Source organism: Ambystoma mexicanum, chromosome 6p (assembly GCF_040938575.1).
Source record: "Ambystoma mexicanum isolate Mex_15411 chromosome 6p, UKY_AmexF1_1, whole genome shotgun sequence".
NCBI classification, from domain to species: domain Eukaryota; kingdom Metazoa; phylum Chordata; class Amphibia; order Caudata; family Ambystomatidae; genus Ambystoma; species Ambystoma mexicanum.
In genome coordinates, this window is record NC_090935.1 from 28294128 (window position 1) to 28582485 (window position 288358).

Consider the following 288358-nt stretch of genomic DNA (forward strand, 5'->3'; position numbering starts at 1 on the left):
ATTCTGTGGGGATCATGTACACCTGGACACATCATTCCCTGTGTGTCCTTCATTTCCTTCTGTAGGGATCATGTACACCTGGACATATTATTCCCTATGTGCCCTTTATTTCCTTCTGTAGGGATCATGTACATCTGGACACATTATTCCCTGTTTGGCCTTTATTTCCTTCTTTGGTGATCATGTACACCTGGACACATTATTCCCTGTGTGCCCTTCCTTTCCTTCTGTGGGGATCATGTACACCTGGACACATTATTCCCTGTGTGCCCTTCATTTCATTCTGTGTGCCTCATGTACACCTGAACACATTATTCCATGTGTGCCCTTCATTTCATTCTGTGGGGATCATGTACACCTGGACACATTATTCCCTGTGTGCCCTTTATTTCCTTCAGTGGGGATCATGTACACCTGGACACATTATTCCCTGTGTGCCCTTCATTTCATTCTGTGGCGATCATGTTCACCTGGACACATTATTCCCTGTTTGGCCTTTATTTCCTTCTTTGGTGATCATGTACACCTGGACACATTAATTCCCTGTGTGCCCTTCATTTCATCCTGTAGGGATCATGTACACCTGGACACATTATTCCCTGTATGCCCTTTATTTCCTTCTGTAGGGATCATGTACACTTGGACACATTATTCCCTGTGTGGGAATCATGTACACCTGGACACATTATTCCCGGTGGACCCTTCATTTCCCTCGGTGGGGATCATGTACACCTGGACACATCATTCCCTGTGTGTCCTTCATTTCCTTCTTTAGAGATTATGTACACCTGGACACATTATTCCCTGTGTGCCCTTTATTTCCTTCTGTAGTGATCATGTACACCTGGACACATTATTCCCTGTGTGTCCTTCATTTCCTTCTGTAGGGATCGTGTACACCTGGACACATTATTCCCTGTGTGTCCTTCCTTTCCTTCTGTAGGGATCGTGTACACCTGGACACATCATTCCCTGTGTGTCCTTCATTTCCTTCTGTGGGGATCGTGTACACCTGGACACATTATTCCCTGTGTGTCCTTCCTTTCCTTCTGTAGGGATCATGTACACCTGGACACATTATTCCCTGTGTGCCCTTTATTTCCTTCTGTAGGGATCATGTACATCTGGACACATTGTTCCCTGTGTGTCCTTCATTTCCTTCTGTGGGGATCATGTACTCCTGGATACATTATTCCCTGTGTGCCCTTCATTTCCCTCTCTATGCCTCATGTACACCTGGACACATTATTCCCTGGGTTGTCTTCATTTCCCTCTCTATGCCTCATGTACACCTGGACACATTATTCCCTGGGTTGTCTTCATTTCCCTCTCAATGCCTCATGTACACCTGGACACATTATTCCCTGGGTGGTCTTCATTTCCCTCTCTATGCCTCATGTACACCTGGGCACATTATTCCCTGGGTGGTCTTCATTTCCTTCTGTGTGCATCATGTACACCTGGGCACATTATTCCCCAGGTGGTCTTCATTTCCCTCTCTATGCCTCATGTACACCTGGACACATTATTCCCTGGGTGGTCTTCATTTCCTTCTGTGTGCATCATGTACACCTGGGCACATTATTCCCTGGGTGGTCTTCATTTCCCTCTCTATGCCTCATGTACACCTGGACACATTGTTTCCTGGGTGCTCGTCATTTCCCTCTCTATGCCTCATGTACACCTGGACACATTATTCCCTGGGTGCCCTTCATTTCCTTCTGTCAGGATCATGTACACCTGGACACATTATTCCCTGTGTGCCCTTCATTTCCTTCTGTGAGGATCATGTACACCTGGACACATTATTCCCTGTCTGCCCTTCATTTTCCTCGGTGGGGATCATGTACACCTAGACACATTATTCCCTGTGTGCCCTTCATTTCCTTCTGTGGGGATCATGTACACCTGGACACATTGTTCCCTTTGAGCCCTTTATTTCCTTCTGTGGGGATCATGTACACCTGGACACATTATTCCCTGTGTGCCCTTCATTTCCTTCTGTGGGGATCATGTACACCTGGACACATTATTCCCTGTGTGCCCACCATTAGCCTATGTATGCCTCATGTACACTGGGAGACGTCATTACCTGTTTGCCCTTCATTTCCTTCTGTGGGGATCATGTACACCTGGACACATTATTCCCTGTGTGCCCTTGTACACCTGGACACATTATTCCATGTGTGCCCTTCATTTCCCTCTGTGAGGATCATGTACACCTGGACACACTATTCCCTGTGTGCCCTTCATTTCCTTCTGTGGGGATCATGTACACCTGGACACATTATTCCCTGTGTGTCCTTCATTTCCTTCTGTAGGGATCGTGTACACCTGGACACATTATTCCCTGTGTGTCTTTCCTTTCCTTCTGTAGGGATCATGTACACCTGGACACATCATTCCCTGTGTGTCCTTCATTTCCTTCTGTGGGGATCGTGTACACCTGGACACATTATTCCCTGTGTGTCCTTCCTTTCCTTCTGTAGGGATCATGTACACCTGGACACATTATTCCCTGTGTGCCCTTTATTTCCTTCTATAGGGATCATGTACATCTGGACACATTGTTCCCCATGTGCCCTTCATTTAATTCTGTGGGGATCATGTACACCTGGACACATCATTCCCTGTGTGTCCTTCATTTCCTTCTGTGGGGATCATGTACTCCTGGACACATTATTCCCTGTGTGCCCTTCATTTCCCTCTCTATGCCTCATGTACACCTGGACACATTATTCCCTTTGTGGTCTTCATTTCCCTCTCTATGCCTCATGTACACCTGGACACATTGTTCCCTGTGTGCCCTTCATTTCCTTATGTGTGCATCATGAACACCTGGACACATTACTCCCGGGGTGCTCGTCATTTCCCTCTCTATGCCTCATGCACACCTGGACATACTATTCCCTGGGTGGTCTTCATTTCCCTCTCTATGCCTCATGTACACCTGGGCACATGATGCCCTGGGTGGTCTTCATTTCCTTCTGTGTGCATCATGTACACCTGGGCACATTATTCCCTGGGTGGTTTTCATTTCCCTCTCTATGCCTCATGTACACCTGGACACATTGTTCCCTGTGTGCCCTTCATTTCCTTATGTGTGCATCATGAACACCTGGACACATTACTCCCGGGGTGCTCGTCATTTCCCTCTCTATGCCTCATGCACACCTGGACATACTATTCCCTGGGTGGTCTTCATTTCCCTCTCTATGCCTCATGTACACCTGGACACATTATTCCCTGGGTGGTCTTCATTTCCCTCTCTATGCCTCATGTACACCTGGACACATTATTCCCTGGGTGGTCTTCATTTCCCTCTCTATGCCTCATGTACACCTGGATACATTATTCCCTGGGTGGTCTTCATTTCCTTCTGTGTGCATCATGTACACCTGGGCACATTATTCCCTGGGTGGTTTTCATTTCCCTCTCTATGCCTCATGTACACCTGAACACATTGTTTCCTGGGTGCTCGTCATTTCCCTCTCTATGCCTCATGTACACCTGGACACATTATTCCCTGGGTGGTCTTCATTTCCCTCTCTATGCCTCATGTACACCTGGACACATTATTCCCTGTGTGCCCTTCATTTCCTTCTGTCAGGATCATGTACACCTGGACACATTATTCCCTGTGTGCCCTTCATTTCCTTCTGTGAGGATCATGTACACCTGGACACATTATTCCCTGTCTGCCCTTCATTTCCCTCGGTGGGGATCATGTACACCTAGACACATTATTCCCTGTGTGCCCTTCATTTCCTTCTGTGGGGATCATGTACATCTGGACACATTGTTCACTTTGTGCCCTTCATTTCCTTCTGTGGGGATCATGTACACCTGGACACATTATTCCCTGTGTGCCCTTCATTTCATTCTGTGGGGATCATGTACACCTGGACACATTATTCCCTGTGTGCCCACCATTAGCCTCCGTATGCCTCATGTACACCGGGAGACGTCATTACCTGTGTGCCCTTCATTTCCCTCGGTGGGGATCATGTACACCTGGACACATTATTCCCTGTGTGCCCTTCATTTCCTTCTGTGGGGATCATGTAAACCTGGACACATTATTCCCTGTGTGCCCTTGTACACCTGGACACATTATTCCCTGTGTGCCCTTCATTTCCATCTGTGAGGATCATGTACACCTGGACACATTATTCCCTGTGTGCCCTTCATTTCCCTTGGTGGGGATCATGTTCACCTGGACACATTATTCCCTGTCTGCCCTTCATTTCCTTCTGTGAGGATCATGTACACCTGGACACATTATTCCCTTTGTGCCCTTCATTTCCTTCTGTGAGGATCATGTACACCTGGACACATTATTCCCTGTCTGCTCTTCATTTCATTCTGTGGGGATCATGTACACCTGGACACATTATTCCCTGTGTGCCCTTCATTTCCCTCGGTGAGGATCATGTACACCTGGACACATTATTCCCTGTGTGCCCTTCATTTCCTTCTGTGGGGATCATGTACACCTGGACACATTATTCCCTGTCTGCTCTTCATTTCATTCTGTGGGGATCATGTACACCTGGACACATTATTCCCTGTGTGCCCTTCATTTCATTCTGTGGGGATCATGTACACCTGGACACATTATTCCCTGTGTGCCCTTCATTTCCCTCTGTGGGGATCATGTACACCTGGACAAATTATTCCCTGTGTGCCCTTCATTTCCTTCTGTGGGGATCATGTACACCTGGACACATTATTCCCTGTCTGCTCTTCATTTCATTCTGTGGGGATCATGTACACCTGGACACATTATTCCCTGTGTGCCCTTTATTTCCTTCTGTAGGGAACATGTACACCTGGACACATTATTCCCTGTGCACCCTTGTACACCTGGACACATTATTCCCTGTGTGCCCTTCATTTAATTCCGTGGGGATCATGTACACCTGGACACACTATTCCCTGTGTGCCCTTCATTTCATTCTGTGGGGATCATGTACACCTGGACACATTATTCCCTGTCTGCCCTTCATTTCCCTCGGTGTGGATCATGTACACCTAGACACATTATTCCCTGTGTGCCCTTCATTTCCTTCTGTGGGGATCATGTACACCTGGACACATTGTTCCCTTTGTGCCCTTCATTTCATTCTGTGGGGATCATGTACACCTGGACACATTATTCCCTGTGTGCCCTTCATTTCCTTCTGTGGGGATCATGTACACCTGGACAAATTATTCCCTGTGTGCCCTTCATTTCCTTCTGTGGGGATCATGTACACCTGGACACATTATTCCCTGTCTGCTCTTCATTTCATTCTGTGGGGATCATGTACACCTGGACACATTATTCCCTTTGTGCCCTTCATTTCCTTCTGTGAGGATCATGTACACCTGGACACATTATTCCCTGTCTGCTCTTCATTTCATTCTGTGGGGATCATGTACACCTGGACACATTATTCCCTGTGTGCCCTTCATTTCCTTCTGTGGGGATCATGTACACCTGGACACATTATTCCCTGTCTGCTCTTCATTTCATTCTGTGGGGATCATGTACACCTGGACACATTATTCCCTTTGTGCCCTTCATTTCCTTCTGTGAGGATCATGTACACCTGGACACATTATTCCCTGTGTGCCCTTCATTTCCTTCTGTGGGGATCATGTACACCTGGACAAATTATTCCCTGTGTGCCCTTCATTTCCTTCTGTGGGGATCATGTACACCTGGACACATTATTCCCTGTGTGCCCTTCATTTCATTCCGTGGTATCATGTACACCTGGACACACTATTCCCTGTGTGCCCTTCATTTCCCTGGGTGGGGATCATATACAGCTGGACACATTATTCCCTGTGTGCCCTTCATTTCATTCGGTGGGGATCATGTACACCTGGACACAATATTCCCTGTGTGCCCTTGTACACCTGGACACATTATTCTCTGTGTGCCGTTCATTACCCTCTGTGAGGATCATGTACACCTGGACACATTATTCCCTGTGTGCCCTTCTTTTCATTCTGCGGGGATCATGTACACCTGGACACACTATTCCCTGTGTGCCCTTCATTTCCCTCGGTTGGGATCATGTACACCAGGACACATTATTCCCTGTGTGCCCTTCATTTCCCTCGGTGGGGATCATGTACACCTGGACACATTATTCCCTGTGTGCCCTTCATTTTCTTCAGTGGGGATCATGTACACCTGGACACATTATTCCCTGTGTGCCCTTCATTTCCTTCTGTCAGGATCATGTACACCTGGACACATTATTCCCTGTGTGCCCTTCATTTCCTTCTGTGAGGATCATGTACACCTGGACACATTATTCCCTGTCTGCTCTTCATTTCATTCTGTGGGGATCATGTACACCTGGACACACTATTCCCTGGGTGCCCTTCATTTCATTCTGTGGGGATCATGTACACCTGGACACATTATTCCCTGTGTGCCCTTCATTTCCTTCTGTGGGGATCATGAACACCTGGACACACTATTCCCTGGGTGCCCTTCATTTCATTCTGTGTGCATCATGTACACCTGGACACTTCACCCCCTGTGTGTCCATCATTGGCCTCTGTATGCCTAATGTACCCCTGGAGTCATTATTCCCTGTGTGCCCTAGTACACCTGGACACATTATTCTCTGCTTGGCCTTCCTTTCGTTCTGTGGCGATCAAGTACACCTGGACACATCATTTCCTGTGTGCCCTTGTACACCTAGACACATTATTCCCTGTGTGTCATTCATTTCCTTCTGTGTGCATCATGTACACCTGGACACACTTTTCCCTGTGTGCCCACCATTAGCCTCTGTATGCCTCATGTACACCTGGACACGTCATTCCCTGTGTGTCCTTCATTTCCTTCTGTGTGCATTATGTACACCTGGACACATCATTCCCTGTGTGCCCTTTATTTCCTTCTGTAGGGATCATGTACATCTGGACACATCATTCCCTGTGTGGCCTTTATTTCCTTCTTTGGGGATCATGTACACCTGGACACATTATTCCCTGTGTGCCCTTTATTTCCTTCTGTGTGGTTCCTTCATTTCCTTCTGTAGGGATCATGTACACCTGGACACATTATTCCCTGTGTGCCCTTTATTTCCTTCTGTAGGGATCATGTACATCTGGACACATTATTCCCTGTGTGGCCTTTATTTCCTTCTTTGGGGATCATGTACACCTGGACACATTATTCCCTGTGTGCCCTTCCTTTCCTTCTGTGGGGATCATGTACACCTGGACACATTATTCCCTGTGTGCCCTTCATTTCATTCTGTGGGGATCATGTACACCTGGAGACATTATTCCATGTGTGCCCTCCATTTCATTCTGTGGGGATCATGTTCACCTGGACACATTATTCCCTCTGTGCCCTTTATTTCCTTCTGTGGGGATCATGTACACCTGGACACATTATTCCCTGTGTGCCCTTCATTTCATTCTGTGGAGATCATGTACACCTGGACACATTATTCCCTGTGTGCCCTTCATTTCATTCTGTGGGGATCATGTACACCTGGACACAATATTCCATGTGTGTCCTTTATTTCCTTCTGTGGGGATCATGTACACCTGGACACATTATTCCCGGTGTGCCCTTCATTGCCTTCTGTAGGGATCATGTACACCTGGACACATTATTCCCTGTGTGCCCTTTATTCCCTTCTGTGGGGATAATGTACACCTGGACACATTATTCCCGGTGTGCCCTTCATTGCCTTCTGTAGGGATCATGTACACCTGGACACATTATTCCCTGTGTGCCCTTCATTTCATTCTGTGGGGATCATGTACCCCTGGACATACTATTCCCTGGGTGCCCTTCATTTCCTTCTGTGTGCATCATGTACACCTGGACACGTCACCCCCTGTGTGTCCATCATTAGCCTCTGTATGCCTAATGTACCCCTGGAGTCATTATTCCCTGTGTGCCCTAGTACACCTGGACACATTATTCCCTGTGTGTTCGTGCACACCTGGACACATTATTCTCTGCTTGGCCTTCCTTTCGTTCTGTGGCGATCATGTACACCTGGACACATCATTTCCTGTGTGCCCTTGTACACCTGGACACATTATTCCCTATGTGTCCTTCATTTCCTTCTGTGTGCATCATGTACATCTGGACACACTTTTCCCTGTGTGCCCATCATTAGCCTCTGTATGCCTCATGTACACCTGGACACATCATTCCCTGTGTGCCCTTGTACACCCGGACACATTATTCCCTGTGTGTCCATCATTTACTTCTGTGTGCAGAGGTACACCTGGACACATTATTCCCGGGGTGCCCACCATTAGCCTCTGTATGCCTCATGTACACCTGGACACGTCATTCCCTGCCTGCCCTTGTACACCTGGACACATTATTCCCTAGGTGTCCTTCATTTCCTTCTGTGTGCATTATGTACACGTGGATACATTATTTTGTGTGTGCCCTTCATTTCATTCTGTGGGGAACATGTACACCTGGACACATTATTCCCTGTGTGTCCTTCATTTCCTTCTGTGTGCATTATGTACACGTGGATACATTATTCCCTGTGTGCCCTTCATTTCATTCTGTGGGGATCATGTACACCTGGACACATTATTCCCTGTGTGCCCTTCATTTCATTCTGTGGGGATCATGTACACCTGGACACATCATTCCCGTGTGTCCTTCATTTCCTTGTGTAGGGTTCATGTACACCTGGACACATTATTCCCTGTGTGCCCTTTATTTCCTTCTGTAGGGATCATGTACATCTGGACACATTATTCCCTGTGTGGCCTTTATTTCCTTCTTTGGGGATCATGTACACCTGGACACATTATTCCCTGTGTGCCCTTCCTTTCCTTCTGTGGGGATCATGTACACCTGGACACATTATTCCCTGTGTGCCCTTCCTTTCCTTCTGTGGGGATCATGTACACCTGGACACATTATTCCCTGTGTGCCCTTCATTTCATTCTGTGGGGATCATGTACACCTGGACACATTATTCCCTGTGTGCCCTTCCTTTCCTTCTGTGGGGATCATGTACACCTGGACACATTATTCCCTGTGTGCCCTTCCTTTCCTTCTGTGGGGATCATGTACACCTGGACACATTATTCCCTGTGTGCCCTTCATTTCATTCTGTGGGGATCATGTACACCTGGACACATTATTCTGTGTGCCCTTCCTTTCATTCAGTGTGCCTCATGTACACCTGGACACATTATTCCATGTGTGCCCTTCATTTCATTCTGTGGGGATCATGTACACCTGGACACATTATTCCCGGTGTGCCCTTCATTGCCTTCTGTAGGGATCATGTACACCTGGACACATCATTCCCTGTGTGTCCTTCATTTCCTTCTGTAGGGATTATGTACACCTGGACACATTATTCCCTGTGTGCCCTTTATTTCCTTCTGTAGGGATCATGTACACCTGGACACATTATTCCCTGTGTGTCCTTCATTTCCTTCTGTAGGGATCGTGTACACCTGGACACATTATTCCCTGTGTGTCCTTCCTTTCCTTCTGTAGGGATCATGTACACCTGGACACATCATTCCCTGTGTGTCCTTCATTTCCTTCTGTGGGGATCTGGTACACCTGGACACATTATTCCCTGTGTGCCCTTCCTTTCCTTCTGTGGGGATCATGTACACCTGGACACATTATTCCCTGTGTGCCCTTCATTTCATTCTGTGGGGATCATGTACACCTGGACACATTATTCTGTGTGCCCTTCATTTCATTCAGTGTGCCTCATGTACACCTGGACACATTATTCCATGTGTGCCCTTCATTTCATTCTGTGGGGATCATGTACACCTGGACACATTATTCCCGGTGTGCCCTTCATTGCCTTCTGTAGGGATCATGTACACCTGGACACATCATTCCCTGTGTGTCCTTCATTTCCTTCTGTAGGGATTATGTACACCTGGACACATTATTCCCTGTGTGCCCTTTATTTCCTTCTGTAGGGATCATGTACACCTGGACACATTATTCCCTCTGTGTCCTTCATTTCCTTCTGTAGGGATCGTGTACACCTGGACACATTATTCCCTGTGTGTCCTTCCTTTCCTTCTGTAGGGATCATGTACACCTGGACACATCATTCCCTGTGTGTCCTTCATTTCCTTCTGTGGGGATCTGGTACACCTGAACACATTATTCCGTGTGTGTCCTTCCTTTCCTTCTGTAGGGATCATGTTCACCTGGACACATTATTCCCTGTGTGCTCTTTATTTCCTTTTGTAGGGATCATGTACATCTGGACACATTGTTCCCTGGGTGGTCTTCATTTCCCTCTCTATGCCTCATGTACACCTGGACACATTATTCCCTGGGTTGTCTTCATTTCCCTCTCTATGCCTCATGTACACCTGGACACATTATTCCCTGGGTGGTCTTCATTTCCCTCTCTATGCCTCATGTACACCTGGACACATTATTCCCTGGGTGGTCTTCATTTCCCTCTCTATGCCTCATGTACACCTGGGCACATTATTCCCTGGGTGGTCTTCATTTCCTTCTGTGTGCATCATGTACACCTGGGCACATTATTCCCTTTGTAGTCTTCATTTCCCTCTCTATGCCTCATGTACACCTGGACACACTGTTCCCTGGGTGCTCGTCATTTCCCTCTCTATGCCTCATGTACACCTGGACACATTATTCCCTGGGTGGTCTTCATTTCCCTCTCTATGTCTCATGTACACCTGGACACATTGTTCCTTGGGTGCTCTTCATTTCCCTCTCTATGCCTCATGTACACCTGGACACATTATTCCATGGGTTGTCTTCATTTCCCTCTCTATGCCTCATGTACACCTGGACACATTATTCCATGGGTTGTCTTCATTTCCCTCTCTATGCCTCATGTACACCTGGACACATTATTCCCTGGGTGGTCTTCATTTCCCTCTCTATGCCTCATGTACACCTGGACACATTGTTCCCTGGGTGGTCTTCATTTCCCTCTCTATGCCTCATGTACACCTGGACACATTATTCCCTGGGTTGTGTTCATTTCCCTCTCTATGCCTCATGTACACCTGGACACATTATTCCCTGGGTGGTCTTCATTTCCCTCTCTATGCCTCATGTACACCTAGGCACATTGTTCCCTCTGTGCCCTTCATTTTCTTATGTGTGCATCATGAACACCTGGACACATTACACCCTGGATGCTCGTCATTTCCCTCTCTATGCCTCATGCACACCTGGACATACTATTCCCTGGGTGGTCTTCATTTCCCTCTCTATGCCTCATGTACACCTGGACACATTATTCCCTGGGTGGTCTTCATTTCCCTCTCTATGCCTCATGCACACCTGGACATACTATTCCCTGGGTGGTCTTCATTTCCCTCTCTATGCCTCATGTACACATGGGCACATTATTCCCTGGGTGGTCTTCATTTCCCTCTCTATGCCTCATGTACACCTGGACACATTATTCCCTGGGTGCTCGTCATTTCCCTCTCTATGCCTGATGTACACCTGGACACATTATTCCCTGGGTGGCATTCATTTCCTTCTGTATGCATCATGTACACCTGGGCACATTATTCCCTGGGTGGTCTTCATTTCCCTCTCTATGCCTCATGTACACCTGGACACATTGTTCCCTGGGTGCTCGTCATTTCCCTCTCTATGCCTAATGTACACCTGGACACATTATTCCCTGGGTGGTCTTCATTTCCATCTTTATGTCTCATGTACACCTGGACACATTGTTCCCTGGGTGCTCGTCATTTCCCTCTCTATGCCTAATGTACACCTGGACACATTATTCCCTGGGTGGTCTTCATTTCCCTCTCTATGCCTCATGTACACCTGGACACATTGTTCCCTGGGTGCTCGTCATTTCCCTCTCTATGCCTAATGTACACCTGGACACATTATTCCCTGGGTGGTCTTCATTTCCATCTTTATGTCTCATGAACACCTGGACACATTATTCCCTGGGTGCTCTTCATTTCCCTCGCAGCCGTTCGCCTGCTCATCAACCTACCTCCCAGAGAACACATCAGCCCTACACTAAAAGTCCTCCATTGGCTCCCGATTGGCCAACGCACGACCTTTAAAGCCATGTGCCTTATCCACCACGCCATCCACAAAACCGGTCCGGAATTCCTTCAAGACAAAATCCTGTGCTAACAGTCTTCAAGGAGTCTCAGATTGCGCACATCATATTGCCTAGTGGTCCCACTTCACAACTCCTCCAGGCTGGGCGGGTCCTTGTTTTCCGTCCAAGCGGCGATTATCTGGAAAGCCCTACCCCTACACATTCGCAATACTGAAAATCACCTGAAATTCAGAAAAGCCCTAAACACCTGTTTTTTCCCAACATTGTCTTGAACCGCTACCCCTCTCTAAACTACATTGCTTAATCCAACATTCCTATACACCAATCACAGCACAGATGCCGGCAGCATTGGCGGTGGTTCCCCATGCACAACAACACCCCGACCCGATAAATTCAGCAGAGTAGTTAGCAGCATTCACTGAGGCACACCGCAATAAACTCCATCGCCCTCACTTCTCAGACTTTCGCTCCACAGAGACCACGAACAATGAGACCATGCCATCCATATTGGACAAAGAAAGAACGCTGCAGCAGAACTACATTAAAGCATACAGTACATATGTAAATGGACACAGGCCACAGGCACAGCCATACATCCATGCACCATAGAATGCAGCTGTGGCTATGCTGTTCCGGTCTAGTAGCACACATAGCCATCCACACTGAAACCACTGGTGAACCTCAACACCGCTGCCAATAGCATACAGCAACTACAAACAAAAGAAATTATGTATAGCTGGGCACACATCGAATCTTCAGCAATAGCACTCTATCCAAAACCCCAACAGTGCCCACCCACGTGCCTGACCTTTGGGCTGCTTAGTGGATCCTAGCCAGCCACCTAAGTCCCAAGCCGGCCAACATGCACACAAGTATCCCTCAATCTAAACTCTTAGAACCTTCTGCCACATTGAATGCTGTCACAGAGGGCGTTAAAATCACAAAGCGCATTGAGGCCATACAAATGAGGAAAGAGCGCTATATAAATAAATAAATACAATACCATGCAATGTACACTTGGACACATTATTCCCTGTGTGCACTTCATTTCATTCTGTGTGCATCATGAACACCTGGACACATTATTCCCTGTGTGCACTTCATTTCATTCTGTGTGCATCATGTACACCTGGACACATTATTCCCTGTGTGCCCTTGTACACCTGGACACATTATTCCCTGTGTGCCCTTCATTTCCTTCTGTGGGCATCATGTACACTTGGACACATCATTCCCTGTTTGCCCTTGTACACCCCGGACACATTATTCCCTGTGTGCCCACCATTAGCCTCCATGTGTCACATGCACACCTGGACACATTATTCCCTGGGAGTTCTTCATTTCCTTCTGTTAGGATCATGTACACCTGGACACATTATTCCCTGTGTGCCCTTCATTTCATTCTGCGGGGATCATGTGCACCTGGACACATTATGCCATGTGTGCCCTTCATGTCCTTCTGTGGGGATCATGTACACCTGGACACATTATTCCCTGTCTGCCCTTCATTTCATTCTGTGGGGATCATGTACACCTGGACACATTATTCCATGTGTGCCCTTCATTTCATTCTGCGGGGATCATGTGCACCTGGACACAGTATTCCCTATGTGCTCCTCATTTCATTCTGTGGGGATCATGTACCCCTGGACACATTATTCCCTGTGTGCCCTTGTACACCTGGACACATTATTCCCTGTCCGCCCTTCATTTCATTCTGTGGGGATCATGTACATCTGGACACATTATTCCCTGTGTGTCCTTCATTTCCCTCCACATTCCTCATCTACACCTGGACACATTATTCCCTGTGTGTCCTTCAATTCCCTCTACATTCCTCATGCACACCTGGACACATTATTCCCTCTGTGTCCTTCAATTCCCTCTACATTCCTCATCTACACCTGGACACATTATTCCCTGTGTGTCCTGCATTTCCCTCTGCATTCCTCATCTACACCTGGACACAATATCCACATTATTCCCGGTGTGTCCTTCAATTCCCTCTACATTCCTCATCTACACCTGGACACATTATTCCCTGTGTGTCCTTCAATTCCCTCTATATGCCTCATCTACACCTGGACACATTATTCCCTGTGTGTCCTTCAATTCCCTCTACATTCCTCATCTACACCTGGACACATTATTCCCTGTGTGTCCTGCATTTCCCTCTGCATTCCTCATCTACACCTGGACACAATATCCACATTATTCCCGGTGTGTCCTTCAATTCCCTCTACATTCCTCATCTACACCTGGACACATTATTCCCTCTGTGTCCTTCAATTCCCTCTATATGCCTCATCTACACCTGGACACATTATTCCCTGTGTGTCCTTCAATTCCCTCTACATTCCTCATCTACACCTGGACACATTATTCCCTGTGTGTCCTTCAATTCCCTCTACATTCCTCATCTACACCTGGACACATTATTCCCTGTGTGTCCTTCTTTTCCCTCTACATTCCTCATCTACACCTGGACACATTATTCCCTGTGTGTCCTTCATTTCCCTCTACACACAATATTCACATCATTCCCTGTGTGTCCTTCAATTCCCTCTACATTCCTCATCTACACCTGGACACATTATTCCCTGTGTGTCCTTCATTTCCCTCTACATGCCTCATCTACACCTGGACACATTATTCCCTGTGTGTCCTTCATTTCCCTCTACACACAATATTCACATCATTCCCTGTGTGTCCTTCAATTCCCTCTACATTCCTCATCTACACCTGGACACATTATTCCCTGTGTGTCCTTCATTTCCCTCTACATTCCTCATCTACACCTGGACACATTATTCCCTGTGTGTCCTTCATTTCCCTCTACACACAATATTCACATCATTCCCTGTGTGTCCTTCAATTCCCTCTACATTCCTCATCTACACCTGGACACATTATTCCCTGTGTGTCCTTCATTTCCCTCTACATGCCTCATCTACACCTGGACACATTATTCCCTGTGTGTCCTTCATTTCCCTCTACATGCCTCATCTACACCTGGACACATTATTCCCTGTGTGTCCTTCTTTTCCCTCTGCATGCATTCCTCATCTACACCTGGACACATTATTCCCTGTGTGTCCTTCATTTCCCTCTACATGCCTCATCTACACCTGGACACATTATTCCCTGTGTGTCCTTCATTTCCCTCTGCATGCATTCCTCATCTACACCTGGACATATTATTCACATTATTCCCTGTGTGTCCTTCATTTCCCTCTACATGCCTCATCTACACCTGGACACATTATTCCCTGTGTGTCCTTCATTTCCCTCTACATGCCTCATCTACACCTGGACACATTATTCCCTGTGTGTCCTTCTTTTCCCTCTGCATGCATTCCTCATCTACACCTGGACACATTATTCCCTGTGTGTCCTTCAATTCCCTCTACATTCCTCATCTACACCTGGACACATTATTCCCTGTGTGTCCTTCAATTCCCTCTACATTCCTCATCTACACCTGGACACATTATTCCCTGTGTGTCCTTCAATTCCCTCTACATTCCTCATCTACACCTGGACACATTATTCCCTGTGTGTCCTTCTTTTCCCTCTACATTCCTCATCTACACCTGGACACATTATTCCCTGTGTGTCCTTCATTTCCCTCTACACACAATATTCACATCATTCCCTGTGTGTCCTTCAATTCCCTCTACATTCCTCATCTACACCTGGACACATTATTCCCTGTGTGTCCTTCATTTCCCTCTACACACAATATTCACATTATTCCCTGTGTGTCCTTCATTTCCCTCTACATTCCTCATCTACACCTGGACACATTATTCCCTGTGTGTCCTTCATTTCCCTCTACACACAATATTCACATCATTCCCTGTGTGTCCTTCAATTCCCTCTGCATTCCTCATCTACACCTGGACACATTATTCCCTGTGTGTCCTTCATTTCCCTCTGCATTCCTCATCTACACCTGGACATATTATTCACATTATTCCCGGTGTGTCCTTCAATTCATTCTTTATGTATACCTTGACCAGCAAAAGCTCCTCGCAGGCTACAGGTAACCATCTGGCAGGGCCGGCTGGAGGCGGGCAGTGGGCATTTGGAACCCTGCGCATATCCCGAATCAGTTTTCTGGGGTCAGTCCATGCGCGCACATGCTTGCAAGTTGATTAGCGTAATAGCTGTTCCTGCTATTCAAGCATACAGAGAAAATGCAAGAGGTTTTGTGCAATGGTTACTAACAATTTTTCTGCTCTATCGAGACATTAAAAATGCGTAATCCACTTCCCTTTTCTGCAAGGGTAGGACCAGGGCTCACTCGGACGCTGCCACGAGTGAACAGTGAAACCGCTCAGGCTGAGTTGATGAGCTGTTTGGTCAACTCTATAATGATAAATCAGCAACACCATCTATGTGGAGCAACGCCCTACTCTTGGTGGTATTTCGGTGGTAAATCCACTGTAATACCACCAAATGCAATTACTGTTACTGCCCCATGTTCCCGCGGACTTTCCGCCGCATTACAAGTTCTAGTAGGCAGTGCAAGTCCACAATTATTGGAATGGACAGGACTCCGTGAGTATTTCAGCTGAATTACCGTCGGCGGTAATTCAGCCATTTTCTTTTGGCAAGACGCAGGAGTTACCTACAGCATGTTTCTGTAGGAAAATCCCCCACCTTAGTAGGTCGGTGCGGTAATGAAGTGGTAAAAGTGTACCACTGCATTACTACAGCTTTTTCCCCGCACAGCTGTGCTATGCGTTTTTTTTATATATGTTGCGCTGTCTGGATCACTTCCAGGCAATCCCAATGCCGTGTCTTAAGCAAAACAAGGCACAATGAGCTAGTGACTGGCTCAGGATCACACATGCTGGGGAAGTCGCATTGGAGCCGAGTTTTTCTGGCTCCATAGCTTGACCTGATCTCCTCCCACCCAATGTCATTCGTAATCCAGCTAGCAAGAGCTGCTGTCCACACCTAACGCAGTAGGCCGGCTTCTGCGCAGTCACTGCTACCTTACACTCCCGCCAGGTCTGCGCTTTGTAAGTCACAGACATACCCATTCCAGATGGCAGTGTTGTAATTATTTCATGTACACTGTATAACTTGTGAGAGCAATTTCTAAGCTGTCTGTAACCACTCCGTGATACCCCAGGTTCTGGGCGTTTAACTAAGGAAGTACATAAATAAATAAATAAATAAATAAAGAAAGAAAGAAAGACCAAGGCGCTTGTGAAATCAGCCTGACATCGCCTAATGAATCATGAAGCACATTGTTCAAAACCAGTGATAGGTCTTCTGAAAACGAACTGAAGCAGGTGAGGGATTAAATGAGTGATGAAATAACTGCAAAACAATGCAGATGACTGCACGAGGTAAACATGCGCCTGGTTGGACTACAAGGTGCACCTTCTCAGGTGCAAGCCAAAGAGCTGAAATATTCCTGTAGTGATGTGCAGTAATCAGTGGACTTGAAACTTGGGGCCTAATTCACCGAAGCGTTTTATAATGGCAAAACCCCATTGGAAAACGCTGTGTGAATTAGGCCCCTTGGTCGAATAGGCCATACACACAGAGTGAGAAAGGGCTTCAGTCAGAAAACAATGACTGTGGGTGTGTGCAAAGAGTGTGCCTCGCCTTACCTGTGACAATCTCCTAAGCCGGGCTACCGCACTCCATGCCAGATTGCAAGCTATTACATTAACAGGACATTGGAGACACAACGCTCCTAACTCAGAAGTACAAGGGGAGGCTGGCCAACCCAGACCTCCACCTGTCTCGCAATAAAGAGACATCATGCAGAAGGCAGCCCACTGCTTTCAAGGAGCCCTGTGGTTAAAGGGTTGCCTGGGAGGAACAGTGATCCCAGCAGACATTTCTTCAACCACAGCTCCATGAATGCAATGGCTGGGGTCTCTTGTTGGGGGGAGGCGTACCCTAAAGCACTCATACTTAGGCCATGCCCCCTAAAGAGAGACCCCCACTCAATGTACCACCCCACTTAAAGCACTGCATGCCCTGAAAGTTTGCTATTCATGTCAGGTTGAGCCAAGGGCCAACTCAAGAGGCTTTGGAAATAAGGCTGATTGGCTTTGGAAGGACCGTATCCATGCTTCCATGTTCGGTTGGGTTGCTTGAGAGTCATACCCATGCTTCCATCTTGGATTCGGTTGCTTGAGAGTCATACCCAAGCTTCCATCTTGGATTCGGTTGCTTGAGAGTCATACCCAAGCTTCCATCTTGGATTGGGCTGCTTGAGAGTCATACCCATGCTTCCATGTTCGATTGGGTTGCATGAGAGTCATACCCATGCTTCCATCTTGGATTTGGTTGCATGAGAGTCATACCCATGCTTCCATCTTGGATTGGGTTGCATGAGAGTCATACCCATGCTTCCATGTTCGATTGGGTTGCATGAGAGTCATACCCATGCTTCCATCTTGGATTGGGTTGCTTGAGAGTCATACCCATGCTTCCATGTTCGATTGGGTTGCATGAGAGTCATACCCATGCTTCCATCTTGGATTGGGTTGCATGAGAGTCATACCCATGCTTCCATCTTGGATTGGGTTGCATGAGAGTCATACCCATGCTTCCATGTTCGATTGGGTTGCATGAGAGTCATACCCATGCTTCCATCTTGGATTGGGTTGCTTGAGAGTCATACCCATGCTTCCATCTTGGATTTGGTTGCATGAGAGTCATACCCATGCTTCCATCTTGGATTGGGTTGCTTGAGAGTCATACCCATGCTTCCATGTTCGATTGGGTTGCATGAGAGTCATACCCATGCTTCCATCTTGGATTCGGTTGCTTGAGAGTCATACCCAAGCTTCCATCTTGGATTGGGCTGCTTGAGAGTCATACCCATGCTTCCATGTTCGATTGGGTTGCATGAGAGTCATACCCATGCTTCCATGTTCGATTGGGCTGCATGAGAGTCATACCCATGCTTCCATCTTGGATTGGGTTGCTTGAGAGTCATACCCATGCTTCCATGTTCGATTGGGTTGCATGAGAGTCATACCCATGCTTCCATCTTGGATTGGGTTGCATGAGAGTCATACCCATGCTTCCATGTTCGATTGGGTTGCATGAGAGTCATACCCATGCTTCCATCTTGGATTGGGTTGCTTGAGAGTCATACCCATGCTTCCATCTTGGATTGGGTTGCTTGAGAGTCATACCCATGCTTCCATCTTGGATTGGGTTGCATGAGAGTCATACCCATGCTTCCATCTTGGATTCGGTTGCTTGAGACCAAGCTTCCATCTTGGATTGGGCTGCTTGAGAGTCATACCCATGCTTCCATGTTCGATTGGGTTGCATGAGAGTCATACCCATGCTTCCATCTTGGATTGGGTTGCTTGAGAGTCATACCCATGCTTCCATGTTCGATTGGGTTGCATGAGAGTCATACCCATGCTTCCATCTTGGATTTGGTTGCATGAGAGTCATACCCATGCTTCCATCTTGGATTGGGTTGCATGAGAGTCATACCCATGCTTCCATGTTCGATTGGGTTGCATGAGAGTCATACCCATGCTTCCATCTTGGATTGGGTTGCTTGAGAGACATACCCATGCTTCCATCTTGGATTGGGTTGCTTGAGAGTCATACCCATGCTTCCATGTTCGATTGGGTTGCATGAGAGTCATACCCATGCTTCCATCTTGGATTCGGTTGCTTGAGAGTCATACCCAAGCTTCCATCTTGGATTGGGCTGCTTGAGAGTCATACCCATGCTTCCATGTTCGATTAGGTTGCATGAGAGTCATACCCATGCTTCCATCTTGGATTGGGTTGCTTGAGAGTCATATTCATGCTTCTATGTTCGATTGGGTTGCATGAGAGCCATACCCATGCTTCCATCTTGGATTGGGTTGCATGAGAGTCATATCCTGCTGCCATCTTGGATTGCGTTGCTTGAGAACGTTTGCTATGTTAAAAGTGTTTTGTGTTCACAAACGTATTTTTTGATTGTCTTTGCTGCAGGTTGACATAAAGACGAATGAGCGCAAAATAAGACGGCGCTGTCTTGACATAAAATTGGAATTCCCACAACCTGAGCCGGAAAATGGGTGTGAAGTCCGAAGGCCGCCTGCACGAGGGGGCTGCCCTGAGGAACTGTGGGAAGAGGGCTTTAAGCCTAAAATAACAGTAGCTTTCCTGACCTTAGAGCTTCTAAATCCTGTTACTGAGCTCGAAGCCTCAACACCGAAACATGACAGTTCGAAAATGATAGTAAAATAACAGCAGGTCGAAGTTTGAAATTTAGGGAAAAGTTTGAAAAAAACCAAACAACCAGGAAATTGAAATCCCTCATTTGTCAGTGTTCTAATGGGAGCATTAGAGGCTGGGCCTACTCTCTAGCTCCCTCGGGGACTTCCCTACTCTTGGAAGATGTTAGTGTTCTAATGGGAGCATTAGAAGCTGGGCCTACTCTCTAGCTCCCTCAGGGACTTCCTAACCTTCCCTACTCTTGGAAGATGTTAGTGTTCTAATGGGAGCATTAGAGGCCGGGCATACTCTCTAGCTCCCTCAGGGACTTCCTAACTTTCCCTACTCTTGGAAGATGTTAGTGTTCTAATGGGAGCATTAGAAGCTGGGCCTACTCTCTAGCCCCCTCAGGGACCTCCTAACTTTCCCTACTCTTGGAAGATGTTAGTGTTCTAATGGGAGCATTAGAGGCTGGGCCTACTCTCTAGCTCCCTCAGGGACTTCCCTACTCTTGGAAGATGTTAGTGTTCTAATGGGAGCATTAGAGGCTGGGCCTACTCTCTAGCTCCCTCAGGGACTTCCCTACTCTTGGAAGATGTTAGTGTTCTAATGGGAGCATTAGAAGCTGGGCCTACTCTCTAGCTCCCTCAGGGACTTCCTAACCTTCCCTACTCTTGGAAGATGTTAGTGTTCTAATGGGAGCATTAGAGGCTGGGCCTACTCTCTAGCCCCCTCAGGGACTTCCTAACTTTCCCTACTCTTGGAAGATGTTAGAGTTCTAATGGGAGCATTAGAAGCTGGGCCTACTCTCTAGCTCCCTCAGGGACTTCCTAACCTTCCCTACTCTTGGAAGATGTTAGTGTTCTAATGGGAGCATTAGAGGCTGGGCCTACTCTCTAGCCCCCTCAGGGACTTCCTAACTTTCCCTACTCTTGGAAGATGTTAGAGTTCTAATGGGAGCATTATAAGCTGGGCCTACTCTCTAGCTCCCTCAGGGAATTCCTAACTTTCCCTACTCTTGGAAGATGTTAGTGTTCTAATGGGAGCATTAGAGGCTGGGCCTACTCTCTAGCTCCCTCAGGGACTTCCCTACTCTTGGAAGATGTTAGTGTTCTAATGGGAGCATTAGAAGCTGGGCCTACTCTCTAGCTCCCTCAGGGACTTCCCTACTCTTGGAAGATGTTAGTGTTCTAATGGGAGCATTAGAAGCTGGGCGTACTCTCTAGCTCCCCCAGGGACTTCCTAACTTTCCCTACTCTTGGAAGATGTTAGTGTTCTAATGGGAGCATTAGAAGCTGGGCCTACTCTCTAGCTCCCTCAGGGACTTCCCTACTCTTGGAAGATTTTAGTGTTCTAATGGGAGCATTAGAAGCTGGGCCTACTCTCTAGCTCCCTCAGGGACCTCCTAACTTTCCCTACTCTTGGAAGATGTTAGTGTTCTAATGGTAGCATTAGAAGCTGGGCCTACTCTCTAGCTCCCTCAGGGACTTCCTAACTTTCCCTACTCTTGGAAGATGTTAGTGTTCTAATGGGAGCATTAGAGGCTGGGCCTACTCTCTAGCTCCCTCAGGGACTTCCCTACTCTTGGAAGATGTTAGTGTTCTAATGGGAGCATTAGAAGCTGGGCCTACTCTCTAGCTCCCTCAGGGACTTCCCTACTCTTGGAAGATGTTAGTGTTCTAATGGGAGCATTAGAAGCTGGGCCTACTCTCTAGCTCCCTCAGGGACCTCCTAACTTTCCCTACTCTTGGAGGATGTTAGTGTTCTACTGGTAGCATTAGAAGCTGGGCCTACTCTCTAGCTCCCTCAGGGACTTCCTAACTTTCCCTACTCTTGGAAGATGTTAGTGTTCTAATGGGAGCATTAGAGGCTGGGCCTACTCTCTAGCTCCCTCAGGGACTTCCCTACTCTTGGAAGATGTTAGTGTTCTAATGGGAGCATTAGAAGCTGGGCCTACTCTCTAGCTCCCCCAGGGGCTTTCTAACTTCCCCTACTCTTGGAAGATGTTAGTGTTCTAATGGGAGCATTAGAGGCTGGGCCTACTCTCTAGCTCCCTCAGGGACTTCCCTACTCTTGGAAGATGTTAGTGTTCTAATGGGAGCATTAGAAGCTGGGCCTACTCTCTAGCTCCCTCAGGGACTTCCCTACTCTTGGAAGATGTTAGTGTTCTAATGGGAGCATTAGAAGCTGGGCATACTCTCTAGCTCCCTCAGGGACCTCCTAAATTTCCCTACTCTTGGAGGATGTTAGTGTTCTAATGGGAGCATTAGAGGCTGGGCCTACTCTCTAGCTCCCTCAGGGACTTCCCTACTCTTGGAAGATGTTAGTGTTCTAATGGGAGCATTAGAAGCTGGGCCTACTCTCTAGCTCCCTCAGGGACTTCCCTACTCTTGGAAGATGTTAGTGTTCTAATGGGAGCATTAGAAGCTGGGCCTACTCTCTAGCTCCCTCAGGGACTTCCCTACTCTTGGAAGATGTTAGTGTTCTAATGGGAGCATTAGAAGCTGGGCCTACTCTCTAGCTCCCCCAGGGGCTTTCTAACTTTCCCTACTCTTGGAAGATGTTAGTGTTCTAATGGGAGCATTAGAGGCTGGGCCTACTCTCTAGCTCCCTCAGGGACTTCCCTACTCTTGGAAGATGTTAGTGTTCTAATGGGAGCATTAGAAGCTGGGCCTACTCTCTAGCTCCCTCAGGGACTTCCCTACTCTTGGAAGATGTTAGTGTTCTAATGGGAGCATTAGAAGCTGGGCCTACTCTCTAGCTCCCTCAGGGACCTCCTAACTTTCCCTACTCTTGGAGGATGTTAGTGTTCTAATGGTAGCATTAGAAGCTGGGCCTACTCTCTAGCTCCCTCAGGGACTTCCTAACTTTCCCTACTCTTGGAAGATGTTAGTGTTCTAATGGGAGCATTAGAGGCTGGGCCTACTCTCTAGCTCCCTCAGGGACTTCCCTACTCTTGGAAGATGTTAGTGTTCTAATGGGAGCATTAGAAGCTGGGCCTACTCTCTAGCTCCCCCAGGGGCTTTCTAACTTTCCCTACTCTTGGAAGATGTTAGTGTTCTTATGGGAGCATTAGAAGCTGGGCCTACTCTCTAGCTCTCTCAGGGACGTCCTTGTTCTAATGGGAGCATTAGAAGCTGGGTCTATTGGCTACTCAGTAGGATTCACCTGGTTCAACTCCTGACTACTTTTTTCTCTCCCTTCTACTCTAGCCGCTCCTCTCCTGTCTCCTCAGCATTGTCCTGTCCCTCAGGTGTTTCACGCCTCCTCTCTCCTGCCTCCACCCTTTTACGTTAACTCTTTCTCCCTCCTCCTACTCTACTACTACTATACCACCATCCCCACACTACTACTCCTGCCACAATACTACTACTCCCAATCTACTACTCTCCACCTGCTACTACTACACTCTTCAAACTGCTCCTGCTCCTCCCCTACATCCACTCACCGTCCTACTACAACCCCTCCTTCTCTCCCTACCACTACTCTTACCACTACTGCTACTCCCCTCATACTACTATTCAGTGATCCTCCTTTCACCCGATTCACCCACACTTCCTATTTCATGCCCCCCAGTTACATATCCCTCCCTTGCTGAGCAGTGGTCCCTACCTAATCCGCTTGCTTCCTTCCCCTCCCCTGGCATGTATGTGCCCCGCCTACCTTCGCTGCACGCGGTTGCCGCCCAGAAATATGACTGTGATGAAAGATGAAGTTCAAAGTTCGCTTCCAGGGGTGAACTAGCTGGAACCGCTCAGGTAAGTCTGGGAAACTTAAATCCACGGCGGTCTTGTATGTTGTCTACCATTTGTAGTGCAGCTACTCAGGACTAATGCGTGTCTACTCAGTGCTTCTGCGCAGCTCCTCTGTGTCTCTGTGCGGCTGGAGTCAGCGTCTCTGTCACCGGAGCTGCTTCGCTGCGGCGTTGATGTCTCCACAGCACTGGAGGTTTCTTTGCATGGGTTTGTGTAGGTAGCTGCTTCTGATTTTCAGGGTTTCTCTTCTCGTGTCTCTGTATTCGCTGGATTCTCTTCTCTCCGTGGTGTCGGCCTCTGAAGAGGAACGAGAACACTGGCGATTGCATACATTCAGAGGCACGGCTTAGGATATGGTTCTGCACAGAAGCATGCTAGCACAAGGGGACGAATAAAGGACTGGGGTTTGGTTTCCTGCCTTTTCCCTTAGGTCCAGGTTTGGTTCTGGATTCCACCCTTCATCTTTCACCTCCCCTGGATTTAAAGAGGGGTACTTAACCCTAGTGGGCAAGATTAAGCACTTGGCCTTGCCACATACCTCCAACTTTTCCTTCAAGGTCTTCCCCTGTCTCTGATGTCTGTCTGTCTGTCTGTGTGAGCCCCAAACCCAGAAAAAGCAGTTGCAACTCTGGGAACTTTGAGGCATAGATCAAACGAGGGCCAGTCTGTTCTCCGTGGAGATTATGCGTCGCAATGCTACATGACCTGGACGGGCTACCGGTGGTGAACTTGTCCAGGGTGACTGCGTCTGTTTCCAGTCGCTGTGTTGCTTCGAGAATCCAGGAGGGCCTTAGCCGGGAGTCCTTGTACCTATACTGGTAGATGGACATTTTGCTCATTCTCACCCCTGGTACAGATGCCCCTACTGTATCCTGGTTGCAGATCATTCCATGAAAACCTATCGTCTAGTGTCTGATCAAGAGGTTTTGTCTCCTGGAGAATCCCTATTTCCAAAGACTCTTCTTTTGGGTGCTCTGGACAGAGATTACCCTGGTGAGATTACCTGGCTTCCCTAAAACATAGCATCTAATAACATCTGGTCGTACAGGAGTGCCAGGTTTTCAAACCCCCATGGATGTAGGGGTTCTGACTCTGCCTTTGACCAGTTATTGGGGCACCAGATACATATTGTCGGATTATTGTACTTTCCTGCCTTCCTCTTCCGAGGGAATAACGTCCACCAGGTAATTGGATTGTCTACTAGTTTCTCTGGCATACTTGGTCCATTAATGAGCATTAGTGATTAAATGGCTTCTTCAAGAGCAGGTTTGTGCAATTGCCAAATGACTTTCTGAAAATATAGTCTGATTATTTTTTTAAGGATCAGCATTTCTTTGACCTCCTCGTAATTCTTTTCCTTTAGCCACATCTTAAGTAGATCCCAGCCCCGATATGACATATGACATTTGCTGGCGGTCTCACCTTGACGTAGACAATGGTGACGGCGATAGAACTGATAGTGCTCCCGGTCCTGTCCTAGATGCTCCAGAATACCTCTCCTCAAGTTTTTCTATGGGGATTGGCCATCTGGATTTAACACTTGGAATGCTTGTCGAGCTTCTCCGGTTAATAAGGGTGCAATGTATTTGATACATCTACTGTGATGCCATCCTCCTGTTTCTGCCAACCCCCCCAACATTAAGAAAACAGGGGGATCTTCTCATCATCCAAGCTTTGGAAGGACGGTAGGGGTATGCCTGAGTGCTCTCTCCTTGCAGCCATTACCCCTTGCAAAGCATTGAGCGCCCTCTGATGCTGGCAACTAAAGTTCAGATGGCCCTCAAGCAAGGCCTGTAATAAGTCGTGCTTCCTTCCACTGATGAGAGTACTGGTACTTTTTTCTCCTTGTCCGGTCTAGTGGGGTATCTGCACTGGTGGAGGGTGCTGTCCCATGAGAGCTCTGGCACTTCACCTCCATGAGCTTGGGCTCTTCTCCACTGGCTGGTCTTTTCCCTGGATTTCTGGATTAGTTCGCTCAAGCTTCTACTGGAGTCCTCAGCCAGGATGGATTCTTCCTGAAATGCGTTGGTTCTCTCTCTCTCTCTCCCTCTCCCTCTCCCTCTCCCTCTCCCTCTCCCTCTCCCTCTCCTCTCTCTCTCTCTCTCTCTCTCTCTCTCTCTCCCTCTCTCCCTCTCTCCCTCTCTCTCTCTCTCTCTTCTCTCTCTCTCTCTCTTCTCTCTCTTCTCTTCTCTCTCTCTCTTCTCTCTCTCTCTTCTCTCTCTCTCTTCTCTCTCTCTCTCTCTCTCTCTCTCTCTCTCTCCCTCTCCCTCCCTCTCCTCTCTCTCTCTCTCTCTCTCTCTCTCTTTTGCACCTCTTTCACTTCACAGACCTCTCGTTCCTACGGTTCTATTCAATCTGTAACCTAAGAGTCTGTTAGGGAGAATTCTCATTTTATGGCTAATTTCCCTTACCTATAGAGTCCCCCAGCAGCTTTGCTGGATTTGAAGGGTTTGTTTCTTTTTACCTGCTAAGAGTTAGACTCTTTTTCCCACTCTTAGGCATCTTTGCTATGTGTGTTCTAGGCTATTTTTGTGTTTAATGCCTATGGGCTCTTTTCTCTCACCAATAGGAACCATCTTTATGCACATGTGTTACACAGCACCCTCCGTGCAGTGACACAGGGGTGTCGTAGCGACCCCCAAACATAGAGTCCATACCCTGTCACTGACTACTGTCTCCCAGGGCGTGTAAAGTCCCCATTGACTTTACTAGTCGATCTCTATGAACTAAACCAGTACACCCCATCATAATATGGAAGTACTGGAAGGGGTTCATAGTTTTTCCCCTATGTTCATTTTGAGAGGGTACCTTAAAGTCCCCCTCTACAAAGTTTCTGGCTGGTGGCAGTGGTTACTACCTTTTATATTTGACCGCGAATATTTCCCTATGGGATTTTCCCATTGTTCGAGGCTAACAATTTTACTGACAGCCTCTAACATACCGCTGGTTTATTTTATTATTAACTTTACTCCAGTAGGTTTTATTTGCCAGAACTTTGATACAATTTCTTTCTCGTGTCTTACTCTAAACTCCTAACCCAGGTCGGGGATCCTTTGTTCGCTCTTTTGGTGGGCTTCTGCCAAGAAGCCCTTCTTTCGGCGCCTCTGAGTCTGGGGTGGGTCTGTTGTTTGGGAGGGGGAGTAGAACCCCTGGACAGAGTTGCCAGAGCAACTCAGGTCGCACTCTAACCTGATAGGCTGGAGGGTCTCCCACCAAGAAGACCACTCCACTGTGTGACTGACAGCTAGGCTGTATGAATGGGTCTCTTTCTGCATAAAAGCAGGGTCCTGAGGACTGGAAGAGCAAGATGTCACCACTGGAACTACAGAACCAAAGGGAAGAGAAGCCACAGACATCTTCAGCATCTACACCACTGGTGAAGCCCTGCCGGATCGTCTCACCACTTTTCTTCCACACGACGAGAGGAGATCTACAGTGAAAGAGCCTCCTTCCCTTGAGCTGGTGGGGTCAACCAGTTCACATATCGCTCCCTCGGACCTGCCTTGGTCGAATCGACAGTACCCAGCATTTGGAGACCAGATAGCCAGGCAGCTATCGACCCGTACCGCGAGTAAAAGGAGTGTACCTTTTAAACATCGTTTGGCAGCACCGCGGCTGGTTTCATCCCTGGGTAGAGCAGCGCCTCAAACCTTCCTCTACAATGAGTTCCTCTGTTGGACCCCTTGACCTGCAGGAACTACCAGGAACAACTGCCACCGCAGGAGCCACTTCTTCACGTTTAAGGTACATTGTTCCGCCAGGCCGCCCTTTCTCTGTCGTACCCCTAAAGGTGTTTTAAATCCCTTAACTACCTGTGGGGTCGGCCGCCCTCTCTCTTAACATTGTCTTCCGCCTTGCATCTACCTCTTCAAAAGATTTCTACTAAAGACTTGACTGGAGCTACAAGAACATTTTTGCTCCTAAGCTCCTGGTCCTGTACCACTGACTCTGGCTCAGGCCTATTGACTCTGGCTGATTTGTTAGATCTGCTCTCACTAGATTGGTTTTCAATGAGAAATGTGTGGATGCACCTGAATCTTCTAAACCCCTCTTCCTTCCTACTGTTTTAATTTGTTGAGTGCCATTTTGCTCAGTTTTCATTCACTTATCTTTTGGATAAAGTGTGACTGTGCATTACTTGTTCACAAAACTTCAGGGAAGTGTTGCTAGGGGGTGTCTGAAGATATTCCGGTTTAACTTGTGCTTTCCCTCCCGTTCGTCAAATTGCTAGAGTGTCATTTGAGGTTGGTTTTCACTGTGCCGTTTTGCTCAGTTTTCACTTTACCGCAAACTTGTCTACAATTGAATAGGGAGTTGTATATGCTTTTCCTTGACTAAACTTAACTTACTTTATCAACTGTGATCTATGTGTTGAAATTAGATGTGTATAGAATAAATATATTCTCTTTTTGATACAAAGCTTTGGTCAGTGTTTCCTTGCTCCATAGTATTGTACTACCTATTGTGTAAATCCCGAATACTGCTCATCTCCCTCTTGAGATAAGTCTGACTGCTCAGCCACAGCTACCAACTAAATCTTTGTGGTACAGACTGATACCAAAGGGGATTTATTGCCCTCACCTGTAGTCCTAATCTGGTGTAGTGCTCCCTAAGGGAACTGCACTGGATTCTGCCTAACAGAATCTCCGGTATTCAACAACGCTTTTGTGTTGCCTGGACATAGATTGACCTCTGTATCGAGGTCTAGCAGATCCCACAGCTGACACCACTTGTCACAGATGGCACTATAAGCACTCTGAGTCTCAAGGACAGTTCAAGGGTTTTCTTTAAAAGGTGTGTGGGGCCAATGGATGTCCCTCTCTCTCTCTCACCTTTCCATGAACCTCCTCCCTAACCCAGGTGCCCATAGCTGCTGGTTACTGCTACTGATAGTTGACCACTACTATCTGACAGCTGGCTATGTCTGATGGTGTTCTCCGTGAAAGCATGCTCTTTAACTCCCTCAGGGACTTCCTACTCTCACCAGATGTTAATGTTCTAATGGGAAAGTTAGGAATTGTGCCTTACAGCTACTAGGTATGATTTATCTGGTTCTACTCTTGTCCCCCTTACTTATTCCTTCTACTCTACCTGCTCCTCCCCTGTCTCCTCCTCATCAAAATGGTGTCCCTCTGATGTTTCACTCCTCATCTCTGCTCCCTCCACCCTTAGATGTTAACGGTTTCTCCCTACACCTGCTCTACTTCCAGTAATACTTCAAGCCTGGGGAAATCAGCTCTAGCCAAACAAGGCATAGAAACCAGGGGTGGAGGGCAAGGGACAAGAACCAATAGTAAGACCACTACTCTGCAACTATGTAATAGATAGTTTTTTGGGGACAACACAGGCCTGCCTCCTGACATGCAAGGACCAGTAGAATAACCACTATAGGGTACTTCCATAAGGGCTACCACTCTCGAGACCCAATCATTTGTGGTTTTTCAGAGTAGGGCCCAGGTGATGACGCAATTTGTCCACAAAACCGGGACGCATACCATGGAATACTAAGAAGTACTGGAGAATCTTTATTGTCTTGTATGATCCCTGTTGTTGTAAAAATAAAATAAACTGCTGTTCTAACTTGCCGTTGCCTGAGTCCTCCATTAATTCTGGGGAAGGGTGTTGGGCCCTTGAGTCGGGCAGATCCCCAGACAACCTCTGGCATACCACAGAACCATCCCAACACCTGCTTGAGAGTGTAGTTAAATGGGGATTACATGAGTAGTTAAACTCATTAGAAGGTTCATGAAAGGAGAAGAACAATTGTGAGTCAATTTCCTTTCATCAAACGTTTACTGATGCTGTGGAATACAGAACCTGATACATTGTTGCACATTGAGAAGATCCTTGAGTGATGGAGCTCAGAGCATTGATAGAAAAGCAAGAGGCAGCCAATCGTCACTCAGCGAGTCTCAAGATGTCTTCTAACGATGGCCATGACAATTCCCACTGGCTGACGTAGATTGGCCCGGTGCAATGGTGGATGAAGAGAAGAGGCAGACAATCGTCACTCAGCGAGTCTCAAGATGTCTTCTAACGATGGCCATGACAATTCCCACTGGCTGAAGTAGATTGGCCCGGTGCAATGGTGGATGAAGAGAAGAGGCAGCCAATCGTCACTCAGCGAGTCTCAAGATGTCTTCCACTGAACTTCCCACTGATTCAAAGAGAACGGCTCAGCTCGTTGGTGGAGGAAGAGCAAGAAGAAGCCAATCATGACCTATCAAGTCTCAGGATTCCTCCCACAGAATTTCCCACTGGTTTAATGTATGAATGTATATAGCCCTTTTGACAAAGCGCTCAGAAAAACCACCGGTATAATAAAATCCATCTCTTATGAATTACAAGAAATTGTGAACAATGCAGGTGACCTTAGAAAGAAGAGCCAAATGAGCACAGGGAAGGAGAAGAACGAACTGCTGAAGGTAAGGAATTCTAGGACTTAGGAGCTAGTAAGGAGAAAGACTGAACACAGGACAACACAATAGACGTTTTGCAGTAGTAAGAAGCAAGTGAGATGGAGAATGAGTGGAAGCATGAAAGGAAACCAGTGAAGAGAGATTAGGAGGGACAAAACCGCATATGCACTATAAAAATGTGCACATAAAATGGAAAAGAAGACTCTAAAGATACCCTGGCAATAGACCGAAGACCATTAGAGATTGACGTACGCAAGGGAAGAAGAAAAATTGTGCAATAGTGTCTCGAATGAGAACCTGGCAATAGACCGAAGACCATTAGAGACAGCAAGGGAAGAAGTAAAGTGTGCCAATAGAGTCTCGAAAGAGAGCCTAGCAATAGACTGAAGAGCATTAGAGAGTGAAGTACGTGAGGGAAGAAGTAAAAGCGTGCCAATAAAGTCTCTTGAGAGAGCCTAGCAATGGACCGAGGAGCATTAGAGATTGAAGTACGTGAGGGAAGAAGTAAAAGGGTACCAATAGAGTCTCGAAAGAGAGCCTAGCAATAGACCAAGGAGCATTAGAGATCGAAGTACACAAGGGAAGAAGTAAAATCGTGCCAATAGAGTTTCGAAAGAGAGCCTGGCAATAGACCGAAGAGCATTAGAGATTGAAGTACGTGAGGGAAGAAGTAAAAGCGTGCCAATAGAGTCTCGAAAGAGAGCCTAACAATAGACCAAGGAGCATTAGAGATCGAAGTACATGAGGGAAGAAGTAAAATCGTGCCAATAGAGTTTCGAAAGAGAGCCTGGCAATAGACCGAGGAGCATTAGAGATTTAATACGTGAGGGAAGAAGTAAATGTGTGCCAATAGAGTCTCGAAAGAGAGCCTAGCAATAGACCAAGGAGCATTAGAGATCGAAGTACACGAGGGAAGAAGTAAAATCGTGCCAATAGAGTTTCGAAAGAGAGCCTGGCAATAGACCGAGGAGCATTAGAGATTTAATACGTGAGGGAAGAAGTAAATGTGTGCCAATAGAGTCTCGAAAGAGAGCCTAGCAATAGACCAAGGAGCATTAGAGATCGAAGTACACGAGGGAAGAAGTAAAATCGTGCCAATAGAGTTTCGAAAGAGAGCCTAGCAATGGACCGAGGAGCATTAGAGATTGAAGTACGTGAGGGAAGAAGTAAAAGCGTGCCAATAAAGTCTCTAAAGAGAGCCTAGCAATGGACCGAGGAGCATTAGAGATTGAAGTACGTGAGGGAAGAAGTAAAAGTGTGCCAATAGAGTCTCGAAAGAGAGCCTAGCAATAGACCGAAGAGCATTAGAGAGTGAAGTACGTGAGGAAAGAAGTAAAAGCGTGCCAATAGAGTTTCGAAAGAGACTGGCAATAGACCGAGGAGCATTAGAGATTTAATACGTGAGGGAAGAAGTAAAAGTGTGCCTATAGAGTCTCGAAAGAGAGCCTAGCAATAAACCGAAGACCATTAGAGATTGACGTACGCAAGGGAAGAAGTAAAGCGTGCCAATAGAAGTGCAAGGAAATAAGATGGAAAGCAGGAAGACCAATGAGAAAGAACATAAGTAGAAATAAGAAGTTTCGTGGATTGAAATGAGATCAGAGAACTTATTTTACGAATATTAAAGGGCTCAGAGTGACAGACAAGAGTAGTGTTAGTAATGTGGAAAGAAAAAAGAGAAGAATTAAATATAACAGCAAGGTTGGAAGCAGTACACGACATAGAAATATGAAAGGGAGGCAAGGAAATGTGGGTGAGGAGGAAATAGATAAAGGATTAAGCTGAAGAAAGCCTGAGTACATCCAGGGTTGTACAGAGAGCAAGCAGGCAGAAACGTTGTCATGAATTGCGTTAGTAAAAGAGGAAATAGAAAGGATTATCTGAGTGTCGTCAGCATAGAAATGATAGGATAGAGCAAAGGGCTTAATGATATCAGCAACAGGGGCAGTATAGAGAGAAAAGAGAAGGGGGCTGAAGACCGAACCTTGGGGGACACCATGATGCAGAGTTATAGGCAGGGAGAGATTACCGGGGGAAAGAGCAAAGGGCTTAAGGATATCAGCAAGAGGGGCAGTACAGAGAGAAAAGAGAAGGGTGCAGAGGACCTAGCCTTGGGGGACACCATGATGCAGAGTTATAGGCGGGGAGAGATTACCGGGGGAAAGAGCAAAGGGCTTAATGATATCAGCAAGAGGGGCAGTACAGAGAGAAAAGAGAAGGGTGCAGAGGACCTAACCTTGGGGGACACCGTGATGTAGAGGTATAGGTAGGGAGAGATTACCGAGGATAGAGCAAAGGGCTTAATGATATCTGCAAGAGGGGAAGTATAGAGAGAAAAGAGAAGGGGGCTGAAGACCGAACCTTGGGGGACACCATGATGCAGAGGTATAGGCGGGAAGAGATTACCAGGGAAAAGAGCAAAGGGCTTAATGATATCAGCAAGAGGGGCTGTGTAGAGAGAAAAGAGAAGGGTGCCGAGGACCTAACCTTTGGGGACACCGTGATACAGAGGTATAGGCGGGGAGAGATTACCGGGGATAGAGCAAAGGGCTTAATGATATCAGCAAGAGTGGAAGTATAGAGAGAAAAGAGAAGGGTGCCGAGGACCGAACCTTGGGGGACACTGTGATGTAGAGGTATAGGCGGGGAGAGATTACCGGGGATAGAGCAAAGGGCTTAATGATATCAGCAAGAGGGGAAGTATAGAGAGAAAAGAGAAGGGTGCCGAGGACCGAACCTTGGGGGACACTGTGATGTAGAGGTATAGGCGGGGAGAGATTACCGGGGATGAAGCAAAGGGCTTAATGATATCAGCAAGAGGGGAAGTATAGAGAGAAAAGAGAAGGGTGCCGAGGACCGAACCTTGGAGGACACTGTGATGTAGAGGTATAGGCAGAGAGAGAATACCGGGGATAGGGCAAAGGGCTTAATGACATCAGCAACAGGGGCAGTATAGAGAGAAAAGATAAGGGTGCCGAGGACCTAACCTTGGGGGACACCGTGATGAAGAGGTAGAGGCAGGGAGAGATTACCGGGGATAGAGCAAAGGGCTTAATGATATCAGCAACAGGGGCAGTATAGAGAGAAAAGAGAAGGGGGCTGAAGACCGAACCTTGGGGGACACCATGATGCAGAGTTATAGGCGGGGAGAGATTACCGGGGGAAAGAGCAAAGGGCTTAATGATATCAGCAAGAGGGGCAGTACAGAGAGAAAAGAGAAGGGTGCAGAGGACCTAACCTTGGGGGACACCGTGATGTAGAGGTATAGGTAGGGAGAGATTACCGAGGATAGAGCAAAGGGCTTAATGATATCAGCAAGAGGGGAAGTATAGAGAGAAAAGAGAAGGGGGCTGAAGACCGAACCTTGGGGGACACCATGATGCAGAGGTAGAGGCAGGGAGAGATTACCGGGGATAGAGCAAAGGGCTTAATGATATCCGCAAGAGGGGAAGTATAGAGAGAAAAGAGAAGGGGGCTGAAGACCGAACCTTGGGGGACACCATGATGCAGAGGTATAGGCGGGAAGAGATTACCGGGGATAGAGCAAAGGGCTTAATGATATCAGCAAGAGTGGAAGTATAGAGAGAAAAGAGAAGGGTGCCGAGGACCGAACCTTGGGGGACACTGTGATGTAGAGGTATAGGCGGGGAGAGATTACCGGGGATGAAGCAAAGGGCTTAATGATATCAGCAAGAGGGGAAGTATAGAGATAAAAGATAAGGGTGCCGAGGACCGAACCTTGGGACACTGTGATGCAGAGGTGTAGGCGGGGAGAGATTACCAGACCAAGATATCGACAAGGAGCAGTCAGAAAGATAGGACCAAAACTATTTCAGAACAAAGAAAGAAAGAGAAGATAGAATAAGAGGATGGTCTAAGGTCTGAAATGCAGCAGAGAGATCAGGCAGCATGAGAAGAGAGGGTAGCTTAGAGTGCCAAGCAGAGAGGATAGAGTAAACAACAGCCAGGAGAGCAGTCTCAGGAGAATGGAGTGCATGGAACCTAGAGTACATAATTATGATCACGAAAAGTGGAAAGCTGGGAGTAAACAGCACATTCCAAGACTTTGGAAAAGAAAAGGAAGAAGTGAAAAAGGACCAAGGTTATTGGGAAAAGAAGAGCCCAGAGAAGGTTTCTTAAGAATCAGAAGAATCACTGCATGTGTAGTGATAGAAGGGAAGGGGACGTGGCGAGGGAAAGACTGAGAAGAGGGGTGATAAAGGGGAAAAGGAGAGGAAAGACCTTGAGAATAAGAGAAGAGGGAATAGGAAAGAAAAGGGAGAAAAGTGGTGCAAAGAGGAGGGAAGCGAGCAGAAAAGGTGTGCATAGTGCTTAACACTAAAGAAAGGAGTGAGGTCAGTAGGGGACAGAGGGGAATCCTGGGATTGGTCATTAGAAGGTGGAGAGAGAAGCCGATTGGCGGAAACAGATTGGCGCAGTGCATTGGTGGAAGAAGACCAGGAGACAGCCAATCAGCACCCAGAATGTGTTAAGATGCCCACCGAGGTGGACCACAGAACTTCCCACAGAAGCGGAACCTCCAAAGTGGCAACACCTCCCGGGGCATGTTCCTTGCACTCAGTGAGTGGTGCTGTCATGCTATTGGAGGGGCCTACGGAGAGGCTGCATGCTAACGTACTCCCCCTGCTGCTGGTCGCTGTCTTCAAGCTGAAGAGCAGGGTGGCAGATTCCCATCCTTCCAGAACACTCCTGAAAAAGAAAGAGCAGTCATCAGGAAAAGAAAAAAGCAAGTGGGGGCAAGTGCGCCAAGAGATAGTTACAGGGACCGCGGAATGCAGTGATGGGCCTATAACAAACCCATAGAAAAACACCTCATTACTGAGCTCCAGTTTACCTCCATACCAAGACGGGGACCATATACCCCCATTTCTGAAACACACTCACTGGTGCAAAAGGCATTCTGGGTGGGTGTGCACGGCCGGCTCTTCCAGCAGGACTGTGTGTTTACAGCGACATAACTGCTCAGACATGGTTCCTGTCTAGAGTGACCTAACATTCATGCCCGCAAGGTTCTGCTGCTACTGCGGGTTTCAGCAGAGGCCGCACAGGAACAACAGTGGCTGCTGACCTGTCAATTATCTGCCAGGCAAATGCACTGTGACACGGCCTCCCTAGGCCTCTCTGTACACATCCAGACATGTGGGTGAGAAGGGACTCTTCTCCTGCTGCACACTGAGGGTCTATGCTGTGGCGGGGGAAGCACACCGAGGGTCTATGCTGCGGCAGGTGAAGCACACTGAAGGTCTATGCTGCAGCAGGTGAAGCACACTGAGGGTCTATGCTGTGGCGGGGGAAGCACACCGAGGGTCTATGCTGCGGCAGGTGAAGCACACTGAAGGTCTATGCTGCGGCAGGTGAAGCACACTGAGGGTCAATGCTGCGGCAGGGCAAGCACACTGAAGGTCTATGCTCCGGCAGGTGAAGCACACTGAGGGTCTATGCTGCGGCGGGGGAAGCACACCGGGGGTCTATGCTGCGGCAGGTGAAGCACACTGAGGGTCTATGCTGCTGCAGGTGAAGCACCCTGAGGGCCTATGCTGCAGCAGGTGAAGCACCCTGAGGGCCTATGCTGCAGCAGGTGAAGCACACTGAGTGTCTATGATGTGGCAGGGGAGCACACTGAGGGTCTATACTGCGGCAGGTGAAGCACGCTGAGGGTCAATGCTGCGGCAGGGCAAGCACAGTGAGGGTCTATGCTGGGGCAGGGGAAGCACACTGAGGGTCTATGCTGGGGCAGGGCAAGCACACTGAGGGTCCATGCTGGGGGAGGGGAAGCACACTGAGGGTCAATGCTTCGGCAGGTGAAGCACACTGAGGGTCTATGCTGGGGGAGGGGAAGCACACTGAGGGTCAATGCTACGGCAGGGGAAGCACACTGAGGGTCAATGCTGGGGGAGGGGAAGCACACTGAGGGTCTATGCTGTGCAGGGCAAGCACACTGAGGGTCTATGTTGCAGCAGGGGAAGCACAATGAGGGTCTATGCTGCGGCGGGGGAAGCAAACCGGGGGTCTATGCTGCGGCAGGGGAAGCACACTGAAGGTCTATGCTGCGGCAGGGGAAGCACACTGAGGGTCTACGCTGGGAAGGGGAAGCACACAGAGGGTCTATGCTGCGGCAGGGGAAGCACACTGAGGGTCAATGCTGGGGGAGGGGAAGCACACTGAGGGTCAATGCTGGGGGAGGGGAAGCACACTGAGGGTCAATGCTGGGGGAGGGGAAGCACACTGAGGGTCAATGCTGCGGCAGGGGATGCACACTGAGGGTCTATGCTGTGGCAGGTGAAGCACACTGAGGGTCAATGCTGCGGCAGGTGAAGCACACTGAGGGCCTATGCTGCAGCAGGTGAAGCACACTGAGGGTCTATGCTGCGGCAGGGGAAGCACACTGAGGGTCTATGCTGCGGCAGGTGAAGCACACTGAGGGTCTATGCTGCGGCAGGGGAAGCACACTGAGGGTCTATGCTGAGGCAGGGGAAGAACACTGAGGGTCTATGCTGGGGCTGGGCAAGTACACTGAGGGTCTATGCTGGGGCAGGGCAAGCACACTGAGGGTGTATGCTGCAGCAGGGGAAGCACACTGATGGTCTATGCTGTGGCAGGTGAAGCACACTGAGGGTCTATGCTGGGGGAGGGGAAGCACACTGAGGGTCAATGCTGCGGCAGGGGAAGCACACTGAGGGTCAATGCTGGGGGAGGGGAAGCACACTGAGGGTCTATGCTGTGCAGGGCAATGACACACTGAGGGTCTATGTTGCAGCAGGGGAAGCACAATGAGGGTCTATGCTGCGGCGGGGGAAGCAAACCGGGGGTCTATGCTGCGGCAGGGGAAGCACACTGAAAGTCTATGCTGCGGCAGGGGAAGCATACTGAGGGTCTATGCTGGGGAGGGGAAGCACACTGAGGGTCTATGCTGTGGCAGGTGAAGCACACCGAGGGTCTCTGCTGTGGCAGGTGAAGCACACTGAGGGTCTATGCTGTGGCAGGTGAAGCACACTGAGGGTCTATGCTGCGGCAGGTGAAGCACACTGAGGGTCAATGCTGCGGCAGGGGAAGCACACTGAGGGTCTATGCTGTGGCAGGTGAAGCACACTGAGGGTCTATGCTGCGGCAGGTGAACCACACTGAGGGTCTATGCTGTGGCAGGTGAAGCACACTGAGGGTCTATGCTGCGGCAGGTGAAGCACACTGAGGGTCAATGCTGCGGCAGGGGAAGCACACTGAGGGTCTATGCTGCGGCAGGTGAAGCACACTGAGGGTCTTTGCTGCGACAGGTGAAGCACACTGAGGGTCAATGCTGGGGGAGGGGAAGCACACTGAGGGTCAATGCTGGGGGAGGGGAAGCACACTGAGGGTCAATGCTGCGGCAGGGGATGCACACTGAGGGTCTATGCTGTGGCAGGTGAAGCACACTGAGGGTCTATGCTGCGGCAGGTGAAGCACACTGAGGGCCTATGCTGCAGCAGGTGAAGCACACTGAGGGTCTATGCTGCGGCAGGGGAAGCACACTGAGGGTCTATGCTGCGGCAGGTGAAGCACACTGAGGGTCTATGCTGCGGCAGGGGAAGCACACTGAGGGTCTATGCTGAGGCAGGGGAAGAACACTGAGGGTCTATGCTGGGGCTGGGCAAGTACACTGAGGGTCTATGCTGGGGCAGGGCAAGCACACCGAGGGTGTATGCTGCAGCAGGGGAAGCACACTGATGGTCTATGCTGTGGCAGGTGAATCACACAGAGGGTCTATGCTGCGGCAGGTGAATCACGCTGAGGGTCTATGCTGTGGTAGGGGAAGCACACTGAGGGTCTGTGCTGCGGCAGGTAAAGCACACTGAGGGTCTATGCTGTGGCAGGGGAAGCACACTGAGGGTCTATGCTGTGCAGGGCAAGCACACTGAGGATCTATGCTGCAGCAGGGGAAGCGCACTGAGGGTCTATGCTGTGGCAGGTGAAGCACACTGAGGGTCTATGCTGTGGAAGGGGAAGCACACTGAGGGTCTATGCTGCGGCAGTTGAAGCACACTGAGGGTCTATGCTGCAGCAGGGGAAGCACACTGAGGGTCAATGCTGGGGGAAGGGAAGCACACTGAGGGTCAATGCTGGGGGAGGGGAAGCACACTGAGGGTCTATGCTGCGGCAGGTGACGCACACTGAGGGTCTATACTGCAGCAGGTGAAGCACACTGAGGGTCTATGCTGCGTCCTGGAAAGCACACTGAGGGTCTATGTTGTAGCAGGAGAAGCACACTGAGGGTCAATGCTGGGGGAGGGGAAGCACACTGAGGGTCTATGCTGCGGCAGGTGACGCACACTGAGGGTCTATACTGCGTCAGGGAAAGCACACTGAGGGTCTATGCTGCAGCAGGTGAAGCACACTGAGGGTCTATGCTGCGGCAGGGGAAGCACACTGAGGGTCTATGCTACGGCAGGTGAAGCACACTGAGGGTCTATGCTGCGGCAGGGGAAGCACACTGAGGGTCTATGCTGAGGCAGGGGAAGAACACTGAGGGTCTATGCTGGGGCTGGGCAAGTACACTGAGGGTCTATGCTGGGGCAGGGCAAGCACACCGAGGGTGTATGCTGCAGCAGGGGAAGCACACTGATGGTCTATGCTGTGGCAGGTGAATCACACAGAGGGTCTATGCTGCGGCAGGTGAATCACGCTTAGGGTCTATGCTGTGGTAGGGGAAGCACACTGAGGGTCTGTGCTGCGGCAGGTAAAGCACACTGAGGGTCTATGCTGTGGCAGGGGAAGCACACTGAGGGTCTATGCTGTGCAGGGCAAACACACTGAGGATCTATGCTGCAGCAGGGGAAGCGCACTGAGGGTCTATGCTGTGGCAGGTGAAGCACACTGAGGGTCTATGCTGTGGAAGGGGAAGCACACTGAGGGTCTATGCTGCGGCAGGGGAAGCACACTGAGGGTCTATGCTGAGGCAGGGGAAGAACACTGAGGGTCTATGCTGGGGCTGGGCAAGTACACTGAGGGTCTATGCTGGGGCAGGGCAAGCACACCGAGGGTGTATGCTGCAGCAGGGGAAGCACACTGATGGTCTATGCTGTGGCAGGTGAATCACACAGAGGGTCTATGCTGCGGCAGGTGAATCACGCTTAGGGTCTATGCTGTGGTAGGGGAAGCACACTGAGGGTCTGTGCTGCGGCAGGTAAAGCACACTGAGGGTCTATGCTGTGGCAGGGGAAGCACACTGAGGGTCTATGCTGTGCAGGGCAAACACACTGAGGATCTATGCTGCAGCAGGGGAAGCGCACTGAGGGTCTATGCTGTGGCAGGTGAAGCACACTGAGGGTCTATGCTGTGGAAGGGGAAGCACACTGAGGGTCTATGCTGCGGCAGGTGACGCACACTGAGGGTCTATACTGCAGCAGGTGAAGCACACTGAGGGTCTATGCTGCGTCAGGGAAAGCACACTGAGGGTCTATGTTGTAGCAGGAGAAGCACACTGAGGGTCAATGCTGGGGGAGGGGAAGCACACTGAGGGTCTATGCTGCGGCAGTTGACGCACACTGAGGGTCTATACTGCGTCAGGGAAAGCACACTGAGGGTCTATGCTGCGGCAGGTGAATCACGCTGAGGGTCTATGCTGTGGTAGGGGAAGCACACTGAGGGTCTGTGCTGCGGCAGGTAAAGCACACTGAGGGTCTTTGCTGTGGCAGGGGAAGCACACTGAGGGTCTATGCTGTGCAGGGCAAGCACACTGACGATCTATGCTGCAGCATGGGAAGCACACTGAGGGTCTATGCTGTGGCAGGTGAAGCACACTGAGGGTCTATGCTGTGGAAGCGGAAACACACTGAGGGTCTATGCTGCGGAAGGGGAAGCACACTGAGGGTCTATGCTGCAGCAGGGGAAGCGCACTGAGGGTCAATGCTGGGGGAGGGGAAGCACACTGAGGGTCAATGCTGGGGGAGGGGAAGCACACTGAGGGTCTATGCTGCGGCAGGTGACGCACACTGAGGGTCTATACTGCAGCAGGTGAAGCACACTGAGGGTCTATGCTGCGTCAGGGAAAACTCACTGAGGGTCTATGTTGTGGCAGGAGAAGCACACTGAGGGTGTATGCTGCAGCAGGGGAAGCACACTGATGGTCTATGCTGTGGCAGGTGAATCATCCTGAGGGTCTATGCTGAGGCAGGGGAAGCACACTGAGGGTCTATGCTGCGGCAGGTAAAGCACACTGAGGGGAGGGTCTATGCTGTGGCAGGGGAAGCACACTGGGGTCTATGCTGGGGCCGGGCAAGCACACTGAGGGTCTATGCTGTGGCAGATGAAGCACACTGAGGGTCTATGCTGGGACAGGGAAAGCACCCTGAGGGTCTATTCTGTGGCAGGTGAAGCACACTGAGTGTCTATGCTGTGGCACAAGAAGCACACTGAGGGTCTATGCTGCAGCATATGAAGCACACGGAAGGTCTATGTTGCGGCAGTGGAAACACACGGAGGGTCTATGCTGCGCCAGCTGAAGCACCTTCAGAGCCTATGCTGTGGCAGGGGAAGCACACTGAGGGTCTATACTGGGGGAGGGCAAGCACACTGAGGGTCAATGTTGCGGCAGGTTAAGCACACTGAGGGTTTATGCTGGGGCAGGGCAAGCACACTGAAGGTCTATGCTGTAGCAGGTGAAGCACACTGAGGGTCTATGATGGGGCAGGTGAAGCACACTGAGGGTATATGCTGTAGCAGGTGAAGCACACTGAGCGTCTTTGCCAGGGCATGGGACGCACATTAAGTGTCTATACTGGACCATGGGCTCACTGAGGATCTGTGCCGGGGCAGAAAAAGCACACTGCGGGTCTACACTGGGGCAGGTGAAGCACACTGAGGGTCTACGCCGGGGCAGTTGAAGCACACTGAGGGGCTACGCTTGGGAAAGTTAAGCACACTGAGAGCCTACAGTGGAGCAGGGGAATGGTTATTGTAATTGTAATGTTTATTTATAAAGCGCCTATACACAAGGCAAGTGTTTCAAAGCGCTCAATGAGGGTGGGAACATGGGGAAAAAACAACAGTCGTTCAGAGCCCTTGTAATTATGAGAGAATACTAGCCTCACAGGCAGAGTAAGTGCAAATATACACATTAAGAGTTGATACAGCAGCAAATAGATCGGGCGACGATTGTGCAGTTTTTCCAGTGCAATTAAGGAGTGAGGACAGGGGGGAACAGACAGACGATCTTCAGGCAAGGTGCATTCGTATTGTGCAAGTGCACAGACAGTTACAGGGAGGGGAGGTGGAGTTGGGGGGCACAAGTCCTAGGGGTGTGGGGGATGTCCAAGTGCACTCAGTCAGTGGAGACGGGTAAGTGCAGAGAGAGCCACTCTCTTGGGTCATTGATCAAGTGCAGTGATGGAGAGGCGAGTTCAGGGCCCGGAGGTGAGTTGCGAGAGGGGACTGGCGGGGGTGCCGGTGACCTGTAAGACTCTGAGGCACACCCGGCAGCCAGTCAGCAAGATGTATGGAAAAGAGGGAGAGAGGAAAGACCAGGGAGATAAGTAAGCAGGGTACAGGGAGCGAGAGTTTCCGGAATTTAAGGAGATCAGGCTCAAGACGGAGGGCGGCAGGGAGGCTGTTCCAGAGGGAGGCCCCTGCAGAGGATAAAGATCTCCCTCTTGGAGAACCGGCTCACTGGCAGAAGGTCGGAGGTAGATTAGAAGTGGGAAGGTGCCTCCGATGCATTTAGCTAAGCAGGGACAGCTGGAAAGGGCAATTATAATATGCAGAATGTAATGTAATCTACGTGGTCTTGTGTAGCACCCGTCTGACACTACTGGTGGCCTCGCTGCGCGTGCCTCAGTAAGGAAAAAGGGTGGTGGTGTTCATTAATGGCAAAGGCAGATGAGAAACCTGTGGTGTTGACGGCTGCAGGTCGGAAGTGCCCTGTTCCTGAGTGCCAGTCTGCTTTCTGTGGGTTCGGTGGAGACACCTGGCATTATGTTATCTATAGGGAAGAGCCAAAGATCTGAAATACTGCAGCGCTTTGGGTCTGGCTAGACGTGACGTGGGAGAGGGCAACAGGGCTAAGGAGGAGAGCTTAGTCGTGGCTCGGCTAGTGTTGATGTGCTCATGGCTAGGCCTGTGGAGGCCATCTGTGGGGGGTTTCTGTGTGTAATGTAAGATGATAGCAGATCTTAGAGGGGGGCCAGGGGAATGGGGGAATGGGACTTACAAGGCAAACCAACCTGCAGCCCTGCTCTCCCTCCACTGGCCTCTTGCAAACAGGTTACATTTCAGTAGCTCAGGCTCACCGTATCAATCCTTTGCATGCTAGTTGGCAGGCTGAGTGATGCCTCAAGGCTCAATCTACCATGCTCAGGAGCTGTGCCCAGTGGCCTGCTGGGAATTCTGTCCATAAGAGGAAGGTCTGTTTTGGGCAGGGCAAGAATCCATTGATCAGGCATTGGTCAGGGCTGGGGCTAGAATCACTGCTAATTTCGCCCAGAGAGATCTACCCTGATGTCTCCATCAAGCCCCCAACTCTTCTCGCACCGTGCAAAATGAAACTCCCCCCCCTGTAGTGCCAGAAACAGATGCAAAGTCACCAGCATTTGACACGGCACCAGCCCTTTGGTATCAGAGGAATGCTGCAAAACTCCAGGGGTTTCTTCAGGATGAAATGCGGAGCAGAAATGGTGGAGGGTGGGGTGTACAAAAGTGGATGGGAAAGTGCGACGGCAGCAGGATACTGAAGAGCAGGGCATTGGCAGTGAAAGGCAGGGGTTATGGAGCTGAGGGGCATGATGGACTTTCAATAAGACTGCCATTGCGAGTCTTTCTAGCTAAGGGTCTATGGGGGTTTTCCTTACGTGTGACACAGCTAAAATGATGGGAGCAGGGCAAAGACAGCCATGCTTTATTCATCAAGAAGGAACCAAGAGAATGGTTGCTCAACTTGTCCTCTGTATCCAGACACCAGCCCATACCTCGCGGCACCAACACTCTATCTTCCCTTGTGTCAGCAAGACAATAGCCCTGAGATGAAGCCGCGCCTTCAGACTCACCACTTGCTCTTGCTTTGCTTATGAAGTGCTATGACATCAAAGCAGTGAACAACTGGGATTAGATGGACCTGTTGTGGGTAATGGCCTTCAGTGGAAGAGGCCTTCCAGGAGTGGGTGCAACATGGACCAACATCCCCCCGTCCCCCAAAATCATACACACAGACACATGCAATGCATACGCACACACTCCCTTGCACCTAACTTATGTCACCTTAGTAACATTGTGTCAGAATGCCAGGTTATGTAACCCCTTCAGACACATCTCTCCACAATTACTCCTGCTATATCTGTCCTCATGCCAGAATCTTTGCCACAATATCCGTCCTCCTTCACTCCTCCTTTGCGGGGTGTGGCGTTTTAGGATCTCTGAGACCCCCACCAGATCTCTCCCCTCTACTGTGGCAGAACCCCTGTCCTTGACATACATCTCTCTTCCTCCATCCATGATGTGCCTTGAACTCTAAGGATCTGTGCCCCCCGCCCCATGTCTCCCCGGTTTCCTGTCCGTGACATGCATCCCACTTCATTCATCCTTTCCATGACCTGATGCCAGACTCTCTGTGCTGTAAAGGTCATTCTTTGTAATGAGCAAGAGGCCATGTATGAAATAAGACATTCAGGAAACCTCTTTCTTCTTCCTACCTGTGCCAGACCTTTCATATCCATGTACAGCATGTCAGGGATGGCCGCCGGCGAGATAAAACCTGCTTTAGCCGGCTTCCTCACCACTGCATAAAGGGGGCTCCCCATCAAGTCAGGGTGCTGAAAACAGGAAGAGCATGAGATCATAGGATGAGACAAACAGGAAGTGGACTGACTTTCCAAAGGTGAACGCAACTGATCATGGACTCTCACCCCTCCATCCTGGCTTTCAATACTTGCAGCAAAGAGCATGAATGCGTAAAGAGTGAGTGCAAGACATCAAAGATCCCAGATTATATCCTGCATTCGTTCTGCCTCACAGCCGAAGAGCATCTATTCCTTAAAGCAAGACCAAGAAAGAGATGGAAAGGTGCTTCCTGATATATGAATGAGCCGGTAGGCAGGGGAGGTTATTCTAGGAGATCCGCTGACTCATTGCGTGAGCTCTACTGTATTCCTGTAGGATCCAAGGTGCAAGTTCAACCAGCAAATCAGAGATCTTGAGCCAATTTATCTCTTCTTTTCAATAAACGTGTATTAATGAGATTAAGCAACCTACCACACAGATCCAGAATCAATATAGAGAAAATGCAAAGTCCTCCTAGTTGGCACCCTGGAGCAATTCCATACAGTGTGCAATAGAATCAGAGAGCCAATCAAAAGCAGAACAAGACCAGGCAACTGAAGGTCAAAACTGAGGGACACGTATGAAATGGAAACAAGCCCCAGGAAACAGTATGGTGAAGCGAGTGTGCGGGCAATCCAGCCTCTAGCAGGTGCCCATTGGCAAGTGTTTTCTATAGCCGGGCACAACAGAGACATAGAGCCTCCCACACACTTTTACAATAAGTGGGCTCAGGTATAGTAAAAACTGTGTAACACTAATCAAAGCAATTGATGTTTAACATGGTCCCATTCCCCATCCTCTGGGGTTGTGAGTTTGTTGCGGTGCATATGAGTTGCCCTTGGTTGAAGGTCTTGTGGGATTAGTGTAGCACAGTAGCTCCTGGGGAAGCGTGTATCGCCACTATGGCAGCTTGCAAGGCTCAAGTGAAGATTTGTGCCTGGGCTGCTCTTAGGCCTCCAGATGTGTCAGAGGGCCCGATAGGAGGGTGAACGAGTTGACACATTTACCAGCTAGTGCCCCCAGCTTTCTGGGCGCCAGATGCTTTAGAAGGGAGATGGTGTAGGGAGACAGCCAAGAGAGATGCCTCCAAGTGTTTGCCTGGAACACGTGTCTGGAGAGATTGTTGCACTATGATCAAAGATTCTCTGGGAGATGGGAAAGCCGAGAATGTCGAGAGATCTGAGAGCGCTGCAGGAGCTGGCCAAGCTTGGAATGCTGAGAGATCTGAGGGAGCTGAGAGAGCTAAGCGGTCTGAGAGATCTGAGAAAGCTGGGAGGTCTGAGAGAGCTGCAGGAGCTGGGCAAGCTCCGAATGCTGAAAGATCTGAGGGAGCTGAGAGAGCTAAGCGGTCTGAGAGATCTGAGAAAGCTGAGAGGTCTGAGAGAGCTGCAGGAGCTGGGCAAGCTCGGAATGCTGAGAGATCTGAGGGAGCTGAGGAAGCTAAGCGGTACAAGAGATCTGAGAAAGCTAGGAGGTCTGATAGAGCTGCAGGAGCTGGGCAAGCTCGGAATGCTGAGAGATCTGAGGGAGCTGAGGAAGCTAAGCCATCTGAGAGATCTGAGAAAGCTGGGAGGTCTGAGCTGTGAGAGTTGGGCAAGCTGAGAATGCTGAGGGATCTGAGGGAGCTGAGAGAGCTAAGCGGTCTGAGAGATCTGAGAAAGCTGGGAGGTCTGAGAGAGCTGCAGGAGCAGGGCAAGATGAGAATGCTGAGAGATATGAGGGAGCTGAGGAAGCTGGGAGGTCTGAGCTGTGAGAGTTGGGAAAGCGGAGAATGCTGAGGGATCTGTGGGAGCTGAGAGAGCTAAGCGGTCTGAGAGATCTGAGGAAGCTGGGAGGTCTGAGAGAACTGCAGGAGCTGGGCAAGCTGAGAATGATGAGAGATCTAAGGTAGCTGAGAGAGCTAAGCGGTCTGAGAGATCTGAGAAAGCTGGGAGGTCTGAGAGAGCTGCAGGAGCTGGGAAAGCTGAGAATGCTGAGAGATCTGAGGGAGCTGAGAGAGCTAGGCGGTCCAAGAAATCTGAGAAAGCTGGGAGGTCTGAGAGAGCTGCAAGAGCTGGGCAAGCTGAGAATGCTGAGAGATCTAAGGTAGCTGAGAGAGCTAAGCGGTCTGAGAGATCTGACAAAACCTGGGAGGTCTGAGAGAACTGCAAGAGCTGGGCAAGCTGAGAATGCTGAGAGATCTAAGGTAGCTGAGAGAGCTAAGTGGTCCGAGAGATCTGAGAAAGCTGGTAGATCTGAGCTGTGAGAGTAGGGCAAGCTGAGAATGCCGAGGGATCGGAGCGAGCAGAAGAAGCTAAGAAATCAGAGATCTGAGAAAGCTGGTATATCTGAGAGATTTACAGGAGCTGAGAAAACTGAGAACACTAAGGGACATGAGAGAGCTAAGGAAGCTAAGAGATCTGAGAGATCTGAGAGATCTGAGTAAGCTGCTAGCTCTGAGCTGTGAGAGCTGGGCAAGCTGAGAATGCTGAGAGATCTGAGAGACCTAATTGATCTAAAAGGTCTGTGAGATTTGTAAATGGTGCTAGGTCTGAGAGAGCTGTGGGAGTCGAGAATGCTGAGAGATGTACGAGAGCTATGAAAGCTAAGCAGCCTTTTCAGAAATCTGGAAGCTCTGAGGGAAATGCAGAACAGGGCAAACTGAGGAAGCTGGGAAATCCAAGAGAGTTCATAGGTGAGAGAAGCCTGAGTGACTGAGGAAGCTGGGAAATCCTGAGAGATGGTAGGTCAGGGAAGCCTAAGTGACTGAGGAAGCTGGGAAATCCGAGAGAGATGATAGGTCAGGGAACCCTGAGTGACTGAGGAAGCTGGGAAATCCAAGAGAGATGATAGGTCAGGGAAGCCTGAGTGACTGAGGAAGCTGGGAAATCCAAAAGAGTTCATAGGTCAGTGAAGCCTGAGTGACTGAGGGAGCTGGGAAATCCAAGAGAGTTCATAGGTCAGGGAAGCCTGAGTTACTGAGGAAGCTGGGAAATCCAAGAGAGTTCATAGGTCAGGGAAGCCTGAGTGACTGTGGAAGTTGGGAAATCCTGAGAGTTGATAGGTCAGGGACGCCTGAGTGACTGAGGAAGCTGATAAATCCAAGAGAGTTCATAGGTGAGGGAAGCCTGAGTGACTGAGGAAGCTGGGAAATCCGAGAGAGATGATAGGTCAAGGAAGCCTGAGTGACTGAGGAAGCTGGAAAATCCGATGGAGAGTTGATAGGTCAGGGATGCCTGAGTGACTGAGGAAGCTGTGAAATCCAAGAGAGTTCATATGTCAGGGAAGCCTGAGTGACTGAGGAAGCTGGGAAATCCGATGGAGAGTTGATAGGTCAGGGAAGCATGCGTGACTGAGGAAGCTGGGAAATCAGAGAGAGATTATAGGTCAGGGAAGCCTCAGTGACTGAGGAAGCTGGGAAATCTACGAGAGTTCATAGGTCCGGGAAGCCTGAGTGACTGAGGAAGCTGGGAAATCCGATGGAGAGTTGATAGGTCAGGGAAGCCTGAGTGACTGAGGAACCTGCGAAATCCAAGAGAGATGAAAAGTCAGGGAAGCCTGAGTGACTGAGGAAGCTGGGAAATTCAAGAGAGATGGTAGGTCAGGGAAGCCTGAGTGACTGAGGAAGCTGTGAAATCCAAGAGAGTTCATAGGTGAGGGAAGCCTAAGTGACTAAGGAAGCTGAGAAATCCGAGAGAGTTCATAGGTGAGGGAAGCCTGAGTGACTGAGGAAGCTGGGAAATCCGAGTAAGATGATAGGTCAGGGAAGCCTGAGTGACTGAGGAAGCTGGGAAATCCGAGAGAGTTCATAGGTGAGGGAAGCCTGAGTGACTGAGGAAGCTGGGAAATCCGAGTGAGATGATAGGTCAGGGAAGCCTGAGTGACTGAGGAAGCTGGGAAATCCGAGAGAGATGATGGGCCAGGGAAGCCTGAGTGACTGAGGAAGCTGGGAAATCCGAGAGAGTTGATAGGTCAGGGAAGCCTGAGTGTCTTGACAAAGCTTGAATGCCAGAAAAGGAGTCTGGGAGTCCAGAGCATCCTGTGGGAACACCCATGTTCAGTGGGGGCCACCAAATCAGGGTGGGCACATTTCTAGCACTAACTAAAGTACAGTGTGCTTGGCACTGCGACTTGAGACGGTCAAGTACAGGGAGCTGGGCACTGGATCCCTGGGAGTGGGAATGATAGTGAGATGGGCACTGGATCCCTGTGAATAGGAATGATAGGTATCTGGGCACTGGATCCCTGGGAATGGGAATGATAGGGATCTGGGCACTGGATTTGTGGGAGTGGGAATGATATGGAGCTGGGCACTGGATACCTGGGAGTGGGAATGATAGTGAGTTGGGCACTGGATCCCTGCGAGTGATAATTATAGGGAGCTGGGCACTGGATCCCTGGGAGTGGGAATGATGGTAGGTTAGGGAAGCCTGAGTGACTGAGGAAGCTGGGAAATCCGAGAGAGATGATAGGTCAGGGAAGCCTGAGTGACTGAGGAAGCTGGGAAATCCAAGAGAGATGGTAGGTCAGGGAAGCCTGAGTGACTGAGGAAGCTGTGAAATCCAAGAGAGTTCATAGGTGAGGGAAGCCTAAGTGACTGAGGAAGCTGAGAAATACGAGAGAGTTCATAGGTGAGGGAAGCCTGGGTGACCGAGGAAGCTGGGAAATCCAAGAGAGTTCATAGGTCAGGGAAGCCTGAGTGACTGAGGAAGCTGGGAAATCCGAGAGAGATGATAGGTCAGGGAAGCCTGAGTGACTGAGGAAGCTGGGAACTCTGAGAGAGATGATAGGTCAGGGAAGCCTGAGTGACTGAGGAAGCTGGGAAATCTGAGAGAGATGATAGGTCAGGGAAGCCTGAGTGACTGAGGAAGCTGGGAAATCCGAGAGAGATGATAGGCCAGGGAAACCTGAGTGACTGAGGAAGCTGGGAAATCCGAGAGAGATGATAGGCCAGGGAAGCCTGAGTAACTGAGGAAGCTGGGAAATCTGAGAGTAATGATATGCCAGGAAAGCCTGAGTGACTGAGGAAGCTGGGAATCCAAGAGAGATGGTAGGTCAGGGAAGCCTGAGTGACTGAGGAAGCTCAGAAATCCGAGAGAGATGATAGGCCAGGGAAGCCTGAGTGACTGAGGAAGCTGAGAAATCTGAGAGAGATGATAGGCCAGGGAAGCCTGAGTGACTGAGGAAGCTGGGAAATCCGAGAGAGATGATAGGCCAGGGAAGCCTGAGTGACTGAGGAAGCTGGGAAATCCGAGAGAGATGATAGGTCAGGGAAGCCTGAGTGACTGAGGAAGCTGGGAAATCCGAGAGAGATGATAGGCCAGGGAAACCTGAGTGACTGAGGAAGCTGGGAAATCCGAGAGAGATGATAGGCCAGGGAAGCCTGAGTAACTGAGGAAGCTGGGAAATCTGAGAGTAATGATATGCCAGGAAAGCCTGAGTGACTGAGGAAGCTGGGAATCCAAGAGAGATGATAGGTCAGGGAAGCCTGAGTGACTGAGGAAGCTGGGAAATCCGAGAGAGATGATGGGCCAGGGAAGCCTGAGTGACTGAGGAAGCTGGGAAATCCGAGAGAGTTGATAGGTCAGGGAAGCCTGAGTGTCTTGACAAAGCTTGAATGCCAGAAAAGGAGTCTGGGAGTCCAGAGCATCCTGTGGGACCACCCATGTTCAGTGGGGGCCACCAAATCAGGGTGGGCACATTTCTAGCACTAACTAAAGTACAGTGTGCTTGGCACTGCGACTTGAGACGGTCAAGTACAGGGAGCTGGACACTGGATCCTTGGGAGTGGGAATGATAGTGAGATGGGCACTGGATCCCTGTGAATAGGAATGATAGTGAGCTGGGCACTGGATCCCTAGGAATGGTAATGGTAGGGATCTGGGCACTGGATCCATGGGAGTGGGAATGATAGAGAGCTGGGAACTGGATCCCTGGGAGTGGGAATGATAGGGATCTGGGCACTGGATCCATGGGAGTGGGAATGAAAGGGAGCTGGGCACTGGATCCCTGGGAGTGGGAATGATAGTGAGCTGGGCACTGGATCCCCGGGAACGGGAATGATAGGGATCTGGACACTGGATCCCTGGGAATGATAGTGAGCTGGGCACTGGATACCTGGGAACAGGAATGATAGCAATCTGGGCACTGGATCCCTGGGCATGGGAATTATAGTGAATTGGTCACTGGATCCCTGGGAGTGGGAGTGATAGTGAGCTGGGCACTGGATCCCTGGGAGTGGGAGTGATAGTGAGCTGGGCACTGGATCCCTGGGAGTGGGAGTGATAGTGAGCTGGGCACTGGATCCCTGGGAGTGGGAATTATAGTGATCTGGGCACTTGATCCCTAGGAGCGGGAATGATAGTGAGCTGGGCACTGGATCCCTCGGAGTGGGAGTGATAGTGAACTGTTCACTGGATCCCTGGGAGCGGGAATGATAGTGATCTGGGCACTCGATCCCTAGGAGCAGGAATGATAGTGAGCTGGGTACTGGATTCCTGGGAGCGGGAATGATAGGGATCTGGGCACTGTATCCCTGGGAGTGATAATTATAGGGAGCTGGGCACTGGATACCTGGGAGTGGGAATGATAGTGAGCTGGGCACTGGATCCCTGGAAATGAGAATGATAGGGATCTGGGCACTGGATCCCTGGGTTTGGGAATGATAGGGAGCTGGTCACTGGATCCCTGGTAGTGGGAATGATAGTGAGTCAGGCACTGGTCACTGGATCCCTGGGAGTGGGAATGATAGGGAGCTGGGCATTGGATTCCAGAGAGTGGGACTGATAGTGAGCTGGGCACTGGATCCCTGGGAGTGCGAATGATAGGGAGCTGGGTACTGGATCCCTGGGAGTGGAAATGATAGGGAGCTGGGTACTGTATCCCTGTGAACAGGAATGATAGGGATCTGGGCACTGGATCCCTGGGTGTGGTAATGATAGTGAGCTGGGCACTGGATCCCTGGGAATGGGAATGATAGGGATCTGGGCACTGGATCCATGGGAGTGGGAATGATAGGGAGCTGGGCACTGGATCCCTGGGAGTGGGAATGATAGGGATCTGGGCACTGGATCCATTGGAGTGGGAATGAAAGGGAGCTGGGCACTGATTCCCTGGGAGTGGGAATGATAGTGAGCTGGGCACTGGATGCCTGGGAACAGGAATGATAGGGATCTGGGCACTGGATCCCTGGGCATGGGAATGATAGTGAGATGGACACTGGATCCATGGGAACGAAAATGATAGGCATCTGGGCACTGGATCCCTGGGTATGGGAATGATAGTGAGCTGGGCACTGGATCCCTGGGAGTGGGAATGATAGTGAGTTGGGCACTGGTCACTGGATCCCTGGGAGAGGGAATGATAGGGAGCTGGGCACTGGATCCCAGAGAGTAGGACTGATAGTGAGTTGGGCACTGGATCCCTAGGAGTGAGAATTATAGGGAGCTGGGCACTGGATCCCTGGGAGCAGGTATGAAAGGGAGCTGGGCACTGGATCTCTGGGAGTGGGAATGATAGTGAGCTGGGCACTGAATCTCTGGGAGTGGGAATGATAGGGAGCTGTGCACTGGATCCCTGGGATTGGGAATGATAGTGGGTTGGTCACTGGATCCCTGGGAGTGAGAATGATAGGGAGGTGGGCACTGAATCCCTTGGAGTGGGACTGATAGGGAACAGGGCAATGGATCCTAGAGAGTGGGACTGACAGTGAGCTGGGCACTGGATCCCTGGGAGTGAGAATGATAGGGAGCTGGGCACTGGATCCCTGGGAGTGGGTATGATACTGAGCTGGGCACTAGGTCTCTGGGAGTGGGAATGATAGTGAGCTGGGCACTGGATCCCTGGGAGTGGGAATGATAGTGAGTTGGGCACTGTATCCCTGGGAGTGGGAATGATAGTGAGCTGGGCACTGGATCCCTGGGAGCGGGAATGATAGGGAGCTGGGCACTGGATCCCTGAGAGCGGGAATGATAGGGAGTGGGGTGGGAATGATAGGGAACTGGGCACTAGATCTCTGGGAGTGGGAATGATAGTGAGCTGGGCACTGGATTTCTGGGAGTGGGAATAATAGGGAGCTGGGCACTGGATCCCTGGGAGTGGGAATGAAAGTGAGTTGGTCACTGGATCCCTGGGAGTGGGTATGATAGTGAGCTGGGCACTGGGTCTCTGGGAGTGGGAATGATAGTGAGATGGGCACTGTATCCCTGGGAGAGGGAATGATAGTGAGCTAGGCACTGGATCCCTGGGAGTGGGAATGATAGCGAGCTGGGCACTGGATCCTTGGGAGCAGGAATGATAGTGACCTGGGCACTGGGTCCCTTGGAGTGGGAATAATAGGAGCTGGGCACTGGATCCCTGGGAGCAGGAATGATAGGGAGCTGGGCACTGTATCCCTGAGAGCGGAAATGATAGGGAACTGGGCACTGAATCCCTCGGAGCAGCAATGATAGTGATCTGGGCACTGGATCCCTGGGAGTGGGAATGATAGTGAGCTGGGCACTGGATTTATGGGAGTGAGAATGATAGGGAGCTGGGCACTGGATCCCTGGGAGTGGGAATGATAGTGAGTTGGTCACTGGATCCCTGGGAGTGGGAATGATAGGGAGCTGGGCACTGGATCCCTGGGAGTGGGTATGATAGTGAGCTAGGTACTGGGTCTCTGGGAGTGGGAATGATAGTGAGCTGGGCACTGGATCCCTGGGAGTGGGAATGATAGTGAGTTGGGCACTGGATCTCTGGGAGTGGGAATGATAGGGAGCTGGGCACTGGATCCCTGGGAGCAGGAATGATAGGGAGCTGGGCACTGGATCCCTGGGAGTGGGAATGATAGGGAGCTGGGCACTGGATCCCTCAGAGCGGGAATGATAGGGAGCTGGGCACTGAACCCAGGGGAGCGGGAATGATAGTGATCTGGGCACTGGATCCCTGGGAGCGGGAAGGATAGGGAGCTGGGCACTGGATCCCTGAGAGCAGGAATGATAGGGAGCAGGGCACTGGATCCCTGAGAGCCGGAATGATAGGGAACTGGCCACTGAAGCCCTGGGAGCAGGAATGATAGTGATCGGGGCATTGGATCCCTGGGAGTGGGAATGATAGTGAGCTGGGCATGGATCTCTGGGAGTGGGAATGATAGTGAGCTGGGCACTGGATTTCTGGGAGTGGGAATGGTAGGGAGCTGGGCACTGGATCCCTGTGAGTGGGAATGATAGTGAGCTGGGCATGGATCTCTGGGAGTGGGAATGATAGTGAGCTGGGCACTGGATTTCTGGGAGTGGGAATGGTAGGGAGCTGGGCACTGGATCACTGGGAGTGGGAATGATAGGGAACTGAGCACTGGATCCCTGGGAGTGGGTATGATAGTGAGCTGGGCACTGGGTCTCTATGAGTGGGAATGATAGTGAGCTAGGCACTGGATCCCTGGGAGTGGGAATGATAGTGAGCTGGGCACTGGATCCTTGGGAGCGGGAATGATGGTGATCTGGGCACTGGATGCCTGGGAGTAGGAATAATAGTGAGCTGGGCACTGGATCCCTGAGAGCGGGAATGATAGGGAACTGGGCACTGAATCCCTGGGAGCAGGAATGATAGGGAGCTGGGCACTGGATCCCTGGGAGTGGGAATGATAGTGAGCTGGGCACTGGATCCTTGCAAGCGGGAATGATAGTGATCTGGGCACTGGATCCCTGGGAGCGGGAATGATAGGGAGCTGGGCAGTGGATCCCTGAGAGCGGGAATGATAGGGAACTGGGCACTGAATCCCTGGGAGCGGGAATGATAGGAAGCTGGGCACTGGATCCCTGGGAGCGTGTATGATACTGAGCTGGACACTGGGTTTCTGGGAGTGGGAATGATAGTGAGTTGGGCACTGGATCACCGGGAGTGGGAATGATAGTGAGTTGGGCACTGTATCCCTGGGAGTGGGAATGATAGGGAGCTGGGCACTGGATCCCTGGGAGCAGGAATGCTAGGGAGCTGGGCATTGGATCCCTGGGAGCGGGAATGATAGGGAGCTGGGCACTGGATCCCTGAGAGCGGGAACGATAGGGAGCTGGGGACTGAACCCCTGGGGGTGGGAATGACAGTGATCTGGGCACTCGATCCCTGGGAGCAGGAATGATAGTGAGCTGGGAACTGGATCTCTGGGAGTGGGAATGATAGTGAGCTGGGCACTGGATCTCTGGGAGTGGGAATGATAGGGAGCTGGGCACTGGATCCCTGGGAGTGGGAATGATAGTGAGTTGGTCACTGGATCCCTGGTAGTGAGAATGATAGGGAGCTAGGCACTGGATCCCTTGGAGTGGGACTGATAGGGAGAAGGGCAATGGATCCTAGAGAGTGGGACTGACAGTGAGCTGGGCACTGGATCACTGGGAGTGGGAATGATAGGGAGCTGGGCACTGGATCCCTGGGAGTGGGTATGATAGTGAGCTGGGAACTGGGTCTCTGGGAGTGGGAATTATAGTGAGCTGGGCACTAGATCCCTGGGAGTGGGAATGATAGTGAGTTGGGCACTGGATCCATGGGAGTGGGAATGATAGGGAGCTGGGCACTGGATCCCTGGGAGTGGGAATGATAGGGAGCTGGGCACTGGATCCCTGTGAGTGGGAGTGATCGTGAGCTGGACACTGGATCCCTGGGAGCAGGAATGATAGTGATCTGGGCACTGGATCCCTAGGAGCAGGACTTATAGTGAGCTGGGCACTGGATCCCTGGGAGTGGGAATGATAGGGAGCAGGGCACTGGATGCCTGAAAGTGTGAATGATAGGGACCTGAGCACTGGATGCCTGAGAGCAGGAATTATAGGGAACTCGGTATTGAATCCATGGGAGCAGGAATGATAGTGATCTGGGCACTGGATCCCTGGGAGTGGGAATGATATTGAGCTATGCACTGGATCTCTGGGAGTGGGAATGATAGTGAATTGGTCACTGGATCCCTGCGACTGGGAATGATGGGGAGATGGGCACTGGATCCCTGGGAGTGGGTATGATAGGAAGCTGGGCACTGGATCCCTGGGAGTGGGTATGATACTGAGCTGGACACTGGGTTTCTTGGAGTGGGAATGATAGTGAGTTGGGCACTGGATCACCGGGAGTGGGAATGATAGTGAGTTGGGCACTGTATCCCTGGGTGTGGGAATGATAGGGAGCTGGGCACTGGATCCCTGGGAGCAGGAATGCTAGGGAGCTGGGCACTGGATCCCTGGGAGCGGGAATGATAGGGAGCTGGGCACTGGATCCCTGAGAGCGGGAACGATAGGGAGCTGGGGACTGAACCCCTGGGAGTGGGAATGACAGTGATCTGGGCACTCGATCCCTGGGAGCAGGAATGATAGTGAGCTGGGAACTGGATCTCTGGGAGTGGGAATGATAGTGAGCTGGGCACTGGATCTCTGGGAGTGGGAATGATAGGGAGCTGGGCACTGGATCCCTGGGAGTGGGAATGATAATGAGTTGGTCACTGGATCCCTGGTAGTGAGAATGATAGGGAGCTGGGCACTGGATCCCTTGGAGTGGGACTGATAGGGAGCAGGGCAATGGATCCTAGAGAGTGGGACTGACAGTGAGCTGGGCACTGGATCACTGGGAGTGGGAATGATATGGAGCTGGGCACTGGATCCCTGGGATTGGGTATGACAGTGAGCTGGGCACTGGGTCTCTGGGAGCGTGTATGATACTGAGCTGGACACTGGGTTTCTGGGAGTGGGAATGATAGTGAGTTGGGCACTGGATCCCTTGGAGTGGGACTGATAGGGAGCAGGGCAATGGATCCTAGAGAGTGGGACTGACAGTGAGCTGGGCACTGGATCACTGGGAGTGGGAATGATATGGAGCTGGGCACTGGATCCCTGGGATTGGGTATGATAGTGAGCTGGGCACTGGATCCCTGGGAGCGTGTATGATACTGAGCTGGACACTGGGTTTCTGGGAGTGGGAATGATAGTGAGTTGGGCACTGGATCACCGGGAGTGGGAATGATAGTGAGTTGGGCACTGTATCCCTGGGAGTGGGAATGATAGGGAGCTGGGCACTGGATCCCTGGGAGCAGGAATGCTAGGGAGCTGGGCATTGGATCCCTGGGAGCGGGAATGATAGGGAGCTGGGCACTGGATCCCTGAGAGCGGGAACGATAGGGAGCTGGGGACTGAACCCCTGGGAGTGGGAATGACAGTGATCTGGGCACTCGATCCCTGGGAGCAGGAATGATAGTGAGCTGGGAACTGGATCTCTGGGAGTGGGAATGATAGTGAGCTGGGCACTGGATCTCTGGGAGTGGGAATGATAGGGAGCTGGGCACTGGATCCCTGGGAGTGGGAATGATAGTGAGTTGGTCACTGGATCCCTGGTAGTGAGAATGATAGGGAGCTAGGCACTGGATCCCTTGGAGTGGGACTGATAGGGAGAAGGGCAATGGATCCTAGAGAGTGGGACTGACAGTGAGCTGGGCACTGGATCACTGGGAGTGGGAATGATAGGGAGCTGGGCACTGGATCCCTGGGAGTGGGTATGATAGTGAGCTGGGAACTGGGTCTCTGGGAGTGGGAATTATAGTGAGCTGGGCACTAGATCCCTGGGAGTGGGAATGATAGTGAGTTGGGCACTGGATCCATGGGAGTGGGAATGATAGGGAGCTGGGCACTGGATCCCTGGGAGTGGGAATGATAGGGAGCGGGGCACTGGATCCCTGTGAGTGGGAGTGATCGTGAGCTGGACACTGGATCCCTGGGAGCAGGAATGATAGTGATCTGGGCACTGGATCCCTAGGAGCAGGAATTATAGTGAGCTGGGCACTGGATCCTTGGGAGTGGGAATGATAGGGAGCGGGGCACTGGATCCCTGTGAGTGGGAGTGATCGTGAGCTGGACACTGGATCCCTGGGAGCAGGAATGATAGTGATCTGGGCACTGGATCCCTAGGAGCAGGAATTATAGTGAGCTGGGCACTGGATCCCTGGGAGTGGGAATGATAGGGAGCAGGGCACTGGATGCCTGAAAGTGTGAATGATAGGGACCTGAGCACTGGATGCCTGAGAGCAGGAATTATAGGGAACTGGGTATTGAATCCATGGGAGCAGGAATGATAGTGATCTGGGCACTGGATCCCTGGGAGTGGGAATGATATTGAGCTATGCACTGGATCTCTGGGAGTGGGAATGATAGTGAATTGGTCACTGGATCCCTGCGACTGGGAATGATGGGGAGATGGGCACTGGATCCCTGGGAGTGGGTATGATAGGAAGCTGGGCACTGGATCCCTGGGAGTGGGTATGATACTGAGCTGGACACTGGGTTTCTGGGAGTGGGAATGATAGTGAGTTGGGCACTGGATCACCGGGAGTGGGAATGATAGTGAGTTGGGCACTGTATCCCTGGGAGTGGGAATGATAGGGAGCTGGGCACTGGATCCCTGGGAGCAGGAATGCTAGGGAGCTGGGCACTGGATCCCTGGGAGCGGGAATGATAGGGAGCTGGGCACTGGATCCCTGAGAGCGGGAACGATAGGGAGCTGGGGACTGAACCCCTGGGAGTGGGAATGACAGTGATCTGGGCACTCGATCCCTGGGAGCAGGAATGATAGTGAGCTGGGAACTGGATCTCTGGGAGTGGGAATGATAGTGAGCTGGGCACTGGATCTCTGGGAGTGGGAATGATAGGGAGCTGGGCACTGGATCCCTGGGAGTGGGAATGATAGTGAGTTGGTCACTGGATCCCTGGTAGTGAGAATGATAGGGAGCTGGGCACTGGATCCCTTGGAGTGGGACTGATAGGGAGCAGGGCAATGGATCCTAGAGAGTGGGACTGACAGTGAGCTGGGCACTGGATCACTGGGAGTGGGAATGATATGGAGCTGGGCACTGGATCCCTGGGATTGGGTATGATAGTGAGCTGGGCACTGGGTCTCTGGGAGTGGGAATTATAGTGAGCTGGGCACTAGATCCCTGGGAGTGGGAATGATAGTGAGTTGGGCACTGGATCCATGGGAGTGGGAATGATAGGGAGCTGGGCACTGGATCCCTGGGAGTGGGAATGATAGGGAGCTGAGCACTGGATACCTGTGAGTGGGAGTGATCGTGAGCTGGACACTGGATCCCTGGGAGCAGGAATGATAGTGATCTGGGCACTGGATCCCTAGGAGCAGGAATTATAGTGAGCTGGGCACTGGATCCCTGGGAGTGGGAATGATAGGGAGCAGGGCACTGGATGCCTGAAAGTGTGAATGATAGGGACCTGAGCACTGGATGCCTGAGAGCAGGAATTATAGGGAACTGGGTATTGAATTCTTGGGAGCAGGAATGATAGTGATCTAGGCACTGGATCCCTGGGAGTGGGAATGATATTGAGCTATGCACTGGATCTCTGGGAGTGGGAATGATAGTGAATTGGTCACTGGATCCCTGCGACTGGGAATGATGGGGAGATGGGCACTGGATCCCTGGGAGTGGGTATGATAGTGAGCTGGGCACTGGGTCTCTGGGAGTGGGAATGATAGTGAGATGGGCACTCTATCCCTGGGAGTGGGAATGATAGTGAGTTGGGCACTGGAACCCTGGGAGTGTGACTGATAGGGAGCTGGGCACTGGATCCCTGGGAGTGGGAATGATAGGGAGCGGGGCACTGGATCCCTGGGAGCGGGAATGATAGTGAGTTGGGAACTGGATCCCTGGGAGTGGGAATGATAGTGAGCTGGGCACTGGATCCCTGGGGGCGGGAATGATAGTGATCTGGGCACTGGATCCCTGGGAGTGGGAATGATAGGGAGCTGGCCACTGGATCCCTGGGAGTGGGAATGATAGGGAGCTGGGCACTGGATCCCTGGGAGCAGGAATGACAGTGAGTTGGGCACCATCGCCTTTGGAGTGAGAAGCACAGTAAGTAGAGCACTCTGTCACCAGGAACGAGTGGAGGAGTAATCCCTGGAAGTGAGCTTGGCTGTATATTCCTGGGGGAGGTGTTGTAAAATAGGGAAGCTGGGCATGATTCCAGGTAGTTATGAATAGAAGGCTGGGCACTATGCCCATGAGAAGTGTGCCAGGCACTACATCTCTGAGACTGTTAACAAGAAATGTACTGGGCGCTATATCCCTGAGACTGTTTTTCGAGAAGCATGTTGGGCGCTATATCCCTGAGACTGTTTTTCGAGAGGCATGTTGGGCGCTATATCCCTGAGACCATTTTTTTTAGAAGCGTGCTGAGCGATATATCTCTGAGACTGTTTTTTTTAGAAGCATTCTGGGTGCTATATCCCTAAGACGGTTTCTCGAGAAGCATGTAGAGTGATATATCCCTGAGGCTGTTTTTCGAGTAGCGTACCAGGCATTATACGTAGCTACCAAGTTTCCCAGTTCTATTCATGACACCTCAAGCCAGTCCTGTTTTTCTCCCATTGCATGTTGGGAGTTGTAGGCCCATACTTACAATGGGAAAATCAAATTCCAAGTCTCATCATGCAAAGGGAAAAACAAGGACTGGCACGAGGCGTCAAACATAGACCTGGGAAACTTGCCAGCTATGTTCTGGACTGGCTTGGAAACTTGCCAGCTATGTATAGGACTTGCTTGGAAATTTGCCAGCTATGTACTGGACTGGCTCGACTGGCTCTTGGAACTGGGAAACTTGCCAGCTATGTACTGGTAGCTATGACCGCCCTTACCGTCTGGAGCAGCTGGAGGCCATCGTTGCTCTGAGATGTGTCCTGCTGCAATGCTAAAAAACAACAGAAAGAAATGTCACAAATATTAAAAAATAGTTCAAAAGTACACATGCAAAGAAGATACAGTAATCCCAAAACTACCGTAGTGCTTCCAGCTGAACTGTCCCACTGTAGGTTTTTCTTGTGTCTGCCTTTTCAGTCTGCATTTAGGACCCCCATTCCTGTGGCACAGGGTGGGGGTGCCCCACGTGTACAGCAACTGGATACCCATGCATATTACCACCTGTGAACATTGTGGCATGTTTGCTGCTGTTTACCCACATAGATGGTTTGCAGATATTGGTAGAATCGGGTTTTGTATTAGGTAGGGTGTGCTCATAACTGAAGACCCTATGACTTCTTCCACTCCTCCTCATCGTCCTCATCACTTTTCGAAAGCAATTTTTAGTACTTCTACGTCCTGTCCCCTTTCCTCCATACTTATGGGACATTCCTCCGTCCTGTGGGACGAGACTGGAGCACTTTGTAAAAAGCATCACATTTTTCAAAAATGTGCCCTTCCTCTCTTTTTAAGCGGGGCCCGGCACGCGGCCGTAACCCCGCCCTCCTTAGTTCTGCCCAGTGCATCGCCCATCAGTCCTTTTCTCCGCTCGATCGGGACTGGACGTACTTGCATCTTTGGAAGATTTTTTCCTTCCAGTGTCCTTTTCTCCGGCTCCGGCTTAGCGGTCATGTGGCAGTCCGTCTATGCCGTTTCAATTAGACTTTCCTGTTTGTTCTTCCTGTGAGCGACGCTTCGCTAGGGCCGATCTCCATCCTCTTTGTTTAGAGTGTTTGGGTCCGGACCACCGGTGGGACTCGTGTTCAAGGTATCTCAGGGAATCAGCTGATTCCTTGGCTTTTCTCTAGGCTCCCCCCTGTGGCAAGTGATGCTGTAATGGAGTTGGGGGAGGAGGATAAGTAGGATTATGAGTGTGTGAAGCTAGCATTAATAGCTAGATTTGGAAAGACCCCTTCCCAGTATCTTAAGAGGTTTAGAACCCTCAAAAAGCATGATGGTACCCCTTGGGCTATCTGGGTGTGTGAATGTTTGAAAAACTTAGATGGTTGGGTTAAGGGTTACAAAGTGAACACTTATGAAGGTTTGAGGAATCTTGTAATGTTGGAGTCTATTTTTGATGTCTGCTCTCCTGAGCTTAGACAGCACTTGGCTGATTCAAAGGAGATAGATCCTAAGAAACTAGCTAAGGCTGCTGACTTGTGGGTTGCCAATAGGGCTACTCACAAGGATTCTGGGCCGACTCAGAAGAAGGATGAGGGGAAGCAGCCCAAGAAAGACAACAAAGAGAATTCCAATAATTCCAATCCAAAAGAGGGCCACAAACATAACCAGGGTAAACCCCAAACATAATCAGGCTAGTGTACCATCTGGTTCCACACCAGATGGAGGTCAGAGCAAACCCCCATTCCAGAGAGCATTTGGGAAATGCTTTGTTTGTGGATTGCCTGGCCATGTGAAAGGAGATCCCAAGTGTAAGGGTAAACCTTCAGGGATCAACACTGTCTCCTTAGCCTTCTCCCAGGTGGATGAAGTAACTATGACAAGTGGAAACTTTCAGCTACTAGCTGATGAGCCCATGAGAGTGTCAGCTAGTGTTTCTTTAGTGTCCTTGGGTCTTTGGGAACAACAGAACTTAGATGTCTATAACTCAATCCCAGATAATACTAAAGAGTATTACAAAGATAGTGTTCTTGTGAATGGTCAGGAAACCCCTGCCATCAGAAACACTGGGGCCAGCATAACTGTGGTTGATGAATGTTTTTTCAAGGTAGAGGATGTTGCTAAGGCACCCAAACACCTAACCAAGTTAGCTGGAAGCCCTGTGCAAATGGTTGCCCAGTTACCAGCTCTCATCCAGTGTAATGACATGACTGTCAGAATACCTGTAAGTGTGCAAAATAACGTACCTGGGAGGGTCCTGTTGGGTAATGACCTTAAAACTCTTGGAGTTGTGTCTAGTACCCCCAGGCCCCCCAGCAGAAGGAAACAGGAGCTCACTAGGTCTGCAAGGGAGAGAACCTTGAGAGGCTCTCCTGGGGACATGATAGAGGAAACTATCACCCCAAGTCCACAGGACTTACTTACTGCTATTGCAGGTCAGAAAGAGACAAAGGGGAAACCCAAGTCTGCCAGCAAGAAACCAGCAAGCACTCCTGTGCCCAGAAGGACATCTCCACGATTGTCCAAAGTCACCTCTGTGACTCCTCCACCAGCTGAGGCTGAGTGTGAGGTTCAACCCTGTATGGTTCAACTAGATACTGAGGAATCAGATCTAGAAGAGGATCTTACCCTGGTGGGAGATCTGGACCCTGTTGACCATCCTGAGCTGCAGTCTTTACTGACAGAAGGTGGACCCAACAGGGAAGACTTCAGCAAAGGACAAAGAGAATGTCCTACCCTGGAAGGTCTTCGCCTATAGGCAGCTTCTCAGCTCAATGGGACTGAGCCTGGGAAGTATAGGTTACACTGGGAGGATAGCCTCATCTACAGTGAAGCAACTGAGTCAACCTCTGGATACTACAAAAGCCTTGTAGTACCTCTAGTGAACCGACTCCAGTTTCTGCAGTTAGCCCATGAGGTATCTTTGGCTGGTCACTTAAGTTTTAAGAAGACCAAGGAAAGGCTCTCTCTTCACTTCTACTGGCCTAAGATGGATACAGAAGTGGACAAATTCTGCAGAAGCTGCCGCACTTGCCAAACCTCTGGTAAGGGTGGAGCCAAGAATGTGGCACCCTTAGTGCCTCTCCCAGTGGTGGGAGTTCCTTTTGAGAGGGTTGGGATTGCCATTGTTGGTCCTCTTGACCCTCCCACATCTTCAGGCAACAGGTTCATCCTGGTTGTAGTGGACCATGCCACTAGATTTCCTGAAGGCATACCTATGAGGACTGTTACGGCTCCAGCTGTGGCTAAGGCCCTACTTGGTATTTTTACCAGGCTAGGTTTTCCTAAGGCGGTGATATCTGACAGGGGATCAAATTTTGTGTCCCACTACATGCAAACCATGTGGAAAACTACCTGCCTACCACCCCCAAACCAATGGATTGGTAGAGAGGTTTAACAGAACTATGAAGAGCATGATAGGTGCTTTAGAAGAACCCTTTGAAAAAAGTGGGACCTTCTACTGCCATGCCTTCTCTTTGCATATAGAGAAGTCCCTCAGGAGGGAGTAGGATTCAGTCCCTTCGAACTTCTCTATGGCCATCCAGTCAGAGGTCCATTGGCCCCGATTAAGGAGGGGTTGGAGAGTGCTCCTTCCCCCAAGCCAGTCAGAGTGACTGACTATGTGATAGGTCTCCGGAGGAGAATGGCACACATGATGGCAGAGGCAAGTGATAACTTGAGGGCTGGTCAAGCGCTGGTCAAACATTGGCATGACCAGAAGGCTAACATGGTTGAGTTTACTCAAGACCAGCTTGTTCTCGTTATGGTCCCAACAAGGCAGAGGGCCTTGCAGGACAAATAGATAGGACCCTTCAAAGTTGTGGGTAAACTTGGAGAGGTGAACTATCTGGTGGACTTAGGCAATCCTAAGGAGGCTCCTAGAGTCTTTCACACCAACCGTTTAAATGCTTATGTCTCTAGACCTGACATAGGAGTTCTGCTTCTGGCTTCAGCTCAGGAGGAGGAAGAGAGTGAACCTCTGCCTGACCTCCTCAGAGGCTTACCTTTAGATGAGCAAGTGGAAGGAGTTAATCTCTCTTCCAGTCTCACATCTGACCAGCAGGATGAGTGCAAGTTACTGTTAAATAAGTTTGCCTCCCTGTACTCACTTTCACCAGGCTTGACCCCTTGGGGCCAGCATGACATACACACTGGTGACTGTTTGCCTGTCAAAAGCAGGGTGTACAGAATGTCAGACAATGTCAGATCCCACATAAGGAATGAGATCAACAAGATGCTTGATCTCAGGGTTATAGAGCCCTCTACTAGCCCATGGTCTTACCCGGTTGTGCTTGTACCAAAGGCAGGATCCAAAGAGTTGACATCCTGCGTGGACTATAGAGCTCTAAATGCAGTCACAAAGACTGATGCCCATCCTTTATCTAGGACAGATGAGCAGGGGGCCAACCTTGGTGCAGCCAAGTACCTCAGCACATTTGACCTAACGTCAGGCTATTGGCAAATAGCCCTGACAAACCATGCCAAGGAGAAAACTAGATTCTCCACCCCAGCTGCCTCTACCAATTCAAGGTAATGCCTTTTGGATTAAAGAATGCACCGCTACATTTCAGAGGATGGTCAATCAAGTTCTGAATAGGATGGAGGACTTCTGCATGGCATACTTGGATGACATTGCAGTGTTCAGCCCTATATGGAAAGAACATGTTGAACACCTAGGTTATGTATTGCAGGCTCTTGAACAGGCCCATCTGACCATAAAGGCAAGCAAATGTCAAATTGGTCAGAGTACAGTGGTCTACCTTGGACATGAGGTAGGAGGAGGTGAAAGAAGGCCATTGCCTAGCAAAGTACAGGCTGTACAAAACTGGGCCACCCCCACTACTCAAACCCAAGTGAGAGCCTTCCTAGGTCTCACTGGGTATTATAGAAACTTCATAGAGAACTATGGGACCATAGATTCTCCCTTGAATTCCATCTCTTCTCCCAAATTCCCTAAAAAGGTCAGGTGGAATGAGGAGTGCAATCAAGCCTTTGAAGGTCTAAAGAAAGCCCCTTTTCAAGCTCCAGTCCTAAGAGCTCCTGACTATCACCAACCCTTCATTTGACAAACTGATGCTTCTAATGTAGGTATAGGTGCAGTCCTTAGTCAACTGGATGAGAAAGGTAGGGAGCGCCCCATTTGTTTCATCAGCAGGAAGTTAAAGGATCCTGAGACAAGGTGGGCAGCAATAAAAAGAGAATGCTTTGCTACTGTGTGGTCACTGAAGAGGTTTAGACCATACTTGTATGGATCTACCTTCATTATTCAGACTGACCACCAACCTTTGAGATGGCTGATGCAAATGAAAGGGGAAAACCCAAAGTTACTCAGATGGTCAATCTGCCTGCAAGGATTTGATTTTTCCATTGAGCACAGAGCAGGAAGTCACCACCAAAATGCTGATGGTCTCTCTGGGATGTTTTTAACCGACTAGAGGTATGAGGTCCATCCAGGAGTGGATTAAATCCTCCTGTCCCTTAGTCGGGGGGGCGAGTGTTAGGGAGAATTCTCATTGATGGCTAATTTCCCTCACCTAGTGAGTCCCCCAGCAGCTTTGCTGGACTTCTGGAGTTTATTTTTTTCTACTTGGTAGGAGTGTGAGCTTTTCCCCCACTCTTACCTGTGTTTTGCCAGGTATATTTCTCTGTTTTTGGATTGTGGACTCTGGAGTACACCACTTCAGTAGCCCCCTTCTTTTGTGTGTCACACAGCACCTTCAGTGCCGTGGCACAGGGTTGTCTTTGAGACTTCCCCCGACTCCATTTCTGAGGCTGACTACAGTCCCCCAGAAAAGGGTAAAGTTACCATTAACTTTACCTAGTCAATCTACCATAGATCCAGTACACCCCATCTTCCATGGAGTACTGGAAAGGGTTACTTCGTATCCCTTTTTATCTGTACCTCCTAGAGCATTGTTTCGCTCTTTTAACATTTAGGGCCTCATTACACGGTAGGCGGTAAGGGTTTACCGGTACCGGTAAGGGCACCGGTACCGGTAAACCCTTACCGCCTTACTACGAGGTCCCTTTGCGGGTCCTCTCTTAACGCCTGGTTTTTCCAGGCGTTAAGGACGGGACCCGCAAAGGGACCTCGGAGCTAATTACGGTACCGCAATTTGCGGTACCGTAATTAGCACCTTCCCCATTCCCATTATGCCCTATGGGGGCAAAAATGGGAATGGGGAAGGGCCTTGGTGAATGGGGAATTACCGCCCCCGCTCACCTTGGAGTAGGGCGGTAATTTCGCCATCCACCAAGGCGGACTCGGTACGGTACCGGCGGCAACCATGGCGCTAATAGCGCCATGGTTACCGCCTACCGTGTAATGAGGCCTATAGACTTTGCTGGTGGCAGTGGTATCTACCCTAACTTTTCTACCGCGATTATATTAGATAAACGTGGTATTGCTTTAGGCTATTATATTAGCCTCGAACATAAACCCGCTTGACCAAATTGTCTTTTTTTGGCTCCGGCTGGGTTTATTCACCATTTCTTTTTGTTAAAGTCCTTCTTCTGTTTCCCTTTGCACGGCAAACTAGGTTCGCCTTCTTTGTTCACCGTCTTTTGGCAGGCTTCTGCCCAGAAGCCCTCCACCAGGCGCCTGGGTGTCTAGGTGGGCTGAATGTGAGGGAGGGGTGTAGTCACCCACTGCACAGGGTATCCTAGGAAATCCAAGTCGCACTTTGCCATGATTGGCTGAGGTGGTTGTCCCGGATGGACAACCCCCCTGCTGGGTTATTGACAGCCAGGCTGTGTGAATGGGGGTTTTGCGCATAAAAGACAGGTCTCTTGGACTAGAAGTCAGAGTCGCCACTGGAACTACAAGGAACCGAAGAGCAGCAGAGAGAATGACGACTGCTGCAACTACCCCGTCCCGGTGAAGCCCTGCTGCAGTCCTGAGCTATCTACCCTTCAACGACTAGAGAAGATCCAGTCCGGAGTCTTCTTCCCTTGAGCCTGGTGGGGATAACCAGCTCATCTTCTTCAGCCAGAGGTCGCCTTCATGGTTGAAATCGCTGCACACTGCAGTAGTGGTCCGGATAGCCACCTGAAGAACCTCTCCTGTTTTTAAGGAGCACACCTTTTATTCGTTGTCGCTGCTACCGGCTTCATCCCTGTGTGGTGCAGACACCCTTCAGACGTTCTCCTTCACCTCGAAGCTCCAGGAACCGTGGGTCTGCGGGACACCAACAGGAACAACTGCCAGGGCACCAGCTGCACCATTGGAATAAGGTACTGTGTTCTGCTTGAGGAAACAGGGTGAACCCCTTTTCTTCATCTCCAAGGCTTGTCCTTGTCTTCCCTCCTTCTTATAACTTTTGCTTCCGAACATTGACAATATCGAAGTACTCTTGGCTACGTTGAATCGTGAACTGTCTGACTGTGTGATCTTCGGCAACAGGTCCCCGGTGTCACTTGACCCTGGCTCCGGCCCTTTGACTCTTGAACTCCTGTCTCTGAGTGTTTCTCGATTCTGTCTGCCTAACCAAAATATTGCCTGTGATTTTTACGCCCAACTCCCTCTGGGTATCTCAGGTGCTAAGTGTGTTTTTGCCCCGGTAGCATTTCATGTCACAGATACGCGTTTAGTTATTAGACCGAACTGTCAAAAAGTGATCGCAATCGTATTCGCGGTAACATGTTTTGTTCGTAACACCGGTCCATTCAAACACAGGTTACTTACCTTGAGACTTACTGTACAAAGTGAATTGGTTAGTTGTAGTATATTTTTCGTGTGGTTTTAATCTAATAGAAGTGTTGTGTTTACAACAAATGGTTTAAAAATAAATGTACTTATATTTTTCTACCTGAAACCTTGAGTCAGTGTTTGCTTGAGCCACAGTATTTGTGGTCCCTTTGTGTAATCTCTGCTACTGCTCATATACTCTTGAGATAAGCCTGGCTGCTCCGCCACTGCTACCACTCTGACATAGTACAGGCTTGTACCAAAGGTAAAACTTGTATTGCCACCTGTAGTCTTAATTGTGTGTAGTGGTCCCTAAGGGCACTGCACAGGATTCTGCCTAACAAGTATTTTCGTGGCTTGTTTAGGGAGATATGCCCTCCTGCGCCGTCAGTTCCGGTTGTGTCACTGGTGATTCCGCCAGCGCCGCCTTTACCGGCCGGGCTCCCACGGGCCCTCCCTCCCTTGCCTCCATTGGCTCCAGTGGACAAATCTCCAGCAGTGCCAGATGTTGCGCAGCTTGATCCGGATGTGTCGGACAACGCACAGGGGGATCAGGACAGCGAGGACCAGCCCCGCTCTGTTGGAGCTTTTCACGATCAGGTGCTGGACACGATGTCTCCTTTGGATGTTCCAGTACCGAGGCACCCGTTCCACAGGAAGGGGTGCTTTCTGGGGCGTTCACCTTCTCTCCTTTGGAGTGCACCGGCTTGTTCTTGCAAAAGGACGTTTTAGCCGAGGTCCTTAAAGTCTGGGAGAAACCACACTCTGGACTGTTTGTTAACAAAAAGATTGACGTGCGCTGTAGGCTCCATTCTTCGGAAGAAGTGGCCTTAGCGTTGTGTCCGCCCCCTTCCTCCACGGTGGTGGCTGCTGCTACATTACAATCCAAACCCGCTTCATCGCCTTCTACAGCGGCAACGCAGGTTCTGGCCAAATAGGATAAGCTTCTTGACTCTTTGGGGAGGAAGATTTTCGCTAATTCAGGCCTTCAGTTACGTCAAGCTAACGCAGAACTGGTATTAGTGGGGGCGAATATGAAAATGTGGAAAGGTCTGTCAGAGTTTGAGGAATTCATTCCCGCTAATAAACTAGAGGATTTTAAAGAGGGTTTGTCAGATGGCAGGGTCCTGGCGCAGGATATGCTTGAGGACGCGGCGCATCATGTCAGCACCTCGGCCCTGGGCCTTTTGCTTGGCGTGGACACCTCTCGTCAGGCTTGGCTGCACGCTACCAAGTTCTCCAAAGAGGTGCAGGATAAAGTTCTGGACCTGCTTTTTGATGGCAAGCAGCTTTTTCATATGTTGAACTGACTAAGACTAAGCACCCAGACAGCCAAGTCCTTGTCTGCCTTGGTGAAACCACCTTTCAGGGCACAGAGAACGTCTTCGCAGCCTCGGTCTTCCTCTGATTTTAGGGGAATTCTGGATCGGAAGTCCCATAGGGCCAATACTCTGTCAGAAAATTCCCGCCGACGGCAACAACGGGGCAGGTTTTTCTCCCGTTCTTCAGCCTCCTCTTCAGGTTCAGGTGGCCGATAAACCAACTAAATGAAGTTTCTCTGCGCTCGCACTAGACCCTGGTGGGAGGGCTCATTGCGTCTCACTGGGAGGCATGGCAGGCCATTACCGAGGACCAGTGGGTCTTGTCAGTCGCTCAGGCGGGCTTCAGCTTGCCCCTTCCACCTACCCCACCCTTCAATCCCTCCTTTCAGCTGTCGGGGTCGCCCTCCCTCAGAGCCGAGATACAGAAGTTGCTGTATCTCAGGGCGGTGGAACCCGTTCCCTTAGGGGAGCGAGGTGAGGGCTTCCACTCCCGGCTATTCACGGTGCCCAAACCCAACCAGGCTGGCCTGCACACCATTCTAGACCTTTCCCAGTTCAATCTCTCTCTATCCCAAGAGAAATTCAAGATGATCACGCCCAGCCAGATACGGTCCTCCTTGCAGATGGGCGATTGGCTCAGCGTGGTGGATCTTCAGGATGCGTACATGCATATCCTGATTTGGAGTCCGCATCTCAGCAATTTGTCGGGGGGCGCCTTTCAGGACCCCGGCCTGCTAGTTACAATCACGACGGACTCTTCCTTTTTGGGTGGGGTGCGACATTGGACCTTCTTCAGGTTTCCGATCTCTCATCACCACAGGACAATCTCCTTCATATAAATCACTTGGAGCTCCTGGCGATATTCTTGGTGCTGAAAGCGTTCCAGCCTGTCATTGTCAACAAAGTAGTCCGGATCCACACGGACAATGTGGTGTCCATGTTTTATATCAACAAGCAAGGGGGTACCAAGTCCCCTCCAATTGTGGATCTTGCCATTCAGATTTGGGAATGGCCGGTTCAGCATGGCATCTGGCTGGTGGCAGTGCACATCCCGGGTCAGCTGAATGTTACTGCGGAAGTCCCTCAGCCAAAGTACAATGGTTGGCTACGAGTGGGAACTGAACTCGGAGGTCCTCTTGCAAATCTTCTGGTGTTGGGGCTATCCAGAAGTGGACCTCTGCGTAACGGTGTCAAACAGGAAACTTTCCCTGTATGCCTCCAGGAACGGGCTGGAAGCCTCCTCTCTGGGGGATGCCCTCGAAATTCCCTGGCTCAACATGAGAGCCTATGCTTTCCCGTCTCTGCCTCTGATTCATCGGACGCTGTGCAATCTGAGGAGCACAGTGAACTGTTCTCTTCTACTCATGGCACTGTGGTGGCCGTCCAGGTTTTGGTTTCAGAGCTTCAGCATCTGTCGGTGTGTGCACCGATCAGGCTTCCATTGGTTCCCGACCTGCTTCACAAGAGAGATCGGCAGCTGTGGCATCCCTCCCCACAATCGTTCAGCTTGGCGGCATGGTGGCTGAGTTCAGATCTTTAGAACCCCTCAACTTGTCCGCTGATAACATTCGTATTATTCAGGCGGCCAGGAAGCCCTCGACGAGATCTCAATACAGGAGCAAATGGCTTTGGTTTTGCCACTGGTGCTTAGGCAGACAGCTGGACCCCAGGGGGGCTACGATCGACACAGTGCTGTCTTTTGTCTCTCCTCTAGCAGAGTCGGGCATCCATGTCTTGACATGCAGGACTTATCTTTCGGCTGTTTTGCTGCATGCCTATCGATGGATCAGTGCTCTTTTTCACTGGCAAACCCAGTGGTTAAAAGGCACTTTGCAGGTCTCATACGTCTTTACCCTCCTGTTCACAAACCGCATCCAACGTGGGATCTCAACGTGGTCCTTACGGGCTTGTGCCATAAGCCCTTTGAGCCAATGGCTACTGTAGACCTTAAGCACCTTTCGTGGAAAGTGTCCTTCTTGGTCGCTGTGACTTCTGCAAGACGTGTGAGTGAGCTCCAGGCCTTGTCGGTGGAGCATCCCTTTCTGGTTTTTCATAAGGATAAGGTTGTTCTGAGGCAAATCCTTCTTTCCTTCCAAAATTGGTCTCTGATTTTCATCTGAATCAGTCAATCTTCTTGCCTGTCTTCTTTCCAAATCCAGCCTCAGAGGCTGAGAGGGTTTTGCATTGCCTGGACGTTAGAAGAGCTCTTAAGTTCTATCTGGACAGAACGTCTGAGTTTAGGAGTTCTTCTCAACTCTTGGTGACCTTCGGTAATCTACAAGGTAAACAGGCCTCTAAGGCGACTATCTCCAGATGGATTGCTGCCTGTATTATGGAGTCTTACGCTGTTCAAGGTCTTTAACCTCCAAAAGGGGTTCATGCACATCTGGTATGGGGCAAGGCAGCTGCTGTTGCCTTTCAAAAGTATGTCCCCTGGGAGACCATCGCGAAAGCGGCTACCTGGTCCTCTCCATCGGCCTTTTGTAAACACTACTGTTTGGATCTGAGCTCCAGATCTGATGCTCAGTTACGCCAGGCTGTGCTTAAAACCCTTTTTCAGCAAGGAGTTTTCCATCCACCCGTAATTCCTGTGAGGAGTGCTTGTGAATCTCCCATAAGTATGGAGGAAAGGGGACGGGACGTAGGAGTATAATAAGGTTACTCACCGTAGTGACCACCTTACTGCTAGTCCATAGTCCCCTTTCCTCCATACGCCCGCCGGCCGTCCCCTCTAATAAGGTTCCTCTGTTATTGCTTAAAGGCGATAGAAAAGGACTGATGGGCGATGCGCGGGGCGGAGACAAGGTGGGCGGGGTTACGGCTGCATGCCATACCCAGCGTAGAAAGAGAGGAAGGACACATTTTAAAAAAATGTGATGCTTTTTTACAAAGTGCTCCGGTCCCGTCCCACAGGACGGAGGAACGTCCCATAAGTATGGACTAGGAGTAAGGTGGTCACTACGGTGAGTAACCTTATTATTTTGGGTCATAGGTGTTGCAAAACGAGACATAGTGTGGCAAACCTATTGTCATTTGAGTATGTGTGGAGAGGAGATGTCTCTGAGGAGCGCCTTGAAACACTTTGTAGAGGAGGTCCCAAGCACAGTTCGCACTCCTACTGCCCATTTTGTAGTACCAGGAACGTTCCCGCCAAAATATGTGACGTATGATGAGCAAATAAACCAGCAGAGAGCCGCAGTGGGGCTCTGTCCAGTACCTATCAGACTGACAGCACCTATTGAAGTACCAACACCTAAGAAACCTTGGGCAGTGAGGTACCCATTGAGAATACCATATCGATACATGAGACAGAATGACGATTGTCAAAATGCAATACATGAAGAAGCCAAGAAGATACTAAAAGAAAACGAATGATGACATCATAAGAACCCGGACTGACTCACATATAGAAGATATGAAGACCTGTGAATAATGAAAAGTGACGAAACACCATGGATAAGTGACATCCTGAGTTTAAAGTGAAATAATTGATGGCAAATGTCAGAAACTTATGCCATGAGCGTGATGAAGATATGCAGCCAGTTTACACGTGTACATATGCAAGGAACCGCAAGAAGCTAAGAATTCATGAGACTTGCTAAGCTTAGTAGTAAGTTAGATTGCGGCAAGTGCCACCTATACATATCTACCTCAAGGAGCACTTTATACAAGTATACTTCCACTATGCACAAGAGCAGAGCCAACCAACGGTTACTTAAGGTCTCAAGAGGAGAGCTTTGCAGCAGGAAAATCGAGAATTAAGGACAGAGAGAAACTCAGACGAAGGCAAGTCATGCCAAGAAGCCAAGGTCGTACCAGCTGAAATAGCCAAACAGTGGATACAATTAATAAAGAGAAGGACTGAGTATCCTATTCTGAAAGGTCAAGATAAGCCACAGAAGGCAGATGGCTGACAAAATTAAATCAAATGCACGAATTACATGGAGAATAAGATGATTTCACAGTGTCGAAATCACGTGATCAAGCAAGCAGAAGGGATGAAACTTTCACCCCTACGCATGGATTTGTGCCATGCCCAGACACCTTAACTTTTCCAGACCAAGAAGCAGTCTCAAGGCCAAAATACAAAAAAATATTTGACACATGACCACTGAAGTGATGATTGATTGTTGCAATAATTGGAGGGAGGCTGGGGGAGCAGACAAGCTCCCTGCACCTGTCCGACTATTTAGCACGCTGCTAGGCTAGTGGAAAAGTATGAGTGGGGTTGATGCCAACCCAATCATAGTGGACCAAGTAATCGAGGGTCTTATAGAGAGTAGAACCAATGAGACGTCGTACTTTTAGTGACATCTACAGTAGCCATTTTGAAGGAAGGGTTTAGAAGCCCCACCTGACACTGTTTATCCAATCCCCTCACTTCATTACCATATACAGATATAGCACCTATTATAAAGTTACCTTCCTAGAACCAATAGAAATGCATGCCAGATTTTAAGCGTTACACGTCAGCGATGACGAGTTTTTAGTATTAAATTAATTGGAGTTGAAGCGAGAAGGAAGATCGAGCGATTGCTGCTATTCATGAACTCCCCGTTTTGTGTACTTGTCATTAAACAGACTCCATTTGCCAAACCATTGAGTTGTCATAATTGATTTGATGCTAGAGTATTAATCTGCATCCCCATCCATCTCACGGGGGCTGCTGCCTCATCTTAAAGTGCTATTGGGAATCCCCCAGCTTTATGGGCCAGTTGGGGTCCTAGTGCACACTTGGTAGCAGAGGATGGTTTATCGATTATCGATTAGATACAACACCCATTGACCGGCGACATAAGTAACTCTGAATCCTTGTCAATATCACGAGTCCTTTGCCATTCGGTTAAGTAGACAGAGAAGCTCCCCGTAGATAGTGGTTAGATTAAAGTGTAAAACCTGCATGTTGAGGTCTGAAGGAACCTGTGCTTTCCCCCACGTACCCCTTCCCATTTCTACGAGAAGCTGATCGAGTGAAAAGCAGGAGAGGCGGTAATGAAGGCGGTGATCCCGAGCTGTGTATTGAACCCAGAAGTGCAGCAGAAGGAATGGACGAATGAATCGGACATGAAGTGACTCTCTGCAGTGCATTGAACCCAGAAGTGCAGCAGAAGGAATGGATGAATGGATGAATGAATCAGGCATGAAGTGACCCTATGCAGTGCATTGAACCCAGAAGTGCAGCAAAAGTAATGGATGAATGGATGGATCAGGCATGAAGTGACTGTCTGCAGTGCATTGAATCCAGAAGTGCAGCAGAAGGAATGGATGAATGGATGAATGCATCGGGCATGAAATGACCCTCTGCAGTGCATTGAACCCAGAAGTGCAGCAGGATGAATGGATGAATGGGTGAATGAATCATGTTTGAAGTGACCCTTTGCAGTGCATTGAACCCAGAAGTGCAGCAGAAGGAATGGATGAATGGATGAATGAATCGGACATGCCGTGACCCTCTGCAGCGCATTGAGCCCAGAAGTGCAGCAGAAGGAATGGATGAATGAATCGGGCATGAAGTGACCCTCTGCAGTGCATTGTACCCAGAAGTGCAGCAGAAGGAATGGATGAATGGATGGATGGATCAGGCATGCAGTGACCCTCTGCAGTGCATTGAACCCAGAAGTGCAGCAGGAGGAATGGATGAATGGATGGATGGATCGGGCATGCAGTGACCCTCTGCAGTGCATTGAACCCAGAAGTGCAGCAGGAGGAATGGATGAATGGATGGATGGATCGGGCATGAAGTGGCCCTCTGCAGTGTATTGAACCCAGAAGTGCAGCAGGAGGAATGGATGAATGGATGAATGAACCGGGCATGAAGTGACCCTCTGCAGTGCATTGAACCCAGAAGTGCAGCAGGAGGAATGGATGAATGGATGAATGAACCGGGCATGAAGTGACCCTCTGCAGTGCATTGAACCCAGAAGTGCAGCAGGAGGAATGGATGAATGGATGAATGAATCAGGCTTGAAGTGACCCTCTGCAGTGCATTGAACCCAGAGGTGCAGCAGGAGGAATGGATGAATGGATGGATGGATCAGGCATGAAGTGACCCTCTGCAGTGCATTGAACCCAGAAGTGCAGCAGGAGGAATGGATGAATGGATGGATGGATCAGGCATGAAGTGGCCCTCTGCAGTGTATTGAACCCAGAAGTGCAGCAGGAGGAATGGATGAATGGATGAATGAACCGGGCATGAAGTGACCCTCTGCAGTGCATTGAACCCAGAAGTGCAGCAGGAGGAATGGATGAATGGATGAATGAACCGGGCATGAAGTGACCCTCTGCAGTGCATTGAACCCAGAAGTGCAGCAGGAGGAATGGATGAATGGATGGATGGATCAGGCATGAAGTGACCCTCTGCAGCGCATTGAACCCAGAAGTGCAGCAGGAGGAATGGATGAATGGACGAATGAATCAGGCATGAAGTGACCCTCTGCAGCGCATTGAACCCAGAAGTGCAGCAGGAGGAATGGATGAATGGACGGATGAATCAGGCATGAAGTGACCCTCTGCAGCGCATTGAACCCAGAAGTGCAGCAGGAGGAATGGATGAATGGACGGATGGATCAGGCATGAAGTGACCCTCTGCAGCGCATTGAACCCAGAAGTGCAGCAGGAGGAATGGATGAATGGACGGATGGATCAGGCATGCAGTGACCCTCTGCAGCGCATTGAACCCAGAAGTGCAGCAGGAGGAATGGATGAATGGACGGATGGATCAGGCATGCAGTGACCCTCTGCAGTGCATTGAACCCAGAAGTGCAGCAGGAGGAATGGATGAATGGACGGATGAATCAGGCATGAAGTGACCCTCTGCAGTGCATTGAACCCAGAAGTGCAGCAGGAGGAATGGATGAATGGACGGATGGATCAGGCATGAAGTGACTCTCTGCAGTGCATTGAACCCAGAGGTGCAGCAGGAGGAATGGATGAATGGATGGATGGATCAGGCATGCAGTGACCCTCTGCAGTGCATTGAACCCAGAGGTGCAGCGGGAGGAATGGATGAATGGATGGATCAGGCATGCAGTGACCCTCTGCAGTGCATTGAACCCAGAGGTGCAGCGGGAGGAATGGATGAATGGATGGATGGATCAGGCATGCAGTGACCCTCTGCAGTGCATTGAACCCAGAGGTGCAGCGGGAGGAATGGATGAATGGATGGATGGATCAGGCATGAAGTGACTCTCTGCAGTGCATTGAACCCAGAGGTGCAGCAGGAGGAATGGATGAATGGATGGATGGATCAGGCATGAAGTGACTCTCTGCAGTGCATTGAACCCAGAGGTGCAGCAGGAGGAATGGATGAATGGATGGATGGATCAGGCATGAAGTGACTCTCTGCAGTGCATTGAACCCAGAGGTGCAGCGGGAGGAATGGATGAATGGATGGATGGATCAGGCATGCAGTGACCCTCTGCAGCGCATTGAACCCAGAAGTGGAGCAGAAGGAATGGATGAATGGATGGATGCACTCAGATGTTTAACCCGGAGCCTAAAGATGGTCTCACCATTGTTATCCAGAAGAGGAACATGCCACGGGTGTGTGTGCAAAAGCAAGGTACTTTGCCCTTATACACCGCAGACGAGTTCCACCAATGAGGAGCTGTGTTGGTACTCGACAAAATGTTTCCTCGTGCAGGAAAGTGAAAAACGATGACAACGCGTAATCACGCCACTGGCAACCACAGGAACATTCTGGAAGTATGAACCGATGACAGCTCTTAATAAAAATAGCAAGGCCTGATTTCCTTTTCCTTTCTGTGTGATTCATCATGACCCGCAGCACAGTGGCATGGCATGGCATACCACAAAAGAGAAGAGGAAGTGACCAAAGAATGCAGGCGGCGCATGACACCACAGCTGTGGTACGCCACCAAGTGCCTTCCTGCCCCTGCCTTTGCATCGCAACAATACTGATAGGGGGCACACCGTACATCGCCAAGGAAAGGAGCTTCTTCCCAGTGCTGGAAAAGGACACAATGTCCCCTGCCCCTCCTTCCCGTGCAGGGGAAGGAGGGGCATCAGACAGAGGGGCGCAGTTAGGTGTTTAATAATGTCGGTGCCCTGAATATAGGATGCTGGCTGCTTTGCGTGAAAACAGAGTGCATTTTGGGAAAATAAGAATGACCACCAATGTATCAAATATGTCTGTGACAGTAATTCAAGTGTGCATTCCTTCTGAGCATGCAATGCACACTTGGACTGGTGCTCATTTCCAATGTCAAAATAGTCACCATGACAATGACACGTGTGCATAGCACAAGACAAATATGCATCTTTTTCCGATTGATCTTAATGGTCAGGAAGACTTTCAGGTTCAGGAGACCCCTGGCTGTCAGAAGAGCGTCTGCAAGGCACGGCGCTCGGCAGGAAAAGCTTTGCACAGGCCATGAATAAAGCAGAAACCCTTCGAGGACACAGGGCAGCACTCTGTGCTTATCCGCTGCCTGGAACCACAACATCTGCTGCTGTGATTCAGCAAACCAGCGGCATTTCCGGTTCAGGCCGGAAGCTCTTTCTTCAGAGCGAGCCCTGCTGTGGGGGAGTTCCTCTTTTGGGGTGAAGGTGTTCACGTGTTCTTGGCAGGGGGCCTCTGTGAGGCGCAGCTTTCGTGTTTTTCACACACACTCTCCCTGTGTAGTTTGTTGCAGCTGGGAAGCCATTGAGACGTGAACAGGCTTTGCAGTACTCCATATATGTTAATTTTTAATATAATGAATGTGGCCCTTGAGCACTTTATTCAGAATGTTCTTGTTTATAGGTGTGTTTGTGGAGATGACACTCTCTTGCCCCCGGCTGGGTGTGTGGACCCCTTAAGAACAGGCCCGGCTCCAGGAATTTTCATCTGGGTGGGCCAGGGTTGTGATGAGGGGGGCCCACATTCCATTGGGTGTGGGTCTAGGAGTACCCTAAACAAAGTGCTGGCGTTGATCCAGATTTCCCAGATACATGATCCAGCAAAAATTGTCTTCCCAGATCTGCAAAAATACTTTTGCACCGCTCTATAAAAACAGTACATAGCAAAATAGCAAAATATAAGCAAGGACGATAGTGTTGCAACATCAAGCTACCTGTCTTCCCTTCCCATCTGCTCTCCCTTTTCTGTTACATCTGATCTTCCTTCACCTTTCACCTCCAATAACCTTCCTTCAGCTGCACTAACCACCGTTCCCATTTACTTCCCCTCCCACCTATTCACACCACCACCCAGCATGCCTTTCCTGGACTGGCTTGGGAGAGAGGGCTAAGCAGTGAGACCCCCAGTCTTTATACCATCTCAGATGGTGACTGCCCAACAATACCTTCCTGAGCACTGTGGATACTGTCCGCAGGCCCCGGAGGAGATGATTGTAGTCCGTCCATCTTGTTGTGAAAGATAGACCCCCACCCAGAATACTGAAGCAAGGAACAGATTTTATTTCTGAGAAAATTACATTTATTTTAAACTTCTTTAAATTTCAAGAACAGAAAATACCATGTCTAATCAATACAGGTAGTCTTGTTGATCTTAACAATATTTCAAGCATAGAAACATATCCTCCAATAACATACACATGTATACAATCCTCCCTTCTCCCACCCATTCCACAACCTCCTCCACCTTCCTTTCCAACTGAACCCCCACAGTAGTCCCATTCTGAATGTCTCCCATTAATGGTTCATGTCCAAAATTACATTTTAAGCACAAAATGTTATTTTTTTGTTGCATTTTTGCAGCACATTGTAATTGAGTTGAGAGTGCAAGGGAGTGCTAGGGCTGTAAGGGTTGCATCAGGAAACAGGCAGTGCTGGTTCAGGGGTTTGCGGTATCGCTCTTGGTGGGGCGTGCCCCTGTACATCATTGTCTGATACATACTGGTTATAATATGCAATTGTCCATGATGACTCTTTGATGTGTTTACTCTGATTTGCTATTGAATGACACAATTGCGTTCAATAAATGTGGACCGGATATTTTCAAAGTTAGATGTGTGTGTGTCTTAATCTTTGTGCTGCTGTCACGACTCACTCCCTTCGCTCCCGTTTCCACCACTTGGGGGCATGATTTGGGGTTTATTCCCTACTGGATTTTTCCTCTGAACCTTATGCTACAGTGCTGTGATGAATTGGGAGCGCTAAAACCTTATTTTCCAAGTTACTTCCCTTCCGGATCCATTCCAGGTTTTTGGCAGCCAGCATGCTACTTTGATCAAATGACTATGCTTCCCAGAATGCCTGGCTCACTGCTTCACCTCCTCCCTTGCAGGACAAGGTTGGGTGGAGGATAGGCAACACCTGTGGCTGCAGGTGCAGCAGGCGGCACACCTGATGGGTGTGCTCGTTAAGCAGCTTTAAAAGCCTCAGTTTACTTCAGTCCAGCGCTGGTCATCGTTGCAGTGTTCCTGTTGTGACTAGTCCCTTGTCCCTAGCTTTTGTGCCTAGTTCCTAGTTCCTGTTTCTTGTTCCTCCGCCCTGGATTTCGTATTCATGTGCTAAATTGAATTCTGCTCCTTAGATTCCCTTTCTGTCTTCCTCTGTTTGCAGGCAGCATTTCTCAGTGCTTTCCCCTTTTAGAAGCAGCCCAGTTTGTCTGTGTTCTATATTTCTTTGACTTTGTCCTTTGCTGCTGTAAACCTTTATGCCTTAGCCTTCCTCTTAGATTAGCTTTCTGTCTTTTCCTTGGAGGAGTGGGGGAAGTTTGCCTTGGTAATTTCGTTTTTTCCCTGCTCCTGATCCTTACTTTCTATTGGGATCCATTCCATGTTTTCCATTGCACTTCTGCATTTATTTCCCATTTGATTATTAGGTGTGGTGTGCTGTTGTAGCTAGCTCCTGTGTGAATGCCTATGTTTTCCTCACTATTCTGTAATCACTATTCCAACTTAGGTATTTAGTTTTCCTCCCATTGCTGTTATAGCCTTTCTGGGTCCCAGTTTGATCAACAGGGTTCGTGGGCTTGGTGACATTCAAGAGGTTTTTCTCGTCCTCGTGAGTACTGTTTTTTAGTTCCCTTATTTTATACCATCAAGAGTGTTAGTTCACAGATCCTGTCATTGCTTGCCCTCTACGTGGGTTTTGCGCTGTCAGTACCTGTAACAGCAATTTGGGGTAAGGCACTTGCCGACTTTCCTCGCGGTCAGGTGCTTACCCCACATCCCTTTTCATATATTGGTTTTGTTATCACACTCTATTTGCACTCCTGGGTTTTAGCATACATGAGTCTTGGTTCCTGTGTGCACGTAGTTTAATTCAAGGCTATTCACTGTGTGATTTAGTGCACATTTCCCTTGCCATATTCGCTGCCTTTGTACTCGCCTGACTAATCCTGATAGCTGCCCATCTGTTAAACCATGAGTGAGGCTTTTTGGAATAGCTTATAATGCAAACTAAATCACTTCTAGGGGCACCTCATTTTAACAGGTAAGGTATAGTGAAATTAAAAAATATGCCCAGGATCACACACTTTGGTCAAGTTGTAAAGCCATAATTTAAGCCTAGCCTGAAATTTGATATTTGAACACCCATCTTCCAAGCACAAGTTGATACAAATATGTGTTGAAGTTTGGCTTTGAATACCTAAAATAATACTAAATTGTATACAGATTACTTTAAAAGTGCACAAGTCACATGATAAACCAACCTGATAATCTATTCATCATTGTAGAAACATGTTGATGAAAAGTTTAATGGGAGCATTTTGGTTTGAATCCTAAATTGCAGAGATCGAAATTCTCCTGTTTGCACTTTTGTGCAAAAGGGGCCATTCATTAATTTTAATTGTTTTCACTAGGTACTGGAAAAGTAAAGAGTAAAACACAGGCAAAAATCGCCTTTGCTATGTATTTTACCACTACGTGTCTGGAAAAGTGTAAATCACTTCCACAATTAACGATTGTGGGAGCCATCCACAATGGATTCCTTTGGACTCTGCATGCTTTTTCCAGGTGTAAAAGTCAGGCAGGTCCCATAGGAATCTATTGGTTTTCCGCCAACGTACAAATACATGCTGGTGGAATACCAATCGGATTTGGCAGGGGGACCTTGTAAGTCTGATCTGTTCTCCAACGTCACCTGTCAAATCATACAAAACCCTACAGCTCATAAAAAGGTGCAGCTACATGCATTTAGCACCACTTCTTCCCCTCCACTTGACCTGGAAAATGATCCCCTATGACTGTAGCTTTATTTTCCCCATCCTGAATGGGAAGCCTACAAGCTCCAGCACAGACATTAATGAGAACTTACAAACAATCTCATACAGACACAAAGTGAAATGAAATGCATGACAAGGTTATTGTTTCACACAGCTTTTTCTGCATCCCCCCACTTACTAATCACCCAACTATCACACTTAAATAGCTTCTTAAAGCCCTATATCATTTCTTTTAAAGTGCCACAGCAATGGGCACTGCCCTTTTACCTTTTGTCATCCCTAATCACTTCCTGATGTAAATAATCTGCCTCTGAGACACTTTAAAAAGATAGGACCTCACTGGCAGGGCATGATTAGCCCTGCTGTTTGTATTTGAGGGGAGAGAGTAGAGGGGTGTTAGGGGGCATTGGCATTTGTCCCTTGTTCAAATGTTAAATCCATCTCTGATTGCACTCTATAGAAAAGATTTAAATACTGCTACTCTAAGTACACCTTTTATACTTTGTCTGCAACATTATAGAAAACTGTCTACTTTTTTGTTATTTTACGGGTGTTCATGTTTCATTTCCGGCACTGCCTGAACACCCAGCACCCAGGATTTACATTATACTTTCCAAACAAATCCCACAACACAAATGACATATTCTGTTTGCATGCAAACTCTGTAAGTTTACTCAAACAGAATGAGGTTATCAAGTCAGCACTTATCAGTTTGAATCATGAAACATTCTGTCAGAGTAGACTAGGCTTCCAAACAAAGGTACATTCTATTTAGGTCGTAGCCCCACTGGTAAGTATGCATGAGAAGATCTGAAACTGGTCAATACTTGCCAACCTAGCCTTATCATTTTCAGGTAGGGCCTTGTTGGACTTATGGAGACAAACTGAAGCCAACATGCATTGGCAAAGCCAACAGCTTGGGCTTTTGATTAGGCATGGATATGCGCCAGTCACTGCCACAAGGATACCACCTGGCCATAAGATGAGAACAGTTGGAAAATGGTGCCAGTAACTGGGCATATGATGGCATTGCCTGGAAAATGTCTAATACCTATACACAAGCCAAAACCGCTGGCTTTGTGATTGCTTGTTTAAGACAGGACTTCAGACAAGTCACAGAGGCATTGACAACTATATTGCTTATAAAATCAACTGGCTGAAGACACACATTAAGAGTATTGTACTACACCAGGAGCTCATTTACAGAGTCAATTAAGTAATTAAACACTCAAAGGAATGCTCAGATATAACACTGGCAGGCCCTATGCAGCAACACGTTTGGTATTCCTTTGTGACAGAGCTTGCTCAAAGAGTTCTAGAAAGGTTAAGTTTTGGTGGTGAGGCATTGACATAGCCGCAGCTAGTCGTTAGGTGGGTAAATGACCAGACTCACCGATAGGATGTGCATTTCCCCTCACATTTTATTGCCATCCTATCAGTGTTCCACAGCATGCGTTCTGGTTGTACCTAACAGGTAAAACGTCTCTGAATCAATTAGAACCACTGGCATTGCTCTGGCCAGCCTTCCACACCATTGTTTGCATATCAGCCTTGGCCCTGTGACTAATGCCAGAAGCCCTTCCCAAACTGCTAGACCACAGGGCCTAAAAAAATCATATGGTTGCTTGTGTTCCAGTGCAGATGGAACACGGCCTAGCAACTGAGATTGAACTGCACCTTTTGGTGGCAACACCAAAGTAATTTGCTAATGGCTTGTCCCCTTCTCTAATCACACAGACATACTACAGAATTATGGCATGGAATGTTGCGTAGAGCATCGGTAGTGGTAATGTTTAATTCAAAGCCTTGCATTTATCACTTTTTCATTTTACTACATCTCCCCTTCAGAATTACCTTTTTGTTACTACCAACCTTATCTTTTCACTTATACTCAAGTAGTTAATGCAGCAGAATATATACTTTGAATGTAATTTGTAAGGTCCCCCAGCCAGTTGACGCACCTTCTGCAGAAATCTGTGTTCAAGCAACTTTACCTGTCATTTATTGTTTGATATAGTTAACCATTTTATTAAGCATGATGTGAAAAACCACTATATTACCACAAAAAATAAACATACTTGAAATTACAGGAACCAAATTGTGATTTTAGGTTTGATAAAATAGTTGTAGGCAGCCTGCTTGAATAAGTGCTACCTCACACGGGGGTGTGAATGGTCCTCCATCTCCCTGGTCATTTGTACTTTTATGGCTGTGACGCATAAATCATTATCCAGGGCAAGAAAACAAATCCTGGCCAGACCTCCTGCAATTCAGCCTCTCAGAATGGTGTCTCTGAGGTTGCTGCTGAATGTATAGAGTGACAACCACCCCCCACTCCCTCGGTTACAAGTGGTGTATAGCACCACTGACATGGCCTTCTTTCTAGGGGGGGCCAGAGGCTGACTCTGGGGGCCTGGCCCCCATCAGCCCCCTGCTGGAGCCGGGCCTGCCTAGGAAGCCCATCTCTGACCAGGAGAAGGGTGGCCTTGCTGCCCTCCCCACCCCCATCCGAAGGAAGAAGATCTGCTTGTGGGGGTGACCCTTGGGCGAGGACCACCCCCCCCCACTGAGCCCCTCAGATGATGAAGACTTATGAGAACAAGAAGCATAAACACATAAAGCCCAACGTCTCGGCCTCTGCTATGCTACGCAACATTGTGCTTCTATAGCGCACCTCTGCTTTTCATTCAACATCATGGCGCTGTGCAGCACACTGTTCATTTCATATCCCCGCTATGGCATCACATGGCAGGTACTGATAGCATATGCCAGGTACTAACGTCATTGCCAGCTATTTCCATTAAATGACAGATACTCACATATTAGAGAACATCATATGGCAGGTACTGATATCATATGCCAGGTACTAACATTGCCAGCTATTGCCATTAAATGTCAGGTACTCACATATTACAGCGTACCATATGGGCGGTACTGATATCATATGCCAGGTACTAACATCATTGCCAGCTATGTCCATTAAATGACAAGCACTCACATATTAGAGCACATCATATTGCAGGCACTGATATCATATGCCAGGTACTAACATCATTGCCATTACATGTCAGGTACTCACATATTTTGAGCACATCACATGGCAGGTACTGATATCATATGGCATGCACTAGTATCATTGCCAACTATTGCCATTAAGGTCAGATACTCACATATTAAAGCATGTCACATGGCAGGCACTGATATCATATGGCAGGTACTAACATCATTGCCAGCTATTTCCATTAAATGACAGGTGCTCACATATTAGAGCGTATCATACGGCAGGTACTGATATCATATGCCAGGTACCAACGTCATTGCCATTACATGTCAGGTACTCACATATTAGAGCACATCACATGGCAGGTACTGATATCATATGCCAGGTACTAACATCATTGCCATTACATGTCAGGTACTCCCATATTAGAGCACATCACATGGCAGGTACTGGTATCATATGCCAGGTACTAACGTCATTGCCAGCTATTTCCATTAATTGACAGGTACTCACATATTAGAGCACATCATATTGCAGGCACTGATATCATATGCCAGGTACTAACATAATTGCCATTACATGTCAGGTACTCACATATTAGAGCTCATCACATGGCAGGTACTGATATCATATGCCAGGTACTAACATAATTGCCAGCTATTTCCATTAAATGACAGGTATTCACATATTAGAGCACATCATATGGCAGGTACTGATATCATATGCCAGGTACTAACGTCATTGCCAGCTATTTCCATTAAATGCCAGGTACTCACATATTAGAGCACATCACATGGCAGATACCGATATCATATGCCAGGTACTAACATCATTGCCAGCTATTTCCATTAAATGTCAGGTACTCACATATTAGAGCACATCACATGGCAGGTACTGATATCATATGTCAGGTACTAACGTCATTGCCAGCAATTGCCATTAAATGGCAGGTACTCACATATTAGAGCACATCATATGGCAGGTACCGATATCATATGCCAGGTACTAACATCATTGCCAGCTATTTCCATTAAATGTCAGGTACTCACATATTAGAGCACATCATATGGCAGGTACTGATTTCATATGCCAGGTACTAACATAATTGCCAGCTATTGCCATTAAGGTCAGGTACTCACATATTAGAGCACATCATATGGCAGGTACTGATATCATATGCCAGGTACTAACTGTTAGGGAGAATTCTCTGTTTAGGCTGAATTTCCTAACCTAGTGAGTCCCCCAGCAGCTTTGCTGGATTTCTGGAGTTTGTTTTTTTCCATCCTGCCAAGAGTGAGACTCTTTTCTCCCACTCTTGGACATGTATGTGTGTGTAATTCCTTTGAGATGTCAATGTGTTCTATGGGCGATGGGGTCTTTTACTCCATATGGTCTCAAAGTTTTTTCTATGTGTGTTACACCGCACCCTACGTGCCGTAACACGGGGGCGTCCTAGCTGATCCCCCACCATAGACTCCATACCCGGGGACTGACTACTGTCTCCCCGGGCATGTAAAGTCACCATTGGCTTTACTAGACCTAAATTTACTAACAGGACTAGTACAAACTATCTTATTGTGGACGTACTAGTAGGGGTAATTCGATTACTCCTGGATCTGTTACTCGAGGGGGCACTGTCCCGTCCCCCCTCGTCGAGTTTTGGCTGGTGGCAGTGGAAACTACTTGTTATGTTCGACCCCGAGCATAACCCTATGGGATTCGTCCCATTGTTGGAGATTGATACTTTTTCTCGTTAACCTCCAACGTACCATCCGTCTACTTATCCTAAATAAGTTTATCGAGTGGTATTTTCTGCCAGAACTCGGTTTTTTTAAAATGGCGTCTGTGTTCGTCTCTGTGACTCCTAAACCAAAGGTTGAGCCCTTTGTTCCACTTTTGGCGGGTCTCTGTACAGAGACCCTCCAAAGTGGTGCCATTCTGTCTGGGTTACCTCACGGGTGTGGGAGGGGGTTTAGGCACCCTGGACCGAGTTGCCTTGCCAACTCAGGTCGCACTCTGGAGTGATTGGCCCAAGTGGTGAGCGTTCCCGCTCACCACTTAGCATGTGTTGATTGACAGCTAGGCTGAATGAATGGGGGTTTTCTGCATAAAAGCAGGGCTTTTGGGACTGGATCTTCAGAAGTCGCCACAGGACCTAAGAATCCGACGAGGGTAACGCTGAGCCGACCTGCACGACGACACCTCCGGTGGAGCCCTGCGGAACCGACTCACCACTTCCCGACGACAGAGGAGATCTCCCTGCCGGAGAGTCTCTTCCCCTGGCTGGTGGGAACAACCAGTCCCCTTTGCTTTTTATTCGCCTCAGGACGCAGTGGTCGAATTGCCCGTGCAGAGCACCCCGGCAACCAGATAGCCACTAACCCTGTACCGCGACCAAAAGGTGGTGCCTTGTGACGGAGTACTCCACGGCTGGTCTCTTCCCTGGTGGTGCACCGGACTTCCTTTTTCTTCGACGACGAGAACCTCTCTACTCTTGGCAAAGACCCGACGTGCCTCCACCACCAGGAACATCTGCCCCCGCCGGAGCTGCTCTCCACAATAAGGTACCGTGTCCGCCTGGCTTCCCTTTCGATCGGTTCGCGTGAGGTGTCTTAATCCTCTCCGTTCCGTTGGGTCGCCTCCAAGCTTTTCTCATTCTTGTTCTGAACTGGTTCAACCTGCCGATAACAATTTGCTACAAAGACTTGAATGCATCTCCTCTAGAGACTTTCTGGGACATCGTGCCTTGCCTCTCACCGAGTGGGCCTGGCCTCTGAACTTTATGATCTATTGTGATTCTTGCCTTCCTGCCTTGCATTTTATCCGCATAGGATTGAACTGTGTTGATTTCATAATCTGCCGATCTTTTTCTCTCCCATCCTAACTAATATACGAGTGTCATCTAGGTTGAGGTATACACCTCTGTCTGAAAATAAGTGGTACCGGTAGAACCTAGAGTTGTCGATAATTTGCTAGGGGGATTGATCTTTTTCTACTCCGTAGAGTAATTGTGTTTGATTTGTTTGCCGTGATTTGCTTTAGTGTTTTCCATAGACGTTCTGTTATAAATAAATAACTTAATATCTTTACACTAAGCCTCGTTGCGTGTTTGATTGTCTTGCTGTGAAGAATTGCCCTATTTTGTATACTCCACATACTGCTCAACTTTTCTTGAGGGAAGTCTGACTGCTCAGCCACAGCTACCAAGTGAATCTGTGTGGTACAGACTGCTACCAAGTGGGTTCACTGCCAAACGCCTGTAGTCCTAAATCTTTTGCAGTGGTCCCAGAGGGAACTGCACAGGTTTCCGCCTAACACTAACGTCATTGCCAGCAATTGCCATTAAATGGCAGGTACTCACATATTAGAGCACATCATATGGCAGGTACCGATATCATATGCCAGGTACTAACATCATTGCCAGCCATTGCCATTCTATGTCAGGTACTCACATATTAGAGCGTATCATGTGGGTGGTACTGATATCATATGCCAGGTACTAACACCATTGCCAGCCATTGCCATTAAATGTCGGGTACTCACATATTAGAGCGTATCATGGGGGCGGTATTGATATCATATGTCAGGTACTAACATCATTGCCAGCAATTGCCATTAAATGTAAGGTACTCACATATTAGAGCATATCATAAGGGCAGTACTGATATCATATGACAGATATTAACATCATTGCCATTAAATGTCAGGTACTCACATGTTAGAGCATATCATGTGGGCGGTACTGATATCATATGCCAGGTACTAACATCTGTTAAGCAAAGTTTGTATGCAGTACCCTCTGGGAACACTACAAACAACTCTGACTACAGGTATAGGAAACCCAATCTTTGGTATAAGCTTGTACTACACAGGTTAGTAGTGTGTTGAGAAGCCAGGCTTATCTCAAGAGGGGTCAATGTGAGCTGTAGGAGAGTTACACAGAGATTCACAGTGACAAGCATTCAAATAAACTCTTACACTCAAGGTTTCTTGAATAAACAATTATTAATTTATTTATCAGTCACTTAGAATAAACGTTCTTCAGAAGGGAGCAATATAATAGTAACACACAAATACACTTCAATACTGTACACTCTTAGTTTCTAAATCAGTAAAGACCCTTTGGGGATGCCCACAGACACAACCTACACCCTCAGGTGACTTCAATAGTTAGGGTGCTGGGGACATTAATATCTTACTGTTTGCATTTAGAAGACCTATACGTTGGCAAAAGGAAAAGGTTATTAGAACAACAAGTGACCACAAATATTCTTAAGCAGGCAAATACTTTTGCATCCCCACAGCAGAGTCATTCATTATAACAGGCTAGGCCAAAGTCAATGGGCAAAAGTCTTATATAGGATGAAGCACTACTTAAGTAGAAAAGTATTTGCACAATGTTTTAGAAGTCTTTGAAGAAATGAAGAATCAAATGTAGGGCCACAAGCTGATTAGACTTGTGAGTGGTAGAAGATGCAAGCAACTCTACAGCAAGAGGTAAGTTCTCTCAGACTTTGTACAGTACCTTTGAATTGAAGAAAAAGTGCAGCAGATGACTTCTGTTCCTGTGCAGCTCTGCAGATCTCACTGTTCCTGGGCCTCAGTCGGGACAAGAAGGAGGACTTCTGGGGACTCCTGCACTGCAATGGCATGGTCACTGCTCGCAACCTGCAATCTTCAAATCAGTGGCTGTTCAGTGTTTCAGCTCCTCGCGTCTACCGCAAATAGCAACACTGCAGTTCCTGACTGTTGAGAGGGGCTTTCTGTGCTTCTGGGATCCCGCACTCTGTTGAGGGGGCTCAGTCTCGGTCAGTCCTGCTTCTTGGGAGTCCGGAGGATCTTCCTGGAGCTCTACGCCAGCTTTAAAGCAACGCACACAAACTGGTGTTCCTCTCCCTGGCTCTTCGGTTCCAGCTGCAACTCTGGAAATTCAACCAGCTCAGAGAAGGATGTCCGGGTGGCTTACTTTGGAGTTGATTTATCCCACCAACTCAAGGGGAGAAGTCGTCCTTGCAGGGGCTTCTCTGTCAATACGAATTTGGAGTTTCAACACAGCAGCTGGGCTTCACCGGGCAAACCAACGGTCCAGGAGTTGCAGCGGGCGTCCTCTTCAAGTTCTTCTTCGGTTCCTTCGTCCAGTGGTCGACTCTGTCTTCCAAGTCAAAAGCCTCGCCTTTTATTCAGTTCTCTCCCATTCATTCCAGCCTAGCTGTCAGTCACCTAGCAGGGTGGCTGTCTTTGCCGGTCAGTCAGCCGGCCAATCACTAGAGAGTGCATTTGGGTCTCCTAGGAGACTAAGCACAGGAAGTTTCGGGCACCTCCCTCACTTCCTGCCTACCCCAGACACCCTGGAGCCAGAGGCGGGCTTCACTCGTAAATCCCACCAAAAGCAAATCGAACAATGGGACCAAACCTGGTTTGGCGCGCAGAGTAAATTTCAAGAAGGACCTTTTCAGAAAGAAATGGCAAAAAAAGAAGACTGGGGCAGTTTTTGACAAAATTGGCACCTTGGGTGCTTTGCTGCAGCTGCAAATGCAGTACACAGTGAATGCACACCACGGTAGTTAAAACAAAACCACTGCCACCAGCCATTCAGTGAGGAAAGAGTAACATAACATTGTTACATGAGAAGCTAGACAATGGGGATACGAGGTAACCCCTCCAGCACCCTATTGTAAGATAGTGTGTGCTGGGTCTAGAAAGTTACAATTGTAAGTAAAGTCAATTTCACTTTACTGCACTGGGAAACAGTAGTTTATCCCAGAGAAGGTATTTAAACCTTGGGAAATTTAAAAGACTTCCCTGTGCCACTGCACTGAAGGTGCTGTGTGACACAATGTAAAAGATGATGCCTATGGAGTTTGTCAGGCTCCATAACCAAACGAAACACAAAGCTCAGAAATCACATTAAAATACATGAGAGAGTTGGAAAAAAGGGTCTCACTCTCTCCAGGTTAAAAAAAATCAAGTCCTTAAAATCCAGCAAAGTTGCTGGGGGTCTCTAACGTGCACAGAATTGGCACATTTCTGAGAATTCTCACTAACAACGTCATTGACAGCTATTGCCATTAAATGTCAGGTACTCACATATTACAGCACATCATATGGCATGTACTGATATCATATGCCAGGTACTAACATCATTGCCAGCTATTTCCATTAAATGACAGGTACTCACATATTACAGCGTATCATGCGGGTAGTACTGATATCATATGCCAGGTACTAACATCATTGCCAGCTATTGCCATTAAATGTCATGTACTCACATATTAGAGCGTATCATGGGGGCGGTACTAATATCATATGCCAGGTACTAACATCATTGCCGGCTATTGCCATTAAGGTCAGGTACTCACACGGTAATGAGAACGGCCCAGGTAGTATGAACGTGCATCACACAGTGTGCTGTCTGTATCACCATTCTATGGAGGGTTGGCCCTCAATTCCTCATGATTAGTTTCACTCGATATCCTCCGCATATATTTCAACTGTACCCAAGAGTCAGGACTATGGGCCTCTTTGTGAGCTGAGGGGTGGGGGACAGTAAAACCAGAGGCGTTCAGGGACATATAACTGGAACATCACCCCTGGTATCATGTGACCGCTTCTTCAAGTGGAGGTAAGACGATCAGCCCTTCCCACATCCGCTGAACTTCAGGGGTTTTGTTGCGTTAAATGTGCTCACCTTAACTCTCTCATAACTAAAGTTTTTCACTGAATTTCAAGGCTTTTGTTATACTGTAGTTTCTTCAGGGCCCCCTAACCATGGCCTTCGGCCACTCTATATGTTACACCAATAATGTGTTCCTAAAGACTCATTGCCCCTGCCTAGCAGTTGTGTTCTCTGCAGCTGTAAAATATTTTGCTCCACTCACTATTCCTGCTGTAATTTCCCTAGAAATGATTTCCAATCCCCGAGGTTGCAAAGCGTTGGGCCGATTTCCCTGATCATGAAAAAAAACAGTTGAAAATTAAAATGTCTTCCCCGTCCTCACAGGCACTCCCCATGTGCCCAACTGCTCTTTTCTTTGTCTCCCCGCTCTTCTCAATTTATTTTTCCCTCTCGATTCCTCCCCCATATCCTCCCTATCACTCTTTAGTTCGCTTGACTGTTTATTTTCCGGACACGACTTGGGGCCTTGCCGCGTTAATAGTGCGAAATTCCCTTGGTATTACCCAGAAAAGTTGATCATTTTCTACCCGCAACTGACACCACACACCACCCCCACCTTCCCAACTTCACATAGTGTCCTCTTCCCCCTCCCCACCTAGCCTGAAGCGATTACATCCTTTTTCCTCCTCCAAATAATTTTTTTGAAGACTTTTCATTTCCTCCTTCCTCTGATAGTATCGCGGTAATCACTGGCACCGAGCCCAAAAATATTTTTCCTTTTTTGTCTTTTTATTTCTGAAAAGCCTCTCTGCTGCAAAGCACCATGGGAGATATATGAAAGGTTTTGGGAGGGGGGCACTCCCTTCTCTGTTGAATATTAGAAAAATGACTGGACAGATTTTCCCCAAACCAGTCATGACAATTAAGTCAACGCTGTGCGCCCAAATTGTTTCTAATGTGGTCCAAATCTGCCCAATGGTGATCGTGCTATGGCTGTTCAAAAGATTGGGGGTCATTACGAGGTAGGAGGTAACCATGCCGCTATTAGCGGCATGGCTACCCCCTTACCGGGTTCCTTGAATGAGGAATTACCGGGCCATTCCGACCTTGGAGGGCCCGGTAATTCCCTTTCCTGGGACCCGGACCCGGTACATCCCCATTCCCATTTGAGCCCCCAAAGGGCTCAATGGGCATGGGGAGCATGCTAACAACGGGCATGTTAATGACGGGCCCTTTCTTAGCATGCTGGGCTGCTCGCGAGACCCGCTAGGGCCGCCTGGTAAAACCAGGCGTCCTTAGCGGGTCCCGCGAGCAGAACTCGTAATGAGGCGATGGTTCCTGCACCTTTACCGGCACCGTTAACCCCTTACCGCCAGGGTCGGAATGACCCCCAATGACTTTTTCTCTATGCGTAAATGAATGGGAATAGGCCGAACGTTATGTTTTGTTTGTTTTCTTAATATCTTTTTAATTTTTTTGCGATTCTTTCCAAAATGTACAGTTTGGGGGGGGCTCACGACAACCTTTGTGTTGGGAACATTTCATCCAAATCCATTCTCCAGTGCAAAAGATATTAGCAACAGAATTTTGGTAAAGTCTATGTACACAGGTTGCACCTTATCTACGGGACGGGGGCGGGGTGGAGCTCCCACCCTATAATATATGTATAGCAGTTGTGGTGTTTCTCGATTGCAGAAATGGAAACTCGACAATCGTGGCTTGTACCACTGTTTAACATTTTCAATAAAGCTGATAAATATCTAATTGGTATTGCTGGAATAAATCCTGTGGTCTACCATTAACCCTGGGGCACTGGTGAGCCTTGAACTGGATGGATTTTCAGGAATACCACAGGCGCTATTTACCTCCGGAGTATTCCTGATAAAAAATATGCCTAATCAGGACATGAGTTTACAAAGGTTCCTGGAGTTTAAGATTCATAAGCAAATATGGGTGTGTGCGCGTGCATTGGCGTCAGGCGCAGACATTGATGATTGCTGACATTGCCATGCGTTATGCTTGCACCTGTGCATGAAACCATTACAGGCATGACTTCATAAGCAGAGCGCTCTGGCAAGTAAAGAAGAACAGCCATTGCATGGCCACCAGTTTCGCCCCATGGGCTTTATCAAGTGCGAAACACTTGTGTACGAGCGCGATAGAAATAACATTCCAATATCAATATCAAAAGGCAATTTGAAGCCTTTGAATTATAACATGTTTTCTAAGCTCATCTCATTGAGACTATTATAGTCGCTTGTCGCATTATTCTCAAAAACAACATATGTTGGATTGTATCTGCCTAAGGATTATATGGGGATCAGCTCGGCACAATTGTCGTTATTGTCACCGTTCTGTATTTAAAGTCTCCTGAAATAGGATTCAAGCTCCCAATAACCCTGTCACTAGGCTCGTTCCAGCACACCACAGTAAAACCCTTGTGGCGTGAGAAGCCGGGTTTGGCTAGGAAGTAGTGTGCAGTGTGCTTGCATGTGTATATACACCTATGCAGTGATGGAATGACTACTGCTCTGCAGGAGTTCAAGGATGAGTAGTGTCTAAACCGCCTCCTCAGCCCCCACTCTTCTACAAAACAGCATTGATCTGATCATAGGTAAGACAGAGACAGACACATACTTCAACGGTTCGGTTCAAGGTTCGATGCTTGGCCTGAAGATGTGGTGGTTTGAAGTCGTATGCACAGTGTGTGGATTCCGCTCGAGCCAGATAGGCATCAGGGGCCTGCTGGGGTGTTGAGCCGTCACACTGGTTTGAAAGATGCTAGTACCGGTTTGAATTTCAAAGGTGACTGCCAAAGGCAGCACTGCACGTCTCAGTGATTTGAAAGCGTCGAACATGGTTCAAATTCAGTTGCAAGTGTTTCAAGCGATGAGCATGTGAGACCGGGATGCTTTTGTTTCTCTTAATGCGGTGAGATCGGGCTCTAGGACAATCATAGTCACTGAGACAAGTGACCTTTGCCTCCTGATGTTATACCCAGAGTGTCTTGTTCCGGAGGGAGGGGACAAGAAGGATAGAGAAGGCCAAGGACGATGGAGGAACCCTTACTCAAGCCCCCTTTTGCTCTCTTACTGCCCTAACCCCCACCATCTCAAGCCTGCAGCTACAAAGTTTATCTGGTGTGCAGTCCCCCAGTGTTAAGCAGGCTCTTGATATGAAAGAACATCTTTTAAGCCAGTTTCTCAGGAGATCTCCTGGTGGGAGTTACTGGGATTGCCAGGGAGGAGTTACTCATCCTCCCAGAGAGTCAACAGTCAGGCATCCTGTGTTTTGCCTCATTCCCTGCAATGCAGACAGTCAGGCTGACTGGAATCCACATAGCCTCTCATAGCTGCTCTGAGTCTGAGTGAAACTGGTAGGATTCCAAAGTGATGAAGTTTTTGAAGATTGTACATCTGCTTTTTTTTGTTGTTAATACGTAAAGTAACGTTCACTGTTTTAGAGTCAATATGAATTTTTAAGGCATTCTTAATTTTGAGCACGAGTGGGTGTGTATGTGTTCTTTAAAATACACTAGTTGATGTCATTTTTACAATGTCTTTGCACTCTACACCAATAAGTAAACTTCCTTAAAAGCAGAACTAGAAGTCTACAGACCCTGTGCGCCCTGTCCCTCTTATCCCCATGGGTTTAACAATGGAGGACGCCTTCAAGACGCCCCCTCGATGGTATTCGAGGACCGTATTAAAATAAACACAATGGCCAGTGAAGTAGCGCCTTTTGATAATGAGCTTGACGGCGTGGTGTTGAGAGCACTTTTATTGGGCCAGCGCAAATGTGCACATGTTAAAAAGCCTTCCAGTTCACTCCCTCGGGTAGAAGCCCCTTTATGCAGCCTGTGCTGATACTGTACCACTGGAGTCTGACCACTGGAGTCTGATCACTGGAGTCTGATCACTGGAGTCTGACCACTGTGCAACACAAACTCTGGGCACCAGCAGACTCTGACAACCGCTCTGTCAAATCTAAGGCCTGTGAAAGTAGTTCAGGAACTGTCCAGGCGGGTAGTGCGTTGATCCATTGAGCTATCTCGCCTGCTTTCCAATAAAGCCGACCACACAACTTTAGAGAGCTTTGCGAAAATAAAGTATCAGGCCAGCCCTCTGGCTTATGGGGTGCTGCTTTGAAGTCTGTCCATTCTGGAGTTCCAAAGTCATATCCTAAAGGTCCCGTTGTCCCTGCCTTCTCCCACCATGGACCAAATGTGGTCTCCAGTTTCCTTTGTCCATGCAATTTATCCCTTGAGCCTTTGACCCAATACAATGAATACATTTTGTTGTAGCAACCTTGTCAACAGTTAGGGGCTATGCCAGAATTATTATTTTTTTTAATTTAACATTTTTGTTTGTTTGTGGTGAAAAAAAAAATTATTACACTTACAAATACATGTCAAAAGAATATAAATATATAAATGTTGTTTTTCCAGAAATTGCAATTTTTTAAACAGTGGAATTACCAACACTTTTAAAATGCGTACATTAAACGTACCACCAATTACTAACATGGATATTTTTCACATTTGGATCCAACACAAAAATACATAACATTAATTTCATAGCACAACCAATAGAATTACATAAAATACATTTCATAATACAACCAATACAATTACATAAAATGAATTTCATAGTACAACCAATAGAATTACATAAAATACATTTCATAGTACAACCAATAGAATTACATAAAATGAATTTCATAGTACAACCAATAGAATTACATAAAATACATTTCATAGTACAACCAATAGAATTACATAAAATACATTTCACAATTCAACCTGCTGCTTCCTGAACATACACACCCACTCATTGGACACAGTATGTGTGATGAACATCTTATCGATGCCCAAACTAAGACATTCCAAGCCGAGCACATAGAATTCCCATAGGGCCAAGCATTTACACAGCCTAATCCGTCCCACCCTCAGTTTATTCAGTCAGGCCTGTGCCAGAAAGTAGAAGGTGCAGAGCAGGAGATACCACACACTAAACATAAACACTCCAGTTACTAGCATGAAATGACTAACACCACAGATACTGAAGGCGTTGAACTTTGTAACCCCCTCAAACATCAATATAGAGAGGACGCTCCATCAGTGTTCTCCAGTCAAGGCAGTCACAGGTGAGATGAGAAGTTAAACTAGCTAAAAGCTACCTAGAATCATTGGGTATACAATTTCCAGGTTTTGATTAAGCAGCTAAGAAGGTGGCACGAATTGACACCCTACAAAGGAACTTTTCCCAAATCTGGTGTCAAACCATTGCTCTTGCTATCTACTAACCCTAAATTTTTTTCTTTCAGACAAACCTCTATCTTCCCCACAAGACGCACCGTGGCCAGTATTACTGAGTTTGTGCTTCCCCACATGCAACGTGCCCAGACAGCATGACAGGCGAGATTTGGGGCAACTCCTATATAGGCCCCAAGACATGTCATTCTCTCGTTTTCAAAAAATAGGCAGTAAAGAAACAGATGCTGAAGAGTTTCTGTTTCGTACAAAACCGACACGAATGCCCAAGATCACATGCGCCACAGACTTGCCATTTGCCAATCTGAGAGCCCGTATGAATTAGATCGAGTCGAAATCTCATGTAAGTGGCCCTTGCTTTATTTCCTGGAAAGCACAAGAGATAACGATTTCACGGCTTCTGCGCATGTCTAAAATTGGCATAGTTCGTAGATGTGCCATACCCCGCAATGAGATCGGAGTTGCTAGCCCAGGCATTCAAGAAAAATCGTTTTTTCACAAGCCCTGGACGTTCAATGATATCCTGCTTTGTAAGATTGAGAGAAAGGAGGACCTTGTTCATGCGTGCATGGGAAACAGAAATTGATGCAGGGATGTTCTTAGGATGGTCTTAATTGCACTTTACAGACCACCATTAGTGCCTCCTACAAACAGAGGAGCTTAGGCTCTTCTAGAGTAACGTTATTTATGTATTTAATTGTTCTTTTTATAACGCGCTTTATACCTGAGTTCAGTTTCTCAGCGCAGTCCAGCCTCTGGTGCTCTGCACGGTCTTGCTTCCAAGGACAGCACGTTGCCCCTGGGCTATCCTCCATTTACTCATGTAACATGAGGAACATGGCAGAACATGTTGCTTATCATTAAGGTCGTGCAGCCGGCTTCATACATGTCTGGGTATGCCCTGCACGTCAGCGGTTTGCAAGGTGATGGTGGGAACTCAGACTTTCATCCTTTGAGGTCAAATCATTGAGTGGCATTTCATTTTGCAATGAAACACCTGTATTACGGTGTTTAGAAACAGGAGAACCCAGCAGATGGGGAAAATAGACAAACTAAATGTGTTTTTATGTTTTTACTATTGCTGGGAGATAACATATGCATACCTTGTGATACCGTGTTGCAAATTGTTTAACAACCTCTGTGGAATTACTGGACCTCAAACTGTATCAAGTGCCCCTGTGTGTTACACTACATGCACTATACTTGCCAACATTCTGTGACCAAAAAGATGTAGGATTTTTCAAGTTTGAAACATAATAATTCCCATAACAATGACATCACAGGAAAATACAAAACATACAAACAGCATAACATGGAAAGATGTTGAAATGTATAAAATGTATGATTCTGAATGCTAACACCAAATTGTCGGCAGATGCTGTGTGGTGGTGTTACACTCTGCCACTTGCCTTCACTGGTGATTCACCTAAGGCTTGTCCTGGCAAGAATGCAGGATGGAGTCACGCAGCTGCCAGGTCAGTGGATTGGTCCGAGTCCAATCAAAGTAATCCCCCACCCGGCCACTCTCTACAGACAGACTAATTAATGAGTTGCATGCTCTGTCCTGCAGTCTGCCTTAGAATCACATAAATTACTTGCCACTGGAAAAAGCAGTAGGATCTGTCACCCAAATCTGTGGGTGGTAGGACTGCTTAAAAAGCAGTAGCCTACTGCCTAAATCTGTAGGGTTGGCGAGTATACATGCACACTCTGTTGCACAGAACCTTTCAGTCACATTTTAACTGCAAGAATAAAACTTCATAAACACCATAAAGATTGTCACTAAAGCACACACTTTTCACAATTCGCAATTGCCTATTCATAAAACAGAGACCCCCCATCGTGATGTCAGACCTATTTCAAAGCCGGAAGTGTTGGCTTTGCCTGTGCTTGTTTCCCACTGCACCGAGCCATGCTTCCAGTGTTTCAGGGCATTACTTATCAAAGCTGTAAAACAGGCAACTTCCGGTGTCCAGTTCCTTGCTCCACCCCCAGTGAATGTGACATGGGGTGAGATGCCAATCTCTCTTCTGCAGAGGCTCCTATCTGAGTGACAGCAGAGACAGCCAATAGAAACCCCACACTCATGAAGCAAGGGGCCAATGCCGGATCCAGGAGTGTAGAGAAGGCAGATCCAATTCCATCTTCCCTCCTTCCTGCTCTATGCCCATTGTGTTGCCAGAGCAGGTGCTAAAGCGCCAGCCATGAGGCAAAACTAAAACCAGACTCCTCCAGAGAAGGTGCACTGCAGTCACCTGCAGTGATTAGGCGCTCACCACCTATTATATGACGAACTGCTCATGCCCTCCTGATTCAATAAGTGACGCGCTGAGGCCATGGAGGCTGCGACCCACACGTGGGCACACGCTATGTGCTATGTACTGAGGCCATGGAGGCTGCGACCCACACATTGGCACACGCTATGTGCTATGTACTGAGGCCATGGAGGCTGCGACCCACATGCTGGCACACAGTGTCGGAATAATGCACTGTGGCCATGGAGGCTCTGACCCACATGTTGGCACACAGTATGTACTGATGTACTGGGTCCATGGAGGCTGTGACCCACATGTTGGCACACACTATGTGCTATGTACTGAGGCCATGGAGGCTGCGACCCACACATTGGCACACGCTATGTGCTATGTACTGAGGCCATGGAGGCTGCGACCCACACATTGGCACACGCTATGTGCTATGTACTGAGGCCATTGAGGCTGTGACCCACATGTTGGAACACGCTATGTGCTGATGTACTGAGGCCATGGAGGCTGCGACCCACATGCTGGCACACAGTATCGTACTGATGCACTGTGGCCATGGAGGCTGTGACCCACACATTGGCACACGCTATGTGCTATGTACTGAAGCCATGGAGGCTGCGACCCACACATTGGCACACGCTATGTGCTATGTACTGAGGCCATGGAGGCTGCGACCCACACATTGGCACACGCTATGTGCTATGTACTGAGGCCATTGAGGCTGTGACCCGCATGTTGGAACACGCTATGTGCTGATGTACTGAGGCCATGGAGGCTGCGACCCACACATTGGCACACGCTATGTACTGATGTACTGAGGACACGGAGGCTGTGACCCACATGTTGGCACACACTATGTGCTATGTACTGAGGCCATGGAGGCTGCGACCCACACATTGGCACACGCTATGTGCTATGTACTGAGGCCATGGAGGCTGCGACCCACACATTGGCACACGCTATGTGCTATGTACTGAGGCCATGGAGGCTGTGACCCACATGATGGAACACGCTATGTGCTGATGTACGGGGTCCATGGAGGCTGTGAGACATATGTTGGCACACAGTATGTACTGATGTAGTGGGTCCATGGAGGCTGTGACTCACATGTTGGCACTCACTATGTACTGATGTACTGAGACCATGGAGGCTGTGACTCACATGTTGGCACACACTATGTACTGATGTAATGAGGCCATGGAGGGTGTGACCCACATGTTGGCACACACTATGTACTGATGTACTGAGACCATGGAGGCTGTGACCCACATGTTGGCACACAGTATGTACTGATGTACTGGGTCCATGGAGGCTGTGACTCACATGTTGGCACTCACTATGTACTGATGTACTGAGACCATGGAGGCTGTGACTCACATGTTGGCACACACTATGTACTGATGTACTAAGGCCATGAAAGGTGTGACCCACATGTTGGCACACACTATGTACTGATGTACTAAGGCCATGGAGGGTGTGACCACATATGGGCACACGCTATGTACTGAGGCCATGGAGGCTGTGACCCACATGTTGGCACACACTATGTACTGATGTAATGAGGCCACTGAGGATGTGACCCACATGTTGGCACACACTATGTACTGATGTACTGAGGCCATGGAGGCTGTGACCCACATGTTGGCACACACTATGTACTGATGTACTGAGGCTACTGAGGCTGTGACCCACATGTGGGCACACAGTATGTGCTGATGTACTGATTTCATGGAAGCTGTGACCCACATGTTGGCACACAGTATGTAATGATGTACTGAGGCCATGGAGGGTGTGACCCACATGTTGGCACACAGTATGTAAAGATGTACTGAGGCCATGGAGGGTGTGACCCACATGTTGGCACATGCTATGTGCTGATGTACTGAGGCCATGGAGGCTGTGAACCACATGTGGGCACACGCTATGTATTAATGTACTGAGGACATGGAGGCTGTGACCCACATGTTGGCACACACTATGTACTGATGTACTGAGGCCATGGAGGCTGTGACCCGCATGTTGGCACACAGAATGTACTGATGTACTGAGGTCATGGAGGTTGTGACCCACATGTTGGCACACAGTAGGTACTGATGTACTGAGGCCATGGAGGCTGTGACCCGCATGTTGGCACACAGAATGTACTGATGTACTGAGGTCATGGAGGTTGTGACCCACATGTTGGCACACAGTAGGTACTGATGTACTGTGGCCATGTAGGCTGCGACCCATATGTTGGCACACGCTATGTGATGATGTACTGAGGCCATGGAGGCTGTGACCCACATGTTGGCACACAGTAGGTACTGATGTACTGAGGCCATGGAGGCTGTGACCCACATGTTGGCACACAGTATGTACTGATGTACTGTGGCCATGTAGGCTGTGACCCACATATTGGCACATGCTATGTGCTGATGTACTGAGGCCATGGATGCTGTGACCCACATATTGGCACACACTATGTATTGATGTACTGAGGTCATGGAGGTTGTGACCCACATGTTGGCACACAGTAGGTACTGATGTACTGAGGCCATGGAGCCTGTGACCCGCATGTTGGCACACAGTATGTACTGATGTACTGTGGCCATGTAGGCTGTGACCCACATATTGGCACATGCTATGAGCTGATGTACTGTGGCCATGTAGGCTGTGACACACATATTGGCACACACTATGTATTGATGTACTGAGGCCATGGATGCTGTGACCCACATATTGGCACACACTATGTACTGATGTACTGAGGCCATGGAGGCTGTGACCCGCATGTTGACACACTGTAGGTACTGATGTACTGATGCCATGGAGGCTGTGACCCGCATGTTGGCACACAGTGTGTACTGATGTACTGTGGCCATGTAGGCTGTGACACACATGTTGGCACACACTATGTACTGAGGTACTTAGTCCATGGGGGGGTGTGACCCACATGGTGGCACACAGTATGTACTGATGTACTGATGCTATGTAGGCTGTGACCCACATGTTGGCACACGCTATGTAGTGATGTACTGGGTCCATGGAGGCTGTGACCCATATGTGGGCACACCCTATGTACTGATGTACTGAGGCCATGGAGGTTGTGACCCACATGTTGGCACACACTATGTACTGATGTACTGAGGCCACTGAGGCTGTGACCCACATGTGGGCACACAGTATGTGCTGATGTACTGAGTTAATGGAAGCTGTGACCCACATGTTGGCACACACTATGTGCTGATGTACTGATGCCATGTAGGCTGTGACCCACATGTTGGCACACACTATTTACTGATGTACTGAGGTCATGGAAGCTGTGACCCACATGTTGGCACACAGTATGTAATGATGTACTGAAGCCATGGAGGGTGTGACCCACATGTTGGCACACACTATGTACTGATGTACTGAGGCCACTGAGGCTGTGACCCACATGTGTTCACACAGTATGTGCTGATGTACTGAGTTAATGGAAGCTGTGATCCACATGTTGGCACACACTATGTGCTGATGTACTGATGCCATGTAGGCTGTGACCCACATGTTGGCACACACTATTTACTGATGTACTAAGGTCATGGAAGCTGTGACCCACATGTTGGCAGACAGTATGTAATGATGTACTGAGGCCATGGAGGGTGTGACCCACATGTTGGCACATGCTATGTGCTGATGTACTGAGACCATGGAGGCTGTGAACCACATGTTGGCACACACTATGTGCTATGTACTGAGGCCATGGAGGCTGCGACCCACACATTGGCACACGCTATGTGCTATGTACTGAGGCCATGGAGGCTGCGACCCACACATTGGCACACGCTATGTGCTATGTACTGAGGCCATGGAGGCTGTGACCCACATGTTGGAACACGCTATGTGCTGATGTACTTGGTCCATGGAGGCTGTGAGACATATGTTGGCACACAGTATGTACTGATGTACTGGGTCCATGGAGGCTGTGACTCACATGTTGGCACTCACTATGTACTGATGTACTGAGACCATGGAGGCTGTGACTCACATGTTGGCACACACTATGTACTGATATACTGAGGCCATGGAGGGTGTGACCCACATGTTGGCACACACTATGTACTGATGTACTAAGGCCATGGAGGGTGTGACCCACATGTTGGCACACACTATGTACTGATGTACTGAGACCATGGAGGATGTGACCCACATGTTGGCACACAGTATGTACTGATGTACTGGGTCCATGGAGACTGTGACTCACATGTTGGCACTCACTATGTACTGATGTACTGAGACCATGGAGGCTGTGACTCACATGTTGGCACACACTATGTACTGATGTACTGAGGGCATGGAGGGTGTGACCCACATATTGGCACACACTATGAACTGATGTACTAAGGCCATGGAGGGTGTGACCCACATGTTGGCACACACTATGTACTGATGAACTAAGGCCATGGAGGGTGTGACCCACATATGGGCACACACTATGTACTGAGGCCATGGAGGCTGTGACCCACATGTTGGCACACACTATATACTGATGTACTGAGGCCATGGAGGCTGTGACCCACATGTTGGCACACACTATGTACTGATGTACTGAGGCCACTGAGGCTGTGACCCACATGTGGGCACACAGTATGTGCTGATGTACTGAGTTCATGGAAGCTGTGACCCACATGTTGGCACACAGTATGTAATGATGTACTGAGGCCATGGAGGGTGTGACCCACATGTTGGCACACAGTATGTAATGATGTACTGAGGCCATGGAGGGTGTGACCCACATGTTGGCACATGCTATGTGCTGATGTACTGAGGCTATTGGAGGCTGTGAACCACATGTGGGAACACGCTATGTACTAATGTACTGAGGACACACACTATGTACTGATGTACTGAGGCCATGGAGGCTGTGACCCGCATGTTGGCACACAGAATGTACTGATGTACTGAGGTCATGGAGGTTGTGACCCACATGTTGGCACACAGTAGGTACTGATGTACTGAGGCCATGGAGGCTGTGACCCGCATGTTGGCACAACGAATGTACTGATGTTCTGAGGTCATGGAGGTTGTGACCCACATGTTGGCACACAGTAGGTACTGATGTACTGTGGCCATGTAGGCTGTGACCCATATGTTGGCACACGCTATGTGCTGATGTACTGAGGCCATGGAGGCTGTGACCCACATGTTGGCACACACTATGTATTGATGTACTGAGGTCATGGAGGTTGTGACCCACATGTTGGCACACAGTAGGTACTGATGTACTGAGGCCATGGAGGCTGTGACCCGCATGTTGGCACACAGTATGTACTGATGTACTGTGGCCATGTAGGCTGTGACCCACATATTGGCACATGCTATGTGCTGATGTACTGAGGCCATGGAGGCTGTGACCCACATATTGGCACACACTATGTACTGATGTACTGAGGCCATGGAGGCTGTGACCCGCATGTTGGCACACAGTAGGTACTGATGTACTGAGGCCATGGAGGCTGTGACCCGCATGTTGGCACACAGTATGTACTGATGTACTGTGGCCATGTAGGCTGTGACCCACATATTGGCACATGCTATGGGCTGATGTACTGAGGCCATGGAGGCTGTGACTCACATTTTGGCACACAGTATGTACTCATGTACTAAGGCCATGGAGGGTGTGGCCCACAGGTTGGCACCCAGTATGTACTCATGTACTGAGTCCATGGAGGCTGTGACCCACATATGGGAACACGCTATGTACTGAGGCCATGGAGGCTGTGACCCACATGCTGGCACACAGTATCGTACTGATGCACTGTGGCCATGGAGTCTGTGACCCACATGTTGGCACACAGTATGTACTGATGTACTAGGTCCATGGAGGCTGTGACACATATGATGGCACCGAGTATGTACGGATACGCTGGGTCCATGGAGGCTGTGACACATATGTTGGCACACACTACGTACTGATGTACTGGGTCCATGGAGGCTGTGACCAACATGTTGGCACACACTATGTATTGATGTACTGAGGCCATGGAGGCTGTGACCCGCATGTTGGCACACAGTATGTACTGATGTACTGTGGCCATGTAGGCTGTGACCCACATATTGGCACATGCTATGGGCTGATGTACTGAGGCCATGGAGGCTGTGACCCACATATTGGCACACAGTATGTACTCATGTACTAAGGCCATGGAGGGTGTGGCCCACAGGTTGGCACCCAGTATGTACTCATGTACTGAGTCCATGGAGGCTGTGACCCACATATGGGAACACGCTATGTACTGAGGCCATGGAGGCTGTGACCCACATGCTGGCACACAGTATCGTACTGATGCACTGTGGCCATGGAGTCTGTGACCCACATGTTGGCACACAGTATGTACTGATGTACTAGGTCCAGGGAGGCTGTGACACATATGATGGCACCGAGTATGTACGGATACGCTGGGTCCATGGAGGCTGTGACACATATGTTGGCACACACTACGTACTGATGTACTGGGTCCATGGAGGCTGTGACCAACATGTTGGCACACACTATGTATTGATGTACTGAGGCCATGGAGGCTGTGACCCGCATGTTGGCACACAGTATGTACAGATGTACTTTGGCCATGCATGCTGTGACCCACATATTGGCACATGCTATGTGCTGATGTACTGAGGCCATGGAGACTGTGACCCACATATTGGCACACAGTATGTACTCATGTACTAAGGCCATGGAGGGTGTGGCCCACATGTTGGCACACAGTATGTACTCATGTAGTGAGGCCATGGAGGCTGTGACACATATGTTGGCACACAGTATGTAATGATGTATTGATGCCATGGAGGCTGTGACCCACATGTTGACACACACTATGTGCTGATGTACTGAGGCCATGGAGGCTGTGACCCACTTGTTGGCACACAGTATGTACTGACGTACTTAGCCCATGGGGGTGTGACCCACATGGTGGCACACAGTATGTACTGATGTACTGATGCTATGTAGGCTGTGACCCACATGTTGGCGCACGCTATGTAGTGATGTACTGGGTCCATGGAGGCTGTGACCCATATGTGGGCACACACTATGTGCTGATGTACTGAGGCCATGGAGGCTGTGACCCACATGTGGGCACACGCTATGTGCTGATGTACTGAGGCCATGGAGGCTGTGACCCACATGTGGGCAAACACTATTTACTGATGTACTGATGCCATGTAGGCTGTGACACACATATTGGCACACACTATGTACTGAGGTACTTAGTCCATGGGGGGTGTGACCCACATGGTGGCACACAGTATGTACTGATGTACTGATGCTATGTAGGCTGTGACCCACATGTTGGCGCACGCTATGTAGTGATGTACTGGGTCCATGGAGGCTGTGACCCATATGTGGGCACACCCTATGTACTGATGTACTGAGGCCATGGAGGCTGTGACCCACATGTTGGCACACACTATGTACTGATGTACTGGGTCCATGGAGGCTGTGACCCATATGTGGGCACACCCTATGTACTGATGTACTGAGGCCACTGAGGCTGTGACCCACATGTGGACACACAGTATGTGCTGATGTACTGAGTTCATGGAAGCTGTGACCCACATGTTGGCACACACTATGTGCTGATGTACTGATGCCATGTAGGCTGTGACCCACATGTTGGCACACATTATTTACTGATGTACTGATGCCATGTAGGCTGTGACCCACATGTTGGCACACACTATTTACTGATGTACTGAGGTCATGGAAGCTGTGACCCACATGTTGGCACACAGTATGTAATGATGTACTGAGGCCATGGAGGGTGTGACCCACATGTTGGCACATGCTATGTGCTGATGTACTGAGGCCATGGAGGCTGTGAACCACATGTGGGCACACGCTATGTACTGATGTACTGAGGACACGGATGCTGTGACCCACATGTTGGCACACACTATGTACTGATGTACTGAGGCCATGGAGGCTGTGACCCGCATGTTGGCACACAGAATGCACTGATGTACTGTGGCCATGTAGGCTGTGACCCATATGTTGGCACACGCTATGTGCTGATGTACTGAGGCCATGGAGGCTGTGACCCACATGTTGGCACACACTATGTATTGATGTACTGAGGTCATGGAGGTTGTGACCCACATGTTGGCACACAGTAGGTACTGATGTACTGAGGCCATGGAGGCTGTGATCCGCATGTTGGCACACAGTATGTACTGATGTACTGTGGCCATGTAGGCTGTGACCCACATATTGGCACATGCTATGTGCTGATGTACTGAGGCCATGGAGGCTGTGACCCCCATATTGGCACACACTATGTACTGATGTACTGAGCCCATGGAGGCTGTGACCCGCATGTTGACACACAGTAGGTACTGATGTACTGAGGCCATGGAGGCTGTGACCCGCATGTTGGCACACAGTATGTACTGATGTACTGTGGCCATGTAGGCTGTGACCCACATATTGGCACACGCTATGTGCTGATGTACTGAGGCCATGGAGGCTGTGACCCACATATTGGCACACAGTATGTAATCATGTACTAAGGCCATGGAGGGTGTGGCCCACATGTTGGCACACAGTATGTACTCATGTACTGAGTCCATGGAGGCTGTGACCCACATATGGGAACACGCTATGTACTGAGGCCATGGAGGCTGTGACCCACATGCTGGCACACAGTATCGTTCTGATGCACTGTGGCCATGGAGTCTGTGACCCACATGTTGGCACACACTATGTACTGATGTACTGGGTCCATGGAGGCTGTGACACATATGTTGGCACCCAGTATGTACGGATATGCTGGGTCCATGGAGGCTGTGACCCACATGTTGGCACACACTATGTATTGATGTACTGAGGCCATGGAGGCTGTGACCCGCATGTTGGCACACAGTATGTACAGATGTACTGTGGCCATGTAGGCTGTGACCCACATATTGGCACATGCTATGTGCTGATGTACTGAGGCCATGGAGGCTGTGACCCACATATCGGCACACAGTATGTACTCATGTACTAAGGCGATGGAGGGTGTGGCCCACATGTTGGCACACAGTATGTACTCATGTACTGAGGCCATAGAGGCTGTGACCCATATGTTGGCACACAGTATGTACTGATGTATTGAGGCCATGGAGGCTGTGACCCACATGTTGGCACACAGTATGTACTGACGTACTTAGTCCAGGGAGGTGTGACCCACATGTTGGCATACACTATGTACTGATGTGCTGAGTCCATGGAGGCTGGGACCCACATGTTGGCACACACTATGTGCTGATGTACTGAGGCCATGGATGCTGTGACCCACATGTTGGCAGACACTATATGCTGATGTACTGAGGCCATGGAGGCTGTGACCCACATGTGGGCACACGCTATGTGCTGATGTACTGAGGCCATGGAGGCTGTGACCCACATGTGGGCAAACGCTATGTACTGATGTACTGATGCCATGTAGGCTGGGACACACATGTTGGCACACACTATGTACTGAGGTACTTAGTCCATGGGGGGTGTGACCCACATGGTGGCACACAGTATTTACTGATGTACTGATGCTATGTAGGCTGTGACCCACATGTTGGCACACGCTATGTCGTGATGTACTGGGTCCATGGAGGCTGTGACCCATATGTGGGCACACCCTATGTACTGATGTACTGAGGCCATGGAGGCTGTGACACACATGTTGGCACACACTATGTACTGATGTACTGAGGCCACTGAAGCTGTGACCCACATGTGGGCACACAGTATGTGCTGATGTACTGAGTTCATGGAAGCTGTGACCCACATGTTGGCACACACTATGTGCTGATGTACCGATGCCATGTAAGCTGTGACCCGCATGTTGGCACACACTATTTACTGATGTACTGAGGTCATGCAAGCTGTGACCCACATGTTGGCACACAGTATGTAATGATGTACTGAGGCCATGGAGGGTGTGACCCACATGTTGGCACACACTATGTGCTGATGTACTGAGGCCATGGAGGCTGTGACCCACATGTGGGCACACGCTATGTGCTGAGGCCATGGAGGCTGTGACCCGCATGTTGGCACACAGTATGTACTGATGTACTGTGGCCATGTAGGCTGTGACCCATATGTTGGCACACGCTATGTGCTGATGTACTGAGGCCATGGAGGCTGTGACCCACATGTTGGCACACAGTATGTAATGATGTACTGAGGTCATAGAGGTTGTGACCCACATGTTGGCACACACTATGTACTGGTGTACTGAGTGTGTGGATGCTGTCACCTGCATGTTGGCACACACAATGTATTGTTGTACTGAGTCCATGGAGGGTGTGACCCACATGCTGGCACACACTATGTATTGACATACTGAGTCTGTGGAGGCTGTGACCAATATGTTGGCACACAGTATGTACTGATGTACTGAGTCTGTGGAGGCTGTGACCCACATGTTGGCACACACTATGTACTGATGTACTGAGTCCATGGAGGCTGTGACCCATATGTGGGCACACACTATGTACTGATGTACTGAGGGCATGGAGGCTGTGACCTACATGTTGGCACACAGTATGTACCGATGTACTTTGTCCATGGGGGTGTGACCCACATGCTGGCACACACTATTTATTGATGTGCTGAGTCTGTGGAGGCTGTGACCCACATGTGGGCACACGCTATGTACTGATGTACTTAGTCCATGGGGGGTGTAACCCATATGTTGGCACACAGTATGTACTGATGTACTGAGGCCATCGGGGTGTGCCCCACATGTTGGCACACACTATGTGCTAATGTACTGATAGCATGTAGGCTGTGGCCCACATGTTGGCACACACTATGTACTGATGTACTGAGGCCACTGAGGCTGTGACCCACATGTGGGCACACAGTATGTGCTGATGTACTGAGTTCATGGAAGCTGCGACCCACATGTTGGCACACACTATGTGCTGATGTACTGATGCCATGTAGGCTGTGACCCACATGTTGGCACACACTATTTACTGATGTACTGAGGTCATGGAAGCTGTGACCCACATGTTGGCACACAGTATGTAATGATGTACTGAGGCCATGGAGGGTGTGACCCACATGTTGGCACACACTATGTGCTGATGTACTGAGGCCATGGAGGCTGTGACCCACATGTGGGCACACGCTATGTGCTGAGGCCATGGAGGCTGTGACCCGATTGTTGGCACACAGTATGTACTGATGTGCTGTCGCCATGTAGGCTGTGACCCATATGTTGGCACACGCTATGTGCTGATGTACTGAGGCCATGGAGGCTGTGACCCACATGTTGGCACACACTATGTACTGATGTACTGAGGCCATGGAGGCTGTGACCCACATGTTGGCACACACTATGTAATGATGTACTGAGGCCATGGAGGCTGTGACCCACATATTGGCACACATTATGTACTGATGTACTGATGCCATGTAGGCTGTGACCCACATGTTGGCACACGCTATGTACTGATGTACTTAGTCCATGGAGGGTGTGACCCACATGTGGGCACACGCTATGTACTGATGTACTGAGGACACGGAGGCTGTGACCCACATGTTGGCACACACTATGTACTGATGTACTGAGGCCATGGAGGCTGTGACCCGATTGTTGGCACACAGTATGTACTGATGTACTGTGGCCATGTAGGCTGTGACCCATATGTTGGCACACGCTATGTGCTGATGTACTGAGGCCATGGAGGCTGTGACCCACATGTTGGCACACACTATGTACTGATGTACTGAGGCCATGGAGGCTGTGACCCACATGTTGGCACACACTATGTAATAATGTACTGAGGCCATGGAGGCTGTGACCCACATATTGGCACACATTATGTACTGATGTACTGATGCCATGTAGGCTGTGACCCACATGTTGGCACACGCTATGTACTGATGTACTTAGTCCATGGGGGGTGTGACCCACATGCTGGCACACACTATGTACTGATGTACTGAGGCCATAGAGGCTGTGACCCACATGATGGCACACAGTATGTACTGATGTACTGAGGCCATGGAGGGTGTGGCCCACATGTTGGCACACATTATGTACTGATGTACTGAGGCCATTGAGGCTGTGACCCACATTGTGGCACACAGTATGTACCGATGTACTTAGTCCATAGAGGGTGTGACCCACATCTAGGCACACAGTATGTACTGATGTACTTAGTCCATGGGGGGGTGACCCACATGCTGGCACACACTATGTGTTGATGTGCTGAGTCTGTGGAGACTGTGACCCACATGGTGTCTCACAGTATGTACTGATGTACTGAGTCTGTGGAGGCTGTGACCTACATGTTGGCACACAGTATGTGCTGGTGTACTGAGTCCTGGTATTTACTGATGTACTGAGTCAATGGAGGCTGTAACCCACATGCTGGCACACGGTATGTACCTGGTGCCCGTCTGGAGGTATTTGTGCCTACTGCTGCTATGCATAACTGTGTTATCACACCTTTGGATGATGCCTAGAAACTTTATTGATCACCTTGCTTTTTCTTTCTCCTTGATCGAATGAGAGGCACAAACGCCAACAGCAACAGAAGAAGTACACCAACAGCGGGCACTAGGTACACCAGCAGCAAACCAGGAGGTCTGTAAGAGAGTAAGAAACAATGGCTATTATCATAAACATGTTCCAAGTGGGAGTGCACAATTTCCAGTTCAAAATATCCTTAAATAACATGTACAGATGTTAAGAGGAATCGTACAAAACTGTTGACCTGAGAATTGCGACAGCCGAAAATGCAGACTTTTTTTTTTTTGAAACCCTCCTTACACCACATATATATGTGGGGGGTATAGTATATTATAGCAGTATTGGGAGATTGCAGGGGGGTTTCGCCCCCCATATCTATGTGGTGCAAAGAGGGTTTAATAAAAAAAAAAAGTCGGCATTTTCAGCCGTCGCAATTATGTTTGGTCTCAGTGATCACATAGATCCTGTTAGGACAGTTTTTCTGAAGCCCAAGGGCTTAGTAAAACCTTTCAACTGCGGCAGTACAAGACTCCACTCTTAGTAGAAGGCTGTACCACCTGAGTTCAGGGTAGCGTAGACAGAGCAGCCAGGCTTATCTTAGGAGGGAGAGAGGGCAGTAGAATCACTACAAGTGAAATTGTCATACAAATGATCCAAAGAAACACTAAATCACTATGTATGTAAAAATAAAGGATTTATTTAAATACAGGTAGGCCCAGATAAATCTAGGGGTAAGTACTAACACATTATATGAAATCACAGTATAAAGACACAACACTATACTTGAAAGTACACAGACCCAAGTATAGACCTTATTTGATGTAACTAACAGTAGTTCTAGAGAAGTCAAAACCTTTCCATACACATTCAGAATAGGTCAAGCCTATTCTTGGGGAGTAAAAAACCAATAGTTACTTTTACAATTACATTGAGTAATGCAAGGGCAGTAGACCCTTCCAGTTGTATAATGAGTCTCAGTACAAATCACATAATGAGTCAATTGGACAATATACTTTTGGTGAATAGTGAAACACTTATTCTAGTTGCAGTAAAAACCTATAACTACTTTTGTGATAACATGCAGTTATACTAGGTGAGCAAAACCTAAGGATGTAATATACAATTACAGGTGCTTTTGAAATCAGTGAACCACAGATAGAGATAAGCAATAACTCTTACAACTTATTTTTGGATGGCACACAGCGAACACAAGGTAAGTAAAACCCACATACTTTTTTAACCTCACAATGAAGGGGAAAGTAAAACCCAATGTCACACTTTACTGAATGACTCAAAGTTATTCTAGGTAGGCAACAACCTTATGCAGACTTATTCTGGACGGGCTAGCAGCAAGTCAGGGGAAGCAAGACCCAGTTGGGGGACACTCATACAATTATCCTCAAAGGACTAATCTGGTGATACCAACACTTTACTTTTGGGAAGAGGCACAACCTAATCGAAGGAGAGTAAAATACCTTCACATCTACTTTCTATTAGACTGGAAAAACAGTTGCTAAGGAATAAAAGATGTTAACCATACTTTTAAGACTAGTGCATCACACATTCAAGACCAGTAAGAACTTTTGTAACTGTTCACTCTTAGAATTACAGTTACCAACCAACTCTTTCCAAGTAAGTAACTTTTAAACACATATTTTCTTTTCTAGACAGAAGTCCAAATCCCTTGAAAGTCGTTCCCTTATTCTTGGAGCATGAATGTTCTCAGTGGCAGAAGGGGGGGGGGGATCACTAGGGTCTAGTGTCAAACAGGCAGTGTCAGAATAGGTTCTTTAGTAGCAAATGTCAAAGTTCCTTAGGAAAACAGGGCAAACAGGTGAGTACTTTACTTCTAGGGTTAGAAGAGGTTCCCGGGGCTCCGCAGAAGACACCCTCGCAGGACTCTAGCATTGGGACTGGGTGCACTGGATGAGAGGCCTCCCCATCACAGAAAACGACCCACAGCTACACAGAAATCCTAACAGGCTTAAGGTAAGTACATCCCCAAGCCAACACACTACCTCAGCATTGGAGAAGATTTTGCAGCAGGAGAACTTCACGGTCTGCAGCCATATACCCGGTCAGTGGGTTTCTTAACGTGGAGACTGAAAACAAGACCTCAGAAGGGACTTTGCAGTAGGGATCGATGAAGAAGGCTCTAGGCAAGGTTTCCCTCACGGCTGAATGCGGTTCTGCGGTTTTGGCACCTTTTCAAGGAGCACAGGCGAAGACAGAAAATTGCGGTTGAATTCTTGTCGTTTTAAAGGTCCAGCACTCTGGTGAGGGGCCTTTTTGGACTCGATTCGTGTCTCTGGAGATCCACCAGGATGCCCACGAAGTTTCAGTGAGATTCGGAATTCGGAAGACCGTTCACCGCACAATGGCTTGAGGTCCAGGATATTGGGGTATTGCAACAACGCAAGGCCGCAGCAATGCATGGGATGGCTCACAATGCAGGTCTTCTTGAGTCTAGTGGGTATGACTAGACTCCGGGTCGGGGTCATCGTATTTGGAGTCCCCAGGTCGATTGGAAGGAAGGGCTTCAGCAGGCTCCGGTTACACAGCAGGATCTCTGGTCGCTGGAAATTGTATCAGCTGCTTTTCCTTCATCTTCCTCTTAGGTTTAAGTGCCAGTGGTCGACATAGCTTCAGCTTCCAGGTTCGCAGTATTTATCAGGAATTACAGAACAACCTCTGCATTCTCTCCCCGCATTTTACAAGAAGGGGCGGTCTGGTTGTCCAATCAGGACAGCCAGCCCCCCACTGGGATTTGTCCCCATTCAAGCAAGGTGTAAGACAAAGGGCTGTGGAGTTTTGGACCCCTCCCTCGCTTACTGCCCTCACAGACAGACTGGAGCCTGGGCGGGTAGTCCACGGGACTCCCACCGAAGACAAAAATCACACAAAGGCATTTCCCACTCTGGATGTCAGAGGAAGGAACAAGAAACAACAAGAAACACTAAAATGGCAAAAAAAGAAGACAGGGGCCATTTTGGGAAAAATGGACATCCTTAGGTCCCTTTACTGCAGCTGTGAACACAGCCCGCGGTAAAGGTGCACCAAATTAGTAAAAGGCATCACTGCCACCAGCCATTAAAGGTAAGCATGTCCCTGTAACAGAATTGTTACAGTTTAAATGTGAAAGGGGATACATTGTATCTCCCCAGCACTCCACATAAGGTGGGGTGTGCTGGCTTCACAGAATAAAATGTAAAAGGGATCCAAAGATCCTTTCTACCCTTGGGAACTGTAGTTCACTCAAGGTTAGCACAAGAAAGTTAAATGGGGAGCCCCTAGGGCAACCCAGCAACAACAGGCACTTATTGCCAGTAAGTTGTTAAAGGTGATAACTTTAAAAAGACACTAGGGAGAGTCTTAAAAATGACACCCATAAAAAGAGTAAAAAATTATGTGAGGGTGGAAAAAGGTTCCCACTCACTGAGGTATTAAGGAAAAATATCCCACTAGTAAAGCAAAAAGTTCTGGGGTTGACCCGGGTCAGGAAGATTTACCAATTCTGTGCAAATCTTACCTAACAACAGAAATGTAACTAAACGTCTCGTGCATATGGGTGTCTCGCTTGGTCCAAATGAAAACATATAACAAATTAACACCAACAAGACTAGTTAGATGAACCAGTAACCACAGTACACTCTAATGGAGGAACATATCCCCTTCAAACCATTTATCAAATTCAGATTCAAACACAATGTTGATATTTTTTGCTGAACAACACCCGACGCGTTTCGGATAATTATGTATCCTTTTTCAAGGGAAATCATAGCATATCATCCAGTCACATGAGTAGAGTTCATCACACCATGATTCATCACAAGCAACCTCTGCAGTTCTTAGAAGAATGTTCTCCAAACTTCAACCCACGCAGATTGAATGCATATGTGTGCCCGTCTCTGTAAATGTAAAGGCCAGGCACAGTGCACTATGCTCGCACTTTCAAAAAAGCATAATAAGGGAGGAAAGCTGCAGGGGCTCACCTACATAGACCACTGACAAAAGGTAAGATGGACCCATGTCACTGTGTTCAAAGGAAATCACTCTAAGTGGAAGTAAAGCACCTTAACAAATCCCCCCAATGGGTAACCACAGCAAATCATCAAGCAACCGCAAGCATAGTCATGGATTCCCAGTAGATAATCATAGTTCAAAAACGCTCCCCGATAATCACAGGAGACGTAAGGTATGGAGGAAGGATCCCTATTCAGGTTCACAGAGTGTAACCTACAAAAAATAACCCCCGTAGGCATGAACGAAATATCCATCAACTCCTTTATTATATCTCAATATCCTGCGCCTAAGTACAGTGTATCTCACCTGTGAAAATCTGAACGTGGAACGAGCTCAGATCTGGCGAACTAGTCTAGTGCCCCGTCCCTGTTAGATTTAAAGACTGCTGTGATATTGCCGCGCGACAGGGAAGGAAGTCCCTGCTCAGCAGCGGCTGGTCGCGGCGGCGGCCATCTTGATATGGTTATGATATGCCAGCAATGAAAGAAGCAATCCCTTCATGCAGAAGATACATATATTGCCAAGCACAGGATAACTCTCCTCTGAACTTCATACCTCTATCATGAAGTCTTATCATCCCCCGTTATGACATTACATCAAAAAGAAATACACAATGAAAAGCCTTATACAGTACTCTAAGCGTATACCACACCAGGTTTCAGAGTCATGAGGGATAACGTCAATCCTAAGAAGTTGATCTAAAGTTGATCACGAAATATAACCAAAACTTCAGACGTAACATCGGCGTCTGACATGAAAGTGAACCTTAATATGAGAGGGTTATACACAACTGCCACCATATTTAAATATACCACCTAGTCTGGTGGGCTTATGATTAATCACTTCAAACCGGGTAATCATTATCGACTATGCTCCTGATGCGAACTCCAATATCATTCAAAAATCACCCATATCATTGATACATGACACAGAATGCTGTCTGTTGTTTTTATGTTGACTGAAAGTGACATTCCCAAACTGCGTCATGTGCCAGTCCTGTCAGGATCAAGATTTCTGCTCACAATCTAGTCATAACATAACATCAATTATCACAAAGCATAGATTTATATCTCAGACGTTCCCGAGACGGATAAACATCTGGAACCACTCATTTACTTTCAAGGAATCAATTCCCATTAAGGCCCTTCTGTCAGAGTGATACATTCTGCTCACAATCTGATTGGATCGCTGTTGATAACTCAGCTTATTAATCTTGAGCAAAATGTTCAGCAGCTACCCACACTATCTCCTCGAGTGATAACCTAAGCAATCCAGGGTATCTAATAGGTGTGCATATGTTGAAAAGAAAATAACATCAAGTCTCTTATTCAGCCTATAGGTGACTTGCCAAATCCCATTCAGCATTCATCCCATTTGGGTTCAATGAATTAAGGTACTCTACCCAGAATGCCTCTCTTTGTATTAATGTCTTAGTGGTAGCACCACCCCGTCTCGATGGAACACTCTGTTTGAGAATAACAAATCACGTTTGTGCTGCATTATGTTGTGTCTCTGTGAAATGTGTGCCTACTGGTGATTTTAGATTTTTAGGACTTATGCTGCGTCCATTTGCTTTTCTCCCAGTCATTCCAACATAAAATAAGCCACACAGGCTCCTGAGACCGCATATGACATTTTTGGAATCGCAAGCATACGAGTATCTTTGAGTAGTCTTCTTGCCTGAGTATGGATGAGAAGCTGTCTGTACTTTGATTATGCTGCTACAATGCTGGCAGTTGTTACAAGCTAGTGTCCCTTCATAATTCAATGGTTTTTTAGCATGTTCACAAATGGGATTAAGGAATCTCTCAAGGAATTGCATTTTAAATGTCTCGGAAGGATAGCTCGGGGCCAACGCGCTCGCCTTGGAAGCAAAACGACGTGGAGCAACACAGGTTTGATCCCCGGGTCCGTGCTTAGAAACCTCTGGGTATTAAGCATGCTATAAATAACTATTTATAATAATAGGTAAAGGTAGGAGGGGAAGAAAAAAGTATATCCAAAGTAGGATCACGTTTAAGTGGCAATTTTGTTTCACAATTATTCAAATCCTTGAGCTTTGTTCAGAGAAAGTAGTGACATATGCTGAGGTTGGTCCAGTCTTTGACATCATCAATGTTTCCCTTGGAATCTGCTCAGCTCGCTGCGCTGCTTGTTCAACAATGCCTTTAGTACACTGATGTGCTAGAAAATGTCTGTTTCAAAACTTCAAATGTTTTTGAAACTCCAAATTGTCTATACCTCAAAAATTAATTTATAGGGACAATTTCCAAAGTTCTTTTTGAGGTGACACCTAGTCACCAATATCAGTCAATTTAGTGTAAATAGTTGTTTGTAATGTATTATCTCTAGAGATTATCTCAACGTCTAAACAATGCACTTGTCGGCTGTAGAGAATTTAATGCAATGCTGTATATCATTCATACATTAAATACAATTCAAGAGTTCAGAGAGGCGTCAATCCAGATCCCAAAGATGTCGTCTATGTATCTCAGGTACATTTTGAGATATTCCATCCATCGCTGAGTACGTGCTGTGTCTCCAAATAAAGCATGTAGGTATTAGCACAGTCGGGGGCCATGCCTGCCCCCATAAAGGTGCCAGAGGTCTGAAGCAAAAAACCTTCCCCAAATTTGAAAACATTATTTCTCAGGACAATCTTAAGTAGAGAAAGTACAAAAACCTCATCTGTTTGGCATGTGTCAGTAGACAGTAAATCATGCTTCATGGGTGATACTGGTGTAAAGACTTGCAACATACATTGTAAACCAGATGTCTCTATCTTTTTCAAAATCAATATCCCTCAGCCTGGGGAGCTGGTTGCAAATGCAAGGGGCATCAGAGAAGAATCCTAAGAAAAGGGCAACTGATATATGGCATGTTATGTGCCATTACATAATATATCCACCTGCCACATTCAGTGCTCCTGTGCACTGGATACATTGTCTACCCTCCTGCTACATCCAGTGCTACTGTGCACGTGTTACATTGTTACCCATCTGCTACATCCAGCGCTACTGTGCACTAGTTACATTGTTACCCCCCTGCCACATCCAATGATACTGTGCACTAGTTACATTGTTACCCCCCTGCTACATCCAGCGCTACTGTGTCATGGTCACGTTGTCTACCCTCCTGCTACATCCAGTGCTACTGTGCACGTGTTACATTGTTACCCTCCTGCTACATCCAGTGCTACTTTTCACTAGTTACATTGTTACCCGTTTGCTACATCCAGTGCTACTGTGCACTAGTTACATTGTTACACATCTGCTACATCCAGCCCTACTGTGCACTAGTTACATTGTTACCCATCTGCTACATCCAGTGCTACTGTGTCATGGTCACGTTGTCTACCCTCCTGCTACATCCAGTGCTACTGTGCACGTGTTACATTGTTACCCTCCTGCTACATCCAGTGCTACTTTTCACTAGTTACATTGTTACCCGTTTGCTACATCCAGTGCTACTGTGCACTAGTTACATTGTTACACATCTGCTACATCCAGCGCTACTGTGCACTAGTTACATTGTTACCCGTTTGCTACATCCAGCGCTACTGTGCACTAGTTACATTGTTACACATCTGCTACATCCAGCCCTACTGTGCACTAGTTACATTGTTACCCATCTGCTACATCCAGCTCTACTGTGCACTAGTTACATTGTTACCCATCTGCTACATCCAGCTCTACTGTGCACTAGTTACATTGTTACACATCTGCTACATCCAGCGCTACTGTGCACTAGTTACATTGTTACCCGTTTGCTACATCCAGCGCTACTGTGCACTAGTTACATTGTTACCCATCTGCTACATCCAGCCCTACTGTGCTCTAGTTACTTTGTCTATCCACCTGCCACTTCCAGCTCGACTGTGCGCTCGTTACATTGTCTACCCACCTGCCACATCCAGCGCTACTGTGTCATGGTCACGTTGTCTACCCTCCTGCTACATCCAGTGCTACTGTGCATTAGTTACATTGTTACCCGTTTGCTACATCCAGCGCTACTGTGCACTAGTTACATTGTTACACATCTGCTACATCCAGCCCTACTGTGCACTAGTTACATTGTTACCCATCTGCTACATCCAGCGCTACTGTGTCATGGTCACGTTGTCTACCCTCCTGCTACATCCAGTGCTACTGTGCACTAGTTACATTGTTACACATCTGCTACATCCAGCGCTACTGTGCACTAGTTACATTGTTACACATCTGCTACATCCAGCCCTACTGTGCACTAGTTACATTGTTACCCATCTGCTACATCCAGCGCTACTGTGTCATGGTCACGTTGTCTACCCTCCTGCTACATCCAGTGCTACTGGGCACTAGTTACATTGTTACCCATCTGCTACATCCAGCGCTACTGTGTCATGGTCACGTTGTCTACCCTCCTGCTACATCCAGTGCTACTGTGCACTAGTTACATTGTTACCCATCTGCTACATCCAGCTCTACTGTGCACTAGTTACTTTGTTTATCCACCTGCCACTTCCAGCTCGACTGTGCGCTCGTTACATTGTCTACCCAACTGCCACATCCAACGATACTGTGCACTAGTTACATTGTTACCCATTTGCTACATCCAGCCCTACTGTGCACTAGTTACATTGTTACCCATCTGCTATATCCAGCTTTACTGTGCACTAGTTACTTTGTCTATCCACCTGCCACTTCCAGCTCGACTGTGCGCTCGTTACATTGTCTACCCACCTGCCACATCCAACGATACTGTGCACTAGTTACATTGTTACCCTCCTGCTACATCCAGCGCTACTGTGTCATGGTCACGTTGTCTACCCTCCTGCTACATCCAGTGCTACTGTGCACTAGTTACATTGTTACCCATCTGCTACATCCAGCGCTACTGTGCACTAGTTACATTGTTACCCGTTTGCTACATCCAGCGCTACTGTGCACTAGTTACATTGTTACACATCTGCTACATCCAGCCCTACTGTGCACTAGTTACATTGTTACCCATCTGCTACATCCAGCTCTACTGTGCACTAGTTACTTTGTCTATCCACCTGCCACTTCCAGCTCGACTGTGCGCTCGTTACATTGTCTACCCACCTGCCACATCCAACGATACTGTGCACTAGTTACATTGTTACCCATCTGCTACATCCAGCCCTACTGTGCACTAGTTACATTGTTACCCATCTGCTACATCCAGCTCTACTGTGCACTAGTTACTTTGTCTATCCACCTGCCACTTCCAGCTCGACTGTGCGCTCGTTACATTGTCTACCCACCTGCCACATCCAACGATACTGTGCACTAGTTACATTGTCACCCATCTGCCACATCCAACGATACTGTGCATTAGTTACATTGTCACCCATCTGCCACATCCAGCGCTACTGTGCACTGGTTACATTGTCTACCCACCTGGCACATCCAGTGCTACTGTGCACTGGTTATGTTGTCTACCCACCTGGCACATCCAGTGCTACTGTGCACTGGTTGCGTTGTCTACCCACCTGGCACATCCAGGGCTACTTTGCACTGGTTGCATTGTCTACCCACCTGGCACATCCAGCGCAACTGGGCACGTGTTACGTTGTCTACCCTTCGGCCACATCCAGTGCTAATGTGCACTGGTTATGTTGTCTACACACCTTTCAGATTAGGGTGGGCTACGGGCATGCTCAACCAGCTTTTGGTTGTGGTTTCTCTCACCCCCCCTGGGGTCTTTGAATTTTCAGCCCGTGTGGGCTACAGCCATGTTTCGCCAGGTTTTGGTTGTGGTTTCTCTCACCCCCCCTGGGGTCTTTGGATTATCAGCCTGTGTGGGCTACAGCCATGTTTCGCCCGGTTTTGGTTGTGGTTTCGCTCACCCCCCCTGGGGTCTTTGGATTATCAGCCCGTGTGGGCTACAACCATGTTTCGCCCGGTTTTGGTTGTGGTTTCGCTCACCCCCCCTGGGGTCTTTGGATTATCAGCCTGTGTGGGCTACAGCCATGTTTCGCCCGGTTTTGGTTGTAGTTTCGCTCACCCCCCCTGGGGTTTTTGGATTATCAGCCCGTGTGGGCTACAACCATGTTTCGCCCGGTTTTGGTTGTGGTTTCTCTCACCTCCTCCTGGGGTCTTTGGATTATCAGCCTGTGTGGGCTACGGCCTGCTCAGCCCTGCTTTGGTTACCAGTTTCGGCACCCCCTCATGGGGTCTTTGGATTATCAGCCTGTGTGGGCTACAACCATGTTTCGCCCGGTTTTGGTTGTGGTTTCTCTCACCCCCCCTGGGGTTTTTGGATTATCAGCCCGTGTGGGCTACAGCCATGTTTCGCCAGGTTTTGGTTGTGGTTTCTCTCACCCCCCCTGGGGTCTTTGGATTATCAGCCTGTGTGGGCTACAGCCATGTTTCGCCCGGTTTTGGTTGTGGTTTCGCTCACCCCCCCTGGGGTCTTTGGATTATCAGCCCGTGTGGGCTACAACCATGTTTCGCCCGGTTTTGGTTGTGGTTTCGCTCACCCCCCCTGGGGTCTTTGGATTATCAGCCTGTGTGGGCTACAGCCATGTTTCGCCCGGTTTTGGTTGTAGTTTCGCTCACCCCCCCTGGGGTTTTTGGATTATCAGCCCGTGTGGGCTACAACCATGTTTCGCCCGGTTTTGGTTGTGGTTTCGCTCACCCCCCCTGGGGTCTTTGGATTATCAGCCTATGTGGGCTACAGCCATGTTTCGCCCGGTTTTGGTTGTAGTTTCGCTCACCCCCCCTGGGGTTTTTGGATTATCAGCCCGTGTGGGCTACAACCATGTTTCGCCCGGTTTTGGTTGTGGTTTCTCTCACCTCCTCCTGGGGTCTTTGGATTATCAGCCTGTGTGGGCTACGGCCTGCTCAGCCCTGCTTTGGTTACCAGTTTCGGCACCCCCTCATGGGGTCTTTGGATTATCAGCCTATGTGGGCTACAACCATGTTTCGCCCGGTTTTGGTTGTGGTTTCTCTCACCGCCCCCTGGGGTTTTTGGATTATCAGCCCGTGTGGGCTACAGCCATGTTTCGCCAGGTTTTGGTTGTGGTTTCTCTCACCCCCCCTGGGGTCTTTGGATTATCACCCCGTGTGGGCTACAACCATGTTTCGCCCGGTTTTGGTTGTGGTTTCTCTCACCTCCTCCTGAGGTCTTTGGATTATCAGCCTGTGTGGGCTACGGCCTGCTCAGCCCTGCTTTGGTTACCAGTTTCGGCACCCCCTCATGGGGTCTTTGGATTATCAGCCTGTGTGGGCTACGGCCTGCTCAGCCCTGCTTTGGTTACCCGTTTCGCACCCCCTCATGGGGTTTTCAGATTGTTAGCAATGTGTTGGCTAGGATGAGGCCTCACCACTCTCCACCCGCTACTCATGTGATACTGCATATCTTTTCTACGGTGGCCGTGCTCGGTAGTGGAGGCGGTCTCTCAGGCCAGCACAAACCTGCACTCTTGACCTGGATCTGGTCTGCGCGGGCAGCAGCTTTCTCACGTCGATTCTTCCTCTTCAGGACTTTTTTTGCCTTAGCTTCTTTTCTTAGAGCTCCCGTGGTCATTGCGATCTCCACCTTCGTCCAAGTGGCAATGTTCCACGGTCTGCCTCGGGTCCCCACCCACCATGCCGACTGCATGGCTTTCCGGCTCTGCTCCTCCTGGGAGGGAGCGACTCCCTCCTCTGCTCGGCTGCACAAGCCTGTGTTTCTCACTCTCCGGCTGATTCTCTCTCACTCTGTTGTCGTTCGGGTGTATTTAGGTCTCTCTCTGGAATGGAAGATTCCATTGGTTCTGGTTTTCACAAAAGGCTGCAGCAAATATAGGTCATAAAACAAGCGGTCCACTTTAAAGGGGCAGTGAACATGGTGGCCCAGTTCAGTTCCCATGTAACCAAAAACAATTTGGGATTTTGCAGTGAAGGGAGCTGAAATGAAAACCTTACTTGGGCAGTCCTTGTCACCCAAGAGGGTGGGGTGTGTCATCCCCAGCGGGATCCCACTTGCCCTGTCCCCTAGGTGGGGTATTGCATAGCAGACTCACCTCCCTAGATCCAAAGGGGATGAAGAGGAGAACGGACGAATGCACGTTCACCAGTTATTATGCTTTTGTACTTTGTGGACATTCCTTGCCTCCTCCCTCCTCTTCCTCTTGTCCTCTTTCTCTCTCACCTTTGGGTCTGGCTCAAGGCCTCTCCGCACTGGTTGCCTCAATAGCTTTCCCCACCTCTCACGTGAACTACATTTCTCTTTCCTCATGGTAGCTGTGTTTCTGATGGTCACAGCTTCAGAAGAGAGGTGAAACTCTCTAGTGCGCACTCACAGCACACCAACTTCTCGTTCCAACCATCTAGCTCAGTCTCCACAGCACTGATGGCCTCTCGAGCCCTTTACGCTTCGGGTGATGTGGTCTCCAGGACTCTCCATGAGCCTCAACCAGTGGTCCCTGGTCTTGCTTCATTCACAGCCTCTCTGCTAATCTGTCTTTTAATCTGTACATACATCACACTGCTGCTGCCTATAGAACTGAGAAACCATATGGCGCCTATGGTTTTCTGGTTCCTAGCTACGCCAAACCGACTAAACCAAGGTCAGAGTGCCTCCAGCTCGCAGGGCTCTTGGTGTCATCGCTGATCTAGGCCTCATCAGCTGCTGGTTCCAAGGTTTCAATTTTGTCCCTCCCTCTGCGGTGCCTCTACCCCTTCTGATGCATCTGAATAAAGCAGCGGATTGGTAGGGCAAGGGTTTCATACTTTCTTTTGCCCATCGGGTTTAGACTGCCCCTTACTTCCCAGCATTCTCTTTTTCAGACTTCTCGTCACTTCCTCTATGTAAAAGAGGTAATACAACTGTTGTGCATTGCTTGTTAAGGTAGGAAGGAAGGCTGTGATGTCATGTGGAATGTTGTCCCCTGAAGGATAGGATGTATGGGTGAGGGTTCCAAGCACAGGCAGTTAGGAAGCCCCCTGCCTGGGTGATGGGAGCTAGTGTTTCTCCTACCGTATGTATCTTACTTGTATTCCATGTAACTTGCTTTTAATGTACTTTGAGAACTTGGTAATAAACCTTACAAGTAATCCTAAGAAGGCTGGAGGTCACTTTGTAACAAAAACCTAGTCCTACATTTTGGATCCCTTTTGGGGGTCGATGTCCCCTGTTCTCCTGAGTTAAAGATAGTGACATGCTGCGTTTCTTCTTCCTTCCACCCCTGCATGCATGCAGAGAGAAAAGGGGGTATAGCTCCCATATTAACCCTGTCTCTGAGCTTCTAGCCAGTGTAGTCGAGTGTAGTTGAGAGCAGATCCACTGAGTCGCTAGTAGGGAATTAATCAGGAGTTGACAGTAGCCAACAGAATGAGCCCTAGAGCCCTCACTGTAATGGAGCCGCTTCTTAGTAGATGAACAAAGACAGACACAAAGTACTGAGAGACTTACCGGGCGCCCACCGACTCCCTGACTTCCACAGAGGAAGTGTAGGTGGATGTTGAAGGCGTGGCGGTCAGCGTGGGCACACGTGACCCCACTGACACTGCAGGAGTTTGTAAGGTGACGGAATCTGGGGATAAAAGCAGAGGAATAAATCAGTAAGCAGAATCTAAATCATTTTGAGTCGATTTATGAATGAAAAGGCTCAACACATGTCCAGTACCTCCACCAACACAGAGCACTGCCTCCAACGCACACAGAGCTCTACCACCATCTACACAGAGCACTGCCTCCAACTCACACAGAGCTCTACCCCACCTACACTGAGCACTGCCTCCAACTCACACAGAGCTCTACCCCCATCTACACAGAGCACTGCATCCAACTCACACATAGCTAAACCCCAACCTACACAGAGCACTGCCTCAAACTCAAACATAGCTTTACCATCCCGCAAAACAGAGCACTGCCTCCAACTCACACAGGGCTGTACCTCTACCTACACTGAGCTCTGCCTCCAACTCACACATAGCTCTACCGCTACCTACACTGAGCTCTGCCTCCAACTCACACAGAGTTCTACCCCCATCTACACAGAGCACTGCCTCCAACGCACACAGAGCTCTACCCTCATCTACACAAAGCACTGCCTCCAACTCACACAGAGCTCTACCCCCATCTACACAGAGCACTGCATCCAACTCACACATAGCTAAACCCCAACCTACACAGAGCACTGCCTCAAACTCAAACATAGCTTTACCATCCCGCAAAACAGAGCACTGCCTCCAACTCACACAGGGCTCTACCTCTACCTACACTGAGCTCTGCCTCCAACTCACACATAGCTCTACCTCTACCTACACTGAGCTCTGCCTCCAACTCACACATAGCTCTACCTCTACCTACACTGAGCTCTGCCTCCAACTCACACAGAGTTCTACCCCCATCTACACAGAGCACTGCCTCCAACGCACACAGAGCTCTACCCTCATCTACACAGAGCACTGCCTCCAACTCACACAGAGCTCTACCCCCATCTACACAGAGCACTGCATCCAACTCACACATAGCTAAACCCCAACCTACACAGAGCACTGCCTCAAACTCAAACATAGCTTTACCATCCTGCAAAACAGAGCACTGCCTCCAACTCACACAGAGTTCTACCCCCATCTACACAGAGCACTGCCTCCAACTCACACAGAGCTCTACCCCCATCTACACAGGACACTGCATCCAACTCACACATAGCTAAACCCTAACCTACACAGAGCACTGCCTCAAACTCAAACATAGTTTTACCATCCCGCAAAACAGAGCACTGCCTCCAACTCACACAGGGCTCTACCTCTACCTACACTGAGCTCTGCCTCCAACTCACACATAGCTCTACCTCTACCTACACTGAGCTCTGCCTCCAACTCACACATAGCTCTACCTCTACCTACACTGAGCTCTGCCTCCAACGCACACTGAGCTCTACCCCAACGTACACAGAGCATTGCCTCCAACTCACACATAGCGCTACCACCACCTACACAGAGCACTGCCTCCAACTCACACAGAGCTCTACCCCTATCTACACAGAGCACTGCATCCAACTCACACATAGCTCTACCCCACCTACACAGAGCCTGCCTCCAACTCACACATAGCTCTACCCCAACCTACACAGAGCACTGCCTCAAACTCAAACATAGCTTTACCATCCCGCAAAACAGAGCACTGCCTCCAACTCACACAGAGCTCTACCCCACCTACACAGAGCACTGCCTCTAACTCACACATAGCTCTACCCCACCTACACTGAGCCTGCCTCCAACTCACACAGAGCTCTACCCCACCTACACAGAGCACTGCCTCCAACTCACACATAGCTCTACCCCAACCTACACAGAGCACTGCCTCAAACTCAAACATAGCTTTACCATCCCGCAAAACAGAGCACTGCCTCCAACTCACACAGGGCTGTACCTCTACCTACACTGAGCTCTGCCTCCAACTCACACATAGCTCTACCTCTACCTACACAGTGGCACTGCCTCCAACTCACACATAGCTCTACCCCAACCTACACAGAGCACTGCCTCCAACTCACACATAGCGCTACCCCCACCTATACAGTGCACTGCCACCAACTCACACAGTGTTCTACCCCAACCAACACAGAGCTCTGCTTCCAATTCACACAGGGCTCTACCCCACCTAAACAGAGCACTGCCTCCAACTCGCACAGAGCTCTACCCCAACCTACACAGAGCACTACCTCCAATTCACAGAGGGCTCTACCCCAACCTACACAGAGCACTACCTACAACTCGCACAGAGCTCTACCCCACCTACACTGAGCCTGCCTCCAACTCACACAGAGCTCTACCCCCATCTACACAGAGCACTGCCTCCAACTCACAGAAAGCTATACCCCAACCTACACTGAGCACTGCCTCCAACTCAAACAGAGCTCTACCCCCTTCTACACAGAACACTGCATCCAACTCACACATAGCTAAACCCCAACCTACACAGAGCACAGCCTCAAACTCAAACATAGCTTTACCATCCCGCAAAACAGAGCACTGCCTCCAACTCACACAGGGCCCCACCTCTACCTACACTGAGCTCTGCCTACAACTCACACATAGCTCTACCTCTACCTACACTGAGCTCTGCCTCCAACTCACACAGAGCTCTACCTCTACCTACACTGAGCTCTGCCTCCAACTCACACATAGCTCTACCCCACCTACACAGAGCACTGCCGCCAACTCACACAGGGCTCTACTGCACCTACACAGAGCACTGCCTCCAACTCACCCAGAGCTCTACCCCAACCTACACAGAGCACTGCCTCCAAATCACACAGGGCTCTACCCCACCTACACAGAGCACTGCCTCCAACTTACACAGAGCTCTACCCCACCTACACAGAGCACTGACGCCAACTCACACAGGGCTCTACTGCACCTACACAGAGCACTGCCTCCAACTCACCCAGAGCTCTACCCCAACCTACACAGAGCACTGCCTCCAAATCACACAGGGCTCTACCCCACCTACACAGAGCACTGCCTCCAACTCACACATAGCGCTACCCCCACCTACACAGAGCACTGCCGCCAACTCACACAGGGCTCTACTGCACCTACACAGAGCACTGCCTCCAACTCACACATAGCGCTACACCCACCTACACAGAGAACTGCCTCCAACTCACACATAGCACTACCCCCACCTATACAGTGCACTGCCTCCAAATCACACAGGGCTCTACCCCACCTACACAGAGCACTGCCTCCAACTCACACAGAGCTCTACTGTTAGGGAGAATTCTCAAGAATGTGCTACTTTCCCTTACCTTTTGAGACCCCCAGCAACTTTAATATTTACCTGGAAAAAGTGTGAGCTTTTTTTCCCACTCTTTCATGTATTTTGAGTGTGTTTTACTTTTGTGTTCTTGGGATATGGAGTTTTAAAACAACTCCATAGGCATCATCTTTTTCTGTGTGTCACACAGCACCTTTAGTGCAGTGGCACAGGGGTGTCTTTCAGACTTCCCAAGATTTAAATACCTTCTCTGGGACTGACTACTGTCTCCCAGAGCATGTAAAATTAAACTAGTGTTTTTAAATGTACAGACCCATCACACACTATCTTCCTGTAGAGTGCTGGAGGGGTTGCCTAGCATCCCCTGAATCTAAACACTCATGTAACAGTCAAATGTTACCCTTTTATACTTGATATGGCTGGTTGCAGTGGTTTGTAACAAATTACCATGATTTTTCTCGACCGCGTACACCGGTAGCAAAAAATTGTGTCAGCCATGTTTTCCAATATGGTGCCCAAGACCTATCTGTAAAAACAGACTCTGCTCGACTTTTTTCGCCGTTTCTTTTAGGAAAGGTCCTTCTTGTGTTTAACTCTGTGCGCCAAAACAGATTTGGTCCCTTTGTTCATTGGCCTTTGGCGGGCTGCAGTGCTGAAGCCCTCCTCTGGCGCCTGAGTGTCTGGGGTGGACAGGATGTGAGGGAGGTGCCCAAAACTCCCTGTGCTTAGTCTCATAGGAGACCTGAATGTACTCTGGTGTGATTGGCTGGCTGACTGTCCGGCAAGGACAGGCACCCTGCTGGGTGAGTGGTAGCTAGGCTGGAATGAATGAGAGAAAACTGTTTAAAAGCAGGTCTCTGGGACTTGGAAAGCAGAGTCGACCACTGGAATGAAAGAACCGAAGACGAGCTTAAGGAAGACGACTGCTGCAACTCCTGGTCCACCGGTGAAGCCCTGCTGCAAGTCTGAATTGCCTGAAACTCCATCGACAGAGAATCCCTTCAAGGTTAACTTCTAACCTTGAGTTTGGTGGGAACAACCAACTCACAAGCCACGTGGAAACCGTCCCTATACTGGTCGAATTTTCTTCAGAGTGCTGTTGAAAACGGATAGCCAGTGGGAAGGATACCAGTTTGTGGTCTTTAAGGCACTCACACCTTAAACCGACGTTTAGCCAAGATTGCGGCCTCTTCCCTGGGCAGTGCAGGAATCTCCCGACGTCCTCCTTCTTGTCCCCATGACTGAAGCTCAGGAACAGCGAGATCTGCAGGAACTGCCAGGAACAACTGCCTCAGCTACAGCTTTTCTTCACTTAAAAGGTACTATCCAAACGCCGTCTGGACATCTTTTCGGCCATGGTGAAAGTTTATGAAACTTTTCCACCTTGGAAGGCTTGTCTTTCACTAAACCAATATCTAACTTTTCATCTGACCAACTACTGCTAAAAACCGTGGCAAAGATTTAACCGTTTACTACCAGAACTGTGCTATCCTATACAAGACTCTGAACCATTGACTATGGCCCGGGCCTATTGAATTGAATTGCGGGTTGTAGTGAACTGAAACTATTTGCCCTACCTCTGAAAGTATTTGTGCTTTTGATTATTTTAACCTTGTCTTTTTACCCCTTTTTAAAGTAACTGAAGTGCCATTTTGCTCCCACTTCAGGGGAGCTGAACTTGTTCAGAAACTGATTGGTTGTGTATTGTGGTATATCAGATTGTGATATTGAGCTGCTCTTACTAGTGGAATGTTTTCCAGATGACTGTGTAAATAAATGTACATTCTTTTACCAAGAAACCTTGAGTAAGTGTTTGTTTGAATCACAGTGATTACAAGCCCTTGTGTAACCTCTTGTACTGCTCACTTTACTATTGAGATGAGTCTGGCTGCTCAGTCACTGCTACCACCTTAATGTTTAGTACAGGCTTGTACCAAAGGTGAATTTGTACTGACACTTATAGTCTTAACTGTGTGTAGTTTTCCCAAAGGGTACTGCATATGGTTCTGCCTAACACTCACAGCTACATAGAGCACTGCCTCCAACTCACACAGGGCTCCACACCCACCTACACAGAGCCCTGCCTCCAACTCACACATAGCTCTACCCCAACCTACACCGAGTTCTGCCTCCAACTCACACAAAGCTCTACCCCAACCTACACAGAGCCCTGCCTCCAACTCACACATAGCTCTACCCCAACCTGCACCGAGTTCTGCCTCCAACTCACAGAAAGCTCTACCCCAACCTACACAGAGCACTGCCTCCAACTCACACAAAGCTCTACCCCAACCTACACTGAGCTCTGCTTCTGACTCACATAAAGCTCAACCTGCCTATCACATAGAACTCTACACCTAGGTCCACACACCCTACACTCCCCATCCTACCTGAGACTGAGTGACTGTCTCCCTACTGTTTTTTGGCCTGGATGCTTGTAGATCCCTTACTACCAAACTGCCCCCTCTCTCTCCCCTGTTAGCCTCCCTCTCTCCCTTGTTTCTGTGCTCCCCTCAACATGTTCTTCCCTATTCAATTGAAAAGTGCTTTGTTGCTTTCAGAATCTAGGTTTGTTCTCAATAAACACCCTTATAATAATAATAATAATGAAACATTCAACTTGCACTTAACTCTGACTCCAGCTGTATGCAGCCGGGATAGCGGTTTCCTGGAAGCCTGAGGAACAAAAGGTGGTGCACAAAAGCACAGTGCTTCCGGTGCCTCCCTGTGTAGAGTGCACAAGAAGCAGGGAAGCTGGCAGCCGGAGCCTGCAGCATGTAAGTGGGCGATCAGGGGCAGAAGATGCCCCCTAGCAGTTCCGGGCTGCAGGGGGGACCCTCGACAAGGAACAGGAGAGGGCCACGCACAAAAGGTGGCACCTACGGAATGCACCCTTTTGTGCTGGAATCCGCAGACATGGACCGGATCTATGTGATTATTGCGACGGCTGAAAATGCTGACTTTTTTTTAAACCCCTTTACACCACATATATATGCGGGGAGACCCCCCACGGCACCCCCCCATATTAATATTATATTCTAAACCCCCCGACATAAATATGTGGTGTAAGGAGGGTGCAAAAAAAGTCAGCCTTTTCGGCCGTCATAATTGTGAGGGCTACATTTTGGTACGATTCCAATAGATCTGACTGCCACACTCTTAGAGGGGGTTGTTTGCCGGCAGTGTTGGTAGAAGACTTCCTCATCCAACCACTAAATAACGGCCAATCCCCTATAACTAATCTAAAATCTGCAGAAGGCCTTTTCGGACAAAATTGAGGCAAGTGCTGAGGTGGGGAGTATGGCTGGCAGTTTCAGAAAAAGATGGCGAGACGAGAGAAATCAAAAGAGAAAGAACAGCAGAGGGAGAAAGAGAGAGACAGGGAGAAAGAAAGAGAGGAGACATCTATCAAGAGAGAAAAAAATGAGAGTAAGAAAGATAGGAAGGGAGAGAGAGAAGAAAGACATAGCTAGCAAGAGACAGAAGAGAGAGACGGAGTGAGGGAGCGTGAGAGCGAGGGAGAGAGAAAAGATAGCTAGAAAGTAAAAGAATAGATCAAAGAGAGAGACATAAGTAGTAAAAGAGAGAGGGATAGACAGAAATATAGAGGTAGGGCAATAGAAGTATAACTAGCAAGAGACAGAAGAGAAAGAGAGAGAATGAGAGAAAGAGGGAGAAGAGGTGAGCAAGAGGGAGAAGTAGAGAGGAAAAAGAACTCGCTAGCAAGAGAGGAGAGAAAGATTGTGTGAGAGAGTCAAAATAGAGGGAGTCAGAGGATGCGGAAAAGCTAGTAAAAGAGAGAAGTGAACAAATGTGTGTGCGAGAGGGTGGAGGAGAGACATGGCCAGCAAGATAGAGAAGTTAAAGACAGCGAGAGAAAGAGAGAGGGAGAAGGAGAGACAGCGAGAAAGAGAGAGAGCGTGAGAAAGATAGCTTAAAAGGGGAAAACGCAGTGTGAGAGAGACATAGAGGTAGAGAGAGGGGAGAGGCATAACTAGTAACAAGACAAAGAGTGTGAGAGAGAGGGAAAGGGGGCACTACAGGGAGAGGATGCCATAGCTGGCAAGGAAGGGAAGAGAAAGTCAAAACGAGAAAGAATGGGAGGGAGGAAAGAGAGAGAGCGAGAAGATGTGAGTGAGGAGAGCAATTGCCTGCACAAGATACAAGAAGGAAGGTGTGTGAGACAGAACGTGAGCGGCATAGCTAGTAAGAGGCAAGATAAGGGGTGTGGAAGGGAGAAAGTGAGGAGTATACCTATTAAGAGAGCGAAGGGTGTGAGAGAGAGAAAGTGAGGGGTATAGCTAGTAAGAGGAAAGAGAATGGGTGTGTGAGAGAGAAAGTAAGAGGGCTTAGTTAGTAAGAGGGAAGGGAAAGGGTGTGTGAGAAAGTGAGGTGGCAAGCTATTAAGAGAGGGATGAGAAAGGGTGCGAGAGAGATAAAGTGAGGGGGCACAGCTAGTGAGAGGGAAGAGAAAGGGTGTGTGAGAGAGAAAGTGAGAAGGCATAGCTAGTAAAAGGGAAGAGAAAATGTGTGTGAGAGAGAAAGTGAGAGGGCATAGCTAGTAAGAGGGAAGAGAAAGGGTGTCTGAGAGAGAAAGTGAGAGGGCATAGCTAGTAAGATGGAAGAGAAAGGATATGTGAGAGATAGAAAGTGAGGAGGCATAGCTAGGAAGAGAGGGAAGAGAAAGGGTGTCTGAGAGAGAAAGTGAGAAGGCATAGCTAGTAAAAGGGAAGAGAAAATGTGTGTGAGAGAGAAAGTGAGAGGGCATAGCTAGTAAGAGGGAAGAGAAAGGGTGTCTGAGAGAGAAAGTGAGAGGGCATAGCTAGTAAGATGGAAGAGAAAGGATATGTGAGAGATAGAAAGTGAGGGTGCATAGCTATTAAGATAGGGAAGAGAAAGGGTGTGAGAGAGAGAGAAAGTGACAGTGCATAGCTATTGAGAGAGGGAAGAGAAAGGGCGTGAGAGAAAGCAATTGAAGGGTCATAGCTAGTAAAAGAGGGACGAGAAAGGGTGTGGAAGAGAGAAAATGAGAGGGTATAGCTAGTAAGAGGGAAGAGAACAGGTGTGGAAGAGAGAAAGTGAGGGGTACACCTATTAAGAGATGGAAGAGACAGGGAGTGCGAGAAAGAAAGGGAGGGTGCATAGCTAATAAGAGGGAAGAGGAAGGGTGTGGAAGAGAGAAAGTCAGGGGTATACCTATTAAGAGAGGGACGAGACAGGGTGTGTGAGAGAGAAAGTGAGGGGGCATAGCTATTAAGAGAGGGAAGAGAAAGGGTGTGGAAGAGTGAAGTGAGAGGCATAGCTTGTAAGAGGGAAGAGAAAGGGTGTGGAAGATAGAAAGTGAGATGACATAACTAGTAAGAGGGAAGGGAAAGGGTGAGGGAGAAAGTGAGGGGGCATAGCTAGTAAGAGGGAAGAGAAAGGGCGTGGAAGAGAGAACGTGAGGGGGCATAGCTAGTAAAAGAGGGAAGAGATAGGGTGTGGAAGAGACAAAGTGAGGGGTATACCTATTAAGAGAGGAAAGAGATAGGGTGTGTGAGAGAGAAAGTGAGGGGGCAAAGCTATTAAGAGAAGGAAGAGAAAGGATGTGAGAGAGAGAAAGTGAAGGGGCATAGCTAGTAAGAGAGGGAAGAGAACGGGTGTGGAAGAGAAAAAGTGAGTGGTATAGCTAGTAAGAGGCAAGAGAAAGGGTGTGGAAGACAGAAAGTGAAGGGGCATAGCTAGTAAGAGAGGGAAGCGAAAGGGTGTGGAAGACAGAAAGTAAGGGGTATATCTAGTAAGAGGGAAGAGAAAGGGCGTGGAAGAGAGAAAGTGAGGGGGCATAGCTAGTAAAAGAGGGAAGAGATAGGGTGTGGAAGAGACAAAGTGAGGGGTATACCTATTAAGAGAGGAAAGAGATAGGGTGTGTGAGAGAGAAAGTGAGGGGGCAAAGCTATTAAGAGAAGGAAGAGAAAGGATGTGAGAGAGAGAAAGTGAAGGGGCATAGCTAGTAAGAGAGGGAAGAGAACGGGTGTGGAAGAGAAAAAGTGAGGGGTATAGCTAGTAAGAGGGAAGAGAAAGGGTGTGGAAGACAGAAAGTGAAGGGGCATAGCTAGTAAGAGAGGGAAGCGAAAGGGTGTGGAAGACAGAAAGTGAGGGGCATAGCTAGTAAGATGGAAGAGAAAGGGTGTCTGAGAGAGAAAGTGAGAGGGCATAGCTAGTAAGAGGGAAGAGAAAGGATATGTGAGAGAGAAAGTGAGGAGGCATAGCTAGGAAGAGAGTGAAGAGAAAGGGTATGTGAGAGAGAAAGATAGCTTACAAGGGAGAAAACATAGTGTGAGAGAGATAGAGAGGGAGAGAGAGGGGAGAGGCATAACTAGTAATGTGAGAGAGAGGGAGTGGGGGCACTACAGAGAGAGGATGACATAGCTGGCAAGGCAGGGAAGAGAAAGACAGAATGAGAAAGTATGGCAGGGAGGAAAGTGAGAGCGCGAGAAGACGTGAGAGAGGAGAGGAATAGTTTGCACGAGATACAAGAAGGAATGTGTGTGAGAGAGAAATTGAGGGTACATAGCTATTAAGATAGGGAAGAGAAAGGGTGTGAGAGAGAGAGAAAGTGAGAGTGCATAGCTATTGAGAGAGGGAAGAGAAAGGGCGTGAGAGAAAGAAATTGAAGGGTCATAGCTAGTAAAAGAGGGACGAGAAAGGGTGTGGAAGAGAGAAAATGAGGGGGTATAGCTAGTAAGAGGGAAGAGAACAGGTGTGGAAGAGAGAAAGTGAGGGGTATAGCTTGCAAGAGGGAAGAGAAAGGGTGAGGGAGAAAGTGAGGGGGCATAGCTAGTAAGAGATGGAAGAGAAATGGTGTGGAAGAGAGAAAGTGAAGGGTATACCTATTAAGAGAGGGACGAGAGAGGGTGTGTGAGAGAGAAAGCGAGGGGGCATAGCTATTAAGAGAGGGAAGAGAAAGGGTGTGGAAGAGTGAAGTGAGAGGTATAGCTTGTAAGAGGGAAGAGAAAGGGTGTGGAAGATAGAAAGTGAGATGGCATAACTAGTAAGAGGGAGGGGAAAGGGTGAGGGAGAAAGTGAGGGGGCATAGCTAGTAAGAGAGGGAAGAGAAAGGGTGTGGAAGATAGAAAGTGAGATGGCATAACTAGTAAGAGGGAAGGGAAAGGGTGAGGGAGAAGGTGAGGGGGCATAGCTAGTAAGAGATGGAAGAGAAAGGGTGTGGAAGAGAGAAAGTGAGGGGGCATAGCTAGTAAGAGAGGGAAGCGAAAGGGTGTGGAAGACAGAAAGTGGGGGGTATAGCTAGTAAGAGGGAAGAGAAAGGGCGTGGAAGAGAGAAAGTGAGGGGGCATAGCTAGTAAGATAGGGAAGAGAAAGGGTGTGAGGGAGAGAAATTGAGGGGTACAGCTAGTAAGAGGGAAGAGAAAGGGTGTGTGAGAGAGAAAGTGAGGGGGCAAAGCTATTAAGAGAAGGAAGAGAAAGGATGTGAGAGAGAGAAAGTGAAGGGGCATAGCTAGTAAGAGAGGGAAGAGAACGGGTGTGGAAGAGAAAAAGTGAGGGGTATAGCTAGTAAGAGGGAAGAGAAAGGGTGTGGAAGAGAGAAAGCGAGAGGGCATAGCTAGTAAGAGGGAAGAGAAAGGGTGTATGAGAGTGAACGTGAGGCGGCATAGCTATTAAGAGAGGGAAGAGAAAGGGCGTGAGAGAGAGAAAGTGAGTGGGCATAGCTAGTAAAAGAGGGAAGAGATAGGGTGTGGAAGAGACAAAGTGAGGGGTATACCTATTAAGAGAGGAAAGAGATAGGGTGTGTGAGAGAGAAAGTGAGGGGGCATAGCTAGTAAGAGGGAATAGAAAGGGCGTGTGAGAGAGAAAGTGGGAGGGCATAGCTAGTAAGAGGGAATAGAAAGGGTGTGGGAGACAGAAAGTGCGGCGGCATAGCTAGTAAGAGGGAATAGAAAGGGTGTGGGAGACAGAAAGTGGGGCGGCATAGCTATTAAGAGAGGGAAGAGAAAGGGCGTGAGAGAGAGAAAGTGAGAGGAATAGCTAGTAAGAGGGAATAAAAAGGGTGTGTGAGAGAGAAAGTGGGAGGGGATAGCTATTAAGAGGGAATAGAAAGGGTGTGGAAGAGAGAAAGTGGGAGGGCATAACTATTAAGAGGGAATAGAAAGGGTGTGGAAGAGAGAACGTGGGAGGGCATAGCTAGTAAGAGGGAATAGAAAGGGTGCGAGAGAGAGAAAGTGAGAGGAATAGCTAGTAAGAGGGAAGAGAAAGGGTGTATGAGAGAGAAAGTGAGGCATATAGCTATTAAGAGAGGGAAGAGAAATGGCATGAGAGAGAGAAGGTGAGGGGTATACCTATTAAAAGAGGGAAGAGATAGGGTGTGTGAGAGAGAAGGTGAGGGGGCATAGCTAGTAAGAGGGAATAGAAAGGGTGTGTGAGAGAGAAAGTGGGGGGGCATAGCTATTAAGAGGGAATAGAAAGGGTGTGGAAGAGAGAAAATGAGGGGGAATAGCTAGTAAGAGGGAATAGAAAGGGTGTGGAAGAGAGAAAGTGGGATGGCATAGCTAGTAAGAGGGAATAGAAAGGGTGTGGAAGAGAGATAAGGAGGGGGCATAGCTATTAAGAGGGAATAGAAAGGGTGTGGAAGAGAGAAAGTGGGAGGGCATAGCTAGTAAGAGGGAATAGAAAGGGTGTGTGAGAAAGAATGTGGGATGGCATAGCTTGTAGGAGGGAATAGAAAGGGTGTGGGAGACAGAAAGTGGGAGGGCATAGCTAGTAAGAGGGAATAGAAAGGGTGTGGGAGACAGAAAGTGGGAGGGCATAGCTATTAAGAGGGAAGAGAAAAGGTGTATAAGAGAGAAAGTGAGGGGGCATAGCTATTAAGAGAGGGAAGAGAAAGGGCGTGAGAGAGAGAACGTAAAGTGAGGGGGCATAGCTAGTAAGAGAGGGAAGAGAAAGGGTGTGTGAGAGAGAACATGAGGAAAATAAATAAATACCCATATGACAATTTTCAAAATATGTAGAAGAAACTGACAAAGAAATTAAAGAATTCAAAACTTCCTCCCTTATTCAGACAAAGAATACAAGTTAGAAGTACCACAATTCCAGAAAGTGAATCACAAAGTAAGATTTAGTGAAAGTGAGACGCCGAGTGAGGAGTCAGATCAGAGCATAGGTGTCATGCCGCCGTCTTTTGGTGGTCGCTGGCGGTTATGGAAGGCTTGGCGTTGGCGGCGCCATTAGATTGTTCCGTGTTTTTTCCTTTCACTTCCTGGTTTGACGGTCTAGTCTTTTTCTCTTGTTTCTGTATTTAACCACGCCCTCCCCTGGGCTCTGTGCGTTGCAACTTTGTTTCCTTTTCCTGGTTGCCGTGCTACGTTGTTTTCCGTGCTTTTTCCTGTTGCCATTTTCCGCGGAGTCTATCACGGTATCCTTTCACTCAGCTTCTCCCCCTTCTTTCCCTTTTTCTGCCTTTCCGCCTTCTCGGTCCTCTTACCTTTCGGGGTTTCTCCTCTCCTTCCTTTCTCCCAGATCTCGTTCCTGGTTCCTGGCGGTGCTTCCATTCCAGTCCCTCGCACTGCTCCTGGCTCAGTATCAGCATCTCCGGTCTATCCAGCTTACTGCCGCACCGAGAGACTTACCTTGATTCTCCTGCTCCGGTTTTTTCCTGCATTTCCCGGGCTCTCCAGTCATCTCTTCCTGCACAGCATCCGTACCAACTACATCCGTAGAGAGGTTTTTATTAGCGGCTGCTTTTTTCCTCTCGTCTTGGTTTCTGCGGGACGGGGGCCGGCTGCTTCCCTGTTTATCAGGGGATCAGGGTGGCTTCTTCCCGTGGACGCCCGTACCTCTTCACAAAGAAGAAGAAGCCCAAGAACAAGGCATCCAGACGAGAAACCGTTCCGAAAGAGACAAGTGAGGAGAAAGGGGAGGTGGACGTTGATGTATCAGATTTGGAGGATAATCCGCTGGTTCCCATCATCCGTGACAGTTTGCAACACCAGAAAGGGATTACAATGTCTATTCCGGAACAGATCCAAGAGCTGCTCACCGCAATGCAGAATGTGACATTAGAATTACAGGCTGTGAAGGCCGAAAACGCTGCTTTGAGACAGCGAGTCGACCACTTCGAACAGTCCCGGAGTGATCTGCCTCCCATGCCCTTAGCCTGCGGTAAATATGATGGTTCACCTACTAGATTTAAGGAATTCATGGAGGCTTGCATAATCTATTTCACCTTCAGACCTCAGACATATGCCTCAGATGCAGCCCGCATAGGTTTTCTAATTTCTAACCTTACGGGTAACGCTCTTTCCTGGGCTACTCCGCTTGTGACCGGTGCCAGCCCGTTACTACACGATTACGCCGGTTTCACCGCCCAGTTCAAATTGGCCTTCGAGAGGCAAGAGACTGCGGTAGTCGCCAGTGAACAGTTACTGGACATTCGACAGGGAAGTTCAGATCTTCTGTCCTACATCTCCCGCTTTAAACGGGTGGCTGCAGACGCAGGCTGGCAAGAGAACGCTCAGTACACCATTTTTCGCCGAGGATTAAGGGAAGACCTTAAAGATGAATTAGCAAGGGTAACCAGACCAGCCACCTTAACCGACTTGTGGTCTACAGTGGTTCAGCTGGATTTCCGTCTCTCAGAACGGCGGTCTGAACGTCGAAAACAGCGTGGATTTCCTGCTACGCCTGATCCTGGGATTACCTCTCCTTCTCCTACCTGTATGTCGAAAGAAGAGCCAATGCAAATTGGGACTACTCGAGGGCCACTCACCTCGGAAGAAAGAAGAAGACACAGGGAGAACAACTTGTGTATGTATTGTGGATCTAACCAGCATATTCTTAGAGACTGCCCTAATGTACCACCAAGACGTTCGGGAAACGCCAGTCCTCGGAGCTAGTAGGGACAAGTTACCGAGGGGGATTTCTTGGTCCCTTCGTTTCTTTATCAGTCACACCCATGCTTACTACAGAAGACAACCATCTCATGGTAGTCGGAGTAGAGTTATGCATCTCTTAGCAGTCCTATGAGGTTCTGGCTCTACTGGATTGCGGCGCTGCTGGTTGCTTTATGGACTTGGTTTGGGCGGAAAAGGTCGGTATTCGCCGTTTGCAGAAAGACGAGGACCAAAAGGTGGAAGGTGTGGATGGTAGACCACTCAGCTCGGGTCTTATCACCCATACCACATCTCCTATGCAGATGAAGATCCTACATCACAACGAAACCATTCAATTCGACCTTATCCGAGCAGCGCATTTTCCAGTAATCCTGGGAATCTCTTGGCTTCGGAAGCATAACCCGACCATTGATTGGACAAAGAATCAACTGTCTTTTACTTCAACATTTTGTCGTCGGTCATGTTCTTCGCAGACCATGCATACTTCTGTCCACGTTTTTCCAGATATAACCTCCAGTTCAGATGTATTGAAGGTAAACAGCATCCCTAAAGAATATCTCCGCTATCAGGAGGTGTTTACGGACGATGGCCCGCAGGAGTTACCTCCGCATAGACCAGAGGATTGTCAGATCATTCTCCAGCCCAATGCTGTTGCCCCTTTTGGACGAATGTTTTCTCTTTCTCTCAAAGAAAAGAAGGCTCTCAAGGAATATCTGGATTCTAATTCACATCATGGCCTGATCCGACCTTCATTCTCTCCTGCTGGGGCTTCACTTTTTTTTGTTCCAAAGAAAGGTTCCAATGAACTTCGTCCTTGCATTGATTATAGGGGCCTAAACCAAGTCACGCTTAGGGATAGTTATCCCATGCCACATATTGGAGACATTCTGGAAGCAGTTCAAGGGGCGAAAGTCTTTTCCAAAATCGATTTAAGAAGAGCCTACCACCTTTTGCGGATACGAGCAGGTGATGAATGGAAGACGGCCTTTCGCACTCCCTTCGGACACTACGAATATTGTGTCATGCCCTTTGGCCTAGTCAACGCTCCATCGATATTCCAAAGATTCATGGATCGCATCTTTTCTGATCTACTTTTCCATTGTGCCGTCGTCTATCTTGACGACATTCTGGTTTATTCTAAAAACGCCCAACTCCATTCTGATCACCTCCACCAAAGCCTTCAAAGACTGCGAGACAATCTACTTAAGGCCAATGCTGATAAATGCATTTTTCAAGCCTCCGAGGTCAACTACCTTGGCTTTATCATGTCTTTGGAAGGAATCCGCATGGTTCCCACTAAGATCGATGCCATATTGCAATGGCCTACACCCCATTTCATCAAAGACGTCCAAAGGTTTCTAGGGCTAGCCAATTTTTATCGCAAATTCATCCAAGGTTTCTCGGATCGAGTTCTTCCCATTACGAGGCTGTTAAAAAAGACTTCAATGCCCTTTGTCTGGTCTTCTGAGGCAAACCGAGCTTTCCAACGACTTAAGGAGGAAATCTGCAACACCAGATCCTAAAGAAAAACAAACGTGTGATATCCGCCTTAGAGTTCGGGCAGAATACTGCCAACATGAGACTGCACTCCAGGGAAATGTCTTCTCCAACAAGCAGGACCCTTTAGAACGACAGTTTGAGCGCTTCAACCAGGCCAACACCATCTTAAAAACACGGAACAATCTAATGGCGCCGCCAACGCCAAGCCTTCCATAACCGCCAGCGACCACCAAAAGACGGCGGCATGACAGTATGCCCCCCCCAAGAGACACCTCCCCCGGCTTACCCGGGAACAGACGGTGAAACCGCTGAACCAACGCCGGAGCGTGCACATGAGACACCGGTTCCCAGGAGTCCTCTGAGTGGGGGTACCCTTTCCAGTGGATGAGATACTCCGTTCGTGACTCCCGCTATCGGCGGGGTCGCTTGGAGTATCTCATCCACTGGAAAGGGTACCCCCACTCAGAGGACTCCTGGGAACCGGTGTCTCATGTGCACGCTCCGGCGTTGGTTCAGCGGTTTCACCGTCTGTTCCCGGGTAAGCCGGGGGGGGGTGTTTCTTGAGGGGGGGCATACTGTCATGCCGCCGTCTTTTGGTGGTCGCTGGCGGTTATGGAAGGCTTGGCGTTGGCGGCGCCATTAGATTGTTCCGTGTTTTTTCCTTTCACTTCCTGGTTTGACGGTCTAGTCTTTTTCTCTTGTTTCTGTATTTAACCACGCCCTCCCCTGGGCTCTGTGCGTTGCAACTTTGTTTCCTTTTCCTGGTTGCCGTGCTACGTTGTTTTCCGTGCTTTTTCCTGTTGCCATTTTCCGCGGAGTCTATCGCGGTATCCTTTCACTCAGCTTCTCCCCCTTCTTTCCCTTTTTCTGCCTTTCCGCCTTCTCGGTCCTCTTACCTTTTGGGGTTTCTCCTCTCCTTCCTTTCTCCCGGATCTCGTTCCTGGTTCCTGGCGGTGCTTCCATTCCAGTCCCTCGCACTGCTCCTAGCTCAGTATCAGCATCTCCGGACTATCCAGCTTACTGCTGCACCGAGAGACTTACCTTGATTCTCCTGCTCCGGTTTTTTCCTGCATTTCCCGGGCTCTCCAGTCATCTCTTCCTGCACAGCATCCGTACCAACTACATCCGTAGAGAGGTTTTTTTTAGCGGCTGCTTTTTTCCTCTCGTCTTGGTTTCTGCGGGACGGGGGCCGGCTGCTTCCTTGTTTATCAGGGGATCAGGGTGGCTTCTTCCCGTGGACGGCCGTACCTCTTCACAAAGAAGAAGAAGCCCAAGAACAAGGCCTCCAGACGAGAAACCGTTCCGAAAGAGACAAGTGAGGAGAAAGGGGAGGTGGACGTTGATGTATCAGATTTGGAGGATAATCCGCTGGTTCCCATCATCCGTGACAATAGGCCCCTCCACTAACCCAAATAACTCTAGAAATTGGCAAGCACCAGAAAGAGAGAAAAGAGGTGGAGGTCAATTCAGTGAATCCAACCAAAACAACAGAAAGGTTTTTAGGTCTAGCCAGAGGACAGGAAATTGATCAAAGAGACACCAGATGGACAAGCAGCTGTCATTACTGGTATCACATGCTTATCGTCTCCAGAAAGAAATGTCCTAGAAACGGAAGCAGAGAATGCGGAGCAGAAGATGATCAGAAGAAGAAAAACTAGTGAGAGGACCTTTTGTTGAGGAATAGAGGTCCGCGGGAATAGAAGGAGTAGTGACTGATATAGAGCGATTTAAAGAGGACACTTGGTGTAATCACAGCTAATAAAGGAGGAACGGGACATGTGCTCCGAATTTAAAAGGCCCATCATGAGGATGACATCTGCATTCTGAATAAACTGAAGATATCATTAAGACCTTCAGCAAGCACATTATGCCACATTCCAATATGCCATGTATGCCAGATTCCATTATGCCATTATTCATAGTCATTGCATTGAAGCCAGAAATCATTAAGACCTTCAGCAAGCACATTATGCCACATTCCAATATGCCATGTATGCCAGATTCCATTATGCCATTATTCATAGTTATTACATTGAAGCAAGATATCTTTCAGGCCTTCCGCAAGCACAGTATGCCACATTCCAATATGCCATTATTCATAGTCATTACATTGAAGCCAGAAATCATTAAAGGCTTCAGAACGTACAGTATGCCAGATTCCATTATGCCATTGTTCATAGTAATTACATTGAAGCCAGAAATCATTAAGGGCTTCAGCAAGCACAGTATGCCAGATTCCAACATGCCATGTATGCCAGATTCCAATATGCCATTATTCATAGTCATTGCATTGAAGCCAGAAATCATTAAGGGCTTCAGCAAGCACAATATGCCAGATTCCAATATGCCATGTATGCCAGATTCCATTATGCCATGTATGCCAGTTTCCAATTTGCCATTATTCATAGTTATCTCATTAAAGTCAACTATCATTAAGGACGTCAGCAAGCACAGTATGCCAGAATACAATATACCATTATTCATTATGATCGTAGTAAAGCCAGGAACCATTAAACCTCCCCAGTCCCCACAAGCACAGTATGCCAGATTCCAGCATGCCATTATTCATAGTTATGTTATGTTATGTTACTTTGCATTTATATAGCGCCTTATGTACCATTGGAATGGTCTGAAGGCGCTGGTTAGGTTGAACGCCCTCAGGAAAAGTCACTAGAGAGAGTAGAGAGAGTCAAAGGTGCTTGTGAGCACCGGATATGTGTGCAGCTGGTGTGGCATTCGTGTAATAGCTGCTTCATAGCGGTAGGTGTGGTGGTTGAGAGATCAGGGGTATGTGTTCTTTCTGGCAGGATTTATCCAGACCAGTTATGGCTGTGTTAGGCCTGAGGAGAACACCTGGCTGAGAGGTGTGAAACCAGCAGTGATTAGTTAGAGTGATGTGCAGTTTGAGGCGGATGTTGGTATGTGGACAGCTATACCGAATAGTGTCATAGTATCTCTGTGTTCTAGTTGAATGGGGGTGTAAAGCGAAGAGTAAGCATGGTGATGTGGTAAGATGGTTTACATGCTCTTTCAAACGTTACCTGTATTCCAAACCATTAATGTATGACGCGCACTTCTATGCGATCTAGTCCGTTCCACGCACTGTAGTCCATTCCACACACTCTAGTCCATTCCACGCACTCCGAGCCATACCGCACACTCACAAACATTCCATGCACTCCCAGACATTCCACGCACTCCCAAACATTCCACACACTCCGAAACATTCCACGCACTCCGAGACATTCCATGCACACCGAACCATTCCATGCACTCTGAAACACTCCACGCACTCCGAAACATTCCATGCATTTGGAACCGTTCCATGCATTCCAAAACCGTTCCACGCATTCCGAAACCGTTCCACGCAATCCAGTCCGTTCCACAAACTCCAATCTGTTCCATGTATTCTAGTCCTTCCATGCACTCCAGTCCTTCCCACGCACTCCAGTCCTTTCCACGCACTCCAGTCCTTTCCATGCACTCCAGTCCTTTCCACTCCCTCCAGTACTTTCCACGCACTCCAGTCCTTTCCACGCACTCCAGTCCGTTTCATGCCCTCGGATCTGTTCATGTATTTTGATCGTTTCCGTGAATTCTATGTTGTTTTATGCACCCCGTCCACATTGTCATCTGTACCTTCCACATATTTCACCTGTATCTTTCACATGTTACATCAGTACCTTCCACTTACTTCATCCGTTCAATCCACATACGTCTCAATTCCATTCACCTACGTCCCCATTCCATCCGCTTATGTGCCCATTCCATCCATTTACGTCCCCTTTCCATCCACGTACGTCCCCATTCCAACCACATACATCACCCGTTCTATCCACATACGTCACTCATTCTATTCACATACATCACTCGTTCTATCCATATATGTCACCCATTCCATCCACATACTTCACCCGTTCCGTCTGCTCTATGCAACTCATCCGCTCTACACAACTCATCCGCTCTACGCAGCTCATCCGCACTACGTAACTCATCCGCTCCACGCAGTCATCCGCATTATGCATTCATGCGCTCTACGCACTCGTCTTTTCTATTGATTCGTCTGCACTAGGCACTCATCTGCTTTATGCCCTCGCACGTTCTACGCATTCGCCCGCTCTACTCACTCACCCGCTTTACGCACTCACATGTTCTATGCACTCATCCGCTCTATGCACTCACTCGCTCTACGCACTCACTCGCTCTATGCACTCACTCGCTCTACGCACTCACTCACTCTTACGCACCCCTCCTCTCCAACACACTCATTCGCTCTTACACACTCATTTGCTCTTATGCACTCGTCTGCTCTATACACTCGTCCGGTCTGCCCACTAGTCTGTTCTACACACTGCTCCGCTCTGCGCACTCTTCCGCTCTGCACACTCCTCCGCTCTGTGCACTCTTCCACTCTGCGCACTCTTCCGCTCTGCGCACTCTGCCGCTCTGCGCACCCATCACGCTGTGCGCACCCATCACATTGTGCGCATCCATCATGCTCTGTGCACCCATCCGCTCCACGCACTCTTCCGCTCTATGCAGTCGTACTTTCCATGCACTCATCTGCTACATGCACTCATCAGTTCTACAAAGTCATTTGCTCATACGCACTCATCCGCTCCGTACACTCATCCGCTCTATACACTCATCTGCTCTATACACTCATCCACTCTATACACTCATCTGGTCAGCAAATTAATGTGCCCCTGCGTTCTTCACGCTCCTCGGCACTTCTGTATTCATCCGCTCTACAGCCACGTCTGCTCTACACACTCATCCGCTCTATACTCATCCGCTCTACACATTCATCTGCTCTATGCACTCCTGTGTTCTACACACTCCTCCGTACTTACGCACTCATCCGCTCTACTCAATCGTCCGCTCTACACACTCATCTGCTCCACACGCTCATCCGCTCTATACACTCATCCGCTCAGCATACTCATCTGCTCAGCATACTCGTCCGTTCTGTACAATCATCCGTTCTGTATACTCATCCGTTCTATATACTCATCTGATCTATGCACTCATCTGCTCAACACGTTCATCCGTTCAGGGCACTCATCCGTTCCACGAACTTCATCCATTCTAACGATTTCATCTGCTCCATTCATTTTGTTCATTCATCATGGGTTATCGATTCAGGCCATGTCACTTGTTATACACACTGGATCTGTTCCGTGCTCTCTATCTATTTCATGCACTACTCTCGTCTCATGTACTTGAATCTTCTATTCTGTACTTTTCATTTATACCATGCACTCATACAGTCGGAATCATCTGTCTGTGTACTCATCAGTCTCTTGTACTCATCTTTGCATCCTCTTCTCTTTATTCATTTCGCCAGTTATTGTTCATTTTGTCCATTGCACTCATTACATCCATTTAATTAATTTAAACTTCATTACTGTTTCCGTACAATTTATTCTTTTTATCCACTTCACTGCTTTGGTCTGCTTTATTCGTTCTATTCTGTTCGTCCTTTTAGTTTACATTAGCGGTTATTAGTTGTCGATTTCTCACATGGATCTTGATGTTGTATTGTTATTTGTCTTATTGTTATTCAGGAACTAGTAGTTTGTTGGATTGGTGTCATTGAGCTGCTGTTGTTCTGTTTTAGTTAGTTTGCGTACTGGTTAGTTTTAGGGGAAGAGCCAAGTTTTCAGTAGTTTGCGGAAGGACATTAGATCTTCTGTTAGGCGAATGTGGGGTGGGAGTGCGTTCCACAGCGTGGGGGCCAAGGCTGAGAATGATGATCGGCCTAACTTGACTGTTTTTGTTTTAGGTATGACTAGGAGGCCGGCTGAGCTTGATCTTAGAGGACGTGGAGGGTGATAGGGTTTTAGCTTGTCTTGGAGATATTGAGGTCCGGTTTTATGGAATGCTCGATGAGAAATGCATAAGGCTTTGAAATAACCCTTCGGACCACTGGAAGCCAGTGCCGAGTCTTAAGGGCTGGGGAGATGTGGTCTCTCGGGCCAAGCGCGAGTAGCAGTTTGGCTGCAGCATTTTGGGCCCTTTGAAGTTTATTCAGTTGGTAAGAGTGGACTCCGAGGTAGAGGGGGTTTGCGTAGTCCAGTCTTGATATAACATATGATTGGTCCGCGGAGAGTCTGTTGGGAAAGGAGAGATATGGAAAGATGTGCCTAAGAGTTTTAAGGTGGTAGTGGCAGGACTTTGAGACGTTGTTGACTTGGCGCGAGAGTGATAGGTCAGAGTCAAGGGTGCATCCAAGGTTTTTTAGTCAGAGTCAAGGGTGCATCCAAGGTTTTTTACAGAGTTAGAGGGAGTCGGTGAGTTTCCCATGGCGGATGGCCAGGGTAGCGGGTGTGGAAGAAGTTCGGAGTTGCCACATACCATGATTTCGGTTTAACAAGAGGTGGCTTTGGGTCATCCAGAGCTCTATGTCAGGAGGCAGGAGGCGAGGTCAGGTCGGCAGTTGGGTTTTGAGTTCAGGAGTTTTAGAATTAGTTGAGTGTCATCAGCATAGTTGTAACACAGGATGTTGTGTGAACAAATTATGGGTGGGAGGGTGTTCAAGTAGAGATTGAACAGGAGGGCAGATAGGCATGCTCCTTGTGGGACTCCCGTGTCGACTGGTCGGGCTTGGGAGGAATAGGCGGAGAGTATCGTTATTTGGTGCCTATCTTTGAGGAATGAAGCTATCCATTTGAGAGCGGTTCCAAGGTTATTAGATTAAAGCCAGATATCATTAAGGCCTTCGGCAAGCACATTATGCCAGATTCCAGTATGCCATGTATGCCACATTTCAATATGCCAATATTCACAGTTATCACATTAAAGCCAGCTATCATTAAGGACTTCAGCAAGCACAGTATGCCAGATTACAATATGCCATTATTCATTATTATCGTAGTAATGCCTGGAACTATTATGACCTCCTGCAAGCACAGTTTGCCAGTTCCAATACGCCTTTATTCATGGTTACCCTCATTGCTGCCAACTAGAAGGCAGGGTAATTTCTAATACCATTAAAATATGAACTCACCTGAGACGTGAATCCTTGTGGGCTGGTACAAACTGTCCCGCACTAGCCGTGTGATCCCGCACTGGTAAGTGCCGGAGTCTCTCAGTTTCAGGGCCTCCATGGTCACAGTGAATGTTTGTTTTTCTTGATCATCCCTGATGGAGAACCTGCCGATCTTCACCATTTCCTCCCAGTTTGAGGTTTGAATGACAGGGAAGCAGGATCGATCTGCCCCGCGGCACCAGTATTTGGAATAACCCTTGTAAGCTTCCCGATACTTGCATTCAACAGTCACTGATCCACCAAGTGTCCCGGTGATCTGCGTTGGACTGGGCGGCAACTGGCCGATGGCTGTAAAGCAGAAATTACAAAATGCATCAGAAGCTCAGACAGCACTTGCAATGAACATAAGCAACAAAGCACAGCGAGACACACTGTTGCTCACACATGGTCCTTTGGTCAATTTTCATGTGGATGCGAGTGCTCTCACAACTTTTTTTTTTGGTTGATCAAATTTGACCTTTACAAAAGAAAACATTATACCAATCAATAAAATATAACATGTTAAATAGAACACAATCATTTTTCAACTCCTTTGATGTAAAGTTCTACTGAAGACAAAGTTATTTACAGAATCTCGAAAGCAGGAAGGAACATGAGGACAATCAGGCACTGCCCCTCACTCTACTCCTGAGTATCTTTGATGCTAGTATCCTCTTTCTACCAGGCTTCCTTAGAAAGCAGGCTGATCTTTGTTAAGACTTGTCCCACCGCAATTGTTAGGGCAGTGCTATACCCCGATATCAAAAGATTCCAGAAGTTTTCCGATAGGAAATGTTCCATATTGTCTACGAACTTAGAAAAATAAATTGTTCTAATGTCCCAAGTCCCTTCACAGTCTCGAAGTAAATGCTGCAAATTTTGCTTTTTGGGGTCTGCACACAATTTGCACAGAATGGTGGCGTTATGATTTTGTCCTCTAATGTTTAAAATTTCTCCTGTGTGGATTAAATGTAGGCGTGCCCTAAGGAATATGTTTCGTGATTCCCTGTTTGGATGCTTTTATAGATACTTTGGTATCTGTTCCAGTTTTTTTTCCAGCGTTAGGAAGCTATTTTTTGGTTTTGCGCGCCGCCTATCCACTCCTGTCCTAATCCAATCCATTGTTTCCGTTTCTTTCTTCGCTTTCAAAGGATTGATTTTCAAAGTTTCTATCGAAGAGTCTGCCTCTACCAGACTTCTCACAGCTCTGAGTTCCAACTGAGGAAGTAACTTTGACATGTCCATTTGAAGCTGCGTCTTTATGTCCTCATAAAGCGTATTTATTTGAGGGGTTACTATCAGCCTATACAATGTGAGCAATCTCCACCCACTTGTTAGTGCAGTGATTTTTTTGCGGCAGTGATTTTAGTCCGAGTTCAAATCTTAAAACGGACACGGGAAGGCAGTTAGGTAGGCCTAATGATCTTTTCCATAACTGACCTTCCACTTTTTGCCAGTCTATGTCCCAGAGAGTTGGTTTGACCTCCAGACCATATAATATCACTGGAATTATTTTTGCAGTGTAGAACTTTAGTAACAGCATGATTGAGAATGTACGCAGTTGGCGGAGAATCTTTTTCATCTGTGGTACGGCTTTCTTCACATTTAGCCTTATTTCTACTTCCGTTTTGCTGGCTGATGGAAAAGAATACACTGTATAGCCCAAGTAGACCAGCTCTTCTGTTTTCTCAATTGCCTGATCTTCGAAAAACCATTTTCCATAGTTGATATGCTTTTTTGGATGTTTCAACACTAGAATTTTGGATTTTTTCGGATTTACTTCAAGACTGTATTTTGGTGTATACACTTAAACCATTCAATAATCGTTGCAGCCCTAATGCTGTCCTGTCCATCAGGACAATGTCATCAGCATAAGCGAGCCAATAAACCTTTTTTGAATTTAGTTTTGGGCCCGCCATTGTCCAGGATTGCAAAAAAGCCCCCAGATCTGACAAATACAGATTAAAGAAAAATGGCGCACCCAAGCACCCTTGTCTCACTCTTTGCTCGACATTAATTGAATTAGTAAGATGGCCGGCGTCGTCTAATCTTACCATCAATGAGGTGTCTTTGTGTAGTTCAATAAATATTGATAGCAACATTCTCTGTAATCCCCAGCCTCTCAATTTAGCCCACAACTGCTCCCTTCTCACTAAATCAAAAGCCCTAGAGAAATCTATCCAGGCTCCATATATCGGGCCCTATACATACTCTCTGGAGTGCTCTGCCAAAAGATTCAAGACCAAACCATTTAGTGTTGTGGACATACCACGTCTGAATCCTGTTTGAAATTTAGATAGGATCTTTATTCCCTTTGCCCAGTCCTCTAGCTCTAGCAGCAAAATTCTCATAAATATTTTACTTTCAATATCCAAGAGGGCGATCGGTCTATAGTTTTCAGGTTGCGACCGGTCGCCCCCTTATATAATGGTATGACGACTGCTTGTTTCCAGGAAGATGGAAAACTTTGGGCCTCATTACAACTTTGGAGGCAACCATGCCCTTACTAAGGGCATGGCTGCCTCCAAAATCAGGTCCGGGTTCCCTGAATGGGGAATTACCGGGCCATTACAAGTTTGGAGGGTCCGGTAATTCCTCCTTCAGGGAACCCAGGCCCGGGCCTTCCCCATTCCCATTTGAGCCCCCATAGGTCTCAAAGGGAATGGGTGAGGGAGCTAACAACGGGCCGATTACGCGCGGAAGAGATGGAAATGAGGACACACAGGTTTCAAGAATACAAGTAATAATGCAGATCAAATTCCAGTTCCCCCCAACAAGCTTAGACAAAACCGGTATGCTTTTAAACAGGCAAAAATACTTTGAAGGTGATTGCAATGAAGTGAAATATGCTAAAAGAGATTCAGGGTAGGTGATAGTGACTTTGAATTTCTTGGGTTCAGAAATGACAACTTATTCGCGATCTTCGTGGGTTTCACAATATCGGGTTCACACCAAACCTTACACAGAGGTACACACCCTCTCTGCGCATATTACTGTAAGTTTGCATTTTTCTAGTATAAACCCAGTGTCTACAATATTAATAATTATGGGGCTTGGCCTCAGAACATCCCACAGCGTCCAGCTTAGTCTCAAATTGTGGGTGCATTTTTCATATTAAGAATCCCCAAATTGTACATTTTTGTCAGCTTGATACAATATTTTATAAACAATTTAATAAAAACATACATTTTCCTCCAATTCAGTACACCCATTGGTTTGTCCCCGCCCCTAGAAACTTGGCTTGACTCAGAGGTCAAATGTCTTGTTTTTCCTAGCGCACTGTTGACAGTTACACCTCAAATCAGCATATTCTATTCAATTGAAAGAGTCTATTGTCTTGTCTGAGGTCAGCATACCAGGGGGCCACTCTCCATCTGATTAACAGGACCCTGTGATTTCCTGCCTTCTGGTGTAGGGCCTGGGAAGAGTAGGTGTGAAGGATTCCCGGGGACAGCAAACCTTTTGAAGTCTGAACTGCATCAGGCTACTGTTTAGCTTCTGAAATACAGGACTCCTGTCAGAATTTAGACCGCCAACGCCGGTCAGTGGCAAGCCCCGGTAGTGTACCCTTTTTTGACAGCTGTCTTGAATTAATATCTTTACAAAGGGGATTTAGCTTGGTAGTATAGGATTCTCGCTGATATTGTATTGATGTGGATTCTTGCAGTGGAGTAATGTAGAACACCCAACAAGAAGTTGTATCCTTTTGGTGGTTTTGTGAGCCATGATTTTAGCAATTTTGACGATCAAGAAAATGAATTCCCAAACAGCTCTGGGTTACTTTTGGCAATCAGTATTGCTATTTCCAAGTGGTTACAGGCTACGGTGTGGGTATCCCAATGGTAGTTTTAGGCACTGATCTCCAGTGTTCACTGACATAGCAAAAGTGGGTGGTAGCCTATTTTTCAGATTTTTACTGTGCATTTTTGGATGATTTTTGGCGAGCAGCATGGCCACTCTAATGTTTCTGCTGCCAGCGATGTTGTAGGGCTTGGATGCGTGGGTGAAAACATCCCACAAGCCCCCCTCTTGTGATGGCATTGATTTTCCATCAATGGAACACGCAAGACTGGGATGTTCGCCTCATCTTCTTCTGATTCGGCAGATGGCAAAGTTCAGCATCTTTTCCTCCATCAGGGTGGATTAATCGGTTCTCCTCGCCGATCCTGATGGGAGTATTGGGCGGTACTCCGTGCCCCTCGGATCTTCGCTCCCGGTCCCCGGGTCGTCCTCCTTGGGCAGTCTCCATGGTTTCATCTTTCCTAGAATGACAAAGCAAAAGCGGCAGAAACATATTCGTAGACATTTCCCCACCACTATTAATGTAGTGAGGTGAACATATACATTTGCATTCTTATTATGGTATTTCATACTTTAATCAGGAGACGTTTGCATTTTTATTATGGTATTTCATACACTATATGTGGAATATTTTAGGGTTGGAAATGTATTAATCTGGAGCGGTCCTCTCTGGGGTTCCAGAGGACTGCTCCAGTTGCTGCAGAGTGTGCCTGGGATGGCAACACTTTAGCTGATTAATGTGGACCCACTTATCTTCCCCCTTTGCCAAACTGCCTTTGGGGATGCGGATCTTGTAGGAGACTGGTGAGATCTTGTCTACAATTTCAAAAGGTCCCTTCTAGGGTAGGCAGAAATTTCCGCTGTTTGGCCTGGTTCCTTTGGAAATTGTACAGATAAACCCGGTCTCCTACATTGTATTCCTTTCGGGTGGTCTTCAGGTCATAGTGAGTCTTCATGCTATCAGCTGACCTCTCTAGATTTCGCGGAGCATAGGCAAAAGCATGTTGAAGGTGTTTTCTTAAATTTTCAACATACTCATGAGTTGTGGAGGCATTGATCAATGTCTGCTCTTGGGTCCTGTAGAGGAGATGCTGTGGAAACACCATCCTGCGTCCAGTCATCAGCTTAAATGGTGACCTTTTAGTTGCAGATGAAGGGGTAGATCTGATGGCCATTAGGACAAGAGATAATCGGATATCCCAACTTGGCCCAGAATCTGCCACAAACATTTTCAAGATGCTCACAATGGTTTTGTTGTAACTTTCCACTGCACCAGAAGAAGCTGGCCGGTAAGCAATGTGTAGCTTCCTTTTAACCCCCAGTATCTCCCACATCTTTGTCATTACTTTGCTGGTGAAATGGCTACCTCTGTCTGACTCAATCCTTTGGGGTAGACCAAAACACAAAAAGATGTGATTGATCATCAGGGCAGCTGCTGTTTCTGCCTAGCAGTTTGGGGCCGGGAGACATTCCACCTATTTAGTAATTGAGCATGTCACCGTCAACATGTACTTATTCCCCTTATAGGAGTGAATCACGGGCCCGATAAAGTCGACTTGTAAATCTGACCATGGCAATGTCATCCCCCTCTTTTGGAGAGACGCACGGTGTGTGAGGGATGTTGGCTGAAATTGTGCACACACAAGACACCCCTTCAAGTAGTGGTCGAGGTCCTGCCCCATGTGTGGCCAGTAGGCAACCTCTCTTAAGATTTCAAGTGCTGTATGAAACCCCCTATGACCGGCTGTGGCCGCATCATGGGCGTGACTTAACATCATGCTTCTGAATGAGGTAGGAACCACCCACTGATCATGACCAGCTTGGGATTTCCTTACCAACAAACCGTCTTGGATTCAGAACATTTTTGGACATTTCATCAACACTCTGAGGTCCTCTTTCCCAATGTAGTCGGTATCCGTCAGGGGAAAGTTGCTATTTCCAGTGGTTACAGGCTACGGGCTACGGTGTGGGTATCCCAATGGTAGTTTTAGTTTTAGGCACTGGTCTCCAGTGTTCACTGACATAGCAAAAGTGGGTGGCAGCCTATTTTTCAGATTTTTACTGTGCATTTTTGGATGATTTCTGGTGAGCAGCATGCTTTCCGGTGGCCACTCTAATGTTTCTGCTGCCAGTGATGTTGTAGGGCTTGGATGCATGGGTGAAAACATCCCACAAGACGTCCACATCAGGTCCCGCGAGGGAACCTCGTAATATTGCTGAATGGTGTTAACGGGTCCGCCACCATTAGCGGCGCCCGTTAACCCATTCTGCAATATTCGTAATGAGGCCCTTTGTGTCTTTAGTATTTCATTATAGAGGTTGAATAGAAGGTTTGCCCATGTTTTTACTTTGTTTTTTTAAGACCTGATAGGTTAGCCCGTTTGGGCCCGCCGCCTGTGAGGATGAGGCATTCAGGATGAGCTCTTCTATTAGTTTTATGTCATATTTGAGGGCCCACTGCGCAGTTTCCTTCTCTCCTTCGTCGGACTCTGACGTGTTTTTAAATAAATTTGTGAGAAAGTCTCTCAAACTCTTTTCAGACACTAGATTACATTGAATACTATTAGTGATTTATTTCTTTCCTGAATCATTTATTATTGACCAAAAATTACGAGTGCTATTTTCACAAAGGGCTGAGAGCATCCGCTCATTATCTTGTTGCTGCAAACATTTTCTTGCTCGTGACCATTGCATATAACTTCTTCTGAGCTTTTCTAGCTCTCCTCATAGTTTTACTTGATCTCTTATAATTCTTTTTAGTCGTCTGCATTCTCTCCTTAAAATCCTTTTCCGTATCCAGGTTTCTTTATCAAATGAATGTAGATGATGTGTTACTTGCCATGGTATTCCCGCAATTGGTGGATGCACGGACCAAATAAATGTCTTAAAGCATTCGGGTTTGCAATTTTCTTTTTGTTCTTTTGGGGTGATACAATTCAACTTATCAGTTAATTTCTTCCCCTCTCTCTTATATTTTACCAGAGTCGCTTTCCCATTTCTCAAGTCTAGATCATGAGAATACTTTTTCAATAGTATTTTCTTGAAATCTGAAATATTAATTTTAATACAGGCATGATCACTCCCTTCTCCCCAGATAATCTCCATAGATATCTCCTTTGATTGAATATCTTCAGAGACAAAGAAATAATCCAATGTGGAGAAGGAGTTACCTCGAGACCAGGTTGGTCTCGATGGATTATCACAATGTACTGAGCCATTTACCATGTTAGGTCCCCATGCCTTCAGGTAATTTACCCACTGCCTTTCTGTCTTTGATTTTTTTGCCCAGTTTAAATTTGTATTGTTGTTCTGTGTAGTTATACATTGGGCATTCAGGTCTCTTCCTAAGATCACGCTAGCCTCACCGTGAGACAGTGCAATCTTTTCCAATACCGTAGATAGCAACTGGTGAAATTTTTGCAAATCAATTTGTACCTGATTCCTGTATATGTTCACTATTGCAAGCTGCAAATATCCCTCTGTTGTATGTACTCCTACTTTACATGCAAGCATACCCTCCTTTTTTTCGCTATGTAAGAGTCTAACATCTTTACTTAGCGAATTATTAACTCCCAATAATAGCCCTGCTGAAGGTCGACCCTTTGCTTTTTGGCAAGCTGGTATTGTGAACATAGTGAATCCTTCTATTTCTATTGGATGTGTGTGCCAAGTCTCTTGCAACAGGATGACATCGGAGTTGTGAAAAAGAGCTTTTTTCTTACTGCTTGCTGTAAAAGAATTTGGGCCGTGGGTATTCCAACTTGTAATATTTAATTCACCATGCCTAAAGGTTCTGTTGCCCCAAGCCTCATTTCTGGAGTATCTGTTTGAGGATCTCCGGAAGTGCAGCTAACGTGCTAGCTTTTGGGTCCACAATATTCCCTTGTGGGTTCACACATACCTTCTGCTTTGGGAAACCCTCTGCTCTTAGATTCAGCCCTTCAGAGAGAGAATTCACACTTTCTATTGCACTTTTCACTTCTTCCGGTAGTTGTGCTCTCACAACTCCTTGCTGTTCATACGGGAGCCCTAGGTCAGGCCTTTGGGGTGCAGCAGGATTCACTGACTCAGGGAATCACCTCACTCTTTAAGACAATTACAGGCCATCAAACACCTATTTCTCTATTTTTATGTTCGACTTAGTCTGCTTAATGTCATGTTTTCTGCCTGCAAGAAACTCATGGTGGAAAAGCAAAGTGTGAGTTCTTTGGTGCAGCTGCTAATCCTAAAAAAGACTCATTCAGAGGTTAGTTCTTGATACCTGGAACAATCAAAGCCCTCTGAAGAAGTTCATATTTCATTAGTGTTCAAGACCACACAGGTCCCTCCCTTCAGATAAGAAGATCTGCTGACTTACTCCAAGGACCACCCAAGGGTAGCTGTATCTCAGAAGCCAAAGGCTCGGGATGCATGACTTCGGTAGCAGGCAGTTATCTCCTGCTAATGCCCAAATGACTTAATAAACACTGTCTCAGACCCGGCACGACAGGAACGGTGAGAATGAGAGAACTATCTAGTGATAAACACCAGGTTTTCTCAGCCCTTATGATGTAATTGTGTTCTACCTTTTTATGTTGCACAGCACTTGCAAAGGGCAACTTCTGGTTTCACATGGCCTCTTGGGGCTGTTGGGTTCCTGGGTGGCACAGACATTGATCTTTGTGCATTTACCACAGGGGAAGCAATGTGGCCTTCCCTGTCTCCCTAGAATAGTGATGTTGATCATGGATAGTGCATGGGGGCTCATCAAGCTATGCAGTCTTCTGTGACACTGAATGTGAATATCAGTGTGGATGTAGATGTGGATGAGTGTGGATAGTGCATGGTGCTTGCCAAGTGTTAGGGAGAATTCTCCAGAATGGCTAATTTCCCTTACCTACTGAGTCACTCAGCAGCTTTGCTGGATTTCTAGGATTTATTTTTTCACCTAGTAAGAGTGTGAGCCTTTTTTCCCGCTCTTACATGTGTTTTTTGCTGTGTGTGTTTAACATTTTTATGTGTTCATGGACTGTGAAGCCTCACCTACTCCATAGACGCCATCATTTTACTGTGTGTCACGCAGCACCTTTAGTGCAGTGACACAGGGTTGTCTTTTTAGACTTCCCAACTCAGACTCCATTTTCTGAGACTGACTACAGTCTCCCAGAACATGTAAAGTTGCCATTGACTTTATTAGTCTTTTTAAATTCACAGACCCAGTATTTATTTATTTATTTATTTATTCGCATTTGTTAAGCGCACATACAGCCCATAGGGCATTGTGGCGCTTGTTACAGAGATGACTTGTTATACATACAAAGAAGTCATTACTTAGTTACAAGAGAGTAGTAAGGAGAAGATAGGAAAGGAAGAGGAGATGATGTTGTACGACGAGCTAGTTGAACAAGGTGGTTTTCAGTTTTTTTCGGAAGGCAAAGAGAGATGTTTCTGCTCTGATTGTGCTAGGAAGTGCGTTCCATAGCTTCGGTGCAATGTAAGGGAAGCTTATTCCACCTGCTCTGGCTCGTTTGATGCGTGGGACCCTAAGCTGGTTGGTGTGGCATCGTCTGGTTGGTCTAGTGGAGTGCGATCTGACTAGCGTGTCAGACAGGTAGGAAGGTGTAGATAGGTGAATACATTTATGTGCAGTGGTAAGTATTTTGAATGTGATGCGCTCTTTGACAGGTAGCCAGTGTGCTGCCTTTCTGGCTTGCGCGATGTGGTCCCGTTTAGGTATATTGAGGGCTGCTCTTAGTGCATTATTTTGTGTTGTTTGGAGTTTATTGAGATTAGTGATGGAAGTACCAGCCAAACCAGTACAAACTATCTTACATAGAGTTCTGGAAAGGGTTAATAGTTATCCCTTTTTGTCTGTCTCTCATGGAACATTATTTCGTTCCCCTTTCTTTAAGATTTGGCTGGTGGCAGTGGTATCTACCCTATTTTTCCTACCGCAGTCTATTTAAATAGCCTTGGTACTGTTTTAGGCTAAGTTAGTAGCCTCGAACTTAAACCCGCTGGGCCCCATTTACTTTTAGTTGGTTCCGGCTGGGTTTATTTGCCATTTCTTTTTGTAAAGGTCTTTCTCGTGTTTTACTCTGCGCGCCAAACCAGGTTTGGTTCCTTTGTTCGCCGTTCTTTTGTGGGCTTCTGCACAGAAGCCCTACTTAGGGGCATGAATGCTTGCGGGGGACAGGGTATGAGGGAGGGGTTTGAGACTCCCTGCACAGGGTCCCCTTGGAGACCCATGTCGCATTCTGTATGATTTGCTGTGGTGACAGTCCCGCTGGGACAGCCACCCTGCTGTGTGATTGACAGCCAGGCTATGTGATTGGGGGAAAACTGCATAAATGGCAGGTCTCTGGGACTGAGAAGGCAGAGTTGCCACCGGTTCGAGAGAACCGAAGAGAAGCTAACAGAAGAGGACCACTACCACGGCTGAACCTCCCGGTGAAGCCCTGCTGCAGGTCTGAATCTCCAAACTTTGACGACAGGGAGGATCTGTAAGGAATCTTCTCCCCTTCAACTGGTGGGACCAACCAGTTTCCAAACTACAAGCCAGACCTTCCTCCTCTGGTCGAATTTGCTGTGCACAGCTAAAGTGAGCCGGATAGCCAGGAGGACTGGACCCTGCTTGGGTTTTAAGGAGTGCACCTTTTATTTTTTGCTTTGCTCTGCTGCTGATTTCTTCCCTGGGCAGTGCAGGACCCTCCAGTCTTCCTACTTCGTGTCAGTCCGACAGTGGCGCCAGGAACCGTGAGCCTGCAGGACCTGCTAGGAACGTCTGTCTCAGCTACAGCCTCTTCTTCATTTAAGGAACTGTTCAAACCCGGTTGTTCGTTTCGTCCAGCCATGGTGAAAGTGTGTGAATTCTTTCACCAATCCGAGGGCTTGTCCTTCTCTCTTCTTTAAAGTAGCTTTTCGCCTGACCGACTTCGTTCTGAACTCTTGGCAAAGACTTAACCGCAAACTACCCTGAACTGTGTGATCTTGAGCAAAAGACTTTGTGACCCATTGACTTTGGCCCTAGCCTCTTGATTTGATTTCCTCACTGTAGTTCCTCTTTCTAGATTGCCCTGCTTACTTACCTGTTGGTGCTGCTCAATTTTCGCCTAACTTTGTCTTTCCCTCCCTTTTTAAATTATTGGAGTGCCATTTTGCTCACACTTCATTTTGAGCTTAACTTGTCCAGAATCTATTGGGAGTGGTGTGGTGTGGTCTATTAAGAGTGTGATTTTTCTACTGCTTTACTTTGGTGAATTGTTTTACAACTGATGTGTAAATAAATGTATATTCTTTTACTAAGAAACCTTGAGTCAGTGTTTGTTTGAATCATAGTAATTGCTGTCCTTTGTGTAACTATTGGTACGGCTCACTTTACTCTTGAGATAAGTCTGGCTGCTCACACATCACTACCACTTTACTGTGTAGTACAGGCTTGTACCAAAGGTGAACTTGTACTGTCACTTGTAGTCTTAATTGTGGGTAGTGTTCCCAAAGGGTACTGCATATGATTCTGCCTAACACCAAGCACTTCAGTCTTCGGTGCAACTGAATGTGAATATCATTGTGGATGCAGATATGGGTGACTGTGGATAGTGCATGAGAGCTTGTCAAACTATGCAGTCTTCTGTGACACTGAATGTGAATATCAGTGTGGATGCAGATGTGGGTGACAGTGGATAGTGCATGAGAGCTCGTCAAGCTATGCAGTCTTCTGTGACACTGAATGTGAATATCAGTGTGGATGCAGATGTGGGTGACTGTGGATAGTGCATGGGGGGTTGTGAAGCTCTCCAGTCTTCTGTGACACTGAATGTGAATATCAGTGTGGATGCAGATGTGGGTGACCATGGATAGTGCATGGGGGCTCGTGAATCTATGCAGTCTTCTGTGACACTGAATGTGAATATCAGTGTGGATGCAGATGTGGGTGACTGTGAATAGTGCATGAGAGCTCGTCAAGCTATGCAGTCGTCTGTGACACTGAATGTGAATATCAGTGTGGATGCAGATGTTGGTGACTGTGGATAGTGCATGAGAGCTTGTCAAGCTATGCAGTCTTCTGTGACACTGAATGTGAATATCAGTGTGAATGCAGATGTGCGTGCCTGTGGATAGTGCATGGGGGCTCGTCCAGCTATGCAGTCTTCTGTGACACTGCATGTGAATATCAATGAAATGCTAGTGTGAATGGTGATGCAATTGTGCATGTGAGTGTAGATAGCAGCACAGGGAATCATCAAGCTATGCAGTCTTCTGTGACACTGCATGTGAATATCAGTGTGGATGCAGATGTGGGTGACTGTGGATAGTGCATGGGGGGTTATGAAGTCTCCAGTCTTCTGTGACACTGCATGTGAATATCAGTGTGGATGCAGATGTGGGTGACTGTGGATAGTGCATGGGGGTTGTGAAGTCTCCAGTTTTCTGTGACACTGCATGTGAATATCAGTGTGGCTGCAGATGTAGGTGACTATGGATAGTGCATGGGGGGGGGGTTGTGAAGCTCTCCAGTCTTCTGTGACAATGCATCTGAATATCAGTGTGTATGCAGATGTGGGTGACTGTGGATAGTGCATGGGGGGTTGTGAAGCTATGCAGTCTTCTCTGACACTGCATGTGAATATCAGTGTGGATGCAGATGTGGGTGACTGTGGATAGTGCATGGGGGAGGGGGTTGTGAAGCTCTCCAGTCTTCTGTGACAATGCATGTGAATATCAGTGTGTATGCAGATGTGGGTGACTGTGGATAGTGCATGGGGGGGTTGTGAAGCTATGCAGTCTTCTGTGACACTGCATGTGAATATCAGTGTGGATGCAGATGTGGGTGACTGTGGATAGTGCATGGGGGGTTATGAAGTCTCCAGTCTTCTGTGACACTGCATGTGAATATCAGTGTGGATGCAGATGTGGGTGACTGTGGATAGTGCATGGGGGTTGTGAAGTCTCCAGTTTTCTGTGACACTGCATGTGAATATCAGTGTGGATGCAGATGTGGGTGACTGTGGATAGTGCATGGGGGGGGTTTGTGAAGCTATGCAGTCTTCTGTGACACTGCATGTGAATATCAGTGTGTATGCAGATGTGGGTGACTGTGGATAGTGCATGGGGATTGTGAAGTCTCCAGTTTTCTGTGACACTGCATGTGAATATCAGTGTGGCTGCAGATGTAGGTGACTATGGATAGTGCATGGGGGGGGTGGGGGGGTTGTGAAGCTCTCCAGTCTTCTGTGACAATGCATCTGAATATCAGTGTGTATGCAGATGTGGGTGACTGTGGATAGTGCATGGGGGGTTGTGAAGCTATGCAGTCTTCTCTGACACTGCATGTGAATATCAGTGTGGATGCAGATGTGGGTGACTGTGGATAGTGCATGGGGGAGGGGGTTGTGAAGCTCTCCAGTCTTCTGTGACAATGCATGTGAATATCAGTGTGTATGCAGATGTGGGTGACTGTGGATAGTGCATGGGGGGGTTGTGAAGCTATGCAGTCTTCTGTGACACTGCATGTGAATATCAGTGTGGATGCAGATGTGGGTGACTGTGGATAGTGCATGGGGGGTTATGAAGTCTCCAGTCTTCTGTGACACTGCATGTGAATATCAGTGTGGATGCAGATGTGGGTGACTGTGGATAGTGCATGGGGGTTGTGAAGTCTCCAGTTTTCTGTGACACTGCATGTGAATATCAGTGTGGATGCAGATGTGGGTGACTGTGGATAGTGCATGGGGGGGTTTGTGAAGCTATGCAGTCTTCTGAGACACTGCATGTGAATATCAGTGTGTATGCAGATGTGGGTGACTGTGGATAGAGCATGGGGGGTTGTGAAGCTATGCAGTCTTCTGTGACACTGCATGTGAATATCAGTGTGGATGCAGATGTGGGTGACTGTGGATAGTGCATGGGGGGGGGTTGTGAAGCTCTCCAGTCTTCTGTGACAATGCATGTGAATATCAGTGTGTATGCAGATGTGGGTGACTGTGGATAGTGCATGGGGGGGTTGTGAAGCTATGCAGTCTTCTGTGACACTGCATGTGAATATCAGTGTGGATGCAGATGTGGGTGACTGTGGATAGTGCATGGGGGGATTGTGAAGCTCTCCAGTCTTCTGTGACAATGCATGTGAATATCAGTGTGTATGCAGATGTGGGCCCTGGTGGCGACTGGTGATGGTTTCACAGATGGCAATGGCAGCACTGGCTGGTCACATGGGAGTAACTATGATGTGGATAGGGATGGTGATGATGATGTGGATGGCGTTGATGGTGTGCATGCAACTATGGATGATGCTGATGATGGTTGGAGGTGGTGCTGTGGATTGTGGGGCTGATGAGGATGGGGATGGGGATGAGGATGGTTATGTGTGTCTGGACTATGGATTGAGAGGTGATGTGTGAGGCAATGGTGAAGTGCATGCTACTATTGATGATGGTTGGAGGTGGTGCTGTGGATAGTGGGGCTGATGAGGATGGGGATGGGGATGAGGATGGTGATGATGATGTGGATGGCGTTGATGGTGTGCATGCTACTATAGATGGTGCTGATGATGGTTGGAGGTGGTGCTGTGAATGGTGGGGCTGATGAGGATGGGGATGGGGATGAGGATGGTATGTGTGTCTGGATTATGGATTGAGAGGTGATGTGTGAGGCAATGGTGAAGTGCATGCTACTATTGATGATGGTTGGAGGTGGGCTGTGGATAGTGGGGCTGATGAGGATGGGGATGGGGATGAGGATGGTGATGATGATGTGGATGGCGTTGATGGTGTGCATGCTACTATAGATGGTGCTGATGATGGTTGGAGATGGTGCTGTGGATAGTGGGGCTGATGAGGATGGGGATGGGGATGAGGATGGTGATGATGATGTGGATGGCGTTGATGGTGTGCATGCTACTATAGATGGTGCTGATGATGGTTGGAGGTGGTGCTGTGGATAGTGGGGCTGATGAGGTTGGGATGGGGATGAGGATGGTTATGTGTGTCTGGATTATGGATTGAGAGGTGATGTGTGAGGCAATGGTGAAGTGCATGCTACTATTGATGATGGTTGGTGGTGCTGTGGATGGTTGGTGGTGCTGTGGATAGTGGGGCTGATGAGGATGGGGATGGGGATGAGGATGGTTATGTGTGTCTGGACTATGGATTGAGAGGTGATGTGTGAGGCAATGGTGAAGTGCATGCTACTATTGATGATGGTTGGAGGTGGTGCTGTGGATAGTGGGGCTGATGAGGATGGGGATGGGGATGAGGATGGTTATGTGTGTCTGGATTATGGATTGAGAGGTGATGTGTGAGGCAATGGTGAAGTGCATGCTACTATTGATGATGGTTGGAGGTGGGCTGTGGATAGTGGGGCTGATGAGGATGGGGATGGGGATGAGGATGGTGATGATGATGTGGATGGCGTTGATGGTGTGCATGCTACTATAGATGGTGCTGATGATGGTTGGAGATGGTGCTGTGGATAGTGGGGCTGATGAGGATGGGGATGGGGATGAGGATGGTGATGATGATGTGGATGGCGTTGATGGTGTGCATGCTACTATAGATGGTGCTGATGATGGTTGGAGGTGGTGCTGTGGATAGTGGGGCTGATGAGGATGGGGATGGGGATGAGGATGGGTATGTGTGTCTGGATTATGGATTGAGAGGTGATGTGTGAGGCAATGGTGAAGTGCATGCTACTATTGATGATGGTTGGAGGTGGTGCTGTGGATAGTGGGGCTGATGAGGATGGGGATGGGGATGAGGATGGTGATGATGATGTGGATGGCGTTGATGGTGTGCATGCAACTATGGATGATGCTGATGATGGTTGGAGGTGGTGCTTTGGATAGTGGGGCTGATGACGATGGGGATGGGGATGAGGATGGTTATGTGTGTCTGGACTATGGATTGAGAGGTGATGTGTGAGGCAATGTTGAAGTGCATGCTACTATTGATGATGGTTGGAGGTGGTTCTGTGGATAGTGGGGCTGATGAGGATGGGGATGGGGATGAGGATGGTGATGATGATGTGGATGGCGTTGATGGTGTGCATGCAACTATGGATGATGCTGATGATGGTTGGAGGTGGTGCTGTGGATTGTGGGGATGATGAGGATGGGGATGGGGATGAGGATGGTGATGATGATGTGGATGGCGTTGATGGTGTGCATGCTACTATAGATGGTGCTGATGATGGTTGGAGGTGGTGCTGTGGATAGTGGGGCTGGTGAGGATGGGGATGAGGATGGTTATGTGTGTCTGGATTATGGATTGAGAGGTGATGTGTGAGGCAATGGTGAAGTGCATGCTACTATTGATGATGGTTGGAGGTGGTGCTGTGGATATTGGGGCTGATGAGGATGGGGATGAGGATGGTTATGGGTGTCTGGATTATGGATTGAGAGGTGATGTGTGAGGCAATGGTGAAGTGCATGCTACTATTGATGATGGTTGGAGGTGGGCTGTGGATAGTGGGGCTGATGAGGATGGGGATGAGGATGGTGATGATGATGTGGATGGCGTTGATGGTGTGCATGCTACTATAGATGGTGCTGATGATGGTTGGAGGTGGTGCTGTGGATAGTGGGGCTGATGAGGATGGGGATGGGGATGAGGATGGTTATGTGTGTCTGGATTATGGATTGAGAGGTGATGTGTGAGGCAATGGTGAAGTGCATGCTACTATTGATGATGGTTGGAGGTGGGCTGTGGATAGTGGGGCTGATGAGGATGGGGATGGGGATGAGGATGGTGATGATGATGTGGATGGCGTTGATGGTGTGCATGCTACTATTGATGATGCTGATGAGGGTTGGAGGTGGTGCTTTGGATAGTGGGGCTGATGAGGATGGGGATGGGGATGTTGATGGTTATGTGTGTCTGGATTATGGATTGAGAGGTGATGTGTGAGGCAATGGTGAAGTGCATGCTACTATTGATGATGGTTGGAGGTGGTGCTGTGGATAGTGGGGCTGATGAGGATGGGGATGGGGATGAGGATGGTGATGATGATGTGGATGGCGTTGATGGTGTGCATGCAACTATAGATGGTGCTGATGATGGTTAGAGGTGGTGCTGTGTTTAGTGGGGCTGATGAGGATGGGAATGGGGATGAGGATGGGTATGTGTGTCTGGATTATGGATTGAGAGGTGATGTGTGAGGCAATGGTGAAGTGCATGCTACTATTGATGATGGTTGGTGGTGCTGTGGATGGTTGGTGGTGCTGTGGATAGTTGGGCTGATGAGGATGGGGATGGGGATGAGGATGGTTATGTGTGTCTGGACTATGGATTGAGAGGTGATGTGTGAGGCAATGGTGAAGTGCATGCTACTATTGATGATGGTTGGTGGTGCTGTGGATGGTTGGTGGTGCTGTGGATAGTTGGGCTGATGAGGATGGGGATGGGGATGTTGATGGTTATGTGTGTCTGGATTATGGATTGAGAGGTGATGTGTGAGGCAATGGTGAAGTGCATGCTACTATTGATGATGGTTGGAGGTGGTGCTGTGGATAGTGGGGCTGATGAGGATGGGGATGAGGATGGTGATGATGATGTGGATGGCGTTGATGGTGTGCATGCTACTATAGATGGTGCTGATGATGGTTGGAGGTAGTGCTGTGGATAGTGGGGTTGATGAGGATGGGGATGAGGATGGTGATGATGATGTGGATGGCGTTGATGGTGTGCATGCTACTATAGATGGTGCTGATGATGGTTGGAGGTGGTGCTGTGGATAGTGGGGCTGATGAGGATGGGGATGGGGATGAGGATGGTTATGTTTGTCTGGATTATGGATTGAGAGGTGATGTGTGAGGCAATGGTGAAGTGCATGCTACTATTGATGATGGTTGGAGGTGGGCTGTGGATAGTGGGGCTGATGAGGATGGGGATGGGGATGAGGATGGTGATGATGATGTGGATGGCGTTGATGGTGTGCATGCTACTATAGATGGTGCTGATGATGGTTGGAGGTGGTGCTGTGTTTAGTGGGGCTGATGAGGATGGGAATGGGGATGAGGATGGGTATGTGTGTCTGGATTATGGATTGAGAGGTGATGTGTGAGGCAATGGTGAAGTGCATGCTACTATTGATGATGGTTGGTGGTGCTGTGGATGGTTGGTGGTGCTGTGGATAGTTGGGCTGATGAGGATGGGGATGGGGATGTTGATGGTTATGTGTGTCTGGATTATGGATTGAGAGGTGATGTGTGAGGCAATGGTGAATTGCATGCTACTATTGATGATGGTTGGAGGTGGTGCTGTGGATAGTGGGGCTGATGAGGATGGGGATGGGGATGAGGATGGTTATGTGTGTCTGGATTATGGATTGAGAGGTGATGTGTGAGGCAATGGTGAAGTGCATGCTACTATTGATGATGGTTGGAGGTGGTGCTGTGGATAGTGGGGCTGATGAGGATGGGGATGGGGATGAGGATGGTGATGATGATGTGGATGGCGTTGATGGTGTGCATGCTACTATAGATGGTGCTGATGATGGTTGGAGGTAGTGCTGTGGATAGTGGGGTTGATGAGGATGGGGATGGGGATGAGGATGGTGATGATGATGTGGATGGCGTTGATGGTGTGCATGCTACTATAGATGGTGCTGATGATGGTTGGAGGTGGTGCTGTGGATAGTGGGGCTGATGAGGATGGGGATGGGAATGAGGATGGTTATGTGTGTCTGGATTATGGATTGAGAGGTGATGTGTGAGGCAATGGTGAAGTGCATGCTACTATTGATGATGGTTGGAGGTGGGCTGTGGATAGTGGGGCTGATGAGGATGGGGATGGGGATGAGGATGGTGATGATGATGTGGATGGCGTTGATGGTGTGCATGCTACTATAGATGGTGCTGATGATGGTTGGAGGTGGTGCTGTGGATAGTGGGGCTGATGAGGATGGGGATGGGGATGAGGATGGTTATGTGTGTCTGGATTATGGATTGAGAGGTGATGTGTGAGGCAATGGTGAAGTGCATGCTACTATTGATGATGGTTGGAGGTGGGCTGTGGATAGTGGGGCTGATGAGGATGGGGATGGGGATGAGGATGGTGATGATGATGTGGATGGCGTTGATGGTGTGCATGCTACTATAGATGGTGCTGATGATGGTTGGAGATGGTGCTGTGGATAGTGGGGCTGATGAGGATGGGGATGAGGATGGTGATGATGATGTGGATGGCGTTGATGGTGTGCATGCTACTATTGATGATGCTGATGATGGTTGGAGGTGGTGCTGTGGATAGTGGGGCTGATGAGGATGGGGATGGGGATGAGGATGGTGATGAAGATGTGGATGACGTTGATGGTGTGCATGCTACTATAGATGGTGCTGATGATGGTTGGAGGTGGTGCTTTGGATAGTGGGGCTGATGAGGATGGGGATGGGGATGAGGATGGTTATGTGTGTCTGGATTATGGATTGAGAGGTGATGTGTGAGGCAATGGTGAAGTGCATGCTACTATTGATGATGGTTGGAGGTGGGCTGTGGATAGTGGGGCTGATGAGGATGGGGATGGGGATGAGGATGGTGATGATGATGTGGATGGCGTTGATGGTGTGCATGTTACTATTGATGATGCTGATGAGGGTTGGAGGTGGTGCTTTGGATAGTGGGGCTGATGAGGATGGGGATGGGGATGAGGATGGTGATGTGTGTCTGGACTATGGAGAGCTGATAGTTACGTACCCTATAAGGTGGAAGGGATAGGCTTGCGGAAGATCATTTTGCTGGAGGAAATGTGAGGACATTGAGAATGATAGAGTAATCTCCAGCAGCGGTTCTGAAGAGGCTTTGAGGGGGTTAATACTTTGCTCTCTCAACATCCACACATGCGCTGTTTCAGGTGTAGCACATGTCTCTCAATGCAGCACTGGTGGGCCAGGCAACGTGCGGGAATATGGCAAGCAGGGGCACTTTACACACTGAAGTCTATGAGGAAGTATGACAACACTCTCTCCAGGAGGCTGCATTGTGTTATGCCGGCCCCTACGGTAGTGAGAGTGTCCAGGGAGGCAGTGCCATGGCGCGCGCCGCCCCTGCACACACACATCGCACACCACGTGGTACAGCACGAGCTCCGGGCACGGGCTTAGGTCACAACCCATTGCTGTAAGAAGAGAAGAAAGGCACAGAAAGATTCAGGCCCTACAATCGCTAGAAAGAATTGGGAAACTTGGGGAGCAGTGCAAACATTGTCTAAATTGGCACCTCGGTCGGGGATACTAGCCAATTTGCCTGCTTGGCCCATAGGCTGAATTCTCTGGTGCAAATCTTTTATCCTGAGTAGCCTGAGGGCTTAGTGCCCCTCGCTCTCACCACCCTGGCTCCTAACATGTGGGGCAGTCAGCACAGAACACAGGCTGCATCTGACAGGGGTGCAGCACCGCAGCAAGAGAGGGCCGGTTTCTTTTCTGTTTTTAAATGTACTCTACCTTTCTGCACCCAGTATCTACACGTTGCCGTTCCTAATGGAGTTATTACACCAGCTGGCAGGTCACACTGACAATAATGCCCCTTGACCTGCACAGCAGGCCATTACCGGCCTAGGTAATAATGGCTCTTTCCACACGTTACTGGACTCAGAGCATGGGGCACTGATCCTGGAAGTACGTAAAAGCAAAAATACTCAGTCGGTTTGGTCAATGTTATATGACCCTGAAGGATCGGAAACTGGGTCAGCTCTTTAGATATAACTGGGAAAGTGTGGGCTGAGTCTAGGTGCAATATGTATCCCAGTGAGAAGGAAGAAGGCTAGATACAGATGCTTCTGGACAGGACCCCAATAGGGCCACAGGGGCCCTTGAATGCCCTGTTGGGGTCCTGTGACCTTAGTGAGCTGGCAATACCTTTTGGAGAAACCACGACAATGTGTATTGGGAAATGTATTCAGAACTGCTGCTGCTCTGTGTGAGAATCCTGATGGTGTCTCACCCGCTAGTCCCAGGGGATCTGTCATCTAGTTGGCCAGGACACGGCCGTCGCTATTGGATCCAATTCCTGGGTGTGGACCAGCGGGGGAGGATCACCTGGAAGGGGGTCATCGGGGAGTGGAAGTGGGAGACCGAAGGGTGAGACGCAATATCCCCTTCCTTATGCCACCTTTTTCCCATCCTACTACGGAGGATATTTAGAAGCTCGACTCCCCTCTTTTCCGTCACAAACACGTTCTTACACATTAAAAGACAACGGACTAAGAAAAGAGCCATTTACCTCACATGTCCCAATACAAGGGTCAGGTAGACAAATTGACAACAACTATAAAAACCTGATGGCCCTTACCCTTCCCCACTGGGATAAAAGGCGGAGCACAAGAGCCCACTTTGAGCAAGTCCAACCGCATGAGGGAGCAGCTAATCCAAGACAGCAATTCACAAGGAGAAGAAAGGCAGCGAGACCGGAAACGATGACAAGGAGGGAAGTCTCCTTGCCGTTTCTAACCCAGGCCCGCAAAACGTCTCGGTGAAAGGAACCATAAAACGAGGAGATACAGCTGACGTGTGGGACAACAGATGTCAACAGTGCACAGGATCCTCCCGTGCTGATAGCCAAGGCAGGGAGACACATTTGCTATGTGGTACTGTCCTTGACTTCAGAGAGAAAAACTGCCAATGAGTTCAACACTGCCAGTGAGTCGGAAAAAGCTGATTGCAAGCCGGGCTGTGTTGAGCCGAAGGTTGCAATCAGCAACATTCTGTGTACTTGTGTGTGTTTGAACTATTGGGAAAGCCCAGAGAAGGGCCAGCTGCATAGTGTTCTGGTGCCGAGGAAACACCCATTCGAAGGGCTCTGGCTAGCCCCTTTGTTAAAACTACAAATACCAGAAGGCCATAGGAGAGGCCGGCATTAGGTGTCGGAGTGGTCCTACAAGGGTCATGTCAAATCCCTTGGACAATCGAAAGTCTCTGACCTGATGTCAAGGAAAGCTAGGGGAAGGTAACCCCGCTTCCTGATGATAGAATCATGAACTGTGTTGGAAAGGCTATCTGAACCCTACGGAGGGATGCCAAGGGGAAAGGTAACGAGAGTGAATCCTGCATCGTGATGAAGCAAAGTGAACTGTGTATTTGACAAGAGTGAACCCGGCTGAGGGTAGCCCACAGTGAATGGTACATTTTGAATGAAAGGCTGTAGTGAATCCAACGGAGGGAGGCCTACGGAGCACGAAGGATCGGAGCCCGGCAGAAGAAGAACCTAAGGCGGAGAGTAATCGCCCCATGAAGATTTGTTGAAGGAACATTTTGTTTTGGCGTTATGGCACACCAGGTCCTCTGAGGCAAGAGAGTTTGTGTAAAACAGACTTGGCCACAAAGGCCCTGATATTTCGGAAATGAACTGTAACCTCGTGCTGACGAGGCCCAGGAGTGTGCTGTGCTCAAGAGACCCGCCTTGTCCCGTGCTAAAAATGCGTGGAAGGGAGACCTCAGCCATACCATCCTGACTTATCATTTCATGAACACCTCTTTCTTTTCTTGTGAACATTATCCCACACTATTTTGTAACTTAGAGGTAAGGATTGGCAATCTTTTTTTTTTAGTATAGGCCCTTTTTATTTGACAAGACGGCACTAGGACTGCCTTATTATTATTTGATGGTTGTAACTTGCTCCCATGTTAGATTTAGGTTTAGATTAGGCGTTTAGCTCACCCATTATACAGTTTAATAAACACCCTTGAACTGCGATCATTTTTGTCTGTTTTTACTGTAGCCTCCATGGGTTCCTCACTTCTGTTATTGGGAATGTGTAAGGTCAATGTCAGAGGTTCCGGGCATTTCTGGGTGGCTAGCAAATGATGAATCAGCATTGGGTGAATAGGAAAGACCCTGCCAGGATTCTACCACAAATATGGAGGAATCGCTTTAGCTCCTTTGCTCAAAGTTATCCGGGGGAGGTTTCACCAAGCATTGTGTATTGATCGGACAATAGGTGACTAACAGGGATGATTGACCTGTCTAAAATAGAGGGGAAAGTCTAGCAGAACTTGTTGGGTTCTTGTAGAGGGACTCCATTATAGCTGGTGCAGTTGGATATCCCAACCTGAATGTAGAAAGGGCCTTGCAACAAGGTGCGTGTTTTTGCGAGAAAATTGAAAGGGCTATAACTGTGACTTTGATCGGGCTACTCTGTATATTCTTGAAAGGGCTAAAGCAGGAACCTTGATTGGTCTACTCTTTTTCTATCCTTGAAATGGCTAAAGCAGGGACGTTGATGGGTCTACTCTTTGTGTATCTGGGAACGGGATACAGCAGGAACCTTGATGGATCTACTGTTTGTTTATCCTTGGAATGGCAAAAGCAGGGACCTTGATGCATCTACTCTGTGTGTATCCTTGAAAGGGATACCGCAGGGACCTTGATGGGTCTACTCTTTGTCTACCCTTGAAATGGCTAAAGCAGGGACTTTGATGTGTCTACTCTTTGTGTATCCTTGAAACGGATACCGCAGGAATCTTGATGGGTCTACCCTTTGTCTACCCTTGAAATGGCTAAAGCAGGGACTTTGATGTGTCTACTCTTTGTCTAGCCTTGAATGGGGTACAGCAGGAACCTTAATGGGTCTACTCTTTGTGTATGTGTGCATTCATGAAAGGTGAAAGGGATTCAGCAGGAACATTGATGGGTCTACTCTTTGTCTATCCTTGAAATGGATATAGCAGGAACACTTATGGGTCTACTCCTTGTCTATCCTTGAAAGGGATACAGCAGGGACATTCATGGGTCTACTTGTTGTGTATCCTTGAAAGGGATACAGCAAGAAGCTTGATGGGCCTACTCTTTGTGTATCCTTGAAAGGGTTACAGCAGGAACCTTTACGGGTATGCTCTTTGTGCTTCCTCGAAAGGGAGACAGCAGGGACCCTTACAGGTCTACTCTTTGTGCATTCTTGAAAGGGACCATGATGCATCTACTCTTTGTCTATCCTTGACATGGCTAAAGCAGGAACCTTAATGGGTCTACTCGTTGTGTATCTGTGAAAGGGATAGAGCAGTGACCTTGACTGGACTACTCTTAGTGTATTCTTGAAAAGGCTAAAGCACGGACCTTGATGCCTTTACATTTTGTCCATCCCAAAAGAGCAAAATCAGGAACATTTATGGGTCTACTCTTTGTGTATCCTTAAAAGGGCTAAAGCAGGGACCTTGATGCATCTACTCTTTGTCGATCCTTGAAATGGCTAGAACAACAACCTTGATGGTTCTATTCTTTGTGCATATTTGAAAGAGATACAACAGGAGCCTTGATGGGTCTACTCTGTGTGCATCCTTACAAAGGGCTAAAGCAGGGACCTTGATGTATCAACTCTTTGTATGTCCTTGGAAGGGCTAAAGCAGAATTCCTGATGGGTCAATTGTTTGTGTATCCTTAAAAGGTAAGGGGCTAAAGCAGGAACATTGACAGGTCTACGCTTTGTGTATCCTTGAAAGGGATGCAGCAGGGACCTTGATAGGTCTACTCTTTGTGTATCATTGAAAGGGCTAAAGCAGCGACTTGATGAGTCGACTGTGTGTATCCATGAAAGGGCTAAAGCAGCGACTTGATGAGTCGACTCTTTGTGTAGCGCTGAAAGGGCTAAAACAGATACTTGATGAGTTGACTCTTTGTGTATCTTTGAAAGGGTTAAAGCAGATACTTGATGAGTCGACTCTTTGTGTATCCCTGAAAGGGCTAAAGCAGATACTTGATGAGTCGACTCTTTGTTTATCCCTGAAAGGGCTAAAGCAGATACTTGATGAGTCGGTTCTTTGTGCATCCCTAAAAAGGCTAAATCAGATACTTGATGAGCCTACTCTTTGTTTATCCCTGTAAAGGCTAAAGCAGATACTTGATGAGTCAGCTCTTTGTTTATCCCTGTAAAGGCTAAAGCAGATACTTGATGAGTCAACTCTTTGTGTATCCCTGAAAGGGCAAAAGCAGAGATTTGATGAGTTGACTCTTTGTGTATCTTTGAAAGGGCTAAAGGAGATACTTGATGAGTCGACTCTTTGTTTATCCCTGAAAGGGGTAAAGCAGATACTTGATGAGCCTACTCTTTGTTTATCCCTGAAAGGGCTAAAGCAGATACTTGATGAGTTGGCTCTTTGTGCATCCCTGAAAGGGCTAAAGGAGATACTTGATGGGTCTTTGTGTATCCTTGAAACATGCTGGTTCTACTCTTGTTGATCCTCTATATCATATTAAGTATAAGCCCTCGCTGGAGGGATGTTATGGCACCTCAGCTGCTAGGACTACTCCGCAAACATAGGCTGGCTCAAACATTGGCTGAAGCCAAACTGAAGAAGGCCAACAGAAGCATGGATTGGGCCCATCTGAGGTTTAGGATCACCGATAAAGTGTATGTTCTTCACTGTCAGTACAGGTTTGGATTTCAACCCCGCAGATATGGTTTACGTGACACTGGGCTCTCATGTAAAACAATAGGGAGGGGATGTGGGCAGCAATGGTAATCGAGATAACGACTTCATGGGGACTGAAGGCGTAGTTGAAGGTGGTGATTTCATGTCACTGGCAAAGGGGATGTGGATTTTTTTGTAAGGTGAATATTTTAGGAGGCAAGAAAGAAGGGGTTGATATCTGGGAGGTGGCACCAGTCAGCCTAGTTCACCCCAAGGCACTCATAATGCCACACCGGCATACCTGCAAACTAACAGCGCAATGCATTATGCAGAAAAAAAGAGGTCAACAGGAGTCTACTGCACCTAGCTACCATGGTGCCGATACACTCACTCCATTCCTGACAGCCTTCGTCAATGCCTCTTTTGCCACAGGAAAAGTCCCCTCCTGCCTCAATGAAGCCTCGGTCCACCCCCTCTTAAAAAAAAAAAACACTCTCGACCCTACATCCCCTAATAACTACAGACCCATCACCACCGTCCCCTTCTTACTCAAGGTACTGGACAAATCAGCCAACCTGCAGGTACAGCACTTCATCGAAGAAAATAAGCTCCTAGGTCTACGCCAATCCGGCTTTCGCCAAGACACGGGACTGAAACCGCTTTACTGGACCTCAAAAACCAAATGGATGATGCCAGAGACTCGGGTAAACCAGCCCTACTCTTGCTACTTGACCTCTCAGTGGAATTTGACCTTGTTGACCATATTGTCCTATGCCACCACCTTACCTCACCAGCCAAATTCTCCCCAGACGCCACTGCCTGGATCACCTCCTTCCTGCAAGGTAGGACCATGCAAGTATTCTCGGACGTAGCCTCCGCCTCACCCGCCATCATGCTCTGTGGAGTGCCTCAAGGTTCCTGCCTCTCCCCTACTCTGTACAACATCTTTACACGCCCTCTCTCCTCATACTTGACGCCCTGGGTATCTCTTACACCAGCTACACAGACGATACTCAGATCCTCCTCACTCTCACAGGCAACTATGACACAGAATCCACGACACTCAACCACATCTACAACACCATCCAGACATGGATTGCAGCCAACGGACTATGCCTCAACTAAAACAGACCGAGCTCCTCCTGGTAGGATCTACGGACACACTCAAAAATATTGACACCCAGTATAGCCACTTCCCCATCGACTCCATAAAAATCCCAGTGTCTGACACAGTGAAAACTCTCTGAGTCTACCTGGACTCGAACCTATCCATGGCAAGACAGGTTAAAGTAATTGCCTCCTCGGCAGCGAATCATGCCAAGCTCATCAATGCAGCTAGGCCACTCCCCGCTAAGGAGAACTGTACTAACATAGCCAGAGCTATCACCGGTTCCAGGCTGGACTATTGCAATGTACTCTTCTTAGGGACGTCCACAAAAAACCTGGATAAACTGCAAGTCATCCAGAACAGTGTTCTTCGTGCAGCCCAAGGCATCTCCAAAAGAGAGCACATCATGGCTGCCAGAAAATCAGCCCACTGGCTCCCAATATAAGAAAGGGTCAAATTCAAAGCATTGACACTTACCCATAAGTGCATCCACCTCTCTGCACCTGCCTACCTCTCAAAAAGGATCCACCCCTCTACCTCCACAAGGCCAACAAGAACACCTCACGCAAACATGCTAACTGTGCCGATGGTAAAAAGAGCCAGAGCAGGCAGCGCTGGCTTCCCCTACCTTGCTTCCTTACACTGGATTGCCCTACCACCAACCCTGGGAGCTAAGGAATCACTCATGGCGGTCTGTAAGGCCATAAAAACCACACTCATCACCTGATGAAGACCACAATCACCTCATGCAAATGCTAACTGCATCTCCTGGTTTATCATTCAAAATGTATTTATACTCTGTGCACAAATGTATCAATATACAAACATGTAAATGCGTAACCCGCCTGTACTATCCTTGTAACTAAGCTTCCCTGCAAGTAACAGTGCCTCGATGCCCAAGGGCTGTTTGCGAGCTATACAAATGTAAAAAATAAAATAAAAATAAATGGTTTACTAGCGTTCATGAGTATGTGATAGGGCATTCTCTACAGATCACTTCCTTTCGCTCTTCCAAACCGTGTAACTTAGAGATGCCAACATATTTACTCCGAGAAGGACACAGGGCATCAATTCTACCAAGTGTCCTACATTGACTAAGTCCCCCAGGCCTATAGAAATCCAACGTTTGCAGCACTGCGCATAGTTTCTTATCACTACACCAGAGCCATGGGAAAGGAAGGGACATGGCGAAACACGTCAGCTCTTCACCTGCATGGACATTTGACACTCTGATTCTCACTGTATTGCCAAGTTTACCACTAAAGGGAACACCTCTCAAAGCCATCACTGCACAGAAAATGCAATGAAATAAACAATAATCATGTTAGCTCCCAGTACCATCGAAATGGATGATTCGATCTGACATCACTTCCTACCAACAACAGTAATCCAGTTGTGGGACCCCACAGACGCTCCCTTAACCTTGCACGTGTGCCAGTTGTTATCTGCCAGCAAATACATGCATCATTCCAGGCATTGAACCCGCCAGTGCAGGATCCCGCCACTGCAGACTCACATGTCAGCTGCCCTCCACCTGAAGAAGGTCCCCACCAGAGCGCAATGGGCTGAAACACATGGGCTCAGTTATGAATGGTGAGAAGCGTGGGCTGTATCAGAGGGCTCTCTATATAATGTAAAGGGCATTAGTAACTTAAGAGGATAGTACATAACAGGTGTGGAGCTCCAGACATTGGCCATTGGTCAGTGGTGCCGATTAGAAGGAAAGTCAACATTCAAGTGGAGCGGTTTCAAGGGCAAACATCAGCAGAGTTAAAGAACGAGAAGCGAGACAGAAATGGGTAATACCTATGTGAGATCAAAGCAAGAGCTGGAGACTATAGGTCATGGGTTTGGCATGCAGCCAGGGCTAAAATGCAGGAATATACCTCTTATATCTATGCCCCCACCCACATGTAGCACATGCCTACATCCCATCTGCCCATATCCTTCCGGCAGTGCCTGTAAACATATCCATGCTATTGTAGCCTATTGCTATATCCACTTATAACACATGCCTATATCCCATCTGCCCATATCCTTCCGGCAGTGCCTGTAAACACATCCATGCTATTGTAGCCTAATGCTGTATCCACTTATATCGCATGCCTATATCCTATCTGCCCATATCCTTCCGTCAGTGCCTGTAAACATATCCATGCTATTGTAGCCTATCGCTGTATCCACTTATATAGCATGCCTATATCCCATCTGCCCATATCCTTCCGGCATTGCCTGTAAATATATCCATGCTATTGGAGCCTATCGCTGTATCCACTTATATAGCATGGCTATATCCCATCTGCCCATATCCTTCCGGCAGTGCCTGTAAACATATCCATGCTATTGTAGCCTATCGCTGTATCCACTTATATCGCATGCCTATATCCCATCTGCCCATATCCTTCCGGAAGTGCCTTTAAACACATCCATGCTATTGTAGCCTATCGCTGTATCCACTTATATCGCATGCCTATATCCCATCTGCCCATATCCTTCCTGCAGTGCCTGTAAACACATCCATGCTATTGTAGCCTATCGCTGTATCCACTTATATCGCATGCCTATATCCCATCTGCCCATATCCTTCCTGCAGTGCCTGTAAACACATCCATGCTATTGTAGCCTATCGCTGTATCCACTTATATCACATGCCTATATTCCATCTGCCCATATCCTTCCGGCAGTGCCCACAAACATATCCATGCTATTGTAGCCTATTGCTGTATCCACGTATATTGCATGGTTATATATTCCATCTGCCCATATCCTTCCGGCAGTGCCTGTAAACATATTCATGCTATTGCAGCATATTGCTGTATCCATTTATATCACGTGCCTATGTCCCATCTGCCCCTATCCTTGGGCAGTGCCTGTAAACATATCCATGCTATTGTAGCCTATTGCTGTATCCACTTATATCGCAAGTCTATGTCCCATCTTCCCATATTCTTCCGGCAGTGCCTGTAAACATATCCATGCTATTGTAGCCTATTGCTGTATCCACTTATATCGCATGCCTATATCCCATCTGCCCATATCCTTCCGGCAGTGCCTGTAAACATATCCATGCTATTGTAGCCTATTGCTGTATCCACTTATATCGCATGTTTATATCCCATCTGCCCATGTCCTCCCGGCAGTGCCTGTAAACATATCCATGCTATTGTAGCCTATTGCTGTATCCACTTATATCGCATGCCTATATCCCATCTGCCCATGTCCTTCCGGCAGTGCCTGTAAACATAGCCATGCTATTGTAGCCTATTGCTGTATCCACTTATATCGCATGCTTATATCCCATCTGCCCATGTCCTTCCGGCAGTGCCTGTAAACATATCCATGCTATTGTAGCCTATTGCTGTATCCACTTATATCGCATGCCTATATCCCATCTGCCCATATCCTTCCGGCAGTGCCTGTAAACCTATCCATGCTATTGTAGCCTATTGCTGTATCCACTTATATCGCATGCTTATATCCCATCTGCCCATGTCCTTCCGGCAGTGCCTGTAAACATATCCATGCTATTGTAGCCTATCGCTGTATCCACTTATATCGCATGCCTATATCCCATCTGCCCATATCCTTCCGGAAGTGCCTTTAAACACATCCATGCTATTGTAGCCTGTCGCTGTATCCACTTATATCGCATGCCTATATCCCATCTGCCCATATCCTTCCTGCAGTGCCTGTAAACACATCCATGCTATTGCAGCCTATCGCTGTATCCACTTATATCGCATGCCTATATCCCATCTGCCCATATCCTTCCTGCAGTGCCTGTAAACACATCCATGCTATTGTAGCCTATCGCTGTATCCACTTATATCACATGCCTATATTCCATCTGCCCATATCCTTCCGGCAGTGCCCACAAACATATCCATGCTATTGTAGCCTATTGCTGTATCCACGTATATTGCATGATTATATATTCCATCTGCCCATATCCTTCCGGCAGTGCCTGTAAACATATCCATGCTATTGTAGCCTATTGCTGTATCCACTTATATCGCATGCTTATATCCCATCTGCCCATGTCCTTCCGGCAGTGCCTGTAAACATATTCATGCTATTGCAGCATATTGCTGTATCCACTTATATCGCAAGTCTATGTCCCATCTGCCCCTATCCTTCCGGCAGTGCCTGTAAACATAATGATACTATTGTAACCTATCATTGTATCAATTCTTTGTCCAGAGTACAATGTTTAACATACTCATATTTTAAAAGTTGGGATTTTTATTTTGTTTTATCTTGTACTCTGCTTTTATGCATACCCTCTTTTCAAACACCTTTACAAGACTCTCTTCAAAAGCAGTCCCGTGTGTTGTCTTTGCCGAACACATTATCAAGTTTAGATCATGTTAAGCGTATACGTAATATCATAGAATTCTCACCTGGGCCGAGGGTGGAGAGCCACAGGACGAGGGCCCTCATTCTGCTCATCCTAGCTTCCTCCTCAGACCCCTGGACCCCGCAGGACAGGCGCGCGAACAGGCTCCCCACTGGGTCTGGAGCCAGAGTGGGCAGTTGAGCAATCCCTGCTGGGCGCAGAGTCTGTGGGCAAAGAGCTTCCCCCTTTGAGTGTGTGGGCAGGATAGAGTCATTGGTTGCGTGCACACACCACCCCACCCACGTCGCATGTTTCACCGCAGTGTGAGATGCAAATAGATTGATCAGATGACGCCTTGTCACAGGGTCCATCATGCCCCAGTCTTACGTTTTCATTTCTCCGACTGTTGCATTCTGGAAGTTGCAGTCTTGGGTTATTTCAAGTAAACACAAAGGCCAGTCATGGGTTAGGGTTCCTCCGGCGTTAGGGAATCCTTTGGGAACATTATCCATGAATTCTGAACACTCCCCACCCACCCCTAGCAACGACCATCAGCGCTATTGGGGTAGGCTTGTTTTAGGAAGACAACGCCCACTTCTCTCTGCTCTAAACGATGCGCTTCATGCTGTCTCGTCTTTGCTCCTGCTGTGTTCCTGCATGGATGTGTGAACCCGGAGCTGTGGCATGCGTGTGAGTTTCTATGGGTTTTGTATGTAGAAAGGAGGACTCACGTACCCCTAGTACTAAGATTACAGTGGTTTGTAAGTTGGTTGTAGAGTGAGGTGTTCTGCTGTTTGACGTCTGGTGAGAAGGTTCTTAGGAAGGCTTGTGCAAGTGGTTTAGTTGGTTTGCATGTGTTGACTTTCAGCGCAGTGCTTTGAGTGGTTAGTGGGTTGGGTTGGCCAGCCTTATGCCAGTGGTTTATTTGGTTTGCATGTGTTGACTTTCAATGCAGTGCTTTGAGTGGTTAGTGGGTTGGGTTGGCCAGCCTTCTGCCAGTGGTTTATTTGGTTTGCATGTGTTGACTTTCAGCGCAGTGCTTTGAGTGGTTAGTGGGTTGGGTTGGCCAGCCTTCTGCCAGTGGTTTAGTTGGTTTGCATGTGTTGACTTTCAATGCAGTGCTTTGAGTGGTTAGTGGGTTGGGTTGGCCAGCCTTCTGCCAGTGGTTTATTTGGTTTGCATGTGTTGACTTTCAATGCAGTGCTTTGAGTGGTTAGTGGGTTTGGTTGGCCAGCCTTCTGCCAGTGGTTTATTTGGTTTGCATGTGTTGACTTTCAATGCAGTGCTTTGAGTGGTTAGTGGGTTTAGTTGGCCAGCCTTCTGCCAGTGGTTTATTTGGTTTGCATGTGTTGACTTTCAGCGCAGTGCTTTGAGTGGTTAGTGGGTTTAGTTGGCCAGCCTTCTGCCAGTGGTTTATTTGGTTTGCATGTGTTGACTTTCAATGCAGTGCTTTGAGTGGTTAGTGGGTTGGGTTGGCCAGCCTTCTGCCAGTGGTTTATTTGGTTTGCATGTGTTGACTTTCAGCGCAGTGCTTTGAGTGGTTAGTGGGTTGGGTTGGCCAGCCTTCTGCCAGTGGTTTATTTGGTTTGCATGTGTTGACTTTCAATGCAGTGCTTTGAGTGGTTAGTGGGTTGGGTTGGCCAGCCTTCTGCCAGTGGTTTATTTGGTTTGCATGTGTTGACTTTCAATGCAGTGCTTTGAGTGGTTAGGGGGTTGGGTTGGCCATCCTTCTGCCAGTGGTTTATTTGGTTTGCATGTGTTGACTTTCAGCGCAGTGCTTTGAGTGGTTAGTGGGTTGGGTTGGCCAGCCTTCTGCCAGTGGTTTAGTTGGTTTGCATGTGTTGACTTTCAGCGCAGTGTTTTGAGTTGTTAGGGGGTTGGGTTGGCCAGCCTTCTGCCAGTGGTTTATTTGGTTTGCATGTGTTGACTTTCAGCGCAGTGCTTTGAGTGGTTAGTGGGTTGGGTTGGCCAGCCTTCTGCCAGTGGTTTATTTGGTTTGCATGTGTTGACTTTCAATGCAGTGCTTTGAGTGGTTAGTGGGTTTGGTTGGCCAGCCTTCTGCCAGTGGTTTATTTGGTTTGCATGTGTTGACTTTCAATGCAGTGCTTTGAGTGGTTAGTGGGTTTAGTTGGCCAGCCTTCTGCCAGTGGTTTATTTGGTTTGCATGTGTTGACTTTCAGCGCAGTGCTTTGAGTGGTTAGTGGGTTTGGTTGGCCAGCCTTCTGCCAGTGGTTTATTTGGTTTGCATGTGTTGACTTTCAATGCAGTGCTTTGAGTGGTTAGTGGGTTGGGTTGGCCAGCCTTCTGCCAGTGGTTTATTTGGTTTGCATGTGTTGACTTTCAGCGCAGTGCTTTGAGTGGTTAGTGGGTTGGGTTGGCCAGCCTTCTGCAAGTGGTTTAGTTGGTTTGCATGTGTTGACTTTCAGCGCAGTGCTTTGAGTGGTTAGTGGGTTGGGTTGGCCAGCCTTCTGCCAGTGGTTTAGTTGGTTTGCATGTGTTGACTTTCAGCGCAGTGCTTTGAGTGGTTAGGGGGTTGGGTTGGCCAGCCTTCTGCCAGTGGTTTAGTTGGTTTGCATGTGTTGACTTTCAGCGCAGTGCTTTGAGTGGTTAGTGGGTTGGGTTGGCCAGCCTTCTGCCAGTGGTTTAGTTGGTTTGCATGTGTTGACTTTCAATGCAGTGCTTTGAGTGGTTAGGGGGTTGGGTTGGCCAGCCTTCTGCCAGTGGTTTATTTGGTTTGCATGTGTTGACTTTCAGCGCAGTGCTTTGAGTGGTTAGTGGGTTGGGTTGGCCAGCCTTCTGCCAGTGGTTTAGTTGGTTTGCATGTGTTGACTTTCAGCGCAGTGCTTTGAGTGGTTAGGGGGTTGGGTTGGCCAGCCTTCTGCAAGTGGTTTATTTGGTTTGCATGTGTTGACTTTCAGCGCAGTGCTTTGAGTGGTTAGGGGGTTGGGTTGGCCAGCCTTCTGCCAGTGGTTTAGTTGGTTTGCATGTGTTGACTTTCAATGCAGTGCTTTGAGTGGTTAGTGGGTTGGGTTGGCCAGCCTTCTGCCAGTGGTTTATTTGGTTTGCATGTGTTGACTTTCAATGCAGTGCTTTGAGTGGTTAGTGGGTTTGGTTGGCCAGCCTTCTGCCAGTGGTTTATTTGGTTTGCATGTGTTGACTTTCAATGCAGTGCTTTGAGTGGTTAGTGGGTTTAGTTGGCCAGCCTTCTGCCAGTGGTTTATTTGGTTTGCATGTGTTGACTTTCAGCGCAGTGCTTTGAGTGGTTAGTGGGTTTAGTTGGCCAGCCTTCTGCCAGTGGTTTATTTGGTTTGCATGTGTTGACTTTCAATGCAGTGCTTTGAGTGGTTAGTGGGTTGGGTTGGCCAGCCTTCTGCCAGTGGTTTATTTGGTTTGCATGTGTTGACTTTCAGCGCAGTGCTTTGAGTGGTTAGTGGGTTGGGTTGGCCAGCCTTCTGCAAGTGGTTTAGTTGGTTTGCATGTGTTGACTTTCAGCGCAGTGCTTTGAGTGGTTAGTGGGTTGGGTTGGCCAGCCTTCTGCCAGTGGTTTAGTTGGTTTGCATGTGTTGACTTTCAGCGCAGTGCTTTGAGTGGTTAGGGGGTTGGGTTGGCCAGCCTTCTGCCAGTGGTTTAGTTGGTTTGCATGTGTTGACTTTCAGCGCAGTGCTTTGAGTGGTTAGTGGGTTGGGTTGGCCAGCCTTCTGCCAGTGGTTTAGTTGGTTTGCATGTGTTGACTTTCAATGCAGTGCTTTGAGTGGTTAGGGGGTTGGGTTGGCCAGCCTTCTGCCAGTGGTTTATTTGGTTTGCATGTGTTGACTTTCAGCGCAGTGCTTTGAGTGGTTAGTGGGTTGGGTTGGCCAGCCTTCTGCCAGTGGTTTAGTTGGTTTGCATGTGTTGACTTTCAGCGCAGTGCTTTGAGTGGTTAGGGGGTTGGGTTGGCCAGCCTTCTGCAAGTGGTTTATTTGGTTTGCATGTGTTGACTTTCAGCGCAGTGCTTTGAGTGGTTAGGGGGTTGGGTTGGCCAGCCTTCTGCCAGTGGTTTATTTGGTTTGCATGTGTTGACTTTCAGCGCAGTGCTTTGAGTGGTTAGGGGGTTGGGTTGGCCAGCCTTCTGCAAGTGGTTTAGTTGGTTTGCATGTGTTGACTTTCAGCGCAGTGCTTTGAGTGGTTAGGGGGTTGGGTTGGCCAGCCTTCTGCCAGTGGTTTATTTGGTTTGCATGTGTTGACTTTCAATGCAGTGCTTTGAGTGGCTAGGGGGTTGGGTTGGCCAGCCTTCTGCAAGTGGTTTAGTTGGTTTGCATGTGTTGACTTTCAGCGCAGTGCTTTGAGTGGTTAGGGGGTTGGGTTGGCCAGCCTTCTGCCAGTGGTTTATTTGGTTTGCATGTGTTAACTTTCAGCGCAGTGCTTTGAGTGGTTAGTGGGTTGGGTTGGCCAGCCTTCTGCAAGTGGTTTAGTTGGTTTGCATGTGTTGACTTTCAGCGCAGTGCTTTGAGTGGTTAGGGGGTTGGGTTGGCCAGCCTTCTGCAAGTGGTTTAGTTGGTTTGCATGTGTTGACTTTCAGCGCAGTGCTTTGAGTGGTTAGGGGGTTGGGTTGGCCAGCCTTCTGCCAGTGGTTTAGTTGGTTTGCATGTGTTGACTTTCAGCGCAGTGCTTTGAGTGGTTAGGGGGTTGGGTTGGCCAGCCTTCTGCAAGTGGTTTAGTTGGTTTGCATGTGTTGACTTTCAGCGCAGTGCTTTGAGTGGTTAGGGGGTTGGGTTGGCCAGCCTTCTGCAAGTGGTTTAGTTGGTTTGCATGTGTTGACTTTCAGCGCAGTGCTTTGAGTGGTTAGGGGGTTGGGTTGGCCAGCCTTCTGCCAGTGGTTTAGTTGGTTTGCATGTGTTGACTTTCAGCGCAGTGCTTTGAGTGGTTAGGGGGTTGGGTTGGCCAGCCTTCTGCAAGTGGTTTAGTTGGTTTGCATGTGTTGACTTTCAGCGCAGTGCTTTGAGTGGTTAGGGGGTTGGGTTGGCCAGCCTTCTGCCAGTGGTTTAGTTGGTTTGCATGTGTTGACTTTCAGCGCAGTGCTTTGAGTGGTTAGGGGGTTGGGTTGGCCAGCCTTCTGCCAGTGGTTTAGTTGGGGGGTTGGGTTCACCAACGTGTAAGTGAAACATCAGCGAGCACATCTAGTTTCTTTGACAGTATTTTGTGGGTCCCCAGGCACAAGTCGGGATTAGTTTGGTGCTTGCGGTGTGGCACTCCCTTGTGCACCCCCTTCTAAAGAAACCCTCTCCCTATGCTTGCTCTCTGGCTAACTAACGGCCAATCTCCATCACTCTTTTCCTAGGTAAACTCTTAGAAAAGCTGCCCATCTCCCAGCTTAATCTTCTGAATCTGTTGGTTGCATCCATGACCACCAGTCTGGTTTCAGAGCTGCCAGAAGTGTGGAAACGGCTCTCCTGAACACTTGTGAAGACTTGCTCTCCAGTCTTGACTCTATTCTCCCTTCTGTCCTCATTCTCCTTGATCTATCCTCTGTTTTTGACATTTTTGTTAAAAATGTGGATTTATAAAGCGCCAGCAGCCCAGGGGCATCGTAGCGCTGTTACATGATACTTAGTTCTGGCAGAACATACATTTTACATAGTTAGATACAGCATACACTTGTCAGGTTAGCAAACCTATGAAGGTCAGGCTACCGGGAGGCGTTACACACAGAAACGGCCAACCATGCCATTCTGCCCAATCACCCTAGTGCTAACCTGGGTATCAATGATCAGGCCCTGGCCTGGCTGACATCCTTTCCCATCGACTGACCCTCTCAGGTCCAACTGGGGTCATTCATCTCTTTTATCTCTCGCTCTACTTGTGCTGTTCCCCAGGGATCTAACCTCTCTCCCTGGCTGTTCAACCACTACCTGGCACCTCTTGCTCACCGCATCGCTGCTTTCTGCTCCAATTTTCAATGTTTTTCAATGTTATGCAGATGACACTCAGCTCTCTTTCAGGCTCCCCACCAATGATCTCTACCTTAATGCCAGTAAGAATGAGATCCTCCTCATTGGGACACCCGCTCCCTCCTTTCCTCTCTCTCTCTGGCCACCCACTCTGGGCAGCATACAGTAATAATAACGAATTGACAATAACAAATTACTTTAATAACAAATCCTAAATAATCAGAAAATATCGAATTATTTGGTAAAAGTATATATGGAGGTGGGGTAAGGGATTACAAAAGGGGAAGAGGTTTGGGGTTGGGTAATGATGCTTGGGAAACGGGGTTTGAGGGAACCCCCAAATTGAAAAACAAAAAAGAAAAATTGATATGTTTTCGTTATTTTTATTTCATTAAAAAAGTTTTTGTTATTAGTTAACATCACATGGAACCATTATGAGCCTCTTCCTGCTCCTTTCTGTGAGGCTAAGAACCTTAGTGGAATCTTCGACTCCACCCTCTCCTTCTCCCTCACATCTCTGACATCTCTAAGAAGTCAAATTATCAGCTACACCTCCTCAGAGGTATTCTTCATTTTCTCACTTTCCCCCAGAAGCTCACTGTCTCCAGAGCTCTGGTCCTCTCTAGGCTGGCCTATTGCAACACCTCTTTCTAAAACTTCTTGCCTCTACTCTTCGACCGTTACAACTTATCCAGAACAGGACTGCAAGACTTGTCCTTGGCCTCAAGCTCAGGGATCGTATCTCTCCAGCTCCCCGTGGCTGCAAGGATTAAGTTCAAGACCCTCTGCATCATCCATAAGGCTTTCTAGGGGCTGGGACCACTCTACCTCCAACTTTCTCTTCCAAAACATCTTCCTTCTCGAGCTCTCCGCTCATCCACCTCCAAATCTCTGAGGGTCAGATGCTTCTCCAAGCAGAGAGTTGGGGGCAGATCTATCTCCTCGGCTGGGGCCTCCCTCTGGAACATCCTCCCTGCCTCTCTCAAACTTGAGCAGAACCACCTCTGGTTCCAGAAGAAACTGAAGTCCTTACTTTTCACTTCTGCGATCTCTCTTCCTCTCCCCTGCTGATGCACTTGACTGCTCCGCACACTGGTCACCCTCTGAACTCGGGCCTAGGCTCCTTCATGTCCAGTTGCCCTTGCACTGCCTCCGGGCCACCCCAGCACTTATGGGTCTGTATCTGCAACCCTACAGTCCCTTCTCTCTGCACTTATGAGGCAGCCGCTGGCCTCACTTGTAAGTTAACTGCACTTCCCCTTTTCCTCCCCCATGCACCTTTCTCCTTGCCTCTTCCCTGCAGTTGCACGCTCTGAATGACACAAGGCCTAATAGGTAATAGGACCGTTATTTTGTACTCCCTTTGTTTCCCCCTCCTTGTCTTGTCGCGCCTAGAAACACTTGTGTACAGGCACGTTATAAATGTCACATCGTTTCATATCATATCACTTGGCAAGGTTTGCATGTGGGCTAGGGCAGGGATGGGATGGCATCCTTTGTGGTGTGGTGGAATCTGGTATTAAGTGGGTTTGTGGAAGCAAACGCTCCACTGCTGCATGAGGTCCATGGTGGCAATGGGAGGAGCCTGTCCCTTAAAGTGGTGGGGCTGTGGGGGGGGTTACCTACCCGAGAGAATGAATGAAGAGCTGATTGGTTGGTCATCCTTCATGGGTTGCTGTAAAAAGCTCTAGGGCTCCCTGTTTCCACGTGGTGTATTATGTGATCGGGAGCTGCAAAGCCTGGCATTTGGCTTTTTCCCGGGTCTAAGGTCATCCTGGATTGTTCAGATTGCCATCGGCAGCATGTTCCAGAGTTGGGCCACCATGTTGGAGAATGGCGATCCTCCACCTCTCCATCTGGAGATGTGCCCGGGCTGTACCAGTAGATCAGCGCTGGATCATTATGAGTGACTTGGTTGGTGTTGGAGGGTCTTTGCTCGGATGAATGCAGCTCCAGGGCTCTGGGGGCGAAGCAGAGCGCTTTCAGGGGACGATTCTTAGCACTTAAGGTGTGTGCCATCTTCATTTGAGTCTCGAGCAGCAGTCTTGCTGCTGTGTTCTGTAGGCGTTGACATTTCCATGTGGGGTAGTCCGTCGTGCCGCAGTGTATGCCCAGGCAAGTGCTAGTTTGCGCTTCCATTTGCTTTTTTGCGCTTCTACATTGTGATCCTGGGCTGCTATTTATAAGGCTTAAAGGATTCATGCTGGGATTCCGTGGCTAACCGCCTCATGACATCACTGCCTTCTTCTGTGAGTCACACCTCCCTTACCACCCACCCATGATAGCAAAGTCATCTACAGAAATGATGAGGTAGTCATGAGCAGTGGTAGATGTAAGACTTAAGATTTAGTGCCCCAGTGGAATGGATGACAAACTGGGCCCTGGTGGGTGCCGGGTGCAATAGGACAGGTGATGTGGGGGGCTTTGGGAGGGTTTGGGGCAATCCTGGAGTGGACAATGTCACATTTTATTGGTAAATGTTTCAATCTGCTAGATTTTAAATTTGATCTTTTTGATTCTTATTAGAATTGAGCGCCTGACACTTCAAGTTTAAACCTCTTTGTTTCATCTCCAAAACTTGCTGTGATAGACTTCTCTGTGGCTGGCTCCAAATATAGGTTTCAAGGTTATGTTATATTAAGGAAATTTGTAGAGTGCACATACACCAGCTGGGGCATCGTGGCCCTACCAAGGTAGAAACAAACAAACAAAAGGGCCTGAAAATGTAGAGGGCCAGGAATAGGCTGTAAAAAGAGAAGTCTTCCGGGCCCGCCTGGCGGTCAGCCGTTGCTCAAAGAAACAGAGGGATATGATTCCATGGTTGAGTCGCTGCTAGTGAAAAAAGCGGCCGCCCACACGAGTGAGTGTAAAAGAAGAGCGCAGAGTGTGAGTTGGGATGCAATGACAAAAAATGGACTGAAGGTATTCCGGCCCTGTACCGGAGAAAGCTCGCTGGACCATGCATAGAGCCTTGAATTTGACCCGTTTGGCCACTGGCACCCGGTGCTGATTCATCAAAATCGAGGAAGTGGGGCAAAAACGAGAAGCCCCCATGGCTAACCTTGCTGCCGAGTTTTGAAGTACTTGCAGCCGCTGAAGAAGGTAAGCCGGCCGAGCAAGTTCCATACAGCGTAGTGCAGTAGTCCAGGGAACCAAACGCGAGGGAAGACACCAACCAAGGAACCGAGGTGAGGGGTGAGATAAGGAAGAACGTTCCGAAGTAAGCAAAGTTTAAAATGAACTGAATGGCACACCGCAGCGATCTGATTTTGTATGGATAAGGAGTCAGAGAACTTGACGCACGGGTACATAACAACCGGGTAGGGCAAGGGCGGCGAGCAAAGGTCAGTAGGCCAGAAGGCAGAGGACCATCTGGAAGATTCTGGTGTGGAACCGACTACCAGCACCTCGGTTTTCTCTCTGTTAAGGCAACACCAGTTCCTACCCATTCAAAGATGGATCGCCGGGAGGCAGGAACGGCAACGCTCAGTAGGAAGACTGGGAAAGATGTAGTTGCACAAAGATCTGTCTATCCTCCGCATAAGAGAAAAAACGAAAACCAAACGAGTGAATCAGTTCAGCAAGAGACTGAATGTACAAGTCTAAGAGAAGAGGGGAAAGGGCAGAATCTTGGTTCATAGTAACTTAATCAGGTACCCCAGAACTAGCAAAATAGAGCATCCAATTACTTTTACATGGGCTAGGCTCAATGGGACTGTTCTCATGTGCACCTCATAAATGACCAATATTATTCTCATGACCTCAGGGACTCTGTGGGCCCGTGGCCCATTTGTACTACAATAGAAGCAACTATGAGGATTACCCCTGCTGGTTGCACAGGGAGTCTTGATTCTATTAAAGACTAGGAGGCCAGCATTATGCTACCACTTCTTTTATTACTCTTCACAGCAGTTTCAACAACACAAGAAAACTGAAAAGGTGTCTTTCTCATTTCCTTTTCTTTTCTTTTCAAAACTCCAAATCCCACTGTCCATGTAGTCCTCCTAATGTCAGTCCAGCCTATAATTCACTTCCTGTTCCTGGACTCCTCCTCTTCTTTGATGCTCTGAACTACATCGTTTAACCTGCATAACTATGTCCATCCAACTGGGTGAAACATCTCAACCGGTGCTCCCTCCGATCCTTTATTCGGCGGGTTTGGCGCTCCATTGCTCCCAGGCCTGGCTGCCCATTAGGTCTCATGCTCAGTTATTCTTCTGGTCTTCACCTAAAACAGACCAAAATCAGGGTGGAGTTCATTTACCGTCTCTCAGCAAATATAACATACATTAGTTTGCACAGTAGAATACGGGTGGGATAGTGATGCTCGCCTCCTAGTCTTTAATACAATCAAGACTCCCTGCGCAATTAGCAGGGGTAATCTTCAGTCTATGTCAAGACTGGAGGTGACTGAGCATTATGCTTGTTCAAAGCTTCCCTAAAACAGCTGTTGCCACCCCTTCAATTGGCTTAAAGTAAAACTCTTTAAAAGAAAAATCGCCAGCCGTGTCAGCAGCTTGCATGATATCCTGCAGAGTTACTCCGGCCGTAAATGCTTTGGACGCCATACCACCTCTCACTGAATGCGCGCCGCATTCCCTTAGATTTATGCCTGCTAACTGCATCAGCTTGCACATCCACCTGTCAATGGTGGCATTCGCTACCGTTTGGAATGGCTTCCTACGCACTATCGATAACTGCTTAACACCTGGGGCTCTGCACTCTGCTGTCCTGTTCTCGTATTCTTTAATGCATCTTGTCACACCATTTAGGATTATCAGAAAAATAGGGGTAATGCACTGAAGTGGACCCTGTTTTAGTTCTCCTTGCTGTAGAGGTCACCCCTTCGGGGCCAAAAGACTTTCTATGTACCTCTAAGGCTCTAACATCAGCTACTCGTTTGCATGACACTAAGCATAAAAGCATTGCTAATTTGCCTGATAGTTGTTTCAGTGACAAGTATCTGTCTGACTGCCAGCTATCAAGAAGCCACAACACTACTGTAACATCCCATCTTTGCTTATACCTCGGCTCCTGCGATACCTTGTATCTGGCTCCTTTTAGGAGCCTGGTCACCGCTGGTTGCTCGCCTGCCGGTGCACCCTCGACTGTCAGGTGTCCTTCTGATATGGCCGACCTGTAAACACTGAGCATCCTGTAGGCTTTCCTGTCTTGTAAGAGGTGTGCTAGGAAGTTTAGTATTGCCCTTTACGCTCTGAAACGGGATTAAAATGTCTCCCTCTGCACCAGATTGACCACCTGGCCCAAGCCGCGTCGTAGCTCCTCCTAGTGGATGTTGCCCAGGATTCCGCAATGAGCTCAGCTGAATGCCTGCCAACTCCCAGCATCTCCTGATATCCTGCACGCTATCAACAGGACCGTCCCCCTCACGCTCAGAGGGTAAAATGACAGAGCTAGGTCAGTGAGCAAGTGTTCATCTCCTGGAAGCACTCACGGGAGATCAGCTCTCATCTCCATCAGCGTCAGAAACCTTACTTGGGATTTCCACACCGCCTTCTCTCGCCGACATTTCGCTAACACTCTTCTCAGCATTACGAATGGGGAAAATGCATAGTGAACCTCCCTTGCCCACGAGTGGAGGAAAGCGTCTGGTCCCTGAGCAGACGGGTCCAGCCTCCAGCTGAAGAAGCTGTTTGTCTGAGGGTTGAGATGAGACGCAAATAAGTCTGTGTGCACTGGATCCCATCTCTGGTTCAGCTGTTGGAATAGCTCTGAGTCTAGCTTCCAGTCACTGGAGTCTGTCAGATATCAAGAATTCCAGTTGGCTACTACATTGAGCTCCCCCGTCAGATACTCTGCTGTGACTGGCAGAAGTCTTTCACCACTTCTGCTAGCAATTTGGATCTTGTTCTGCTTAGGTGGTTTATGTACCATACTCTGATATTGTCCATCTTGAGCAGAACGCATGAGCTCACTCTCCCTCTCGTAAATGCTTTGATGGCGAAAGATCCTGCTAACAGCTCCAGACAGTTTATGTGAAGCTGGATCTCTTCCTCGCTCCACTTCCCTACGGTCCCTAGAGATCCACACCTCGCTCCCCAGCCAACTCAGCTTGTGTCTGATTCTATCACTAGGTCCGGTCGGTCCCTGAATATGGCACAGCCATTCCAGGCGTCCATATTCTTCAACCACCATTCTAGTTCTGTGATAGATTCTTGGTCCATGGTACCATCTGGTGATATCTCAGACCCTGTTGCAGGTGTCTGATTTTTGGTCTCTGCAGGGCTCGATAGTGCAGGGGCCCTGGGAACTCTTTCCTGGTGTCTAGTACGAAACCCAGGAAGTCTAGCCTTTGTGCTGGCACAGTCTCTGCTTTCTCCCTGTTCACTAAGAACCCCAGCAAGGACAGGAGATTCTGGACCCATACAGTTTGGTAAACCAGCGCCTGACGATCCTCCGCTAGGAGCAGTAAATCGTCCATGTATATGATCATCTGGATCCCCTTCTCCCGGATCACTGCTGCTACCGTTTTCATTATCTTGGGAAAAGCTCAGGGCATTGAGGATAGCCCGAAGAGCATTGTACTGATACGCCACAGTTGGCCCTTCCAGCGGAATGCCAGGAAGTCCCTGAATTTCATCTGTACTGGCACTGTAAGGTAAGCGTCCTTCAAGTCTATTCTTGTTAGCCAGTCCTTTTCTCTCAGCGTATCCCTTAGCTGGTGTACGCCCTCCATCTTGAAATGATGGTATACAAAACATCCATTCAGGTTTATGACTGGCCGCACCTTCTCTTTCCTGCGCACCAGAAACATAGAACTCACAAATCTCGGGGTAGTTCTGCACCTCACTATGGCTCCTTTCCACTCCATCTGCTGTAGCTCGCTGTGTAGGCTATCTCCCTCCGCTTGAGCAAGCTTTATCTCTCTGGGACAGTTCTCTTGGACTGGCTCCTCTACAAACTCTATTTGCAGACCTTTGACTGTTTGCAAGACCCATGCATCGCTGGAGAACTCGTGCCAGTTTTGCCAAAAAAGCTGAGTATGCCCCCCACTGGAGGATAAGCTGTTTCACCTGTAGTGAAACTCTGGCTGCGGCCTGCTCCTCTGCCTTTGCGCCCTCTGGGAAATCGCCCTCTTGTCGGGAAAAACACATCCTGCTGCTTGGATTCCCAATACTGGGCTCTGGAATTCTGAGGCCTTCTGCCTACCTGGAAATGACCGGCTGCTCGACCCAGGTAGTGGCCGGTCCCGGCAAAAACTCTGCCTGGGAATATCTTGCGTATTGATACTTGGGCTTTTTCCAGAGATGTATAGGTGCCCACAAACCTGCCCATCTCTTTGCCGAAGGTCTGTCCGAAGAGGAGGCCTTGGGCTGCTTCTCCCGCTTCGTAAGTAGCTAGGTCACTCAACTTGGCATCTATCTTGAGTGGGAGGTGTCCCCTCCTTTCTGACGAAATGGGACAGTTCGCATTGCCCAGCAGGCATACTGCTCTCTGTGTAGTATTCGCAAGGGCCTCTGGATCGATATCCTCAACGGTATCTCAGGCCCTTTCGGCCAAGCCCATTATCTTGGCTAGGGGTCCCGAAATATCCAGGAATTTCTCTTGCCAGCTCTGCCAGGATCTATCTATCCCTTTGCACGGGTCTTTGCTGGTCTTAGAAATGAACGCCAGCATCTTCGGGTCCAACTCCGGCATCTCTGCCAATTGGCCAGGCATGTCTGGTAGGGGACATTCCGCCCTGCGGCGTTGCCTCACTTCTTTGTAAAGTGCATTCCTCAGTCTGAGTGCCATGTACTTCGTCACTCTGGGGGAGGGCTGCCAATCCGAGGATATCGGATTTCTGAAGCTGTCTGAGTCAAACATGTCTGACACCTCCTCTGGCTCCAAGGCCAGATGTTACTCTTTGTGGGCTCCCTTGCCTGCGCTGGTTTTTTTCCCATTCTTCCTCCTCCCTTTCTTCCCCCTCTTGAGAGGACCGTTCATCTTCGGCTGGCTCCACTTCCGAGCCTGGGTCGTCTTTACCCATATTCTCGTCTCCTGGGAAGGGGGTCTTGAGGCTTGGCACGGCCGATCATTGCATGAACGCTTCTTTTAGATTAGCGAAAGCGTCAGCAACCTCTGGGGCTTTGTCAGGTACCACATAGGGTCAATCCGGTGGGTCAGAAGAGGGTTTTCTCTTACTGGTCTGCCTACTCCCCTTTAAGCCTCTTGCTGAGGGTTCTGTGGGCGTGCTGTCTTTCTGTACGGTGCTCTCCCGGGGCTGGCTAAGAATGGACTTGAGTGTCTCCAGCCTATACTGTAGGGGTTTCACCCTTTGCACCACTGCGTCTATCAATGAGCTTCCCAGCACTTCCTTAAAGCTGGAGGCAAGACCCGGGGATTGCTCCTCCTTGCTCCATTCGAATTTGGACATGATGCTTGAGTGCTCTGTGTCTGGTACATTTACAGTGTCTCGTGCACGCCCACTGCTGCGTTGGTACTGCAATATTGGAGTAACAGGAGACTAATCTCCGGTCTAGTACTTTGGTGTACTAGGCTCTCTTTTCCCCCTCTTTCTTCTTCCTATTAGTATTTTTTTATTTTTTGTACAGTGGTTAGCACCTGTAATTGTTCTCAGTATTTTCTAGTACCCAATTGTACTGTCTTCAGCCTTTTCTTGCCGTGATGTAATGAGAGCGGTATGCTCTGAATACAAGCCTAACGCGCGTATGTCTGCCTTCTTTGTACTGTGGGCTGATTCCAGAACACTGGGGTCATCCAGGACCGAATTGGAGCCTCTCTGGCTCAGAACGTGTAAACGTTCTTATTTAAATATTAAGTATGGTGAGACCCCCGCCGGGCCCCGCACATCCTAATGTGTCACCTAGACTGATTACTTAGAGCGCAACGCTCTGGGCTCCACCTCTCTGTTGGAGGGGGCCACTGTGTCGCATGCTCTAAGGCTCCGCTCCTGCAATGGTGAGAGTCGCAGAACTTGTGATGGCTGCCAGGGAGGACGAGCCCCCGGGCATGCCGATAATGCGACAACGGCTCGCCTCTCTCTGCCCTGAAATACCTTGCTTGTTCGGATGTTCCGAAGTTAAGCGTTCTAATTCGCGTTGCTTTATGTTCGCACTGCACTGCGGTGCTGCTTGCTTCACGCTGTCACGTCTGTGCCTGTTCCATGTCCCAGACAATCGCTAACTGCTACTGACTCCCACAGAGTGAATCTGATATCTACAGTTACTACTGGTATAATCTGGTATTTTACGGTTACTACTGGTATCACACATTCCTTGGGATATAAATCACTATGCAAATCAAACTATTACACATGATACCATTCTGAGATAGGAGAGAAGGGTACTAATCTGCTTGAAGAGCAGCAAAAGAGAAGAGGAGGAGTCCAGGAACAGGAAGTGGATTATAGGCTGGACTGACACTAGGAGGACTACAAGGACAGTGGGATTTGTAGTTTTGAAAAGAAAAGAAAAGGAGATGAGAGAGACACCTTTTCAGTTTTCTTATGTTGTATTGTTGAAACTGCTGTGAAGAGTAATAAAAGAAGTTGAAGCATAATGCTGGCCTCTAGTCTTGACATAGAATGTATTCTATTAAACCATATATGATTTAAACTTTAACTATAGCAGACTGTGACTAATCCAGGGAATTCGTCCCTTCTCCCCAGGGGGGAGCCATGCCCTTTGGCACCTGGAGGTGAACCCGCTACGCATAACTCCCCCTAGGGAACAGGACAAGTGGGATCCCAGTGGGGAGACTGCCCTTTGGGGACAAGGAATCCCAAGTGACGTGATTCTTATCACCTCTACCTCACAGGGCCTTTCTCCACCATAAGGGGACTGAGCTAGACCCCCCCAGTAGGGGCTGTGGTAGGAATAGAGGTAGAACAAAGCATATACCTGTCACTGTGCAAGGAACCCCTTCAGTGGGTCAGCCACCCTCACCCATCCACACAGGACTGATTTACTAATGTCATGTCATGTATTGAGGGTCTACTGTTCAACCCTCTACTAATCCCATCAGTATCCAAAAATGAACCATACACAGTAAGACAATATACAGCACTTCAAATACATGCCCCACTGTGCACAGAGGAACAGAGAAGCTGTTGGAGCAGCATCCTGAGCAAATCCAGTCTGTTTTCCCTTGCAGTTTGGTGGAGGCGGCACTTTTGTTCAAAATCCTTCAGAAACCGTGGTGTGGTGCCGAGAGGCACAGAGAGGCAGTCGGAGCAGTCTGAGCGAGTCTAGTGGGTTGGGTGGCCCCTCTCGCTCAATGCCTTCAGCATCTGCCTATAAGAAGTAATATCACGGTTTTACAAGGGGGATGTGCGGACAACTGGTAGTGAGCGTCCCAAAATGTAACTCTCACAATAAGAAGAAGTTGAGCGGACACCAAGCGGGTGAGGTGAGCTTGTGAGCTTGGTGTTTGCATTTGTGCAGTACCTTATAACATCGTTATCAAGTATCATCTGGAGCGAGTTTAAGTAGCTATGAGTCCGACTTTCTTTGACTCTCCTTTTCTTGTTTTTTTTGGGATAATGAATTATTTCAAAGGTGGTACCTGCGGCTCTCGACTGTTTTCGAGACGGTTTTGGTGGCTCAATGTGCTTAAAAGCACGATTGGTTACACTGATACTGCGGACTCAAACATGTACTTTGGGCCGTGACTGCGGGCATTTAGTGCCTTTGAGATGTTCATCTTCTGTTCATCAGCTCCTTTGTATTGGTGACTGTGGGCAATCGTGCCTTTGAGACGTTCCTCTTCTCTTCATCAGCTCCTTTGTATTGGTGACTGCGGGCCATCGTGCCTTTGAGACGTTCCTCTTCTCTTCATCAGATCCTTTGTATTGGTGACTGCGGGCCATCGTGCCTTTGAGACGTTCCTCTTCTCTTCATCAGCTCCTTTGTATTGGTGACTGCGGGCCATCGTGCCTTTGAGACGTTCCTCTTCTCTTCATCAGCTCCTTTGTATTGGTGACTGCGGGCCATCGTGCCTTTGAGACGTTCCTCTTCTGTTCATCAGCTCCTTTGTATTGGGGACTGTGGGCCATCGTGCCTTTGAGACGTTCCTCTTCTGTTCATCAGTTCCTTTGTATTGGTGACTGCGGGCCATCGTGCCTTTGAGATGTTCCTCTTCTGTTCATCAGCTCCTTTGTATTGGTGACTGCGAGCCATCGTGCCTTTGAGACGTCCTTTTTCTGTTCATCAGCTCCTTTGTATTGGTGACTGCGGGCCATCGTGCCTTTGAGACGTTCCTCTTCTGTTCATCAGTTTCTTTGTATTGGTGACTGCGGGCCATCGTGCCTTTGAGACGTTCCTCTTCTGTTCATCAGCTCCTTTGTATTGGTGACTGTGGGCCAACGTGCCTTTGAGACGTTCCTCTTCTCTTCATCAGTTCCTCTGTATTGGTGACTGCGGGCCATCGTGCCTTTGATATGTTCCTCTTCTCTTCATCAGCTCCTTTGTATTGGTGACTGCGGGTCATCGTGCCTTTGAGATGTTCCTCTTCTGTTCATCAGCTCCTTTGTATTGGTGACTGCGGGCCATCGTGCCTTTGAGACGTTCCTCTTCTGTTCATCAGCTCCTTTGTATTGGTGACTGCGGGCCATCGTGCCTTTGAGACGTTCCTCTTCTGTTCATCAGCTCCTTTGTATTGGTGACTGTGGGCCAACGTGCCTTTGAGACGTTCCTCTTCTCTTCATCAGCTCCTCTGTATTGGTGACTGTGGGCCATCGTGCCTTTGAGACGTTCCTCTTCTCTTCATCAGCTCCTTTGTATTGGTGTTTGCGGGCCATCGTGCCTTTGAGATGTTCCTCTTCTCTTCATCAGCTCCTTTGTATTGGTGACTGTGGGCAATCGTGCCTTTGAGACGTTCCTCTTCTCTTCATCAGCTCCTGCGGGCCATCGTGCCTTTGAGATGTTCCTCTTCTCTTCATCAGCTCCTTTGTATTGGTGACTGCGGGCCATCGTGCCTTTGAGACGTTCCTCTTCTCTTCATTAGCTCCTTTGTATTGGTGACTGCGGGCCATCGTGCCTTTGATACGTTCCTCTTCTCTTCATTAGCTCCTTTGTATTGGTGACTGCGGGCCATAGTGCCTTTGAGACGTTCCTCTTCTCTTCATCAGCTCCTTTGTATTGGTGACTGTCGGCCATCGTACCTTTGAGACATTCCTCTTCTGTTCATCAGCTCCTTTGTATTGGTGACTGCGGGCCATCGTGCCTTTGAGACGTTCCTCTTCTGTTCATCAGCTCCTTTGTATTGGTGACTGCGGTCCATCGTGCCTTTGAGATGTTCCTCTTCTGTTCATCAGCTCCTTTGTATTGGTGACTGCGAGCCATCGTGCCTTTGAGACGTCCCTTTTCTGTTCATCAGCTCCTTTGTATTGGTGACTGCGGGCCATCGTGCCTTTGAGACATTCCTCTTCTGTTCATCAGTTTCTTTGTATTGGTGACTGCGGGCCATCGTGCCTTTGAGACGTTCCTCTTATGTTCATTAGTTCCTTTGTATTGGTGACTGCGGCTATCGTGCCTTTGAGATGTTCCTCTTCTCTTCATCATCTCCTTTGTATTGGTGACTGCGGGCCATCGTGCCTTTGAGATGTTCCTCTTCTCTTCATCAGCTCCTTTGTATTGGTGACTTCGGGCCATCGTGCCTTTGAGACGTTCCTCTTCTCTTCATTAGCTCCTTTGCATTGGTGACTGCGGGCCATCGTGCCTTTGAGACGTTCCTCTTCTCTTCATCAGCTCCTTTGTATTGGTGACTGCGGGCCATCGTGCCTTTGAGATGTTCCTCTTCTGTTCATCAGCTCCTGTGTATTGGTGACTGTGGGCCATCGTGCCTTTGAGATGTTCCTCTTCTGTTCATCAGCTCCTGTGTATTGGTGACTGTGGGCCATCGTGCCTTTGAGACGTTCCTCTTCTCTTCATCAGCTCCTTTGTATTGGTGACTGCGGGCCATCGTGCCTTTGAGACCTTCCTCTTCTCTTCATCAGCTCCTTTGTATTGGTGACTGCGGGCCATCGTGCCTTTGAAATGTTCCTCTTCTGTTCATCAGCTCCTTTGTATTGGTGACTGCGGGCCATCGTGCCTTTGAGACTTTCCTCTTCTGTTCATCAGCTCCTTTGTATTGGTGACTGCGGGCCTTCGTGCCTTTGAGATGTTCCTCTTCTGTTCATCAGCTCCTTTGTATTGGTGACTGCGGGCCATCGTACCTTTGAGACGTTCCTCTTCTGTTCATCAGTTCCTTTGTATTGGTGACTGCGGGCCATCGTGCCTTTGAGACGTTCCTCTTCTCTTCATCAGCTCCTTTGTATTGGTGACTGTGGGCCATCGTGCCTTTGAGACGTTCCTCTTCTGTTCATCAGCTACTTTTTATTGGTGACTGCGGGCCATAGTGCCTTTGAGACTTTCCTCTTCTGTTCATCAGCTCCTTTGTATTGGTGACTGCGGGCCATCGTGCCTTTGAGATGTTCCTCTTCTGTTCATCAGCTCCTTTGTATTGGTGACTGCGAGCCATCGTGCCTTTGAGACGTTCCTTTTCTGTTCATCAGCTCCTTTGTATTGGTGACTGCGGGCCATCGTGCCTTTGAGACGTTCCTCTTCTGTTCATCAGCTCCTTTGTATTGGTGACTGCGGGCCATCATGCCTTTGAGACGTTCCTCTTCTGTTCATCAGCTCCTTTGTATTGGTGACTGCGGGCCATCGTGCCTTTGAGACGTTCCTCTTCTCTTCATCAGCTCCTGCGGGCCATCGTGCCTTTGAGATGTTCCTGTTCTCTTCATCCGCTCCTTTGTATTGGTGACTTTGGGCCATCGTGCCTTTGAGACGTTCCTCTTCTCTTCATTAGCTCCTTTGTATTGGTGACTGCGGGCCATCGTGCCTTTGAGACGTTCCTCTTCTCTTCATCAGCTCCTTTGTATTGGTGACTGCGGGCCATAGTGCCTTTGAGACGTTCCTCTTCTCTTCATCAGCTCCTTTGTATTGGTGACTGTCGGCCATCGTGTCTTTGATACGTTCCTCTTCTGTTTATCAACTCCTTTGTATTGGTGACTGCGGGCCATCGTGCCTTTGATACGTTCCTCTTCTGTTTATCAGCTCCTTTGTATTGGTGACTGCGGGCCATCGTGCCTTTGAGACTTTCCTCTTCTGTTCATCAGCTCCTTTGTATTGGTGACTGCGGGCCATCGTGCCTTTGAGATGTTCCTCTTCTGTTCATCAGCTCCTTTGTATTGGTGACTGCGGGCCATCGTGCCTTTGAGACGTTCCTCTTCTGTTCATCAGTTCCTTTGTATTGGTGACTGCGGGCCATCGTGCCTTTGAGACGTTCCTCTTCTCTTCATCAGCTCCTTTGTATTGGTGACTGTGGGCCATCGTGCCTTTGAGACGTTCCTCTTCTGTTCATCAGCTACTTTTTATTGGTGACTGCGGGCCATAGTGCCTTTGAGACTTTCCTCTTCTGTTCATCAGCTCCTTTGTATTGGTGACTGCGGGCCATCGTGCCTTTGAGATGTTCCTCTTCTGTTCATCAGCTCCTTTGTATTGGTGACTGCGAGCCATCGTGCCTTTGAGACGTTCCTTTTCTGTTCATCAGCTCCTTTGTATTGGTGACTGCGGGCCATCGTGCCTTTGAGACGTTCCTCTTCTGTTCATCAGCTCCTTTGTATTGGTGACTGCGGGCCATCATGCCTTTGAGACGTTCCTCTTCTGTTCATCAGCTCCTTTGTATTGGTGACTGCGGGCCATCGTGCCTTTGAGACGTTCCTCTTCTCTTCATCAGCTCCTGCGGGCCATCGTGCCTTTGAGATGTTCCTGTTCTCTTCATCCGCTCCTTTGTATTGGTGACTTTGGGCCATCGTCCCTTTGAGACGTTCCTCTTCTCTTCATTAGCTCCTTTGTATTGGTGACTGCGGGCCATCGTGCCTTTGAGACGTTCCTCTTCTCTTCATCAGCTCCTTTGTATTGGTGACTGCGGGCCATAGTGCCTTTGAGACGTTCCTCTTCTCTTCATCAGCTCCTTTGTATTGGTGACTGTCGGCCATCGTGTCTTTGATACGTTCCTCTTCTGTTTATCAACTTCTTTGTATTGGTGACTGCGGGCCATCGTGCCTTTGATACGTTCCTCTTCTGTTTATCAGCTCCTTTGTATTGGTGACTGCGGGCCATCGTGCCTTTGAGACGTTCCTCTTCTCTTCATCAGCTTCTTTGTATTGGTGACTGCGGGCCATCGTGCTTTTGAGATGTTCCTCTTCTGTTCATCAGCTCCTGTGTATTGGTGACTTTGGGCCATCGTGCCTTTGAGATGTTCCTCTTCTGTTCATCAGTTCCTTTGTATTGGTGACTGTGGGCCATGTGCCTTTGAGATGTTCCTCTTCTCTTTATCAGCTCCTTTGTATTGGTGACTGCGGGCCATCGTGCCTTTGAGACGTTCCTCTTCTCTTCATCAGCTCCTTTGTATTGGTGACTGCGGGCCATCGTGCCTTTGAGACCTTCCTCTTCTCTTCATCAGCTCCTTTGTATTGGTGACTGCGGGCCATCGTGCCTTTGAAATGTTCCTCTTCTGTTCATCAGCTCCTTTGTATTGGTGACTGCGGGCCATCGTGCCTTTGAGACTTTCCTCTTCTGTTCATCAGCTCCTTTGTATTGGTGACTGCGGGCCATCGTGCCTTTGAGATGTTCCTCTTCTGTTCATCAGCTCCTTTGTATTGGTGACTGCGGGCCATCGTGCCTTTGAGACGTTCCTCTTCTGTTCATCAGTTCCTTTGTATTGGTGACTGCGGGCCATCGTGCCTTTGAGACGTTCCTCTTCTCTTCATCAGCTCCTTTGTATTGGTGACTGTGGGCCATCGTGCCTTTGAGACGTTCCTCTTCTGTTCATCAGCTACTTTTTATTGGTGACTGCGGGCCATAGTGCCTTTGAGACTTTCCTCTTCTGTTCATCAGCTCCTTTGTATTGGTGACTGCGGGCCATCGTGCCTTTGAGATGTTCCTCTTCTGTTCATCAGCTCCTTTGTATTGGTGACTGCGAGCCATCGTGCCTTTGAGACGTTCCTTTTCTGTTCATCAGCTCCTTTGTATTGGTGACTGCGGGCCATCGTGCCTTTGAGACGTTCCTCTTCTGTTCATCAGCTCCTTTGTATTGGTGACTGCGGGCCATCATGCCTTTGAGACGTTCCTCTTCTGTTCATCAGCTCCTTTGTATTGGTGACTGCGGGCCATCGTGCCTTTGAGACGTTCCTCTTCTCTTCATCAGCTCCTGCGGGCCATCGTGCCTTTGAGATGTTCCTGTTCTTTTCATCCGCTCCTTTGTATTGGTGACTTTGGGCCATCGTACCTTTGAGACGTTCCTCTTCTCTTCATTAGCTCCTTTGTATTGGTGACTGCGGGCCATCGTGCCTTTGAGACGTTCCTCTTCTCTTCATCAGCTCCTTTATATTGGTGACTGCGGGCCATCGTGCCTTTGAGACGTTCCTCTTCTCTTCATCAGCTCCTTTGTATTGGTGACTGTCGGCCATCGTGTCTTTGATACGTTCCTCTTCTGTTTATCAACTCCTTTGTATTGGTGACTGCGGGCCATCGTGCCTTTGATACGTTCCTCTTCTGTTTATCAGCTCCTTTGTATTGGTGACTGCGGGCCATCGTGCCTTTGAGACTTTCCTCTTCTGTTCATCAGCTCCTTTGTATTGGTGACTGCGGGCCATCGTGCCTTTGAGATGTTCCTCTTCTGTTCATCAGCTCCTTTGTATTGGTGACTGCGGGCCATCGTGCCTTTGAGACGTTCCTCTTCTGTTCATCAGTTCCTTTGTATTGGTGACTGCGGGCCATCGTGCCTTTGAGACGTTCCTCTTCTCTTCATCAGCTCCTTTGTATTGGTGACTGCGGGCCATCGTGCCTTTGAGATGTTCCTCTTCTGTTCATCAGCTCCTTTGTATTGGTGACTGTGGGCCAACGTGCCTTTGAGACGTTCCTCTTCTCTTCATCAGCTCCTCTCTATTGGTGACTGTGGGCCATCGTGCCTTTGAGACGTTACTCTTCTCTTCATCAGCTCCTTTGTATTGGTGTTTGTGGGCCATCGTGCCTTTGAGATGTTCCTCTTCTCTTCATCAGCTCCTTTGTATTGGTGACTGTGGGCAATCGTGCCTTTGAGACGTTCCTCATCTCTTCATCAGCTCCTGCGGGCCATCGTGCCTTTGAGATGTTCCTCTTCTCTTCATCAGCTCCTTTGTATTGGTGACTGCGGGCCATAGTGCCTTTGAGACGTTCCTCTTCTCTTCATCAGCTCCTTTGTATTGGTGACTGTCGGCCATCGTACCTTTGAGACATTCCTCTTCTGTTCATCAGCTCCTTTGTATTGGTGACTGCGGGCCATCGTGCCTTTGAGATGTTCCTCTTCTGTTCATCAGCTCCTTTGTATTGATGACTGCGAGCCATCGTGCCTTTGAGACGTCCCTTTTCTGTTCATCAGCTCCTTTGTATTGGTGACTGCGGGCCATCGTGCCTTTGAGACGTTCCTCTTCTGTTCATCAGTTTCTTTGTATTGGTGACTGCGGGCCATCGTGCCTTTGAGACGTTCCTCTTCTCTTCATCAGCTCCTTTGTATTGGTGACTGTGGGCCATCGTGCCTTTGAGACGTTCCTCTTCTGTTCATCAGCTACTTTTTATTGGTGACTGCGGGCCATAGTGCCTTTGAGACTTTCCTCTTCTGTTCATCAGCTCCTTTGTATTGGTGACTGCGGGCCATCGTGCCTTTGAGATGTTCCTCTTCTGTTCATCAGCTCCTTTGTATTGGTGACTGCGAGCCATTGTGCCTTTGAGACGTTCCTTTTCTGTTCATCAGCTCCTTTGTATTGGTGACTGCGGGCCATCGTGCCTTTGAGACGTTCCTCTTCTGTTCATCAGCTCCTTTGTATTGGTGACTGCGGGCCATCATGCCTTTGAGAAGTTCCTCTTCTGTTCATCAGCTCCTTTGTATTGGTGACTGCGGGCCATCGTGCCTTTGAGACGTTCCTCTTCTCTTCATCAGCTCCTGCGGGCCATCGTGCCTTTGAGATGTTCCTGTTCTTTTCATCCGCTCCTTTGTATTGGTGACTTTGGGCCATCGTACCTTTGAGACGTTCCTCTTCTCTTCATTAGCTCCTTTGTATTGGTGACTGCGGGCCATCGTGCCTTTGAGACGTTCCTCTTCTCTTCATCAGCTCCTTTGTATTGGTGACTGCGGGCCATCGTGCCTTTGAGACGTTCCTCTTCTCTTCATCAGCTCCTTTGTATTGGTGACTGTCGGCCATCGTGTCTTTGATACGTTCCTCTTCTGTTTATCAACTCCTTTGTATTGGTGACTGCGGGCCATCGTGCCTTTGATACGTTCCTCTTCTGTTTATCAGCTCCTTTGTATTGGTGACTGCGGGCCATCGTGCCTTTGAGACTTTCCTCTTCTGTTCATCAGCTCCTTTGTATTGGTGACTGCGGGCCATCGTGCCTTTGAGATGTTCCTCTTCTGTTCATCAGCTCCTTTGTATTGGTGACTGCGGGCCATCGTGCCTTTGAGACGTTCCTCTTCTGTTCATCAGTTCCTTTGTATTGGTGACTGCGGGCCATCGTGCCTTTGAGACGTTCCTCTTCTCTTCATCAGCTCCTTTGTATTGGTGACTGCGGGCCATCGTGCCTTTGAGATGTTCCTCTTCTGTTCATCAGCTCCTTTGTATTGGTGACTGTGGGCCAACGTGCCTTTGAGACGTTCCTCTTCTCTTCATCAGCTCCTCTCTATTGGTGACTGTGGGCCATCGTGCCTTTGAGACGTTACTCTTCTCTTCATCAGCTCCTTTGTATTGGTGTTTGTGGGCCATCGTGCCTTTGAGATGTTCCTCTTCTCTTCATCAGCTCCTTTGTATTGGTGACTGTGGGCAATCGTGCCTTTGAGACGTTCCTCATCTCTTCATCAGCTCCTGCGGGCCATCGTGCCTTTGAGATGTTCCTCTTCTCTTCATCAGCTCCTTTGTATTGGTGACTGCGGGCCATAGTGCCTTTGAGACGTTCCTCTTCTCTTCATCAGCTCCTTTGTATTGGTGACTGTCGGCCATCGTACCTTTGAGACATTCCTCTTCTGTTCATCAGCTCCTTTGTATTGGTGACTGCGGGCCATCGTGCCTTTGAGATGTTCCTCTTCTGTTCATCAGCTCCTTTGTATTGATGACTGCGAGCCATCGTGCCTTTGAGACGTCCCTTTTCTGTTCATCAGCTCCTTTGTATTGGTGACTGCGGGCCATCGTGCCTTTGAGACGTTCCTCTTCTGTTCATCAGTTTCTTTGTATTGGTGACTGCGGGCCATCGTGCCTTTGAGACGTTCCTCTTCTGTTCATCAGCTCCTTTGTATTGGTGACTGTGGCCATCGTGCCTTTGAGATGTTCCTCTTCTCTTCATCAGCTCCTTTGTATTGGTGACTGCGGGCCATCGTGCCTTTGAGACGTTCCTCTTCTCTTCATCAGCTCCTTTGTATTGGTGACTGCGGGCCATCGTGCCTTTGAGACGTTCCTCTTCTGTTCATCAGCTCCTTTGTATTGGTGACTGTGGGCCAAAGTGCCTTTGAGACGTTCCTCTTCTCTTCATCAGCTCCTCTGTATTGGTGACTGTGGGCCATCGTGCCTTTGAGACGTTCCTCTTCTCTTCATCAGCTCCTTTGTATTGGTGACTGCGGGCCATCGTGCCTTTGAGATGTTCCTCTTCTCTTCATCAGCTCCTTTGTATTGGTGACTGCGGGCCATCGTGCCTTTGAGATGTTCCTCTTCTCTTCATCAGCTCCTTTGTATTGGTGACTGCGGGCCATCGTGCCTTTGAGACGTTCCTCTTCTCTTCATTAGCTCCTTTGCATTGGTGACTGTGGGCCATCGTGCCTTTGAGACGTTCCTCTTCTCTTCATCAGCTCCTTTGTATTGGTGACTGCGGGCCATCGTGCCTTTGAGATGTTCCTCTTCTGTTCATCAGCTCCTGTGTATTGGTGACTGTGGGCCATCGTGCCTTTGAGATGTTCCTCTTCTGTTCATCAGTTCCTTTGTATTGGTGACTGTGGGCCATCGTGCCTTTGAGATGTTCCTCTTCTCTTTATCAGCTCCTTTGTATTGGTGACTGCGGGCCATCGTGCCTTTGAGACGTTCCTCTTCTCTTCATCAGCTCCTTTGTATTGGTGACTGCGGGCCATCGTGCCTTTGAGACCTTCCTCTTCTCTTCATCAGCTCCTTTGTATTGGTGACTGCGGGCCATCGTGCCTTTGAAATGTTCCTCTTCTGTTCATCAGCTCCTTTGTATTGGTGACTGCGGGCCATCGTGCCTTTGAGACTTTCCTCTTCTGTTCATCAGCTCCTTTGTATTGGTGACTGCGGGCCATCGTGCCTTTGAGATGTTCCTCTTCTGTTCATCAGCTCCTTTGTATTGGTGACTGCGGGCCATCGTGCCTTTGAGACGTTCCTCTTCTGTTCATCAGTTCCTTTGTATTGGTGACTGCGGGCCATCGTGCCTTTGAGACGTTCCTCTTCTCTTCATCAGCTCCTTTTTATTGGTGACTGTGGGCCATCGTGCCTTTGAGACGTTCCTCTTCTGTTCATCAGCTCCTTTGTATTGGTGACTGCGGGCCATAGTGCCTTTGAGATGTTCCTCTTCTGTTCATCAGCTCCTTTGTATTGGTGACTGCGAGCCATCGTGCCTTTGAGATGTTCCTCTTCTGTTCATCTGCTCCTTTGTATTGGTGACTGCGGGCCATCGTGCCTTTGAGACGTTCCTCTTCTGTTCATCAGCTCCATTGTATTGGTGACTGCGGGCCATCGTGCCTTTGAGACGTTCCTCTTCTCTTCATCAGCTCCTTTGTATTGGTGACTGCGGGCCATCGTGCCTTTGAGACGTTCCTCTTCTCTTCATCAGCTCCTGCGGGCCATCGTGCCTTTGAGATGTTCCTGTTCTCTTCATCCGCTCCTTTGTATTGGTGACTTTGGGCCATCGTGCCTTTGAGACGTTCCTCTTCTCTTCATTAGCTCCTTTGTATTGGTGACTGCGGGCCATCGTGCCTTTGAGACGTTCCTCTTCTCTTCATCAGCTCCTTTGTATTGGTGACTGCGGGCCATAGTGCCTTTGAGACGTTCCTCTTCTCTTCATCAGCTCCTTTGTATTGGTGAGTGTCGGCCATCGTGCCTTTGATACGTTCCTCTTCTGTTTATCAGCTCCTTTGTATTGGTGACTGCGGGCCATCGTGCCTTTGATACGTTCCTCTTCTGTTTATCAGCTCCTTTGTATTGGTGACTGCGGGCCATCGTGCCTTTGAGACGTTCCTCTTCTGTTCATCAGCTCCTTTGTATTGGTGACTGCGGGCCATCGTGCCTTTGAGATGTTCCTCTTCTCTTCATCAGTTCCTTTGTATTGGTGACTGCGGGCCATCGTGCCTTTGAGACGTTCCTCTTCTCTTCATCAGCTCCTTTGTATTGGTGACTGCGGGCCATCGTGCCTTTGAGACGTTCCTCTTCTCTTCATCAGCTCCTTTTTATTGGTGACTGTGGGCCATCGTGCCTTTGAGACGTTCCTCTTCTGTTCATCAGCTCCTTTGTATTGGTGACTGCGGGCCATAGTGCCTTTGAGATGTTCCTCTTCTGTTCATCAGCTCCTTTGTATTGGTGACTGCGAGCCATCGTGCCTTTGAGATGTTCCTCTTCTGTTCATCTGCTCCTTTGTATTGGTGACTGCGGGCCATCGTGCCTTTGAGACGTTCCTCTTCTGTTCATCAGCTCCATTGTATTGGTGACTGCGGGCCATCGTGCCTTTGAGACGTTCCTCTTCTCTTCATCAGCTCCTTTGTATTGGTGACTGCGGGCCATCGTGCCTTTGAGACGTTCCTCTTCTCTTCATCAGCTCCTGCGGGCCATCGTGCCTTTGAGATGTTCCTGTTCTCTTCATCCGCTCCTTTGTATTGGTGACTTTGGGCCATCGTGCCTTTGAGACGTTCCTCTTCTCTTCATTAGCTCCTTTGTATTGGTGACTGCGGGCCATCGTGCCTTTGAGACGTTCCTCTTCTCTTCATCAGCTCCTTTGTATTGGTGACTGCGGGCCATAGTGCCTTTGAGACGTTCCTCTTCTCTTCATCAGCTCCTTTGTATTGGTGACTGTCGGCCATCGTGCCTTTGATAGGTTCCTCTTCTGTTTATCAGCTCCTTTGTATTGGTGACTGCGGGCCATCGTGCCTTTGATACGTTCCTCTTCTGTTTATCAGCTCCTTTGTATTGGTGACTGCGAGCCATCGTGCCTTTGAGACGTCCCTTTTCTGTTCATCAGCTCCTTTGTATTGGTGACTGTGGGCCATCGTGCCTTTGAGACGTTCCTCTTCTGTTCATCAGTTTCTTTGTATTGGTGACTGCGGGCCATTGTGCCTTAGAGACGTTCCTCTTCTGTTCATCAGCTCCTTTGTATTGGTGACTGCGGGCCATCGTGCCTTTGAGATGTTCCTCTTCTCTTCATCAGCTCCTTTGTATTGGTGACTGCGGGCCATCGTGCCTTTGAGACGTTCCTCTTCTCTTCATCAGCTCCTTTGTATTGGTGACTGCGGGCCATCGTGCCTTTGAGACGTTCCTCTTCTCTTCATCAGCTCCTTTGTATTGGTGACTGTTGGCCATCGTGCCTTTGAGACGTTCCTCTTCTGTTCATCAGCTCCTTTGTATTGGTGACTGCGGGCCATCGTGCCTTTGAGACGTTCCTCTTCTGTTCATCAGCTCCTTTGTATTGGTGACTGCGGGCCATCGTGCCTTTGAGACGTTCCTCTTCTGTTCATCAGTTTCTTTGTATTGGTGACTGTGGGCCATCGTGCCTTTGAGACGTTCCTCTTCTGTTCATCAGTTCCTTTGTATTGGTGACTGCGGGCCATCGTGCCTTTGAGATGTTCCTCTTCTCTTCATCAGCTCCTTTGTATTGGTGACTGCGGGCCATCGTGCCTTTGAGACGTTCCTCTTCTCTTCATTAGCTCCTTTGCATTGGTGACTGCGGGCCATCGTGCCTTTGAGACGTTCCTCTTCTGTTCATCAGCTCCTTTGTATTGGTGACTGCGGGCCATCGTGCCTTTGAGATGTTCCTCTTCTCTTCATCAGCTCCTTTGTATTGGTGACTGCGGGCCATCGTGCCTTTGAGACGTTCCTCTTCTCTTCATCAGCTCCTTTGTATTGGTGACTGCGGGCCATCGTGCCTTTGAGACGTTCCTCTTCTCTTCATCAGCTCCTTTTTATTGGTGACTGTGGGCCATCGTGCCTTTGAGACGTTCCTCTTCTGTTCATCAGCTCCTTTGTATTGGTGACTGCGGGCCATAGTGCCTTTGAGATGTTCCTCTTCTGTTCATCAGCTCCTTTGTATTGGTGACTGCGAGCCATCGTGCCTTTGAGATGTTCCTCTTCTGTTCATCTGCTCCTTTGTATTGGTGACTGCGGGCCATCGTGCCTTTGAGACGTTCCTCTTCTGTTCATCAGCTCCATTGTATTGGTGACTGCGGGCCATCGTGCCTTTGAGACGTTCCTCTTCTCTTCATCAGCTCCTTTGTATTGGTGACTGCGGGCCATCGTGCCTTTGAGACGTTCCTCTTCTCTTCATCAGCTCCTGCGGGCCATCGTGCCTTTGAGATGTTCCTGTTCTCTTCATCCGCTCCTTTGTATTGGTGACTTTGGGCCATCGTGCCTTTGAGACGTTCCTCTTCTCTTCATTAGCTCCTTTGTATTGGTGACTGCGGGCCATCGTGCCTTTGAGACGTTCCTCTTCTCTTCATCAGCTCCTTTGTATTGGTGACTGCGGGCCATAGTGCCTTTGAGACGTTCCTCTTCTCTTCATCAGCTCCTTTGTATTGGTGACTGTCGGCCATCGTGCCTTTGATACGTTCCTCTTCTGTTTATCAGCTCCTTTGTATTGGTGACTGCGGGCCATCGTGCCTTTGATACGTTCCTCTTCTGTTTATCAGCTCCTTTGTATTGGTGACTGCGAGCCATCGTGCCTTTGAGACGTCCCTTTTCTGTTCATCAGCTCCTTTGTATTGGTGACTGTGGGCCATCGTGCCTTTGAGACGTTCCTCTTCTGTTCATCAGTTTCTTTGTATTGGTGACTGCGGGCCATTGTGCCTTTGAGACGTTCCTCTTCTGTTCATCAGCTCCTTTGTATTGGTGACTGCGGGCCATCGTGCCTTTGAGATGTTCCTCTTCTCTTCATCAGCTCCTTTGTATTGGTGACTGCGGGCCATCGTGCCTTTGAGACGTTCCTCTTCTCTTCATCAGCTCCTTTGTATTGGTGACTGCGGGCCATCGTGCCTTTGAGACGTTCCTCTTCTCTTCATCAGCTCCTTTGTATTGGTGACTGTTGGCCATCGTGCCTTTGAGACGTTCCTCTTCTGTTCATCAGCTCCTTTGTATTGGTGACTGCGGGCCATCGTGCCTTTGAGACGTTCCTCTTCTGTTCATCAGCTCCTTTGTATTGGTGACTGCGGGCCATCGTGCCTTTGAGACGTTCCTCTTCTGTTCATCAGTTTCTTTGTATTGGTGACTGCGGGCCATCGTGCCTTTGAGACGTTCCTCTTCTGTTCATCAGCTCCTTTGTATTGGTGACTGTGGGCCAACGTGCCTTTGAGACGTTCCTCTTCTCTTCATCAGCTCCTCTGTATTGGTGACTGCGGGCCATCGTGCCTTTGATATGTTCCTCTTCTCTTCATCAGCTCCTTTGTATTGGTGACTGCGGGTCATCGTGCCTTTGAGATGTTCCTCTTCTGTTCATCAGCTCCTTTGTATTGGTGACTGCGGGCCATCGTGCCTTTGAGACGTTCCTCTTCTGTTCATCAGCTCCTTTGTATTGGTGACTGCGGGCCATCGTGCCTTTGAGATGTTCCTCTTCTGTTCATCAGCTCCTTTGTATTGGTGACCGTGGGCCAACGTGCCTTTGAGACGTTCCTCTTCTCTTCATCAGCTCCTCTCTATTGGTGACTGTGGGCCATCGTGCCTTTGAGACGTTCCTCTTCTCTTCATCAGCTCCTTTGTATTGGTGTTTGCGGGCCATCGTGCCTTTGAGATGTTCCTCTTCTCTTCATCAGCTCCTTTGTATTGGTGACTGTGGGCAATCGTGCCTTTGAGACGTTCCTCTTCTCTTCATCAGCTCCTGCGGGCCATCGTGCCTTTGAGATGTTCCTCTTCTCTTCATCAGCTCCTTTGTATGGGTGACTGCGGGCCATCGTGCCTTTGAGACGTTCCTCTTCTCTTCATTAGCTCCTTTGTATTGGTGACTGCGGGCCATCGTGCCTTTGATACGTTCCTCTTCTCTTCATCAGCTCCTTTGTATTGGTGACTGCGGGCCATAGTGCCTTTGAGACGTTCCTCTTCTCTTCATCAGCTCCTTTGTATTGGTGACTGTCGGCCATCGTACCTTTGAGACATTCCTCTTCTGTTCATCAGCTCCTTTGTATTGGTGACTGCGGGCCATCGTGCCTTTGAGATGTTCCTCTTCTGTTCATCAGCTCCTTTGTATTGATGACTGCGAGCCATCGTGCCTTTGAGACGTCCCTTTCCTGTTCATCAGCTCCTTTGTATTGGTGACTGCGGGCCATCGTGCCTTTGAGACGTTCCTCTTCTGTTCATCAGTTTCTTTGTATTGGTGACTGCGGGCCATCGTGCCTTTGAGACGTTCCTCTTCTGTTCATCAGCTCCTTTGTATTGGTGACTGTGGCCATCGTGCCTTTGAGATGTTCCTCTTCTCTTCATCAGCTCCTTTGTATTGGTGACTGCGGGCCATCGTGCCTTTGAGACGTTCCTCTTCTCTTCATCAGCTCCTTTGTATTGGTGACTGCGGGCCATCGTGCCTTTGAGACGTTCCTCTTCTGTTCATCAGCTCCTTTGTATTGGTGACTGTGGGCCAAAGTGCCTTTGAGACGTTCCTCTTCTCTTCATCAGCTCCTCTGTATTGGTGACTGTGGGCCATCGTGCCTTTGAGACGTTCCTCTTCTCTTCATCAGCTCCTTTGTATTGGTGACTGCGGGCCATCGTGCCTTTGAGATGTTCCTCTTCTCTTCATCAGCTCCTTTGTATTGGTGACTGCGGGCCATCGTGCCTTTGAGATGTTCCTCTTCTCTTCATCAGCTCCTTTGTATTGGTGACTGCGGGCCATCGTGCCTTTGAGACGTTCCTCTTCTCTTCATCAGCTCCTTTGTATTGGTGACTGCGGGCCATCGTGCCTTTGAGACGTTCCTCTTCTGTTCATCAGCTCCTTTGTATTGGTGACTGTGGGCCAAAGTGCCTTTGAGACGTTCCTCTTCTCTTCATCAGCTCCTCTGTATTGGTGACTGTGGGCCATCGTGCCTTTGAGACGTTCCTCTTCTCTTCATCAGCTCCTTTGTATTGGTGACTGCGGGCCATCGTGCCTTTGAGATGTTCCTCTTCTCTTCATCAGCTCCTTTGTATTGGTGACTGCGGGCCATCGTGCCTTTGAGATGTTCCTCTTCTCTTCATCAGCTCCTTTGTATTGGTGACTGCGGGCCATCGTGCCTTTGAGACGTTCCTCTTCTCTTCATTAGCTCCTTTGCATTGGTGACTGCGGGCCATCGTGCCTTTGAGACGTTCCTCTTCTCTTCATCAGCTCCTTTGTATTGGTGACTGCGGGCCATCGTGCCTTTGAGATGTTCCTCTTCTGTTCATCAGCTCCTGTGTATTGGTGACTGTGGGCCATCGTGCCTTTGAGATGTTCCTCTTCTGTTCATCAGTTCCTTTGTATTGGTGACTGTGGGCCATCGTGCCTTTGAGATGTTCCTCTTCTCTTTATCAGCTCCTTTGTATTGGTGACTGCGGGCCATCGTGCCTTTGAGACGTTCCTCTTCTCTTCATCAGCTCCTTTGTATTGGTGACTGCGGGCCATCGTGCCTTTGAGACCTTCCTCTTCTCTTCATCAGCTCCTTTGTATTGGTGACTGCGGGCCATCGTGCCTTTGAAATGTTCCTCTTCTGTTCATCAGCTCCTTTGTATTGGTGACTGCGGGCCATCGTGCCTTTGAGACTTTCCTCTTCTGTTCATCAGCTCCTTTGTATTGGTGACTGCGGGCCATCGTGCCTTTGAGATGTTCCTCTTCTGTTCATCAGCTCCTTTGTATTGGTGACTGCGGGCCATCGTGCCTTTGAGACGTTCCTCTTCTGTTCATCAGTTCCTTTGTATTGGTGACTGCGGGCCATCGTGCCTTTGAGACGTTCCTCTTCTCTTCATCAGCTCCTTTTTATTGGTGACTGTGGGCCATCGTGCCTTTGAGACGTTCCTCTTCTGTTCATCAGCTCCTTTGTATTGGTGACTGCGGGCCATAGTGCCTTTGAGATGTTCCTCTTCTGTTCATCAGCTCCTTTGTATTGGTGACTGCGAGCCATCGTGCCTTTGAGATGTTCCTCTTCTGTTCATCTGCTCCTTTGTATTGGTGACTGCGGGCCATCGTGCCTTTGAGACGTTCCTCTTCTGTTCATCAGCTCCATTGTATTGGTGACTGCGGGCCATCGTGCCTTTGAGACGTTCCTCTTCTCTTCATCAGCTCCTTTGTATTGGTGACTGCGGGCCATCGTGCCTTTGAGACGTTCCTCTTCTCTTCATCAGCTCCTGCGGGCCATCGTGCCTTTGAGATGTTCCCGTTCTCTTCATCCGCTCCTTTGTATTGGTGACTTTGGGCCATCGTGCCTTTGAGACGTTCCTCTTCTCTTCATTAGCTCCTTTGTATTGGTGACTGCGGGCCATCGTGCCTTTGAGACGTTCCTCTTCTCTTCATCAGCTCCTTTGTATTGGTGACTGCGGGCCATAGTGCCTTTGAGACGTTCCTCTTCTCTTCATCAGCTCCTTTGTATTGGTGACTGTCGGCCATCGTGCCTTTGATACGTTCCTCTTCTGTTTATCAGCTCCTTTGTATTGGTGACTGCGGGCCATCGTGCCTTTGATACGTTCCTCTTCTGTTTATCAGCTCCTTTGTATTGGTGACTGCGGGCCATCGTGCCTTTGAGACGTTCCTCTTCTGTTTATCAGCTCCTTTGTATTGGTGACTGCGGGCCATCGTGCCTTTGAGATGTTCCTCTTCTCTTCATCAGTTCCTTTGTATTGGTGACTGCGGGCCATCGTGCCTTTGAGACGTTCCTCTTCTCTTCATCAGCTCCTTTGTATTGGTGACTGCGGGCCATCGTGCCTTTGAGACGTTCCTCTTCTCTTCATCAGCTCCTTTTTATTGGTGACTGTGGGCCATCGTGCCTTTGAGACGTTCCTCTTCTGTTCATCAGCTCCTTTGTATTGGTGACTGCGGGCCATAGTGCCTTTGAGATGTTCCTCTTCTGTTCATCAGCTCCTTTGTATTGGTGACTGCGAGCCATCGTGCCTTTGAGATGTTCCTCTTCTGTTCATCTGCTCCTTTGTATTGGTGACTGCGGGCCATCGTGCCTTTGAGACGTTCCTCTTCTGTTCATCAGCTCCATTGTATTGGTGACTGCGGGCCATCGTGCCTTTGAGACGTTCCTCTTCTCTTCATCAGCTCCTTTGTATTGGTGACTGCGGGCCATCGTGCCTTTGAGACGTTCCTCTTCTCTTCATCAGCTCCTGCGGGCCATCGTGCCTTTGAGATGTTCCTGTTCTCTTCATCCGCTCCTTTGTATTGGTGACTTTGGGCCATCGTGCCTTTGAGACGTTCCTCTTCTCTTCATTAGCTCCTTTGTATTGGTGACTGCGGGCCATCGTGCCTTTGAGACGTTCCTCTTCTCTTCATCAGCTCCTTTGTATTGGTGACTGCGGGCCATAGTGCCTTTGAGACGTTCCTCTTCTCTTCATCAGCTCCTTTGTATTGGTGACTGTCGGCCATCGTGCCTTTGATAGGTTCCTCTTCTGTTTATCAGCTCCTTTGTATTGGTGACTGCGGGCCATCGTGCCTTTGATACGTTCCTCTTCTGTTTATCAGCTCCTTTGTATTGGTGACTGCGAGCCATCGTGCCTTTGAGACGTCCCTTTTCTGTTCATCAGCTCCTTTGTATTGGTGACTGTGGGCCATCGTGCCTTTGAGACGTTCCTCTTCTGTTCATCAGTTTCTTTGTATTGGTGACTGCGGGCCATTGTGCCTTTGAGACGTTCCTCTTCTGTTCATCAGCTCCTTTGTATTGGTGACTGCGGGCCATCGTGCCTTTGAGATGTTCCTCTTCTCTTCATCAGCTCCTTTGTATTGGTGACTGCGGGCCATCGTGCCTTTGAGACGTTCCTCTTCTCTTCATCAGCTCCTTTGTATTGGTGACTGCGGGCCATCGTGCCTTTGAGACGTTCCTCTTCTCTTCATCAGCTCCTTTGTATTGGTGACTGTTGGCCATCGTGCCTTTGAGACGTTCCTCTTCTGTTCATCAGCTCCTTTGTATTGGTGACTGCGGGCCATCGTGCCTTTGAGACGTTCCTCTTCTGTTCATCAGCTCCTTTGTATTGGTGACTGTGGGCCATCGTGCCTTTGAGACGTTCCTCTTCTGTTCATCAGTTTCTTTGTATTGGTGACTGCGGGCCATCGTGCCTTTGAGACGTTCCTCTTCTCTTCATCAGCTCCTTTGTATTGGTGACTGCGGGCCATCGTGCCTTTGAGACGTTCCTCTTCTCTTCATCAGCTCCTTTTTATTGGTGACTGTGGGCCATCGTGCCTTTGAGACGTTCCTCTTCTGTTCATCAGCTCCTTTGTATTGGTGACTGCGGACCATAGTGCCTTTGAGATGTTCCTCTTCTGTTCATCAGCTCCTTTGTATTGGTGACTGCGAGCCATCGTGCCTTTGAGATGTTCCTCTTCTGTTCATCTGCTCCTTTGTATTGGTGACTGCGGGCCATCGTGCCTTTGAGACGTTCCTCTTCTGTTCATCAGCTCCATTGTATTGGTGACTGCGGGCCATCGTGCCTTTGAGACGTTCCTCTTCTCTTCATCAGCTCCTTTGTATTGGTGACTGCGGGCCATCGTGCCTTTGAGACGTTCCTCTTCTCTTCTTCAGCTCCTGCGGGCCATCGTGCCTTTGAGATGTTCCTGTTCTCTTCATCCGCTCCTTTGTATTGGTGACTTTGGGCCATCGTGCCTTTGAGACGTTCCTCTTCTCTTCATTAGCTCCTTTGTATTGGTGACTGCGGGCCATCGTGCCTTTGAGACGTTCCTCTTCTCTTCATCAGCTCCTTTGTATTGGTGACTGCGGGCCATAGTGCCTTTGAGACGTTCCTCTTCTCTTCATCAGCTCCTTTGTATTGGTGACTGTCGGCCATCGTGCCTTTGATACGTTCCTCTTCTGTTTATCAGCTCCTTTGTATTGGTGACTGCGGGCCATCGTGCCTTTGATACGTTCCTCTTCTGTTTATCAGCTCCTTTGTATTGGTGACTGCGAGCCATCGTGCCTTTGAGACGTCCCTTTTCTGTTCATCAGCTCCTTTGTATTGGTGACTGTGGGCCATCGTGCCTTTGAGACGTTCCTCTTCTGTTCATCAGTTTCTTTGTATTGGTGACTGCGCGCCATTGTGCCTTTGAGACGTTCCTCTTCTGTTCATCAGCTCCTTTGTATTGGTGACTGCGGGCCATCGTGCCTTTGAGATGTTCCTCTTCTCTTCATCAGCTCCTTTGTATTGGTGACTGCGGGCCATCGTGCCTTTGAGACGTTCCTCTTCTCTTCATCAGCTCCTTTGTATTGGTGACTGCGGGCCATCGTGCCTTTGAGACGTTCCTCTTCTCTTCATCAGCTCCTTTGTATTGGTGACTGTTGGCCATCGTGCCTTTGAGACGTTCCTCTTCTGTTCATCAGCTCCTTTGTATTGGTGACTGCGGGCCATCGTGCCTTTGAGACGTTCCTCTTCTGTTCATCAGCTCCTTTGTATTGGTGACTGCGGGCCATCGTGCCTTTGAGACGTTCCTCTTCTGTTCATCAGTTTCTTTGTATTGGTGACTGCGGGCCATCGTGCCTTTGAGACGTTCCTCTTCTGTTCATCAGCTCTTTTGTATTGGTGACTGTGGGCCAACGTGCCTTTGAGACGTTCCTCTTCTCTTCATCAGCTCCTCTGTATTGGTGACTGCGGGCCATCGTGCCTTTGATATGTTCCTCTTCTCTTCATCAGCTCCTTTGTATTGGTGACTGCGGGTCATCGTGCCTTTGAGATGTTCCTCTTCTGTTCATCAGCTCCTTTGTATTGGTGACTGCGGGCCATCGTGCCTTTGAGACGTTCCTCTTCTGTTCATCAGCTCCTTTGTATTGGTGACTGCGGGCCATCGTGCCTTTGAGATGTTCCTCTTCTGTTCATCAGCTCCTTTGTATTGGTGACCGTGGGCCAACGTGCCTTTGAGACGTTCCTCTTCTCTTCATCAGCTCCTCTCTATTGGTGACTGTGGGCCATCGTGCCTTTGAGACGTTCCTCTTCTCTTCATCAGCTCCTTTGTATTGGTGTTTGCGGGCCATCGTGCCTTTGTGATGTTCCTCTTCTCTTCATCAGCTCCTTTGTATTGGTGACTGTGGGCAATCGTGCCTTTGAGACGTTCCTCTTCTCTTCATCAGCTCCTGCGGGCCATCGTGCCTTTGAGATGTTCCTCTTCTCTTCATCAGCTCCTTTGTATTGGTGACTGCGGGCCATCGTGCCTTTGAGACGTTCCTCTTCTCTTCATTAGCTCCTTTGTATTGGTGACTGCGGGCCATCGTGCCTTTGATACGTTCCTCTTCTCTTCATCAGCTCCTTTGTATTGGTGACTGCGGGCCATAGTGCCTTTGAGACGTTCCTCTTCTCTTCATCAGCTCCTTTGTATTGGTGACTGTCGGCCATCGTGCCTTTGAGATGTTCCTCTTCTGTTCATCAGCTCCTTTGTATTGATGACTGCGAGCCATCGTGCCTTTGAGACGTCCCTTTCCTGTTCATCAGCTCCTTTGTATTGGTGACTGCGGGCCATCGTGCCTTTGAGATGTTCCTCTTCTGTTCATCAGCTCCTTTGTATTGATGACTGCGAGCCATCGTGCCTTTGAGACGTCCCTTTCCTGTTCATCAGCTCCTTTGTATTGGTGACTGCGGGCCATCGTGCCTTTGAGACGTTCCTCTTCTGTTCATCAGTTTCTTTGTATTGGTGACTGCGGGCCATCGTGCCTTTGAGACGTTCCTCTTCTGTTCATCAGCTCCTTTGTATTGGTGACTGTGGCCATCGTGCCTTTGAGATGTTCCTCTTCTCTTCATCAGCTCCTTTGTATTGGTGACTGCGGGCCATCGTGCCTTTGAGACGTTCCTCTTCTCTTCATCAGCTCCTTTGTATTGGTGACTGCGGGCCATCGTGCCTTTGAGACGTTCCTCTTCTGTTCATCAGCTCCTTTGTATTGGTGACTGTGGGCCAAAGTGCCTTTGAGACGTTCCTCTTCTCTTCATCAGCTCCTCTGTATTGGTGACTGTGGGCCATCGTGCCTTTGAGACGTTCCTCTTCTCTTCATCAGCTCCTTTGTATTGGTGACTGCGGGCCATCGTGCCTTTGAGATGTTCCTCTTCTCTTCATCAGCTCCTTTGTATTGGTGACTGCGGGCCATCGTGCCTTTGAGATGTTCCTCTTCTCTTCATCAGCTCCTTTGTATTGTTGACTGCGGGCCATCGTGCCTTTGAGACGTTCCTCTTCTCTTCATTAGCTCCTTTGCATTGGTGACTGCGGGCCATCGTGCCTTTGAGACGTTCCTCTTCTCTTCATCAGCTCCTTTGTATTGGTGACTGCGGGCCATCGTGCCTTTGAGATGTTCCTCTTCTGTTCATCAGCTCCTGTGTATTGGTGACTGTGGGCCATCGTGCCTTTGAGATGTTCCTCTTCTGTTCATCAGTTCCTTTGTATTGGTGACTGTGGGCCATCGTGCCTTTGAGATGTTCCTCTTCTCTTTATCAGCTCCTTTGTATTGGTGACTGCGGGCCATCGTGCCTTTGAGACGTTCCTCTTCTCTTCATCAGCTCCTTTGTATTGGTGACTGCGGGCCATCGTGCCTTTGAGACCTTCCTCTTCTCTTCATCAGCTCCTTTGTATTGGTGACTGCGGGCCATCGTGCCTTTGAAATGTTCCTCTTCTGTTCATCAGCTCCTTTGTATTGGTGACTGCGGGCCATCGTGCCTTTGAGACTTTCCTCTTCTGTTCATCAGCTCCTTTGTATTGGTGACTGCGGGCCATCGTGCCTTTGAGATGTTCCTCTTCTGTTCATCAGCTCCTTTGTATTGGTGACTGCGGGCCATCGTGCCTTTGAGACGTTCCTCTTCTGTTCATCAGTTCCTTTGTATTGGTGACTGCGGACCATCGTGCCTTTGAGACGTTCCTCTTCTCTTCATCAGCTCCTTTTTATTGGTGACTGTGGGCCATCGTGCCTTTGAGACGTTCCTCTTCTGTTCATCAGCTCCTTTGTATTGGTGACTGCGGGCCATAGTGCCTTTGAGATGTTCCACTTCTGTTCATCAGCTCCTTTGTATTGGTGACTGCGAGCCATCGTGCCTTTGAGATGTTCCTCTTCTGTTCATCTGCTCCTTTGTATTGGTGACTGCGGGCCATCGTGCCTTTGAGACGTTCCTCTTCTGTTCATCAGCTCCATTGTATTGGTGACTGCGGGCCATCGTGCCTTTGAGACGTTCCTCTTCTCTTCATCAGCTCCTTTGTATTGGTGACTGCGGGCCATCGTGCCTTTGAGACGTTCCTCTTCTCTTCATCAGCTCCTGCGGGCCATCGTGCCTTTGAGATGTTCCTGTTCTCTTCATCCGCTCCTTTGTATTGGTGACTTTGGGCCATCGTGCCTTTGAGACGTTCCTCTTCTCTTCATTAGCTCCTTTGTATTGGTGACTGCGGGCCATCGTGCCTTTGAGACGTTCCTCTTCTCTTCATCAGCTCCTTTGTATTGGTGACTGCGGGCCATAGTGCCTTTGAGACGTTCCTCTTCTCTTCATAGCTCCTTTGTATTGGTGACTGTCGGCCATCGTGCCTTTGAGACGTTCCTCTTCTGTTCATCAGCTCCTTTGTATTGGTGACTGTGGGCCATCGTGCCTTTGAGACGTTCCTCTTCTGTTCATCAGCTCCTTTGTATTGGTGACTGCGGGCCATCGTGCCTTTGAGACGTTCCTCTTCTGTTCATCAGCTCCTTTGTATTGGTGACTGCGGGCCATCGTGCCTTTGAGATGTTCCTCTTCTGTTCATCAGCTCCTTTGTATTGGTGACTGCGAGCCATCGTGCGTTTGAGACGTTCCTTTTCTGTTCATCAGCTCCTTTGTATTGGTGACTGCGGGCCATCGTGCCTTTGAGATGTTCCTCTTCTGTTCATCAGCTCCTTTGTATTGGTGACTGCGGGCCATCGTGCCTTTGAGATGTTCCTCTTCTGTTCATCAGCTCCTTTGTATTGGTGACTGCGAGCCATCGTGCCTTTGAGACGTTCCTCTTCTCTTCATCAGCTCCTGCGGGCCATCGTGCCTTTGAGATGTTTCTCTTCTGTTCATCAGCTCCTTTGTATTGGTGACTGCGGGCCATCGTGCCTTTGAGCCGATTTTATTCATCCTAGGCGGTACAGCACGAGGAATCGCTTTTCCTACATTATTGGTGTCTGCACGTCTGCTTGCTTGCAGTATAACATAGTTTTTTTGGACGTTCTCTGTGGGCGTAAGTGCCTTTGAGCCGTCCTCATTAGCTCTCTTGTGGAAGTCCAGGGGGCCTGCAGTGCCAGATACATTGTAATTGTGCAATATTTCCTTGACTTTTCAGCATTTAAGAATGTCACATATGTGTTATGTCAGGAGTGGGTTGCTGGATGATGACTTAAGAGCACCCAAGCTTGATGGCTCAATGGTGATGGGGACATCTGGGGAAAAAGGCTGTTACTTCGGGGTAAAACATTTTCATCAGCTCAAACTCAACACTCTACTGACTTGGCACAACCCTCAACCTCTGGGGGTGCCAATGAGATTGAACAAATGAAGGGTCCTGTTCCATCTGCCAACAGCTTGAGCGCAAAATTGTAACAGAATTAGGGACCCAATACTTTAACAGCAAGTACTATGAAAAGAACCATTAAAGAGGTCTTTCCAAGAAGGAAATGTCACAGTGTAGGGGATGCAGACCTCTACGTAATGGATGATATCCTAGGCATTCTTGACTTAACTTGCCACCTGTAGTACCATCAGTTCTCTGAAATCAAGTCTTATTAATAACCCCCCTTGTCTCATCGTCATCGGGTCTCTCACTAAGTCCAATACAGGGCCAGGGGGTGGCTCCCACAAGAAGGGTGTAAGGAATCCTAGTGAGGGCGATGTCCCTCTCTAGCCTCATGAAGAACCAAGTGAGGCTACTCGAACAGCTCTGAATTTTGTCTTGAATTATTTGGTCACACACAGGGCTACCACTTGAATTACCCAGGGAGGCTAGTGTGTGAGAAAGCTCCATGGTTGGCTTAAAAGCAGCAGTCGCTGATTCTCTCATCAATCCCGTAGCCGAACTAAAAATGGACATAAAGCTTCAGTCCACAGTTATTGAGGAGCTGCAAGGAAAATGGTCCACAACACAGGATTTAGTTGATATATTGACTGCTCCCGTTGGATCTTTGTTAGATGATGCTCAAAGGAGGTCGGATTTAGATGCAATGACAGAAAGGAGCAATGGGGGGGGATCTGGATGAAATAAGTGATACGCCCCCTATCCAAGTGAATTATGGAAGAGTTTATTTGCTTGGCTCAACCATCCAAACATTCTTCAGACAAAGGAGAGGTCGTTCTACAGCATCTGCTGGTCACTACGATCCTAGGGTTTTACCTACATGGACTCGCCAAGCTTCCTCTGGTACACCATCTATCGGGATGTCGTTCTTCACAGTCCCTCTGATTGCCTGCCATAACCCTGTGTTTTTGTTGATCTTTGCATGAGATGCTAGTTTTATCCAGACTTCCTGTGCAAAAGATCTGCAATGCGCTCTCAACCATCTCCTGTGAGTTGTTTTATTTGATTAGCCATTTTTATGGGCATGTTTTCCTTTGCAACCTCTACATATGTTTCCCTAATATCATGTCAAAGTTTCCCGTTGGTCGCTCGTATTCTGGGGTCATAACCATTTCTTTTCCTGGCACCTACATTCTATCTTTCACGCAGGGTTTTGATTTTAAGCATTTTCTTGATCACTTCCCTGATTGTTGCTATCGAAGATGCGACATCCAGCAATAGGTCAGGCTCTGGATGTTCCCCTTGCGTTTTCCATGTGTCTGAACACAGCGTTAGTTCTTTCTCAGCTGCTACCCCGGCTTTGTCTAGGTTCGTTTTATGCCACCGTACTCTATTGTTACTATTATTCAAATGTAAATCGCATTCTCATCGTATTGGTCTCTGCTCTCCTTAACCATCAACCTGACACAAATAGGCATGTGGTCGCTCTCCTCTCTTACGACTACCGCCATGTCTTCTACGAACCTCAATGCCTACTGGTTACTGGTTAACGCATACGTAGTGCCTGGTAGAAGCGCAATTACCACTTATCCGTGTATTTGCTTTGTGTGCGTCACCTCGGCTCAATCCATTGAGCTTTCGGAGGTTGAAGCCATGTATGTAACATCGCTGCCCATGCTTTGTCTTGTCAGTTGAATGTTTTGTCATCCAATTCGGCAGACTCACATAAGTCTAGTGGCCCTTCCATATAGGTACCCATTCTGGCATTCAAATCTCCGACAAGGATGTTTATTTAAAAACGTAATGGTCAGAATGGCTGCTTCTGTTCTTGATTCCTTGGGGTCTAAGGGACTAGGGATTATTGGTGCTGGGACCGTGCCTTTCCTCTCTCAACTTCCCTGGGCCTGAGACCCACTTCGCAGGCCCGGACGTCCCTACCAGGCTGTTAGTCACTACAGATTGATAATACCTGTCTGTTCTTCTAAATATGACTATGGCCCTCATTACGACCCTGGCGTTGGACCATGGTGCTAATAGCACCATGGTCCATGCCGGTAACTCACCGACTCCGCCATGGCGGAATGGGGAATTACCGCCCCATTCCGAGGTTGGCGGGGCGGTAATTCCCCATGCCGCCATAGCCCTTCCCCATTCCCACTTTTGCCCCATAGGGCTCAATGGGAATGGGGATGGCGCTAAGTACGGTGCCGCAAATTGCGGCACCGTACTTAGCACCAAGGTCCCTTTGCGGGTTGGTTTTTAACGCCTGCAAAAAGCAGGCGTTAAAGTCTCCAACCCGCAAAGGGACCTTGTAATCAGGCGCTAAGGGATTACCGGTACGGGTACCCTTACCGGTACCGGTAATCCCTTAGCGCCAGGGTCGTAATGAGGCCCTATATGTGTTTGTCCGAAAACGCTGGCTGCCTGTCTCCCTAGGGAACTTCTAACTTTCCCTCTCTATCGTTGGAAAGTCTCTCCGGGAACAGGGAATGGCGCCTTCTTTAACCCAGTGTCACGCTCACATCTTTCGCAGCCTCTCACTCCTGCCCCTTCACTATACTGAACCTTCTACCACGTCACTGTCGCTCCAATGTCGTAAACATCGGGGCATTATGGCGGCGCCAATCCTCGGTGGTACACATCGCTACCATCACTGAGAAGCAGAATGCCTTTGGCGCAGCCGGACCAGGTGGCACATGCAATGGGTTAGTGGGCATGTCTCTGGGACATGGGGCACAAGCATTGCACCGTTGATTCAAATGGCCTCATACCCACCACCTGGAGAGAAAGCAACATCCTTCCAATTTATAAGAAGGGCTATTGGAAAGACCTGTCTAACTATTGAATGTTACCAATGTTAGACATCCCTACAAAATTCTTGGCAGGCGTGTTTCTAATAGAATGAAATCAATGGATCGCTGATGCAAAGATGCTTCCACCAAATCAGATAGGTTTCTGAGCCCAAGCTACTGCCGAGCATAATCTGCTCATGTTGGTATCGGCCCTAGAACATCCATGGACACAACGACACCTGCCGGTGTATGGAGCGTATATAGATTTTAGCGCAGCCTTTGACACGGTCATGAGGAATCGACCATGGACAAAACTTGTGGATGGAAGATGCCTCATGGCCTGTTAACCAGGATGGTGCTGCTGTGCCAGGAAACAGGCGTTAGGATACGACAGAATGTTGAGGGCAGACAATCGAACCTGTTCAACATCACTCGGGGAGTTAAACAAGGCTGCACTCTGGCGGCTACGTTATTCAACCTACACTTGGCTGACCTAGTTGCGGCATTTGAAAAGGGCAACACCTGTCCCGTGAAAGTCAGGACCTCGAGAATAGGATGGCTCGCATATGCAGATGATCTGTTCCTGGCAGGGGAGTTGCTAGGTCTGGAAAAGACCCGGGGCTACGCTGATGTCGGAACTGTTGGGACTGGGGGCTAGCTAGTCTTTTGGCTGTAGCTCCTGAGGTTCTATCCGGGGCTACAACCAAAAGACCAGGGGCTATAGCCCCCTTAGCCCCCCCTAGCAACGCCCCTGGTTCCTGGTAGACCATACACCAATTGGCCTCCAATCTATGCCAGATGCGTTGTGTGCTTTTTCCGAGAGAAATGGCCTGCGTATCAACATCGGTAAATGGGAAATCCTGGCATTTGCAGGTAAAAGGCCCAGTAAATCTAACAAGGTGTGGAGCACAGGCAAAAAGGGCCCAGAAGGTAAAGAAGTATAAATGCTTCGGGGTAATTGAACTGGGCAACCCATTGGTCTGCAACGCAGGCCAGTTGTGTGAGAATAGCACACTCAGTAAGTAAATTCATAAGGCAGCAGGGGGGGACGGTCAATTAGAACCGTGATGTTGCTGTATACAGCAAAACTATGACCATGTATGTTGTGGAATTATGGGATGGAAAATATCAGACTCACCGGAAGAGGCTTGAAGGCAACATATTACAGCTACTCTTCAAAATGCCAAAATCCCTATATAGGAATGGAATTCAATCTGACAAATGTATTAAGAGAAAGGGAAAGGCGTACATCCATGTGATACTGGAAATTGCTACAACTGGATGATTGTACTATAATGGTGGAGTACTTCCTGGCCGTGAGACAAGTAGATCACTATAAAAGTCTCGGAGTCTTCGGATCATTAACGAATACTCAGAGAAGGTGGATAGCAGCGTACAACCCTGGCACAGTGGGAGTCACACTGTCTGCACAAAAGAGCGTGTTGTGACCGTGATGAAGATGTAGATTTAGTACGCGGGCCTCTAATGCAAATGGCGGTCGCTGCATCCCTATTGGACGGATCGGCAAAGAGTCCCCATGTACATTGATGCGTTCCCAAACAGCGCCACCATTAGGCAATATCTGCTCCTTAAATTCAATGTTACAAGAGTGCTGGAAATTGAAGGTGCTAAGCAGGGGTGTTGCTTGGCCTGGAAAAGACCCGGGGCTATTCTAATGTGGGGACTGTTAGGACTTGTGGCTAGCTAGCCCTTTGGTTGTAACCCCTGAGCTTCTATCCAGGGCTACGACCAAAAGACCTGTGGCTATAGCCCCCTCAGCCCTCCCCTAGCAACGCCTCTGGTGCTAAGCTAGGAATTGAACGAGCTTAACGATTGTGTAGATTGTGTGGATGGCCTTTGAGACGCCAGAACATGTCACGGTAGAGTGCAAAGCTTAAACTCCTTAAGGCACACATACATCAAATCATACCATAACAAGATGGACAATAGTGATAGTCAGAGTGGTTATTTGTAGCGGGCCAACCCGTCACATGTGTGCATGTCTGTAGTGTATATCTCGCCACAAATAGCAGAGCAAGATTAACAAGCCTATGTTTCAGAATGGACATGTTACCAATATCCCCTAGTAGGCAACCAAAGCGACTAGCATATAATTACTCTTTCATACTAAACTTTCCAAACACCAATCCTAAAATGGACTAGTTGAGAGCACCCCCGTCACATGTGTAACAGGCATGCTAAGGACCTTTGCTTTGACCATCTATAGGAAACAGAGTCACCTTGGCAGTAAATATAGTCCATTCTGTTAAGGACCTTAAGTTGTATGAGAGAGAATCTGGAAGTCAAGGCTATTCCATCGCTGGACTCGGGAAGATAGCCCAGGGGCAACATGCTCGCCTTCGCGTTATAAATAACCTATCACATGATATCATATACCCCCACATGCATGGCCACCGCAGATCCGTGATGTCCATCTGTTGGTCTGAGCACCACTTGCTGTAGCTGCCATCGGAGACATACCCCGCGGGGCTGGTAATGCCGTGTTGATCCCGCCTTCCCGGTGCACTTCCGGTTCACACCATGCGTTAGTGTGCATGCATGCAGGAAATGAGGGCCAGCACCGTGCTGTCCCCCACCGCAGAGCAGTACATTAACATTGGCAGCCTCCAGCCCCTCCGGAACTACACATCCCTAGTCTGGCATCTCCTCTATAGGGATATTCGGGTGCCTGCGATTTAACGAAAAAAGTCATAACTAATAAATGTCTTAACAAAGCGAAAATGCAGAAAAATACAGAAACAAATAATTTGGGGTCCCTCCCAAGCCCCCTGTTTCCCTAGATTTATAACCCTACGCCCAACTACCTGCCCACCAGTTTTAATCCTTTACCCCACCCCCAAACATATGTTTACTAGAAATTCGATATTTTTCGATATTTTGGGTTCGTTACATTTTTTTTCGTTATTCCCTATTCGTTAATATTCCTGTCCTATAACTCCCTGACCTTCATTTTACCAAACTAGGGTCTCCCAGGCCACTAGCGTGGATTTTACCGGATCAAAAAGACCCTCTGGCTTGCAAGGGCCACCTACCAGGAATGATCGTATGTTTGCACCCCGGGCTCTACAGTTCTCCAATGTAACATGCATGTAACATGCATGCAGCGCATCATACAGCGGGAGGTCATGAGCCGCCAGGCCTCCCACTGCATGTGACAGCGATAGTTCAGCGCATTTACTCCCGCCAGCCCCAGGCTTACCTATACATTCTGTGAGCAACTAAGATCCTTCTACAAACAACATCTCATCTAGCCAAATAGGGATATTAGGGAACATATATAGTAATTTCAGGAGTGTGATCCTATTAATCAGGGAAAGTCTACCTAATAATGACCCCATCTCAGCAGTTTCGACCTTAGGATTCGTTATTATTCTGATAAAGGGAGTCACGAGAACTAGATGCAAGTGTCTAAAATGATCACCCAGAAACCCTGCGGCCTCTCACCCAGAAGCCAATGGGAACAGAGTGACCTGGTGCTGCTCTAAAGCCTACTCCGGACCCCTTACCAACACATGCACAGCACCGGTTCCGGGGCACGCTCAAGAGTAATGCCCTCATGTTTAGCCCTTATAAGGTTCTCCAACGAAGGCTGGACCCCTTACCAACACATGCACAGCACCGGCACATGATGATCTGCTTCCGGGGCACGCTCTAGACTAGAGTCATGCCCTTACAAGGTTCTCCAACGAAGGCCGGACCCCTTACCAACACATGCACAGCACCTGCACATGATGATCTGCTTCCGCGGCACGCTCTAGACTAGAGTCATGCCCTTACAAGGTTCTACAACGAAGGCCGGACCCCTTACCAACACATGCACAGCACCTGCACATGATGATCTGCTTCCGGGGCACGCTCTAGACTAGAGTCATGCCCTTATAAGGTTCTCCAACGAAGGCCGGACCCCTTACCAACACATGCACAGCACCTGCAAATGATGATCTGATTCCGGGGCACGCTCTAGAGTCATACCCTCATGTTTAGCCCTTATAAGGTTCTACAACGAAGGCCGGACCCCTTACCAACACATGCACAGCACCTGCACATGATGATCTGCTTCCGCGGCACGCTCTAGACTAGAGTCATGCCCTTACAAGGTTCTACAACGAAGGCCGGACCCCTTACCAACACATGCACAGCACCTGCACATGATGATCTGCTTCCGGGGCACGCTCTAGACTAGAGTCATGCCCTTATAAGGTTCTCCAACGAAGGCCGGACCCCTTACCAACACATGCACAGCACCTGCACATGATGATCTGATTCCGAGGCACGCTCTAGAGTCATGCCCTCATGTTTAGCCCTTATAAGGTTCTACAACGAAGGCCGAACCCCTTACCAACACATGCACAGCACCTGCACATGATGATCTGATTCCGGGGCACGCTCTAGAGTCATGCCCTTATAAGGTTCGCCAACGAAGGCCGGACCCCTTACCAACACATGCACAGCACCTGCACATGATGATCTGCTTCCGGGGCACGCTCTAGGCTAGAGTCATGCATTTACAAGGTTCTACAACGAAGGCCGGACACCTTACCAACACATGCACAGCACCTGCAAATGATGATCTGATTCCGGGGCACGCTCTAGAGTCATACCCTCATGTTTAGCCCTTATAAGGTTCTACAACGAAGGCCGACCCCTTACCAACACATGCACAGCACCTGCACATGATGATCTGCTTCCGGGGCACGCTCTAGACTAGAGTCATGCCCTTACAAGGTTCTACAACGAAGGCCGGACCCCTTACCAACACATGCACAGCACCTGCACATGATGATCTGCTTCCGGGGCACGCTCTAGACTAGAGTCATGCCCTTATAAGGTTCTCCAACGAAGGCCGGACCCCTTACCAACACATGCACAGCACCTGCACATGATGATCTGATTCCGGGGCACGCTCTGGAGTCATGCCCTCATGTTTAGCCCTTATAAGGGTCTACAACGAAGGCCGGACCCCTTACCAACACATGCACAGCACCTGCACATGATGATCTGATTCCGGGGCACGCTCTAGAGTCATGCCCTCATGTTTAGCCCTTATAAGGTTCTCCAACGAAGGCCAGACCCCTTACCAACACATGCACAGCACCTGCACATGATGATCTGATTCCGGGGCATGCTCTAGAGTCATGCCCTTATAAGGTTCTCCAACGAAGGCCGGACCCCTTACCAACACATGCACAGCACCTGCACATGATGATCTGATTCAGGGGCACGCTCTAGAGTCATGCCCTTATAAGGTTCTACAACGAAGGCCGGACCCCTTACCAACACATGCACAGCACCTGCACATGATGATCTGATTCAGGGGCATGCTCTAGAGTCATGCCCTTATAAGGTTCTCGAACGAAGGCCGGACCCCTTACCAACACATGCACAGCACCTGCACATGATGATCTGATTCAGGGGCATGCTCTAATCATGCTCTTATAAGGTTCTACAACGAAGGCCGGACCCCTTACCAACACATGCACAGCACCTGCACATGATGATCTGTTTCCGGGGCACGCTCTAGACTAGAGTCATGCCCTTATAAGGTTCTCCAACGAAGGCCGGACCCCTTACCAACACATGCACAGCACCTGCACATGATGATCTGATTCCGGGGCACGCTCTAGAGTCATGCCCTCATGTTTAGCCCTTATAAGGTTCTCCAACGAAGGCCGGACCCCTTACCAACACATGCACAGCACCTGCATATGATGATCTGATTCCGGGGCACGCTCTAGAGTCATACCCTCATGTTTAGCCCTTATAAGGTTCTCCAACGAAGGCCGGACACCTTACCAACACATGCACAGCACCTGCACATGATGATCTGCTTCCGGGGCACGCTCTAGAGTCATGCCCTTATAAGGTTCTACAACGAAGGCCGGACCCCTTACCAACACATGCACAGCACCTGCACATAATGATCTGCTTCCGGGGCACGCTCTAGAGTCATGCCCTCATGTTTAGCCCTTATAAGGTTCTCCAACGAAGGCCGGACACCTTACCAACACATGCACAGCACCTGCACATGATGATCTGATTCTGGGGCATGCTCTAGAGTCATGCCCTCATGTTTAGCCCTTATAAGGTTCTCCAACGAAGGCCGGACACCTTACCAACACATGCACAGCACCTGCACATGATGATCTGATTCCGGGGCACGCTCTAGAGTCATGCCCTTATAAGGTTCTACAACGAAGGCCGGACCCCTTACCAACACATGCACAGCACCGGCACATGATGATCTGATTCCGGGGCACGCTCTAGAGTAATGCCCTTATAAGGTTCTCCAACGAAGGCCGGACCCCTTACCAACACATGCACAGCACCTGCACATGATGATCTGATTCAGGGGCACGCTGTAGTCATGCTCTCATAAGGTTCTCCAACGAAGGCCGGACCCCTTACCAACACATGCACAGCGCCTGCACATGATGATCTGATTCCGGGGCACGCTCTAGAGTCATGCCCTCATGTTTAGCCCTTATAAGGTTCTCCAACGAAGGCCAGACCCCTTACCAACACATGCACAGCACCTGCACATGATGATCTGATTCCGGGGCATGCTCTAGAGTCATGCCCTTATAAGGTTCTCCAACGAAGGCCGGACCCCTTACCAACACATGCACAGCACCTGCACATGATGATCTGATTCAGGGGCACGCTCTAGAGTCATGCCCTTATAAGGTTCTACAACGAAGGCCGGACCCCTTACCAACACATGCACAGCACCTGCACATGATGATCTGATTCAGGGGCATGCTCTAGAGTCATGCCCTTATAAGGTTCTCGAACGAAGGCCGGACCCCTTACCAACACATGCACAGCACCTGCACATGATGATCTGATTCAGGGGCATGCTCTAATCATGCTCTTATAAGGTTCTACAACGAAGGCCGGACCCCTTACCAACACATGCACAGCACCTGCACATGATGATCTGTTTCCGGGGCACGCTCTAGACTAGAGTCATGCCCTTATAAGGTTCTCCAACGAAGGCCGGACCCCTTACCAACACATGCACAGCACCTGCACATGATGATCTGATTCCGGGGCACGCTCTAGAGTCATGCCCTCATGTTTAGCCCTTATAAGGTTCTCCAACGAAGGCCGGACCCCTTACCAACACATGCACAGCACCTGCATATGATGATCTGATTCCGGGGCACGCTCTAGAGTCATACCCTCATGTTTAGCCCTTATAAGGTTCTCCAACGAAGGCCGGACACCTTACCAACACATGCACAGCACCTGCACATGATGATCTGCTTCCGGGGCACGCTCTAGAGTCATGCCCTTATAAGGTTCTACAACGAAGGCCGGACCCCTTACCAACACATGCACAGCACCTGCACATAATGATCTGCTTCCGGGGCACGCTCTAGAGTCATGCCCTCATGTTTAGCCCTTATAAGGTTCTCCAACGAAGGCCGGACACCTTACCAACACATGCACAGCACCTGCACATGATGATCTGATTCTGGGGCATGCTCTAGAGTCATGCCCTCATGTTTAGCCCTTATAAGGTTCTCCAACGAAGGCCGGACACCTTACCAACACATGCACAGCACCTGCACATGATGATCTGATTCCGGGGCACGCTCTAGAGTCATGCCCTTATAAGGTTCTACAACGAAGGCCGGACCCCTTACCAACACATGCACAGCACCGGCACATGATGATCTGATTCCGGGGCACGCTCTAGAGTAATGCCCTTATAAGGTTCTCCAACGAAGGCCGGACCCCTTACCAACACATGCACAGCACCTGCACATGATGATCTGATTCAGGGGCACGCTGTAGTCATGCTCTCATAAGGTTCTCCAACGAAGGCCGGACCCCTTACCAACACATGCACAGCGCCTGCACATGATGATCTGATTCCGGGGCACGCTCTAGAGTCATGCCCTCATGTTTAGCCCTTATAAGGTTCTCCAACGAAGGCCGGACACCTTACCAACACATGCACAGCACCTGCACATGATGATCTGCTTCCGGGGCACGCTCTAGAGTCATGCCCTTATAAGGTTCTACAACGAAGGCCGGACCCCTTACCAACACATGCACAGCACCTGCACATGATGATCTGATTCAGGGGCACGCTCTGGAGTCATGCCCTCATGTTTAGCCCTTATAAGGTTCTCCAACGAAGGCCGGACCCCTTACCAACACATGCACAGCACCTGCACATGATGATCTGATTCCGGGGCACGCTCTAGAGTCATGCCCTTATAAGGTTCTACAACGAAGGCCCGACCCCTTACCAACACATGCACAGCACCTGCACATGATGATCTGATTCAGGGGCACGCTCTAGAGTCATGCCCTCATGTTTAGCCCTTATAAGGTTCTCCAACGAAGGCCGGACACCTTACCAACACATGCACAGCACCTGCACATGATGATCTGATTCCGGGGCACGCTCTAGAGTCATGTCCTTATAAGGTTCTCCAACGAAGGCCGGACCCCTTACCAACACATGCACAGCACCTGCACATGATGATCTGATTCAGGGGCACGCTCTAGAGTCATGCCTTCATGTTTAGCCCTTATAAGGTTCTCCAACGAAGGCCGGACCCCTTACCAACACATGCACAGCACCTGCACATGATGATCTGATTCCGGGGCGCGCTCTAGAGTCATGCCCTCATGTTTAGCCCTTATAAGGTTCTCCAACGAAGGCCGGACCCCTTACCAACACATGCACAGCACCTGCACATGATGATCTGATTCCGGGGCACGCTCTAGAGTCATACCCTCATGTTTAGCCCTTATAAGGTTCTCCAACGAAGGCCGGACCCCTTACCAAAACATGCACAGCACCTGCACATGATGATCTGATTCAGGGGCACGCTCTAGAGTCATACCCTCATGTTTAGCCCTTATAAGGTTCTCCAACGAAGGCCGGACCCCTTACCAACACATGCACAGCACCTGCACATGATGATCTGATTCCGGGGCACGCTCTAGAGTCATGTCCTTATAAGATCCTCGAACGAAGGCCGGACCCCTTACCAACACATGCACAGCACCTGCACATGATGATCTGATTCCGGGGCACGCTCTAGAGTCATGCCCTTATAAGGTTCTCCAACGAAGGCCGGACCCCTTACCAACACATGCACAGCACCTGCACATGATGATCTGATTCCGGGGCACGCTCTAGAGTCATGCCCTCATGTTTAGCCCTTATAAGGTTCTCCAACGAAGGCCGGACCCCTTACCAACACATGCACAGCACCTGCACATGATGATCTGATTCCGGGGCATGCTCTAGAGTCATGCCCTTATAAGGTTCTCCAACGAAGGCCGGACCCCTTACCAACACATGCACAGCACCTGCACATGATGATCTGATTCAGGGGCACGCTCTAGAGTTATGCCCTTATAAGGTTCTACAACGAAGGCCGGACCCCTTACCAACACATGCACAGCACCTGCACATGATGATCTGATTCAGGGGCATGCTCTAGAGTCATGCCCTTATAAGGTTCTCCAACAAAGGCCGGACCCCTTACCAACACATGCACAGCACCTGCACATGATGATCTGATTCCGGGGCACGCTCTAGAGTCATACCCTCATGTTTAGCCCTTATAAGGTTCTCCAACGAAGGCCGGACACCTTACCAACACATGCACAGCACCTGCACATGATGATCTGCTTCCGGGGCACGCTCTAGAGTCATGCCCTTATAAGGTTCTACAACGAAGGCCGGACCCCTTACCAACACATGCACAGCACCTGCACATAATGATCTGCTTCCGGGGCACGCTCTAGAGTCATGCCCTCATGTTTAGCCCTTATAAGGTTCTCCAACGAAGGCCGGACACCTTACCAACACATGCACAGCACCTGCACATGATGATCTGATTCTGGGGCATGCTCTAGAGTCATGCCCTCATGTTTAGCCCTTATAAGGTTCTCCAACGAAGGCCGGACACCTTACCAACACATGCACAGCACCTGCACATGATGATCTGATTCCGGGGCACGCTCTAGAGTCATGCCCTTATAAGGTTCTACAACGAAGGCCGGACCCCTTACCAACACATGCACAGCACCGGCACATGATGATCTGATTCCGGGGCACGCTCTAGAGTAATGCCCTTATAAGGTTCTCCAACGAAGGCCGGACCCCTTACCAACACATGCACAGCACCTGCACATGATGATCTGATTCAGGGGCACGCTGTAGTCATGCTCTTATAAGGTTCTCCAACGAAGGCCGGACCCCTTACCAACACATGCACAGCACCTGCACATGATGATCTGATTCCGGGGCACGCTCTAGAGTCATGCCCTCATGTTTAGCCCTTATAAGGTTCTCCAACGAAGGCCGGACACCTTACCAACACATGCACAGCACCTGCACATGATGATCTGCTTCCGGGGCACGCTCTAGAGTCATGCCCTTATAAGGTTCTACAACGAAGGCCGGACCCCTTACCAACACATGCACAGCACCTGCACATGATGATCTGATTCAGGGGCACGCTCTGGAGTCATGCCCTCATGTTTAGCCCTTATAAGGTTCTCCAACGAAGGCCGGACCCCTTACCAACACATGCACAGCACCTGCACATGATGATCTGATTCAGGGGGACGCGCTAGAGTCATACCCTCATGTTTAGCCCTTATAAGGTTCTCCAACGAAGGCCGGACCCCTTACCAACACATGCACAGCACCTGCACATGATGATCTGATTCAGGGGCACGCTCTAGAGTCATGCCCTTAAAAGGTTCTACAACGCACACAAAAAGCAAAGGGCAGAGGTGGCACCCCTGTCTCGTACCTTCGCACGTTGGAATGCTGATGACAGTAATTCAGTTGCCCCTACCCTAACAAACAGGTGCACATATAACAACTTAATGAAGCTGATAAAACAATGTCCAAACTCATATTTGTCTAGCAACGTAAATTGCCATTAAACCGTATTGAAGACCTTCTACATATCCGCGGCGCCGCTGTCGCCTTCGCGTTACGCGAGACTGATCGTGGTCAACCAGGTGAAGCGTAAGCTCCATGTGTCCAGCTGGCAATATCAGAGCAAACATTTCTGCATCAAGATTTATGAGGGAGTAGGGCCAGTAGAACCGGCTGTCTTCTGCCGGCCCCCCTGATCTAAGGAGTAGGATTGTGATAGCTTCCCACAAAGAGTTTCATTGGTTAGCCACATCTCCTATAGTTTCAGAAGATACAGGGCCAAACTCTCCTGGTATTCTTCATACCATTACATTCAGAGACCAGCCCACAAGACCCTGCGGCCTTGCAGTTGGATAGTGTATGATGTGAAGCTTTGATTTCATCAAGTGTGAGAGGCGCACCGAGCAGATGCGACATCTCGCTCGAAAGCATCGATGTTGGGGTTAGATAGAAATAGGTTGCTATTTCAACCCTGCTCACAACATTGCCCAAAGAGTATAAGGTGGAACGGAACTGGTAGAAAAGCTCATGCTTCATCACACCTTCCAGTGCCATGGAAAGTTTCCTCGTCTGACTAGACAGGAGGGTGTGGATCTGGCCCAAATGATCACTCAATAGCTGTTTCCTCCTTCTCTACAGGATCACGCTTCATTGCACCTTCCACTGCCAAGGAAGGTCCCAAGTGCGACTACACAGGAGACCCTCAATCCAGACCAAGTCTGCAAATGTATCCTGAGACCCCCGACGATCAACATAAGCCTCCGCGCGGGGGTGCAGTTTGGTGGATTTCACTTCAACACAATCACATCTTCCTCATCCGGCTCACCGGGATGGAGTGGGAGACCTTCCTTCGTCAGCCTCGACACAGAGGCGCCTCGTCCGCCAATGGCTCAGGAAACCTCAGAGTTGACTTACACTTGGAGGAAACCTCAGGAAGAGCCTCCTGGTCCAGGGACCGGCCGGAATGTTGGGAGATGCTGCCTCATGTCTTTCCCCAGGTCTCCCCTCAGCCTCTCCAGCAGTGAGACAGATCCACTGACAGCTGATGGTCATTGGAATGTCCCCTGGTGAAGGGAAGCAGGACAAGGAAGAGAATGCCGGCTCCGGAGGGCCTCAAAAAGGCACTGCCATGGCGTCAGGGTAATGCTGCCGGCTCCTGGGAGCAGCCATGGCACCTCAGTGTCTAACAGAGTCTCTGCACACTCCGGGAGGCAGGGCTGCTTCCCATGGCATCCACAATGATCAGCATTCAGAGAAGTGAGTGCCATGCTATCGAGTGTACCTGGGGAGTACAAGCAGCTAGGGTAGAGAGGAAGGCATGCGTGCACACACACACACACCATACACACACACACACACCATCTCTCTCACTTTCTCTGTGTCTCTCTCTCACACACACACACTCTCTCTCTCACTCTCTTTCCCTGTCTCCCACTCTCTCTCTCTCTCTCTCTCTGATAGTGAGATAACGAGACTGTTTCTTTTCTGCTCTGCCACCATGCCTGTCTCTGGGCTGCACTGTTAGATGGAGCAGGGGTTTTGGGGACCTGCTGACTCTCAGGCAGCTCTGAGCAAGGATTGCCTGTGTTCTTCACTATGGAAATAATAACCCACGTATTCAGTCCGCCATTGGTGAATGAGGCGGCCCTGGTTTTCCTTATGCTTTGCACTTTCCACGTTCAGAGACACCTGGGCCCTCGTTCAGGAAGTGCTTGCTGATATTTATGTCACTGCCCTCCCCTGCCCTCCCCTGCTTCTTCCTTCTCCATTCTTCCTCAAAATGTGACCCCTGCAAGCCTTTGCATGCAGAGCTCAGCATTTTTATAGGTTAGAACCTTGAGTCAGAACAACCACAAGGCAGAAGGGAAGGGCGAGCCACCCCCGCCCAACACTGTTGGTGCTATTGGTCATGGTGAGGAAGGCAACGTGTGTGTGCAGCCACCGCATCACAACGTCCTGCACAAGCCAGCAGATATCTCATCACAGTATCCTACACAAGCCACCATATGTGCCAGCAGCCACCTCATCACAGTATCCTACACAAGCCGACATATATGCCAGCAGCCACCTCATCACAGTATCCTACACAAGCCGACATATGTGCCAGCAGATATCTCATCACAGTATCCTACACAAGCCAACATATGTGCCAGCAGCCACCTCATCACAGTATCCTACACAAGCCGACATATGTGCCAGCAGATATCTCTTCACAGTATCCTACACAAACCACCATATGTGCCAGCAGCCACCTCATCACAGTATCCTACACAAACCACCATATGTGCCAGCAGCCACCTCATCACAGTATCCTACACAAGCCGACATATGTGCCAGCAGCCACCTCATCACAGTATCCTACACAAGCCACCATATGTGCCAGCAGCCACCTCATCACAGTATCCTACACAAGCCATTATATGTGCCAGCAGCCACCTCATCACAGTATCCTACACAAGCCACCGTATGTGCCAGCAGCCACCGCATCACAGCGTCCTACACAAGCCGACATATGTGCCAGCAGCCACCTCATCACAGTATCCTACACAAACCACCATATGTGCCAGCAGCCACCTCATCACAGTATCCTACACAAGCCGACATATGTGCCAGCAGCCACCTCATCACAGTATCCTACACAAGCCACCATATGTGCCAGCAGCCACCTCATCACAGTATCCTACACAAGCCGACATCTGTGCCAGCAGCCACCTCATCACAGTATCCTACACAAGCCACCGTATGTGCCAGCAGCCACCTCATCACAGTATCCTACACAAGCCACCATATGTGCCAGCAGCCACCTTATCACAGTATCCTACACAAACCACCATATGTGCCAGCAGCCACCGCATCACAGCGTCCTACACAAGCCGATTTATGTGCCAGCAGATACCTCATCACAGTTACCTACACAAGCCACCATATGTGCCAGCAGCCACCTCATCACAGTATCCTACACAAGCCGACATATGTGCCAGCAGCCACCTCATCACAGTATCCACACAAGCCACCATATGTGCCAGCAGCCACCTCATCACAGTATCCTACACAAACCACCATATGTGCCAGCAGCCTCCTTATCACAGTATCCTACACAAGCAGACATGTGTGCCAGCAGCCACCTCATCACAGTGTCCTATACAATCTAACATATGTGCCAGCAGCCTCCTCATCACAGTATCCTATACAAGCTGATATTGTGCCAATGTATTCATTACTTGTTACATTTATAGATGCATGCCAATCCCTCAGACATCACGTGCTAGTTACAGAAATTGACAAATGAATATTCTTCAAAGTACAGTATCACTCACAGCGGATTACAGTGTGCAAGGGGATTCTTATTTGCATAACCTGACAGTGCCACAACTCATGGAGCGGGGGCTACATCAGGTATACTAGTAGGACACATCACGTAAAGTACAATCTGGCAAAGCCACATCTCATGGTGCCAGGGGTGACATCAGGTATACTAGTAGGACAAATCACGTAAAGTACAATCTGGCAAAGCCACATCTCATGGTGCCAGGGGTGACATCAGGTATACTAGTAGGACAAATCACGTAAAGTACAATCTGGCAAAGCCACATCTCATGGTGCCAGGGGTGACATCAGGTATACTAGTAGGACACATCACGTAAAGTACAATCTGGCAAAGCCACACCTCATGGTGCCAGGGGTGACATCAGGTATACTAGTAGGACACATCAGGTAAAGTACAATCTGGCAAAGCCACACCTCATGGTGCCGGGGGCGACATCAGGCATACTAGTAGGACACATCACGTAAAGTACAATCTGGCAAAGCCACATCTCATGGTGCCAGGGGTGACATCAGGTATACTAGTAGGACACATCACGTAAAGTACAATCTGGCAAAGCCACATCTCATGGTGCCAGGGGTGACATCAGGTATACTAGTAGGACACATCAGGTAAAGTACAATCTGGCAAAGCCACACCTCATGGTGCCGGGGGCGACATCAGGCATACTAGTAGGACACATCACGTAAAGTACAATCTGGCAAAGCCACACCTCATGGTGCCGGGGGCGACATCAGGCATACTAGTAGGACACATCAGGCAAAGTACCATCTGGCAAAGCCACATCTCATGGTGCCAGGGGTGACATCAGGTATACTAGTAGGACACATCAGGTAAAGTACAATCTGGCAAAGCCACATCTCATGGTGCCAGGGGCGACATCAGGTATACTAGTAGGACACATCAGGTAAAGTACAATCTGGCAAAGCCACATCTCATGGTGCCAGGGGCGACATCAGGTATACTAGTAGGACACATCAGGTAAAGTACCATCTGGCAAAGCCACATCCCATAATGTGGGGGGCTTCATCATGTATACATAGAGACACATCACGTAAAGTACAATCTGGCAAAGCCACACCTCATGGTGCCGGGGGCAACATCAGGCATACTAGTAGGACACATCAGGCAAAGTACCATCTGGCAAAGCCACATCTCATGGTGCCAGGGGTGACATCAGGTATACTAGTAGGACACATCAGGTAAAGTACCATCTGGCAAAGCCACATCTCATAATGTGGGGGGCTTCATCATGTATACATAGAGACACATCACGTAAAGTACAATCTGGCAAAGCCACACCTCATGGTGCCGGGTGCAACATCAGGCATACTAGTAGGACACATCAGGCAAAGTTCAATCTGGCAAAGCCACACCTCATGGTGCCGGGGGGGCTACATGAGGTATACTAGTAGGACACATCAGGCAAAGTACAATCTGGCAAAGCCACACCTCATTGTGCCGGGGGCGACATCAGGCATACTAGTAGGACACATCAGGCAAAGTACAATCTGGCAAAGCCACACCTCATGGTGCCGGGGGGGCTACATGAGGTATACTAGTAGGACACATCAGGCAAAGTACAATCTGGCAAAGCCACACCTCATGGTGCCGGGGGGGCTACATGAGGTATACTAGTAGGACACATCAGGCAAAGTACAATCTGGCAAAGCCACACCTCATGGTGCCGGGGGGGCTACATGAGGTATACTAGTAGGACACATCAGGCAAAGTACAATCTGGCAAAGCCACACCTCATGGTGCCGGGGGGGCTACATGAGGTATACTAGTAGGACACATCAGGCAAAGTACAATCTGGCAAAGCCACACCTCATGGTGCCGGGGGGGCTACATGAGGTATACTAGTAGGACACATCAGGCAAAGTACAATCTGGCAAAGCCACACCTCATGGTGCCGGGGGGGCTACATGAGGTATACTAGTAGGACACATCAGGCAAAGTACAATCTGGCAAAGCCACACCTCATGGTGCCGGGGGGGCTACATGAGGTATACTAGTAGGACACATCAGGCAAAGTACAATCTGGCAAAGCCACACCTCATGGTGCCGGGGGGGCTACATGAGGTATACTAGTAGGACACATCAGGCAAAGTACAATCTGGCAAAGCCACACCTCATGGTGCCGGGGGGGCTACATGAGGTATACTAGTAGGACACAACAGGTAAAGTAAAATCTGGCAAAGCCACACCTCATGTAGCGGGGGCTACATAAGGTATACTAAGAGACACATCAGGTAAAGTACAATCTGGCAAAGCCACACCTCAAGGTCCCGGGGTGACATAGGGTATACTAAGGTACAATAGCAACCTCATCACAGTATCCTATACAAGCCGACATATGTGCCAGCAGCCACCTCATCACAGTAACCTACACAAACCGACATATGTGCCAGCAGCCACCTCATCACAGTACCCTATACACGTTTACATATGTGCCAGCAGGCACAGCATCATAATATCCTATGCAAGCCAACATATGTGCCAGCAGCCTCCTCATTACAGTATCCTACACAAGCTGATTAATGTGCCAGCATGTTAGGCTGAATTACATGCAGTACCCTTTGGGAACACCACACACAATTAAGACTACAAGTGACAGTACAAACTCACCTTTGGTACAAGCCTGTACTACACAGTTATGTGGTAGCAGCGGCTGAGCAGCCAGACTTACCTCAAGAGGGAAGTACAAGATGTTACACAACGGACTTGCAATTACAGTAGTTCAAGCAAACAATTACTCAAGGTTTCTTGGTAAAAGAATATACATTTATTTACACATTTAGTTAGAAAACATTCCACTAGTAAGAAGCAGCACAATATCACACTATTATAAACTACAGTACACAACCAATAAGTTTCTGAAAAAGTTAGGCTCCCCCGAAGTGGGAGCAAAATGGCACTTCAGTAGCTTTCAAAAGGGGTAGAAAGACAAAGGTTATAAGAATCAAAACACAATTACTTTCAGAGGCAGGGCAAATAGTTTCAGTTCACTACAAGAGGTAATTCAATTCAACAGGCCTGGGCCAAAGTCAATGGTTCAGTTTCTTGGATAGGATAGTACAGTTCTGGTAGTAAACGGTTACGTCTTTGCCAATGTTCTTAGAAGTAGTTTGCTAGAAAAAGAGTTATATGTCGGTTTAGAAGCGAACACGACTCCAAAGTTGGGAAAGTTTCACAAACTTTCACCGCAGCAGAAAGGATTTCCACACCACGTTTGCACAGTACCTTATGGATGAAGAAAAGCTGTAGCTGAGGCAGTTGTTCCTGGCAGTTCCTGCAGATCTCGCTGTTCCTGAGCTTCAGTCGTGGGGACAAGAAGGAGGACGTCAGGAGATTCCTGCACTGCCCAGGGAAGAAGCCACAACCTTGGCTAACCATCGGTTTTATGGTGTCACTGCCTTAAAGTCCACAAACTGGTATCCTTCTCGGTTTCCTCTTTCCTGCTATAATGGTGTTAGGGAGAATTCGCAAGAATGTGCTAATTTCCTGTACCTGTTGAGGTATGTATGTTGCTGTGTGTGTTTTTACCAATTCTGTGATCTTGGGCTCTGGAGCCTCACCTACTCCATGGGCAACATCTTTTTGTGTGTTACACAGCACCTTCAGTGCAGTGACACAGGGTTGTCTTCCAGACTTCCCCCTGACTCCATTTTTCAGGGACTGACTACTGTCTTCCAGAAACGTGTAAAGTTGCCATTAACTTTATGTAGTCTCTTTAAACCACAGACCCAGTACGCCCCGTCTTACATGGAGTTTTAGAAAGGGTTAATTCTTATCCCCTTTTGTCTGTTTCTCTTGGGGCATTGGTTCATTCCCTTTTCATCAAGACTTGGCTGTTGGCAGTGCTAACGACCCTATTTTTCATACCGCGGTTATCTTAAATAACCATGGTATTGTTTTAGGCTATTTTATTAGCCTCGAACATAAACCTACTTGACCAAATAAATTTTATTTCAGCTCTGGCTGGGTTTGTAGGACATTTCTTTTTGTAAAAGTATTTCTCGTGTTTTACTCTGCGCGCCAAACCAGGTTTGGTTCCTTTTTTTGCCGTCTTTTCGCTGGCTTCTGCACAGAAGCCCTCCTTAAGGCGCCTGAAAGTCTGGGTAGGCAGGATGTGAGGGAGGGGTCTTAGGACCCCTGCCATGGGTTCCCTTGGTAACCCAAGTCGCACTCCTGTTTGATTGGCTGGGTGACTGTCCTTGCCAGGACAGCCACCCTGCTGTGTGATTGACAGCCAGGCTGTGTGAATGGGGGAAAACTGCATAAAAAGCAGGTCTCTGGGACTGGAAAGGCAGAGTCACCACTGAAACGAAAGAACCGACGAGGAGCTGACAGAAGGGGACCCCTACAATGACTGAACCGTCCGGTGAAGCCCTGCTGCAGGTCCGAATCTTCAGAATCTGACGACAGAGAGGATCCTCCAGCAATCTTCTTCCCTTGAGCTGGTGGGACCAACCAGTTCACCAAAACTTCAAACCAGGACCCCTCCTCTGGTTGAATTCGCTGTACAGAGGTGCAGTGGGCCGGATAACCAGGAAGGTCGGACCCTGCTTGGGTTTTAAGGAGTGCACCTTTTATTTGTTGCTTTGCTCTGCTGCTGGTTTCTTCCCTGGGTAGTGCAGGACCCTCCAGTCTTCCTACTTCTTGTCAGTCCGACAGTCGCTTCAGGAACCATGAGCCTGCAGCAACTACCAGGAACGTCCGCCTCAGCTACAGCTCCCTTTCCGTTTTAAGGTACTGTGCAAATCCGGTTGTTCGTTTCGTTCAGCCACGGTGAAAGTGTGTGAAATCTTTCTCCAAACTGAGGGCTTGTCCTTCTCTTCTCTTTGAACTAACTTTTCTGCTGACCAACTTCATCCGGAATTCGTGGCATGAACTTTACCGCGAACTACCCTGAACCGTGTGATCTTGAGCAAAAGACTTTTGACCTATTGACTTTGGACCTAAGCCTTTTTCTTTCCTGATTCTATCACTGTAGTTGCTCTTGCTCAATTGCCCTGAGTACTTACCTGTTGGTGTGGTTCAATTTCTATTAACTTTGTCTTTCCCTCCCTTTTAAATGGCTGGAGTGCCATTTTGCTCCCACTTCATTTTGTCAGCTTAACTTGTGTGCAACTTATTGGGAAGGTTGTGGTGTATTAAGAGTGTGATTTGTAAGCTGCTTTACTTTAGTGAACTGTTATAGAACTGAAGAGTGAAATAAATGTATATTCTTTTACTTGAAAACCTTGAGTCAGTGTTTGTTTGCATCATAGTCATTGCTGTCCTTTGTGTAACTATTTGATACTGCTCACTTGCTCTTGAGATAAGTCTGGCTGCTCAGCCATCACTACCACTTTTTCTGTGTAGTACAGGCTTGTACCAAAGGTGAATTTGTACTGTCCCTGGTAGTCTTAATTGTGTGTGGTGTTCCCAAAGGGTACTGCATATAATTCTGCCTAACACTGGTGTACAGCGGTGAGGATCAAAGTATAGTAATTACACTTAGAGTGCTGCTATTACCTTGGATCAACTAACCACAAGGCTAACATCGGTAAAAAAGCAATATTAATCATGTCTGATATGGAAAGCCACAGCCTCCTGAGTTACACTGCAGATTATTTAAGAAATCTCTGTAAAGAAAGGAAACTTTCTGCCAAAGGCAAAAAGTCTGAATTGATAGAAAAGTTGTTAAAGAACCAAAGTCTGGGAAGTGGGTCTGAAATGCCTGACTCTCAAGCAAATGTGGAAAGTATTGAGGATGATGCTATGTCTGTTAATGATGAGTTGGAAGAGGTATATATGTGTCTCCTAATGTAGGTCTCTCTGCTCCGTTGCCTGCTCAGCAACCTCAACCCATGTCCACTGGGACCCCCACAGGTCCTACACTCAGTCCTGAATTCATTGCTCTAGAGAAAATGTGGCTTGAACTGGAATTCAAATGTTTAAATGCTCAAACTGAACACAAACACCAAGAACTTAAGGTCAGACAAATGGAGCTGAATCATGAACTAGAAATGAAAAGATTATCTATTGAAAATGCTTCTCTCCCAGAGTCTTCTAGGTCTTCCAGTCCTAAGAGACCCCGTATGCCTTAAGAAATTGTGGGTATGTATGAGGTTAAGCTTGACATTTTTGATTGGTTGGCAATGTTTGAATATAACCATGGTATTCAAGGTCTTACAGGGAATCAATTGCTTCCCTGGCTCTTCTCTAGGCTACCCACTGTTGCATCTGATGTTGTAATGGAGTTGGGGGAGGTGGATAGGATGGATTATGAGTGTGTGAAGCTAGCTTTAATTGCTAGATTTGGGAAGACCCCTTCCCAGTACCTTAAGAGGTTTAAGACCCTCAAAAAGTATGATGGTACCCCTTGGGCTACCTGGGTATGTGAATGTTTGAAAAACTTATATGGTTGGATTAAGGGTTACAGAGGAACCACTTATGAAGGAATGAGAAATCTTGTTATGTTAGAGTCTATTTTTGATGTCTGCTCTCCTGAGCTCAGATAGCACTTGGCTGAATCTAAGGAGATAGATCCAAAGAAGCTAGCTAAGGCTGCTGACTTGTGGGTTGGCAACAGGGCTGCTCACAAGGATTCTGGGGCTACTCAGAAGAAGGATGAGGGAAAACAGCCAAAGAAAGATAACACACCGAATACTAATACCTCCCATCCAAAAGAGGGCCACAAACAACAACATAAGGGTAAACCACAAGGGAAACCAAATCAGGCTAGTGCACCATCTGGACCCAAAACAGATGGAGGTCAGAACAAACCCCCATTCATCAGGACATTTGGGAAATGTTATGTTTGTGGGTCAACTGACCATGTGAAAGGAGATCCCAGATGCAAGGGAAACCCATCAGGGGTCCACACTGTCTCCTTATTCTTCTCCCCAGAGGAAGAAGTACCTATGGCAAGTGGAAACTTTCGCCTACTGGCTGATGAACCCATGAGAGTCTCAGCTAGTGTTTCTTTAGTGTCCCTGGGCTTGTGGGAACAACAGAATTTAGATGTCTATAATTCCATCCCAGATAATACTAAAGAGTATTATAAAGATAGTGTTCTTGTGAATGGTCAGGAGACCCCTGCCATCAGAGACACTGCAGCCAGCATAACTGTGGTGGATGAATCCTTTTTCAAGGTGGAGAATGTTGCTAAGGCACTCAAACGCCTCACCAAGTTAGCTGGAGGCCCTGTGCAAATGCTTTCCCAGTTACCAGCTCTCATCCAGTGTAATTATATGACTGTCAAAATACCTGTTAGTGTACAGAGTGAAGTGCCTGGGAGAGTCCTGTTGGGTAATGACCTGAAAACTCTGCAGGCCTCCCAGTAAGAGGAGACAGGAGCTCACTAGGTCTGTAAGGGAGAGAACCTTGAGAGGCTCTCCAGAGGAGCTGATAGAGGAAACTATCACTCCCACTCCACAGGAGTTGCTCACTGCTATTTCCAGAAAAACAGAGGCAAAGGGGAAACCCAAGACCTGCAGGAAAGAATCAGACAGCACCCCTGTGCTACCAACAAGGACAACCCCAAGATTGTCCAAAGTCACACCTGTGACTCCTACACCTGCTGAGGCAGAGTGTGAGGTGCAACCTTGTGTGGTTGAGCCAGTTTCTGAAGAATCAGATCTGGAAGAAGACACTGTCTAAGTTGGAGATCTTGAACCTGTGGACCATCCTGAGCTGCAGTCTTTACTGGCAGAAGGTGGACCCAACAGGGCAGACTTCAGCAAAGGACAGAGAGAGTGTCCTACTCTTGAAGGTCTTCGACACCATGCTGCTAACCAACTTGATGGGCAAGAAGTTGGAAAGCACAGGTTAAGCTGGGAAGATGGCCTCTTCTACAGTGAACCAACAGAGTCTATCCCTGGGACTGCAAAATAATCGTAGTGCCCCTTGCCAACAGACTCCAGTTCCCACAGTTAGCCCATGAAATACCTTTGGCTGGTCACTTGAGTTTCAAGAAGACCAAGGAAAGGCTCTCCCTCTACTTCTACTGGCCTAAAATGGGTTCTGAAGTTGACAAATTCTGTAGGAGCTGTCACACTTGCCAAACCTCTGGCAAGAGTGGAGCCAAGAATGTGGTACCCCTGGTGCCTCTCCCAGTGGTGGGAGTTCCTTTTGAGAGGGTGGGCATTAACATTGTCGGTTCCCTTGACCCTCCTACATCTTCTGGGAACAGGTTTATCCTGGTTGTAGCAGACCATGCTACAAGATACCCAGAAGCCATACCTATGAGAACTGTTACGGCTCAGGCTGTGGCTAAGGCTCTACTTGGTATTTTTAACAGAGTAGGGTTTCCTAAGGAAGAGATATCTGACAGGGGATCCAATTTTATGTCCCACTACATGCAAGCCATGTGGAAAAACTGTGGTGTCACTTACATGTTCTCTACAGCGTACCATCCACAGACAAATGGACTGGTAGAGAGGTTTAATGGTATTATGAAGAGCATGATAGGTGCTTTAGAAGAACCCCTGAAGAGAAAGAGGGAACTTCTACTGCCATGCCTTCTCTTTGCATATAGAGAAGTCCCTCAGGAGGGAGTCAGTCCCTTTGAACTTCTCTATGGCCATCCAGTCAGAGGTCCCTTGGCCCTGATCAAGGAGGGGTTGGAGAGTGCTCCTTCCCACAAGCCAGTCAGAGTGACTGACTATGTGATAGGTCTCCAGAGGAGAATGTCACACATGATGGCAGAAGCAAGTGATAACTTGAAAGCAGGTCAGGCTCTGGTCAAACATTGGCATGACCAGAAGGCCCGCATGGTTGAGTTTACTCAAGACCAGCTTGTATTAGTTATGGTGCCAACAAGGCAGAGGGCATTGCAGGACAAATGGATATGACCCTTCATGGTTGTGGGCAAACTTGGAGAGGTGAACTATTTGGTGGACTTTGGCAGGCCTAAGGAGGCTTCCAGAGTCTTTCACACCAACCATTTAAAGACATATGTCCTGAGACCAGAAGTGGGAGCTTTGCTTCTAGCTTCATCTCAAGAGGAAGAGGAGAGTGAACCTTTACTTGACCTCCTCAGAGGCCAACCTTTAGATGAAAAGATAGAAGGAGTTAATCTCTCTTCTCAGCTGACTTCTGAACAACAGGAGGAGTGCAAAGTTCTGTTGAATCAGTTTGCCTCCCTGTTTTTACTATCACCAGGCTTGACCCCTTGGGGCCAGCATGATATTCTCACTGGTGACTGTTTACCTGTGAAAAGCAGAGGTTACAGAATGTCAGAACATGTGAGGACCCACATCAAAGGAGAGGTCAACAAGATGCTTGATCTCTGGGTTATAGAGCCATCTACAAGTCCATGGTCTAGTCCAATTGTTCTAGTACCAAAGGCAGGATCCAAGGAGTTGAGATTCTGTGTGGACTATAGAGCTCTAAATGCAAGGACAGATGAACTGGTGGATATACTTGGTTCTGCCAAGTACCTCAATACATTTTATTTAACCTCAGGCTATTGGCAAATAGCACTGACAGACCATGCCAAGGAGAACACTGCAGTCTCCACCCCAGCAGGCCTCTATCAGTTTAAAGTCATGCCTTTTGAACTAAAGAACGTACCTGCTACATTTCAAAGGATGGTTAATCAAGTTCTGAATGGGATGGAGGACTTCTGCATGGCATACTTGGATGACATTGCAGTGTTCAGCCCTACATGGAAAGAACATATTGATCACCTGGGATATGTTTTTCAGGCTCTTGAGCAGGCCCATCTGACCATAAAGGAAAGAAAATGTCAAATTGGTCAGAGCAAAGTGGTCTACCTTGGTCATGAGGTAGGAGGATGTGAAATAAGGCCACAAGCTGTGCAAAACTGGGCCACCGCTACTACTCAAACCCAAGTGAGAGCTTTCCTAAGTCTCACTGAGTACTACAGGAATTTCATAGAGAACTATGGGACCATAGCTTCTCCCTTGAATGGGATCCCCTCTCCAAAATTCCCTAAAAAGGTTAGATGGAATGAGGAGTGCACTCAAGCCTTTGAAAACCTGACGAAAGCCCTTTGTCAAGCTCCAGTCCTAAGAGCTGCTGATAATCACCAACCCTTCATTGTGCAGACAGATGCATCCAACACAGGTATAGGTGCAGTCCTTAGTCAACTGGATGAGGAAGGTAGGGAGCACCTCATTTGCTTCATCAGTAGGAAACTGAAGGAACCAGAAACAAGGTGGGCAACTATAGAGCGTGAATGTTTTGCCATTGTGTGGTCTTTGAAGAAGTTTAGACCATACTTGTATGGATCTACTTGTGTGATTCAAACTGACCACCAACCCTTGAGATGGTTAATGCAAATGAAAGGGGAGAACCCAAAACATCTAAGATGGTCAATCTGCCTGCAAGGGGTGGATTTCACCATTGAGCACAGAGCAGGATGTCACCACCAAAATGCTGATGGTCTCCCTAGGATGTTTTTAACCGACTAGAGATAGAGATTCATCCAGGAGTGGATCAAATCCTCCTCTCCCTTAGTCTGGGGTGGGGGGTGAGTGTTAGGGATAATTCTCCAAAATGGCTAATATCCCTTACCCACTCAGCAGCTTTGCTGGATTTCTAGGGTTTATTTTTTTCACCTGGTAAGAGTGTGAGTCTTTTTCCCACTCTTACATGTATGTTGCTGTGTGTGTTTTTACCAATTTTGTGATCTTGGGCTCTGGAGCCTCACCTACTCCATGGGCAACATCTTTTTGGGTGTTACACAGCACCTTCCGTGCAGTGACACAGGGTTGTCTTTCAGACTTCCCCCTGACTCCATTTTTCAGGGACTGACTACTGTCTCCCAGAAACGTGTAAAGTTGCCATTAACTTTATGTAGTCTCTTTAAACCACAGACCAAGTATGCCCCATCTTACATGGAGTATTGGAAAGGGTTAAATCTTATCCCTTTTTGTCCGTTTCTCTTGGAGCACTCTTTCACTCCCTTTTCATCAAGATTTGGCTGGTGGCAGCGCTAACTACCCTATTTTTCATACTGCGGTTATCTTAAATAACCATGGTATTGTTTTAGGCTATTTTATTAGCCTCAAACATAAACCTGCTTGACCAAATATATTTTATTTCGGCTTCTGCTGGGTTTATTTGCCATTTCTTTTTGAAAAAGTCTTTCTCGTGTTTTACTCTGCGCGCCAAACCAGGTTTGGTTCCTTTTTTTGCCGTATTTTCGCGGGCTTCTGCACAGAAGCCCTCCTTAAGGCGCCTGAAAGTCTGATGTGAGGGAGGGGTCTTAGGACCCCTGCCATGGGTTCCCTTGGTAACCCAAGTCGCACTCCTGTTTGATTGGCTGGGTGACTGTCCTTGTCAGGACAGCCACCCTGCTGTGTGATTGACAGCCAGGCTGTGTGAATGGGGGAAAACTGCATAAAAAGCAGGTCTCTGGGACTGGAAAGGCAGAGTCACCACTGAAACGAAAGAACCGACGAGGAGCTGACAGAAGGGGACCCCTACAATGACTGTACTGCCCGGTGAAGCCCTGCTGCAGGTCCGAATCTTCAGAATCCAACGACAGAGAGGATCCTCCAGGAATCTTCTTCCCTTGAGCTGGTGGGACCAACCAGTTCGCCCAAACTTCAAGCCAGGACCCCTCCTCTGGTCGAATTCGCTGTGCAGAGCTACAGTGGGCCGGATAACCAGGAAGGTCGGACCCTGCTTGGGTTTAAAGGAGCGCACCTTTTATTCGTTGCTTCGCTCTGCTGCTGGTTTCTTCCATGGGTAGGGCCGGACCCTCCAGTCTTCCTACTTCTTGTCAGTCGCTTCAGGAACTGTGACCCTGCAGGAACTACCAGGAACGTCCGCCTCAGCTACAGCTCCCTCTCCGTTTTAAGGTACTGTGCAAATCCGGTTGTTCATTTCGTTCAGCCGCAGTGAAGGTGTGTGAAATCTTTCTCCAAACCAAGGGCTTGCCCTACTCTTCTCTTTGAACTAACTTTTCTGCTGACCAACTTCGTCCGGAACTCGTGGCACGAACTTTACCGCGTCCTGCCCTGAACCGTGTGATCTTGAGCAAAATATTTTTGACCTATTGACTTTGGCACTAAGCATTTTATTTCCTGATTCTATCACTGTAGATCCTCTTGCTCAATTGCCCTGAGTACTTACCTGTTGCTGTGCTTCAATTTCTATTAACTTTGTCTTTCCCTCCCTTTTAAATTGCTGGAGTGCCATTTTGTTCCCACTTCATTTTGTGAGCTTAACTTGTCTGGAACTTTTTGGGAGTGGTGTGGTGTATTAAGAATGTGATTTTTGGGGGCGTGGCCAACTGCGAGATGCAGTAGACATGCGCCTGAAGAGCTCCCGCTGCCGCGGATAATATCCTGATCCGAACGCCTGGTTTACAGCATCTGCCGACCCCCAGATTACACCCATCGGTGCATCACGTCCTGGGGCGCATCCGTGTCCAGCATAAGACCATAACACGCCTGGACTGCTGAATCAGAAGCGAGCAACGACGGCCCCGAAGCACCTCTCCAAGTACCCAAGATGGCCGCCGGAGATATGGGTGCGCTTTGACTCCAGCGCCGAGCTGCCCCGACATCAGCAGCCTGATTCCGGCGAGCGGAGCCGGGACACCAGAAGCGGGCGTGGGCCCGGGAGTGGAGACCGCCAGAGATTGCCGCGGCGGTGTCGGAGGCCGGGGCGGCCCTCGCTGGGGGAGTGATGGAGGAGGGGACCAGAGGCGGAGACCTGCAATATCCCGGTCCGACTTTGTCGGAGCCCCGGGCCGCCCATCCAGGAACGTGAACACAGGAGGGATCCGGCCCCCACCGGTGATTTCCAGCGCCGGGGTCCCCCGCGCGGGGTAAGCCCCGGCCGCCTCCCTGCCCAGGGGACGTTTTACATGGAGCTCGGCCTCCCCGCTCCTGGGTACGCAAGGCCGAAAAGAGGACCCGCACGCCCAGCCCGGCGCCAGCTCCCAACTGCCGGGCTCCTGTGCGTTGGAGGCACGGCCCACCCGTGGGTGCACCAACCACCAGGGGAAACATCAAAACCCATCAGGAGATACCGGCCACCAGTGCGCACCGCTGGTTCTGGAGGCCCAAATATTGGCGTCCCCTGCCTCCCACACAGGGCAACTTTGATAACACTGGGAGACCACTGCTAACGAGGGGCCGGAAAAGACAAGAATGGAAGGGCCATCCACCCCCTCCTACAACTACCGCCACCGAACCAGCGGCAAACGGTGGGGGGACTCCCCGCCGTGTTGGGCGCACTGCTGGAAGCAGAACTCGCTGCAACCCCCCCTGCCCCACTCAACTGGACACTAGGCTTCAAAAGTGAAGCACGGAAAGAGGAAATTAACGCACACAAATCGATCAGCTGCGTAAGCCCTCCCTGTGGGGGCCATTATCGCCTGCGGGGTAGCACGGATAGACCATTACTCTGGCAAATACAAATACAAAACCGTGGCCGAGAGCCCCCCATCACTTGGCGCCCTGGGATAAAGAAAGCACTAGTTTGCTGGATTCCACCACGAAAAGAAGCGGTTCCCTAGTCACAACATACCGGGCTGGGCAATAAGCCTGGGTGAACAACCCCTCGAACAGCCGGACAAGGCCCTGAACACATAAGCAAGACCGTAGGACCAGCGGCAAGCATGGGGAAGGACAAAACGAAGAGGCTCACTGGGCAAAACAGGATCGACCAGTACACGATCCCCCCATCACTATTCTCTGAACCTCAACCGTCGCCTAATGAAGAGGGGGACCCTGCACCCTGTGCTCTCCCTAAGGGACGTCATGGCAGATATAGCGGAGTCCCGCTCATCGATGGAGCAGAAGATGGATGGAATCAGCTTGGATGTATCCCTCCTCCGACACGACTTGCAGAAGCTATCAGCATGAACTGGAGAGGTGGAACAGCGAATCTCCAACACGGAAGACGGGCTGCAAGCTGTGCAACAACAGCTTCAAGGAGTCTCCGCCAAACTCAAAATCCTGGAGGCTAGAGTCGAAGAAGGAGAGAGCAGATTCAGGCGCAATAACATTTGAATTCTCGGCATTCCCGAGAAAGCCGAAGGCCCTTGCATGGAGCTCTTCCTTCAGCAATGGCTGATGGACCTGTTCGACCAGCAATCTTTCTCAAATTCTTCTCCATAGAAAGGGCACATCAAATGCCCACAGGCAGACCCGTACCTGGTGCTCCCCCAAGAACGGTGATAGCTAATATGTTAAACTACCGGGACCATGATGCGCTGTTGCACCTTGCATGAACCAAAGGGACGATCACCTTCAACGGCTCCAAAATAGCCTTCTTTCCAGACTACACGAGGGAGGTGCAGAAGGCGAGGTAGTCCTTTGAAAAGCTTAAAAGACAACTGCAAGCGCTAGGAGTCAAATATGGGCTGCTTTTCCCTGCTCAATTGAAAATCTATCATAAAGGTACAACGGTCCATTTTAATGATCCTAAGGAAGCCTGGCGATGGGCAGAGCAACATATTGAGGGGGACTGGTCGTCATTGCGAACCAACAGGGGCAGAAAACCCAGACCACCAGCAGATCATTGTCTGGAGCCGAACCAGCCACCCCCACCGAACCGGCCAGCGGACGACGGGGATTGACCCCGGTTGGTTCCCTGCCGAAGAACCAGATCCCATGAGCAGGTGCAGAACTGAACTGAAAATGTGGACTGTGCAGAGCTGTGCCACAGGAACGTACGTAAGGCGTTTATACCTTTTATTATGCGGCTAGTGGGGGCACAACGCCTTCGCACTTGGGGAAAAGCTACGACCCCCCCCCGATTTCTCTAGTTATCTATGGTTTGTTAAACTGTCACCCTACCTCTTTTGAGCGTCAGCAATGTTGGGTCTACAGGTACTTTGTGTTGGGGTGGAGTATGGGGAGGGGGAAGGAAGGGAAAGTTGGGTTGAGTTTATTGTTACCCTGGGAGCAGCGCACCCTTGCAAGCTCCAGGGAATGTTTTGGTCTAAGGCAGGACAAGGCCACAGTTTTTCCAGACAGCAGGACAATCACTACTTCAGGCACGCACAGCAATACATCACCATAGGCAGGGACACTCTCCCCGCAAGACACCCGCCCAACCCTCTAATTAGTTTACTAGATGGCACCCACACAACCCCAGCTGACCCCGATTGAACGCCTCAAATCCCTCAAGATGCTCACCTGGAATGTCAATGGGATGGGCTCCGCAATTAAAAGGCGCCTGATCAAGCAAGTACTCAGTAGACACTCCCCCGACGTGGCCCTACTATCGGAAACACACTTAGTGGGATCGAATTGCCCCCTTTTCCAACGCACTAATTATAGGGCTGCCTTTCATGCGTGGTACACAATGGGATCTAGGGGCACTCTCATTCTCATACATAAGCGTATCCCTTTTCTCCTCCAGCGCCTGGAACAGGATCCCCGGGGCCGATATGTGCTAATCCTGGGAACACTCTGGAATGAGAGGGTCGCTTTTGTCTCAATATACTCCCCGCCCGGATTGGGGCAGGAACTATTGGATGAACTAACTGCCCTCATAGGTAAACACCAACCTGATAAGTGGTTTCTAGGGGGAGATTTTAATGATGTCATGTGCAACGCCACCGACCGCACCCATCTCAGACAGCGCAATCCGGATACTCCCACAGAACTGTTTAACTTTGTGTCTGCCCTTCGTTTTGGGGACGTGTGGCGAGAGATGCACCCAGATACTAGGGGGTATTCCTTTCATTCCGGACCCCACGGCTCCCTCTCCAGGATTGACTATCTCTTTCTCCCACACACAGATCTTTTCAGGGTACTGTCGGCTGACTTACTCCCCCGGGGCGTCTCGGATCACTCACCCCTACTTGTGGAAATCCGCATACAAGGCGCTTCCCCCCCTAGAACGTGGAGGTTAAACAATTACTACCTGGGTTTCCTCAAACTCGTTGATCACCTTGCTGAAGTCTCCACCGAGTACTTCGAGCTTAACGACAATCCAGACCACAACCCGTTCGTGGTCTGGGAAGCCTACAAGGCCGTCCTGCGAGGCGCATTAATCTCCTGGGTAGCGCACAAACGGAGGGAGAGACTCCAGGACATAGCGAAAGCGGAGGGGGAAATAACCCATAGTGAGAACGAACACATCCTTGATCCATCCCTTCAGACCCAACTGTCCCTCAAATGGGCCACCGAGCGCCTTCGAAATTTGCTACTAGACAATGCCAAGCAAGCCCATTGGGACTCCAGAACTAGAATTTATGAACATGGGGATAAAGCCGGCAGAATGCTAGCTTGGTTGGAGAGAAGGGATGAGGGACAATGCTGTGTCCGTGAGATTATCACCCCACGGGTTGAAAGGTGCCAGTCGGACGCGGAAATAGCGGAGGCCTTTGCCCAGTTCTAGGAGGCATTATACCTGGCTCCAACCTCGATGCTGGACCCAACTCTCCTTAATAACATACTACTCCCAACTCTGTCAGCACAGTAGAGGGCGACTCTGGACTCTGACCTCTCGGAGGCCGAGGTAGCCGAAGCACTAGGACAATTGCAGACTGGGAAAACGCCAGGCCCTAACGGGTTCCCAGTCGAAACCTGGCAGAAGCTGGGTGGGGACACTGTAACGCCTTCCCTCCATAGAATGCTACTGAGCGCCCGGGAACAGGGCACTGTCTCGCCGGACTTGTGCAATGCTACTATCGTGGTCATCCCCAAACCTGACAAGCCCAGGAGAGGTGCGCCTCCTACAGGCCAATCTCGTTAATTAATGGCGAAGCCAAGGTTCTCGCTAAACTCCTGGCCAACAGGCTACAGCTGGTGGCTGACACCCTGATACATCCGGACCAATGTGGCTTCATGCCACAGAAATCGACCCGAATGAACCTGCGCCGGCTCCACTTGGCATTAGAAAGGGCTCCCACCATTACCAGTCCGCTTGCCCTTCTGGCAATCGACTTTGAGAAGGCCTTCGATTCTGTCCGATGGGATAGCCTCTGGGAGATTATGGAACGTATGGGATTTGGGGAAGGATTCCTGGGATGGGTGAAGCTGCTATAAACAAACGTCTGGGCGGAGGTCAAGGTGAATGGGTGGACCTCTCGATCCTTCCACTTGGGCAGGGGCACATGACAGGGGTGCACCCTCTCCCCACTTCTCTTCGCTCTCGCGATTGAGCCACTGGCCATATGGCTCTGCCAGAGCACATCCTGGATGGGATTTATATGGCCAGAGGGACACGAGGATCAGATCTCCCTATACGCGGACGACCTCCTGGTATACCTGGGAGAGCCCGCCCGGACCTGCCCCATAGTGACTCAAATGCTTATCCAATACGGGGAATTCAGTGGCCTAAGTATCATTTGGAAGAAGTCTGTTTTCCTCCCGGTGAAAGGAGAAGGGCAGACTAACCCACGAGAATGCCCATACCGTATGGAGCAGACCGGCTTCCGATACCTTGGGATCTGGATAACAACAGATCTTACCAAATACACCATGCACAATCTCCAACCGGTCATGGACCGGTTCTCCAATGACGTGCACCACTGGAAGCTTCTCCCCCTGACCCTCATGGGTAGAGCCGCACTTTTTAAAATGAGGGCCCTTCCGAGATTCCTCTACGTCCTTCAGAATGCTCCATTGCAGATCCTAAAATCGGAATTCGACCGGGTGGAGACCTTCCTCAGGGAGCTGCTGTGGGGTGGAGGTCAGCCGCGTATTGCTCTGACTACACTTCAGAGGTCGGTCTGGGAGGGTAGGATTGGAGTGCCCCGCCTTCAGGTCTATTACTGGGCCGCACAGTTGGGAGTGGTCAATGAACTACTGCATAGGGACCGGGAATTACCCCACATCAGAGCTGACACAGGAGCCATGCATGACACTGATCCACTACACCTATTGTACCAATCCCCCCTGCGACCCTCCCTGCCAACAACGAAAGCACATATCACCACCATCTCGAGGAACGTACACACGTTTGTGGGGTGGGGGAATAAAATAACGGTGGCGCAACCCCTATGGCAAAACGCCAACCTGAGGGAAATCGTGAAACTCGAGCCATGGCCATGCTGGGTGAAGGCCGGGATCCTGAAAGTGGGGGATATCTTAAAAGATGGCAATCTGGCCCCGTTTGAGGACCTGCAGCGCACATTTCAACTCTCAGACACTGAGAGGTACCACCACATGCAAATGTCCCATGCCCTGAGAATCCAAATAGCAACTGATGACAATATCCCGGATTACACACCTATAGAACGCAATATACTGCCTGAATGCATCCCCACCAAATGCACATCCATCCTTTATAATGCCATTATATCCTTCGCTACTCCTGAATTGACCAGCTTGAAGGCCAAGTGGGAAAGGGTTGTAGGGGAAATCGACCCTGAGGACTGGATCCGGGTACTAATGCACCCATGGGAGGCTGCCATCTCCTCTAGACTCAGACTGGTGCAACTCAAAATACTACGATCTTAACAAATGGGAAGAACTGCTGCTGTACACGGCGGCCGCCCTAATGAAGCGCAACATCGCACAAAAATGGGGAGTCCCGTAGCCTCAGACGATGGAACAATGGGCACTGGACATGGACACGTGCGATATGATCGAACAACGCATCTACAATGCAAGAGGTTGTCCCAACAAAGCTTCTAAGATATGGGGGGCGTGGGAGGAGGGTGGGCCCTGAGAGGTATGGACACTGGTGATGTAAATCTGATTACTTACAACGTGGGTTAAAGTCAAGATCCACGTATGGTGATATAAGAACTATAACCACTGTAATGACTGGTCGAATCAACTCAATTGACATAGCTGCCTTTGCTCTGCTGCCTTTGGTTGTTTTGTCTATGTTATAATTATATAATAAAAAATGTTTTATGAAAAAAAAAAGAATGTGATTTTTAAGCTGCTTTACCTTAGTGAAATGTTATAAACTGAAGAGTAAATACATGTATATTCTTTTACTTGAAAACCTTGAGTCAGTGTTTGTTTGAATCATAGTAATTGCTGTCCTTTGTGTAACTATTTGATACTAATCAGTTGCTCTTGAGATAAGTCGGGCTGCTCAGCCATCGCTACCACTTTTACTGTGTAGTACAGGCTTGTACCAAAGGTGAATTTGTACTGTCACTTTTAGTCTTAATTGTGTGTGTTGTTCCCAAACGGTACTGTATATAATTCTACCTAACACTGGCCGCTGGAGAAAAAGGAGGTTCGAACTCACCGTCTGTATACCCCTCTGTGGGCAATAAAGCATAGCTCCCGTATGGGGAAGGAATCCCTGCACCCCCATTCTCAGCCCCTCCTATAAGAATTTCACATTATGGTCTTTCCATCCTTTTTAGTACATCCTCCATAGCTCTAAGATGTTTAACCACTTCTCTAATTTTGAACACTTGTGCCTTGTAGTTAAAAAAGTATGCATGTTTTCCGATATCCCCTTATCATAGGTCTACTCAGTAGGCCAACAATTGAGCATTTTATCCTTAGTTTCCCGCAGCCATTCTCAATGGTATTTTTAAATCTTCACCTTACAGCCAGGAAGGACCTGACACAAATGATTCAGCGAAGTCTCCATACTCCAACCCAATTTACCCAAAATAATTTCACAGAAAATAACAGCCGGACCAGCGACATAACATTTCCACCCAAGGAACCCCCTTTTTACCCCAACCTGATTTTGTATTCTTCCCCCATATTCACTCACCTTACTCACTTAAGCTGCAATCACCTCGCTTAGCTATTTACTTTAATTATACTTCTCTATCTTACACAAAAGACAGCATCTTATCCAAAAATCACACTCTTGACAATATCTCTGAGATATCTCCTTGAATCGAGCATAGAAGGAGCACAATGTTTTCCACTGCAACATCATTGATCTCACTCTCTTCATCACTAGTACTGTATTCTCTTCTACAATACCGTATTTTCCTGACTACAGGACGGTACCTTTCACTACTTAGACTAACCAAGAAAAGCAAGTGCTCTGTCTGCACAGTAAATACAGAATGAAGGGTGCCAAGGGTATACTCCAGGAATATATCTATGGGTGGACTTACTATAAAGATGCCTCGTCACCCCAAGGTGAGGGCTCCAGCCAACCAGACAAGCAAACTGAAGGGTATCAGGGCTGATCTCACAATGGACGTGCTGGGGCAGGATACCACCTCATACCTCTAAAATAATGCACTAGGAAAAAATATATACAAAGGACTTACAACATAAACCAGTTCACTCACTCTTTCAAAGCACTCAGCCTTCAGGCCCCGTAACCTTGCTAACTCCACACGTGCACTTTGATTCTACCCTTAACAAACCCCTTAAATCCCCATGGCTCTGCACCCACTCTTTTCGCTGACTTCTGCACCTCTCTTTCCCTCTCCATTCTCCCTTCTGGGCCAACCCATTCAGCTGGACAAATTCTTGGCACCCTCATACACTCTGACCTCTCTCTCTCTCTCCCCACTAGTCACCCCACTCTCCTGGTCCGCATATTCTCTCCTCTCCTACCACCAGGGTCCCTTTGGCCCTCTGACCAACCCCCAAAAAGCACTGCCAACCTTGTTCACTAACAGCCGCACGATGAGAAGAGTGTCAGCTGCTGCCTTCTCTTCCACCTTCATCCGCTCTCACCCCATCTAAGATTCTACCTCAGTCTCTGTGCTCAGCAACCTCTACCTGTCCATCACCAATACTCTTGACATTCCTGCCCCAGTCATGAGGATCTGCCTGATACCTGCCTCTAAGTGTAACATCTGGTACGACTCCGAACTTGCGGGCCTGAAAAGAAAGTGCAGGGTGGCAGAACGGAAGTGGCAAACCTCAGGCTCATCCTCTGACAAAGTTGTCTGCCAACTGCTCCAAAGGCAATGCAGACTCTCCATTGTGCTCCTTCTATGCTCGATTCAAGGAGATATCTCAGAGATATTGTCAAGAGTGTGATTTTTGGATAAGATGCTGTCTTTTGTGTAAGAGAGAGAAGTATAATTAAAGTAAATAGCTAAGCGAGGTGATTGCAGCTTAAGTGAGTAAGGTGAGTGATTATGGGGGAAGAATACGAAATCAGGTAGGGGTAAAATGGGTGGAAATGTTATGTCGCTGGTTCGGCTGTTATTTTCGGTGAAATTATTTTGGGTAAATTGGGTTGGAGTATGGAGGCTTCGCTGAATCAGATGAATTGATCTTGTCAGTTTGAAGATATTTCAAAATGCCTCCTGCCAGTAGGGCAGCGGTATTGAGTCCTCCAATGTCCCCTCCCACTTCTTCATATATCTCCACTGGACTTCCTCCCCTTGGGTGTTCAGGTGTGTGTATAAATTTGATATCAGTTTACGAGTACCTGAATCTGTTGTCATATAAGTTTCAAATTTCGTGAGCTCCCTTGTTCCCGCCTCCCTGTTGGCCGGGGATGAAAGCTAGTGGGTTAGCTGGGCATGTTGATAACTCTCTGTCCTTGCCAGTCCAAGAGCCTGGGCACATTCTCTGAAGGATCTAAGTGACTGAGCTTTATACATGTCACAGATCTTTGTGCAGCCTGCCTGTTTCCAGGTGGTGTACGCATTGGGGTCCATCCCCGGCGGGAAGTCGGGGTTACCAAACAGTGGCATGAAGGGGGATGGGTACGTTGTCAGGTTTACCCTTTTGACTGCTGAATTACCACGCATTAAGGGATGCACTCATGAGCTCACTTATTTTAGTGTTCATATGTCTGTATTTCTTGTGGGACCAAAGAAGATTTGAGAGCAGAGCGCCGGCTACTGCTATATCCTGCTTCGTCCACTTGAGCTGCGGGGAGCCCGCCACCCATTCCTTGATCACCCGCAGTTGTGCTGCTTCGTAGTACCTCTTAAAGTGAGGAAATGCCAGTCCGCCCTCACCCACCTGCGCTGTCATCGTAGTCATTGCTACCCTTGGTTTCTTATGCTGCCACACATATGCGGAAGTCATCCTGTTTAAGGACCTAAAGAAAGACTTGGGGAGCCTTATCAGGAGAGCCTGGAAGTAGTAAAGGACCTTCGGGAGAATTGTCATCTTGACTGCCGTAATCCGCCCCCACCATGAGGTGGAGAGGGGAGACCACCTTGTCAGAAGTTTTTGCAGCTGGGTAAGTAGGTTCGGGAAATTTGCAGCATAGCTTTGTTATTGAGGAGGTCATTTTAATTCCAAGGTATGTTATGCTATTCTGTGCAAGTTTCATCTCCTGCGTCGGAGCCAGATTTGCAATCACAGATTGGTCGGCTGTCAAATTTAGTATCTCCAACTTGTTTTTATTTATTTTGATGCCTGTGATGCCTTCAAAAACCTCCAATTCCTGCATGAGTGCGGGGAGAGATTTGGTTGGTTCTGTTAGGGCTAGCAGCATATCGTCGGCGAAAGCCATAATTTTATGTTCCAGCCCCCCATCTGAATTCCCTTAATCTAGTGCTGTAGATGTATCCTTGCTAGAAGGGGCTCCAGAAACAGTGCATATAGGAGAAGGGAGAGTTGGCATCCCTGTGTTGTTCCTCTTGTCTGGGCGACTGCCTGGACAGGAAGCCGTTAATTGAGATTCTCAATGTAGGGCTGTTATAATTGGACTTTATCATCCCCATATAGGATTCCCCGAATCCCATGTGTTCCATCGTGTGGAAGAGCTGTGACCATTCGACTCAATCTAACGCTTTTTCGGCATACAACGCTACTAATTTTGCTCTAGTGTTTGTGCGCACTGCCTTTTCTATTACATGGCAAACTCTCCTTGTGTTGTCTGCTGTTTGTCTTGTGGGGACGAAACCTGCCTGGTCTGCCTCCACCAGGGAGGTTAAGTACTCGGTCAGTCTATTGGCGAGGATTTTGGTAAAGAGTTTTGCATCCAAGTTTATCAGGTCAATTGGTCTGTACGATGCTGGGAAGGTGGGGTCTTTACCTGGCTTTGGGAATAATACTAGTTTTGCCTCATTCATAGAGGGTGTGATGTTTCCCCGAGACTTAAAGGTATTGAAGAGCGCCGTAAGGCTGGGGACCAGCGAACTTTGGAATTTTTTGTAGAAAGCCTCAATGTAACCATCTGGTCCCGGCGCTTTGTTCTTTGGGAGTTGTTTTAAAGCCTGTAGAACTTCCTCTGGTTGGATGTCTTGATCTAGTGTCTCCCGGGCTTCCCCCGATAATTGGGGCAGGGTTACATTCTGGAGACATTTCTTCTGCTCTCCCTCGTTTGGATTACCAGTGCGATGCAGGTCTTGGAAGAAAGTTCTCATGATCTCGCCCATTTCGCCATCTGTAGTTTTGCGGTAACCACTGGAGTCCGTTAGTGCTAGAATTGTCCTCTCTCAAACAGTCTCCCGGAGTTGCTGGGCGAGTAGTTTATCCGCCTTGTTGGCGAGTATGTAATACCTTTGTTTTGTCCTCAGGAGCGACTTTTCAACTTTCCGTGTTTGGAGGAGTTCCAGTTGACGTTGAATGTGTTGCATGGCCCGCTTCTGAGCTCTACTAGGGTTATCCGCCACCTCTTTCTGAGCTTCTCGCAGTTGAATCTCCAGATCCTGTTCCCACTGCGCCATTTGTTTGTCTCCCCTAGCTTTCAGAGCAATCAATTCACCTCTCAGGACTGCCTTGAAGGCATCCCACAGAGTCCCCTGCGGGGTCAACCCTGTTTCATTTTCGGTGAACTAATTATACATTTTTCCTTGAATTTCTTCTACTATTGCTTTGTCTTGCTGTAGTTCTGTCGGAAATCTCCAGGATCACACATAACTTCCCCTGTTTCTGAAGGCTATAGACGCTACAATTGGGACATGGTCTGAAAGGGAGATAGGGCCTAACTCCACCTCCTTGATTTTTCCTATCAGATCCGTAGATGCCCATATATAGTCTATTCTCAAGAGCGAGTTATATATGCGGGAATAGTGCGTGAAGCCTTGCCTCACTCATTCTTCGCCCGCCATATGTCGTGGAGAGAGAGGGATTCAACCGCTTTCCTCAGTGCCCCAGAGGGGGCTTTCGAGTCGCTATTGGTTTTGGTGTTCCTATCACGAGTGGGGTTCCATGCTAAGTTCAAGTTTCCCCCTAGTATAACATCTACTGTCGCAAACTCCTCCAACACTCCCAGCATGTTTAGTATGAAGGATTCTTGTCCCACATTCGGGGCGTAAACGGATGCTAGGGTTACGCGTCTCCCTTCTAGTGTAATGCTCAGGAAAACATATCTCCCTTCCTTATCAGCTCTGTGGTCGTGGATCTGAGTCTTCAGTATGTCCTTCATGGCAACAAGGACCCCCGCCCTCTTTCCCTCCGCATTAGACTGAAAGACGTGTTTGACCCCTTTTATCCTGATCCAGGTTTTCTAACTTCTTTTTATTTTTTTATTTTTTCTTATAAAATGTCTGCTTTCTGTTTCCAGGCTTGTCTTTCCAGTTTGGCCCTCTTCATGGGGGTTCATGCCCCTGACGTTCTGCGAGAGTACTGTCACTAGAGCCATATTCGTCCTATCCATGGCTAATTCATTGACAGAGCCCGCGTGTCGACCTCATTTCCTTTCGTTGTAATCGTTGCTATGCTTGTATGCCGTCCTGCAGTTCCATCCCTGTATGCCCTCCCAGTTTTTCCCCCCTTGATCCCGTGAGGTTGGAGCCGGTTTACGCCTCTCTCTGCCTTTCTTGTGCACCGTCGTCCAGCCGTCCTGCTGGTTTGGGCCCCGAATCCTCCTCTGGGACTTGGGCTGTGTAGTCTCCACTCCACTCTGTATTCCCAGAATCCTTTCACCTTCTTCACAGGTCGTGATCCTGTGCTGTGCCCCTTCCCAGGTGAACAGGAGGCCAAAAGGAAACGTCCACTTGTATTTCACCTGGACTGACGTCAAATGGCGGACCACTGGGCCCATCCTTCGTCTGTTAAGAAGGGTGGACTGAGCTAGGTCTTGATATAAATGTACCTCCTGGCCATTTACTCTCGTCGGGGAGGCTTGACTGGCCTTCCGGAGTATCTGCTCCTTTTGTAAATAGGAGGCTACAGCTGCTAGTACATCCCGGGGTCTCATTACTGGTTCGGCTGCTCTTTTGGGGCCCACCCTGTGAAGTCTATCAATTCCCACACTTGGTTCCGTGTCGTCAGCCAGAACCTCGGTGAACAATTACGTCACCGTCGCCATCAGGTTTGCATCTTCAATAGACTCCGGCAGGTTTTAATCCTGATATTAGATCTTCTCGACCTGTTTTCCAGGTCCTCACGCTGCTGTTCCAGCTACATGGTTGTTTGGGCTATCCTGTCCAAAGTTTCATCCGATTTTAGAGAGTCGTCCTCCACCTGCTGGAGCTTTCTCTCCACAATGTCAGTCCTCTCCTCCAATTTTGCAACATCCTGCTTGATTTCTTGGATGGTCTCTTTCATTTCGCCCCTGAGGATTTTGAATTGTTCTTGTATTGAGTTGATTAATTGTGACTGTAGCTCCTTGAAGCACGTTTGTATGTCCTCTTTACTCATCACGCCCCCTCCATGTTGTTTTGAGATGGGTTGCGGCTGAGTGGGGGGATCTCCTCCGACTTGGAGTTAGAGTCTTCCTGTGCGCCCCAGAGCTGCCTTAGATTTTTGCCTTGTTTTCTCTGAGGGGGGGACTGTGCGGGAGTCTTTGCCCTCAATTTAGACATTAATGCACAATACAAAGCCTGGCGAAGCTGGGTTGTGAGGGGCGCAAGGGGCCTGAGTGAGGGTTCTGTGAAGGTTTCCCCGAGAGCCCGCCTTTGTTATAGCTTAGGCAGTTCGTATATGAGATAGTTTTTACCCTGAGCGGGTCTGTTCAGGTAGCTCGCTGTGCAGGTTTCAGCCTTCCCCAGGCAGTTAGTGATTCTGTTTCCGGAAATGGCGCCTGTTAATAGTAGTCGCTGGATGTGGCCGTGGCGCAAGATGAAGGAGGGGCCCCCTGGCCTTATGATGTGGGGTATCCCCTGGCATGTGGCTGCCGGTCATTTAGCAGATATAAAGAGCCCTCCCTCCGGTAAGCCTCGTTGTTAACACATGCAGAGAGCGTTCTTACCTCTGTTGTACGGAGAGTCAGTCGGGGAACGCTCTCCAGCCACCTCTTCTGTCGCTGTAGGGATGTCCCTGAGGGCGTGCACCAATTGCCTGGGGCTGATGGCAACACATGCGGGCGCCTGGATGTAGACAGTTGTGGGCCCAGGTGGGGACACTGTGTCTTTGGAGCGTTGCTTTCTCCTACGTTGCCCTTCCTCCTAGGCCGTCATTTCCCCGCTCTAGTAAGTGGCCCCTGTGCTGTCGGGGGCCACGGGTGATCCTCTTGGAACACTCCGGGTCTCTCATTGTGTCGCCCGGCACGGGTGGGTTGTGTGGAAGGAGGGGGGGTCTGCCGGCTCTCCGAGCATCACTCCCGTGCCGGGGCGGTCTCGCACGGTGGTATGGACACCGCGGCCGGGGAAGCCGACCAGGGAGTGAAGCAGGCTCCGGTCCGGCACTCCGTCGGCGTCTTGCCCTGCCCCTGTGCTGGGGGTCCCCCACTCGGGCGTTCTCCGCTGCAAGGCCAGAGCGCTCATGCTCACGATCTCCGGCTTGATGGGCCCACGCCGCAGAGTCTGGCTGGGCGCGGCTGTCCCGCTGCACCGCACTGTCCATAGCCCGGGCTTCTCTGTTTGGTTCAGCGCTCCGGAGGTGCTCAGAGTCTCGTTCTCCCCTCTGTGGTTGGCACGCCAGCTAGTTTCACGATTCTTGGGCACACACTCGCCCGATACGCATTATTGATGAGCTTGCAATGGGCCGGCTGGTGGGGAGAGACAGTCAGACACGTCCTCCTGCGCCGGTCGCCATCTTGGAATCCCTGTTTTTTTCTTTTTACAAAACCAAGTAATAAAACGCCGTAACACAGTAAGAATATATGGCCAGATAGGCACCATCAATGGAGGCCAGTTTAGCCCTGTAATAACACTTGATTGCTTTACCCTTGATGCCCACTAAACTATCAGTATAGGCGGGTACTCAGATTCAATAACAGCACATTTGCTTTTGATACCTTGTGTCAATCATGAGCGAGCAAGAAAATGATCCTTTAATAATCTTGCCCCTATATTGTGGAATACCCTTCCTGTTTCAGAACGGTTTGAGAACCCCTCTTGATGGTTTAACAAAAAAAAACTTCTTTTTTACATAGTCTCTGATGCTCCGTTGTTGTTGCTGTTACTGCTCTATACTTTCATTGTTTTGCCAGTTATTACTTTTGCTTGTGTTTTAGGAGATTTTACTTTGCACCGCCTCTCTCGAGTTTTATCTAGTTCTACCTTTTTATTTGGTTTTACTTATTGGTGGCTCCACCTTGTATGATGTGCTGTTTTGTCTGTATTTGTTATCAGCACCGTTTTACCTAAGGGCTTAAGCGGATTTACAAATATATAAATACAAATAAAATAAATAATGAAAATAAATGCCATGCCAAAGTAAGAAAGTATATCCAAACTGGATGCACCAATGAAAACCAGTCTAGCAATACAATAACAATCATTATGCAGGCTTTACCCTTCATACCAGTAATAGATGTCATGCCACAATAAGAAGACATAATAGGCTGGACTAGCTACATAATAACACTAATAATGCTAGTTTTACCATTGATGCCCAGCATAAAATGCCATGCCACAGTAGGAAAGTAGATCCAGACTAGCTGTACCAATGAAAGAGACTCTAGCAATGTAGTCACACTTAGCATGCAGGTTCTAACTTTAAAACCAGAAAGAAATGCCATACCACCCTGTTTGCCCCTCATTGCGACCCCACATGTGGAGAGGGCAGGAGCCCCCACATCCAGTGACCCCCCTGCACCTGGAGAATTCCAGGTGCAGGGGGGTGGGCATCCTGCCCTGCCTGGGCATTATATTACCCTTTTTCAGCACAGAACCCCCGATTTGCTTTCCATCTGGCCCAAAATCACCCCCAGACCGCACACGCTGACATTCAGCATTTCCAAAATGTCGTGCGCGAAGCGGGATGAACGCGAGGCTGAGATGCCTCAGCGTTGCTAGGCAACACGTGTTTGGGTACTACTTAAACACAAACATCCGCTGGCAGGCGGAAGAGCCGGCAGCCATCCAAAGACCATCTTAAGGCTGAAACAACCCTGTTTGCCCCTGTTTGCACCAGGAACGTGACACTTGACACTTGGACTTAACAAAATCTAAGAACCAACTGGAACACTTTTATGTTTTCAAGACTGGCCACATCGCTAATTTGAGGACAGCGGCAGCCAGTACTTTCTCTGCACACATACAGACACCTCGCAGGCCATGCACGTATGCCCATCCCATTGACATTGTCGAATACTGTGAATGTTGTATTGTGTTATATATTAGTGACATGCCTGCTCTGAATTTTGTCTGTTTCGTGTCTGAGCTTAGGTGCAATGTGTATTGCCAAATACCATATCCTCATGTGATGACTTTGCCTTTTACTCAGACTATTTCATTGTTTGCCCTCAAGAGGAGTTAAGGACTCTCAGTCAATTTCCCACACATGCCGATACATTGCAGTCCATGCAGTTATAGCAGTCACAGTTGCTTGTGCAACCCACAACCCACATCCATAATAAGTGGAACTAGCCTTTCCTTCCAGTGACCACTGTGCGCCCCTATACACCAGCCTATTAGCCTAGTCTAGTTTAACCATCTGCCCCTACTCATAAGGTGCACCTGAACTTAGAGTAAGCTACATTATGAGCATTATGGCCTTTAGCCTCTTGACCCTTAGACGTCTACTGCTTATCACCCACCAGACATATCGCACTAGCCACCCAACAACTAATAAGCGAGATCCATCCAATTTAGCCTACATACTTCTAGTTACCCCCACCACTATGAATCGCCCTGATTCGGGCCGTCAAAGCTTGCCTCAAAGTAATCCATGTAGCCTACCCTACAGAAACGCTAGACTCCGATCCAGACTTACGAGACTATACGAGCCTCTTGCCAGATCCTTACCCTCAGTCAACAAAAGATCCAGCAGACAGTAGGTAAATATCACCAACCTCAATATCCTGAGGCCTCAAACCCCTACCACTAAAATAAAACCTACTCAAACCGCTGTAGTGCCCCCCCCTCTAAAAGGAACACTAATAAATGCCAGATCCCTGACTGCACATGCCACGATATCTGCAAGCTGATATTGGTCGACAATCTGGACTTTCTTGCTATTGCAGAGTCTTGGCTGCACAAAGCAGCAGGACCCCTACTTTCATTGGCAATCCCGGATGGTTATACCATACTGAGACAGGATAGAAATAAGATGCGAGACGGAGGCATTGTCATCATTGCTAAATCCAGCCTAGGTATGAGAACTACACCCACCGTAACCACTGATTCATGTGAAGTGCTCAAAATCAAACTTCCACTACTTAACTCCCAGACATTGACAATCCGCCTTATCTGTAGACCACCTGCCCCTATTGGAACATTTGAGGAGGATGTCAACACCTTACTTTCCAATAATCTTAAAATCTCTACCCAATTACTCATCCTAGGGGAAATATGCCACCTCCATTGCCAATACCCTCACTGAACTTGGCATAACTCAAAAAATCACCGAACCCACTCATATTAAAGGGAGCATTCTTGATTGGGTGGCAGATTACAACTGCACCGCCAACATCACAACCATTTCACCACAACTTTGGACGGACCATTTCCTCTTGTCCTTTGATATCTCCACCTCTAGACCACTCCCTCTAGTTCCTACCATGGCCCGCCATGTCTAACTAGAAAATAAAAAGAGTATCACAATGGATAAGGTGATTCCTGCTATCCTACCTACTCTCAACCAATTAGCTGATCCCCTAGACCCGGAAACGTGTGTTAAGGAGTACAATAACATTAAGTTAACTGCATTCGACAACATTGCCCCTCTAAAACTCAGACCGAGCAAACCTAAATCCCATCTAAATAAATGTTTCACCCCCGAATTAAAGGATTTACAACGACTTAAGAGGAGTTGTGAAACCTCATGGAGGATACTCTCCTCAGAAGATCGTAAAAATAAACGAATGGAAATCTCTTCCCATTACAAAAAGGAAATCCACCTGGCCAAGCGCAACTTGTACAATAAGCGCATATCTAACGCTAGTACAAGCATGAGGGAATTGTTTACCATCCTCAAGGAGTTAGAGTCACCTATCCATATTCCGGACACATGTTCCAAAGATAAAACATGGCGTTCAGACATACAACAAGCACTATCAAATAAAGTAATTACGCTTCAAAATAAAATAGCTAAGAAAAAAGCCTCACTCAATCACCCATCCCAGTCTAACAATTTTAATACAGACCCCCCTCAAAGGAACATGACTCAGTTGCTCGATTCATGTTCTCCAAAACTTCCATCCTTGAGGTAGAGAAAGTCATCCTCTCACTCAAGCCATCCAATTGCCAGGTCGACCTTTGCCCAGCCCACCTTATAAAAGATGCGGTCAGAGATCTTTCCCCATATGTATCCAAACTTATCAATGCGTCATTTGCATCGGGCACTGTGCCCACCAACTTGAAACAATCTTGGGTGTTGCCTCTGCTCAAAAAGCAAACCCTAGACCCACTCATACTTTCAAACTACCGTCTTATAACGACAGTCCCATTTTTGCTAAAAATCTTGGACAAGATTGCCTACAACCAAATAAAAAAAATCCTTGAAAGACACAAGCTCTTAGGCGCACGTCAATCAGGATTCCGACCCCAAAATGACACTGAGACTGCCCTCATCGATTTGAAGGCACAAATAGATGAGCTACGAGACAAAGGTAAAACAGCCCTTCTCCTTCTGCTTGACCTCTCAGCTGCATTCGACCTTGTCGACCACACGGTCCTTTGCAGCTACCTAGATTCAGCTGCACATTTTTCCAAAGAGGCTATAACCTGGATTGAGTCTTTCCTTAGCGATAGGACTATGAGGGTGTTCTCCCCCTCTGCAGCGGCAAATCCGATCCCCATTATGTGCGGAGTACCCCAGGGTTCCTGTGTCTCCCCCACCCTATATAACATATTTACTAAGCCCCTTTTTGATGATCTGGACCTTCTTGGTATCACCTACACTAATTATGCAGATGATACTCAGATTCTCCTCCCACTTTCCAGGGGTTACAACAAGGATTTGGCCTTGGTAAATAGGGTGTATCTCATCATCCAGGCATCGATGGCAACCCACGGTTTATGCCTCAATGATGATAAAACAGAGATAATCATCCTGGGCACTCACTCTAATCTTAAAAAATTAGGCCAAGACTACACCTCTTTTGAGATCGATGGTAATTTCATCAAGCTGGCTAAGGAGGTGAAGACACTTGGCTTTTACCTGGACTCTATTCTCTCATTTTCCAAACAGGTGAAATCCCTGGCATCAGCCACAGCTTACACATGTAAGCTCATCAGAGCAGGTAAACACTTTCTCTCAGATGACAACTGTATTATCTAGGCCAGAGCCCTTATTCTATCCAGGCTCGACTATTGTAATGCCTTATACATCGGTGCTAACAAATCTATCACCCATAGAATTCAAATCTTACAAAACAATGCCTTGAGAGCGGCTCTCGGCGTGTCCAAAAGATCTCACATATCTGAGATAAGGCGCCAAAACAATTGGCTTTCCACCCAAAATAAAATATACTTAAAAGTTTCATCCCTTACTCACAAAGCTCTCAACAATGCAGCACCCAGTTATCTTACGGATAGATTCCTAAAGAGAAGCTCCACCTAACCGTCAAGAACAACTAATGCCAACAGCCTTATCATACCGAGATTCCGGATGGCTAAGGCCGGGGGCGGCAGCTTCCCTGTCCGAGCGGCACAACTATGGAATTCATTGCCATATCTTTCACGAGAAGAGCAGCGTTATCTCAAATTCAGATCTAATTACATCAATCTGCTGAAGTCTTCGGACAACTAGTTTCACAATACCTTATACAGGACTCCCGCTCCCACCTCGTTTGTACATACTCCCCGGCCAGTTGCCCTTTACGCATATTTTCCCTTTTTTCCCCAGTAAGACCTATTATTACCCTGTATATATTCCATTTTGTTTATAATCTGTAACCATGTAACTTAAAGCCTTGCATATTCTGTACTCTTGCGCCCTGTTACCTTCGGGTTTGGTGCGCATTATAAGTGAATAAAACAAACAAACAAAATAAACAAACAAGAAAAAATACCTAGACTGACTGCAACAAGGTAGACCAATCTAGCTACATAATAACAGTCATCATGCTTGCTTTACCATTCATGCCCAGTAAAAATAGTATGAGGCTACAGTACGAATGTAGATCCAGGCTTGCTGCAACAATGAAAGATTGTCTGTACCAATGCACAAATGAAACACTTATCATGCTCGCTTTACCCTTTATATCAGTAAACAATGAGCAAAAATCACAAGATTGGCTGTACCAAAGTAGGCCAGTTTTGCTACGTAATAGCACTCACCATGCTTGCTTACAATGGATGCCCATTAAAAAATATCAAGTCACAGTAAGAAACTAAATACAGACTGGCTGCACCAATGAAAGCCAGTCTTGCTATGAAATAGCACTCACCATTTGTGCTTTACCTTTGATGCACAGTGTAGATACCATGTCACAGTAAGAAGGTATAGCTATACGGTTCCGCGGAAGTATGAAATTCTAGCTCTTTCATGGCATCTGCAGTTTTGTTTTATCCTTAATGCCCAGTACAAAATACCCCAGCTCAGTTGAAAGTATAGCTAGACTGGTTGCATAAAGGTATGCCAGTCTAGCTACATGACATTACTCATCATGTTTTCTTTACCCTTGATGCCCAATATGCATGCCATGCCACAGTAAGAAAATGTAGCTAGAACAGATGCACCAATGTATGTCAGTCTATCTATGTTTTAGCATGTATACATAGCATGTATTATGTATTATTGCCTACTGTCTGTAGACCTGTGACCCCCTTAAAATAAGAGGCCCACTCCCCTTCATACACACAGTGCAGGCACATACACACTAACATCACCCATGCTCTCATTCACACAACATGCTCACTCTCATTCACCCACTCAGTCATAGATTCACACAACATATACTCACTCGTTCACCCACACATTTATACGCACTCAGACAACTCCTTGCATGCATAAATAAAAACCAACACACATTCACGCACAGACACATTACCAAATGTGCACTCAGACAAACTCACTTGCATGCATGCATACAAACACATTTTATTATTATTATTATGGTATTTATTGAGCACAGACCTAGCTTTGAGAAGCAATAGAGTGCTTTCCAGAGGTGTACAATACAGATATGCACAATAAAGTGCTTTTCAGAGATTGACAACAGTACAGATGCATAACAGAGTGCTTTTTAGATGTAACAACAGAACAAATATACAGCGGGGGGTAGGATACAGAGGGGAACGGAGGAGGGGTACATTTTTTTTTTTTTTAAAGTTTATTGATCAAAATTTTGTTTTTGATGCATACGCATCTTTACAAAATTATAGCATTATTCATAAAAGTTACATCAAATAAACATCTTTGCATCTTTGCAACATTTAGTTCATTCAGTAGTTTACATGTACAACAATTTATCACTTTCTATGCATTTACAAAGAATTAAAATGAGATTAAAAATATAAACTAAATAAACAGAACATCAAACTACATCATGCACGACATGATATATGGCAAAAGATAAACATATAAAAGAAAGCTTGGTAATATCTATATATATATATATATATATAGTCTTGACCCAAACACTGGAAGTTGTGGCTTACTATAGAGCAGTCTCTGAACTCGTTGACAATGCCTCCACAATGATTTTCACTAAGCGTACTGTCGCTAAAATTATAGCATTTGAAGAACCCCACATACAACGCGACCAAATTAATTCTCTTACAAAGCTCGAGTCTGTCAAACTAAAGGAGTTAATCGTTTTCACTCTTTCAGTTTCAAAGAATGGACATACTAAAAAAAGATGTTTTAGAGTTTCGATTGCTTCAGATTTATTGCAAAATCTACAGCTGGTACTGGTAGTACTATTAACCGTACTCTCCCAATATTTCGTTCTCGATTTTGTATGCAATAGATCTAGGCGGAATCGCATGTAAAGGGCTCTGGTTTCAGCACAGGGGCAGAGTATCAGATATAGTAGTCTTGGCGATTGCTTATGACGGAATTTCGCATATTCGGTGAACGACTTGTAGGCCGATATTTGCAAACAGATAGCCGCCCAATCATTCCAGAACAGTCGTTTATGTGCTTTAAATAATTTAGATGGTAGAGCTTCAGCAGAAATGTTTATACTCGCTAAAATAGCAAGAATACGCTTATAGAAGGTTCTAATAGATATAGGATAAGCTTCCTGCAACATGATTTTAAAATCCTCATAAATGGAATTTTCAATCGGAGAGCACATTTTTGCAAAGTTCTTTACAATGCGCCAATCATGACGCACTGCTAAGGAATTTAGCCCTAGTTCGTGTAGTAATATTGAATTAGGAAGATAATTCGGAAGACCTAAAGTGGCCTTCCACAATTTTGCTTGGAGTTTATTTAGGAAGCCGGATAGATCTAAGAGATATAGATCTAGACTATACAAAATTATTGCTTCAATCTTCATAGAATAAAATTCAAACAACGGAAGTAGAGAAAATGTGCAATACTTATGGAAAATCATTTTAATTTGATTTTGCAAAGGTCGTATTTTTTCCGCAAGTGTAATTTGCCAAAAAATAGCAGAGGAATTATTTGCCAAATTATAGCCCAGATAAATAGTCTGATTAACAATTTGAATATTACAAGAGTTCAAGTGCCATCTAAATTTGCGAATTTTTACCTTTGAAGAGAGCACAAGAATATTCGATTTTGTGGAATTTATCGTCAAATTGTTATCACTACAATAATGCTGAAAAATATTCAATTTGTTTTGCAAACCTGATTGAGTACTATCAAACAGAAGCACATCATCGGCATACGCCAGCCAAGACAGCTGAAGTTTGCCAAGACGAACAGTGTTAGATATAGCAGGGTCCCATAACCCTTCGATGTCAGATAAATAAAGGTTAAATAGGACCGCTGCGAGATTACATCCTTGCTTAACCCCAATTGCAGTGGAAATAGGGTCAGTCAAACTGCCCTGACTCGAGATGCGTACTCTGAAAGATGTTTTGTCATGTAACAACGCAATGAGTGCTACTAAGTAGGGCGGGAATTTCAGTTGGAGCATTTTGTTCCAGAGCCTACTGTGAATAACGCAGTCAAATGCAGATGATAAATGCAGTGATGCTATAAAGATTGGACCATGGTCAGGACGAAGTGCCTCAGCTTTTAAATGTGCTAGGATCGTGGCGTTTAATTGTGTGCCCATATTCTTTCGAAAACCAGTCTGTACTTTGTTTAAAATATGATTCTCAGAAATGTGGGCTTCAACCTCCTTCAATAAGAGGAGAGAAAAGATTTTGGATGCCACGTCCATAAGTGCAATAGGCCTGAAGTTAAGGGGGTTATTTAGTGGTCCTTTTTTATGTAATGGGATGATAATAGAGCTAACCCACGAGGTCGGAAGGTATTTTTGGGTAAAGATAGATTGAAAAATCTTCAAAAAAGTATTGGCCCAAAACAGTGGGTCATCTTTAATTACACAGGGCGGGAGGCTGTCAGGACCTGCACATTTCGAGGATTTAAGTTTGGAAATAGCGAACAGAATGTCTTCAATGGTCCATGGGCATATCATTGGGATATGGATAACTAGGTCCATAATATCTGCAGATGAAAATCTTGGTGGGAGCCGGTATTTCTGTGCATAAAAGTTGGACCAAGCAATGCCATCAATGGATGATTCAAGCGAAGGCCTAGTACTTTTGTTCACTGTACGCAGTGGTTTCCAAATATCCCGCGTATTGCGGTTACAGATTAGGCGTACCATGTTTTGGTTACCTATTAGGTGAAATGCAGATCTGGCCGCTCTTATATTGTTTCTATATCTGCATAGTAATAGCTTCTTACTTACAAGATAGCTGCTACAGGATGTGGAACAAAAGTTTCTTTTAAGAATTCTTAGCTCGCGATTTCTCTCCGATTTTAATTTAGCGATTTTACATGTCAAAATATAATCAGGAGCATTTGATTGAGGCTGTATCAATGCAAGTTCTGCAAGGGCAGTTAGATGATTATGAATCATTTGCAAATTCCATGCAAGAATAAACTGGCAGGATTGTGCCCCTTGATCATGATCAGGCCACCAGTCCCGGTTTACTAAGAATGTTAAACGTCGGCAGGTAGAGATATTCCAGCGAATAGACAAGAATTGTCTATCGCTTTGAACTAAAGTCAGCGGTTGGGATCTGCCAAAGGACTGAATTTCAGCAAGTATGATACACTGTAGAATGGCATGATCACTGTATGCTGGAAAAAAAGAAGTAATAGGACAGATGATGCCCGCTAGACCTTGGGAGGCCACCATGTAATCAATAGTCGAGCAAGCCTTTCGCCTGTGCCAAGTTAGGAAGGATTGAGGGAGTAAGGGATCCAACACTACTAGATCCCATGACCAAAAAATTGGGTCCATTTTAATCCATTTGCGTGTGCTGTTTTGAAGTGCTGAGAGGCTATGTGTGAGGGATAAACTCTTTGAGATGCAAATAGATAAGCATTAAAGTCGCCACAAATCAGCACTTCTGTCGCTGGATAGTTACAAAAAGTTTCTGTTAATAATTCATTTAAAATGTGGATGGCCTCTTCAATGGCAAGCTTAGCGGGATTCCAATAAATGGAAATCAACATCACCTTTTTTAGCCCAGAAATGTCAATATCAATGTTTGTCATTACAAACAATTGAGAGCACAACTTAGAATTTATTACAAAGACAAGATCATTATTGAGAAGAATAGAAATGCCTCCGACTGGCCGACCAGACCGTGGCTGACATGCTGTGTTGTGAATGGTTGTGAATCCATCAAGACAAAATTCTTTGCAGCACATGGTTTCTTGCAGAAATTAAATAGAGGGAAGATCATTCAATTTTCTATTTGTAAACCATGTAAGAAGATTGTTTAGACCGCAGCAATTCCAGGACTGAATAATGAGCTTGTTACATTATGATGATGATGCCGCAGTCGTGCTCATTGTTTGTGAGGAATTTTGAGAAAGCGGCAAAATTCCCAAAAGTCCATTCAGAGCGGAAGTAAGGGAGGCCAACTGAACTAAAATGTTTCCATTCTCCAAAGACGTAAGGGCCGAGTTAGTTAGAGCATTACATTTCGACAGGGTGGGTGGGGGAATGAATTCTAGGAATTGCATTGCTTTTTCGAAAGAAGCAAATGCTTGTAATTCCAATCCCAAGAAAACTAGGTCCGATTTATGCTCCCAGATTAACTTTGCAATAATGGGCGAAATTACCTTGCAAAGCATGCGATTGTTGTTGATTAGGGGTAACTTTATCCATTCTATGTCTTGGGAAATTAAATTACGTAACAAAGGGATTTTATATAGGGTGTTCATCAGAAATGAGCGATTGATGGGCACCACTCCATTGATTTGTTGATTGCTGGTCCAACCAATCAAGGTCTGCGTTTCTTCGGGGATTTCATTGAAGGAGCGCAGATCATGACTAACTATGATCTGTGTGACAGCCGGAGTACATTCAGCAGTGGGCTCTCGCCGGACAACATTCGCCACCTCAGAAGGAGATGAAGCTACAACTTGAATAACCTCTGGAGAAGCGCTGATGCCCGAGGATGAATCAGCTTGCGTTGCTAGAACTACTCCGCAGGGATTATTAGTGGCTGTCAACATAGTTGGGAGGAGCATTTGAGTAGCAATATTCTGCGGGAAAGAGATTTGAGGTTCCTGGAGTTGAATCATAGTCGTGGGTTGGTGAAACATTACTGGGACATTCATAGTAATTGGAGTAATAGATACGGGAGCTTCTTTCTTAACGTTAGTAGTCCCACCACAGCATGATGTTTTTTTGTTTTCAATCAGGGGAAAAAAAGTATTTAGATTTGCCTGAACTAACGTGCTAGAGCTTCCAACATCTTCACAACCAACTAATTCTCCAGTATGAGTGAGATCTTCTATTGCGTTCTCTACAATTGGTTTAAGAGAGTTTGGGCACATTCCTTTCTTTGCTTTTTTAAAAGTTTTTTAGAGGAATTTATTTGTAGCGCCATTAAACTTTCTTCGTTAAGTTGGCTAGAATTAAAACGAAAATCTTCGCTTCCAATTTGTGAAGTATTCAGTATTACATCCCCATTGTTACAATTTTTGGCTGGAACCTGCAAAGAGATAGCTGCACTGCCACTATTCGCAATGCAGGCATAGTTTTTCTTTGATTTGTTTCTTCGTTTCAATGCTCTCTGATAGGATTTTTTCATCCTCCGTGAGGGATGATAAATATTAGATGGCACCTCAGTCAAATCGGGCGAGGTCAAGATGGAATCCTCAAGTAAATTTGTAATCGCTGAGGGACTATCAGGAGCCGGCTCATCCGCAGTAGCAGCTTGAGCATTTGTATCATTGTTAAGAAGGTCAGCTGAAAACAGCTCTGATCTAAATAGCATATGTTCAATTTGTAGTATTCTCTCCTGCTGAAGTTTCGCCACCTCTACTATGTCCATTGGGGTTGTGCCAGAAGTAGAAGTTTCTGGCAAACTAACTCCAACTGTGGCATTAGCAAAAGAGGTGGGCATGCCATTTAGTAAGTATGTAATTTCAGTTGTTTGTGTACTTTGCAATGTTAGAGCCTGTATTGCCAGGTTGGCAGGCAAACTTCTCTTTACAAGCTCAGCCGTGCGTTCAGGACAAGCAATATGAAACTTATGACAAGATTCCTGGGCTAACATAAACCCTTCGATTTTTGCTAGCTTAATCGAATTGTCAACAATAGATTCTTTTATATCCTTTAACAGCACATGTGTGAGTTCATGTCCCCTATCCAATAGATTTAAGATACGAGTCAATACAGGAAATGAATGTAATTCACGCTCCAATGAATGTGAAGAGTTTTCGTTGTTCGATATTGGAGATAGAGGAGAGTGGGGGGCAGTAGGATCAAGAGAAGTCACATGTGGTAATTGATTATTCAAAGGATCAGAGAATACAGTATTCTCATGTTGTGGTTTCATGAGAGATTGAAGTTCAAAAGTGGGTGAACTTCTCATTTTGCTCAACGCAAACATTTCCCGTGAATGACTTCGGGATTAAGAAGGCTGGTTAAAAGACGCTAAAGGCGGACATGGCGTCTGATGGAAATGGACATGTTCCCTCACTCCGCAAGAAGATGCTACGGGAGTGGATGGGCCTAGAGAGAGACTAATTCGCCTTTCTAAGGCCGAGATTATGCCAGGAGCGAGCATAGAGGTATCGGAGATGGGCATAGGGCCATTATCGGTCACCTCAAGAAAGACACTAGATTGAGTATCTATGTCGTTGGCAGTTTGTAATGTGAAAGGTGTGTGCACTTGTAATTCGAGTAAAGGAACAGATACTTCAGTGCCTGTATGTTGTTCAGAAGCACTCAGAGCGACCGCCAGTCCTACAGGATTCGCAGTAGACATCGTTTGTATGTCAGCGGGATGCTCGGACTGTGGACAAGTTTCTGATACCCTAACTCCTTCCATTTTTGCTTTTGGAATAGATTTAAGACCAGATTTTTTGTTGGATTCCTGCAATCGTTTCCCGTTCCTTAAGGTGAATAAAGAGGAATCCATAAATTAGTGGTTGGTAGAAATATAACACGTCACCTATTGTAACATCACAACAATAGCAACTCACCGAAATAATGTGTGATGTTTTATTTTTTTTTAGTATTATTTTTTTATTTTTTATTTTAAGGTTGCGTTGCAGGAACCCAACCGTATTAGTATTTATTAATTAAGCTGTCAGAAGGGAAGCGGAATACAAAAGAATAAAGCAGGGCTTACCCAAATCGTTTGATTGTCCGCTTAGAAACAGCCACCCACCACGCGCCGCGCACTGCGAACAGCAAACAGTCCTTGGCAGTGCTTCGCGGTGCGCAGCGCGGGTGCGCTGGGGGCGAGTGAATTTATGGAGGTAGGAGGGGCGTGTTCCAACAGAGGGAAGCTTGATTCAGAACACCTTTGAACAGAAGAGAGATAGAACAAAAAGAATAAATTTAGATTACTGCTTAACTCGTATTCACTGTCCACTATACATAAGCAGACATTTATTGTTCAGTAAGCCTCAAGCCTCAAGCCAAGAGGAAGGGAGGAGGAGGGAACACGCTTCAAATCACCTGTTTCCTGCCGTGATGCAGGTCAGGCGGTGTCACTGTGAAAGACTTCCTCCTTGTCCAACGGCAGTTCAGGTTCAAGAGAGGCGAGGTTCGGAAAGGTGAAGTCCACCGCCACACGAGGGCTGTGCAAAATCACAGCGCAGCGCTCCTCAATTAGGGACCAGCACAGCAAACAGTCCTTGGCAGTGCTTCGGGGTACATTTGTACAGGTGGTGGGGACGAGAGGGGCGGACTGAGTCTAGTGAGTCAGGTGGCGCAGAGGGCAACGTGATGGCCTAGGTGTTGAGGATTACACAATAAACACATTTCACTTACCTCCTGAACCCATATTTAGTGCACTGACATCAGAAACCTCAAGAGCCAACCAAAAGGCCCGCCCCATGCAGAGTGTGCTGATTGACAGGAGAGGAGCTGACTTCTCTCCTGTCAGCCAGTGCGGCCTGTGCTAGCAGAGTAATAATGAGAGGTGGCAGGGCCAGACCTTTATGCCATCCAGACTTTCATTATTATACAGGCCAAAGGCTCTGCATTGAAAAATACATAGCTCAGAGGCAGGCAGGACAGACGCCTGCAAACAAGGAGGGGGTGGAGCTCCCCCACCAACACAAATGAGCCATAACTGGAGGAGAGTTTGAACATGCAGTACTGTGGTGTGCACTCCTCTCTTCCATAGACTTAGTGGGACTAGGAGTGCACACTCCACTGTGCAACAGCTCAGTGGGAGTAGCAGTGCACACTCCTCTCTGGAATAGTCGCAGTGGGAGTAGCAATGCACACTCACTGCACAATAGCTTAGTGAGAGAAGCAGTGCACACTCCTCTCTGGAATAGTCTCAGTGGGAGTAGCAATGCACACTCCACTGTGCAATAGCTCAGTGGGAGTAGCAATGCACACTCCTCTCTGGAATAGTCTCAGTGGGAGTAGCAGTGCACACTCCTCTCTGGAATAGCCTCAGTGGCACTAGGAGGGCACACTCCACTGTGCAATAGCTCAGTGGGAGTAGCAGTGCTCACTCCTCTCTGGAATAGCCTGAGTGGGAGTAGCAGCGCACACTCCTCTCTGGAATAACCTCATTGGGACTAGGCATGCACACTCCACTGTGCAACAGCTCAGTGGGACTAGGAGTGCACACTCCTCTCTGGAATAGCCTCAGTGGGAGTAGCAGTGCACACTCCTCTCTAGAATAGCCTCAGCCGGAGTAGCAGTGCACACTCCTCTCTGGAATAGCCTCAGTGGGAGTAGCAGTGCACACTCCTCTCCGGAATAGTCTCAGTAGGAGTAGCAATGCACACTCACTGTACAATAGCTTAGTGGGAGAAGCAGTGCACACTCCTCTCTGGAATAGCCTCAGTGGGAGTTGCAGTGCACACTCCTCTCTGGAATAGCCTCAGTGGGAGTAGCAGTGCACACTCCTCTCTGGAATAGCCTCAGTGGGACTAGGAGGACACACTCCACTGTGCAATAGCTCAGTGGGATTAGCAGTGCACACTCCTCTCTGGAATAGCCTGAGTGGGAGTAGCAGTGCACACTCCTCTCTGGAATAGCCTTAGTGGGACTAGGAGTGCACACTCCACTGTGCAATAGCTCAGTGGGAGTAGCAGTGCACACTCCTCTCTGGAATAGCCTCAGTGGGAGTAGTAGTGCACACTCCTCTATGGAATAGCCTCAGTGGGAGTAGCAGTGCACACTCCTCTTTGGAATAGGCTCAGGGGGGGTAGCAGTGCACACTCCTTTCTGGAATAGCCTCAGTCGGAGTAGCTGTGTACACTCCTCTCTGGAATAGTCTCAGTGGGAGTAGCAGTACACATTCTACTGAGCTATAGATCAGTGGGAGTAGCAGTCACACTCCTTACTGGAATACTCTCAGTGAGAGTAGCAGTGCATACGCCTCACTGGAATAGCCTCAGTGGGAGTAGCAGTGCACTCTCCTCTATGGAATAGCCTCAGTGGGAGTAGCAGTGCACACTCATCTCTGGAATAGCCTCATGGGGGCTAGGAGTGCATACTCCACTGTGCAATAGCTCAGTGGGAGTAGCAGTGCACACTCCTCTCTGGAATAACCTCAGTGGGGGTAGCAGCGCACACTACTCTCTGGAATAGCCTAAGTGGGAGTAGCAGTGCACACTCCTCTCTGGAATAGGCTCAGTGGGACTAGGAGTGCACACTCCACTGTGCAATAGCTCAGTGGGAGTAGCAGTGCACACTCCTCTCTGGAATAGCCTCAGTGGGAGTAGCAGTGCACACTCCTCTCTGGAATAGCCTCAGTCAGAGTAGCTGTGTACACTCCTCTCTGGAATAGTCTCAGTGGGAGTAGCAGCGCACTCACCTCACTGGAATAGTCTCAGTGGGAGTAGCAGTACACATTCTACTGTGCTATAGATCAGTGGGAGTAGCAGTCACACTCCTTACTGGAATACTCTCAGTGGGAGTAGCAGTGCATACACCTCACTGGAATAGCCTCAGTGGGAGTAGCAGTGTACTCTCCTGTATGGAATAGCTTCAGTGGGAGTTGCAGTGCACACTCCTCTCTGGAATAGCCTCAGTAGGAGTGGCAGCGTACACTCCTCTCTAGAATAGTCTCAGTGGAAGAAGCAGCACACACTCCTCACTGGAATAGTCTCAGTGGGAGTAGCAGTGTACACTCCTCTCTGGAATAGTCTCAGTGGGAGTAGCAGTGCACACTCCTCTCTGGAATAGTCTTAGTGGGAGTAGCAGTGCACAGTCCTCTGGAATAGTCTTAGTGGGAGTAGCAGTGCACACTCCTCTCTGGAATAGTCTCAGTGGGAGTAGCAGTGCACACTCCTCTCTGGAATAGCCTCAGTGGGAGTAGCAGTGCACACTCTTCTCTGGAATAGTCTTAGTGGGAGTAGCAGTGCACACTCCTCTCTGGAATAGTCTTAGTGGGAGTAGGAGTGCACACTCCTCCCTGGAATAGTCTTAGTGGGAGTAGCAGTGCACACACCTCTCTGGAATAGCCTCAGTGGCACCAGGAGTGCACACTCCACTGTGCAATAGCTCAGTGGGAGTATCAGTGCACACTCATCTCTGGAATAGACTGATTGGGAGTAGCAGTGCACACTCCTCTCTCGAATAGCCTCATTGGGACTAGGCGTGCACACTCCACTGTGCAATAGCTCAGTGGGACTAGGAGTGCACACTCCTCTCTGGAATAGCCTCAATGGGAGTAGCAGTGCACACTCCTCTCAGGAAAAGCCTCAGTGGGAGTAGCAGTGTACACTCCTCTCTGGAATAGCCTCAGTGGGAGTAGCAGTGCACACTCTTCTCTGGAATAGCCTCAATGGGAGTAGCAGTGTACACTCTTCTCTGGAATAGCCTCAGTGGGACTAGGAGGGCACACTCCACTGTGCAATAGCTCATTGGGACTAGGCGTGCACACTCCTCTCTGGAATAGTCTCAGTGGGAGTAGCAGTGCACACTCCTCTCTGGAATAGTCTCAGTGGGAGTAGCAGTGCACACTCCTCTCTGGAATAACCTCAGTGGGAGTAGCAGTGCACACTCCTCTCTGGAATAGTCTCAGTGGGAGTAGCAGTGCACACTCCTCTGTGGAATAGCGTCAGTGGGAGTAGCAGTTCACACTCCTCTCTGGAATACTCTCAGTGGGAGTAGCAGTGCACACTCCTCTCTGGAATAACCTCAGTGGGAGTAGCAGTGCACACTCCTCTCTGGAATAGTCTCAGTGGGAGTAGCAGTGCACACTCCTCTCTGGAATAGTCTCATTGTGTGAACATTGAGCCAATTGGTCTGCACACTGAACCCATTAGTGTATACAAAGACCCCCATGGTGTGCACATAGAAATCTGTGACGTACACATAGAACCGCATAGTGGGGTCCGTTTGGAAATGGATTTGAGACTGGATTACAGATGGGGGGCACATTTAGGCAGAGGACGATAGCAGGTTTGTATCGCAACGTTTTTGTATGCTCTCAAATGTCTCTGAAGGGGGAGTACTGTAGAATTAATTTGCCAACTCTGCCTTGTCAGGAATTTGGTGGTGATGCCTGAATAACCAATTGTGCTCCTAAACAAAATGTCTCTTTTTTTAAATTGTTGTGCTGTGGACATTTTACGTCAAGGTTAACGTTAGTTTGTTTTAAAATATCTTTTCATGCAGAACTATTCATAACTATACACCCTATTTGGTGTGTGGTGTGCTATGGTGGATGGGTTTGCAGACGGTGTGCTTGGTTGATCTACTGTGTAAATATCAATACTGTTCCTTGATTACATACAGACTAAGTGCTAGAGCCAGGGCCATGAAGAGACTGCCGGGGAGACCTTACAAGTGGGGCTGTTTATCGGCACCAATCTCTCAGCCAATAACACCTAAGAACTCACCAGGTTTTTCCCCCATGGGTGACCTATAGACCGCTGGATCTCTTGGGGTACGTGCATGGGGCCACTCATCACCCTGGAGTCAGGACACCAGCGAGGTGCCCTCCACCCCAGTGAGATCATTATGGAGTCAGGACACCAGTGAGGGGCCTTCTGTTCCAGGGAGATCACCAGGGAGTTAGGACACCAGTGAGGGGCCCTCGTTCCAAGGGAGATCACATGGAGTGAGGACACCAGTGAGGTGCCCTTGGACCAATGGGGCTCATCATGGAGTCAGGACACCAGTAATGTGCCCTCTCACCAGTGAGATCCTCATAAAGTCTGGACACTAGTGAAGTGTTCTCTGATCCATCGAGCTCATCAAAAAAACAGGACACCAGTGAGTGCCCTATGATCCAGGAAGATCAGGGAGATCATCATGGAATCAGGACACCAGTGAGGTGCCGTCTGTCCCAGGGAGATCATCATGGAGTCAGAGCACGATGAAGGTGTCCCTCATTTATAGGAGAATGCCATGGAGTCAGGACTACCTGTGTACTGTCAGGTTTCCTTTGGAGATAATCAGGGAGCAAGGACACCTGTGAGGTGCCTGGTGTCCCCAGGAGATCATCATGGATCAAGGATACCAGTGAGGTGGTCTCTGTTGCAGGGAGATCCTCCTGCAGTCAGGACACCACAGAGGTGCCTTCTGTCCCAGGGAAAAATTCATGGATTCTGGACCAGCAAGGTGCTGCCTGTCCCTGGCATGCCATCATGGAGTCAGAAAACTAGCAAGGTGCCTATTATCTCTGGGAGATCATCATGGAGTTAGGAAACCAGTGAGAGGCCCTCTGTCTCATGGGAAGTATCATCAGTCAGGACACCAGCAAGTTTCTCTCGCTCCCAGGGTTGTCAGAATGGAGTCAGGACCCCAGTCAGGTGCCATATGTCCCAGTGAGACAAGGTGTCTGTTTTTCCCAGGAGATTATCTTGGAGTCAGGACACCAGTAAAGAGCCCTTTGTCCCGGAAAGATCATCATGGATGCGGGACACCATCGAGGTGCCCAATGTCCCATTGAGATCCTCATGAGTCAGAACTCCAGCTAGGTGCCCATTATCCCAAGGGGATCATCATGAATTCTGGTGACCAGTGAGATCATCTTGGAGGCACGACACAAACGAGGTGCCCTTTGTCCTGGAGAAATGATCACAGAGTCAGAACAACAGCGAGTTTCCCGGTGTGCCAGGGAGATCATCGTGAATTCTGGATATCAGTGTGGTGTGCTCTGTGTCAGGGCGACCATCACGGAGTCAGGACACCAGCGAGGTGCCCAATGTCCCAGTGAGACCAGGTGCCTGTTTTCCCAGGAGATCATCATGGAGGCACGACACAAGCGAGGTGCCCTTTGTTCCGGAGAAATTATCACAGAGTCAGGACAACATCAAAGTTCCCAGTGTTCCATGGAGATCATAGAGAATTCTTGATATCAGTGTGGTGCGCTCTGTGCCAGGGTGACCATCAGGGAATCAGGACACACGTGAGGTACCCTGCGCTCTAAGGGGATCATTATGGACTCATGACACCAGTGAGGTGACATTTGTCTCAGGGAGACCATCATGGAGTCAGGACACCAGCAAAGGGCCTTCTGACAACTGGAGTTCGTCATGGAGTCAGGACATCAGCGAGCTGCCCCCTGTCAACTGGAGTTCGTCAGGAAGTCAGGACACCAGCGAGCTACCCTCTATCAACGGGAGTTCGTCATGGATTCAGGACACCAGCGAGTTTCCTGGTATCCCTAGGAGATCATCAGGGAGTAAGGAAGATGCCTGCTGCTTCCAGGAGATATTCTGGAGTCAGGACACCACCAAGGTATCCTCTGTCCCAGGGAGAACATAATGGTGGAAGCACACCAGCCAGGTGCCCTCGGCCCTATGGGTATCATCATGGAGTCAGGACACCACAGACATGCCTTCTTTTCCCAGCGAAATCATCATGAATTCAGGACACCAGCAAGGAGCCCTCTGTCCCTGGGATTATATCATGGAGTCAGGACACTGGCAAGGTGCCCTCTATCTCAGAGAGATCATCACGTAGTTAGGAAAACAGTGAGTGGGCCTCAGTCCCATGGGCATCATCATGAAGTCAGGACACCAGCGAGTTGCCCTCTGTCTCAGGAAGACCATCAAGGAGTCAGAACTCTGGCAGGGGGCCTTTTGTCTCCGGGAGGCTATTGTGTCCTATGTCTTGGGGAGATCATAATGGAGTCAGGACACCCGCGAGGTGCCCTCTGTCTTCAGGAAGCTTTCATAGAGTCGAGACACTAGCAAGGGGCCCTCTGCCTCTGTGAGAAAATAATGGAGTGAAGACACCAGCTAGGTGCACTCTTTCCCTGGGAGACCATCATGGAGTCAGGACAACAGGGATGTGCCCTCTGTCCCTGAGAGGCTTTCATGGAGTGAGGCCAGCAGCTAGCTGCTCTCTGTCTCCGGGAGACCATCATGGAGTGAGCACAGCAGCTAGCTGCTCTCTCTCTCTGGGAGGCTATCATGGAGTGAGGACACCATCTAGGTGCTGTCTGTCTCTGGGAGGCTATCATGGAGTGAGGACACCAGCTAGATGCTCTCTGTCTCTGGGAGGCTATCATGGCATGAGGACACCAGCTAGATGCCCTCTGTCTCCTGGAGATCATCATGGAGTGAGGACAGCAGCTAGATGCCCTCTGTTTCTGGGAGACTATCATGGAGTGAGGACAGCAGCTAGGTGCCCTCTGTCTCTGGGAGACTATCATGGAGTGAGGACACCAGCTAGGTACTCTCTGTCTCTGGGAGACTATCATGGAGTGAGGACAGCAGCTAGATGCCCTCTGTCTCTGGGAAGCTATCATGGAGTGAGGATACCAGCTAGGTGCTCTCTGTCCCCTGGAGATCATCATGGAGTGAGGAAACCAGCTAGTTGCTCTCTGTCCCCTGGAGATCATCATGGAGTGAGGAAACCAGCTAGGTGCTCTCTGTCTCTGGGAGGCTATCATGGAGTGAGGACATCAGTGAGGTGCTCTCTGTCTCCGGAAGGCTATCATGGAGTGAGGACAGCAGCTAGATGCTCTCTGTCTCTGGGAGACTATCGTGAAGTGAGGACAGCAGCTAGATGCCCTCTGTCTCTGGGAAGCTATCATGGAGTGAGGACACCAGCTAGGTGCTCTCTGTCTCTGGGGGCTATCATGGAGTGAGGACACCAGCTAGTTGCTCTCTGTCCCCTGGAGATCATCATAGAGTGAGGAAACCAGCTAGGTGCTCTCTGTCTCTGGGAGGCTATCATGGAGTGAGGACATCAGTGAGGTGCTCTCTGTCTCTGGGAAGCTATCATGGAGTGAGGACATCAGCTAGGTGCTCTCTGTCTCTGGGAAGCTATCATGGAGTGAGGACACCAGCTAGTTGTTCTCTGTCCCCTGGAGATCATCATGGAGTGAGGAAACCAGCTAGGTGCTCTCTGTCTCTGGGAGGCTATCATGGAGTGAGGACATCAGTGAGGTGCTCTCTGTCTCTGGCAGGCTATCATGGAGTGAGGACACCAGCTAGGTGCTCTCTGTCTCTGGGAGGCTATCATGGAGTGAGGACATCAGTGAGGTGCCCTCTGTCTCTGGGAAGCTATCATGGAGTGAGGACAGCAGCTAGATGCCCTCTGTCTCTGGGAAGCTATCATGGAGTGAGGACATCAGCTAGGTGCTCTCTGTCTCTGGGAAGCTATCATGGAGTGAGGACACCAGCTAGTTGTTCTCTGTCCCCTGGAGATCATCATGGAGTGAGGAAACCAGCTAGGTGCTCTCTGTCTCTGGGAGGCTATCATGGAGTGAGGACATCAGTGAGGTGCTCTCTGTCTCCGGAAGGCTATCATGGAGTGAGGACACCAGCTAGGTGCTCTCTGTTTCTGGGAGGCTATCATGGAGTGAGGACAGCAGCTAGGTGCTCTCTGTCTCTGGGGGCTATCATGGAGTGAGGACACCAGCTAGTTGCTCTCTGTCCCCTGGAGATCATCATAGAGTGAGGAAACCAGCTAGGTGCTCTCTGTCTCTGGGAGGCTATCATGGAGTGAGGACATCAGTGAGGTGCTCTCTGTCTCTGGGAAGCTATCATGGAGTGAGGACATCAGCTAGGTGCTCTCTGTCTCTGGGAAGCTATCATGGAGTGAGGACACCAGCTAGTTGTTCTCTGTCCCCTGGAGATCATCATGGAGTGAGGAAACCAGCTAGGTGCTCTCTGTCTTCGGGAGGCTATCATGGAGTGAGGACATCAGTGAGGTGCTCTCTGTCTCTGGCAGGCTATCATGGAGTGAGGACACCAGCTAGGTGCTCTCTGTCTCTGGGAGGCTATCATGGAGTGAGGACATCAGTGAGGTGCCCTCTGTCTCTGGGAAGCTATCATGGAGTGAGGACAGCAGCTAGATGCCCTCTGTCTCTGGGAAGCTATCATGGAGTGAGGACATCAGCTAGGTGCTCTCTGTCTCTGGGAAGCTATCATGGAGTGAGGACACCAGCTAGTTGTTCTCTGTCCCCTGGAGATCATCATGGAGTGAGGAAACCAGCTAGGTGCTCTCTGTCTCTGGGAGGCTATCATGGAGTGAGGACATCAGTGAGGTGCTCTCTGTCTCCGGAAGGCTATCATGGAGTGAGGACACCAGCTAGGTGCTCTCTGTTTCTGGGAGGCTATCATGGAGTGAGGACAGCAGCTAGGTGTTCTCTGTCTCTGGGAGGCTATCAAGGAGGGAGGACATCAGTGAGGTGCTCTCTGTCTCTGGAGGGCTATCATGGAGTGAGGACACCAGCTAGGTGCTCTCTGTTTCTGGGAGGCTATCATGGAGTGAGGACAGCAGCTAGGTGTTCTCTGTCTCTGGGAGGCTATCAAGGAGGGAGGACATCAGTGAGGTGCTCTCTGTCTCTGGAGGGCTATCATGGAGTGAGGACACCAGCTAGGTGCTCTCTGTTTCTGGGAGGCTATCATGGAGTGAGGACAGCAGCTAGGTGTTCTCTGTCTCTGGGAGGCTATCAAGGAGGGAGGACATCAGTGAGGTGCTCTCTGTCTCTGGAGGGCTATCATGGAGTGAGGACACCAGCTAGGTGCTCTCTGTTTCTGGGAGGCTATCATGGAGTGAGGACAGCAGCTAGGTGTTCTCTGTCTCTGGGAGGCTATCAAGGAGGGAGGACATCAGTGAGGTGCTCTCTGTCTCTGGAGGGCTATCATGGAGTGAGGACACCAGCTAGGTGCTCTCTGTTTCTGGGAGGCTATCATGGAGTGAGGACAGCAGCTAGGTGTTCTCTGTCTCTGGGAGGCTATCAAGGAGGGAGGACATCAGTGAGGTGCTCTCTGTCTCTGGAGGGCTATCATGGAGTGAGGACACCAGCTAGGTGCTCTCTGTCTCTGGGAGGCTATCATTGTGATGCCGGAAATGCATCTGAGGGACAGGGCCTCTGAATCCTTGTCCTTTTTCTGTTTTTACCGTGTGTTCTGTCATGTTTTCTGCCCAGGAGTCCATGAGGGACTCCTGGCAGTGCAGCTCTCTTTTGGTTTGGTGAACAGACCCATGGGATACCCTTATGGCACCCATGGGTAGGGGTACAACCCTGTGCCCCTAGTGTATGTTTTTGGGCACCTGTGGGTGGCCCACAGAGCAGGGTATGGGCTGGTGGCAGCTCCATGCTGAATTTGACAGGTGCTCTGGGTGTCCTCCATTTTGGGATACCCAGGCCCTGCCATTGGAATCAGTTGATTCCTGATAGGAAACAAGATGGCCCCTGTGGCCTCTTGCTTTCTATTGCCTGTTATCTTGTTTTTCCCAAAGTCCTGGGAAGCCCTGACTCTGTCCCTTCCCCCTGACTGGCTGTTGGGTGGAAGTTCCATATATGGTGTTGTTGTGAAGGCCCAGCTAGACTGACTGGAGCCTTCCCAGTGACTGTATGTTATGGGTACCTCCTGTGGGTGGGACCTGGGTGAATGGAGTGTGTGACCAATATACACTCCTTGTTGTGGTTGTCTGGTTTCTGGCATGAGAGACAAAGACTGAGACAGCCCTGCCCGAAACTGGCCTGAATGCAGTGGGTAGTGTTGAATGGCTGGGTACTTGTCCCAATCCACATTCCTTGTTGTGAGTGTCTGAAAGGGAGGAGTGTGGCCTGAATGCACTGTGTGCCTGATTGGCTGACTGACTGCATGAATGCCCTTCTGTGTGATTGGCTGCTGTGTGTGTGCCAGCAGTGTGGATGAGAGACAGAATAGTATATCTGGGGACCTCTCACCACTGGAAATTGTTCAGAAGCATTCAGAAGCTGAGTCTCCACTCAAGAGTAACTGGATTTGCTGATCCTCGACGTCCAACTGCAAGAAGCAGACTTACTGTGGCATTTGCTTCGACAGAAACTGAAGGTTGTCGACATCGTCGAGGACTGACCCGAGAGAGGACCTGGCTAGGCGCCCTCTTCCCGTGCTCCGAGGGACCATCGAGCACCGCTGAATCTTCGCCGAAGCGCCCTGGAAGTCAGACCCTCGAAAGGCTGCCGACCCGAGACGGGACCGCCGAGGAGATCGAAGTGAAGCACCCGGACCTCGACGCTGTCGAAGTCCATTGCCGTCGACCAGGGTTCGCAGGTCTGTGTAACCGCTGGAGGCCCGTCGAAGTTGTGTTGCCCAGCCGTGGGAACCACTTGACGCCGTGCCGCCGACGACCGGAGCCGTCCGCTCCTTGCCTAAGAACATTTGACTCGAAGGACTCCCTCGTCCGCACCGTCGACCGCTTTTGCCCTGCCGGAGAAAGTCGAGGACGACCAACGCGCCGAGGAGAATCCGCCGGTGGGTTTCCCGCCACCTCACGATCCCAAAGACTCGAGCGACTCGACGCCCTTGCTGGGCTCCCGTCTCTACAATCTTTGCGGTCCAGAACTATTGTCATCGAGGTGCCCCGCACACCTCCGCCTTGCAGGACGCCGACGCCTCGACGCCGACGAGCACCGCTCGGACGAAGCTGCCGCCTCTTCGACATCGTTCTACCTCGTTTGTCGACGGACGTTCGACGCCCCGTGCCTCCCGCTTGAAAGGGAAGGCATTCAAGAAGGGCCGTCGATTCCCCGTCGCCGAACCCCGAGGTCTTCAACGTTTCTCGACGCCTCTCGACGATCCGTGACTCCTGCTTAAAAGGGGGTCATTCAAGAAGGATCTGTCGACGCCTCTTCGAAGAACTCGACTCCACCAGGTACATTGGGGGGGTAAAAACATTGTAGGAGAGAATAAGACTGTTGAACAATATATGGACTGGGCTTGTGTCATATCCCTTTATTTTACAGGTTGCCCAGGTGGGGGGATCTCCACACAGAACTGTGTCCAGTAGCTAGGGCCAGTATTCTGCCTATTGTTTCAACCATCTTTTATCTCTCCTCTCTCTATTGCTGGTTTCCTTCTTATTGATCTGTGTGCCATTTTTACAGTATTGTGAATGCACTTTAATGAGGTCTAATATTAGTGGTACCACTTTAGAATTGTAGATATTTATCATTATTGGTTTTCCGGAGCACAAAGTGCGTTGTTGTGAGTACATAACCCTTGAATATTAATTATATAAAGACTGTGTTTTCAGTAATACAGTGTGTGGACATTCCTTTGTGGGGGGCTTGGGGATACACTGTACTTAAGAACCAGCCTGCATCACCTCCTGAGAAGCTAGGCCTTGATTGCTCGTCCATCGCTACCGTATTAGAGAATCTTGGCTGGGGTCCTCTGTGCCTCTCCTCTACCATATAGAGAGCGGAAGTACAGACCCCCCCACCGGTCTTCACAAGCTGGTGGCAACGGTGGGATGCTTATGGTTTTAAGACTCAGTGTATAACCGTGCCACTTACAAAATATCCGCACTTTATTAGATTAAGGTTTGGGTGTGTACCAAATAACTGCATTACAGGCAATGGAGCCCATTGCAAATGGTAAATTGACTCGGATGAGCTTAGAGGCTCTCCAGAGTGCTTGTGAAGCCAGGGAGTTGGACTTTGTGGATAAGTCTAGGGCTGAGCTGATAGCTGCCCTGGTGGACTACCAGACTGATGGTGAAACCCTCGATGAAGGGGGGGATGCAACCAGTGAGGACTCTGCCCCTGGGGTTGTCGCTGAATCTGTTTCTGGGAATGCCACCGTTCCTGCTGCCTCTGTTCCAAACCCCAGCAATTCCATGGAACTTGAGTTATTAAGGATGAAATTGGCCTTTGAATATCGCAAGTTGGAAATAGAAGCTGAGCTTAAGAAAGAGGAGCTGGCACAGCAAGTGGAACTCAAGAATAGGGATCTTGCGCTCAAAGAAAAGGACACTGAATGTCAGAGAATCCAGTTAGAGAAAGCTCGAGTGGAGACTTCAGCTAGACCAATTGAGAGTGGCAGGTCCCCAGCCACCAAGTTTATGAAAGATTTGGTTGGTGTGTTTGTGGAGGGTTCAGATATCCTCCAATGGATTGAAGCGTTTGAAATGGCTTGTGCAATTCATGATGTAGATAAAAGAGATTGGGCTAAGTGTTTGTTAAGCAGAGTGCCTCAAACTGGATATGACTGTATTCTGAAGCTGAGTGTGGAAGAAAGGGGTCAGTATGAGTGTATGAAGTCTGCTTTGATTGCCAAGTTTGGCAAGACACCTGCCCAATACCTTAAAAGGTTCAGGGAATTTAAGAAAAGAGAGAATGTGTCTTGGGTTGACTGGGTGAGTACTGCGCACATGAACATGATGGGGTGGATTGACGGTTACAAGGTGAAAACTTTTGTTGAGTTGTCCCACCTCTTGTTTTTTGAGCATTTTTCTGAAGCCTGTTCACCAGAGCTGCGTCAGTATGTGGCTGACCAGAACATTTTGGACCCCTTTAAGCTGGCTAGGTTGGCTGACAAGTGGGTCTCCCACCGGGT

At 48.5% G+C, this 288358-nt stretch overlaps 1 protein-coding gene across 1 annotated transcript; it reads right to left on the bottom strand.

The window, feature by feature from the left end:
• Positions 1–29808: 29808 nt before the first annotated feature.
• Positions 29809–177377, bottom strand: LOC138511172 (CMRF35-like molecule 5). The gene is made up of 7 exons (XM_069626679.1): positions 177173–177377; positions 146530–146859; positions 123820–123940; positions 110404–110510; positions 59884–59936; positions 44127–44246; positions 29809–35163 (listed from the first exon to the last, which is right to left on the bottom strand). The coding sequence occupies exons 1-7, from the start codon at positions 177219–177221 to the stop codon at positions 35053–35055; spliced, it is 891 nt and encodes a 296-aa protein (XP_069482780.1). The 5' UTR covers positions 177222–177377; the 3' UTR covers positions 29809–35052.
• Between the last annotated feature and the right edge of the window lie 110981 nt (positions 177378–288358).

Excerpts from the sequence above, each read along its gene's own strand:
- LOC138511172 (XM_069626679.1), bottom strand. The coding sequence starts at position 177,221 with ATGAGCAGAATGAGGGCCCTCGTCCTGTGGCTCTCCACCCTCGGCCCA. Across the intron at positions 110,511-123,819 it reads AGGGAGTCGGTGGGCGCCCG|ACCTCCTGGTTTGCTGCTGG; the intron begins GTAAGTCTCTCA and ends ACTCTCTTACAG. Across the intron at positions 44,247-59,883 it reads GCCTCCAGCTGCTCCAGACG|CACCCTGACTTGATGGGGAG; the intron begins GTAAGGGCGGTC and ends TCCTGTTTTCAG.